The sequence below is a fragment of the Paroedura picta genome, chromosome 4 (assembly GCF_049243985.1).
Source record: "Paroedura picta isolate Pp20150507F chromosome 4, Ppicta_v3.0, whole genome shotgun sequence".
Classification (NCBI taxonomy): Eukaryota; Metazoa; Chordata; class Lepidosauria; order Squamata; family Gekkonidae; genus Paroedura; species Paroedura picta.
Genome location: NC_135372.1, coordinates 97,837,394 through 98,070,822, shown reverse-complemented (window position 1 = coordinate 98,070,822; position 233,429 = coordinate 97,837,394). Strand labels below are relative to the sequence as shown.

Below are 233,429 nucleotides of genomic sequence, written 5' to 3'. Positions count from 1 at the left end.
GTGTTGCCAGGCAAGAGAGTTCCCAGAATGGTGGTGAACTTGTTTTGGGAGGAGTTGACACCAGCCTCTACTCTGGAGAAATTGTCTGGACTCCAGTCACTCAAGAAGCTTACTGGCAAATTGGAATTCAAAGGTAACAGTATTCTAATTATGCACAAAGACATAAGGATGCTTGCATTTTAAAAAGATGGGTGGTGACACCAACCAGTTTTCCACTCCCAGTTCATACCCTCTCCACTTTGGTCCCAATGCTGGTCCTGAGGGTCCACCAACCCCTCCCCCTAGAAAGATTTGAGGAGGTTCAGTGGGATGCAGAAGGAGGGGGCATGGATGTCTTTTAAGTCTTCAGAACCTTTGTTTAGATACAGGCTAGCGTCTACTAGGAGCTAACAGCCTGATCAGAACTCAGTTTTGTGTTGAACATTATGGATTTTATACTCATTGGAGCTATTTCTCCACCACCCCATACATAGCAGCTCAGTTTGGATACTGTGGAAGAAGATCAAAAGAACAGGCACTTTGTTTATACAGCTCTTCTGAGAATAATAATTAAGTTAAAAATAAACATGTATAATTTAATTTTGACTTTGGGAAAGCTCTCTTCTTGTTCAAAGGGTCTTAGACCAAGCAATATGACCCTTATAGCCCAAGTACAAAAAACTTACAAGAATAACCCTGCTTTCTTTTGTAAGCAATCATTTCAAATTAAAGGGAAATCACGGCTATTGTGGTGAGTCCATGAAAACATCAAATTCAAGCTAGCATGTTATCTTTGCTTACCCACCTCATCGTATCATCTAACAAAAATATCTTAATTTCCCCCCCTAGCTTCTATATTGGTAACCAGATCTCTGACTGGTGCAGCCAGGGATGCCAGGCAATTGTTGATACCGGAACGTCCCTCCTCACTGCTCCACAACAGGTCTTTGGAGAGCTGATGCAGTACATTGGAGCACAGCAAGACAGCAATGGACAGGTAAGGGAAAGCAGCCATGCTTAGGAAAGATGGAGGCTCTACATTAGCAAGGTGAGAACAGTAAATTCTCAGTGTCTGCAAAACTTAGCATATTTGTATAATTGGAGTCCTCATTTGGATGTATATGACAGTGCACAAAAGCTCCTGACAATTCATTTCTCTTATGGGGAGGTGGAACATTATTCAGTGGTCAGAGAACTCTGAGATTACCTCCCTGCCTCTAGCTCTCGGCTTGGCTTTGGATAACCACAGCAACAGCAAATTCTCTATTGGCAAATGTATAAAAGGTACAATATAAAGGAAAATATATATTAAAGATCCTGCTGCAGTATAAATAGAGTAAGCAAGAGCTAATGTCATATTTTAGAATGAGATAGGGTACATTCACATTCACAACACCTCATTGCAAGTTGTAAAAATGTTTGCAATTGATTCAATTAGGATAGTTTCTGGGAAGTCAGAAGAAACAGTCGGACCTTAATTTCATCAGATTGCTGTTCTCTTTTACAAAGCAGCAGGTTTAGGAATTTAGCTCGGATAGTGAAATAAAATGGGCAATGACAAAAAGTGCAATTGATTCGGTGCAGCATGCATTTAAAGTCAGAAGGATTATAAAGCCTTTTTTCAGATGTTGCATTTGCAGATATCCAGTCATGCTTATCAAGAGCATACACTAACTGTAATCCTTCTGATATGTGACATCATTATGCTGTCTGAACCGCACAGATGTTCAGATTCAGTACATACTACATGAAACTTTTTTTAAAGGGTTTTCTGTAGTGTGTACCAAACCCCAAAATACATATGGTGCCCTATTCAGATAAAATGGCAAGTGCATCTTTTGAGAGCATTATGAGTACTGCATGCTCTTGTTGCTGGGCTCTCTGTATGTGGGGATACTAAAAAAAAAAAAAAAGCTTAAGGATGCATGGAATTCAACAATGGTTGAAATAAATTGTAACTTTTTTCTTGTCTTACTACCTCTTCTGCAGTACGTGGTCAGCTGCAGCAACATTCAGAGCATGCCCACCATCACTTTTGTCATCAGCGGGAATAGTTTCCCTCTCAGTCCTTCTGCCTACATCCTTGAGGTATGTGATTCCATAAAACAACCCTGACCCAGGTAATCTTGGGTCACCCACAGCTTGCCTTTGTTTACTGTATTATTTCTCTTCTACAAGGGCTAACTGTATTTTCCTTTACCCATGTGTTTGCTTTTAGCAAAATAAATTTTCATGCTATACTTTATAGATAATGGCATACTTGTTTTTTTCTATATGACATGCAAAAAAAAATGTGATGGACCAAGCAATTCTTACCGATTATTATTTTTTTTAAAATAGCAATTCTTACACTCCCCGGGCAACAAGGGGAATACTTCCTCAGAGGTAGAATAGAAAACATGTCAACGGTGAACATCATAAGTGCATCATTGATGTTGAGCAGTTGTTTAGAGCAAATGCTGGCAGGGGCTCATGTGAATTGTAGTCTATGAACATCTTGAGGACCACAGGTTGACTACCCCTGCTCTAAAAAAACCCCAAATGCTGTCATTTAAAAACAGTATTAAGTTGCCATGATTTCATACATTTTAAATATTAAAAACTATTGTTCCAAGTGTGTTCATGAATCTGACTATATTCATTCCATGGTGATAGTTTCAGAGGGTAGCCAATGTTATTCTGCATTAAACGAGATAGACTCAGTTCCGGGAACACCTTAGTGACCAAGAGTATTGCTGGGGGTATAAGATTTTGAGAGTCAGAGCATATCTAACAAAGGAAGCTTTGACTCTGAAAATCTTATGCCCCCAACAATCCTCTAGGCCTCTAACATGCTCCTGGACTTGAATCCAGATATTCATTCCACTGCTTTGATGAAGACCTCCAAGTGAAACTCTGTTTTTTTTCCTTTTACAGAACAGTGATGGCTATTGCAGTGTTGGCATCATGCCCACTTACCTGCCATCCCAGAATGGGCAACCTTTGTGGATCCTTGGTGATGTCTTCCTCAGGTCCTACTACTCTGTTTATGATGTGGGTAACAACCAAGTTGGCTTTGCTGCAGCAGCATAAGCACTTCCAGCCATCTTCTTCATCATTCCAGGCTACATCTTGCTTCATCCACAATTATTCTTCATGCCACTACACACAAAGCGTATTGGCCTTCCTTTTAAAGGACCTAACTGCTTTTTTCCTGCAATGCCTGAAACCTTTCCTGTTCACAATCACTGACCTGAGTGCTGGTCCTCTTTTAAAGTGACTGCAAGTGCAAATAAAGTTATTACAGTAACAGCAATTGCTTACTTTATTTACATTATTTATAGTCCACCTTCCTCACATGGGCCCAAGGCAGATTACACATAGTGAATCGGTATAATTAACAAAATTGAACATTCGGTAACCATTACAATGGGATTTTAGAAGTCTGGAACCATCAGAAAAAACTGAAACACAGCATATGTATTAACATGACACATGAAGTGGTGCAGAGATTACATAAAAGGTGATTGTAAGCCACTTTGAGACTCCTTCAGGTAGTGAAAAGCAGGGTATAAAAACCAACTCTTCTTCTATCTGGATTGAGAGTTGGATACAGCTGAAACTTTCCACTAATTCAGTGGTTCTCAACCTGGGAGTCGGGACCCTTTTGGCGGTCAAACGACCCTTTCACAGGGGTCGCAGCAGGGTGAGCAGCTTGGCTGGGGGGGGGGACTGCCACTGTTGCCGCTCCTCCCGCAGGCACCTGCCAATTTATGTACAATTTATATACGATCATGAACAATGGATCTTCACGCCATTGGTCAGTTTTGGTTTAATTTATGTGAAAGAACACTTGCATAATTTTATGGCTGGGGGTCACCACAACATGAGGAACTGTCTTAAAGGGTTGCAGCATTAGGGAAGTTGAGAACCGCTGCACTAATGGAAGGGGGAGAGTTTCACCAACTACTCTGCCTACAGCAGAGCTCTGATTTCTCCTTCATGGTGCTGGTGGCGTTTCTTGTCCTCCAAAAGCATCACATGCAAGGAGAGGGAGGAGATAAAGTCATGCTCCACTAACAGAAATCTCCTCCACCATTAGAAATTTTCCTTGGGAATCAAGCCTTGTTTTGGAATTATCATAAAATCATGCTATTTTTATATATATTACATTATGTTTAAGAGTACCTTACAACCCTCTGAAAAGGACAGGCAGGGCTGCTTTATCATTTGTGCAGAAAGAGTTGAGCCCCAAGTTGATTAACAGAAGCTCTGCACATTATTATGGAGATGCCACTTTAATTGCCTTTCATATGATGTCTTCTTCATTGCCACCCAATTGATATGTATGTGAGTGTGGAGGGGAGAGTTGCCAACTTTGGATTGGGAAATACCTGGAGATTTTGTAGTGGAGCCTAAGGTGGGTGACATTTGGGAAGGGACTTCAAAGGGGTATAATGCCAGAGAATCAATCTTCTAGAATGCCAATTTCCTCCAGGTGAACTGATTTCTGTTGCCTGGGGAATCAGATGTAATAGCTGGATATCTCCATTCACAACCTGGAGATTGGCAACCCTAAGAGGTTCAAGTGAATAAATGATAGTATCCTTCTGGCTTAGCAAGCAAATGTGAAATTGCTTGGAAATTAAAATATTCATGGTGGTATAATTTTCAGGGTAACAAATATTTATCACAACCCACAACACTTGTCAACTATAAGTAAAACTGAATAATTTTAAGTGACAAGTTCTGAAGTACCCTGCAGGAAGGGTACTTTGAACAAAGGCAAGTTCTCACATATATTGTCCAATAACACACAGAAAACACCAAGACGAAAATATTATCTTAAATAAGTGCAGGGCTAATTTGGTGGGTTGTTCAACAATTCCTGTTGCTTCTCTTGATGCTTTGGTTCTGTCTTGGGCCTGCAAAGAATGTAGCAGTTCCCTCAATAGGATTGCCAGCTCTAGGCTAGGAAATACCTGGGGATTTGGGGGAAGAAACCTGAGGAGAGTGGGGCTTTTTTGAGGGAGGAGAACTTCAATGGGGTATAATGCCATAGTGATCTCTGTTGCCTGGCAATCAGTTATAATAGTGGGAGACCTCCAGCCATCATCTGGCTATCCTTCAGTCAAGCTCTAGGCCTGAATAGACCCAGCAACACTTATTAAACCTGCATTAAAACAGTTTCTAACAAGAGATGTGACTTGTATAGAAGTATGAACCATTAACACAACAGAGCAGGGATTCCAAACCAGGGGTCCGTGGACCCCTAGGGGTCCATGAGAGCTCTGGAGGGGGGGTATTTGGCCTTTCCCCTCCTACCTTAATGGCTGTGGACTCTGTATACTAATTTGTTCTTATTCACAGGTCTTACCTGCTGCTTTAATCCAGTCTAAGATATACTTAAGACACACTCTTGTGGCGCAGAGTGGTAAGCAGCAGAAATACTGTCTGAAGGGATGTCCATAAGGTTGGGAATTCGATCCCAGCAGCTGGTTCAAGGTTGACTCAGCCTTCCATCCTTCCGAGGTCGGTAAATGAGTACCCAGCTTGCTGGAGGGTAAAACGGTAATGACTGGGGAAGGCACTGGCAAGGCCACCCTGTATTGAGTCTGCCATGAAAACGCTAGAGGGCGTCACCCCAAGGGTCAGACATGACTCAGTGCTTGCATAGGGGATACCTTTACCTTTACCTTAAGATATACTTATCACTCAGTTACTTATGCATATTGACTCTAATTAGTCCGTCCTCTCCATCCTTATATGTAAGACTTGAAGACATCTGTTTCAATGTATCTGAAGAAGTGTGCATGTAAACAAAAGCTTACACCTAGAATTAAACTTTGTTGGTCTTAAAGGTGCCACTGGTGTCAAAGATTAATTAGTGGTTTTTATTAATAGCATAAACTTTTTATATGAGCTAATAGTTAGGGGAGAGTGTGTTCAGTAAAAACACATTCTCATGTTAGGTATTAAGATATTCCACATGACCATGGAGAAAGGAAGTCATGGACAAGTCCATGTTCCTTTCACAGTATCACATAAACATTGTCCCAAAATACTGTCAGGAGCCACCCAGCATATTCTCAAGCTGAAACTCAGTGTCAAATATTAATTTGTTTGTGTGGCTGGAGCCTGGACACTCTCCTGGGTATACTTCATCCAAGATTGACACAGTTTCCCCATAACTGTGATGGATGTAGACCTTCCCATCTTCCAGTTTTCAGAAGCACTCCTGTGTAAGGCAAACATACAATGGAAAAAGCCTGGATTAGTGATATAAGGAAGATCATAGAAAAGACAGATATTACTAAAGTCCAAAGTGACAGATTTGGCAAATTGTGTTTTCTGATTTACATGTCAGCTAAAGAACTCTGAGAAATTAAGATTTTTTAAATGGAAAGTAAAGGATTCTTAAATGTTTTCATAATAAATGTTCAAGTGATATTTCGAAATTAAAATACTAAAAATATATGAGTACTGGATAAGACTTCGAAATGTCAACCAAGTTGGCTGTGGAAAGTGCCATCAAATCCCAGCTGACATATGGTGACCCTGTAGAGCAGGGGTGGACAAACTGTGGCCCTCCAGATGTCCATGGACTACAATTCCCATGAGCTCCTGCCAGCATTGGCTGTGGAGCTGTGGAGGTTTCAAGGCAAGGGATATTCAGAGGTGGTTTGCCACTGCCTGCCGTCATGTCGTGGCCCCATTTAGCTTCTGAGATCTGATGAGACTGGGCTAGCCTGAGCTATCCAGGTCTGGCTTTCAATCAAATTATGTACTAATTTGATTGGATGATTATTAGATTTTATTTCTATGGTATTATTTAATAAGAAACACAATTCTTGCCTATTTTTTCTTTGGATTTTTCCATAGTATTTCATCACTATGTATCAGTTTTGGGCACCACAATTGAAGAAGGATGTAGACAAGCAATGTGCTTCCAGAGGAAGGCAATGAAAATGGTGAGGGGTTTGGAGACCAAGAAAGGAAAGGCTGAGGGAGCTTGGTCTATTTAGCTTGGAGAGAAGATGACTAAGAGGTGATATGATAGCCATCTTCAAGTACCTGAAGGGCTGTAACATAGAGCAGTGGTCCCCAACCCGCGGGCTGCGGCCCGGTGCCGGGCCGCGAAGGCCTCGGCACCGGGCCGCGGCTCCTTCTTCCCTCCCCCCCCCCGAAGCGAGAAGCTCGCCAGGCTGCAATTATCTCGCGGCCCGGCAAGCTTCTCGCTTTGGGAGGGGAGGGAAGAGAAGCTTGCCGAACCGCAAGCTAATCGGCCGCTTTAGCGGCTGATTTGCTTGCGGCCCGGAGGGGCCGGGAGGGGAAGCCGTGGCCGCCGGGATGGCGGCGGCGCAAACGTGCATGTGCGGACTGCCGCGCATGCGCGTTTGTGCTGGGGTTGCGCACGTGCACGGGCCCCCGGGCCGCCCTCTCCCACCACTTCGCCGCAGCGGTCCGCGGCAAGCAAAAGCTTGCGGACCACTGACATATAGGATGGAGCAGAGTTGTTTTCTGTTGCCCCAGGGGGTTGGACCAGAACCCATGGGATGAAATTAATTCAAAAATATTCAGCTAAATATCTGGAAGAAGTTCCTGACAGAGCGATTCCTCAGTGGAACAGGCTTCCTCAAGAGGTGGTGGGTTAAGGAGAAGCTAGCTAGCCACCTCACAGAAATTCTGATTCTGTGAACTTAGGCAGATTGTAAGTGGGTGGGCAGAAGGGATTGTGTCAGTGCTTGGCTTTTGTGGCTCTTTCTTGAATGGCCAGGGAAATGCTGATCACCACTTTGGGAGGTGAATTTCCTCCAGGCCAAACTAGTCAGGGATTCTGTTTTTTTGGGAGAGGCATCATCTGGGAATGGAACTAGGGTCACTGTGGTGGGCTGGTAGTTCTGAATTTCCTGCATTCTGCAGGGCATTGGACTAGATGACCCTGAATGTCCCTTTCAACTCTACAATTCTATGATCTAATCTAATATGTAAAATACTGACAAATGGTTAAGTTTAAATAATTATTTTAAAATATACATTCGGAATAGAAGAAGAGGTGGGTTTTTTTATACCCCACTTTTCACTACCCGAAGGAGTCTCAAAGCAGCTTACAATTGCTTTTACTTCCTCTCCCCACAACAGACACCCTGAGATGTAGGTGATGCTGAGAGAGCTCTGAGAGAAACTGTTCTGTGAGGACAGATCTAACAGGTCACCCAGCTGATTGCATGTGGAGGAGTGGGAAATCAAACCCAGCTTGCTGGGCTAGAAGAATGTTATTTGTACTCAGTATAACAAATAAATGATATGTGAAAACATGTCCATAAACTATAGGCACAAATTCAAAGTTTCATTTTATTCCAATGGACAAGTGGCTCTAGAAGTAGTTATACACTATGACGCACATCTCAGGGTGAAGACTATGACATTCAAGCCAAACAGCCTTTGCCAATTCTAATGGTCAGCTGCACTGACCATCACTGTGATCCAAATACTACATGGCAGCAGAAGTAGTGCATCTTTCCTAAATCATGGTCCATCTTGGTCCAACATGCCACTAAAGGAAAAGCTTTTTGTTTTAGGTTGGATTTAAAACAGAACCTATACGGTCTTATGGTGACAAATTTACACTTTATTATATCTGGGAACAATAGGAGCAATTGCAAACTGTTCTTTGACCTGACATCTTATCACTGATTTCTTTCCCCCTTAACAAAGCTTTAGGCCTGCACCAATTGTACCACTTTAAAACTCAAGGGCACAAATTGCATCTCAACCCTTTCTAACAAGGAAAATGGTTTAATATTATCTATACGGAAACAAAAGGTGTAGATACTGAGAGTGCATAACGATATAGGGTAAATAGTTATGGCATCAGAGGACGATTGTCCTGAGTATAAAAACTGGGGAACATAGTCATAACGGTGGATTGGATTTCTGAAATCTCTTGAAGACCACACTGGTGAAGACATTGAGAATTATGAAGTGGCTGATCTTAGTCCTGGTTATTCTCCACCTGTCAGATGGGCTGGACAGGTGAGTATTGTAACTATGGTCATGAATGAAATGTAAGTACCACTGTGCATACATCAGGGAATAACTTGTGACCAACATTTCCTGCCTAAAATATATCCACATCTTTCTATGTACTCCTGCTTCTACAGATTCCCTTGCCTCAAGTAGTATGATAGCTTTAAAGAATTTCCAATGCTACAAAAAAGGAAAGCTGGTAACTAAAGAGGGTTCAGAAGAAATAGTGATGGGACAATAGTCATATTGCTGATCTTCTGAGTTCTTCTCATCATGTATAGAATCATTCTGAAGAAAGGGAAATCCATTCGGGAGAAGATGAGAGAGGAAGGTGTCCTAGAAGAATTTCTAAAGAGCCACCGTGTTGATACTGCAACAAAATATCATCTTAATGAATACAATATTGCTTATGAGCCAATCACCAATTACTTAAATGTGAGTATAGTATTTAAACACTATCTTTCTATTTGTTTCTTTCTCTTTTCATTTCCCTTTTTTGTCCAGCAGAACTTGCATGGCTAGATCTCATTTGTATGTTCTTTCTACTGCATTCCATTAGCCCATTCATTACAAGTGCTGTTTATTCAAACGGCGTGTAATGCTTTCAGCGCATTAGTTACCACTGCCAAAGAGGCAAGTTGTTGTTCAGTATTAAAAGTAGTTTACCTTGTAGGCAGTGGGAACTGCTGTGGTGAAAACATTAAGCAAAGTTTCTGGATACATTGGCATGTCCCTTCTTTGAACTCTAGCATGGGATTTTGTAGTTATAGAGGAGGTTCATGATCTGTTCATAGCTGTTTTACTCACCTCTTAGAGCAGGGGTAGTCAACCTGTGGTCCTCCAGATGTCCATGGACTACAATTCCCATGAGCCCCTGCCAGCATTACAAGGGAATTGTAGTCCATGGACATCTGGAGGACCACAGGTTGCCTACCCCTGTCTTAGAGAGTTGGTTAACTTAGCTTTCTCATGAGTTGAGGTGAGGCTTGATTTATTGATCTCAACATTCTTTTGAGATGCTTAATAGGGAAACAGTAAAGTTACTGGCTTGGATCCACACTGGTGTATCAGGACTGCAAGTCCTTGTGTTCATGGAACAAGATTTTCTTGCCTCCCCCCTTCCATGGCAGTCTGAAATACTCCAAAAATCCTATTCCTAGTACGTCAAAGTGATTGAAATTCAAACTGTTGTGGCATCCTCTATCTTACCAAAGTTTTTCATCTGGCAGTCATTCTATTTTGGAGAGATCAGCATTGGGACTCCACCACAGAACTTTTTGGTTGTCATGGACACAGGTTCTTCCAATCTATGGGTACCATCTGTGTATTGTAATACCGAGGCCTGTGGTGAGTATTCTACATTGCTATTTTGAGAATTTTTGAAGTGACTATATGAATAGACTGTGATTAGAAAAAGGTGAACTTATCTGTCAAACAGTAAGCATAAATGGCAATAATCATATACTGTATGGTATCCCTTGATTGTTTTTTCTCATGCCTGGGGAAGGGGATCTTCTATCCATATGGGACTACAAAGCTTTATACCTACCAATAAATAAATGAATAAACAAATATATCATGGCATAAAATACTAAAGCTTACTTAAAGCATAGTTTGTTTTTCAAGAAAGCAAATGCTGGCATGTTAGTCATAATTAGAGTGGAACTGAAAGTTATGCAAAGACATTTGTTCTGCTGACATGTCATAAAGGGTCAATTGGCACATAGAAAGAGTGGGAGCAAGTATGCTGGTTCTACCTACTCACAGCTGAACCTCATTCTTGCCTGCATGTGTTCACTGGACATGGGCACAGCATTTACATGCACAGAGGATCCACCCTATGGTCAGGGAATGTTTGTTCCCTAGTATTCCTGATGATAGGGACAAAGCACGTGAGTGCATAGATGCTGTGACCTCCCACAAAAACGATGTTTAGGAAGGAGTGGGGCCAGTATACATGATCTTATGCCCCCTTTGGGCATGTTGACCTTCGGGGTGGGATAAAAATCTAACAAACAAACAAATAAATACTGATGTGGAGTATGCATGGGTCCGTTTCACTCATATGTCAAATTTGGAGGTGTGGGGGAAGGGCTTTTTACCAGGAAGAATTTGGGCAAGGTGTTTGACCTCAAATGCTTTCTCCTGGAAATGGGATAGTTTGATGGTACATTTCAGCATTTGCTGAAACTAAGCTGGTTATGGAGATGAGCAATGCCTGGTTGTGGGAAGGCCACGGGACACTAAGATGCCACTTGGAGCTCCATGATCACAGAAAGGCAGGTTGAATATGTAGTAAAAAATAAATGACCCTCCAACACACACCACAGATGCCTTCAATCTTTCCCCCTTCAAATAAACTTTGAAACCTCAGGTAACTGTTGGGGCAGATGGAAATGGTCTCAAGGAACTTATACAGGCGAGACTCAGCCACACAGAACTGCCATTTGGCATACTTGCTGCTCCTTGTATTATTATTCCCGTCATGCTGATTTGGAAACACACTTCTTTGAGATAACATGTTTTTCCACCCTATTCTCAGCTGTCTCTGCAGCAGACAGGTATAGAAGCAATAGGTATAAAATGGAAAATTAGAAAGCAGAGTTATGGCTTTTGGCATTCATTTACAGAAGACATGCAAAGTGATGTGCACTGAATCTCAGGTATGATTTTTCATTCTGTAGACTTGAGGTTGGCAGGGACAGGACAGAATTATCCCCAAACATTTCCACTGCACTTCATGGATTAATTAATTAATTAAAGTAATTAATACAATATTTGTTCACTACTCTTTCTCTAAAAACTCAGGGCAATGAACAATCCCCATTTATCCTTCCAACAACACTGTGAGGTAGATTGAGAGGTACTGAAGGGTATGCTCAAAACCTCCTAGGAATTTCATGGTGAAGCACATATTTGAACCCACTTCATCCAATGATCTGTCCATCTATGGACTTTCTTGTGACACAGACCCAACATCAAGGCATATGGGAGTGGTTTCATCATGTCAAAACTCTTAGAGTAAGGGTACACAATATAAAGGGAACAAGATGCAGCAAAATAGAAGGCTCTTGTGTACATCCCTTGTGTGAGATCTTCCCAACTTTCTTGAGGTTTTCACACTTCAGATTGAAACTTCATCAGATGTGTTCCTTACACTGAGAAGCTGTTGAGGAATGGGCTGGATTGCTTTCAAAGCCAGACACCTTGCGAACTGAGCTTTGAGGAGGGAATCACATTCTATAACAGAGACCAATCGGTAGTTTCGGTTTCTCTCCCCTCTACAGCTAACCACAACAGGTTCAATCCCAGTCAGTCTTCAACATACACCAATGAGGGACAGACCTACACACTGTCATATGGCAGTGGGAGCTTGACTGTCATGCTAGGATATGATACAGTACAGGTAAGTGCTCCATGAAGTCACTCATCTTTAACTGGAAATTCTTAGACTGTGGTTGAGTTAAGAATATCCGGAATCCTTAAAGAAAAGACAGTTCCACTTCAGAAAACTACTCGGATCTGAAGATACTTCTAAAGCAGAAAAGAAAGACTCATAAGACAAAGAACGGAAACGTGTTGCTTGTGCTACTTAGGCCCACACAGGCCCCTTTAAATAGCAGCACTTGGTAAACAACATTGCCTTAATCCTCTGTTAAAGGCTCTGTTAAAGCCTCCCCTCACAAAATGGCGGTAGCGTGTGTCATCGGCTTCCCTCTACCTCCCTTTTAGATGGTCCTGCGGATACTGGGTGAGACTAGCATGAGTTTTGCTGCCATTATTGATTGGTTTTATATTGTGCCAGTTTTTATCGGTTTATTGGTTTTAAGGTATTGTGGGGATTTTATGTGACGGGGGAGGCAGGATATAAATACAACAACAACAACAACAACAATTTTTTAAAAAAGGGTCAAGACATTTTTCTCCGAGTTGTTGGCAGCCCTGCTTCAAGTACTGGGCCTGCATGGCAGCTTAAAATGTTTGTGAGTTTTGTGGAGCAGGGATATTTTGTCTGCATGCTCTTTATAGATGGCTTGCATGGGCTGGCAAAAAGGCTGCTGAAGCCAATTTGTTGTCTGATGCAGTCCTTGAATTATGGGATGGGGCAGGGAGAGAACTGTGGGCCTTACTGGACACATCCAACAGAGAGACTTCTGGTGAAGGCATTTCATTGCATAGGAAGGCACAGCCAATATTATTTCCCTAAAATAACTCTTCCCTATAGTTCAGTCACTGAGTTGTCAAATCCAAACAGTATCTTCCTCAACACACACACAAATACACAGAGTATATACTTGACATTTAGAATCAGTAATGCATATATTGATGTTGCTATTACAAAGATGCACAAAAGTAAATTATTTGTCTTTTACTGCCTTTCAAGTTTATACACTAAAATTAGTTTTATGATCACAGTCATCTTACAAAACAGAATGAAAGAGCACATGCTTATTTGTTGTTGTTAGGTGTGAAGTCGTGTCCAACCCATCGTGACCCCATGGACAATGATCCTCCAGGCCTTCCTGTCCTCTACCATTCCCCAGAGTCCATTTAAGTTTGCACCTACTGCTTCAGTGACTCCATCCAGCCACCTCATTCTCTGTCATCCCCTTCTTCTTTTGCCCTCGATCGCTCCCAGCATTAGGCTCTTCTCCAGGGAGTCCTTCCTTCTCATGAAGTGGCCAAGGTATTTGAGTTTCATCTTCAGGATCTGGCCTTCTAAGGAGCAGTCAGGGCTGATCTCCTCTAGGACTGACCGGTTTGTTCGCCTTGCAGTCCAAGGGACTCGCAAGAGTCTTCTCCAGCACCAGAGTTCAAAAGCCTCAATTCTTTGACGCTCAGCCTTCTTTATGGTCCAACTTTCGCAGCCATACATTGCAACTGGGAATACCATAGCCTTGATTAAACGCACTTTTGTTGGCAGGGTGATGTCTCTGCTTTTTAGGATGCTGTCTAGATTTGCCATAGCTTTCCTCCCCAGGAGCAAGCATCTTTTAATTTCTTTGCTGCAGTCCCCATCTGCAGTGATCTTGGAGCCCAGGAAAATAAAATCTGTCACTATCTCCATTTCTTCCCCATCTATTTGCCAGGAATTGAGAGGGCCGGATGCCATGATCTTTGTTTTCTTGATGTTGAGTTTCAAGCCAACTTTTGCACTCTCCTCCTTCACCCACATCAACAGGCTCTTTAGTTCCTCTTCACTTTCTGCCATTAGAGTGGTATCATCTGCATATCTGAGGTTGTTGATATTTCTCCCTGCAATCTTGATCCCACTTTGTGACTCCTCTAATCCCGCCTTTCTCATGATGTGCTCTGCATACAAGTTAAATAGGCAAGGTGACAGTATACAGCCTTGCCAAACTCCTTTCTCAATTTTGAACCAATCAGTGATTCCATGTTCAGTTCTCACTCTTGCTTCTTGACCTGCATATAAGTTTCTCAAGAGACAAATAAGATGCTCTGGTATTCCCATCTCTTTAAGAACTTGCCACAATTTGTTGTGCTCCACACAATCAAAGGCTTTAGCATAGTCAATGAAGCAGAAGTAGATGTTCTTCTGGAACTCCCTAGCTTTCTCCATGATCCAGCGTATGTTGGCAATTTGATCTCTAGTTCCTTGCCTCTTCAAAATCCTGCCAGTTAAATATGCTTATTAAATATACATAATAAACATTATAATGTTTAATAGTAATAAACAAGAGATCTGAAATGAAATAATTCACTGGTTAATGTAAGGCAACTTCTGAAGCTTAATCCCACACGCTTGGCCCCACTGTACCCTTTAGAATTACTGGATTTCAGTGCTGTAATAACTGAGGAAATTGCATTTAAGACCACACCAATGGAGCCATCTAGTCGAGGATCAAGTTTCATACACTGGCCAATCAGAAGCTCTCTAATACTGACATTTAAAGGGTTACTGAATGTGGATGTTCCAGTTTATCCTCATAACTAATGGCCAATGATGGATTGGTTTAAACTCATGAATTGATTTAATCTCCTTCATGAATTGGTTTAATCTCCTTTAAATGGACAGGTAGTTCTAAAGCTATTGGGACCTAGACACAAGGATGATTCTCACTATGAAAATATGAAAAGGTAGACTAATTCAAATTTTTCTTTGGCACTAATCAAGACACATGGGTCCCTTGTCAGGGCAAGAGCAGAAACTAATCGAAATGAAATACTTCTCTTTTTCTTACTTTTAAATAGATAGGTATTGCGGCCAATGATACTTGTTTAGTTTGTCATAATAGTTGCCTCCTCTCACAAGGGAAATCCATGTTCTTCTCTTGCCCAGGTCCAGAATATTGTCATTCAAAACCAGGTGTTTGGCCTTAGTGAGGATGAGCCTTCCAGTCCCTTCTACTATGCCAACTTTGATGGGATTTTGGGGATGGCTTACCCTGCCATGTCTATGGGGGGCTACACTGCCATGCAGCAGATGCTGAGGCAAGGGCAACTTTCTGAACCAATCTTCAGCTTCTACTTCTCACGGTAAAATATTTTAAAAATATTCGGGAATATAATGGCTTAATCTAGAATAAACAAAGCTGTGTGGGGTTGTGGCTCAGTGGTAGAGCTTCTGCTGGGCATGCAGAAGGTCCCAGGTCCAATCCCCAGCATCTCCAGGTAAAGGGATCAGGTAAGAGGTGATAGTAAAGACCTCCACTTGAGATTTGGGAGAGCCACTGAGTAGACAATATAGACCTTGAAAGTCCAATGATCTGATTCAGTATAAGTCCATTTCCATGTGTTCATGTGGATTCTGAAAGCTTGCTGTAAGTGGTTTTTAGCCTTTTTCCTGCTACTGACATGCATGATGGAAAACTAGAAGGAATGTTCTAAATGGGCCTTGTTAAGATTTTTGAATCTTCCTTTGCATTACTGGGATAGACGGGGAGCCCCCCTGTGGATCAGGGCTTTCAGCCGTGGCGAACAGAAGGCAATGTTGTACACCATTGGGCTTGGTCTGTTAATTCAGGTTCATTATATGCATACAAAGAAAAAGGAGGGGAAGCGCTGAGGGAGACTCTAGCCACCAGGTGGTGCCCAACCTCTTCTGTCTTTGTCAGGGTGCTGACATTCCAGTCAGCTGGCTTGTCACACTAGAGAGTCAAGCACCTCCACTGTGGGAAGATGGTGTAGCTGACCTTCTCAGGGGCTCCCACCCTTGGTATGCTAGTTTGTAGGTCACTCCCTGATTAATAAGGGGGTACAGTGGGCCAGACTCCTATCTGGGAGGTCCAGAGGGCCTGAGCCCTGAGAGGCCTGGACAATCTCAAATGTACAAGAGAATAAATGAGTGTCCCATGTTTCTATTCTTAAAAATTTAATCCTTGAAGTTGATTTATTTATTTAGGTTATTTATAGGTAACTTCCTTGTTTTGACTTTCTTTATCCAGTCAACCAACTGTTCAGTATGGAGGGGAAATGATCTTGGGAGGTGTCGATACTCAGCTCTACTCTGGGGAGATTTCCTGGGCACCTGTCACCCGTGAGGTTTACTGGCAGATTGGCATTGAGGAGTAAGTGAAAGTCATAATTCCCATTCTGTTTGTGCTTTGAACATTCGTTGGTATGTCACTTTTCAGGTGGTAGAAAGGGCTTTGTTTGAGGTCGACCCGAACCACTGCTTCCCATCGGCCCCTCTGGGCCTCCCTCCTATGACCATCTCTGCAAACTCAGCCATCCCACTTGACCATCAGTATGCACTGACTTATTGTCCTTCCCAGTGTTATCATTCCATAATGTTATTTTTGTTATTATTGTATTGTACTGAATTATTTGTATTGTTCCTGTTTGTGTAAACCGCTCTGAGCCTTTGGGGAGGGTAGTATATAAATATAATAAATAAATATGATAGATAAATAAATAAATATTTGGAATCTCTTTAGCTGAGTGCTGTGACCATAACAGTTGTCTTTGTTTATATAGATTAAGGATCTTCAAACTCCCTTCTTATTGATCATTAGGAGTCTTATTTTTTTTCTCAACTCTTTCTGGTTTTGTTGCTAAGCTTATTCAATGACAATGTCTGTTCTTGTCTCTATAGGTTTGCAATTGGAAGCCAGGCGACTGGTTGGTGCAGCCAAGGCTGCCAAGCAATTGTGGACACTGGCACATGTCAGCTCACTGTCCCAGAGCAGTACATAGGAAGCTTCCTACAGGCTGTAGGAGCAGAACAATACAATGGGGAGGTAGGTGAAAGAGGGGAAGGAAGAATGCTAACATTATCAGAAATTTTAGTTCTTCACCACAAGTGTTGCTGTGTGTGCCGTCACATCTGCAGGCTAAGAGGGTAGCACCTGAGACAAGGCCTTTTCTGCAGTGGCACCTGAGTCCTTGAACACTCTCCTTTACGAAGTTTGCCTAATTTCAAATATATAAACTATTAACTTTGAGGTGAAGATGTTATTATCTCAGGTTTTTAGACACCCCCTCCCCTGTTTCTCTTATCAGATTGTCCTGCTTTTATCCCATGATGTTTTCGTTTTTGGTGGTTTTTAATTATTTTATTGTATTTGTTTGTGTTGTTATTTGTTGATTTGTGTTTTTAAGAATGTTTAGTGCTTCCTCGCAGATATTTATATGAAAAAGTGGGATATAAATATTTGAAATAGAGAAATAATACCAATCAGAGTGAAGTCACACCAAAGCTAATAGCCAAACAAGCCAACTGAATTCAAGAGAATTTTGGCATCCATAAGCACTGAAATCATAGACTCATAGAATCATAGGGTTGGAAGGGGCCATACAGGCCACCTAGTCCAACCCCCTGCTCAATGCAGGATCAGCCCAAAGCATCCTAAAAGGAGATCAGGCCTGACTGCTACTTAGAAGGCCAGATCCTGAAGATGAAACTCAAATACTTAGGCCACTTCATGAGAAGGAAGGACTCCCTGGAGAAGAGCCTAATGCTGAGAGTGACTGAGGGCAAAAGAAGAAGGGGGCCACAGAGAATGAGGTGGCTGGATGGAGTCACTGAAGCATTTGGTGCAAACCTAAATCAACTCTGGGGAATGGTAGAATCATAGAATTGGAAGGGGCCATACAGGCCATCTAGTCCAACCCCCTGCTCAACGCAGGATCAGCCCAAAGCATGCTAAAGCATCCAAGAAAAGCATGTATCCAACCTTTGCTTGAATACTGCCAGTGAGGGGGAGCTCACCACCTCCTTAGGCAGCCTATTGCACTGCTGAACTACTCTGACTGTGAAATTTCCCCCCCCCCTGATATCTAGCCTATATCATTGTACTTGTAGTTTAAACCCATTACTGCGTGTCCTTTCCTTTGCAGCCAATGGGAACAGCATCCTGCCCTCCTCCAAATGACAACCTTTCAAATACTTAAAGAGGGCTATCATGTCCCCTCTCAGCCTCCTTTTCTCCAGGCTGAACATTCCCAAGTCCCTCAACCTATCTTCATAGGGCTTGGTCCCTTGGCCCCAGATCATCCTCGTTGCTGTCCTCTGTACCCTTTCAATTTTATCTACGTCCTTCTTGAAGTGAGGCCTCCAGAACTGCACACAGTACTCCAAGTGGGGTCTGACCAGTGCCATATACAATGCTGCCTTTGGAAACAGATAGCAAAACTGGACACACATTGGTCTGTTTTGTGTAGGTTATTCTAATATCTGTGGTCAAGGCAGCTGTGCATAGTATGGGTACATTCATTTACAGTAAGGCTTCTGCTCTCAGAATTGCACTGAAAAGTTTTATCAGTTTTAGGGTGGGGTATTGATCCAGACTCTTCTAACCTTCTCCCAGAGTTAACCTCCTTTCATATTTCTTCTTTCATAGTATGTCGTTAACTGCAATGATGTCCAGAGCATGCCCACCATCACCTTTGTCATTAATGGGTCCGAGTTCCCACTGCCTCCTTCTGCCTACGTCTCCAATGTATGTATGCTGTGCTAACCTAATTCTCTGGTGCATGTTATAAGCCAGATTCTTTGAGTGTCTGAGACTTTATAGCGATTTCATTTAGCTCTAACAGCTCTTGACAATGGGACTTCTGTTAAATAAATGAATAGTGAATATAACTGTTATACAGGGATGCCAACTCTTTGAGAAAACTGTTGTTCTGTTACCCAGCCTGTTCTTGTCATCCTCATGAATTTTGCATCAATGTGACCCATTATGCACGGGGGGAATAATGCACATTCGGGGTGGAATGGCGGCGACTAAAATCACCGATAACGCATGGAGCCGGCTGCAACCGGCCGCAGCTTTGGTGCATGCCGCCGAAATAGTCGCGTCAGCGACACGCAGAAGAAAGCGCAGCTTCCGGGTGACCGGGGCGCAACCAGAAGCTGCGCCCGGATCGCCGCGTGCATAATCGGTTATTCTGGGTTTTGCCGCCGTCGCGCCTCGCCCTGTGCATAACCGGTGTGCATAACCGGTCTTCCCCTTCCACGTTTTCTATGTGACCCGAAATTGCCGTTTCAGCGGCCGTGCATAATGGGCCTGTGTCAGTCCTGAATTTTTAACTCAGTTTGTAGATGCAAAAGTTTTACTAATCTGCTAAAGTAAGAATATGAAGAACAGTAATACTTGTGAATGATGGATGGACTGTGCCCCACACTGTTGCTGCTTCTACCATGGTGCAATTTACACTCGTTGTGTCACATATTGTTGCCCCTGTTTGTTTGCTATGCACAGGATCACCCTAGGCTGAAGACAGGCAGGACATGTAATATAAGTCTACTTCTTATAAATATAGATTCAGGTGGGTAGCAGTGTTGGTTTGAAGTAGCAGATCAAAATTTGAGTCCAATGGCACTTTGAAGACCAGCACTTGAATAAAACTTTGGTGGTCTTAAAGGTGCCATTGGACTCAAATTTTGTTTTCCTATAAATACGTTCTTGAAGAAAGGCTCTAACTTTCAGACATGATATTACTGAAGAGACCTAATGATGGACAGTTATAGCCTAGTGATGCGAGGCTATAGTTGCGTTATTTTCCTTGTTGGAGATGCAGCTGAAAACATTTCCTTTTAAATTTTGTTTTACAGAACAATGGATATTGCTATGTTGCAATTGAACCAACATATCTGCCTTCCTCAAATGGACAGCCACTATGGATCCTGGGAGATGTTTTCCTGAAGGAGTATTATTCAGTCTTTGATATGGCCAACAACAGGGTGGGCTTTGCGCTTTCAGCCTAGATCAAGCAAAGCCAATCCTCCCAGTCAACTGTTACTGTTCTCTCGGACTCTGATAGAAGAATTTCAGATGAAGCTTATAAAGCAGACTGCAAGTGCCCTACCTTTCCCTAGACAGGCTGCTTAGTCATGCATCTTACCAGTTCTCTTGTCACCAATTTCTACTAGGGTTATCAATTCCTGTTTGGGAAATGCCTGGAGATTGGGGGGGGGCAGAGTATGAAGAGAGTAGAATTTAGGGAGGGGAGGGACCTCAGTGGGGTATAATGATGTAAAGCTATGCTCCATAGTTGCCATTTCCTCTAGGGGAACTGATCTCTACTCTGGAGATCAATGTTAAATCTAGAGATCTTTGGTAATTCTGGAGAACCTTGAAGTTGGCAACCCTAATTGCTACAAATTAACAAATTCTAATGTGCTCAAATTTCATTGCCATTGGTTGTATCAAGAACTTAGTTTGGTTTGGGAGCAAGTGATTAGTAATGCAGTCCTTAATAGAGCTATACTCTCCTAAACCCATTAACCTCAACTGACTTAGAAGGGTGTAACAGCTAAAGACTGTACAATTAGTTTGCTAAGATGCCTGATTTTTTCTGAACCCTGTTTCTTTGTTTTATTTTAAAATCTTACAATAATGTAATATGAAAAGTAAATATTACAGTAGCTGCTTCAGATGAAATAGTGAAGATAACTGAAAACTGCTGTGGTGAACACGTTTAAATGAGAGTTTGGGATGGAATTTGAGAAGCAATGTTATGAATTTAGGATCATTGTGGAAAACTTAGAAAATCCTATTATGGTCAATTTTCTGTTTGGAGTCAACTGATTCCTTGACTATCAGCTTCTTTTAAGCCCTTATAAATGCTAAGACATATTTAGAAGAAGAAGAAGAAATGTTGGTTCTTATATGCCGTTTTTCTCTACCCGAAGGAGGCTCAAAGCGGTTTACAGTCGCCTTCCCTTACCTCTCCCCACAACAGACACCCTGTGAGGTGGGTGAGGCTGAGAGAGCCCTGATATCACTGCTCGGTCAGAACAGTTTTATCAGTGCCTTGGCGAGCCTAAGGTCACCCAGCTGGCTGCATGTGGGGGAGTGCAGAATCGAACCCGGCATGCCAGATTAGAAGTTCGTGCTCTTAACCACTACACCAAACTGGTTCTCATTACTGTAGTATATACTGTGCTATTTTTGCCATATGCAAATACTGTGCATTTACATTTTTGTTGAAATTATTTATAGTTTTCCAGAAATTCATTACATTGGCAAGTTTTTAAGGGCTGTCAACTCTGATTATGACTATGAAGGCAGTGCAGGAAAAGGCAGTGCAATAAAAAAAGAAATTTATGGGGGAATTATATAAATATATGGACAGTGACTACCCTCTGTAAAAAGCAATTAATTATTCACTCAAATCCCAGAATTTGAGGCAATTTCAAATTAATTTGATTGGCAATAAATTCAGGTCAAAGAAAGAAGAAGAGTATGTTTTTATACCCTGCTTTTCTCTATTTTAAGGAGTCTCTATGACCTTTTATGCACTAAAGGTTTCATGCTTGGCTGCAGGCTGGAGTTTTAGTCGTAGCAGGTTGCCCCACCACTTCCTGCACCCACACGGGGGAGCATTTGGCCCAGTGCACCTCATCTGCCCCTGATTTGTACTCCTGCATGAGAGCTTGGGCAGTGAAGTTCCCAGTGCATAAATGGTCAAAGTGACTTACAAACACCTTCTCTTTTTCTCCTATTAACCTTTTGAGGTAGGAGGAGCTGAGAGAGTTCTGAGAGAATAGTTGACAAGGTCACCTTGCAGATTTCATGTGGAGAAATGGGGACTCAAACCCAGTTGTCCAGATTGCAGTCTGCCCTACACCAAGCATTTCTTCATAAAACACACCAATTTATGGAACTCATCACTAGGTGTCATGCTGGCAACTATCTGAGATGGCTTCTAAAGGATGTGAGAAATTCATGGAAGACAGTTAATAATTATTGATAGACTATAATAACAAACACTGGAGCTTCCATTTAAAGGCTGCTGGAAACATACAGGAGAAAACTATGTTTATTGCACTATACTTATGAGCTTCTCAAGGTTATCCAGTGGATGACAACATCAGAACTTACTAGTATGATCTAAAAAGACAAGCCTCATGTTTTTGTCTGTTAACATTGAAGAAATATGCAAAAGAAATGCAAATCACAAGGATTTTGTTCAGATATGCAATGAAAGGGCCTGATTCCAATTGGGACCATGGGACACCTTGAGACCCCTAGCCTGAAACAACCTCAGGGAGCTGTTATTTATCTCACTGAGGAAATGCACATGCAGCTAACAGTATATGTATATTTCCCCAATGTACTAATAGCGGTTCACTGAGTTGAGAAAATGGCATGGGGAAAAGAGATGCTTAAGCCCTCTGCATTCACATGCCATGTTCCCGGTCTGAGTAGGACCCAAGCAGATCTGGGAATGACATTTCCAACTGTCATGACCCTACGCGAGCATTGCTGTGGAGTCCCTCTTCATTCTCCAACACGGTAAATACCACGACTGAGGTACTTAACCAAAATTAGTTTATTGAATGAAAGACATATAGGTGATCACTCTGTCGAAGGTAACATGTAGAACAGAAGGATTGACTGTGACAAACCCTGAGTTTGGGCTGGGGTAATATAGGCAGAGGCAGGTCTCCCCACTCTCCAGATAATGTGGGAAGCCCTCTCCCATCAAAAAATGTTTGATCCCAGCCGGTGTGAAATTTAGAGACAGGCAGGCTGGAGGAATTTGGCCAGATGGCCACATCTGAGCTATACACTAGTTCACCATTTCATAGGTGCAGGGAGAGATATACAAATTCACACTTCCAGTCAGAACTTCCAGGTAGAGGGAGGGGGGAATTTCAGAGGGGAAGGATGAGGCACCTGACACCAGCAAGCAACTCTGAGAATAAGTCTGTTGGAAGTCCATACAGAGGAATACCTGGTCTTTATAACATGTGAACTAGCCCTTCGGCATATGATGGAAATAGTAGCTACAACACAAGTTTAGCTACAACGCAAGTTTACAGTATGGCTTACTTTGCTTTTAAAAATAAATTGTGCTATTTTTACCATATGCAAGTATTCTTATGGATAACACAGTAACACAGTGCTAGGGCATTCTGCTAGTTCACTGTAACCAACAAACATACTAATTTATTGCTAATTTACTCTCTCCTTATATATGTAGTCTGGTAATTCCATTTCATTCTCTGAGAAAGTACTCACACTTTGAATAAAACTTTGTTGGTCTAAAAGGTGTCACTGCACCCAAACCTTGTTCTGTTTTTTTTCCCTTCAGACCAACATGGCTACCCACCTGAATATAAGTTGTTTATGCTAGTTTACAAAGCATGGATTATTTTATTAGCAATCAGTAGAAACTCAACCTTTTCTAATTTGAATAATATTTGCTCATAGGTGTGAAGAAGAATGGTTATATTTGAAAGTTACCTTCATAGAATCATAGAGTTGGAAGGGGCCATACAGGCCATCTAGTCCAACCCCCTGCTCAACGCAGGATTAGCCCTAAGCATCCTAAAGCATCCAAGAAAAGTGTGTATCCAACCTTTGCTTGAAGACTTCCAGTGAGGGGGAGCTCACCACCTCCTTAGGCAGCCTATTCCACTGCTGAACTACTCTGACTGTGAAAAACTTTTTCCTGATATCTAGCCTATATCGTTGTACTTGAAGTTTAAACCCATTGCTGCGTGTCCTCTCCTCTGCAGCCAGCAGAAACAGCATCCTGCCCTCCTCCAAGTGACAACCTTTCAAATACTTAAAGAGGGCTATCATGTCCCCTCTGAACCTCCTTTTCTCCAGGCTGAACATTCCCAAGTCCCTCAACCTATCTTCATATGGCTTGGTCCCTTGGCCCCAGATCATCCTCGTTGCTGTCCTCTGTACCCTTTCAATTTTATCGACGTCCTTCTTGAAGTGAGGCCTCCAGAACTGCACACAGTACTCCAGGTGTGGTCTGACCAGTGCCGTATACAATGGGACTATGACATCTTGTGATTTTGATGTGATGCCTCTGTTGATACAGCCCAAAATGGCATTTGCCTTTTTTACCGCTGCATCACACTGCCTGCTCATGTTTAGTTTACAATCCACAAGTATCCCAAGGTCTCGTTCACACACAGTGCTACCTAGAAGCGTATCCCCCATCCAGTAGGCATGCTTTTCATTTTTCTGACCCAGATGCAGAACTTTACACTTATCTTTATTAAATTGCATCTTGTTCTCATTTGCCCATTTTTCCATTGTGTTCAGATCTCGTTGAACTCTGTCTCTATCTTCCGGAGTATTTGCCAGTCCTCCCAATTTGGTGTCATCTGCAAACTTGATGAGTAGTCCCTCCACCCCCTCATCTAGATCATTAATAAATATGTTAAAAAGTACCGGGCCGAGCACCGAGCCCTGAGGTACCCCGCTACTCACCTCTCTCCAGTCTGATGAAACACCATTGACAACAACTCTTTGAGTGCGGTTCTCTAACCAATTCCCTATCCACCTAACTATCTGAAAATCCAGATTGCAGTCCTTCAACTTATCCATCAGAACACCATGGGGAACCTTGTCAAAAGCTTTACTAAAATCCAAGTAAATGACATCTACCAAATTTCCCCGATCCAGCAAACCTGTTACTTGGTCAAAAAAGGAAACTAGGTTGGTCTGGCAGGACCTGTTGGAGACAAATCCATGCTGACTTCCTTGGATCACCAAATTGTCCTCCAGATGTTTGCAGATCGCTCCCTTTAATATCTGCTCCATTATCTTCCCCACAACAGAGGTCAGACTCACTGGTCTGTATTTTCCAGGGTCATCCTTCCTCCCTTTTTTGAAGATCGGAATAACGTTTGCTCTTTTCCAGTCCTCCGGGACATCTCCAGTCCTTAAAGAGGTTCCGAAGATGATGGACAAGGGCTGTGCAAGTTCTCTGGAAAGTTCTTTGAGTACTCTCGGGTGCATTTCATCTGGACCAGGGGATTTGAACTCATCCAGTGCAGCTAAATGCCTCTCGACAACCTCTCTATCCATGTTAACTGTTGGATATATTTTGTGTAAAAGTAGCAGAAGTAATATACAAATGATGGGATCAGACAAGGCAGTTTTAAAGTATATTAAAAAGACTATTTTACTAGAGCAAGGTAGGGAATATATAGCTTTCTATAGCTCATTACAGGAGCTGTATAGCTTAGCTGTTACATGGTAAAAGTTCAAATGGATTGACCTCTGATTAAAGCAGATCTCTTCTGAAAACAAAGGGAAGAAGGACAATCCTTTTCTTCTAGTAACTGGTATAAACAAAACAAAATCAGAGTCCAGTGGCACCTTTAAGACCAACAAAGATTTATTCAAGGCTTTTGAATGCAAGCACTCTTCCTCAGACTGTGAACTGACCATCATGACAGTGGGAATATATAAGAAAAACTTAATCCTGTTAAATTAATAAACTGTGTCACAATATCCAAATACAGCCATATGATAATTCTTTGCTAAAACAGCCAATCAGTCCCTTTGAATTCAGTTGTAGTTCACAAAAATATAGGAGTAATAAAACCATGTCAGTGATCAGTGGCTTCCATCCCACCATTTGCTGCTGGCCCCATCTGTCTCCATACAAGTGTGAAACATTCCTACAAGTAGAAGCTGAGCTGGCAGCTATCTTGTCCTGGGACCAGAGAGCCAAATTCAAAATTACATATATATTACTAACAGTCACATAGTCCCAATTAAAATTGTGTGGAATGTGGATACACGAGTTAAACAAGGTTAGTATGCATAGTGAGATAAAAAGTCTATGTCCTTGTTGAGTCCAGGGTATGTCATTATTTTGAGTATTGTAATAACTTGCATTTCTGCAATATATACCAATAAGAAAATCACATGACCCACTTACCTGTCTCCACTAGAAACCAGTGTGAATAAACATTGACCCTTCATCTGACAGTCAGTGGCTGATTCTCACTAAAAGACAAAGTCTAACAATAACAAAATCTCCTTTTTGTAGAACAGTGCCTTAATTAGGAAACTAAAGTTGTATATAGGAAGAGAAAAGGTTGATTACCTGCCTTCTAATTAGATAAGTTCTTTTTATCTACTTTCTCTATAACATGCATTTATAGTGGTTTATAAAATTATGCATAGAACATAGAAAATAGGCATAGGAATTTTTTTCCCTCTCCCAAAATACCAGGTGGCCCCAATGAAGTTTACAGTTGGGAAATTCAAGATACCAAAAGGATGTACTTTGCAACACAATGTGGAAATCACTGCAATAAGATGTCATGAGGCCACTAACTTAAATGGGAATGATGGTGGAGTGGGCAGCTGTGGATCAATTGCTAGCATTCCTGGATGAAGCTTCAGTCCTGGCCACAGAGTGGAGACTGCACCGGTTGCTATGACAGACGATCTGTCTGGTCCAAGGAGGATTGTTGCTGCTGATACTACTCGATCTAACAGCAGTGTTCAGTGTAGCTGATCATGAGCTTCTTGCTCTCTGCCTCATTGATGTGGGGATACAGGGGACAGCCTTAAAGTGGCTGATCTCTTTTCTCCAAGATCGAGGACAGAGGGTGGCCATTGGAGAGAGTCAATTGTGCCAATGGCAACTCCAATGTGGAGTTCTGCAAGGCACAATCCTCTCTCCAACACTATTTAACATCTTTATGTGCCCCCTCACCCAGCGGGTTACAGGTTTTGGGCTTGAGTGGCATCAGTACACTGATGAAAACTAGCTCTGTCTCCTGATGGCTGGCCGGTACCCTGATGGCTGGCCGGCCAGGTGCTTTGATCAGATGCCTGGAGGTTGTGGTGGAGGGATTCCAACAAAGCGGCCTGAAGCTTAATCTTTCAAAGATGGATGTCCTCTGCTTGGGTGAGATGGGACCAGATCAGGAAGTGTGCCTTCCTACCTCGGACAGAGCTTGGGAGTGTCTGTCATTTTACCATCTTTGCCAAGCCAGGCTACTAGCACCCTGCCTCACCCCTGACCATCTAGCTGCTGTGATCCATTCAATGGTCACCTCTAGGCGGAATTACTATAGCTCGCTCTACACAGGCCTTCTCCTATACCTTCTCTGGAAACTACAACTGGTGCAAAATGCGGCTGCCTGGATCTTGGTAGTCTATTTTATCATTTTAAAGGTCTGTGGAACTCCAAGGCAGCTTGGAAATACAGCATGGAGGAAGGCTCCTACCTCCCTTTGGACCTATTTTCCCATGCTAAAATAGTCCTTGTGTGTATGTGCGTGCACACATCCGTGTGCATGAGTTATTTGCCCCATTTTGGAGCAGCACATGCATGGAAAACTGCACATATAGCTCCCAGGCAGGGGAAATAACTTCATTTTGAATCAGGAACATGGCATGGGGAGAACAGGACTCCTTGTGCCATGGTACAGAGTGAATTGGGCCCTACAGACTTGTGTGTATGTGCGTGCACACATCCGTGTGCATGAGTTATTTGCCCCATTTTGGAGCAGCACATGCATGGAAAATTGCACATATAGCTCCCAGGCAGGGGAAATAACTTCATTTTGAATCAGGAACATGGCATGGGGAGAACAGGACTCCTTGTGCCATGGTACAGAGTGAATTGGGCCCTACAGACTTTTAAAATGGCCAGTTCTGGATAGCTTGCACATTAGCCATGATGGATAAATGGAACCTCCCAAGTCCAGAGGCAACATACCCTGGACTCCTGAGTGGGAGAGATATTGCTTTCATTTCAGGCCCTGTTTGTGGATTTCCTGTGGTCATCTTGTTTGCCACTCTGGAAGACAGCATGATAGATTAGATGGATCTTTGGTCTGACCCAGCTGTTCTTAATCTTTTATGAGGAGTTTTGAGTTTGAACATTAACTCTGTGTTGTAGCCCCCATCTAGTGGAATGGCTGTGGGAAGAGGTCAAGAAGACTCCCATACTTTGATTCTGCAGCCTGTGTAAAACAGAATTGTTCAAGAGAGCACCGATATAAAGGAAACAGGATTTTAATTTAACCCACTTATTATTGCATGTATCATCATGCTCTTACCACATCATCTTCTACCTTTATAATTCCTTTTCTGGTGCTGTTTATTATATTTGATACTTGTATAGCTGTTTTTTTTTCATTTTTCCTACTTTTATGATCCAAGTCCTATTGCATTTTTTAAACACTTGATTGGAAATGTGGGCTTACACCTCAGTGTGCTGTGAAAAGCATTTCTAAAGTGTTCTATAATGCTATATAAGGATTGTAGAATAAGATATTGTAGTATTATAAAAATACAAACCTAGCTTTAAAAACCTGTTTTTACATTGTTGATGCTATGGAAAGTATATATTAATGTTTTTTTAAAGAAAAAGAGATGTACAAATTTCAAGAAAAGATGTAGTTTTCTGCATTGTTTGTGACATGTGTTTATAAAGTATTTTTAAATGCATAATGTCATTGTGTGCTAAATGAAAATTGCCTAGGTCTGTCTTTGATACAGTGGCTATAGCTGACTATAGTTTTACTTCATAACCTAGTTTAAAGGTAATGGCACAGCATTCCAAGGTCATGGTCCAACATGGCCCAAAACTGTGACAAAGAGCAATCTGGAAAATTCTCATGATGTTATGTAGAGCAAAGCCTATTTGGTCTTACATGAATACTCAATATAGCAAGTTATTTTTCATTTATCCTCTATTATTTCTGAAAAAAATTAGGTTTTCAAGGAAATCTCACTAGTTTGGATGATTAACATTTTACCATTGGTTTTCTTTGCTATTTTCAAAGTTTTGTTCCTAAACTTATCTGCAATCCTTCTATTAAAAAAAGATCAAGGGCAAAGATTGCATTTAAAATGTTTTCTAACAAAAGAAATTGACTTTCTATGATCTATAAGAAAACAGAGGGTATAGATATCGGGTGTACATAATGATATGGAGAATTAAGAACAAACAGATATGGCAGCAGATAACAGTTGTTCTCATTATAAAACCAAGAACACAACAGTCATAGCCATGGACTGAATTTGTGGTTGCTCTTGAGGATCACAGTGGTGTACTGCTGACACCAATCACCATGAAGTGGCTCATACTGGTGCTGGTTTTTCTCCACCTGTCGGAGGGACTGGAGAGGTGAATATTGGCATTATATTTATGAATGTGGAAATCTGGTAGATAACTTAAGATGCACATTTTCAGCCAATATTTCATGGTAAAATAATGTTATAGTAGTTCTTAGCACTTCTATACTATGTAGTTCTTTAATCAATGGGGGACAATTTGTTCACAATTTACAGTGGTGGCTCTCTCATTTTTGGGGGATGACATGATTTTACTTGAATAAAACTATGCTCCAGTGACTCTGAAAGAATTATACATATTGTTTGCAAAGAGAAATTAATTGTAAGTAATGATTTACTAGTAGGTACAAACTTAAATGTACTCCGGGGAATGGTAGAGGACAGGAAGGCCTGGAGGATCATTGTCGCACCTAACAACAACAACAAATTATTTAACCCTCTTTATAAATGGAATATGGATGGCCATGAAATTGATTTTGTGGGGTCCCATAAGGGTCAGTATTGTGGCTGGTGATATTTAAGTTGCTCATAAACTGGGGGTAACAATGGAATAGCCAGATTTGTAGATGACACAGAAGATGGTAAAAACCAAGGCTGAAGGATCTCTACAGACTGGATGAATGGCCAACAACTGGGCAAGTGAGCAACAACTGGCAAGTGTAAACGAATGCACTTTGGAACAAAAAAATCCTAGCATCAAGTATATATTAACGGGGTTTGAACTTGCTAAGACTGAGAGGATGAGCAAACTTGGGGTTGCAGTAACTAACTCAATGAAAATGTCAACTGAGGTTGCTGCAGACTTTTTGCTGGGGATTATTAGGAAAGGAATTGAAAACAAAACATTCAAAAATATAATGGCCACATTTGGAATATTGTATGCAGTTTTGGTTACCATATCTTCAAAAGGACAATGCAGAGCTAGAAGAGGCAAAGAAAATAACAACTCTTTGATTCAGGGATTGGAGAACCTTTCCTATGAGGAAAGACTGAAGAAACTTGTACTTTTCGATTTGGAAAAGAGACAAGGAAGCAGGGCAATGATAAGAGGTGTATAAAATTATGCATGGGGCACAGAGAATGGATAGAGATTGTGTTTTCTCTTTGAATATTGTGCTTTTCCCCATTTTTTAAAAAATGGAACTGAAGTCTGGGCTAGATGCTAAAAATTGTCAACAATTTAAATGGTTCAAAATGTTTTTTTAGAGTATTAATGCTCTTGCTAAGAAAGGTTTCAGTGGTAATACAACCTAAAAGTAATTTCTATCATCATCCATGTTAGGTATATTGTAATAGTCGATATGATATTATTGATAATGCCGTTTGCAGAGAATGGGTGGATGCCCAGGTTATGCCAAAAGGAAATTCATATGGATGTGGCTGACTATGGCTAATTGTAGTTGGCTTAGATCCAGAAAATGTTGAGTTTTTTCCTAGTGAACCTTTGTTGAACTAAGGGGTTTTTAAGAACTAAAACTCTTCTAAGAATTAAATAATTAATCTAGAATTTCAAGAAGAGATCATGGCAAATCATTTTTTTAAACCAACAGCCATTTATTCCTAGAAATATTGATCTCAGTTTATCAGTTTGTTCAGAATGGGATGCTGAATTGCAAAGCTGATTTGAACTATGTAATATAATGTAAATTATATTACTTGGTTATAATCTTTTCTGACTTGAAAATAAAGTGATGCACTGGATTATTAAGAGTTCTCTCCTACCCTAATGAAGCTTGGAAAGGCAGACATCAAGATAGACATATGTGACAGATGGAAAAGGCAACAGTGCTGCTGCTGATATCCTGAGTTTACCTTTTGCAGAATCATTCTGAAAAAAGGGAAATCCATTCGGGAGAAGATGAAAGAGGAAGGCGTGCTGGAAGAATTTCTGAAGAACAACCATGTTGACCCAGCAGCAAAATACTTCAATGAATATAATGTTGCTTATGAACCAATAACCAATTACTTGAATGTGAGTATTAAAACATTTAAAAATACTGAAATAGGTAGACTAATGGTCTGATTAGATTTAAAGAAATTTCATGTGTTCATAAGAAATCACCCATCTTACCGAAACCTTTAATTTGCCAGTCATTCTACTTTGGCGAGATCAGTATTGGAACCCCACCACAGAACTTCCTGGTTCTCATGGACACTGGCTCTTCTAATCTCTGGGTACCTTCAGTATATTGTAATACTCAGGCTTGTGGTGAGTACTGCTTCCTGTGAGGGTTTTCTTTGGGGGGGGGGAGTATGCTTTAAGGATCATATTAATTGATTTTATTTAGGAAAAAATTGTATTCCAAAACTATAAACAGGAATATAGACTCTGGAGAAAGAAGTTTGGACTATAGCAAACTCAGACCTGCTGTGAATTGAATATTGCAGTAGAGGGATGTTTACTGTGTACACTGTATTTTATTGTCATATGGAGACCAAACGGTGGTATTTGTTTCTGTTTTACTCTAGGTAACCACCACAGGTTCAATCCTAGACAGTCCTCGACATATTCCAACATTGGACAAACCTACACGTTATCATATGGGAGTGGTAGCTTGACAGTTATATTAGGCTATGACACAGTACAAGTAAGTGATCTTTGTACCACACAGACAGATTCAGGTGTGTAGCAATGTTGGTCTGAAGTAGCAGAACAAAATTTGTCTGAAGTAGTGTGCATGCACACAAAAGATCACACCTTCAGACTATTCATTGTCTAGAGATGCATAATTTAGATGCATAACCTAGAGACTGGTATAACCCCCCCCCCCATACACACAGGTGGAGAAAAAGGGGTTCCTATATAGGAGCGAAAAAGCAGCTTAGTGAAGGTGATTTTGTTTTTGATGAACAGTGATAACTGGAGAAATGGAGAAAAATTTAAGTTTTTCTCCATTTATTCTTCTTCAGAGTTACTCATAGCCTCCCCAAGGTTGTTTTCGCTTGTGTAAATAAAGAGAAAAATGAGCAGAACTCTGTATCAAGTACAGCTTAAACCTGAGACAAGCAGCTCAGAATCAATTTTCCCAGCATACTCTCTTTAGGAATCTGTCACACAAATCTCAGTTAGGGCTGTACACTCATTCACAGTGGGTGGGAGGTGTATCTGTACAATGATTTCAAACAAGCCCCACACATGCCTGATGGTTGGGAAGACTGGGCCCTAAACTTGAGAAAGCTGAAGTTCCATAGCTATAAACTCAAATACATCCTGTATTTTCAATCCACTCAGCTGGGTCACAATACCTCTCCATTCAATATTGTTTAATAAGTGATGTGATGTGACTGATGATTTATTATCAGGCTTCAAACTGCAGGTGAAATCCATGTTCCTCTCTCTCCCAGGTCCAGAATATCATTGTTCAGAACCAGGAACTTGGCCTGAGTGAGAGTGAGCCCACCAGTCCATTCTACTATGCAAGTTTTGATGGAATTTTGGGGATGGCTTACCCTGCCATGTCTATGGGGGGCTACACTGTCATGCAGCAGATGCTGAAACAAAGGCAGCTTTCTGAACCAATCTTCAGCTTCTACTTCTCCCGGTAAGATCCAGCAATCCATATTTTTGACCTTGGATATATTCCAAAGCATATAAATTATTACTCTGTTGGAGGTACTGTGACTCTGTTGTAAAGTATCTTCTCAACATACTGAAGGCTCCAGGTTCAATGTCCAGCTAAAAGGATCAGGTGGTAGATGATGGGAAAGTTCTCTGCCTGCTACCCTGGAGAGTATAATCTGAACAGACAATAATCAACCTTTAGGGAACAAGGGCCTGATAAGGCAGTTTCATGTGTACTCTCTGATTCCATCTTTTCAATCTCAAGTATAATTAAATATAATCTTAACACCGCCCGTGGCGCCGCGGGCGCCACGGACTAAATAAAAGGGTAAGGGGTTCTGAGGCGGGATGTGTCCGTGATGAGGAAGGGTCCAGATTTGACCCTTCCTCCGGACAGACAGTCGGAGGGAGCAATTGGCAGGCGCGCAGCGCCTGCCGATTGCTCCCTCCGATTCCCAGCCCCAGCAATTGCGAGCCGCGCGCAGCGCGCCTCGCAGTTGCTCCCTTACTGCCGGCCTGACGCGTTGGAGGCACGAAGCGCCTCCGATGCGTCAGGCTGCCCGCAAGGAAGCCCCCGGCAGCCGCGCAGAGCGCGGCTGCCGGGGGCTCCCTGCCCGGTGGCCTGACGCGGCGAGAGCGTGGAGCGCGGCTGCCGGGGGCTCCCTTGCCTAGCGAGGAACAGAATGGCTGCACCCGCGAGCCGCTGGCGTTCAACTATGGCGACGTTTGGTCGGCGTCTGAGCCTCCCCCTCCGTGGTCCATCACATTTCAGCGGTTCCAGTGCCGTGGACCGCAGTCCCCACCCGCGATCCCTCCCCGAAGCGCCGCAATTCGAATGCTTACGGCTCCGCGTTCTGGCCCCGTCCAACGCCGAATGCTCAGGAGCTGGGGAATGTTCTGGGACCGCCCCTGCGAGGCCTGCCCAGCCCTGCCCCACCCCCGACCTTGCCGCTCTGTTTACTTGTGTTTGGATGGCAATTCGGCCTTGCAAGGGGCAGCGCTGGGTGTGTCCCCCCGCCCTCACTCCCCCAGCCTCCTGCCGCGTTACCTACAGTGACTTTCTCCTTTGAGAAAACCTGGCCCGTTCATAACTGAGACCTTCCTCCCGGGACGCTTCTGTCCCCGGAGACACTGGTGGCTGGTTCCTCGGGAGCGCTCTGCGACCCGGGTCCCGAACTGGAGCGTGCTCAGAACGGAGTGGGGCAGAAGGCTTCAGGCGGGCTCGGCTTTCTGCCCCATAAACTTTGCGCGTGTTCTTTGAAGCACTTACATTTTCCCCCGTGATGAGAAACAGATCAAGGGAAATTCGATCGCTTACAAGACCTTTTAAGAGTTATCTCTGAAAAAAGAAACAAGCCGATTTCTCCCCGGCCTCCCCTTCAATCGGATTATCTAATATTCGGCTGCTGCCAGCTTCGGGTAGGCTGCGCCGCCGCCGAGGGGGGGGCAGGACGACCCGCCTCCGCCTCACGCGGTGCCCCACAACCCCCCTAGAGTCCACCCCCTCGCCCCGTGCCCGTTGACAGCCGCCCCCTCACCCTCCAAACCCCTGCTAGCACCCGCTGCATTCCAAGAGCAGCGGGCTTATTTACTAGTTAAGAATAATATTCTAGTTGTAAATTGGGATAATACACTCTCCCTTAAAATTTCAATATCCATGATGGTAGGGATTAAAATATATCAAAGTAAGTAGTGCACACTTTACTCCTAAACAAATTTTAGAATCAATGGGTTTAGAAGGATGCAATTCTGTCTGGGATTGCACTGCTACAGTACAGGTGTATTCTCCAAATCATTTAATGTAAACAAGTGCTGCCTTGGCAATTGCAGGTTTAACCATCCTTTTGCCCTCAAAATAAAAGTGGAGAAAAACCGTATTTCACCAGTTTGAGAAGACTGGAGTCAAAATTTGATCATTGTAACCATTCCAGAGGAGAACCATATGGCAAAACTAAAATGGTGTCTTGTGGTACCACAAAGATTTATCTATTTATGGTGCCATAGGAAGCAAATCTATTTCCTTAGAAACAAAGCCATAAACAGCGGGGTCAATGAAATGCAACAGATACAGTCTGTAGCATCTCTAATGTAATATATACAACACAATTTAAGTCCAATGGCACCTTTAAGATCAACAAAGATTTAATCAAGGTGTGAGCTTTCTTGTACATGCACACTTCCTCAGACAAAATGGAACAAGAATCATGAGAGTACATATATATAGAAAAGGTAAATTAGTGACAAATTAGTAAATTGTGTCCTAGTATCCAAATTATGCCATATGATAATTCTTTGCTAAAACAGCTAATCAGTCCTTTTGAGTTCAGTTGTAGTTTACAAAAACATTGGAGAAATAAAACTGTTCATGTTAGTAATTAATGGCAGACACTTTCCCAGTTGTGTCTTTATTGGACTTAATTTTTGTTATGCTACTTCAGACCAACATGGATACCCACCAGAATCTATTGTAAGGTATACAAGAGAAGAATAATATCCATTCATATGAGCAGGTAGTTTCTAATAAAACAATGTTCTTATTATTGCTAATAAGTAAAAAAAAAACAAAAACCTTGGTCTGAGTTGCAGAATAACTTATTTAGGTCAGAGGACTATCTGTAAGTAAGGAAAGGCCTGTAATTCAAGATTAATGAGAGAAGAGTATCATTGCCCAGGTTGAGCTGAAGGTCATTAATGATGTGCTGGAGAAGATTGAGCTGGAAGCTTTGGTCATTTTCTTTCTTTGGGTCATGTATTGTATGGTATTCCTGTGTACCAATATGGCCATGTCAATTTGTTTCTTCACTCTATTGTATGGGAATTGTAGTTCTAAGAATATCTAATGTTTTAAGAATGTTTTTCTTAAGAATGTCTTTTAGATGTGAATGAGACTTCAGTTAATTTAAAAAGCTGGATAAATAACCTTGTCTGCTTTTGTCCTTGTCTCCCCAGCCAACCCACTGTTCAGTATGGAGGGGAGCTAATCTTGGGAGGTGTTGACACTCAACTGTTCTCTGGGCAAATTTCCTGGGCACCTGTCACCCGCGAGGTTTACTGGCAGATTGAGATTGAGGAGTAAGTGATATTCTCCCATTTTATCTATACGGGACCAGGCTTTTTAGTGTTTGTCTCTTGCTGCTTAGTGACAGACATTCTTTGCCCTTGTTTCTATAGGTTTACCATTGGAAACCAGGCTACTGGCTGGTGTAGCCAGGGCTGCCAGGCAATTGTGGACACTGGCACTTTTCTGCTTGCTGTCCCACAGCAGTACATGGGGAACTTCCTGCAGGCTGTGGGAGCTCAAAACTACAACGGGGAGGTAGGTGGCAAAAGGAATCCTGGAGAACTGCTGAGGGCACCTCTAAATCATTTGGACCCAGAGTGCTACAAGCAGACCTCTGCCAAAGAAAGCAAACTTTCCATTTGCCAGTGCACCCCCTCCCTCCAATGTCAAGGGATTCATAAGAACACTGCTGAGTGTGATGTGGGGTTCTATTGTGGGAAATGAATATTGGCACTCTCCTCTGGGGGCAGATAGTAAGGTCTGGATCTAAGCCACTGTTTTTGCTGTTCAGCTGAGGGTGAAAATACCATCCACGAGCTTAGCTGAGTGACGTTAGACCAAAGATAAAGGCAGTTCTTATCAACTGAATATAGGTACCATCATCAGACTGTCTCTCCACCCCCCCCGGTCATCAGCTGACTGACTTCTTTTGGAAACACAGCTGTTCTGCTCTATCAAAGAAGTTCTGATGTTCTATGATGATAGAAGTTCTGATTATCTATGGACAAGACATGGCACTGGGATAAACAGGCTCCTGTCCTGGTCTTAAAACTGGACTGAAATGAACTGAAAATGTTTTATCACTCTGTTTGCTGGTGAAGACATGATCTGCTTAACTTCTCTGGCACACTCACAGAGCTAACCTCATTTTAAAATTTCTTTTCTCACTAGTATGTTGTTAACTGCAACAATGTCCAGAGCATGCCCACCATCACCTTTGTCATTAACGGATCCCAGTTTCCACTGCCTCCATCTGCCTATGTAGCCAACGTATGTATAAAGAGTATTGGTTAATATTATTTGTCCAGTATATGCTTTATGCCAGGTTGCTTGAGAATCCAAATCTAGATCATAGCACCTTTACTTTAGCTAACTTAGTCCTCGATCATGAATCTTTTTGAATCTGAATTGTTTGCCTAGATCTGCAAGTACGCAAGTCTTTTAGACACTTCTGCTCCAGCCTTTGTCAGTAGCACAGGAATGGTGGAGCAACAAGAATACCACAATATTTTATCAATGGACTCACACCCTCTGATGCTCCTATTTGCAGTGCACTGCTTTCTGGACCTATACAGGCTGAAGACGAGCACCAAAGGTGGTTGTCACATGCACACTAATACAGGTGTAACTGCTGCAAATATGTCCTTTCAGAGAGATCCTGGGCAGCTATAGTCAAAGGCTATGGTATTTGAGAGAACTACAGATAACTGGTTGCATTTATGTCATATGATTTAATCAGAACCTGATCCCAGACTTCTTAGAAAAAGCTTTGTGTTATTTCCTTCAGGAGAACTGCAACTGAAGCTGTTTTTTCTTTCTTTCTTTCACAGAACAATGGCCACTGCTCAGTTCAAATTGAGGCTACATATTTGCCTTCCCCAACAGGGCAGCCTCTATGGATCCTGGGTGACGTCTTCCTGAAGGAGTATTATTCTGTCTATGACATGGCCAATAATAGGGTGGGCTTTGCACCATCAGCCTAGATAGAATGACGCCCTTTTTCATGACCCAGTGATGCTGTTCTTTTAGACTCTGATAGGTCTGTCAAAATTAACCTTTTAAACAGAAAGCAGTTTTTCAAAAAATATTCCTGTACTGCCTACCCAGACTTATATGTAATCAGTTTCCCACTGCTACAGATGAATAAAGTTTAATATGCGAAAGTAGCTTGTGTGTGTTGACATTGGCTGGATGAAGACACTGAGATTCATTTTAGAAAGTTAGGATTGACTGAGTCTAAATGTGCCATCAATAATCTGAACAATAAGCATGAAAATCTGTGACGAAATTTGAGGAATAATGATAGTTTGGCGGTGTCTGGCACTGCTTGTAATATGAAAAAATCCAATACTGGCATTTTTCCTTGTGGAACCAACTGGTTTTATATGAATATTGACTTCCTTGGTCAGTGATCAAATTATAATTCTGTAGAAACTCATTACTTTGTAGGGATGCTAGACCCAGGCTGGGAATCTCCTGGAAATTTGGGGTGGAGTCTGTGGAAGAAAGAGACCTCAGCGGGGTACAATGCCAGATAGTCCATTCTCCAAAGCATCCGTTTTCTTGGGGGCAACTGATCTCTGTAGTCTGGAGACAAGCTGTAATTCTGGAGGATATCCAGGTCCCACATGGAGGCTGGCATCCCTATTACTTTGGCAGCCATGATCTTTGAACCGCCATATTCTGACTGCTGGTCTATCAAGCTCAGTACTGTCTACTGAGATTGGCAGCAACTCTCCAAGGTCTCAAAAAGTTAGTTTAGAAAGAAGAAGAGCAAGAAGAGACATGACACAAAATTATTAATAATACTAGCTTCAAAGCCCGTTCCTAAGAAGGCTACCTTTATTATACCCTGCTCATGACCACCTTAGGGGCGCCTGAAGGGTGATAATGCTGGACCAGATGGACCTTTTGTCTGATTCCACAAGAAAATTTCTTATTAATAACCAATGTATTTAGCAAATACAAATGGCTGTGTTAATTCATGAATTAGTGTTGTTCTGCATTGGGTCCTTATTTTCTGATATGAAACAGAAAAGAAGCAAGCATTCGTTTTCAAAGGGAAATATGTGTTGATGGGCTTTCTTGGGCACCACTTTTCTCCCAACCAGCACCTTTGGTGTTAAATAAAGTTCTACCCCATGTTTGCCTGAATAGCTTTCTCTCCTCAGAGCCTGGGAGCTAAGCAGGGTCAGCCACAGTTAGTACTTGGATTCACTTACAATCCCCACCAAGGAAGACTTGCTTTGCAGAAGAAGGCAATGGCTAACCACCTCTACTCATCACTAGCCTTGAAAACCCTATAGTTCTGGGGTGGCCATGAGCTGGTGATTACTTGATGGCATACAATCATCATCGTTATCATCATTCATTTGTTAACCAAGTGATGCATCCAACTGTTTTGCCTCCAAGAACACTAGTTGCATTACCAAGTGTTGGAATTCATGACAGCACAACATGGAGGGAATCCTATAGGGGTCAGGAAGAAAGTTCAGATTGGTGGATTTTTTAAAGATGGCACACATTTAGTAGTATCCCAGCATTAGTGCTAGAGATTTTAAAATTGTTAATTTGAAATGTTCACCCCTTAAAGAAAACATCTTATTAATCTGAAATTTCAGATCATGTCAGCCTGTTGACACCCTAGACCGAGCACACACCATACAATGAAGTATGCTTTTGCACACTATTCCAAAGTATAAAAAATCCACGTTACCTTAGGGATACAATTTAACTGATTTACATTTCTTTATGGGAACATTTTCACAACATGTACCATCCTAATTCCTAATCAGTTTAAACTAAGCCTGCTTCTGGCCTTGAACTCCTAAACAATGGTATGAGCAGAGAATGTATCTAAATGCTATCCAGGCATCCAAGTCCTGGCCCCTCTGTGACAGCTGTTCATTTGATAATTAATTTGTGCCTTACTCAAGAAGCATATTCATTAAAATAGATGCATATATCACATGTTCTTGGCAGCCATCCAATATCTATTTATTACTTTTGAGGCACTCACCAAATTCTTTTTACAGAAAACTAATATAGCTTACAGAAAGATGTTCTCAAGGTATCTGCCCATACTTTATAATATGTTGATAGATAAATACTATTTAGACTAACAGAAACTATTCCTGTGTATTAAGCTGAATGCTACCATGAGATCAAAGGTACTTCTTCCTGGTCTCAAGTTTTATATTTAATCAGATGCTGTAACATGAAACACTGATTTTTGGGCTGTTGGTTTTCTGGAAGCCAATCTGGTCTTCTGTCACAACTTGATTATGGTTAGCCCAGTTTTCCAATTTATTGAGTTAAGACCAACAGTAGATTTTTGGTGAATCGTAGAATAAAGTGAACATGCTAGTAGCAGTGGTTGCAGTGGTTTTGCTGAAGAACATGCCTCTTGTTGTCCATGTAGAGAAAACAAAGACTGCTAAAATAGAACAAGCATCATTTCAAACTGCAAAATCTTAAGTCTCATTAAAAAAGGAAGACTATAAATGAAAGTACATAGAAACCAGCTTGCAGCTTTGATCTCTGACACTCAGAATAACTTGAAAATGTCCTTGTTTGTGTAGCAGAACAAATTTTGAGTCTAGTGGCACCTTTAAGACAAACAAGGTTTTATTTAAGGTATGAACTTTCATGTGCACACATGCTTCCTAAAATACAGTGAAGTGTGCATGCACACAAAAGCTTATACTTTGAATAAAACTTTGTTGGTCTTAAAGGTGACACTGGATTCAAAATTTGTTCTGCTGCTTCAGATCAACATGGCTACCCACTTGAATCTTGTTTCTGTAGGCCAGGGATTCCCAACCAGGGGTCTGCAGGAGCTCCAGAGGCGTCTGCAGCATTCCCTCATCTGCCTTAATGGACTTGGCCACAAGCTAGGGAACTGGCCATTTTGTTTCCCCTCCCCCTTCCAAGCATGATTGAGTTCTCTCATGGTTTCTGTTCCATGTAGGGAGTGGACACCTATTCCCACCATAAACCCTGCCCCCCACCCAAGACTGCCTGTTAATGCAGGTGGTGATGTAACTTCTGGTGACATTCCAATTATGGTAGTGTAGCACGGAGGCATGGACAGCTGACATCACTTCTGGGGCTCCTCAAAGCCTGAAATATTATTCCAGGGGTGCCTCCATGGTCAAAAGGTTGAAAAAAGCTGGTATAAGCTATTGTTAACTGTGGATTTGGATCAAAACTGCAGATGTGAATACAGATTAAATTAATTGGGCTGATTTTTTTCCCTGAAAGATTTGTGTTGTTTTATTGTCACTGATCAATTGTCACTGATATACTGACAATTTCACCTCAATTCAGTCCTTCCACCCACCTGTAGTACCTTCATTTTGTCAGGATTAAGTTTCAGTTGCTTAGCTCTCACCTGTCTCAGAAATGCCTCTAGGCACCAGTTCATCACTTAGATGTATGTTTTAGCCACAAATTGGTAAGAACAAAGCTGAAATCACTGGTTTCATGTAGATTTTGGTTTCATGTAGATGCTAAGAAGGATTTATTAAATAATACATGTAATAAGTAAATTATTATTATTCTTTAGATTTGTTACTCGCCTCTCCCAGGAGGCTCAAGGTGAGTTACAGCATATAAAACCCCCAATAAAACCATACAGTAAAATCTATAAAACAAGAATAAAATATACTAAACACAGTAAACAGTAAAAACAGATGTGGCAAAAAACTCCAGTCTTATCTATACTACCCCAAGACAACCTGTTCTAGAGGGGGGATGGGAGACAGAGGGTGCCAATTGCACTTCGCTACTGCTTCTATAAGGGGGGCCAGATCTTCCTTGCGGCCCAGCCTCATCCAACGACTATTGGATACAGTGTTTGTTCTGCCATTTCGGAATTGATCCTATGCCACTTTAGTGCAATAAACAGTACAAATCAGGCAGTAATAAATAATAAATAAATAATAGTTCACTTGGGTTATTTCTCATCAGGAGAAACATACCACAGTCCTGTTGGCAGAGCAATTATACAGAAACTGATTAATGAGTATTTTAATAAGTTTGTAGTTTAATAAGTTTGTAAAGTGTTTTAATACATTTTAATTATGATTTATTTTATTGATTTAATGTAAGGTGACCAGATTTTAAGATTACTAAAGAGGGACACCATTGACGGGGGGGGGGGGTTCTATATGGAGCAACAAAATTTTTCATAGAATTCAAAAATAGTATTGTAATTTTTAAAATTTTTAACAATTAACAATTTACAATTAACAAATATAAAACATTTAAAAAACTTATGCATAGCATTATTTTATTATTATTTTATTCTTTGGCATATTTCTCACTCAAGTGAAAATTTTTTTTGTAGATTGCTGTAGTTGCTTAAAAGGTGCTTTGTGAGATGAGGGGCAGATGGCAGTGATAATGTGACAGCTATGGTGATGGACAGGGTAGATGGCATCCCAAAGACTGGCACAGCATGGGAAAGATACACTTTGCTGGGTGGAGAGCATAGTTTACAACCCAAAGGAAAAAACATGCCATCTCTTGGATGTGTTAGCATCCCTCAGTTGACTGTCCTGCTTCCGGCAGGCTTGAACTCTAGCTCCTAGTGCCCAGATTGGCCAATGCCCTATCAGTCCATGTGGGAGAGGGATCTAAAAAGGGGAGCTGTTCCTTTGTTTGGGGTTTAGAGAGACAGACAGACAAAAAAAGAAAGTTCAGTGTGAATGATGAAGGAGGATGGTGCTTGTAAATACAGTCCTGGGGAGAGGTTCAATATGCAACAGTCAGCCTCCCTCTGAGGCTGCACCAGATGTTGAAGGATTGTAAGTTAACAAGTGACATTCCTTCCATTTATTTTTATTTTGCTTAGCCCTACCTGGAACTATCTTGTTGTTTGTGCCTTGTAGTTAGTTCCAGTGAGTTTGTGCCTTGTAGTTACTACAGTTATTCAGCTGAGGAGCCTTGCACATTCTTTGCCCCTGGGCTTGGCTGCTTGACAGCACTATTGTAAGATCCCTCTTGGATATAAGATCCCCTTCTGGTTAATGCCAGGTGAGAGGGGTAGTTAACTCAGGGGCACTGGAGATATGAGAGCCCCAGAGTAAATTCTTACCTCCAGCATGCCAGCGAGGGGGAGTCTGTAGGAGAAAGCATTTGACACCCTACATGGTGATAATAAAATGTTTTTGCTAAAGTTGCCATTCCATCTCTGTTTCAGTTTGTTTTTAAATGTTTTACATATAAGTTAGTCTTGCAATAAGCATTTCTATGCTCTTGTTCTTTGATGCAGACTAAAATTCAAGGAATATCAACCAAAAAGCCTGTAGTCAGCATTAGGACTAATAATAGAAGTAAAATTGTTTTTACTGAAAACAATTAAAGGATGCCATAATTAAAATGAAGTGTACCTCCCAATCTTGAAAAATATGTGCTGAAAGGGAGAGATTACCCAGAGAAGGGGAAATTAACTGTAAAAAGGGTTTGAGATAGTTATAAGGCAGGGTAGATCTCAGGAGGAGAACCCCAGCATATGCACACACATATACAAAGCAATAATAAGCATGCACACTTACACAAGCACCAGGGAGAAAATTGGGAAGGTTAGGCCACGAGCTCCAAAGAGAAGGCAACCTGGGAGGAACTTTAGTGTGGTGGCCAAGAAGACAAAGCCCGCCTCCTTCCCTGCCTCACCTCGTTTGCTTGCTAGCTCCACCCGCTCACTTCCCTGCCTCACCTCGTTTGCTTGCTTGTTCTGCCCGCTCACTTCCTCGGCTCACCTTGTTTGCTTGCTTGCCCCGCCCACTCTCTTCCTCGGCTCACCTCGTTTGCTTGCATGCCCCGCCCACTCTCTTCCTCGGCTCACCTTGTTTTCTTGCTTGCCCCGCCTGCTCGCATCCCCGGCTAACCTCATTTGCTCACTCACCTCCGGGCTGAACTTGCACGTGCTGCCGTGCACCTTCCCTTCCCTTCCCTCGCAGGTCCCGCCTCTGAAGAAGGCGGAGTCCAGGCAGACATGGTACATGGTGTGGGGGCGGCGCTTGAGGTTGATGAAGGCCAGGCGGTCAGGCTGGGTAGAGCCGCGCCAAGTGCGCAATTTGCAGCTGGGTGCGGGACTTTCTAAGTACCTGGCGGGACGCAGGACTATTTTGCCAAAGGCGGGACAGTCCCGCGAAAAGCGGCACAAATGGTAACCTTAATTTAATGTGATGGAATTGATGCTCACAGATTAAATGTTGTACACTGCCCTGAGATGGCTGGTTCAGGAGGGGCAGTCGAGAAACTGAAGAAAAAATATTTTAAGAGGTTTATTTAGGAACCAGCATACCAATAGGAAAGAGGAGAAACAGAGATAAGTTCCTAACTATATATCTAGCTGAGTGAGAGAGGAGACTGAAGTGGCAAACGTGAGAAGAAGCAGGAAATTACCCTAAGAGCAGCAATCTGAATGAATACCATGTAATTGTCTTCTTGCTGCCCCTTCAGGGTCTTCTTCTCTTCTTTGTACCTAGGAATGGAAATGAGGAATGTATTATGTGTTGTAGGCCTTTGGTTTCATATTTGCAAGAATTATAATATTTGCCTTCTATATTCAAGCCAGAGACAACTGGTGCAGTGGGAGAACTAACTTTAATTCTCTCAGAGATCTCTAAGCATTGCTTCATCAGTGACTGCACACTTCTCATAGCAACAGTGTTTGAGCCATTGTCTGATATTTTACACATCCTCCTGATCAAGCATATTATGCAAAATATACAGGGGTTTCCAAGTGAATGAAAATTATCTCCCACTATACCAATTCTCTTTCTCTCTCTGCTTGGTATAGTGTTCCTTTTCTTGCTTCTATATTCAAGCGCAGCACTTAAGCAGTGGTGTTTTACAGGTGGAAAAAAACAACAGCAGCTTCCAGCATAAGTAACAGATGACCTTGAAGGAAGCAAAACAGAAAACATTTGGTCAGCCTTTTCTTTGAAAACCACAGGGAGGTCTTTCCATTGTTTATCCAGCTGGTGACCGATAGTATTAATTGCTTACTTCAATAGATCATCCCCTCCCACAATTTCCTTGGGTTCTGTGTGGCACTGGGACTGATAAGGACAACTTGCCAGAACTGATACTCTATAATTATATAACAATATAAATGGTGCCAGCTTTTCCATGAAGGCCTTATAATTATGCAGCATATACTTCTTAACAGCCTTCCCCTAATGCACGTCATGGCAAAAAGCCATTTAAATTTTTAAAAAGCTATCCAGATTTGCATGGCTATCTCCATTGCAGCAATTAATTTCATTGTGTAAATATACAGTGTATTATTATTTTGTTTTGTCTCTTCTGAATCTATTGCTGACCAGTTTAATTTGGTGACCTTTTAGTGGTAGAGGGAGGTAAACTTATTCACCACAACATTCATAACTTTATGATTAATGTCCATTTTGACATTGTCTTTTTGTTCTAAACTTTTAGGATATACAGTTTTTAGCATTTCTTTATTGTAAGGTGCTCCAATTCCTTTTTTACCCCAGGTACAACACTATCTTTTTTGGAGTGACTAGAACTGTATTCCAAATACTTTTGCACTATAGATTTTATATGTCATGATGCCAACAATTTTATTCTAATCTATTTCCTGATAATTTGAACTTCAAAGCTGCCTTTTCACAGGTGCAGAATGCAAATTTGAACAGTGAGCTCTTGATCACAACTCCAAGATTGCTTTCTTGGATAGACACTGTTTGAACTGTATAAATATGAAGTTAGACTTTTGTTCCTATTTTTAAATTATTATTATATTTATATTTATTTCCCGCCACTCTCGGCAAAGCTGGCTCATGGCGGGTTACAAGATAAAATATAATGTCCTTGTTGTTGTTGTTGTTATGTGCGAAGTCGTGTCCGACCCATCGCGACCCCATGGACAATGATCCTCCAGGCCTTCCTGTCCTCTACCATTCCCTGGAGTCCTTTTAAGTTTGCACCTACTGCTTCAGTGACTCCATCCATCCACCTTATTCTCTGTCGTCCCCTTCTTCTTTGGCCCTCGACCACTCCTAGCATTAGGCTCTTCTCCAGGGAGTCCTTCCTTCTCATGAGGTGGCCAAAGTATTTGAGTTTCATCTTCAGGATCTGGCCTTCTAAAGAGCAGTCAGGGCTGATCTCCTCTAGGACTGACCGGTTTGTTCGCCTTGCAGTCCAAGGGACTCGCAAGAGTCTTCTCCAGCACCAGAGTTCAAAAGCCTCAATTCTTTGACGCTCGGCCTTCCTTATGGTCCAACTTTCGCAGCCATACATTGCAACTGGGAATACCATAGCCTTGACTAAACGCACTTTTGTTGGCAGGGTGATGTCTCTGCTTTTTAGGATGCTGTCTAGATTTGCCATAGCTTTCCTCCCCAGGAGCAAGCGTCTTTTAATTTCTTTGCTGCAGTCCCCATCTGCAGTGATCTTGGAGCCCAGGAAAATAAAATCTGTCACTATCTCCATTTCTTCCCCATCTATTTGCCAGGAACTCAGAGGGCCGGCTGCCATGATCTTTGTTTTCTTGATGTTGAGTTTCAAGCCAACTTTTGCACTCTCCTCCTTCACCCGAATCAACAGGCTCTTTAGTTCCTCTTCACTTTCTGCCATTAGAGTGGTATCATCTGCATATCTGAGGTTGTTGATATTTCTCCCTGCAATCTTGATCCCAATTTGTGACTCCTCTAATCCCGCCTTTCTCATGATGTGCTCCGCATACAAGTTAAATAGACAAGGCGACAGTATACAGCCTTGCCGAACTCCTTTCTCAATTTTGAACCAATCCGTGATTCCATGTTCAGTTCTCACTGTTGCTTCTTGACCTGCATATAAATTTCTCAAGAGACAAATAAGATGCTCTGGTATTCCCATCTCTTTAAGAACTTGCCACAATTTGTTGTGCTCCACACAATCAAAGGCTTTTGCATAGTCAATGAAGCAGAAGTAGATGTTCTTCTGGTACTCCCTAGCTTTTTCCATGATCCAGCGTATGTTGGCAATTTGATCTCTAGTTCCTCTGCCTCTTTGAAATCCTGCCTGTACTTCTGGAAGTTCTCGGTCCACATATTGCTGGAGCCTAGCTTGTAGGATTTTGAGCATAACTTTGCTAGCATGAGAAATTAGTGCAATGGTGCGGTAGTTTGAACATTCTTTGGCATTGCCCTTCTTTGGGATTGGAATGTAAACTGACCTTTTCCAATCCTGTGGCCATTGCTGAGTTTTCCAAATTTGCTGACATATTGAGTGTAGCACTTTTACTGCATCGTCCTTTAAGATTTTGAATAGTTCAACTGGAATGTTGTCACCACCACTAGCTTTATTGTTGCTCAGACTTCCTAAGGCCCATTTGACTTCACATTCCAGGATGTCTGGCTCCAGGTCAGTAACTACCCCATTGTGGTCATCAGGGATGTTAAGCTCGCTCTTGTATAGTTCTTCTGTATAATTTTGCCACCTTTGCTTAATCTCTTCTGCTTCTGTGAGGTCCCTACCATTTTGGTCCCTTATCATACCCATCTTTGCATGAAACGTTCTCTTCATATCTCCAATTTTCTTGAAAAGATCTCTGGTCCTCCCCATTCTATTGTTTTCTTCTATTTGTTTGCACTGTTCATTTAAGAAGGCATTCTTATCTCTTCTAGCTTTTCTCTGGAATTCTGCATTCAATTGGGTGTATCTTTCTCTTTCTCCCTTGCCTTTCACTTCCCTTCTCTCCTTAGCTATTTGTAAAGCTTCCTCAGACAGCCATTTTGATTTCTTGCATTTCTTTTTCTTTGGGATGGTTTTAGTTCCTACCTCTTGTACAATGTCGCGAACCTCCGTCCATAGTTCTTCAGGCACTCTGTCTATCAGATCTAATTCCTTAAATCTATTTGTCACCTCTACTGTATATTCGTCGGGGATATGATTTAGTTCATACCTGAGTGGCCTAGTGCTTTTCCCTACTTTTTTCAATTTAAGCCTAAATTTTGCAACAAGAAGCTCATGATCTGAACCACAATCAGCTCCTGGTCTTGTTTTTATTGCCTGTATAGAACTTTTCCATCTTTGGCTGCAGAGCACATAGTCAATCTGATTTCTGTGTTGACCGTCTGGTGATGTCCATGTGTAGAGTCGTCTCTTGGGTTGTTGGAAAAGAGTGTTTGCTATGACCATTGTATTCTCTTGACAAAATTCTACCAGCCTGTGTCCTGCTTCATTTTGTACTCCAAGGCCAAACTTGCCTGTTATCCCGGTTATCTTTTGGCTTCCTACTTTAGCATTCCAATCCCCCATGATGATAAGCACATCATTTTTTGGCGTTGCTTCTATAAGGTGTTGTAGGGCTTCATAGAACTGATCAATTTCATCCTCTTCAGCAGCAGTGGTTGGGGCATAGACCTGGATCACTGTGATGTTGAATGGTTTGCCTTGGATTCGAACTGAGATCATTCTGTCATTTTGGGGATTGTATCCCAAGACTGCTTTTCCTACTCTCTTATTGATTATGAAGGCTACTCCATTTCTTCTGCGAGATTCTTGTCCACAGTAGTATACCTGATGGTCATCTGAATTAAATTCACCCATTCCTGTCCATTTTAGTTCACTGATTCCTAAAATGTCGATGTTCAGTCTTCTCATTTCTTGTTTGACCACGTCCAGCTTGCCTTGATTCATGGATCTGACGTTCCAGGTTCCTATGGAATAAAAATCTTTACAGCATCGGACTGTCTTTTCGCCACCAGTTACTTCCACAACTGAGCGTCCTTTCGGCTTTGGCCCAGCCGCTTCATTCATTCTGGCGCTACTCGTACTAGCCGTCTGCTCATCCCCAGTAGCATATTGGACACCTTCCGACCTGAGGGGCTCATCTTCCAGCGTCATAACGTTATGCCTTTTGGAACTGTCCATAGAGTTTTCATGGCAAAGATACTGGAGTGGTTTGCCATTTCCTTCTCCAGTGGATCACCTTTTGTCAGAGCTCTCAGCTATGACCTGTCCGTCTTGGGTGGCCCTGCACGGCATAGCTCATAGCTTCACTGAGCTACGCAAGCCCCCTTGCCACAACAAGGCAGCGATCCTTGAAGGGGGTATAATGTCCTAAAACTCCTATTTTCCTTAAAATCAACAATTAAAAACTACCCAACAACTGGCGGCAACCAGCATACCCACCTCGCTGGGGAATCAGGGAGAGGATAACCCCTACCGATGGCATATGGTGGGGAATTCAACCTTTGGGGAGGCCCATAGATCTTCTCTTCGCCCTGATTTGCTCTGTTTTCAGGGCCCTGCTGAAAGCTGGAAGCTCCCATAGAGCCCGCAGCTCCTTCGGGAGCTCATTCCATCAGGTAGGGGCCAGGACCGAAAAGGCCCTGGCTCTGGTTGAGGCCAGGCGAGCCTCCCCGGGGCCACCTTTTATACTCAAATTGTGTCTGATTGGCTACTTTACACTTCATTCCTCATGCCAGATCATTTATGAGTAAGTAAAATAGAACATGCTGCTTTACAAATCCTTGAGAAATCCCACTATAGCCTCTGCCATTAGAACAAAGTTTGAGTCCAGTGTACCTTTAAGACTATCAAAGTTGGTCTTTAAGCTTAGAATTAAACTATGTTGATCTTAAAGGTGCGAGACTCAAACTTTGTTCTATTGTTTCAGAATAACATGGCTACCCACCTGAATCCCCTCAAATCTGTCCAGTTCATTTCTACATTGTTTTCCCTTTTTTAACCATAAGGTGACCTATTCTGAGAACGATTTCTTCCAAGAATCCATGTGTCCATATTGAACAATTTCTCCCTCCCAATTATCTATTTAGACTGGCATTACTCCACAGTGATAGTATGAAAAAAATCTACTGTAATAAAGATTGTGGATATCACCCTTTTTATTTATTAAATGAAGCAGTGGGTTAATAGGTTTTTGATCACCAGTTTCTTTTTTTGGGGGGGATAACATTGGGGCTGAAGTGTTTGTATCATTCTATATCTTGATAACACCAATATAAGTACACTTATTATTCCTTATCAAATCTTAATAATCTCCTATAAATAGTTTTTAATGAAAGGTCAGTGGAATGATAAAACCTTTCTTAGCATACAAGAGCGCTGATAATGGCTGAATACAAGCCTAAGGGAAATAGCAGTATACATAGATAAGGTTTGGGGTGCCAGCTTCTAAGGTATAAAAAGCTGGTGCTTTAGCCCAGTTTCTGCTGTGGTGCACAAAACTTCTTCAGGTGTTGTATGCAGCAAAAACCAAGAATCATGCAGTGGTTGATCTTGGCGATGGTTTGCTTCCACCTTTCAGAGGGCTTAATAACGTGAGTAGTCTTCAACTTCAACAATGATTAGGATGATAGTATTGTATTTGAGCATATGAGCAACATGCAGTTTTTTGGTTACTGGCATATCAGGATGCGTCCTGATCTCCTCTGGCAGGCCATTCCACAAGACGGGAATCTGAAAAGGATGCACATATATGGGCAGTTGCTGATCTTTTCTGTTAACAGGTTGGCAAATCCAACCTGGATAGCAAGGCAGCCTGATCTGATCAGATCTCGGAAGCTAAGCTGGGTCAGTCCTGGCTTGTCCCTGGAAGGGTGGCCCCCAAGAAATACCAGGGTTGTGACACAGGGGCAGGCAATGGCAAACCACGTCTGAACGTCTCTTGCCTGGCAGCCAGACAATCTTAGGATCTCCGGGCTATATTACGCATATGCCATATGATAAATAAATAAATGCAAGCTGGCACCCTCAGTTTCTGTAAGTGATTTTTTCAACCATGGGCTTTTCTGCATTCTCATTTTATTCATTGCTAAATTCCTGTTTCTGGAGGTGTGGGGTGTTCCCTCTTCCTCAAGTGTTTCCCTCCCTCTAGTGGTCGATTTGATATCACATATCTCCCCCCCCCCCAAGCATAAAATTTGAATATATAGCTTACACTCAAGGAGAGTTATTTGGGGAAAATATTGGGGTATATTCAAAACTTACATACAAGCAAAAACATACAAGTTCCTAAGAGATGAAATGAAAGAAGAGTTGTTTTTTATATTGGTCTTTTCATCGCTCAAGAGGCTTACATTCGCCTTCCCTTTTCCTCTCTCCACAACAGACACCCTGTGAGGTGGATGAGTCTGAGAGAGCTTCTGATAGGACTCTCGGTCAGAACAGCTTTATCAGTGCTGTGGCAAGCCCAAAGTCACCCAGCTGGCTGCATGTGGAGGAGCAAGGAATCAAAACCAGCTCACCAGATTAGAAGCCGCTGCTTTTAAACCACTACACCATGCTGGAGGAAAAGAGGGAGTTCAGAATAGGGCTGGGTAATATTTGCCTGTTCTAGAAGAGTTGCAGATCGGAGGGGGGACCAGCAACATAACAGCAGGGGGTGGCATCCCAGGGGGACTGATCACTGAGCACACAAATGTGGCAAAAATCTGGCTTTTTATGGCTAAACTGTAGCCTCTAAACATGTGTTATAGCATGATGTCACTGGAGGCCTCCCAGTCTAAGAGGAGACAATGCTTGCTTGCATATGCTGATAGACCCCAAGGGGGTGAGACATTATCAGGAAGGAAGGAAGGAAGGAAGGAAGGAAGGAAGGAAGGAAGGACGGAAGGAAGGAAGGAAGGAAGGAAGGAAGGAAGGAAGGAAGGAAGGAAGGAAGGAAGGAAGGAAGGAAGGGAGGAGTAATTGCTTATCTGATGGCCCATTAATGCAGACATTGGGAAGGGGAGTACATGACACCTATCTTGTGACACCCGGATCTGCCTGTTCCAGCAAGTACTGTTCAGATGCCATTTTCTGAACACAGAGGGCCTTTTCGCACGGGGATCTTTGTTGCAAATTGTTTGCGGAATGAAAAATCGCCATTTAAAATAGTGGAATTCGTCGTTTTGCACACCTGGCTTTGTAGTGGAATCAGTTGCGTTTTTTAGCGTTTCCCACAGGCTTCCGGTCTCGGCAGAAATCGCTAGAAAGGAAGCGCTATTGCCAAGCTCGTCCCGCCCCTGGCCGTCAAGCAGCCAATGAGCAGCCGTTAGCATGCTCCCAAACAGCCCCTTTCCCTTTAAGAAAGGTTTTTTAAAAAAAAAACAGACCCATAGCAACGAATCTGTGTAGATTCTTTGCTACGGAGAGACCCATCCAGCTGCCTAATGTGAGCTGTCGTTTGATTGTATGATCGTTTGCACGCTGGCTCGAGTGATAAAAAAAAATTCCCCCCCCCCCTTCTCACGGGCTCGATTTTCGGCTGAATTTATGTGTAAAAAATAAAGGGACTTTATTCCAGCAAACGGGCTTTTAAGTGGTTTGTGCTTAGTGACTAAAGGTGAAGGAATGAAGCCAGGGAAGCCTCTAAACAGAAAGAGGCTCGCCGGTGCGTTTATCCCCGCTCGCTCCGAGAAAAAAAAATGGCGATCGCTTCGCCGGAAGTTTGGAGAAGAGAGCCAGGGGGAGGGGCTTTGAAGAACCAGCAACAATGGTAACGCACAGGTCTTTAGCGCTAGTGTTGCAGATTGGTTGCAGGAGTGTATCGCTATCCGGAGGGTGAATCCACTTTTCTGGATTTCCCTGAAAGCGCTAAAACGAAGCGCTTATTGCTGATCGGTTTCAGGAGTGTTGCAGATTGTCTACGACGTCGTGGGTAATGCCAAATTAGTAGCGTTTTCAATTAGCAACCATTGTGCTATTTTTAAGCCGTGGGAAATGGCCCAGAGATTTCAGCGCAATATAATTTGGGCCAACCTATCACAATCCTTCTAGCCATTAAAAGGAGGGGCCTGTCATGCTGGTATCACAACCCCCCCGCCAAAAAAAAAGTTGGTCTTCAATCATGAACCTGTGAGTGGAAAGATGAAAAAGACCAATTGGTGTCTCATTTGTGTGGTAATTGTTATTAACCAAGGGATGTTAAAATGTTACCCTATTTATAATCTATACTCTTCTCCTCCCTCCCATCTAGCTTAACTCTAAAGAAGGGAAAGTCCATTCGAGAGGTGATGAAGGAAAAGGGTGTGCTGGAAGACTACCTGAAGCACCACAAGTTTGACCCAGTCAAGAAGTATATCAATGAGTACAATGTGGCTTTTGAACCAATGGCATACATGGATGTGAGGCTCTCTTCTTTTTTTCTTTTCCCTTCCATATTTTCTCTACCAAAAGAGAATTTTGATGCCTCTTTCCCTTGCCCTGTGTGAAATCTTAAAAGTCAGGACAATCTGATTTGGGTCTTTCTATGTCCTTCTTACTCAATTCCTTCAGTCCCATGGGGACCGCTCAGCTCACCTTACACTAGCATCCTTCTAAAATTCAGATTATAACATTCTTTTACTAGGCATCATACTATGGCGAAATCAGCATTGGAACTCCACCCCAGAATTTTTTGGTGCTGTTTGATACTGGCTCTTCCAACTTGTGGGTGCCATCTGTCTACTGCCAGAGCCAGGCTTGCAGTGAGTAGTTACTTTCCAACGGTTCAAACCTAGTTTCATTGAGATGGAATCTGCTGTGATTAGATGGAGACTGAACTTCCAAAGAGCCTCGCTCTAGAGAAACTGGATTTCTCTGCATGTTGTGGTTTGCTTTTTCTTATTTCTTCAGTTTATATATAATAATGCCCTCTTGGCATTCCGGCTCAAGGTGGTATACAACATCAATTGTAACAATGATATAAATTAATTAATAACATTTTAAAACCATTTAAACCACATCTATAACTACCAGCAAATTCAGTTACTATTGTTATTTCTAGTGTAGTTCCTTTCAATGGTTCTATTCCAGGTATTTGTTGGGGTGTTTTCTGTAGTGGGGATATAGATGTTATAAAATCTTTGGCCTCAAACAAAAGCTTGGTGGAACAGCCCCGTCTTACAGGCCTGGCAGAAGTATACAAGTTATAGAGCCAAATAGGAATTGTAGAGAGAAACAGGAAGTGCAGGAAAGTCCATACTGTGCAGCACAAAAGTTTTGGATGAAGAAAGAACTCAATCCCCCCCCCCCCCCCCGCCCCAATTACTTGCATCACATGCACAATTCTTCCAGTCTCTTCATCTGGACGAACTTCTACATTATCTTACAGCTGCATTGTGACTTGCAGGGGTCAGTTGCCCTAAATGAGCAAACCTGAAATATCTGTGCAGACTTAACTTTATTTGATATTATTTCCCCCATAGGCAGCCATGCAAGATTCAACCCCAGCCAGTCCTCCACCTACTCCACCAAGGGACAGACATTCAGCCTGCAATATGGCAGTGGCAGCCTTACTGGATTTTTTGCCTATGACACTCTGAAAGTAAGTGCTCCTATGGTCTATCCTGATAATTAATATTTCCAGATAATCATCACCAAGACCTTATTGTCAGTAATTCCTAGAGAACCGCTCTTGGCTGGGATCCAAGTTGTTGGTGTATCTTGATTGTTTTGGCATACACAAAACATGGAATCTTATAATCTGTCAAAAGCTGTCAATTAATAGATGCCATTACATACCTATCAGTTACCAAGCAATGTTAATTTCCAGTCCTGAGATACTGCTATTTAACAAATAGCATTGCATACCAACTCTCAAATACTACATAAACGCTGCCTACTAAGGCTTTCCCCCCTCAGTAGTCTTGCTTGAATGCAAATCAAATTAAAATATGTTGGATTCACTTTGAAGTAAACACAGGTAGGACTGGATTATAAATAACATTGGTCATTCACAATCCAGTATATCCCTGCACTAATTTCTCTGCCTTTCATCTGTCAATGCAATCAGATGTTAAATGCCATTTAACATCAGCTTTTTATTAAAACTTTCATATGGAATATTATGTCAATCATTAATATTGTAAAATGTCAAATATTTAAATGAAATATCATAAGATGTCAAACACCCCTACATATCAAAAATACAGCAAATATTCATGTATTTAGAGAATGCCTGGCAACATTTGCAACTCTGAAGACAATTTGGGGATCAAGACTGTTTCAGCTCTAGGCTGGTCCAGCATTCTGTTTCTGATAGCAGCTGCCTATGGAAGTTCACAGGTTGCTGGCAAGCTATTGCTTGTATTCAGCATTGGGTATCAGTCTATTCTTTTGTGTCCTGTGTCCATTCTATGCGACAGACTTTCTTCTTGCCCTCCTTTAGCTCGAGAATATTGTTGTCACAAATCAGGAGTTTGGCCTGAGTGAAAATGAGCCTGGTACCAACTTCATTTATGCCCAGTTTGATGGCATTCTGGGAATGGCCTACCCTTCTCTGGCAGTAGGGGGTGCTACCACCGCTTTGCAGGCGATGCTGCAGGAAAACTTGCTAACCGAGCCAATCTTCAGCTTCTATCTGAGCAAGTAAGGGATTTAACTACACATTCTTGCAGCTTTATTGTTTTCCCCATTGTTTTTCATATATCATACTCACAAAGTATCAGTATCACGTTAATTTTCTTGTTTACTGTTTTCTATTTTATTTATTTATTTATATATTTCTTAGCTGCCTTTCTTATATTTCTTATATTTCTTATATATATATTTCTTAGCTGCCTTTCTACCTTACAGAATTCAAGGCAGCTTACGATGTAAACAAGCATTACCACAAAAATATATTAAAAACACCATTTAAAACCACAATTTAAGAACCTAATAGATCATTGTGAAATCAAAGGTATGACTATCCCAAAATAGAACAAGATTAATTTTATCTTCACGTGCGTGTATAGAGGGGCATTGTGTACTTCATGCACATGGTTCTTTGCACCTGCACACACCTCTTACCAATGCTATTGAAAAGTTGCTGCAGTGTTTGGAGCATAGAGAAACCACTATCTAGCAATAACTTATAACTCTTAGGGTATAGCAAAAAGTGTTGCTTCCAATCCTGCTTCGTTATTTCCTTTCTTAGTCCCTGCATTACCCTTGTGTAGGCAGCAGGCACACAGTCCTGGGAAAACACTACCTGCAATGGCTACTGACTTGCAGAGCATGAGCAAAGGGGTGAGAGCCAGTGTGTTGTAGTTGTTAAGAGTGGCAGCCTCTGATCTGGAGAGCTGGGTTTGCTTCTCTGTTCTTCCACATGAAGCCAGCTGGGGGAGCTTGAGCTAGTCATACAGTTCTCAGAGCATTCCTGTTAGCTCTCTCAGCCCCACCTGTTGTGTCTGTTGGGAGAGAAAGGGAAGGTGATTGTAAGCTGCTTTGAGACTCCTTTGATGTGGGGGCAAGATCACTCAGAGCACTTTTCTGACTTGTGTGCCTATGGTATAAAAAAATCAGGATCCCAATACCTATTGTTTATTGTGTTGTGCAGCTCAACCCAGCCTATTGGTGTTCAGTTGATGAAGCAGGAATGAGGATGTGGAAATGGCTGAACTAACCTAATTCTGTGTTAAGAAAGATTCACTTTTATTAAACAGCCTCATATGAGAATTTTAATGCACTGCTTTTTGTGTCAGATCAATAAGAAAACTGGTAACAATTCACAAATTGCATTATGATCAAAGAAAACTATGAGTAGCAAAATAATAACAAAGGCACATCAAGCTACATTTTAATATGGAATAACAAATGCAGAATATTCAGTTTTTGTGAACATGAAATTTATCAAGAGTTTATGTCTTGAAAAGTTTGGAACACTAGAAGTACCTGCTGAAAATATCTCTCCAAGGTATGTCAGATGGCTTTATAACTCCCAAGCTAGGTCTACTTCATTACATAATACACATTTATTTATTTCCCAGTGAGGACTTGCTCACGACATTCTCCCCTTATCCTTACAATAACCCTGCAAAATAAGTTAGGCTGAGATTTATAGTGGCCCATGGTTACCCAGTAAGCTTCCATGGCAGAATGGGGAATTGAACCAGATTATTCCAGATCCTAGTTCAACCATTTAATCACTACATACATTGACTTTCCATGACAATTAGTAAATTACAAAATCTAATTCTTTCTCTTGTGTTTGCAGACAACCAAGCTCTCAATATGGTGGTGAGGTTGCCTTTGGAGGAGTAGACACTCGCCTTTACTCAGGACAGATCTATTGGGCTCCTGTTACTCAAGAACTTTACTGGCAGATTGGAATTCAAGAGTAAGTTTCATTTTCAATAAATGATTTTCTGAAAACCCGTTAAATCTTTTGGAAGACTTGCCGAGTCTGCTCTCAGTCTCAGAATGTCTGAACAAAGGCTCTGCTTCACTTCAGTGGATTTGATACCCTTTGAGGTATATTGGATAGAGTAAAACCATTAAGTCAGGTGGAACACTTTTCTGATTGATCTTAGATTATTCTATTTTTGAATTTAATATTTTCCCAAAATAAGTGGTCATACTAGGCCATACCTTTGGGTAGGGGCCTAGTTAACATGTACTTCTACTCTGATTACTGAGGATTACTGAGAATAATAAAGTGGGTTAAAAGCACATCAAGGTGGAACCACTGAGCATGCACATCACACATACTCTACCATCTGCAGTTACGATTTTGAGGATGGTGTGAACTGGTCAACCATCTACTATTGTACTGATACATTTCTTTTCTGGTTGGTAGGATGGAATTAAAATCAGTTGTCACGATGAGGTCATTCTCTGAATAAAACAGGCATTTACAGGCACCTTAAAAACTAACACAACTTATTCCAGCATAAATGTATGCTCCAGGCCATCTGACTCATGAAAGCTTGTGCTGGAATACATTTTGCTTATCTTTAAGGAGCTACTGGTCTCCAGTTTTATTTTACTGTTACAGAGTATTGTGGCTACCCATCTAGGAAGATCAGTATCTGCTGAAGGTTGAATTGGGTTTTAGACCCTCCTTCTTCAAGGGTGGAGACAGTCAAGTTGGTCCACCTGCCACTCTTCATATAATTGCAAATATTAGAACAAACATATTAGCTACCAACATGCTTATTGGCTTAGTTTAAAATGCTTCATGGTTGGGGGGCCTCCAAGCATCCCTGTGTATGAGCCAATCCTTCATGGTGTGGCCATCACTAAAGACTGCTGCCATCCAGTTGAGAGCTTCTCCTGTTGTTGTCTCAGCCCTTGGAATGGGAATCCAGAGGCTTTGTGGAGTGTTTCATCCCTTCCAGCCATTTAGAAACTCTGCATTTCCTGAGAGGCTTTCTCTGGTGATCCATTTGGTTTGTTGACGTGGTCTAAAACAGATGGCTTTATACTGCATACTATTAGGATGTAGGCTATGTATGATGGATATACACACATATCACTGGCAAATTTTGTTGGCCTTTGTAACTGTAGATTTTCCTGTGTCAAGTTGCCTATTGTTGTAAGCTGTTCCAAGGAAAGTTTAGCAAGTTTTAAGTAAATGAATCAAGTACCATCCGCAGTCTCAAACAAATGGGTGTCCCTCAGGGAACCATTTCTGAATATAGGTGTGTAAAATCAGACTGTAAAACCAAGATGACAAGCCATGGACTCCCTGTACAGTCTTAGTCTAGAAATCAAGCTGCTCTGTCTCCATGGCTTCGAAATTTCATGCCATTGTTGTTGTGAGGCTTAATAGAGAATGGTGTGCACGTTTTCTTGCATTCAGCTCAGTAAGAATAAAATAGATGTTGTTGTTGTGCCTGTATTCTTACACTGTTGTATTCTCATGTTAGTCATATTCTCTAGCTCCAGACTTCTGCCTGCATCACAATGGAAGGCAGAGATGGAGACAACATCTTCATTGAGATGAATCCTTAAAAAACAGCATTTAGACACAATAATTACCATATCTTTTTGCATGGGGTTCAGTAAAAACCTCATACAATGGGATTTTCTATGTTTCCCCTCAGGTTCACTATTGGGGGACAAGCTACTGGATGGTGCAGCCAAGGTTGCCAGGCTATTGTGGACACTGGAACATCCCTTCTCACTGTTCCTCAGCAGTACATGGGGAGTTTTCTGAATGCTGTGGGCGGTCAGCAAGATCAGTATGGACAGGTAAGTAGCTGTGAAAATAGGGCCCTCAAATCTTGTGGAGTATGCGGGTACTTCTGGATTTTGAGAACAGTTAGTGGACAGCACTATAAAATAGCAGCCAAGTTGTGGAATGGGCACTATCGATCACAAAAGGGCTACAAGTTCATAAAATGTTGGGAGATCATAAGCAAAGTGTTCTGTTATAGACGCAGCTGCTTCTAAATGCAGACCCAAAGCAACTCTGCTTAAACAATACAAAGAAAAGCCAGGATTGGCTCTTTGTTCTGGGGAGAGATACTTTGGGGAAGAAGAAACAGGCACCAGGAAATACATGAGGCCCAGATGTCTGTGAGTTCCATGTTGGGGATGACTATTTAAAGGAGGGGTGGCCAAACTCTGGCTCACAAGATGTCCATGGACGACAATTCCCATGAGCCCCTGCCAGCAGACTGATACTGAGACTTATACAGAAGTGTGTGTGTGGCAGTGTGAACAGCTGGTCATAGAGCCACAAAAAACCCTGGAATTTATGACTGCAGAATAAACTGTTGTGGCCAGATCATGAAATGATACAGTCCCAATTATCCACTGCCCTATTTAGGGTTACTGATTCCAGGTCAGGAAATTCCTGGAAAAGTGTGAGTGTGTGTGTGTGGGTGTGTGGGGGGGGTTAGCTGGGGAAATATTAAGTTTGGGGAGTGAATGGAGCTCAGCAGGGCTGCCATGTCAGGGTCCACTCTTCAGAGCTGCTATTTGGTCCAAAAGAACCGACCTCTATAGTCTAGAGATCAGTGTTTAATTATGGGAGGACTCCAGTGCCCACCTGGAGGCTGGCACCCTAACCCTGTCTCCTTTTTACAGTATGCAGTTGACTGCAGCTCTGTCCAGAATTTGCCCACCATTTCCTTCAACATCAATGGAAATTCCTTCCCTCTGCCTCCCACGGCCTACATTCTCAATGTACGTATTATGGTTTTGAATATCCTTCATCTGTAATCTTTCAGCATAAGAACTGTAGAAGGAAGAGCTAGAGTTACGGGGATGAGGGGGAGAACGAGATACCACATATGAATTTCCCCCAAGTTTTTTCCTTGTTGTGTTTCCATCTTTCTGAGTTCCACTTACCAGCCTTTATTGTTTCACAGAACAATGGCTACTGCACAGTTGGAATTGAGCAGACCTATCTGCCCTCTCAAAATGGACAGCCTCTCTGGATCTTGGGTGATGTCTTTCTTAGGCAGTATTACTCTGTCTATGACATGGCCAACAACAGAATTGGCTTTGCTACTGCTGCTTAAACTGAAAGGGGTAATGGCTTCCCATGTTCCCCCTACAATTTGTCCCCATCTTTCTTTTAAGATCCGTCCATCCCATTGATTTTGAACTATCTGGTCTCTGGGCCATGTCTTTGTCCTCTCTAATTATTGGCTGGTGTTACAATGATGTTTGCAGTGGATTGGCTAATAAATAAATAGTTTAATAAACTGTACTGAAGTCTCCTCAGTTGTTTTTCTATCAAAGCAGGACATTAAGTATTTGTTGTTAGCATTTGTGCTCTTTAGGTTAAATAATAGTTAATTATTATTTGATTAAAAAAAAATCCTTTCTATTCTCCAGGGAGCTCAAAGCACTACACATAATGTTATCCTCAGAAGAACCTCAACATATAAGTGGCTAAAGAGTGCGACTGGCCCATGGTCACCTAGCGAGTTTCATGGCAGAGTGAGGATTTTGCAGCACAAAATAGCAGCTCTGTCTTTCATGATGGCTCAGAGCAAAATACATTCCTATTCCTTCCCTATTTTATTCTCAAAATGATGTGAGGCAGTTAGGCTGCGTGCCCAGGATCACCTAGTGAGCTTCATGGCAGAGTGTGAATTTGGTCTCTATGTTTGTAGTCCAATAGTCTAAACCAGCCCTTTCCATCTTTTTGACCATGGAATAACTCCTGAAACACTTTTCAGGCTTCAAGGAACCCCAGCTCATTTCAGGTTATATCCACATTCTGGATGGCTTTGAAGGGAAATAAGAATATGTGCCTCACAAAAAGCAGTGAAAACTGATAGCATCTGTACATTATGTTTATAGTGTCTTCATCCAGCAAGTGATACATGTGCCAGCTTGTGTGTGAACATCTGCATTGCTGGACTGTGAGGGGGAGGGGAGCAATTGGTAATCTTAACACATACAGGTGGATAACATGATGATCTGCATTGTAATATTGCCACCTAGTGGGTCTTGGTCAATTTTCCCACCCAGAAATGTGCTTACATTCTAAAGATGGTGCTGTTGATACAAGGTCAAACAAGTTGTGTCTGGTTATCTGGAAACTGTCCTAATCTCAAACATATTTCTGTTTTCTCATGGCAAACAGCTAATTCAGGCTTTTATCATGGTTGGAGTATGTGGGTGAGTGCTGACTATAATTATGAACCATGAAGAAAAAGGCATTCTGCTGATGTTGACAGGCACACTCCTTTCTTTATTACTGCACATATTCCACCATGGGACCCCACCCCCCAAAAAAACCCATGATTTTGTCATCAGCTCCTATACATGGCAGGCTGACAAATTATCAATGAGGCTTCCATGATTGTTCTTGTACATCTGTGCCCTATTATTTGAGACTTAAGGATTTAAACAATGCCACATTTATAATTTCCCTCTCGAGTGAAGGTTCTTCTGTGGCTTCAATAAGCAGCACTGAAGTTTTTTATAGTTTATTATAGATTATAAATGATAAAGGTATCCCCTGTGCAAGCACCGAGTCATGTCTGACCCTTGGGGTGACGCCCTCTAGCGTTTTCATGGCAGACTCAATACGGGGTGGTTTGCCAGTGCCTTCCCCAGTCATTACTGTTTGGGTACTCATTTTACTGACCTCGGAAGGATGGAAGGCTGAGTCAACCTTGAGCCGGCTGCTGGGATTGAACTCCCAGCCTCATGGGCAGAGCTTTCAGACTGCATGTCTGCTGCCTTACAACTCTGCGCCACAATCTATTATAGATTATATAGTTTATTATATAGAAGATTTATGTTCCTACTAGTAAATAAGCCTGCTGCAGTCAAAATCCAGTGGGCACTAGCAGGGCGCGCCATGAGGGCGGTGCCTACCTCGTTGCAGGAGCTGGGTAGCTGTTGGTCCGTGGGGCAGGCCACAGCTGGCGGCGGCGGTCCTGAAGCTTGCAGTGGCGTCGGCTTGTGGCTGGCTGCGCCGGGGGGGGGGCGATGTGGTTGTGGCAGCGGCAGGTGGCAGCCTGATGCTCCGGCTCCTGGCGCACCAGGCTGGCGGCAAAGGAGCAACTGCGAGGTGCGCTGTGCGCGGCTGGCAGGTGCTCCCTTGCCGGCTGCCTGACTCCCTTACTGGGCCTCGCAGTTGCTTGGGGCTGGAAATCGGAGGGACCAATCGGCAGGCGCTTCGCTTCGTGCCTGCCAATTGGTCCCTCCGATTGTCCGGGGGAAGGGTCCAATCTGGACCCTTCCTCATCCCGGACACATCTCGCCCCTAAAGCCCTTACTGAATTATTTAGTCCGCGGTGCCCACAGCGCCGCAGGCGGTGTTAAGATTTGTGGACTTCATTAAAAACCTGTAAAAGCTACTTAACTTGTTGATTAGTCATTTGTTTTACTCGTGTTATATTTATATGGATGATGTCCAAGGATAATGATTTATTGAAAGTCTGTTGGACCTGTTACCTATGCAGAAACTAGGAAGTGTTTTAGAACAACCTTGGAATTTACAACAGGATGCTTGCCTACATCAAATAATCGTAAGCTGTGGAGGAATCCAGTGTCAACTGGCTTACTGGGTCTCCACCATACATTTGATTGGGGGGGGGATTTAACTGAGATGTTGCAGCTTGATCATATATAGATATTCTATTTTAAAACAACATACAATTTTCATATAGTTTCATCAGCTACTCAAAATATACAAACCCTGGGTGCCCTGGGGGCTATTTGGACAACAATAGCAATGTATGGACCAACCTCAAGTGCAATGTGGCCAATACCCTGAGTTATATGCTGGAGAATTCTGACTTTTTAAGTAAGCTACAGACCACTGGCAGACTCCAACAGAATACCATCCTGGTGGCAGTGATACATACACACTATACAGCAACATCCTGCCCTACACTAACAAAGGACTACAAGCAAACAGGAATATTATCTGTGACAACACTACAGCACAGCTAGACTGTATTATCACCAACTACAGCTATGGTTGCATCTCTTGCATTTCATAGCTCTTTCAGCTACCCTGCTCACCAGGCTTTCCACCCTCCATATAGTTCATGGATCAGATGAAGTGGGCTCTGGCCCATGGCAATTTACATATACAGTTTTAAGCATGTAGGCTGTTGGCTGGATTAATGCATCTATTTAAGTGTACATTGCAGTGTTTGTTCAATATAAACTTGGTGGGTTGTGGAGCATGGGGGCCCTGTCATTCCTGAAATGGGATGGGGGGGGGAGTGTGCAGGGAGACAAAGCTTTTTAGAATCTCTTGTGTTTACTCCAGGTGCCTGTGTTATTGCTGAAAAACCTCAGCAGGCAAAACACTAGGCAAGAGACATTGCCAAGCTGATTTCTTCTGGTGTGGGCCCTTTCTCCTAACCTCTGTTTGCTGTAATAACTTCTGGGGAAAGAGGCTGAACACCCAATAGTCTCTTTGAATCAAATATAATTTCTTGGTGTAGTTAAGAGCAGCAGCCTCTAATCTAAAAAACTGGAGATCTGGGGGTAGAGCCTGGGGAGGGTGGAATTTCTGGACCTTTGCAGGGTATAACGCCACAGAGCCCACTCTTCAAATCGGCCATTTCCTCCGAGGGAACAGATCTCTTTTGTCTGGATATCAGGCCCCAACTGGAGGCTGGCAGCCCTTATATGATGCTGACATTTTTAGAACAGGCTTAGAAAGGGAAAGATTAAATTAGAGGGGGAGGGGGAGGGCAAAAATGCGGCAAAAGCGGAAGAACCGCAAAAACTTCAGCGCTCAGTAAACATCGCCGCTCGGTGCGCGCTCCCGAAATAGCAGCTTCCAACCAGCTAGGAGACGAAGCGCGACTAACCAGAGAGCGCGCGACGAGGCCCTTGGAACTACATTTCCCAGCAGACAGCACAGGCGAAGGGGCGTGGCCTGAACTAGTCGAGTGCTGCCCTCTTTTGGGTGCACCTAGGAAGTTGAGGAGGGAGAAGGTGACAGTAAATGAGGGGGAGGCAGAGCTGCCCGTAGCCGCGCACTGGGGGGCCGGGGAAAGCGGAGCGCCCCGGGGCAGCGGACAGGGGAGGGAGTGTGACCAGTGGACTATCCGGTGACAAGAGGCGGCGCGACGGGGAAAGGCGCGGCAGAGCGAGGTCACCGGAGTGGACTCGAGTTTCCCAAGTGGCTTCGGTGGTTTTTCTCGGAGTGGTCTGACCTTCACGGGACGGTAAGTCCGGAGAGACGGGGACACGCGTCGGCACGGGGCTCCGGGCGGGCGGCGTTGTCCCGAGGCCATGCTTAGCGCGGGCGGGTCTCTTCTGCCGGGAGGAGCAACTCCCGTGTCGCGGGCGAAGAGGTGAGAGAAAGGCCGGGAGGGCACTGGGCGAGCGAAACCCCGTTTAACCTTAAAGGCGCGGAGGAGCGGCGAAGCGAAGCGGGGCAAGAGGAGCCAAGGCAGCGAGCCGAATTAAGGCCCGGGGGGGGGGGGCAGGGCAGGGCAACGTGGGGTTAATGGGCAAAGGGGTAGGGAAAACGCCGATCGCCGGGAAGAGCGGGGGTGCCGGAGAGTTGTGCGCAGGACTTTGGGGCTTGTTTGCAACAGAGCGCGTTGGGTTAATTGTTGAACGATCGGGGGGGGGGGGGGGAGGAGTGATGGAGTAGAAGAAATGCTGGATCCCGAGTGTAAAATGCGAGCGATCCTAGGGAAGGGAGGGAGGCAAGAGAGGTGCGTTGTCTCGAAGTTTAAAGAGCTCCCTGGAAGCAGCAGCCGGCCTGGCCGCATTGGGGCGAAAGGGGAGCGGCGCTGGCCTTCTCGGCGCCCCCCGGCGGAGGGGTGATCTTGTTTTTTGGGGGGGGGGGCTTTCTTGCCTTGCCCGTCTCAGCGGTGCTACTGGGCGATTAGAGGGGAGTCGGCGAGGGAGCTTATGTAACTGTTACTCCCGAAAGCTGGGCGGCTGAGCCGGGGAACTGCCGGGTCAAGCGGGGTTGCGCTGCGCCGGCCTGCGTGCTTTTTTTGCACCCGGCGGGGAGGTGTGTTCAGCCTTGTTTATGAAACCGGCGCCCTCACGTTTAGAGCATCCCGGCGAGTGGTGCGCGCCTGCCGCAGGACGGAAGTTCCTGGTGACAAGCGTGCAAAGGATCCTCATTAGCTTTAATGAGTGATTATTATTGTTGATGATGCTGGGAGTCTCGGGGCGCTCCCACGTGCGTGCCATTAAAAGAGGGCGGAAAGAAATGCCGGCCGCCTTACCCATCCGGCCCGCGGCGCTGTTTGCCAGGCCGCGTTGAAATTCAGCCCCCGGAGTGCGAGGGCGGGGACGTCACGCCGCCGCCGCCGCGACCTGCTACCAGCTACCAGCCCGGCGTGGAGGGCGGACTGAACGGACTCCTCAGTCTCTATAGGAGAAAAAAAAAAAAGCGGAGTTTTCCCTCGCTCAGCTCTTGTGTCGTTAAGGGCAGCCTGACGGGAAGACAGTTAAGCCGATGAAGCTTGCTTTGTTGTAGGCAAAGTGGTTGTAAAAGCATCGCCTCCGGTTTCGTTTTTGTTTCATTCATTCAGCACGGTCTAGGCGCAGAGTCTGGAGGGGAAAGTTGGCATCCCCTAAGAAAAGAATCTCATCTCTGCAATACTCTGTTGTACCGAGTTGCATCTCTTGAGATTCTGCTTAGCTTACCATGAAATGTATACAGGCTTACTCAACATAAAATCTTCAGCTGTCAATCAGAGATGCTTGAGTTAGGTATTCAGCAGACAATAGCTTCGTTTTAGGAATCCCGTCTTTATTCTGGCCTTGCAGTGGCACCTTTAGCAACCTGAGACTCAGCATGGTGTAGTGATTAGTGTTGGAACAGGATCTAGGCGAGGCTGCTTTGAACCCCCAGTTTCTCAGGGAAGCTAACTGGGTGGCTGAGAGCCAGCCACTGTCACCCTAACCTAACTGGATGTTTAGAGAATAAAGAGGAAGTGGAGAAATGCTAAGTGGCTTTGGGTTCTAGTTGGGGAGCAAAGTGAAGTATGACTATATAGATTTAAAAATACGGTTGCCATGTCACTAGTGAAGGAAGCACTGTCAGGGCCAAGACTTAAAATTACAATGAAACCCAAACCTTGATTAGGGCAAATGTGTGTTTGACAGTGAGATGGTACTTATTGTTTGTTAAGTGAAAGAACATTATTTAGTGTAGATTAAACTGGGTAACCGTGTTGGTCTGAAGCAGCAGAACAAATTTGGAGTTCCTCAGGTACCTGAGGAAGTGTGCATGCACATGAAAACTCATAGCTTGAATAAAACTTTGTTGGTCTTAAAGGTGTCACTGGACTCAAAATTATTTTGTGTAGTTTCTCAACTGGCACAATAGCTAGTGAGTCTGCAGCTGTTGGCTCCAGCAGAATGTTACCTCTTTGTTCTTGAATCATATTACCTGTCGAATTCTTACAAGGGAAAAATGTGTACAGCAATGAGTCAAGAGAGATTTTCCTCGGTAGTTGAGGTTGCTCTCCCCCTGGCTCTGTGCCTTTTACAGCAGCCCAGCAGGCAGAAGTTAAGCTGAGAAAACTTTTCCTGTGATGGATATAATGAGGGGGAAAGCTGCACCTGTTTAATTTTTGCTTCTTAGGATGCTGTTAAAGGCACAGAAGGAAGGCTAGCATAAAGATGGGAATTCCTAACCTTGAAACACATTTCCTGAATAAACCATAGCAGCTCAGGTGATGACCAAAGTGTTTGTGTTGTGTAATCCTCAAAATTCTGCAGACAACTACCTTGTTCTCCCCCCCTTAATTATTTGAAGTGATTTTTTAGGGCTTTTTTTGTTATCATTCTGGGAGCTGGTAATTTTCTTCAAGGTTCAAGCCAGAAAATGGAACAGATGGCAGATGTGTGGACATTCCTCTTTATGCTATTAATTTCCTGTGCGATATTTGTTTGGCTTCATGCATGGCTGCCCTGCCCTCCATCTCCAGCAAAGGGGTGTGTGTGTTTGAGTGGGGCTGTGCAGCCAGGTCTCTGCCTGCTTTTTCTCGGTCTTTTCTATGTTTACAGTTGCTAGATATACTATTACGGCTGACTGGCAAGCAGATCTTGTAAATAATGGGAGCAGTCTGTCCGTTCTCTGTAGCCTTTCTCCCTTAGACATAAACTCAAGCACAGCTTTCTCCTTGAATTAGAAGTCACATTATCCTGGATTTGTGCTGTAGTCAAGAAGGATTTAAGAACAAGTTTAGGGATTGTTAGTTCTGGATGTTGATAGTTCTTAGTTCTGGATGTATATCAAGCTTCTGTGACAGAGTGGGGATGTGATTTGAACATGGGCCACCCAGATCCTAGTTTGGCACTGGCTCTTATATATATCTTATAGTGGAATTTCTGGTGCACAATCTGAAAAACCTTCAAGGAACATATTACTGGATCAGATAAAGGTCCATATTCTAGTTCATTCAGCATATTGTTTGCCACAATGGCCAACCAGATGTTTCCAGGAAGCCTGCAAACATGAAGGCAACAGTCCTCCTTTGTGTTGCCCTTAGAACTGCTATACTGCTCCTGCATATGTTGGTTCTGTTTAGTAACTACCTAAAAGCCTTTTTAAAGGTCTCCTATTCTAATAGGTATCACCCTATCTTGTGGCAGTGAGTTCCGTATACTAAGCCCTCCGCAGGGCTTTTCGCTCTGCGGGTATGAATTTACTGGTGGTCCCGGGCTCCCGGGACATACGTCTGGCCTCAACCAGGGCCAGGGCTTTTTCAGCCCTGGCCCCAACCTGGTGGAACGAGCTCCCGGAAGAGCTGCAGGATCTTTGGGATTTGTCAGCTTTCCGCAAGGCCTTCAAGATGGAGCTTTTCTGCCAGGTATATGGTTGAGGCCAGGGCGACTTCCGGCGCTGTCAGCTGTGCATCTCTAGCCAAAACCAACTAAGTCCCTCACTCCCAGATAGAGAGTAATAGACCTTGCTGGATGGGGGGAGGGGAGTGAGTTATTATCCGCCATTGCGATCTTATGTTTTAATGGGTTTTATGGGATTTCATTGTTTTTATGAATTTCTGTAAACTGCCGCGAGACTTTGGAGAGCGGCAGTATATAAATATAAATAAATAAAATAATGATGCATGTTGTGGGAAGAAATTCTTGTGTATCCTCCAAATCAATTGCCCATGGATTTCAGTCCCATCTTTAATCCGCTCCAGTGGAGCGGATTAAATAAAGGAGTAAGGGCTGTTGGGGAGGAGTTAGGGCGGGCTCTGTCCGGAATAAAAACTCGGAGGAGCGAATCAGGAGCCGCAAAGCGGCTCCTGATTTGCTCCTCCGATTGGTACTACAGGGCCAAGTGTCCAATTGGGAGGTGCGCGAAGTGCACCTCCCTGTTGGACACTTGGCCCATCTCCCAGACGCCGCGCCACAGACTCCACTCTGCCCGAGCCGCCATCCGGCATGGATGGCCGCAAGGGAGGAGCCTCGCCCCACTTCCCTGGGCTTCGGGAACATGGCTTTCCCTCCACCCACGGAATGCCCTTCCCCGGCAACCCCACGCGATCATCCTCCGCCTGGCCGCCCCCGACAAACGCACCCTTCCCACCCGCACCCTGGACGGCCCTCCCTGTCCTCCACCCCGATCCCCGATGTCCTGCCACGGCTGCCGCCGCCCACACACTTCCCCCCACCCCACTTGCGCCTCGCCGCTTCCCCGCCTGTCCCCGAGCTTCCCCACTGCAGACGTGCAGACGCCCCGACCTCCTAGCCCCCCTTACCCGCTTGCCCTCCTCTCACACACTTCGCCGCCGCCGCTGTGGTCCGCGCAGACAACGAGGATGAGGACAGGCCGCCGCCCACGCTCCAAGATGGATGCCGAGACGAGGACGCCGACGACGAGCCGCCCCAACACGCCACGGCCTCCCTTCGCACGTCTTCCTGCCGCCCAACGCCACTACAAGGACGCCGCCGAGCTGCTGACCGCACCCCAAGATGGCCGCTCCCTCAGGTACACCTCGTGCTGCCCTCTACGCTGTCCTCCCTTCCTAAACCTGACCTCGCCTCTTCCTTGCTTTGCCCCCAGGACCCCTCGCTTACTAAGCCCTGCTGGTACAGGGCCGCTTCCCGGGACCCCTGCCAGCACCCCACAGGAAGCCGCACCACCTGCTAGCGCCCATTGTATTTCCACTACAATTGGCTTTATTCCTAGTAGTTTTAAGAATTGTGCAGAAATGAAGTGTCATCGGGTGTGTCTTTCCATGGAATTGTGCTACAATGGCCAGGGAAACTGCACCTGATTTTTCTGATGGCCTGATTCTACCCTTCCACCATCACAATGACCAGAAAGAGTCCCATAATAAGGTGTCTTGCACCAACTGTATAAAACTTGTTCCTTTGAAGTACTCAGGAAATGCAGTGCATACAGGAAGGCTGTTCTGTGAAATTTTAAGTAGTAACCCTTCAGTAGAAGCCAGCAGAAATAGCATGAAATAATCCTGGTATGAATGCACCTTTAGGGAGTTTTCATAAATGTTTCTAAAATAAGGCTCTGGATTTTGTGCATCCTTGAAGAGAAGGTAAAAGAAAGTCTGTAAGATTTTTTTTAAATGCCACAGGCAGTGTTCTCATGTATGTACATAGGGGTAAGTCACCATTAAAGTCATGTGACATCGTGTTGTAATGATATAGGAGCCCCATCAGTGACTGGGCCTGTCAGTGCTAGATGTATCTTGAGCCCATAAAAGCCATAAAAGCAGCTGTACAAACACATCTTATTGAGTTGTCTGTCCATTCTCCTGGGTTGGCAGGAGGGAAGGAAAACATGTATGTGAGGTGACTAATTAGCAGAAAACATGTGACTGAAGCAGCCATTCATTCCAAGTTACTACAAGTGGGGCAGGGGGAAGAAGAGACTGCAGATGCTGAGTCATTCTGTTAAGCATGATTGTTAGAGGCTCATTTGATGCTGTAAAATACACATTTTCAATGTCTAGGATGTGGTTTTCAAGTAAGGGCAAGGAAATTCCTGGAGATTCTGGGGATGATGTTTGGAGAGGGAGCTCAGTGGAATATAAAGCCATTGAATCCAGCCTTAAAAGCAGGTATTTTCTCCAGGGGACCTGCTGTCTATGTCAGTTGTAATTCTGGAGAGATCTCCAGGTCTCACCTGGAAGTTGGCAACCCTAGTCCAGGAGTAAATTAACCCCAGAACTATTGACTCCGCAACCCAATCTCCATTTTCATATAATCACACTTAGAATAAGTCAATATGTATCCACTCTACTCCGGGAGTAAAGTGAGCTCAGTTTCCTGCTGAGCATGATAGCACTCAAGGTATTTTTTAGTTTTGCGATGACAAATGGAATATTTCCCCCTAGGTCTGATCATGTATTGCAAATATGTCAAAATAATACCCATTATTCCGGAAGATCACAGTTCTATAAAAGACAGCAGGGACTGTTTTGTTTCAGAATTTCCCAGCCCTGTGGAATATAAAGCAAGGCAGCATAGTTTCACAGTATCTGTAGATTTGATAGGCAGTCCTAGTATGTGCAGATACTTAACTGCTGTGTTGTATCAGGGATGCTTTCCAACTGATGGTTGACCAACCAGTGCCAGGAATTGTCCTTATCAGCAGGAAGTGGCAAGGGTGTGTGAATCTAGGTTCTTTTTTCTCTTTCAACATGCTTCTGTTTTCAATCCATAACAGTATGCAGCATGTGCAGTGTGCTGCTTGAAACTGGGCCTTGCCTTCCATCCCTAGAGCAAAATTATGCTGCTCTCTAGAAAGGATACTCTTGACATGTGTTCTAATGGCTAAAGAGCAAAGGCATGCATGTTCATGCGTGAACTGTACCTCTGGCTGCATTACTGAAAACCCTGAGCCAGTTTCTAAGGACAGTTCAGAAATTTAATAAATAAAAATAATAATAAAAAATCTGTTGACGGCAATAAGCTGTATTAGCAAAACATATTGAATACAGCAGGGCGCATAAGACAATGGTGCTGCATATAAAACGGCATCCTGGGGGGGGGACCCTTTTATCTGGTCTTCCTCTACAATGTTGGGAAGGCTTGATGGTCTTTTGTTGTTAATGGTGGTTGATGAAGTGGCATCAAATTACAACCAACTGATGCTAACTTGATAGGGTTTTCAGGGCAAGAGAAGTTCAGAGATGGTTTGCCATTGCCTGCCTCTGTGTATCAACTCTAGACTACTTTGGTGGTCCCCCATCCAGATGTTTATCTTAATGATTGTGCCTAATTGGAACTGAAATTTCAGAAACGACCTTTGTGTAGTTCTGCATCCTGGCCTGAAATAATGGAGAGCTATTATTATTTCGTTGGAAGATAAGTAACTTTTCTGATCCTTGGCCTAGGGTGGTCTGCCTTATAGAGTATTTCTTTACAGCAGCACTTCGGAATAATGGAATATCATGGCATACTGTCTTAAGGAATGCAAATGGGGCTCAGTGTGTGACACACATTTAATTACTTTGTTAGCATACTTTTATGGGTAAATCTAGTTATTTTTAAAACTGGGCATAAGAGCAGAGAAATGCAGCCCTTTCCCCTTCTGTGTGCAATATTTTTGCAGTGATTCTGATATGAAGCCCTTCGGGAGTCTGCTGTCACAGCAGTGGCCTCTGTGGTGCTGCGGTTGTGTGAATTGCATGAGGTTCAATAACCAGTGTTGTGCAGGCTTCCTTTCCTGGTCTTTGTTCATTGCTTTAATGGCATTAGCTGAGTTTTCCAGAGTTGCCTAGCAGCTACGGCTGCATGAAGTATGTTTGGCAAGAAGCCTATTAGGTAAACTGCTGACTGAGACATGAATGTTCTGTTTTGATGTAAGTGACTCTAAGCCCTGTTTTAAGACGCTGCAACAGTAGCACAAGCTCTATGGACGGTGGCAGGACAAGTTTTCTCCCAGGTGAGGCTTTTTTCAATTGTTTATGAATGCACTCTAGAGGCACCACTGGGGCCTGTTACTGTTGACAAAATGGGTGGATGTGGACCTCCCAATTATGATAGTAATCGGTATGAATCAGAGTGCCCATTCAAGGAGCGCCATCTGAGGTCCACCTTGGATGAGCCACTAAAATGCTTGATTATGCAATCAAGATGTGGAGGTTATCGCAGGAATTTTATCCTGAGATGACAAAACTCTGTTTACCTATAGAAGGAATTTCAGGGTGTGTGATGCACTCCTGGCTGGTGCTCTTGGATCCTAACAGTAATGGCCTCTTCACCTGTTAAAAAAGGCAGTGACAAGCATCTCTGTCCTTCTGCTTTCCACTGCTGCTTGCAATTTGCAAAAAGGAGACTTGCACATCTTCCCTGTGAAGAAATCTGTTTGCTCCAGATGCAGGTGGAATATATTAATCTCCCCAGTGGAGAGCTATAGTTTGACTTTCCTTCATGATGAAAGAGAGCTGAGCAAAATACCTTTTGATGAGTAAGATGATAATTGTAGGTATATAGCAATGGCCTCCCAACTATTAAATGAAAAGCAGATATGAGGGACTGGTCATTTGAATACATCGAGTGACAAAGTTATGGTTGAGCCCAGTTGCACCTTAGAGACCAGCAGGAGTGTCAGGGCATACGTTTTTGAATGTCCTTTGTCAGACAGAAGTCTGGCCTTTAGCTTTCCAGTGGTGATTTTTCATTTTATTACATTTTCAACATGTGCAGTATTTCACAACATTCCAGTGAGGCAGGCTGATGAGTGGGACTGACCCATTGATACTCATAGCTGAGTAGGCAGTTGAACATCCAGTCCAGCACAAGATTTATACACTGTGTTGTCTCCCAAAATGATGAATGTGCAGAGCATAGTGTGACCTGTGACCATAAAGTGCAGAGCAGAGGAATATCTTGGGACCTTCTGCTCCACAAATAAGCTTCCCAAGGCACTGCACAACTATTTCCCCCTTCCTTTTCAATAAAAATCCTCTGTGTCTCCTTTCAGACTTATAACAAAATGCAGGGGGTGGATGTTTCAGCACAACGGGCTGTGTTGACTGCCCCAAACTTGCCTTACTCCTTACCATCTGCTGGAAGCACAGCAGCCTCTCTCACTTACCCAATGGAAGGTGTTTGCAAACATTCAGCACCAGCCAGTTTAAGCAGCATTACTTAATTACTGGATTTTTGTTTCGTTCTTCATTGAGATATAGACCATCTTTAAAATTCAAGCCTGTTGGAAGAAGACAAGGATGAGAATAATAAATCATTGGTGACATACTTTAAAAAAATCTTAAGGCACTGTCCAAAAGATTTATATTGCCATCATTTGTAAAGTTACACCCTTCTGTAGCCATTGAATGGTGCAACTCTGCTTAATGGAAGGCATTTGCTTCATGGTCTGTATAGCATTTGGCAGAGTTTGGACTACAACACAGGTTGCCTCTGTATCAGTGCAATCCACTGCACCACACTTTCTTCTTGGGTGAATATGCTGGGAATTTCTAATCTTGTAAGTCTTCTCAACACAGAAAGTGCAAGAGTTGTTTGGCTGTCGGTGATTTCCTGAGCATGAGTCATTGAGTTTTGGTGGCCACTTCTAGACAAGATCCCAGTATGCTTTATTTTTGTAGTTGGGAAATTCAAGGGGAACTTCACAGCTTCATACTACTTTGTAGTGTCCTTAAAGATTTTTTTAAAAATAGATGAGACAAAAAAATATATGTATGCATGGGGGCAAGTCAGCTGAGCTCTCACAACTGGGGTGGCGGGAAATTTAGGTAGGCAGCATCATTGTACATAGAAGATGATGATAATCTTCACCTGCTAAAAAAACCCTATTTAATCCCTAGTACCTGTGTAATCAGATGGTAACAATCCATACACTTGAGATGCTTTTACAGTTCAAGGAAGATGTTGACAAAATAATCCAGACCAGTTACAGGAGAAATGATACATGTGTATATGGCATGGGCACACAAATTTATGAGGATGGTAGGGCCTGGATGAAAAATTATTCTTGACGAAATCTACATGATGATCAGCTAGACGGTGAAAATAGAGTTCCACAGAACAAGGAAAAACCTTCCTGTTTCCCATTGCCAGAATCAGGTATCTCTGAATGGTAAAGAGGGGAGTGAAAACTTGGAAATCTCAGAATATTGTTCCATTCTTTATTTCATTTATACTTCCTCTGTCTTCCCAATGGGGATACAAAGTGGCTTATACTGTTCTGTCTACATGTTGTCCTCACAACAACCTTGTGAAGTAGGTTAGGCTGAATGACTTCCCAAAGCTACCCAGGAAGCTGCCAGGGCAGAGCGGGGATCTGAACATGGGTTGTCTAGATCTCTGTCTGACACTCTAGTATAACCACTAGCTCCTTTTTGAACTTTGGCTTTTAGGATCTTGGATAACTGAGTGGGGTGGTAGAATCTTGCATTACCTGTCATAACACCATATGCACCTGCTTGTTGTGAGGATTCCTAGTAGGATGTAAGGAGATTAATTTTATTTATATTCTGGGGACTCAAAACTGCCAACATCCTGCTCCTATTTTTTCCTCACAACAACCCTGTGAAGTAGGTTAGGTCCAAGATCACTCAACAGCCTTCCGTGGAAGAGCAGGGATTTAAACCTTGGACTCCCAGATCCTAGTCTGACCCTGTAGTGTAACCGTTTGCATATTTGTCAAAAATGCTGCAGCCAGCTTGTTGGGGCCTAGACACAGGGCCATGTCTGTGGTGAGAGCCAACTTGGTGTAACGGTTAGGAGTGCGGACTTCTAATCTGGCGAGCCAGGTGTAATTCTGTACTCCCCCACATGCAACCAGCTGTGTGACATTGGGCTCACCACAGCACTGAGAAAGCTGTTCTGACCGAGCAGCGATATCAGGGCTCTCTCAGCCTCACCTACCTCACAGGGTATCTGTTGTGGAGAGAGGAAAGGGAAGGCGATTGGAAGCCGCTTTGAGACTCCTTCGAGTAGAGAAAAGTGGCATGTAAGAACCAACTCTTCTTCATCTTGAAAAGCCTGCACTGGCTATCCATTTTTTTCTGGGCATAAATCAAAGTGATAGTTCTTGCCTTTAAGATACAAAATATCTTGGGACTGGGGTACTTATTGTTACTCTGTCTGGCCAACCAGTTAGGGTCCTCTTTCCAATTCCTGTTCCTCTTGACCCTACCTTCAAAGGTGAAGTGGGCGATGAAAGCAGACAGGGCTTCTTCAGCAGTGGCAGTATACCTTTGGGATGATTCTGGAGAGTCTCCTGATGCCTACTGTAGAGCCCAGGCAAAATTCTCTTTATGTAGGCTTTTAATTGAACATTTTCAGCTGTTTCAGTGACTTGCTTCTATCCTAATAGCTGTCATAAAGATAACCATACTGATAAGTTTGATTTTTAAATGAGTTTATTGTATTTGTTTTGTGAGATGCTTTAAACATTTATTATTTATTTATTTATTTATTTAGATTTTTATACCGCCCTTCCCTACGGCTCTGGGCAGTTTACATAAGACATTTTGAAACATTTACTTAGAACACTATCAAAATCAATATAACAGTATAACAATAACAACAACACACCAACTAGAATTGTTCTTACTTGATTCACAGGTGGAAGATTCTGTTCCACATGGGGACTTCCAAAGGGCTCAGTATTCCCAGGTCTACCTTATCAGTGCAAAAACATAAGGGCCAGTGCATCCCTTGTCCTGAATCAGCATTTAAAGTTAGGAAGAAGCCCATGAATTTTAGGGCAAGATAGCATTACCTTGTTTCTGGGAGAGACCAGTTTTTGTTAATGTTGTTACAGCATTGGATTCCGTAATAAACACTTCAAACCTGTTATGTAGATACTATGTGAGAATTACTCAGAAAGTGGTTGATTTCTTGCCTTAAACCGCACGAAGTGGTGTCTTTGGAGAAGAGAAACAACAGAAACGCTTAAAGAATAGGACGTAGTCAGACTTTCCCCCTAACTCTCTTAAACTGCAAGGGGATCTGGCTTCTTCTCTTCCTTCGGCGTTGTTTCAGCTCCTGAAGATCTGGCTAGTGCAGTTGTTGAAACTGATAGCGTCTTGTGTAGCGTTTGTCATTTTGGAATATATCAAAAATGTTTCCGTGAGAACTCCCCCCTCCCCCCCATTTAGCCCCTGTCTGACTTTTGTAATGTTGCCGTGTTCAAGCCATGTGAACAATCATCAGATTTGCTTGGATAATCTCCTGTGCTCTGGGCCTTGTTTGTTCTGTTTATAATACTGGGATGATACTACCTGCTTTACTGTAAACATGACTGAACTGATTAAGGGATGCAACATTATGTGAGAGTCAGGAGGCTGTCAGTCTACTTGTGTATATGGCTACCTGCAACATGATTTAGAGAAAATTTCCCCTTTCTGTGTGGTGGTTTTTCCCTACAGACCTTTGAGCTGAATATTGAAGTAAGGCAGGAGCATATGTACAATACAGTTTTATGCTGCATTACTGCAATACAATTTTATGCTTACTAGTATAAAGGAGCTGTAATACTGCACAATGGGAGATGATATACCTAATGGAAAGGTCATTCTGCACATGGGCTACATCACTCATAAGCCTGAAGCCTTTTCCTGAGATCCTTCCAGTTCATTTCATTTAACATAGGAAGGAAGGTCAGTAGAAACACTTCACTGTAGTAATTTTTCTCTCCATCATTCCCTTAACAATGGAATTCTTTGCTAATTTGTTCTGATCCAAATCCATTGATTTCAGTGGGTTGAGAATGGAATGTCTCTGCATAGGATTGTGCTGTGAGTGTTCTGGTCCATATTACACTTTTGGGCATATATCTTTATATTTTATGGATCCTTAAAATAAGCGTGGAAGTGATAAGCAGGTATTTAAAAATATAATACTGCTTAGGGGTTCAGAGATGCCCAGGCCACTAGTAACTTCTGAGGCCCCTTGTCCATCATAAACATTAAAAAATGACAATTTATATAATTTCATTAAGAACATTTTAACTCTTTAATATGATCAAATATATGTCAGTTAACAAATATTTGTTTTTTGTTCAATTTTTTAGTCACTGCTGTCTTGTGGTGACTTACGACCACATCAATAAGAGTAAATGAACATACAAACTAGCAAATATTAAATATTAAAATCACATACTATTAAAATACATGGTTAGCACTATGCCACTAATAAAAATAGCCGAAAAGTATGTGAATTACCTTCCAAAGGATAACCTGAGCTGTTTGGCCTTGCATGCTTTGAGGAAACTAAACAAGTCCAGCAGGGCACAGGTGCCATACAAGGATGCATTTCACTGGGTAGGGGCCACTGTTGAAAAGGACCTTCCCCTGGTGACTGCTAACCAAACCATCCTGGGGCCTTGCACCTGCAAATTATGTCTTCTTCTAAATCATAACTCCCATTTGCTGTTGTAAGCAATATGTGTGACATTTTAGCCTTATTAGCTATGCATATAAAAAATCATGATATTGATCAAATGCAAAAAATACTAGCTCCACCCCCAACATTTCCAGGTAGGAGGTTCATTTCTGAGTATAGGATTCTGTGGAATTAATATTGCCCTGTTTAAGAATTTACATCAGGTTTTCTCAACCAGGGCTTTGTGAAACCCTGGGGCTTCTTTACAGCTCTGGAAGGATTTCCTGAATGGTTGGGATTTATATAATAATAATAATAATAATAATAATAATAATAATAATAATAATAATAAACACACGCCTTCCAATACCACTCTGAACTTCAGGGGAAGGCAGTATATAAATACAATAAATACATAAATAAAATAGCCAATGATGGCCTTGGAGTGGGTGGGTGTGGACACAGCTATGCTTCGCAGAGAAAGATTTATTTACATATGTCCTGTATGTTGCTCTGCAGTAGTTCCTGTGTAGACCCTAAGAGATTATTAAAAGCCATAGCAAGATTACAGCAAATAAAGTTTTAAATATCAGGCAGCATTTAAATAGGTTAATTCTCTGTTTTATGGAATCTGAGATCATTGGCTTGAATTCTCAGGAGTAGACCATAGACCTCTTTGTGAAAGTTTTACTGAAAGCTACTTCGGAATGCAATCCTTTGCTATCTCCCACAGAAGTCAGTGGGAGTTGATCTGATGCAACAAGGGTGAGATTTCATCAGCAGAACAGAAGTTCCATATAGGAATTTGCGATATGATCTTTCAAAAGAAAGGGGGGAGGGTTAACACAGTTATAAAATGTTTACTCCTTTACATTAAAAAATGAGATTGAAACTCATAACTGTAACTTACAGTCTGGATTGTTTGTGGTAATTAGGTATGCTCAACTAGGCCAACCAAATTTTTGGTTCCTAATATTATGTTGTGAGAGAAGACCCAATATTATGTTGTGAGAGACAGGAAATCCATTTTCCGTGTTGCCTCAACTCAGCCTTTCCCAGCTTTCCTCTTTTTCCTTTGGCTGACATCCATCACAACACTGTACATGCCACTTTGGATTAGTATGCCCACTCAACATGTCAAAGGGTTGCTATTTAATTAGATTTTTAATTGATATTCCCCTCTGCAAATCTGGTTTACAGAACCTCAAATTGCAACTGTGGCTGCCCATTTTTTTGGATTTATCTATTTGCATGCAGCCCAGCCAATTCCATGCCATCTCTTTATAGTAATCTGTGCTTAATGCTGAGGTGTTTAAAGGTCTAAATCCCCATTCTGTGATGGAGACTTCCTGGGTGACATTGGGCTAGTCACACATTGTCATGCTAACCTACTTTACAGAATAGTTTGGAGGATAAAATGGAGGAGAGGGGAATGATGGAGCCACTTTGGGTTTCCATTGGGGAGAAAGTATAAATGACTGTATATTTAATTAGTATAAATGAAGTATAAATTGTTAATGCAAATAAATGCTTGTCTTATTTGTCTCATGTGGCAAGATTTCTTTTATTGCTACTGACCAGATTATTATCATCGATGCCCAAGTATTAGGCCATAGTGGAAATTAGAAATATATGGGGCAAATCTTCTTAAAGCTAAATCAGCAGCATGTTACTTCAGAACTGTAAGCTTAGTAGCAGGTTATGGATGTCATTTCATAGGTTAAAAACGCACTGATGTGGCTTGTTGTAGAGCCCCCAGCTTCATCTCACCAAAGAAGTTTACGTTTGGTTTTCCCCTGTCTCAGGGATCTGGCTCCTGTTTTAGGAGTCAGCACTATGAATGGTGTTGATTAGACACAAAGCTAAAATCAGAGCAATAATAACTACATCACTCACAAGAGGAGGAGGAGGAAAGGCGATCCTGTAAGTAAATCTAGGTTACAGGTTGTTATGGGCCAGATAACATTAAGAATTAACGTTCTTCAGGCATGTCATTCCCCTGTCAGAGGTTTCTGTGGAGTTTACCTTCTGTTATCAGTGAAAACAATGCAGTCAAAGTGAACTTCCAGTCTACTATTGTTTGGTTTTGTGAGCCAGGACAGCTGGAGTGCTGGGAAAAAAGCTAGGTCAAATTCACTTTATTAGGTGAGAAAATTCTCCAGCTTCCTAAATCAACAAAAATAATATAAGTGCTATTCTTTCCTCCCATGACACAGGTACTATGTTTAACTGTTTGCTTCAGGAAGACATTTTACACAGGATGGGTGAAGCTGTTTTTGGCATTGTGGGTGGCAAAAGGAAGCCCATCCCTGTTCTTCTATACAGCTGATTTTGGTTTTCCATTGCAAATGGGAATGTCTATTTAAATATTATCTATAAACAATAATATGAAAAAAATTGCTGTTGCACTGATAGATGCAAGTATAAACTGGGAGCAGGTTTGTTTTGAAGATGTGTTAATTAGTGGGAATACGAAATCTCCATGGATGCTTCATTCTGAGACAGTTTTCTCCTCGCTTCTAGGAATAATTCTTATATGTAAAGAATCCAGTGATTGTCTTGATTCACTTTTTTTACAGTTGCTATTGGTCCTCGTGGACAGGGCTGGCTATTAAACATAACAAGAGAGTTTGTGGTGGGCTGCTGCCCAGCCTGGTGGTTAGGGTTGCCAGGCCAGGCCCAGTAGCTAGTAGAGGATATGATGGTGGCCAACTGCTGGCCATAGAGTTTTGGCAATTCCTAGAGGGACATGATAGTATTCCCTGGTTTTCCCAGGAGTGATTTTTGCCCACTCCTCTGAGCAGTGGTAGGAAATGCCAGCTGACCCCACTGGGGGCTGGCAATCCTGCCAGGTGTAAGCAGAGCCAAGCCCCAGAACCTCTGTCTGCATTTCATGGGGCTGCCTCCCTCTGAACCTTTGCCAGCAACTTCCAAAATCACTGCAGATGGGGACTGCAGCAAAGAAATTAGAAGACGCTTGCTCCTGGGGAGGAAAGCTATGGCAAATCTAGACAGCATCCTAAAAAGCAGAGACATCACCCTGCCAACAAAAGTGCGTTTAGTCAAGGCTATGGTCTTCCCAGTTGCAATGTATGGCTGTGAAAGTTGGACCATAAGGAAGGCCGAACGTCAAAGAATTGAGGCTTTTGAACTCTGGTGCTGGAGAAGACTCTTGCGAGTCCCTTGGACTGCAAGGCGAACAAACCGGTCAGTCCTAGAGGAGATCAACTCTGACTGCTCCTTAGAAGGCCAGATCCTGAAGATGAAACTCAATACTTTGGCCACTTCATGAGAAGGAAGGACTCCCTGGAGAAGAGCCTAATGCTGGGAGCGATTGAGGGCAAAAGAAGAAGGGGATGACAGAGAACGAGGTGGGTGGATGGAGTTACTGAAGCAGTAGGTGCAAACTTAAATGGACTCCGGGGAATGGTAGAGGACAGGAAGGCCTGGAGGATCATTGTCCATGGGGTCGCGATGGGTCGGACCCGACTTTGCACTTAACAACAAATAATAGGTGTTGGTTTGTTCATGGCCTGCTCCTGCACTGCCAACAGGTTGTGGATGGTGACAATGTGTAAGCCAATGGCCATAATGGTGCTCGCTTACCACTATACGGTCTGCACAGCTTGGTTTGTTCCTGGACTATTTAAACATCCCAGTCTATCCCTGCTCTTCGTGGCTTTGCTGTTATTCTGTTTGTGAGCCAACACTTTGAGGATAAAGTACTTACTTTAAACTTGCTTTTCTAGATTGAGCAAAGTTCTGAATATAGTCCAACATAGTCCCTGAGACACCTAATTTTTAAAGCTACAGTGGCCATTGACGCATCTTATCACTATTGTTTGTAAGGAATTATTTCTTTGGTCTGATCTAAACTTAACTGTAAATGAACTTCATAGTGTGATCTTCAGCACTGATACTAGGAGAGGGTTGCCCCCCTCACCGTTTGTTTGCTTATTTCTCCTTTGGTGAGTATCTGAGGAAAGTGCAGGTGTGGAAGTGGGCAGCTTAATCTTAGATGAAATTCTTTGTGGATTGCAGCACAACTAAAGTTTGCTATTAGTCAGCTATGTTTGCATTACCTGAAAGAGATTATCAGAACCTATGTCTTCAGCATAAGGGAGTACAAATGGTTATCATTCAATTGGGATGTTATTTATCTATTTACTATCATATAAAGTGTGCAGCGTAGACAGGAGATACTAGGATTGTCCAGCAACCAGGCTAGAGACATTTGAAGGTGGTTTGATGGTTTCTGTGTCATGATCCTAGTGTTCCTAGGGTTCTACCTCTGAGTTGGGAGGACATCTTGGTGGGTGCTTCTCTGAGGTAGGCAGGACAAAACTTTACAGTAGTGAGAGGCATGTACTGGCATGAGTGACGCTGACAACCCCAGGAACTTGGGTGGTTCCAAAAAGGCTAACTACACCAAAATGTTCTGCAGAATTTTATAACTGTATTGTTTTGATTAATCAACATTTTGTAATTTTATCGCTCTGGGAGAGGGCCTAGGGAGTAAAACAAATGTGGTTGTGATGAGAGCAACAGTTGAGGTCTTCTTGAGAAGTCAAGTCACAGTCTGTCCTTTTCACTTGTTTATTATTGGGCTGAAGGACAGCTGCAGCCCCTGTACACAAGAGAGGGTAATACAACCTCGGTATAATTACACATCGGTAGCCCTCCCAGCTGGGAATTGCAGATTTATAAATATTCTCCTGCCTGTATTATGTACTTTCAGAATAACTGAAGGGGAGAGCAAATCAGATTATAATTTCAGGGGGACAGATTTCATCTAAGTGAGGGTTTCTTTGTTTTGTTTTGGATGTGTGAGATTCAAATAAATGGTTTTGTATTTAGTACTGAAGGCCATTGTGGGTGTTCTTTGTAAAGGTGTGGTTTGTTTTCAGCTTTTGTAAGCAAACAAAGTTTAAGCTGTAATACATAATGCTTAAGAGAGGTCATAATGATAAAACGTGTAATTAATTATGTTGGTTAGCCTAGATTATTTGTCTGATATGAAATTTATCATAGTACAAGTTTGAAAAAAACTGTAGTTTGAAGTCTGCAATCACTACATCAACAAGTCTTCATGTTGTTTCAACATTGACTGTAACTGTACTTTTGGAGGTGGGGTAGAGAATAGCATGAAACCCATAAAGGATTGTCATGCGTGGGGCATGCTTGCACATTCCTTCTGTGGCATTAGCACATACTGGAAAACTCTGTTCAGTGGCAACATCCAGTGCACATACCTGATGATTAACAAATTGCATGTTACTTCCTGTACAGCAGTTTTTTCTGTAGGACTCAATATTGTGTTGGGAGCAGTCCTATGGTCCAGATTTTGTTGCTTAGAAGACAGAATGTCCATCTGCTGTCCTTATTAAAATTATTTTGCATGTGGGTGTATGAACATCATTCCATTTGGCTTTTCTATTTCCTTTGTTCCTTCCCCTTTCCCCATCTTTAGTGACAGAATTGCAACATTTAATTTGTGGTGGGTGGAATTCAGTACTGTGAGGACTAGAAGGAGTTCAGGAAAATTTAGTTGCTGTTCCATGATGAGAGACAAGGTATTTCCATTCTTCTGAGCTCTAGGAGCAATAACAGGAATCTGGCGTTGAATAAACGAGCAAGCAGTGCACTTGCCTCCTAGTGGAGATCCATGCCATCTTTCCATCATGTTTGTACCCAGAATCCATTGCAGAAGTTTCTCCACTGTAAGGCTAAGGGAATAAATAACACTTTACACATTTTTGTACTTGTGTATGCTTGTGTGCAGCACAAAATTACTAAAGACAATAGTGCTTAATAAACAATTCCTGATAGCTCATGATAAACATCTCATAACAATGAAATGCAACGTGTGTTAATAACGTTTTCTGATGAAGCATAACTGAAATGTCTAGGGACCTTTCAGTCAAGTACTAATGGCTTTGTATTTAGTTATTGTTAATGTTTTCTGGTATTGTGATGATTCAGGAAGCCAAGATGGGGGGTGGGATAAAATAATTGATTTTCTCACTCTCCTTACATGGTACAGTTTCCTTCCACGGGTGATAAGGACTAGTTTTGAATCCTGGTAGTTATTTAACTTTCTGCCCTGAGGTTTCTGGATCTTGAAAGCTGGGATTAAGGAGCGAGGGCCACACTCTCACTCTTGCTGGACATGCCCCATGGGTGGCGGCAGTAGCATCTCCTCTTGCTTAGAGCTGCTATGGTACTGTATGCTTTAAGTGACTGGAGTTTAAAACAAACACTCTTAAGTTTTCAAAGGCAATTGGAAGTCTGTGAATTGCAACTAATGTGGTGGCTTACATCCAGTAGCTGCTTTTTGGTGGGATAATTTTTACCACTCCTCTTGTTACACTGTAGGTACCTGCTTAATTCCTCGTGCTTTTTGTGCCCAAGGAAGTCCCTAGTAGGAATAGAGTTTGGGAGATCTGTGGGCTGCAGAAAGAGGGGACAGGGGAAGTTGCATTTTGCAGGCTTTGTGGAGTTTTGCAGTTTGTTAGATACAAGCCAATGAGAAGGTTTTTTTGTGATATGTAAATGCATCTGATTAATATTATCATGCGTTCAGTGGCCATATGGCTGGTTTATGAAAGCTAAGAAACCACAGTGGATGAGGCCATGAGGACCATAAGGAAAGTAGTTTGCTGTGGTCTTTGTTGGTTTCCCACAAAGTTGGAAAGATCATTGTGGCCTTGGTGAGAGAGCCTGGGCTCAATGAGCTGGGCCCTTGGTTTGAAAATGTGGCCTTTCTATTCTAAAAAAAGGAGAGATTCTCTCCCCCCCCCCCCAATTTCCAAGGGTATCAGGGCACCTTGCAGTGTTTTAGCAGCCTTCATTTTATTCATACAGTTGATTTAGCTGCCATGGCATGAGTGAAGGCCTATGCTACTGTTGCCAGTTTCTGCCAGATAGGGACCGAGTAATGTGGCTGTCGTGGATTTCTGTGGGTATTGTTGGGAACTGGGCCATTCTTTTGTCCAGCAAGCTGCTGAATAATTTGCTGAGGCTGCTATTGTCCCAGACAACTCTGCACCCAAACTACTACAGCTTGTCTGTCAGTTTGTACCAATGAAGTAATTCAGCCTCTCGAAAGTGGACGATGTTTTAATCATTTCCTAAATGGTTAAAGGTTAAAGGTTTCAGGTAACCTTTGTCCTGTGTTCTTTCCCAGTGTTTTACCTCTTATCCACACCAGAGCATGACTTGATTTATATTTTATATAGGAGTGCTACATGTTTTTCATGAGTGGTTAAAATGATATAGTCTAGTATTGCTTATGTAGTCTAGTATTGGGACTGCAAATCTAAGATTTGAAGTTGTGCCTAACAATTATACTTACGAAGTTACTTGGAATATTATTTTTGTATATAGCTTTAGCTGGGCAAAAATTCAACAAATAGAAAAACTTGACAATTGAATATAAACCTGTGTTAATTGCATGTTCTTCTTTTTTTACAAAACCATTAATTTGTTTTAGCTAAAGTTATGCTTAATTTTTTAAAATGTTTGTAGAATATACGTCATATTGATAAGGACTTAACTATCTACAAATATTTGTGTTTGTAGTATTTAGCTAATTTGAAATAACCCTATCATTATCCTGAATTTATTACTTGGTAATCTAGAGGGGTAGCTGTGGTACCCTGCTTTACCAAAAATAAACAAACGTCTAGAAGCACCATAAAGACTAATAATATTTTCTTGCAAGCTAAACTTTCATGGTCTAGAGCCCACTTGTTTAGATTATATCACATTACACATTCATAATTAGTACTTAAATCAGTGTTGCATGTTCTGTTAGGTAGGAGAGTACTGTAGCTTTCAACAGCAGTGTTCTTCAGAATCTTTGAACCCTTTTTATGCAGTGAGTTGGAATTAAGATGACTGGCAGTAGACAAGCTTTTTGAGTTTCCCTTCCCTTCCCAAGAGCTTCAGGAGAGTGCTGGGTGTGTTATGGGGAAACTGGAAAGGGTAAGAGCTAACTCTTCACACAAAGAAGACAAAGTAGGTTCATCAACTTTTGATTTAAACAGGTTGTTTCACACACTATTTCTCTTCCTAACCCTCTAGGGCATGATCTACCTATGTAATTAGTAGAATATGTTAGTGCATGGGTATGGCAAGGGGCAGATTGGGCCACACAAGGAACTGTGAAAGCTGTTCCTCCACTGCAGTGACACCATGTTGCTCTATCATCAGCTGGAAAAAGGTCTTGTAAGGGTGCTTGTATAGATTCCCAATGCATACAATAATCTGTAATACAGTCCACAAATACTTCACAGATCAAAATAGAGCCCAGCTTGTTCAGAAAAGCAAAATCATGAACAGCCAGGGGTGTGGCCTGGTGAACAATAGATGTCAGATGGAGGGGGCCTGGTGAGTCTGAGCTAACACAGTCCAAGCTATAAATATGCTTTGAGTACCTGGCTTACTAGAAGGGCATGTAGAACAGATGAACAGAGAAGGAAAGCCATATTGTAGAGTACAGGGGACAAGTCACACTTGCACACCAGATGCTAGGAACGCTTTCTTGGAAGTAAATCCCAATGAATAAAGTAGCACTTGTTTCTGTCTAGACCGTTTCGAAAATGTTTTATGCCACCTCTCCAGGGAACCTTCCTGAGGTGGCTCGCAAAACATAATAAATACATTGAAAGTTATTAAAATCCAGAATGAAAAAGCCCAACTAGAGCATAAAAACAGATCATTGAGCAGGTTAAAATATGTTTTAAGATGAAAAGCAAATGATAAAATAGTGTTCAAAGATCAGCCCTTTAACTAAAAGCTGGATAAGCAGAAATGTTTTAGCTCACTGTCTGAAAGAGAGCAACATAGGCACCAGGGGAGAGGCATGTTTTATTCCTTGATACACTACAGAAGCAAGCATTTCCCCTTTGCCATGCTGAGGGAGGCACAGCTGTAGGGAAGGCTCTTGGAAGAAATCCCTAGCATGCAAGGCCATGCTCTTTCACCCGCACCAAGATTTCCTTGCTCTTGGGCAACTTTTTCAAATCTTCATGGTTGGTGGTAGCCCTCATGGTTCCCACGTGTGGACCAAACATTGTGGCCCTTAACATGCATGTACTTTTGCTGCAGTTGAAAAAAGAAGTTGGGGGGGGGGGAGAGAGAGAGTGTGCGAGTGAGTGAGCACTGGTCTGGCAATAAATACATATACAATTTATTTGTAAAAATATGTATGAAGATTGGGATTTTCCATTAATGTGATGAACTCATGACAGTACTCAGGAAGTCATGGGTGTCCCTGGCATGTTGGGGAGCATGAGCTAATGTGTATATGTTGGCTACACAGTTTCAACTATGCCTATTAAGAGAAAACAGTGCTGCTGGCTTTTAATCAATTTGGAGGCAACCAGGACAAATGTCTGACTTCAACACAGAAGAGTTTGGCAGCTAGCCAAGTGGTAACTTAACCCCCCCCCCTTTCACTGGGTCTGGTTTCTTTTCTTCATCAATCCTAACACATGCCCTACAATCCTCTATAAATTTGGGGGGCAGATTTATTTATTTAAAACATTTTAGCTACCTTTCTGCTTTATAGGAACTCAAGGCAGTTTACAATACAAATAATTAAAAAAACACTTCTCTTTAAAATGAATAATTGAAAACTACTGGTAAGCAGAAGAACTAGCCAAATGCCATCATTAACCAAACTGTCTGTAGTTGCCTCCTAAAGATCATGAGCAAGAGGAACAGTGTTTCATAACTGTGGGGCTGCTTGTATACCCTCACTAGCTCTTTGTCCGTGGGACCACTTTCGCACGAGGAATTTGCCTCTGCCCGACCTCGTATTGTTTGCAGGTTTTAATGCTGCTTCTTCATGTCATCGGCAGCAACCCGTGGCTCTCTAGGGGTCGGCGTGAATTTTTAACTCCATTGCCCTGCAATAATGGAAAGTAGGAGAATCCGCTTCCTGTTTCTTGTCACAGCATACAACAAGGTGAAAACCGGGGCAAGCCTGTCAGAAAGAAGAAATGCACAACAGTCTTGGTAGCGTTTTATCCGCCCTCCCCTCTCCATTTCCGGATTACAATTTAAAAAAAATGGCAGGGTCCACATTGTAATGGGAATGCAAACTGACGTCCCTGTGTCTCAGTGGAAATAAAATGTACTGTCATGTTCTCTTATATTGGCAGTGGCCAGCAACCCTATCTAAAACACATTCATATGTTTGTTTTCTGGTGGTAGGGCATGAATGGGGGAAGATGGGGGGAACTGTGTTATGAAGCAGACCTCTCCCTATTAGTATGGTGTCCAGTATGGTGTCCGTGTTCTGTATTTTTATTCTGTATTGTGAATACATAATCCTCGGGGTCCAATCACCATGGCCAGAGTATATCTAAAGCCCATCAGAAATCTACCCAAACATAACTTGAGATCATCCTAAAAAGTATCCTGAAAGAAATCAAGGAGAATTTTTAATTGTTGTGTTTGGTCCCTGTAGCAGCACAGAAGATGCCTTTAAAAAAATTAATTTCGGGACTCGGGGAGGGGGGAATGTTTGAGTTCCCAAAACCACCACTGAGAGGGGATTGGTGGCTTACGTTTATTGACAACCTGAGAAGTGGGGAGAAACCTGTGGGTAGTCCATGCTTCTGACTTCTCCGCCATCTCGTTGGGAAGGGAAAAACCATGATGAGATGGTGAGATAACGTGGGAGGGGTCTACCCTCAGGAAGCGGCCAAATGCATAGTTTACAGTCGCACTTTTACAAGCAGCAGGTGGCGTGTGATGTTCCCCTCCATGCGGAAATTGTCTGGGATAGTCAAGAGGGCCTCTCCCTACGATCTTAGTTCTCAGGCATGAACATATGGGAGAGGATGGTCCTTCAGATATCCCATACCCAAGCCATGTTGGGCTTCAAAGGTCAAAACCATCTCCTTGAATTGGGCTTGGAGGTGGATCATAAGCTGGTGTAATTTTTGTAGTATATGGGACATGTGCTCCCAATAGCTGGCTGCAACCAGCAGTCTGGCTGCAGCATTCTGCAATAGCTGCAGCCTTTGAACACTCTTCAAAGATAACCCCAGCTAGAGCACATTGCAGTAGTGCAGTCTATTTATAACTAAGGCACAGGTCATTGTGGCTAGATCAGGCTGTGCCAGAATGTGTGCAGTTGGCACATGGACTGAATCTGGATGAAAAGGCTCCCAATGACAGCAGCCATCTAATTTTTATGTAACTGCTGTGTTGAACAGCACTCCTAACTTGTGAACCTGGCTTTTCAAGGGGAGTGCACCCTCATCCAAGACATGGAAGCTCTCAAGTCCCTAGTATCCCTTCCTACTTACCCATATAGCCATTGTCTTGTATGGATTAAGTTTCACTTTGTTTGCTTGTTCTCATCCAGCACCTTACTTGACTCCATGCACTGGTTTAGAACAGCAACAGTTTCCTCAGAACAAGGTGGGGAAAAAGGTAGAGCTGGTATGATCTGTGTTTTAGCGACACTGCTGCCCAAACCTCCTCATGGCCTCTCCTGTTAACTTCATGTAGATATTAAATAGTATAAGGGATCCCCCAGCACCGCCTTCTGCTACCAGGTGTTCCATTAGGATAATAATACTGAACACTGTTGAGATACCCAGAAGAATTAACAGATTCACAGAGGAGTAGATTTCCCAGGCAATATTGGGATGGTCTCCTGAAGATAGGAAGTTTGAAAGCTACTGGGGTAGGAATTTACCTTGCATCTTAAAATGGTTTCTTTTTGTTTTCTGTTCTACATTGACAGTGTTTTACAAATGATGTATGAGAGCATGCCCCTAATAACATTCTAAACATCTCTAGAATAAATTGAAGCCAGTATATGTTGTAAAGCATTTAAGGGATCTTGAAATCTTGAAGGGCATTGTGAAGAAAATTATCCTGGCCTTTCCTTGGTAAGTAGGTCCTTATGCTTTGTTTGGAGCCTTTATCTTTCAGGATCTACCACCCACCCAGAGTGGTAATGTTTTCACTGTACTAAATATCTGGGTTGCTTATGACCGTGGTATTTCAAGCATGGAAGAGAAAACATTTGGCCTCTGACCCAAGTGCTTGTTAACAACACATCAGCCTGTATTGCAGAAAGGCCCAGACTAAAACAGTCCTGGTGATTCAGTTGCTCATTGGCCTCCTCAGGCACCTCCTGCCCATATTTGAAACATTTCTCCAATCTCCAGAGGCTGTGTTGGTACCACTGTGACTATTAATGGGCTTCGTCTCCCTTTTAAGGCTGTGTATCTTCAGTGGCCTGGGATGCCATCTATGTTGTTGTAGGTGGTCATCGTCTATCTTTTGGCATGGCTGAAGTAGCAAAGGCTGTATTTCACAGCTTGCCTTTGGGCTTATAAAGCCAGGGGCTAAAGATTTTGAAAACTAGGGTCCGTCTCAGTTATCCCTGGATTTCCCAGTAGTATTCAGAGTGTTACAGAGACTCTTAGGCAAGAAAGCCTAGTAGGTTTTTACAATGCAAAGGCCTTTAAGGACCTCCCCCTCCCATACTGCCCAATCCACCCATTGTGTTAGTTCTTCTTCTGAAGCCCAGCTCTGCATGTTCCTAGTTGTAGAAGTTGGTGCAACTTAAATGGACTCTGGGGAATGGTAGAGGACAGGAAGGCCTGGAGGATCATTGTCCATGGGGTCGTGATGGGTTGGACACGATTTCGCACCTAACAACAAAGTTGTAGAGGTTGGTGATGATAGGCTTCCCCCTCCCCCATGGTGGTACATTTCCTTTGGAATGCTCTCACTTTTGTGGCTCCCCCAGACTTGCTTGCACAGCCTCAGCAAATGCTGGGAGATGTAAGGGGAGGTGATACTTGGAGAGGATAGAGTATATGAAGAATGTGATGTCATATTTCCTCCAGCTTCTCTACAGTCTTTACCAGAGAAATTAGGGGAATTACTGAAGTGTCATCTAGAAGTGATGTCACATCCAGCTGAAGCTCCAATCTCCTATATTTTTCAAGGGTAGGAAGTTAAGGCAGCGGGTGGGACTTCGCCTTCCACATATGTGCAAATAGTTAGTCTAGGCTCTTCTGAAGCTTACATTTTTGGTGCCATGCCAAAATATTTCCATTTAATTAGGGCTTTTGTGGGTTTTTTAAAATCTACTGACGATCTAGCTCGAGGCCTATTTTACCAATATCATTTCTATGATGTTTAAATGCCCTCACTTGTTTTTAATGGCTTACTTATTATTGATCATTTTAAAGGTGTCGTCTCTATAATTGTATTGTATTGTTGGATTTCTTAAACTGTCTCAAAGCAAGATTCTGAAGAGACTATGTATATATTTTATTAAATGGATAAATGAATGGGAGAAAAAGTGTCTTTTAAAGACTGCATAGTATTGGAGAATGTTGTATTTTAGCGTATTTGTGGGCAAAAATGAGGACCAACAGACTTGTCCAGTATCCCTTGTGTTTTCTTTAGAATGCTCTCCCTCCCCCCATCCTCCACAGAGAAATAGATGTTCTTTAGCAGATATCCATGTGTTGTTGTTAGGTGCAAAGTCGTGTCCGACCCATCGCGACCCCATGGACAATGATCCTCCAGGCCTTCCTGTCCTCTACCATTCCCCGGAGTCCATTTAAGTTTTCACCTACTGCTTCAGTTACTCCATCCAGCCACCTCATTCTCTGTCGTCCCCTTCTTCTTTTGCCCTCGATCGCTCCCAGCATTAGGCTCTTCTCCAGGGAGTCCTTCCTTCTTATGAGGTGGCCAAAGTATTTCAGATATCCATGTAGTCTCCTGAAAAATAGGAAGAAGGCAGAAGGGTAGGGTATAAATTTTGGAAAATCAGTAAGCTTCAGGACCAGAGTTGCTGTTCTATTTGTTGTGTATAGACAATGTCTGTATTTTGGAATTTTGGAATGCTGATGTATCATGTGTTTGATTACAGTGTAGTGTCCTCTCTCAAAAGAGCATCTGGGAGGCCTAGCCTGGTCCTTTTTTCTGGTCTATAATAGCTTTTCATGTGTAGGGAATATTTAGTGTGGAGGAACATTTAGAAGTGCACAAGAAATAAAACCCACTCGCGTTCAAAAACATCCAAAGGAATGCCATATGAGCACACCCAACCACATCAGTCATCTTCAGTTTTGTCTGTCTCCTTCTATTGTTTTCTTTTAGCTTAGTGTAGTGGTTAAGAGCAGTGGCTTCTAATCTGGAGAGCTGGGTTTGATTTCCCACTCCTCCCCATGCAGCCAGCTGGGTGACCTTGGGCTAATCACAGTCCTGGTAGAGCTGTTCTGACAGCAGTTTCTCTGAGCTCTCTCAGCCTCACCTACCTCGCAGGGTGTCTGTTGTGGGGAGAGGAAGGGAAGGTGATTGTGAGCCCCCTTTGAGACTACTTCAGTGAAGAACCCTGCTTTTCACTATCTGAAGGAGTCTCAAAGCAGCTTACAATCACCTTTCCTTCCTTTTCCCATAACTGACACACCGTGAGACAACTGTTCTATGAGAACAACTCTAACAAGACTGTGACTATCCCAAGATCACGCAGCATGGGGAGGAGTGGGAAACCAAATCTGGCTCTCTAGATTAGAGACTGCTGTTCTTAACCACTACAGCAAGCTGGCTGTCCTATGAAAGTCCTGTGCAGTCCTATGTAATAAATACACAATGCTGATGGTATGCAGTGCTTGTTAAAAAGGAAATAACAGTCTGTGATTCAGATTTTTATTATTTTGTTATAATTCAGATGTATGGTTTATTTGCAACTCATATTTGGGTTGAAAGGAATCGTGGGGCAAGTGGAATAATCATTCAGATGCATTTCTGAGTATGACAGTGTAGAACTTTCCTTTACATTAACAGGGAGTGCCAAAGCAATGTAGACTGAAGTGGTCCGCCAAGCCTGCAAGTGTCTGCAGTGGGATGATCTGTCATTCTTGGAATAGTGGTAATCATTGTTTCTTATTCACCACTTTTAAATTCAGTCACATATCTGTGTTAAAGGAAGAATCTAAGAAGCAACTTTCTGTACAGGCTTTGATATATTGTAGAGTAAAAAATGGAAGCCCTTGTTACTAGAGCATCTGAGAATTTCACAGTATTGTTCCTTTGAATGCCTAGTATTATAGTCCCAGGAGTTTGTCTGTACCCTGATTTGAGCCTGCCTATGTCTTGGAGTCCTACCTGTGGACTCCGAGGAATGGTAGAGGACAGGAAGGCCTGGAGGATCATAGTCCATAGGGTTGCAAGGGGTCAGACACGACTTCGCACCTAACAACAATGTTTTGGGGCTGCTTTGTATCTTACGTGTATCTTACAGACTGCAAGAGGATGCCACTGTTTCTGAAACATGGCATTTCTGCATCTCCCTCCTCCCACAGAGTTCCCTGTTCACTGGTATGAGAAGCAATGGCAAACATAGCCATGCACATATTTTCACATCTGCTTTTCAGCGCTTCTTTTTATAACATGCAGTTGGATTTTAGGATTTTATAACCTGCTTTAGATTAGAAAGCCCATCCTGCTGGTTTTGTTGGAATGTTGACTTCTTTCTCAAGCTTTCAGTAGATCAGGCAATTTCACATTTCCTGCTTCTGTCGATATTTTGTCTGCAGCCCAATGCTCACTTTTGATGTGTCGGAGTCTTTTATGAAGCTGGTTTCTTACACATCTTGCTTATGAATGCAACTTTGTTTGGTGACTGCTCATTTTACAATGGCAGGTAACATAGTGACAGTTTATTGACTTTATCTGTGTGTGTACTTGCACACTGCTATATAGGTATATGGAAGTGATGGGATATAGTGTCTGTTGACCCACTTGTGTGGTTTGCCTAGCTCTATGCACACTCCATCTTCCTGATGCCCTCTGCGATAATTTCCTTGCTCACATAAACCAAAGCAAGCTTGTTTTACAAAATGTTCATCTAACCTGCATACAGACTGGGACAGAGTAAATAGGCTGTTCAGAACAGCTCTCTTCTCATGCCCAGCCCTGCCTATTTAGCCTGGCTGCATAGAGGAGAACTCCCTCCTGAGCAGAAGAATTCTTTTCTTGTGATGCAGGCTTTAGAAATGCTGCCAAGAGCTGAGAATAGCCCAAGTGTCACCAGAAATCCACCTGGCGCCTTTTCCTCAGCAAGGGTTCCTGGGATATTGTTTTGTGTTTCTTTGCTTAAGGAGAACCATGCCACTATGAGGTGCCTATAGGGCACTGACAGGAATGGGGCTGAAAAGAAGTTGGCTGCCTGGTCTTCTGCTGGGGCGATTCAATATTAATACCCTATTTTTTGGATGAGCTTAGGTTGCAGCTGCCTGCTAAGCTTTTTACAGCATGACCATAATGAAACAAATCCTCAGTTGAATCGGGTATCTTGGAAGGATACTGGTTGCATATGTGATTTAGGAGTTACCTCACCAATTCTGTTGATTTTTCTAGCATAAGGTGATTATTTAACTGAAACAAGTACGTAAACAGTTAGCTTCCCTGCAGGTTGTCCATGCGTGATTTTATCTTGGTTGGGGTTTGAACAGGGCTTAAATAGACCTCCATGAAATTTGGAGGTGCCTGGGCAGCTTTTCTGCATGGAACAGAGGTTTATGTTTGGTAACAAACGCCTTCTGTATTTTGCAGGGTTATTTAAAGCCTCTGATAAGTGAAGAGCTAAAGATAGGCCCCTCAGCTGGCCCTGGGAAAATGCTGCTGCAGGAGGCCTACTGTGGGTACTCACTGAATCCGAAATAAAAAAGAGCAAAAGTGGGTAATAGCTGACAAGGAGTGTGTGTATTGCATTCCCCCTGGCATTGATGCCAGCTGGGCCAGCAGTCTTAAACAGGAGCCTTGTTGATTCCTTATCTTGGCTTGTGCTTGAAACGCTGCTTCCTAGTATTTCTGGTTGTGAGCATGAGGCTCCTGGCACTGGCAGCTCTTAGTGTCAGGAGTCTCTTGTCTCTTTTCTCCCCAGAATGGCCCTCATGTACCCTGCTTTTCACTTCAAGAGCTTGAATGTGAGGAAGGCTGCTGCTATCTGTAGTTCCTATATTTATGAATACAGCATCAGACCCTGGTGATTTTGCAAATGTGCTAGCCTGTGACTCTGCCTGTATGCATACAAATTGTCTCTTCTCTGTCTTAGGAACTGAGATGATGGTGATCCCAATTAACAGTAAAGCTCAAATAATACAAAACAAAGCAAACAATTTAAAATGTATCTTTGTACCAGTTGTACCAGAGAGAGCCAGTTTGGTGCGGACTTCTAATCTGGCATGCCAGGTTCGATTCTGCGCTCCCCCACATGCAACCAGCTGGGTGACCTTGGGCTTGCCACAGCAAAGCTGTTCTGACCGGGCAGTGATATCAGGGCTCTCTCAGCCTCATCTATCTCACAGGGTGTCTGTTGTGGGGAGAAGAATGGGAAGGCGACTGTAAGCCGCTTTGAGCCTCCTTCGGGTAGAGAAAAGTGGCATATAAGAACCAACTCTTCTGAGATGACTGAAGATGGCGCCGTGCTAGCCCGATCTGTAACGGGCTCCCCAGCCAGGCAGAGGGCCAGGAGCAGAAGCACCTGGCCGACCTGAGCAAGATATGCAAATCTTGCTCGCCAGTCGCCCCAGGAACTGGGAACGGCATCCCGAGGGTCCTACAGATCTGTGAAGACTAAGTTCTCCGGATCACCGCTACCTGTGCTGGGGGTCATAATGGTGTCCTTGTCCTAAATAATCTTCTAAGCTTGGAACGACCAGCTGATAAAAGCCTGCACTTTTCCCAGACCATCTTTTTTTCTCCAGCTTGAAAAGAGCTGAAGTCTGAGGAACGCAAAGACTGTGAGTTTTCTGTTTGATCTTCTCTTCTTCAAAGCCAGGCATTAGCACCCCTCCTTCCCCCCTAACCAATTTACAAGAGAATTCTTTCTTCGGACGGGAGGCAAGCCAGCTAAATACACTCGTTAAAACTGACAACGAAAGAACTTGAGAATTTGTTTATGAGAGCTCAGGGGAAGCTCCTGACAGAATACGGAGATTTTTTAAACTGATAACGTCTGATCACCCGAACTCTCGTGAGACGCTGTTACTGCATACCGCACACAAGAAATGGAAAATCTAACAAACGCACAGATGTTTTATTTGTTAAACAAAGACAACTTAGAGATACTGAAAGTAGTCAAAAAGATTGAAAATGAAATTCAAGATACCAGGAAAGAGCTCTCAGACAGAATCGACGGTTTGAAGAAAACAGCTGATGAAAACACAAATCAGCTGGCAACACACCAAACGAGAATCCAATGTCCAGAAGTCAAACAACAGGAGTGGGAGAGAACTCTGGAAGTAGAACTCAAAGCTAGGAGCATTAAAATTAAAGACGTCCCAGAAGAATTTGGGAAAACAGATCTAAGGAAGGAAAGACTACTTAGAGGAGGAAGAGATTCAGATTGATAAAGTATACAGAGTCTATTCAGAGTCTATTCACACAAGAATCAACCAAGAGACATTTTTGGTCCTGACAGCAAGGCTGCTAGAAATACTCTATACAGAAACCGTCAGGCGAGTTTGGTGGATCAAGAAACACAAATACTTCAAGACCTGCTAGCTGATACATCATGGAAAAGAGCACAATTTCATTTTCTGCGACCACCTGAAGAATGTGATGAACAGTGGAGCATTTACTTGGCTTTTTGTGGGAAAGACAGGAGTAATTCTTAGGCTAGGGCCAACATACGAAGGGAACTGACTTTATATTACTTAAGATAATAATAGATTATACTCTCATAATAGATTATACTCTCATATGTATCAGCAATTACTTTGCTAAGAAAGACTGTAATAACTTCTAGATTAAGACTAATATGTGATGGGAACTGAATATGTACGTTATAGGTAAAGGTAAAGGTAAAGGTTTCCCCTGTGCAAGCACCGAGTCATGTCTGACCCTTGGGGTGACGCCCTCTAGCTTTTTCATGGCAGACTCAATACGGGGTGGTTTGCCAGTGCCTTCCCCAGTCATTACCGTTTACCCCCCAGCAAGCTGGGTACTCATTTTACCGACCTCGGAAGGATGGAAGGCTGAGTCAACCTTGAGCCGGCTGCTGGGATTGAACTCCCAGCCTCATGGGCAAAGCTTTCAGATGGCTGCCTTACCACTCTGCGCCACAAGAGGCTCATGTACGTTATAAGAGGATGGCAAACTATACTTTCACATGTATCAATAATTATTTGACCTAACCACTACACCAAACTGCCCTATGTGGCAGAGTTGTGGCCTTTTATGGCTGCTTCTTATGAAGTAAAAATGTGCTGATAATTTCAGCATCTCTTATGGTTGTTTACTGTAATTGGAAAGATACTTTGTAGTTTGTGGCTTTTTATAGGCTTCATCTGTCATCGCATTAATTATTCTGAAAAAGTACTTAATTGCTCACTTTAAAAGATAGCAATATTGTTATCTAAAAATTTGCTGTAGTTTTGTTTTCAATATTATGACATGTGGGATTCTGCAAGGTACCATCTTGTCCCCTGTATTTATCAACATCGCCATGAAACTGCTGATGACACCAATATGTGAATGACACTTGGCCCTATCTTGTGATTCTGGCTGATCCCAGGGAGTCTGTAGAAACCCTGGGGGCAGTTTTAGAGGGATGTGAGCTAATTTATTAAATTTATTTATTTGTAGATAAATAAATTTCTATACATTGCCCTCTCTTCTCTCTTCAGACAAAAATGGAGAACCAGGAAAACAAGGTTATATGTTCGTGTTACAGTAAAGTAGTATTTTATATTTCTAGAATGTATGTAAAATTTTATATACAATTTTTATGGAATTATTAAATTGCATACTTTTACCTATTGTAACCTGCCATGAGTCTTTGGGAAGGGTAGGCTATATAAGAATGAAAATAAATGTCGGCTTTCCCCCCTTGAACATTAGGAGGGGGGAGGCCACCTGTTTAACATAAAAGCTTTGCCAGTTAAGTGAGTGATGGTTGTCAATCTGGGGGGGTACCTGTGCTCAAGGTTAAGAACATGCTGGGTTATCTTTTTGTGGCCTGAGAGTCTGGGAAGCAGCATTCATTATCAGTGGCGTTCAAGGGATGATGTTTGGAATGAGACATGACAGGACCATTGTTTCTGATGTAGAGGGGTGGCTGAAGGGTCCATATTCTCTACTCATTTGCTTGCATCTTTTTGGTCAAGGCTTGAGTAGTTGCACCTTTGCCTTTGCTTCTATCTGTTAACTCCTTCTGTGCCAGAGAGCAGAACATGCAACTTGCCCAGCAGTGCTCTGCTGAGTCCCGCTAGCAGCTGGAGAGGGCCTAATTGTGTAAAGTCCCCAATCCTAATGATCGATTAAAAAGATCACATGCCACTTTTCATAACAGTAGTTGAGGACCTAGTCAAATTCTGACATGGCTCCCTAGAGCCTAACTGTGTAGAAATCGCACCAACACTTATATAATGACTCAAGGACATACAGGCAGCAGATTCATTATAAGTTTTCTAACCATTTGCTGAATTTCCTGGGCTCTTATGATATTTCTTAGATAGAATGACGTGCACAGACACCCGCAGCATCCTTCTCTGGTATTTAAGTGAGAATCATAGGCCATGCACTGCCCTTCTAAAGAGTTTTAGTGACAGATGCTAATTCTTTTCTTCCTGTACTGAATAAAAGCCTTAGGAGTGGCTCCTTGCTCATTCAAGTGACCAGATGTACACACTTTTGCTCAAACAGGCAGGGACCTAGGAAAATCTATAAATATTTAATCCAAAGGAGGCCTTGTTCATTTTGTAAAATCACTCAGCAGCCCGGTTCCAGAGCAGGACCAACAGGCATGTATGTTTATAGTGGGGGGTAAATTCAGTTTCACATATAGAAGTATGTTACACATAGTTACACATAGAAGTACTATAAATAAATAAATAAATAAATATACAGAGTCTTTTACTGCTTTCCTTTGCTGGGCCATCCTTTAAAATAGCGATCCCCAACCTGTGGGCTACGGACCACATGTGGTCCATCGACTAATTGAAGGTGGGCCGCGAAGGACGCCTCCCCTCCCCGCGGCCCTTTACTTCATCCCCACTGGCCCTTTACAACACACTTTGGGTGTCATTGTCTCCCATCACTCCCAGATGGGACTATCTCGTTGCAGAGAAACAAGCTCAGGGTTCCCATTGATTTGTCATTGTCATGAGTTAAAATTTCCATGAAAATAAAATGTTCCTTATGTTCATTGTTGTGGCATGTCAGTAACTTATTTTGAAGGGATGTTTAAACATTACCATAGCGACCAGAGTCTGAGAGCGTTAGGGCAGTGGTTGAGAGTAGAGGGGTAAACTACCCCACCCCCACCAGGCCTCAGTAAAATTGTCAAGCGTTGAGTGGTGATAAAAAGGTTGGGGACCACTGCTTTAAAATACATTTTGCTTAGTATCCAAATCTTATTGTTCTCTTTGCTGAGTGTACTCCATTTAAATTGTAGTCCAGCTGCTGCAGCATTTCAGGCCCCATTGCCTGCCCTCCTGCGCTGTCCATGTTTGTAGAGTAGTCCATTGCTTTGCACTGGCATTGGGGCAAACTCAATTTCTTTGCCTTTACTTTATTTATGCAAGTCTCCTGTCAGCTGGGATGTCTGTCTTTTCATTAAAGTTATTAGCCATTTTGTGCACCTTTTGACTTTTTCTACTCTGAATGCAATAGTTTAATAAAAAACGTTTAAAACTTTGCTGCTTTTCTGTATACACCTTAGATTCCCTTGCTGTCCTAGTTGCTTTGTCCCAGAACAGGGAATGACATTAAGGGAAACAACTAGAAGTGGCAATGAAGATGATTTACAAAACCCCACTAATCCAAGGATGCCCTGGAGTGGGTGGAAAGGAGGCAAAGGGCAGTCAGATACCTGACTTGGGCTCCTTGGCTGGTCCTGCACTCTTCCTTTCTTAACAGCTTATCTGACCCATTCAGCTGTAGAGTCTTTGAGGATTCTCTCACCATTCCCTTTGGATCCTCTTGGGAGCAGGTGTTTCTCAGCAAAGGAACTGCTGTAGTTTGTGCATTGCATCCTTGAGTTGAAAGCAATCCAGTACATCCTAGAATCCTGGAGTTGGAAGGGACCTTCAGGGTCATCTAGTTCAACCTCCTGCACAATGCAGGAACTCACAACTACCTGCCCACTCACTCACAAACTGCATAAGTTCATAAAATCAGCCTTTCTGTCAGGTGACTATCTAGCCCCTCCTTTAAAACTTCCAAAGGAGGAGAGTTCACTACCTCCAGAAGAAGCCTTTTCCACTGAGGAACCGCTCTGTCAAGAACTTCTTTCAGATGTTTAGCCAAAATATCTTTTGAATTAATTTTAACCCATTGATTCTAGTCCGACCCCCTGGGGCAACAGAAAACAATTCTGCTCCATCTTCTATATGACAGCCCTTCAAGTATTTGAGGGGACTGCAAGTCGAACAAACCAGTCAGTCCTAGAGGAGATCAGCCCTGACTGCTCCTTAGAAGGCCAGATCCTGAAGATGAAACTCAAATACTTTGGCCACCTCATGAGAAGGAAGGACTCCCTAGAGAAGAGCCTAATGCTGGGAGCGATTGAGGGCAAAAGAAGAAGGGGACGACAGAGAATGAGGTGGCTGGATGGAGTCACTGAAGTAGTAGGTGCAAACTTAAATGGACTTTGAGGAATGATAGAGGACAGGAAGGCCTGGGGGATCATTGTCCATGGGGTTGCGATGGGTTGGACGTGACTTTGCACCTAACAACAACAATCATATCACCTCTTAGTCATCTTCTCTCCAGGCTAAAAAGAGAAAGTTCCCTCAGACCAAGGACCCCCCAGATCCTTTTCATACACACTACTGCCAAGACAAATCTCACCCATCTTACAGTGATGCATTTGATTTTTCCTACCTAAATGCGGAATTTTACATTTTTCACTATTAAAATTCATTTTAGCCCAGTTTTCCAGTCTGTCAAGATCATCCTCTATCCTTATTCTGTCTTCAGGTGTGTTTGCTACCCCTCCCAGTTTAGTATTATCTGTAAATTTAATAAACACCCCTTCTATTCCTTCATCCAAATCATTTAATAATATGTTGAATAACACTGAGCCCAGGATAGATCTCTGTGGCACTCTACTCTTCATTCTCTCCAAAGGGGATTTGATTCAGAGCTGGGTGAATTTTGATTATACAGAAACAAAAACATTCTTCAGCCAGAAGTGCACATTTAGCAACATCTACATCTACATCCCAAGAAGACGCTCACCTACTACTACAAGGCAAAGGAGATGGGGTGTGATTTGTGGCAAATAAGCAAGAGGAAGGGTTCTTAAAGCCACTTCTTCCTTCAGCTGTTATTCTGGATATGTGTACACAGCAAATGGAAGTGCTTGAGTATCATTTTAAGTTAAGATTGTTTCCCAATCACAGCTCATCTGCAATTATAGGAGAACAGGTACATATTCGGACCCAAGCAAGCAACCTGACTACAGTATAAGCAATGGATACAAAAGCAAGATTGATGTACAGCACACACATTTTACCATTTGTCCCTGTAGTTCAAAATGTTTTCTATGAAATTAATGGGCTCCAGGCAGCTTGTTCAGCCTTAGGGTGATACTAGATCCAGCATTATTGTGGGAGAAGCACATTAGTGCAGCTGTAAAAGTGTATTATTATACCTTCAGGTAGCCTAGAAAACTACATGAAGACTTAACCTTAATTTGGTCCACGCTAAGGCTACCTTGTGGCTAGACTATTGCAATGCATTCTACATGGTTATGCCCTTGAAAGCAACTTGGATATTCAAGTTGATATTCAACGCCACAGCCCAGTTACTCATCAAGCGTTAGGCAGAACATGCATGTCCCACCCATTTTGCTGGCAATCCATTTGTTGCCAATCAGTTACTGGGTTCAGTTCAAGATTTTGGTATCATCTACAAAGCCCTTAATGGCCTTTGACCCACATACTTACAGTACTGCTTCTCCTGCTATGCCCCATGGACATGTTGCTTTCCCTTCATGTGACCTTTTTTACATGAAACTGTTGCATGTACTCCACGCATATTGAATTGCTACCTTTTTTTTTTTTGCTAAGAGAGCCAGCTTGATATAGTGGTTAGGAGTGTGGACTTCTAATCTGGCGAGCCGGGTTTGATTCCTCGCTCCCCCACATGCAACCATCTGGGTTACCTTGGGCTCACCATAGCACTGATAAGGCTGTTCTGACCAAGCAATAACATCCAGGCTCCTTCAGGCTCACCTACCTCACAGGGTGTCTGTTGTGGGGAGAGGAAAGGGAAGGCGGCTGTAAGCTGCTTTGAGACTCCTTCGGGTAGAGAAAAGCAGCATATAAGAACCTACTATTTTTCTTCTTCTTAATGGTAGCAGTAAAATATTAAGTGGCTGTCATTATTAAATACAGCAACATTGGCTCTTTGAAAGCATGATGGTTTAAAGAAGGCAGAAATTCAATTGTAAGTTTATCTTCTAGCTTGGCCATCAGCTGATTCAGGATCTGATACATGCAGATTTTAAAACTACCTCTGAAGATGCCAGTCACAATTGCTGCCAAAACGTCAGGGATTGAAACTACCAGACCAGGACTACACAGTCTGGAAAACCCACAACAACCAGTTGACTCCAGCTGTGGAAGCATTCAATAATACATTTTGAAACTGCTTCTCTTTTTTAAAATGTTTTTTATATTTCTCACCAACACCAGGAAAAGGGTCCAAAAGCCCTTAAGTGGCCCTCTGTTAAAGCCAGATGCACCGGAATGTGAGGGTTTTGGATGTTGCTAGGTTATGCTCCTCTGGGGGCACCCCGAGTAGACAGAGGAGAAGGAAGAAATGCAATAGAATTATTTATTTAATCATATTTGTAGGCCACTGCTCCTGGCTAGCTGGCTCACAGTGGTTAACAGCAAATCTAAAATACAATATTAAAAGTAGTACCAAAGACACAAAAAAAACATAAGAATCCTCCCACCCTCATTCATACTGTCCCACTGCCTGCCCATACACTGGTAAAATAGGGTGCTACCCAGGTGATTTTGTAAAACATTATATTGGTGGACTTTAAAACAAGATTTCAATACATACCGTGACTGTTTCTTAATTTTTAAGATCTTGAAAAAGTCTGTGAGGGTATGGGGGAGCCTTGAATTTCAGTTGGAAATCATGATTCCATGTTTCTGAGACAACATTTTTGATGCTTTGAATTACTGAAATGGCGCAAATCTATACAGGGGAACATCATAAAAAAAATCAGAATGAAGAACTAGAATTGAGGCATCAAAGATTTGGGACTAACAAACCAAGTTTTAGTCCTTTCCTACTCAAGCATGGTGATGTGTTAGGTGAGGTTGTAGGCACAAGTATGGGGAGGAGGAAATGTGACTGAGCATTCAGACACCCTGTGGGAGGAGAAATGGAGACCTCCTGGCAGCTCTACCTCATGGTGCTAAGATTATTTGTTTAGCCTTCTTGGTCAGGTCTTGGTCACGTTAAATCTAGAGAATGAGCTAAGCGACCCTGCAGTTTTGCAACTTCCTCTCCCCGGTGCTGCTGAGCACTAAATTAAGTGAGGCCCTGAAAAATGAGGAAATGAAGGGTGTGAGAACTGGAGAGTGAGATCTTGTTTGGTGAAGAGGAGATACTGCCAGTCACCCCCTTTCTTTGGCAGTTGTGAAATTCTTCCTGGCTGTCTGAACACTAAGGTAATAAACACTGTGAATAATGCACCCACAATTTGGGTTAGGGAGCAATCGGGGTGGTGGCACCATTCTGTGGGGATTTTAATGGATGAAGGACCTGATGAGATACTTGTGTGACTGCTCTGCATGTGAGCACTCCTTGCAAAAGAGTTTGAGAAAACTGTTTTAAGAAGAGCATGGAGGGTGCTAGAATTATTTTTATGGGGGCGGGGGGAAGAAAACCTATAAATTGTGCAAATTAAATATGCACTCAAAATTCTTTGTCACCAAGAGGATGTGGCCTAGAATAAATAACTTCATTAAAAAAAAAGATGAGTCTAGCCAACATTCTTGATCTCTTTTGCTTGCCAGAAACAGTGATAAAAGCTAGTCAGCTGTGTGTACTGTGCTGATTGCTTGCACATTGATCATGCTTACTAAAATGCCAGTTATGTCTTACCTAAGCTGAGAACATATTTATATCCCCTGATAAATTTTCCTCAGAAAGCACTTTAAATTCAAATGTGCAAACTTTAACAGCTTGTCTGATGCTCTGTGTGGCTCAGCCAGTTCAATCAAGAATACCTAAATGAAAGTCAATCCTGTCCTCATAAATCCTCACTGACTAAGTGGACAAAATTGAGAACTTCAAATTCTGACTTTGCAGCCCTAGTGAGCTTTGAGTTGGGAAATCCAGTGATTTGAGGCTGTATTCTGGCCTGGCAAGGTATGGTATTCTGAATCAGAACATTACTTTCAAGTGATATAATTGCCTTTTGCCCTGGGGTGTTTTTACTACCTTGCAAAGATCCTAGGACACTTACCATATCTAAGAACAAATATATAAGCAAACGTGGCTAAAACAATTCCTGTTTATCAGATGCATGACTTGTAATAATAATGCACCAGCTAGAATATGAAGATTGGCCAGAAGAATAGTTGATTCTTATATGCCGCTTTGCTCTCCCCAAAGGAGTCTCAGAGCGGCTTACAATCATCTTCCCTTTCCTCTCCCCACAACAGACACCCTGTGAGGCAGGTGAGGCTGAGAGAGCCCTGACATCAGTGCTCGATCAGAACAGCTCTATCAGTGCTGTGGTGAGCCCAAGGTCACCCAGCATGTGGAGGAGCGGGGAATCAAACCCGGCTCGCCAGACTAGAAATTAGTGCTCCTAACCACTAGAAGTGGAGTCTGGAACCTCAGGACAGAGGGAATCACATTGTATAGGGGAAGATGTCAATGGTGAATAGAGCAACCCCTGAAAACACAGGAGCTGACTGTCCCTTCCGTCAACATAAAAGCCAAATCCAGGAGTCCCTTGTTTGCTTATGGCATGTTCCTACTCTGCCTGGGCAAAAAGTTTTATTTGAAAGAATTATACCAATGAGCATTTGGCATGCACGGCCAGCTTGGCTGCCTCTCAGCTTACCCGAGGCAGTGTGTGTTGGTCTTGGCTTAAGCCTGGGAATGCTGCCCTCCAGGATGCTTTCTCCCTGCTTGCTGCTTACTGTCATTTTGAAAAGAAACCCCAAGAAGAAATGGAGGGGAAATCACATGCAGTTGTTTTTATTTCTTTGTTCTGTATTTTCTTTTCTAGTGACTTTTTGCAAGTCAACGAAGCATCACAAGGCAAAGGGCAAGGATCAGTTTCTTCTCCACTCTCGAAGGCACTCTGTATAAATTGGTTCAAACTGGGACCTTTGAGTTGGCAAAGAATTTAGAAATAGGTTCGATGCTGAAATTGATTTTTCCATTCATAAAACAGCACTGTCAACTGTAAAGCAAATACTGCACAAGCACAGCACACCTCTGGGTTTGGAGCACCGTTGTACAGAATCTGTCTTTCATTGTGGGCATGGATATAATAATAGCAGTGGAGAACAGGGATTATGGAATTTATTCTGCAAAAACAAGCATCTATGGACAGAGAATATCTTCCATCCTGCTGGATCCTACCATTTTTTTAAATTGCATTTTTATATTGAGTGACAGATATAATATGATTCCTGGAAATAGAATACCACTTAAATCCTTTGAAGTCCACTTGTTTATAAAACCTAGCAAACAACTAGTTGGAAACTCTTAATATATTTAAAATATACTTACACCCATTTTTCTCCTGATCATTGGGACACAAAGTGGCCGCTTCTCAGGGAAAAATGAATTTCTAAACTGGCAATGCCACCTTCTTGAGTAGGGCAAGAGATCTGTAACCTAACCCACCCCTTAATGTTTTGCATGTGATATAAATAGCGGCTGTTTTCTTAGTTTATTTTTATATCACTCTGCAAAGATATTTCTGCGGCAGTTTGCTCCCCCGTGTCAAAGATCTGGGTAGAATAAAATTCAGAATAATTGATGATGAATTAAGACCTGTATGCTATGTAGGAAAGAGCTAGAGATGTATGCGTTATAAACAGCCGTAGAATATCTCTTATACTAATTATTGACTTCCAAGTAAGGGCAGCCTCAGAAAACCTTTTAATTTGCCAAGCTGTAACTTCAATGTATACCTTGCCATTGCTATGCAACTGAGCTGATGTAATAGGAGGTTCAGTCCATTGGTAGATTTATGAACTGTGAATGAAAATGACTCCGAGTATCTGAGGTACTATGCTGGTCACTTGAATTTTCCCTGCTCTGCAATTGGTAGTGTCATTTGCCTCTGTGTGATATGTTATCTCGTTGGAATTCTCCACTTACACCTACAGTGATGGCCACCCTACTGCTTTGCATTCTCTTTGAACAGGTGCCATCTGTCCAAAAGTGTGTAAAGCCTCTTGGAACGGACATTTTGTTATTTAACTGTCCCTGTGGGATGCACTGGTGAAATAATCCTGATTCTACTTAAAGATTATTTCAGTCCTGATTCCCCCCTTTCTGTAAATAAATCAGCCCCCCTTCAAATAGCACCTGCCACACCAGAATTTAGAGACACAAAAACCCTAATCAAATAAGCAGTGAATATTTCATAAAATATCACCCATCTGAAATAGACCCTACATATGATGGTTGTGGGAAATGATCTTTCAAGTTAGATGTCACAAAGTCATGTGTTCTTAAACCACAGTGAAAAATTATTCTGGTTCTGATGTTGTTGGTTTTTCTCTGATCACCAGATTCCTACTTGCTTTGCATCTCTGCTTCTACCTGCTGCTTATGCAAGTAGTTGATGCTCACCCAGTGTCATAAAGCCTGTTGCTCTTTGGGGACCTCTTTTCTTTGCACTGTAGACTCCATTGCTCTGTACTTTTAAACATTTTCATCTAAAGGTGCCAGAAATATGGTGCTGATCTTCAAGGACTGCCATACTTTGCAATAATGGACAATGACTGAATGTGTCAGTGTGAAATTAGTTTATTTGTTACAGTCTTTGACCAGCATAAACAATATAATAAAATGAAATAAAAGTAAGTCATATACTCGGGTGCTGGAGAAGGCTTCTGTGGACAGGAAAAGTCACAAACAAGGACATACTGGAGTGCATAAAGCCTAATATCTATATCACCGGAAGACAAAATCCCAAAACTCCGGCTCACTTACTTTGACCGTATCATGCGATCCAACTCAATAGAGAGAGCAGTTATGCTAGGATTGGTCAGTGGAAAAAGGAAACTAGGCTGACAAAAGAACAGTCAAAATGGCCAGTGGCCAGAGCATTATTCAACTAAAAGAAGTGGTACAAGATTGAAAAACATGGCAACAGTTGAGCAATAGGACCACCAAGAGTTGGACACATCTGAACGGCTAACATCATCGTAATATTTACAGACAGCCTTTGGGCCAAAATACTGTAGTAACCCCCTTCCCTAAATGATAAAATAAATATTTCAATTCATAACTATTTATCCAATCCCTTCTTCAAAAATCATTTTGTTTCTTACAAATGATAAATCAAAATTTCACTACAGTAAATGAGATGGTAGGGTTTTTGTCTGCTAGAAAAAACTTAACCAGAAAGCTCTGGTTAAGGTTGCTGAAAGGTTGCTGAATCCTTTACATGTCTAAAACAATATAACAAGGGACCAGTTATATGATTCCGGTCCTCAGCATAGAGTTCACACTGTAAGAGAGCTGGTGAGAGTGTTTCTGCTACATTCATGGAGCACAGACATTAGCACAACTCTTTCGTTGAAATCTATTGAAGAAGAAGAGGAAGAGGAGGAGGAAGAAGAAGGTTGGTTCTTATATGCTGCTTTTCTCTACCTGAACGAGGCTCAAAGCGGCTTACAGTCGCCTTTCATTTCCTCTCCCCACAACAGACACCCTGTGAGGTGGGTGAGGCTGAGAGAGCCCTGGGGGGAATGCAGAATCAAACCAGCATGCCAGCTTAGAAGTCCCCACTCCTAACCACTACTCCAAACTTGAAAAGATTGGCAGTGGGAGAGTATCAAATTGAACTTTAGAGAAGCCCCATCTAAATTTAGATGAAATAATGTTAGATAAGTAAGAAGCCGGCACCCTGGTAGTTCATGGAGATACGTCTTTATACAGCTTGGGTAATAGTGCCAACTCAGACTACATTTCAGTGGCAAGAAGGCATTGTTGAACTATGGATTTAGCCCTTATCCAACAACTACTGGAGCTAGACTTATTGAAGAGAGTTTTTAATTATCCTACCATGGCAGATATGGTGTTGCAGAAAGAAAGTGCAGTAAGAATCCAGTCAGTTTTAGATGCACATTTAGTCAATAGTTGATTGTTAGCCAAACCTTCTACCTTGGAGAGACCTACTTCATGTCTGAGTACAACATTTGTTATAATTTTGGGAAATTAAATAAGACCTAAGGAAAGATGATTGTACTCAAACATGATGAAGTTGTTATCTAGTCCTGGTTGGGATACAGTTGGGATAAAGATTTAGCTGTAAACAACTTCATGGCCGCTTGAATATAGCGACCTGCTCTTGTCTTTAAAAAATCTGAGAATGCCATTGGAGCTTCTTTTCACTGAATGAACTATAGATTGAATATAAATGGCTTGTTTTCCATTATATTGGAACACCCAGATGTCTAAAGGATTTAACTTGTTCAGTTTGGTGTCAAATCTGCCAGGCAAATTTCTTAAACCTAGAGTTAAATTGCATTATCTTAGGTTTTGTATAATTGATGTTTAATTGGTCTGTTTGGCATTGTTGAACTAGCATACCTTGTACACATTTTAAGTCTATTCCGGTTTGAAACAGAATGATTGCACCATCTGCGTACTTAAGTATGGGTAGCTTTTGTTCACTTTTGAAGGCTTGTAATAAGGAAATTAGTATAAAAACTGAACAAGGAGGAGTTCGGCACCCTCGTCTCACTCTTTTTTATGTAGGTATAGGTTTGGATAGACTGCCATGGCTACATCTTATGCCTAGGCTAGTATTTTCATGAAATTTAATGGTCAAATAAGGTAGTAATTTACCTATAGTAGAGTTCACTAGTTTGAGCCACTACTGCTCACAAGGAACTATATCGAAGGTGGCTTTGAGGTCTACAAAAGCTGCAAAGTGTTTTCCCTTTGCAGAATTAACATATTTTTCAATAAGATAATCTAAAATTAGACAGTGATCCATTGTTGATGATGCCTAAAGCCTTTGCCTCCTCAAGATAACCTTCCTTATCTAGCTATTTACATAATTTTAAACACAAATCTTTAGTATACAATTTGCTGATTACATTTAAAAGATTAATTGACCTATAATTTGCTGGATCAGACCTACAACCTTTAAAAAAAAATGGGTACAATAATGACCAAGTCCTAGTCTCATGGTATTGATCAATGTAAAAAGAGTTGCCAAGATGGAAGCCCACCAATCTATAATAAATTTCAGCCAGTTGACTGGAATGGAATCACTGCCAGGAGCTTTCCCACACCAAGGTCCAGCTTGGTGTGGTGGTTAGGAGTGCGGACTTCTAATCTGGTGAGCTGGGTTTGATTCCACGCTCCCCATGTGCAGCCAGCTGGGTGACCTTGGGCTCGCCACAGCACTGATAAGAGCGGTCAGGACTTACTCCGACTGCGTTTGCTGCTATGTGGAAGCCCACAACACGAGGACGCTGAGCGGCTCAGGACTAAATGTCCCAGGGGTCCTGAAAGAGGCGGTTGGCCTCCTCCTCATTCCCCGGTCGGAAACTGGTGCCTGAAACGATTAAATCTCTCCATCAAAGACTGACAAGGGGCCTCTAGTTCTTTTACTGTATTAAGAATTGAGGGAGGTCATGGTGGAACATTGATGTTTTTTCCACAAAGAAGCTTGCAAATGCCTCACAACTGATATTCAATTTGTTATTAATTTTGTGCCATTCAACAAGCGTGGTTAGAGACTGAACTATTTTGAACAATTGTACTGGGCATGAGCTAGCGGATGTAATGGACGCTGCATAGTAAGCACATTTTGCAGATTTCATGGCCATTTCATAGGTTGTCATGAATGTCCTATAGCAGTGGTCCCCAACCTTTTTATCACCGGGGACCACTCAACGCCGGGGACCACTCACCGGGGACCACTCAATGCCTTTTACTGAGGCCTGGTGGGGGGGGGTAGTTTACTCCTCTACTCTCAACCACTGCCCTAACGCTCTCTGATCGCTATGGTAATGTTTAAACATCCCTTCAAAATAAGATACAGATACGCCACAACAGTGAAGTGTGTTGTAAAGGGCTGGGGGGGATGAAGTAAAGGGCCGGGGTGGGGAGAAGGCATCCTTCGGGGCCTACCTCCAATTAGTCGAAGGACCACATGTGGTCCGCAGCCCACAGGTTGGGGATCGCTATCCTATAGGATGCTCTCAATATTTTGTTGCAAGTCTTTCTCCAACCTTGCTCTAGTTGTCTCAACTCCCATCTTTTTTTCATGCAGCTCTTCTGTATACCTGGGGTGGTAAGTTTTAAACAGGGGTGGAGAGAGTATTGGAAGGTGATTTCATTGATGTCAGCTGACAGCCAGTTGTCAACCTTCACATCTAATGAGTCACTAGGAAGGCTTAGGTGCTGCAGAGAGTGCAGGAATCATTCCGGATCCATAAGAGCCTACAGGCGAGCAAAAATGTACCCTACCCCCTAACAGGATATATAGCCGGGCTTTTAGAGCATTGTGGTATGACCACAGCACTGCTTCATTCACAACCAGATTATCTTTTATCCTTGCAATGAACAACAGGTCGATGGTGTGGACAACTTGATGGGTTGGGCTGGTGACAATTTGTGAGAGCCCTAGTGTTGCCATGGTGGATACAAGAGCCTGAGGAAGGCTCATCCACATGGACGTTTTGGTTCTTGCTGGGCCCTATACCCAAGAGGAATTAGTGCTATTCTTAAAATTGGTTTCCTAGACCGAGTCTGGAGGAAAAATGACTAAGCTGTCTCTGACTTGTTTCTGGTTATGCAATAGGTACTGTGTGGAAAAGTTCTAATTATTATTCCATGATGGCCAAGTTCAAAAAGGGGCCATGTTCTTTTATTGTCTAATGTGAAAAGTGGACTAGAAGTTTATGGAAGAAGGCCATTAAATTGAAGCTGAATCCACACAAGATTGTGGTGCTCTTGGTCAATGGAAAAGCTACCCTGGGACTGGGGAGCCAGCCTGTCAGGGTTGGGGCTGCATTCCTCATGAAGGAGCAGGTTCATAGCTTAGAGCTGCTATTGGATCCTGGCCGACCTTTAGGTCTCCTCTGTGGTACATAGCACTTTTACCAGCTGTGGTTGTTCCTTGATAAATAAAATACTGGCTTATGGATTATTTTAAGATTGTCTTCAGATACCCATATCTAAGTGCCTTCATATTCAGTTGCTTAGGCAACTGTTGGTTTTTTCCCCCAAGGGGGATGGTACCTTATTTGTAAAAAAAAAAAAAAAAAAAACTTTCCCAGAGATATTTCCCCCATAGTATCAATGTTTTTTTTAGGCTACTGGTTCAAACAATCATATTTTCCCAGATAGTTAATCCATAAAGGGTGTGTGTGTGTCTTTTTTGTTTTGACTGGTTTTAACATCACTGCTTTCTGATGTTGCTGATTTTCTGTGTTTCTAATATATGATTTAGTATGTTGCGTTATTATTGCTTTGCTCTTAAGATTCCTTAGGAGCAGTTGTGAAAGGGTGGTGGCATGGTATAAATGTGTTCAAATAAAGCAGTTCATAAAACAAGGTTGAAGAGAGTCTCATCACAAAACTATTCTGAATCGGAATAAGAGGATACGAGTTGGCTAATTTCCCATCCCAGCATCACTGGAAGAACATTTGACCTGAGGAGGGGCATTGCTCTTGTTGAAATTTCCTGGCCTTATTTTGCAAAGTGACCTTCTATAGGCCAAAGCGACACACACTGGATCTTTGTGTGAAATGCTGGCTTCTGTGGATAAGATATTCAGCAGTACATTGATGGCAAAGCTGTGTTCGTGTTCTTCCCATAAGGAGTGCCAGTAGTACCAACTTCATAGTTTCTCATTATTGGGCAGCATAGAAAGAAAGAAAGAAAGAAAGAAAGAAAGAAAGAAAGAAAGAAAGAAAGAAAGAAAGAAAGAAAGAAAGAAAGAAAGAAAGAAAGAAAGAAAGAAAGAAAGAAAGAAAGAAAGAAAGAAAGAAAGGCAGGCAGGCAGGCAGGCAGGCAGGCAGGCAGGCAGGCAGGCAGGCAGGCAGGCAGGCAGGCTCTGGTACAGACAAGCTGTTCTGCTAGCCGCTTTGATGAGAAAAGACTGCACTCAGTTTTGCCTGACAAGTGTTGAAGAGAGAATTTTGTAATGAGGAACTGATTCAAACCATAGAATCTCTTATTGTCAGGCAGGTGGAGGCCCAGTTTCTCTTTTGTCCAAAGCAGGTGTGTTCTTCAGCCACAGCACTAAGCCTTTAGAACTGGATGGGCGTGTTTGAAATGATCAGGAAGAAAAGATGAGACAGTGAGGAGGTTTCTTAGCATTTGGAAGAGCCAGGCTTCAGCCCCTAAACCCCTAAGGGAGAGAGCTGGATGGCTTCCCAGCATTGAAAACTATGTAGGATAGATTATGATCATTATTTACTGAGATACGATTTATTGCATGTGTTTTAAAATGCGTAGGAAGTTAGGCATTGTAATGTTTGGCAGTATTGTGAAAGATGTTTATCACTCATTGTCACCCAATAAGAAAACTTGGGGAGTTGTGGAGGGGTGGAATTTTCATTTTGTAGATGAGCAGCCTGCAACATGGTTGCACAACTACCACTTAATCAGTAAACCACAGTAGACATTTGTCTGCATGAAATGAAAAACTGATATTTCCCCAGCTAAATGTAAGTGTTGCAGCCTGTGAGAAAGTTAATAGAAATCAAAGAATTCACAACAACCACTTGAAGTTAATTTTTGAGATATTGTAACTGCCAGTCCAAGGTCAAACAATTTGGCTGTTTGTTAGAATGTGGAGTGTTGTGGTAGGCAAATACCTTTGGAATATTTTCAAAGACATGGTTGTTATTATCTAGGAATACATTTGATGGGGAAACTACCATTGAGAACCAGTGTGGTATAATGGTTAGGGTGCTGGAGGAGAGAGACCCAGGTTCAAGTTCCTGCTCAACCATGCAGCTTGACCTTGGGCCAGCCCAGTCTAGCCTACCTTTCAGAGTTATTGTGAGAAGAAAACAGTATAGAAAAGAAGAGCTGTTTTTTTGTACCCTACGTTTTACTACCCAAAGTCATCACAAAACAACTTACAATTGCCCACCCTTCCTCTGCCCACAACGCATACCCTAGGAAGTAGATGGGGATGAGAGAATAGTGACTGGCCCAAGGTCACCTAGCTGTGGAGAAGTGGGGAATCAAACCCAGTGCTTAAGATTAGAGGCCACCACTACTATACCAAGCTGGCTGTCAAGGAACATAGATCTAAGCCTGTAACTTCCATTGATGATAGGAACTGCATGTGTGTACACAAACACCTTTTCAGGAGGAAAGAATTCCCTGTGGTCTTTCCTTAGGTAATTTGTGTGGATAGAATAAAGTCAAGGAATACTGGAAAATGACTTGTTCTAATGCCTCCTTAAAGTTCCCGTAGTCAATGGCAAACTTTTCTTACAGTGCAATTGAGTAGAGTTTCTTCAATCTAAGCCCTTTGAGTGAATTACACTGTTGGTGTTCCATGTGCCTACTGGTTGTCCTCCTCCCCCATCTTCCTCACCTCTTTCCCCACCCATCCTGTGCATGAGTCAAAGTGAAAGCAGAAGCTGATGAAGGTTGCTGAGGGTGAAGCCAAGCAGAGCCAGCAGGGCTATTTTAAAACTGTATTTGGTTTCCAGTTCTCCCTGTCTTTTGTGCAGGACCTGAACTTGTTTGTCCTATTTGGTCTGGGTTAAGTTTCATTCTGAGTTGGTGAATGCAGAAATTTCCCAAGGGGATAACCTGCAGGAATAGGCTATGTATATGACTTTGCTCATTTCTCCTAAAGTAAAGGGAGGGAGAGAATCACAGTGAAGGCAAAATAAATATATAAATGGCTGAGATCAGTGCAGGATTACAAGATGCTGTCAATATATGTAAATGTAGAAAACAGACACGTTAACAGGGCTGCTGTTGATATCTGGATTTAGAGATGACCAGAAGGCAATAGTTATGGTGCATTTTGTTCTGTATGTATCTAAGATACTCCAGGGAGGGGTGAGTGGCTCACTGTTTGAGCACCTGCCTAGTATGCAGAACATTCCAGTTCAGTCCCTGACATCTCTAATTAAAATATCAGGTAATAGGTGATATGAAAGTCCTCAACCTGAGAGTCACTGCCAGTCTGAGTAGACAATACTGACCTTGATGTACTGATTGTCTGATTCAGAGTAAGGCACCTTCACGTGTACCTCACTAATATCTGTGAAACTGCAAACCATGAACACTTGTAGACCATAGAATATTTTCAGGTGATCCATGAGACGGAAGCAAAGAGAAATTTCAGAGGGGTTGCCATGTTCTAGCAACCACGATCAGGAGTCTGGTTGAATTTAAATACTAATGGATTTATTGTAGCATAAAAGTTGTACTAGAATCCCATTTATCAAATGCTGAACTGTAATCCACCATTGTAAGATTATACATGAGGTACAGCAGAAAAAAAAAACAGCAAGCGTGGGGACCAAAGAACATGACATGAAAGAGAACAATATACACCTCATTTGCTAAAACCTCATGTTTATGCAAGATGAGAATTGGACTCTGTTTACCTTTCCCCCACTCTGTGAATGTGTGTATATTCAACTCTCCAGTTGAATATTTGGGATATTTCAAGATAATCAAACACCCTTCCATAAGCATAAGTTTATTATTGAATGTAGGCTTCAACAAAATTGTGAAATGTTTTGGTAGTGAAAGGTGGGAGGAGTAGAACATCTGGGGGGAGGATGGTGAGTGCAGAGAGGCAGAACAGGGAATAATGTTCCCAGCAAAGAGTCATGCAATGCAATGGCACTGTATAATAAATGAATGCAAAACATCAAAATTGGCAGTCCTGCCCAAAGTCTCAATAATCTATGAATGTGTAATTCAGCTAGCCATGTGGTGTGTGTGCTTGCATATGTGTGAATGCGTGAGTGAGTAAGAGAGAGGGGGAGAGATCATGCCAAGGGAAGCTGTACACATTCACCCAACAGGGAGGGGAAAGTAGATGTTCAGGTATTGTAAGTTCCAAGTTAGGTTTGCAATTTTCCTCTGTATCATTTATTTTATTGGAGATGGGGGTGAGGGATTAAGGGGAAAGGATCTGAGGCTTGTTATTTCATCTTTGGTTTTAGCTGGGGATATTTTAACTATTATTGTAAGCTGCCTTGAATCAACAGGAAAGACTGGGTATTAGGGTTGCCAGTCTCCAGGGTACGATCTGTCACCTGACAGAATAAGGATCCATACCACATTTTACCAACTTGTCAACAAGATAAGGATGATTTGGATGAAGGGACAGATTGGGTGCTTATTAAATTTGCTGATTACGCTAAACTGGGAGGGGTAGCAAACACACTAAAAGGCAGAATCAAAATACAGGATGATCTTGACAGGCTAGGAAATGGGCTAAAATGAATAAAATGAATTTCAATAGTGATAAATGTTAACTTCTGCATTTAGGTAGGAAAGATCAAATGCATCACTACAGGATGGGTGAGACTTGTCTTGGCAGTAGTATGTGTGAAAAAGATCTGGGGGTCTTAGTAGACCATACACTGAACATGAGTCAGCAATGTGACTCGGTGGCTAAAAAGGCAAATGGGATTTTGGACTGTATTGAAAGAGGTATAATGTCTAGATCACATGAGGTGACGTTACCACTTTATTTAAGAGCCTAACAGGAGCGGATGTTTGGTGGTTTGCCTATAAAAATTTATTAGTAAAAATGACTGGAGAAGGGAAGAGTATAAACTTAAATCACTAGAAAGTGTAAAAGAAGAAAAGGGAAATCTGAATTGGTGGTAAGGCCAAATATGGATTCAAAGAAAAACCTTTTAAATTAATGAATTTATCATTACCACATAAAGAACATCTAATTACTAACAATGTTTCTTTTTAGAAATGGAAAAGGATGAGATTAAAGATTTAATGTGGGCCAAAAATGTAGGGCATAATGTGGAAGAAAGGAGTGAAATTTTCAGAGTTCTATCTTAAAAGAAAACTCATATAAAATGCATTGCCACTGGTACATGATCCCAGTGAAAATTTCAAAATGTTCAAAGAAATAAGAGGAGTTGGGTCTTATATGCTGCTTTTCTCTACCTGAAGGAGTCTCAAAGCAGCTTACAAACTCTTCCCTTTCCTCTCCCCACAACAGACTCCCTGTGAGGTAGGTGAGGCTGAGAGAGCCCTGATATTAGTGCTCAGTCAGAATAGCTTTATCAGTGCTGTGGCAAGCCCAAGGTCACCCAGCTGGTTGCATGTGGGGGAGCGCGGAATCAAACCCGGCTCACCAGATTAGAAGTTGGCATTCCTAACCACTGCAGCAAGCTTGCTCTCTAAGAGGTGATATGATAACCATCTTCAAATACTTGAAGGACTGTCATATTGAATATGGAGCAAATTTGTTTTCTGTTGCCCCAGAAGGGCAAATTCAAAAGAATTTTCAGCTAAGCATCCTAAAGAAGTTCATAACAGAGTAGTTCCTCAGTGAAACAGGCTTCCTCGGGAGGTAGTGAGTTCTCCTTTGGAAGTTTTTAAGCAGATGATAGTCATCTGACAGACACGCTGATTTTGTGAGCTTAGGCAGATTATGAGTGGGTGGGCAGGAAGGGTTGTGCCAGTGTTTGTCTCTTGTGGCCCTTTCTTGCATACCCAGGGAATTGCTAATTGCCACTGTGGGATGGTAAGTGAATTTCCTCCACGCCAAGCTGGATTCTGGAGATTTTTGGTGGAGGGAGGATCATTTGGGCATGAAATTGGGGTCACTGTGGTTGGGCAGGTAGTTGTGACTTCCTGCATTATGCAGGGGGTTGGACTCTTGCTACTCTATGATTCTATGATTCTATTCTATGATGTGGACAAAATTGGGAGGGTGCAGACAAGAATACTTTTCAGTCAGAGTAGTTCAGCAGTGGAATTGGCTGCCTAAAGAGATGATAAGCCCTCCCTCATTGGCGGTCTTCAGACAGCAGCTAGACAGATACTTACCGTGGAAGGTTTAGGCTGATTCTGGATTGAGCAGGCAGTTGGGCTAGATTCTATCATAGTTCTATAGCCTGTATGCTCTCTAGAACAGGCTTTCTCAACCAAGGTTTTGTGAAACCCTGGGGTTTCTTGACAACCCTGGAAGTGTTTCCTGAACTGGTGGGAATTAATTAATTTAAAAAATATTTGTTTTAATTTTTTAAACATTTTTGGGGTGCTATGACCATATATCATAAACGGTAATGACTGGGGAAGGCACTGGCAAACCACCCCATATTGAGTCTGCCATAAAAACGCTAGAGGGCGTCACCCCAAGGGTCAGACATGACCCGGTGCTTGCACAGGGGAAACCTTTACCTTTACCTTTATGACCATATAAGGTCATGTCAACCTTCCCCCATCCCATATGGCCAGTGATGGGCCTGGAGGGGGTGGGAAGAGAAGGGTTCCTGACTGGGCATGTACGCAGCTATGCTTCCAACCATATTCTGCACAATTATGCCACTTCTGGTGTTTCTTGAAACCTGAATAATATTTCAGTGGTTTCTCAACAGTAAAAATGAGGGCTTGGCATCATCTGGGTCTCATTCCACACACTTCAGATAATGTACTTTCAGTGCACTTTAGAAGCAGAATTTCCTGTTTCACACAGGAAAATCCATCTGCAAAAGCACATTGAAATTGCTCATTCCACACACTTTAAATAATACATTTCCTTGTTCTTTTGAATTTTTAAAATTCTGACATTGACAAATTTACAGAAAAGAAACAATAAACATACAGCACATTACAATACAAAAACTTTACCAAGAAAAGAGAAAAAGAAGGAAAAAGTCCACACCTAAATCACTACATACTTTCCACTGCTTTCACAGTATACTAAAATTAGGTATCTTTTTTCCAAAAATGGGAGGGGAGGAGGTGTAAGGGTGGGACATTGTAGGCAGATATAGAGTTTCTTCGCCTCCATACATTTCTTTAGCATGTGGTTTGCTGGTTGCTCTCCTGTAGCTCATGCTACATAGGTTGGGGAATCCACTTTATGTGATTCCCCAGCCAGTGTTTTAAAATGGAGGATGTTGCTTGAGGTTTGCTGGATGGACATGGGAGTTCGGTGACGTTGTGCAAAATGCCAAAAATGTGGTGTCTTCATAAGGAAAGCATTTATCTATATTTATTGGGTGTGGAATGGCCCCAGGTTTTTCACAATCCAGAGCTTTCAACTGTGATTGCCCAAGTGGAGAATAAGGGTAGTATTTAGGGTGCTGGAGCAGAAGCAACACAGTGAATACAGTCCAGAAAAGGAATGCTTCTGCCTAAGTACCTGCCAGGCCACCCTCACTCCCAGCACATTAAGCACCCCAAGAGCAACCAAGGCCTATTTCTGCTCAAGGGGACCTGCCATTGTGCTGATGGAAAGTACAATTTTCCCCAAAGTAGCTGCTCCCCAATGGGGCTTAGAGCTTTCCCCTTGGGAGCCTCCACCACCTCCTGATCCTTGATTGCTCACCAGTTTGATGCCTAGAGGAACAACAAACGGGCTGCTGCCGCAAGGAATGCAGCAAGGAATTAAGGCAGTCACTTATCTCTTAACACAAATACAAGCTTTATTGTAATTATATAAATACAAATATGCTTTTCCTGAATAGGTGTACTGAACAGAATTGTTTGCTTTAGTCCATCTTCCAATCTGTTTTTCCAAACGCAATAAATACGTAAAGGAAATATAGGATAGGATAGGCCAACCAAAAAAAATGGAAAATTACATCTCAGGACAAAGATTAAACTTGGGAATTCCTAATTAGTAATATCTTTAGACTTAACTGAAAATTAAAAAAAAAAACCAACCTTGGGCCCAGAGACATTAATTGAACAGCCACTTTCCCCAGGTTTAAGTGGAAAAGGCACATACTGCATGTCAAATGTAGAAGAAGAAAAAGACAAGCTGGTTCTTATATGCCACTTTTCTCTACCCTAAGGAGTCTCAAAGCCGCTTCCCCTCCCCACAACAGACACCCTATGAGGTAGGTTAGGCTGACAGAGCCTTGCTATTACTGCTCAGTCAGAGCAACTCTATCAGTGCTGTGGCGAGCCCAAGGTCACCCAGCTGGTTGCATGTAGAGGAGGAGTGGGGAATCAAACCCAGCTCACCAGATTAGAAGTCAGCGCTCCTAACCACCACACCAAAATGACTCTTAATGGCTGAAACGTAAAAGGCATGTTTGTGTATTCTAATTCTGTTCTACTTATATGCATTTAGATGTATTTGAAATTAAGGGGCTGGAAATAATACATGTTGCTAAGTAGATGCGTGAGACTAGAAGGTTACAAGACAAAACTTGGTTGCAGTATTTGTACTGGTTAATTGTTTAGATTAATTAATTTAAAACATTTGGTCTGATTTAAAAGGCTTCTTGACTGATCATGTAATTAGATATTTTCAAAGAATCAATACATGTATATTATGTATGTGACCTTTATCAGACACTGTGTGTTTACCTCAGTGGGCAAAGTAGCAGCTGCTCAGAGCATTTCAGATTAGGAGACTAGCAAGGGGGGATCCCCTTTCTCTACATTCCTTGGTGCCAGTTTGAGCTGGTATGCCCACACATGGTCTGCTTAAAAGGACAAAGAAACCACTGGGGAGATCCATACACAGAACTCCTGGTGATGTGCATTTGGACCTAAAATTCAACAGCATGAGCTGCAGGTGGCTGAATTATATCTCCTTCCTATGGCTTTTCCTTGGAGGAAAAATCTAGTGTTAACACACCACAATTCATGTAAGAGTTATGATCAAGTGATATTTAAATTATCCCAAGGGATTGTTTTGTTAAACAATATTACAAGTAATATTTGGATTTTGTAATTTGCCTCAACTTGCTCTGGCTACTGTACATCTTGAATTGTTTGTGTAGTGGTAGATTAGTGGATTAGAAGAGCAGCAGTTTCTAATCTGGTGAGCCAGGTTTGATTCCCTGATTCTCCGTATGCAGTCAGCTGGGTGACCTTGGGCCAGTCATAGTACTGTAAGAGCCATAGGCACAGAACAGTCTCTCTCAGGGTATTCTCAACCTCACCTACCCCACAAGGGTGTCTGTTGTGGGGAGAGGAAGGGAAGGCAATTGTAAACCACTCCTGCTTCTAAAGTCAAAGAATTTCACATTGGCTTGAAACTTGACATATGCTCTTCCATATGGTGCTTGATTCAGTCTTCAAGGAGTTTTTCTATGGAAGTAAGGAATGCCTTTTTTCACAATTTACTTAAACAAAAATAATAGGGTCCAAAAGCACCTTTAAGACCAACAATGATTTATTCAAGGCGTGAGCATTCGAGTGCATGGACTGTTCCTCAGACTAAATGAACAACCATCATAACTATGGAGTTATAAGCCTTATACCTCCACAGGTATGATGGAATGGCCACTTCGGACGCTGCTGCACATAACCCTACGTCAGAGGTTTTTGTTGTGTGCTCCTATTTACTGATAAGAGGCAAGCAGCCGCAATTACTAGGGCTTTCTCTGGAGTAGTAATTTGTTTCTGAAACTTTTTTCATGCTGCTATCGTTGTGCATTCCTTCTTAAACGTTTGACATCAGGGAAAGTTTTTGCTTACCTGAGCATTTTGAGTTTGGTTCAATAGGTTGTCATTGTTGGATTGGTTAGCATTTTTCTCTAGTGAAAACAGATTGTTTTTTATTTCCTGCTAAAATATAAGTTTTATATTGCTTACTGTCTTTGCTGTTTTGTCCTTTTAAATACTTCTTGTTGCTGTTTTTATAAGTTTAGTATCATTACTGCTACTGTTTTTTTCTACTGATTTTAATTGTTTGTGTATCCTCCTGTATCTTCTCAATAATCATGATGCCTGTGGAGTGATATAGGAATAGATAATAAAAGTTGCCAGCTAAAATGTCATTTCGGTCATGAACTCACTGGGTATAATTTAGGCAAACTTTCTCCTGGCCCTCTGCATCCTTCTGCATCCTACCTGTAGTACATCATCATCTGAGTACATATTTTGTGTTATGATTTTTACAGTGTTGTTGTAAAGGATTATTGAGGCATTATATGTCAAGTGCCTTGAGAACCTGGAAAAAATACTGTATAAATAATGGCATTTTGCCAGTAATAGTTTTTGCTTTATAATATTTACTAGCAATGGACACTAGGACCCGGGGGACACCGCCAGGCAGATATCTCTCTCTCTCTCTCTCTCTCTCTCTCTCTCTCTCTCTCTCTCTCTCTCTCTCTCTCTCTCTCTCTCTCTCTCTCTCTCTCTCTCTCTCTCTCTCTCACACACACACACACACACACACACACATCAGGAGCCATAGCAGGTAATCAGGGCTCCTTCTAGAAGGGAAGCAAGGGTCCTTTGCAGTTTGGGGGTTGTTTGCAGTTTGGCAGGGCTCTCTGTGTGTGTCTCTCAGGCATCTGAGAGAGACACACAGTGGCTAGCATCCAGGGAAGGAGGGCAGGAGCTGGAGAGGGAGGGCCAATCAGGGTGCAGCCAGCTTTACTGGCCACACCCTGATTGGCCCTATTCCATCTCAGACAGCCAGGACACTCTCCACCCCCAGGGCTGTTTCACAAATATTAAGAGGAGCAATGGATGGATAAGGATAAATACTGGGATAAGGATTCTCTGGTCTTTTCTGCATACATAGCTTACTTCTGATTATCACTGAATTTGCATCCATATGTGTTTAATTTTAATCGAGTCCTTGCAATATGCACGTTAAAAAAACCTGATTCTCTCTTTGGAATTGCAGAGTATGTGTTCTGCATAACAATGAGAAAAAGTGGGTAGTCTGGCAGCAATGAGAGTTTTCTGGGGGGCAGTGTGGTGTTCTTCTTGGTCAGTTTTGTGCTGGCTGTGTTTTTACTTAATTTGTCTGAGACCTTATGGGGGAGTAAATCAACAATTTGGGGTAGGCTTGAGAGGATGTAATTGCTGATCCCTCTCAAATTGTCTCCCAGAAATAACATTTTAAATGCAAATTAGATGGTATTACTGCCTCTTCCTGGGCACTTATATTTAGGAGGCTTGAGAAGACTCAACCCCAGTACATAAAACAGATTCCTGATCTGAAAACCAGTGAGGTCTTAGAGAAATTAAATAATCAAACTCAAATGACAGGTGGGAATCCATATTAACCAGTTGTAGCTAAATATGAGCTTTTCAAAGGCAAAAAAAGAAAAGAAAAAAAGAACTGAACTGAACTTGGAATAGGGAAGGGGATGAAAGTTAGTGCCCAAACCTGGAATTGATTATTTATGTATTTATGTATTCATTCATTCATTATATTTATATACTGCCCTCCCTTAAGGTTCAAGGTGGTTTACATAGAACTTAGCGAACAGGGAACTGTACAGATAAGAATAGTTGTAAACAGTAACGATACAGTGATGGCAGTAGAACAGTAAAAGAATGGAGAACAGTAGTTTAACAACAGTGTACTGACGGCGCCGTGGATTGGACAATTTGGTGATGGTTTTTGTGGGATGAAGGCTTAGGGGCCAATGGAAGGTGATCTGTTCAGGTCGACTTCAACCAAACACCTGGCAGAGGAGCTCCCTTTTGCAGGCCCTGCAGAATTGTACATGTCCTGTCAGGGCTCTGATCTCCTCTGGAAGCTCATTCCACCAAGTTGGGGCCAGGATGGAGAATGCTCTGGTCCTGGTTGTGGTCAAGTGAGCTTCCTTGGGGCCAGGGATCACCAGGCAGTTGGAGGTAGTTGTGTGTAGTGGTGTTCACTCCTCCTCTTTGAGGAGTGTAGGCAGAAAGGTGGTCCCTCAAGTTCATAGGGCCCAGACCGCTAATGACCTTAAAGGGGATTATGAGAACCATAAGCCTGATCCGAAATTCGACTGGAATCCAGCACAGCTGTTAGAGATTGGGCCAAATGTGGGCCCTTCATGGTGTTGCTGTGAGGACCATGGCCACTGCATGGGTCAAGGGCAGGGCTGCATAGAGCAAGCTGCAGAAGTCCAGTCTAGAGGTGACCATCGCATGGATCACTGTGGCTACATGTTCCGGGGCCATGTAGGGAGCTAGCAGTTTGGCTTTGTGATGTAGACCATACATTGAGTCATCAGTATGACTCGATGGCTAATGGGATTTGGGGCTTTATCAAACAGTATCATGTCCAGATCACGGGAGGTGATGGTACCGCTTTACTCTGCTCTGGTTGGGCCTCACTTGGAGTACTGTGTTCAGTTTTGGGCACCACAGTTGAAGAGGGATGTTGACAAACTGGAGCATGTCCAGAGGAGGGCAACAAAGATGGTGAGGGGTTTGGAGACCAAGACATATGAGGAAAGGTTGGGGGAGCTTGGTCTGTTTAGTCTGTAGAGGAGATGACTGAGAGGGGATCTGATAATGATCTTCAAATATTTTAAAGGGTGCCATATAGAGGATGGAGCAGAGTTGTTCGCTCTTTCCCCAGAGGAACATCCAATGGGATGAAATTAATTCAAAAGAAATTCCATCTAAACATCCGGAAGAAGTTCTTGACAGAGTGGTTTCTCAGTGGAACAGGCTCCCTCGGGAGGTGGTGGGTTCTCCATCTTTTTTAAACAGAGGCTAGATAGCCATCTGATGGAGATGCTGATTCTGTGAAGGTTCAAGGGGGTGTCAGGTTACTGCGGAAGAGTGCTAGGGTTGTGAGGATCCTGCATAGTGCAGGAGGTTGGACTAGATGATCCATGAGGTCCCTTTCAACTCTATGATTCTATGCTTCTAGGTGATAGAACGTCAACCGCTGTACTTTCATCACCTGAGCCTCCATTGAGAGGGAGGCATTGAGAATCACGCCCAGGTTCCTGGAACCCTCCTCATCTTCAGCCTGTTGAAGGAAGATTCTCCTGTAGCAGAGAAGACTCTTTGGATCCTACTCAGGAGTCTGAAAAGATAAATTACTATAAGTGAAGGCAATATTTTCAATCCAGACACTCACCCTCAATGCCAAACTGTGATATGAGACCCAGTTTAATCTTGTATCATATACATTCTCTCTTTGTCATTAAACTGACCTCAACCATGCCCAGGGCCAACACTCTCTCTAGTGAGGTCAGGGCCCTGAGGGACCTAGAACAGTTCCACAGGGCTTGCAAGATAGAGCTGTTCTGCCAGGCCAGTGGTTGAGGGCAGAGACAATACTGGAATTCTGGCCCGCCTGCTCAAAACATCAGCCAAATTATCATCAGATGACTGATATTTATATCACCCCTGTCACTAGAAGAGAGGATGCGGCCTTGGAATGATTTGTTTTTAACTGTAAATTGATAACTGATTTTAACGTTTACGATTATAGTGTTTGCATTGTTATTTCTTGTTTGTTATATATGTTGAATTGGTTAACTGTTTGTTTGTCCGTCCGTCCGTTCATTCATTTATATATTAAAGTGAAGATGAATTCCCCGATGGGGCATGACCTAACTGTGGGTCTTGACCAGTGCTATAAGACATAGGGGGAAACTGAGCATATTCCATGTTAGTCTCTATGGTCAGTAGACGCTATTCACTTTATTTGACATCTGTTGGGACTGTGCCTTGTGCTTTATCTTCTCAACTTCTCAAAAGGTGTTTCATTACAAAGTAGGCATGGCATAGCATAGGAGATTTCTCACTAACATAATAACCAGGTTTCCTAATAAGACAGCCCCAACATGTTTGCTTTGTGAATCAGAACATGCAATCTTGATGAAATTTCCTCATGGGCATACTCCTTTGGAGTACAGCTTTCTTTGGGTTTATATCTCTTCACAATTTTGACTGTGGCTATTATTTCTTATATAGGAAGCCTTTGGAACTGCCATTGGTTCCTTGATCCTCTACTTTCAGAACTACCTTTCATCCTCACAAAGTGCAAATAAGACCCTTATCATTTTTTCCATCTTTAAATCCACCTGCATTACATACTGGGACATGGGATTACCTCTGTCTCCATTCAACTAAGTTAAATGTATATCTCTTGTCACCTGAATAGAAAATGAGAGCAGTAGGTTTTCATCCCCTAGGCTCCTACAGGCAATGATTAATATAGAGGGAAAGGGGATTATTTACTTTGACTCTAAGTTCTTTTTTTTAAATCAACTTGAGTAAACAATATGGATCACACCAAGGATCCTAACATCATTTTTTAAGCAATTTATTCTTTTAAAGGACTAAAAGTATATGGGGGAAAATTATATGTTCCAGAACATTAGCTCTAGTTTCAATTCTCAGCAGGGCTTCTGAATTGTACTCTAACTTAATCAAAAATTTGCTGCTTCAGGATATTTGGAGTCCATTTGTATGCAATTTTTTGTTTTTGTTCCCTTTGTTGTGAAAAAGAAATCGTAAATCAACAAGTTTTAAGTTAGCGTGTATATAACTTGCTATCAAAAAGGTAGACTCACTTGTAGAATGTCCCTAATACTGAATTACCAGATGTTCAAGCTGGCTTTCGACTGGGGCGTGGCATTCGTGATCACATAGCAAACCAGTGCTGGATTTTGGAAAAGTCACAGCAGAAGGATGTCTGCATTTGCTTTATTGACTACAAGAAAGCTTTTGATTGTGTCACACAATCAACAAATTGTGGAAAGCCCTGAAAAATTTGGGGGCACCAGTGCATTTGATCAAACTGATGCAGTCGCTCTACGCAAACCGAGAAACCGTTGTACGTAACCATTTGGTGACACCAATTGGTTAAGACTAGAGATAGGAGTGTGCCAAGGTTGCATTCACCCCCCCTTCCTGTTTAACGTGTATGCTGAGATCATTATGAGAGAGATTGAATTCAAAGGATCAAACACTGGAAGTAAGATTGGAAGAAGGAATATAAATAATCTTCAGTATGTTGATGATACTCCCCTCCTGTCAGAAACTAGGAAAGCCTAGAACAGCAGATTACAAAGGTCAGTTAAGTAAGAAAGAAATTTGGCCTTTTCTTAAACACTAAAGGTAAAGGTATCCCCTGTGCAAGCACCGAATCATGTCTGACCCTTGGGGTGACGCCCTCTAGTGTTTTCTTGGCAGATTCAATACAGGGTGGTTTGCCAGTGCCTTCCCCAGTCATTACTGTTTTACCCCCCCCCCAGCAAGCTGGATACTCATTTTACAGACCTTGGAAGGATGGAAGGCTGAGTCAACCTTGAGCTGGCTGCTGCGATCGAACTCCGAGCCTCATGCTCAGAGCTTCAGACCGCATGTCGGCTGCCTTACCACCCTGCGCCACAAGAGGCTCTTCTCTTAAACACTAAAAGATAAAAATAATGACCACTGCAAAAAAAACAGACCTCACAATTGTCATGAACCCCGATTTATGCCATCCTGGCTCCATCCGTCCCTGCATATTCTCACACTTCCATGCCCCCTCCGGCCGGCTCTGGCCAAGGCCGTAAAGCAATAAACCTGTCCTTTGAGAACTTCACTCCCTTCCTTTCCCAGCGGGAGAGGCTCCGAATGTATCAATCTTACTGTAAGTGTCCTTGCGGAGACAGCTGAAAGTCTCAACAAAGTGCCAACCGCTTGATAAGGTTCCTGGCCATCTGGCCGCTTGGGAACCGGCTTGCTCTTGCCACCTTTCTGCTCTCCCGCCGAAATATCTTCAACCCCCCTTCCCTACCTAGTGAGCCCTATAACTACCCCGCTTATTCCCCCTGTACTTTGTTATTATCAAGATCTTTGCTTAGGAAGATCTTGGCATGCTTAAGCGTACTGTGGACTTTGCCTAATAAAGCTACTTTTGAAATTTGCAACCGGCTGTTGGATTTCGAATGTGCTTTCACCTGAGGCTCCTCAGGCTGGGCTCAGCCTGATTCCTGACAACAATAACAATTGATGGTTAAGAGATCACATGCGTTCAAAAATTCATTTTTCACAAATTGATGTGAGTGACAATTGCAGTATGGAAATAAAACATCACATTTCTGTAGGTCACTTTAGCAATAATGCACTTGAACCAAACGTGGAAAAGCAAGGACATAAGCCTGACTACCAACTGTAGATTAGTTAGACCTATCATATTTCCAGTAGCCACTTATTGCTGTGAAAATTGTACAATGAAAAAATCGAATAAAAGAAGAATCTATTCATTTGAACTCTGGTGTTGGAGAAGGCTTCTTCGGGTTTCATGGACAGAAAAATTTACAAACAAGGAAATACTACAGCACATAAAGCCTGATCTATCACTGGTAGGCAAAATCACGCTACTCCAGCTCGCTTACTTTGCCCATATCATGTGATCCAATTCAGTGGAGAAAGCAATTATGCTAGGATTGGTCAGTGGAAAAAGGAAACCAGGCCGACAAAGGGCACGGTGGTTGGAAGCGATCAGGATGGACACCAGACAGAACATTGCTCGGCTGAGGGATGCACTGTGGGATCCAGGATCGTGCCATGGGATCACCAGGAGTTGGACATAATTGAATGGCTGACAACAACAACAACAACAACAAAATACTGATTTTCGCTTGGCTGTAGCCTTGCTGGCATTTTGGCTGCATAGCTATTTATTAGGCTTAGCTACCTTGGAAGCATCCGTGCTTTGTGTGTAAATTTACTCATTTATAATAAGAAACACATAAACTTCTCTGAAGTAAATTTTTTTGTCCCAAAGTTTTGCTTTTTTCTGAAGGAAATGAGAGTAGTCTCCTGGGAAGTACCTGGGATGAGGTTGTTTTCTTCAAATCAGGGTTTCTGTCAACCTTCTCTGCCTCTTATTTCCAGCTTCTAGAATTTTAAAAGGAAGATGTAGGGAGAGAGGGAGGATGCTTCCGCACAGGCCATTAGTCCCAGGTTTAATGCTGTTGGAAAGCGAAGATTTTTCCTGTTTTCCAGAGCATCACCTATTATAGCAGGTAATAATCTGCTGCTGTTCCAATGAACAGGGGGGATTTTATATATGTCAGTGTACTCCAGCTAAAGGCAGAAGTGATATCACTGATGCTCTTAAGATTTCAGTGACCTCTGTGGTATTATCATAGAGATTTGTAAGCTCATACTCTCTTGATGACATCACTTCCGAGTTTTAACTGGGTGAAATTGACATATATACAACATCTCCCCCCATGCGCCTGCCAGTGATAGCTGCAGCATTTCTTAACTTTTCTCTGATGTTTACCATACTTGCTTTACTGTAAAGTTTTGAAAATGCTTTTGGCAAAGCCTAGGTGGCTGCCGTGTAAGTGGAAAAGTTGAGATTTTCCCAGCCCTGCTCAATTGGCAGACCTATTTCCTGCCCCTGTCCTAGTGATGCCCATTTCCTCCTCCACCTCACCACAGGCCTCTTTCTAAAGTGGCAGTTGAATATTGCTGTATTGAGATAACATTATAATAGCTTCTTTGAATTCCTAGCTTCCTTTTTTTAAAAGTCTCTTAACTTTATTGAGCAGATATGGGGAAAGGCATAGCTTGCCAATGAAAGGAGATATTTATATTTATTTAATAAAAGTTCAGAATTCAGAGAAGCCATAACACAGATTGTTATAATGATATTCAACTAACATTTTAAAAAATCTGGAAATGGCCTTGCTAGATGACTGGTCAGGGAAACCTGCCATGTGGAAGCCCTGTTGTTGATGTGCTGTAGAGGTAGCCAAAACAGCAACAAGGAAAATGGACAAGTCTGTGGGAGAGGCTGGACTGCCTAGAGAAGTGGTCCCAACCTTTTTATCACTGGGGACCGGTCAACGCTTGACAATTTTATTGAGGCCTGGAGGGGGGGCAGTCTTTTGCCGAGGGACATTGCCACCGCCTGAGCCCCTGCTCCACTTGCTTTCCCGCCGGTACCCCTGACTTCCCACTGCCTACTGGGGGGCACTGCCAGTAGTAGCTGCACAGTGCCACGCTGAGGGGGAACCCCAGCCATGTCGGCCAGTGGAGAGCACCAAAGGTGAGCCAGCGGCAGAGTGGCAGGGCAGCCCCTGAGGCAGCAGCTGGGGAGGAGGATGAGGAGGAGCCACGACCCGGTACTGACTGATCCATGGACTGGTACTAGTCTCCGTACCGGGGGTTGGGGACCACTAGCCTAGAGTGAGACTGTATCTAACACGGGCTGAGCTGCTACCATCTGCTTTGCCTTACCTACTGATTTCAGAGGGTGGACTGTGCATGAGTCTAATGATAATGGGCATATTTCTTGTTGTTTTAAACATTACTGGAATGTGATTTTGGCTTGTTTGTTTTGCAGTGTAAGCTGCTTTGAATTTATACCAAGCAGAGAAAAGCATGATAAAACCTCCCAGGTTTTTTTTTAATTGCACACTTTGCAACTTCATTTGCCTGATATGGCAAATGCATTGTACAAAGTCTTACTTCTGCTTCACACTGTGATTTCTGCTGCTCATCTTCAATTCAGGATGATTTCTTCTGTACATCAGAGACTGAATGGGAAACTAAAGAAGAAGTTGTCTGAGTGCTCCTCCCTTCACATAGGTTGCAGTTTCCTGAACAACCCCCAATATTAATCAAAAAAGGTTGAAATCAAGTCCCGTGTGGTCTAGGTAGAATGACCTCTATGTGGCAAGAGAAAAAACTATAAAGTTAGACAAGGTAATTAATGTTGACAGTGACTGAAATGTGCCTGCAAATAAAAATTGGTATAGTGTTATAACTTATGATTAATCAGAGCTGAAAGCTTTTTTTATATTTGCTCAATTGACGTTTTCTGTCAGCGATTACAATAAACACTGGTCTTCAGAATGCCAAACAATGAACAATTTACAGGTGATTTGACTTCTTGTAAGTAGCCTCTTGTGGCGCAGAGTGGTAAGGCAGCAGACATGCAGTCATTCCCAGCAGCCGGCTCAAGGTTGACTCAGCCTTCCATCCTTCCGAGGTCGGTAAAATGAGTACCCAGCTTGCTGGGGGGTAAACGGTCATGACTGGGGAAGGCACTGGCAAACCATCCCGTCTTGAGTCTGCCATGAAAATGCTAGAAGGCGTCACCCCAAGGGTCAGTCATGACCCGGTGCTTGCACAGGGGATACCTTTACCTTTAAGGATCTCTGATGGGATTTAGCAGTGCAGCTTTTGCTGTATCCATCCTGCCTACCAGCTGAGTCCATTTGGAAGATGTCTGTGGAAATGGTATCTGTTTTGTAGTTTATATGACGCAGACTGGAACAAAAATAAAAGTATGGATGACAGAAAACATGCATCCACATGATAGCCAGCAAGAGTCGCGAGGTTTGTGGCTATTAACATAGTTCTAATCCCTTGTAACAAATAGCTCTCAGTGTCTGTGAAGTGCCAGTGGACTTGGTGGTTGAGCACAGGTTGCAATCGATGGCAAGGCCTGTGCTATAAAATGTGAGCTTTACAGTGTAATCCTATGGACAGTTACTGTGGATTTTATTGTGCATATAGACTAAGCAGGCCACTAGGTATAGCGAGAGACCTTCCACTGCTTACCTGTATTTTCCACTGGTGCTTCCAAGACTGGTGGCAAGAAAATGGGGCACACCAGCATGTGGGTTTTGCCCCATGTCTTTTCATAATGGGGTGGGGGGGGAGCTGATGCTCTAGGATTCAACCCAAGTGGCAGATCCTTGAGTGTTGCCCCTGATGCAATGACGTCACCTCTGCTTATCACCACACGCTAGCATGATACCTGTTGACATGTCCCTGTGGAGGGTTGCTGGCTGCAGCTAGCAATCCTAATTTAATCTGGACTAACTCATAGGACTACACTGTTATTCATCTTCAAGGTGAATCTCTGAGGCTAAACCTTATACTTTCATTTTCTAGGATTTTAAGTGTCCCTTGGGCAGAATCAAAGTGTGCGCCATGGCATCACGCATTGGCCTGCGGATGCAGCTCATGCGAGAGCAGGTACAGCAAGAGGAACAACGGGAACGCATGCAGCAAGAGGCAATGATGCATTACATGCAGCAGCAGCAACAAATGCCAATGGCTCCAACTCCTGCCATCAACACACCAGTTAATTTCCAGTCCCCACCCTCTGTGCCCGGAGAAGTCTTAAAGGTACAGTTCCAGCCGTTCCTTGTTGGGTTTTCTTTGTATTGTTTTAGCATGAGCTGTTTTGAGCAAGTCTGTGTTAGATCTGGGGTATTATGGAAGCATAGAAATACAATCAATATAATAAATACATATTTTTTGAAATAATAAATATAATAAAATTCCATTTGATGCCTGTTCATCTGAAAATTTCTGCTTTTTTTTTTTTTTTTTTTACAATTGACCATTCTTTTTCTCTTATCTCTTTGCCCCCACACCTTTGAATCATTTGCTTTTAGGTTCAGTCCTTCCTGGAGAACCCTACCACGTACCACCTGCAAAGATCACGAGACAAGAAGGTCCAAGAATACTTGTCTGAAACCTATGGGAACAAGTTTGCTCCTCTGCTCCGTGCTCCATCTCCCAAGCCGCCCCCTTCAGCCTCACCTGGCATCCGGCCAAGCCATGTCATGTCCTCTTCTGCAGGAAACAGCACTCCGAACAGTCCAATGGCCATGCTCAACATTGGCTCTAACCCAGAGAGGGAGGTGTGTATGTGGTTTCCTTGCATGGGGGCATCAGCTTTTCTTGAGTGAATCTTGTAGAATTACAAAATGGAGTGTGGATGCAACCCTACTAGTCCCAGTAAATTTTGCTAGAACATCATAAAAGAAGCAGTAAGAACACTTGGTGGCAAGCCTGCTTCTAGTCCAGGATCTGCTTCAGCTCACAGATAATCCTTAGAGTTATACTACATGACCAGCACACTCATGGTGCAGCTCCTGTGGGAATTTACCACATCAGACTGGAGTTATAGCACTGTGTTAGAATGCTTCCCGATATGAAGCATCCCATCCAATGCTAAATATATAAGTAAACTAGCATGGGAGGGAGAAAGGAAACTAGGATGTCTGAAAGAAGGTTAGGCTAAAAGGTGACATTCAGACATGCTGTCCTCCTCTGGCTTATAGATGCAGTATTTGGTTTGCCTTGTTGTTCAGCTTGGCTATTAGGAAGTAAGGGAAGAAAGTAGAGTGTCAAGGGAGATGTGTGATTTGGAGCTCTCCTGAGATTTTTAAAGGCAAAAAGCAACTGCCAGGAGTAAGTAATTTGAATCAAGAAGAGGGTTTACTCCTCACCAATCTATATGTTGTAGAAAGAGTTTAAGCCTACACTGCATCCTGGGTCTAAATTGTCCCCCGTTTCTGCCCTTCAGCACACAATATCCTAATTACTTGTGTCAGGTACAGATCACTCTAAGATAAGAGGAATGCTGTCTATGGAGGCAATGCTTTTTTCACCTTTACCATTAGAAACCTGTAAGGCTATATGAAGCTTAACATTCCTTAGAAGAGGCTCTTTAGAGTATGCTTCCAACCGCTGCACCTGCACCTGAATCATTTTTAAACACTCTGTATTGGCTGGCTAGAGGAAACCTTTGGCATGCTGAAAGGGTGTCTGTCCCTTTATCTTTCAGATCGATGACGTCATTGAAGATATCATGCAGCTGACGACTACTGTGGGATGTATTAATCCAGAAATTCATGTGCCCAATACCGTGAGTTTCCCCCTTTTTTCCTCCTGCAGTCATTCTGGGAGGGATTAATGGCAGAAGGAGAACCAGAAGACCACTGTCTAGGCAGAAGGGTAATGAAACATCAGTGGCATCTGCATTCAAATAATTTTAGAGGTGAAATAAGCAGCAGTCTGCCCCTACTTGGATGTCACTTCTTCCTTCTCGAATGCGTTATGACTTTGTAGAAAACGGATGGAAAGCCATCTGAAGAAAGGTGATCCCATGCTGATTTGAACAAGATACAACTTTACTAGCAGATCCGGCATGGGAATCTAGGGGAGATCATACATTCCATCATATTCCCTGTTTGGACATGAGTTTCTGTGTGTGTGAAAGAAGAAGAATAGGGAAGATCCATTTTTGATTTCACTGGAGAGAGCTGGAAGAATAAAGGAAGAAGGAATAAATCAGCTGGCTCTAGACAGTTGATTGTTCTCCATCGTCTAAATGCTGTAGCTTCAATTGCATTTTACAAATGATTAGGATCTACAAAATGTCATCTAGTCTCTTTCCCTGGGGCATTTCTGCAAAAAAGAAAATTGCTATAGGTCCTCCCTAGTGCCTCCTGGTATACTTGCCTGTCAAAATGGCTCTTTGCTTTGTTTGAAAAGCAGCCTTCTTTCTCAGTTTGGTGTTGTTGTTGATAGTTGCGAAGTCACGTCCAACCCATCGCGACCCCATGGACAATGATCCTCCAGGCCTTCCTGTCCTCTACCATTCCACTGAGTCCATTTAAGCTCACGCCGACTACTTCAGTGTCTCCATCCAGCCACTTCATTCTCTGTCGTCCCCTTCTTCTTTTGCCCTCGATCCCTCCCAGCATTAGGCTCTTCTCCAGGGAGTCCTTCCTTCTCATGAAGTGGCCAAAGTATTTGAGTTTCATCTTCAGGATCTGGCCTTCTAAAGAGCAGTCAGGACTGATCTCCTGGATTAGATCCACTGGAGAAGGAAATGGAAAACCACTCCATTATCTTTGCCATGAAAACTCTATGGACAGTACCAAAAGGCAGTTTGGTGTACTGTGCTGCTAAATTGGAAGTCACCTCCTGCCTGCTGTCTTAACTGGAGATGGTGGGGATTGAACCTAGGACCTTCTACATGTCAGGTATCTGCTCTCCCTCTGAGCCACACTTGCAATTTAACAGCTGCTGTAAATATTAATATTCAAATGGGTGGCAGAAGATATACAAACTCTTCTCTGAATGTATCCTGCATGTAGGATATGAGCTGCCATAGTGAATCTAACTGTATGCCCATCATCTATACTTTTGGGGTGTGGGTTGGCATTGCTGCCTCAGTTAATTTTAACTGCATGTACCAGGAATTCAACTTGGGGCCTTATACCTGGAAAATATGTGATCTACTGAGTTACAGCTTCTGCCCAGAGAAAAAACAGGGCCTGATGGCCTGCTATAGATTAGGCAGGAATTATACCAAGGTAGGATTGATTAATCTCCTTAGAGTTTTCTGAATTAAAGGAATAATTATGAGGAAGGCAAAGAGTCTTCTGCATAAGCCATTTCACAAATATTGAACACAAGGGGATGATGGTAAAAAGATGACATAGGTGGGAAGTTCAAGTATGCATCTCTCAGTCTACCTGGCTGCAATCTCACTTTGATGGGCTCTTTCAGGAAAGATAAAAGCAAACCAGGTTTTAGAAATAATTGAGCAACCTAGAGAATAACCCATAGGGTGTACAAAATATGGGCAATGCTATATAGATACTAAAAAAAACAGAGTAAAATCTCCTTATGGAAGCATCTTCATCTACCATACATTGTGCAGGATGTTCTGGCCAGAAACAACAGTAGTGTCCTTCATGGAGGCAGCCAGAAGCTGTCTTGATTGGTTAGAAGTCACCACCACTCAGGGAAGGGTTGTCTGGATCCAGAGCTTTTGCGTCTGGCCGATGCTTTGCCTGTTATTCCATCATGGGATATTTGCTGTTCCACAATTCAATAATTTTTGCTTTCCCTCCTTTATTTTCCAGCTGCCACTCTCCAGCAGCCATATGAATGTGTACAGCAGTGACCCCCAGATGACACCCTCTCTGGTTGGCATGACCAGCAGCTCCTGTCCCGCTGATCTCACCCAGAAGAGAGAGCTCACAGGTAATACTGGAAGGGTGTGATTAACTGGTTCATGTATGAGTGGGGAGTTTTTGGGTGAATATAGAATTTTGCTCTTCTGTTGGTTCACTGATTCATTTGTATTTTTTGTTTTCTAGATGCTGAGAGTCGTGCTCTGGCAAAGGAACGTCAGAAAAAGGACAATCATAATTTGAGTGAGTGATGCCTGTTTCAAATTCCATCTCAAACTTGCAACTGGTGATCTCATCTTATCCTTTCTAGATTTCTATTTTGTGAGTCAGTATACAGTGTGCTGGCATACTTCTGATGCAACACCAGCCATCGAAATGTCACTGCTTGATTAATGCAGAGATCTAGTTTACCTTGATGCAGGGAAGGACCCCAAAATTGCAAATGGATATGGTTTGTGAAAGTACACAGAGCTGGCCTATACTTGTAGACTTCTTATTTTTCCTCCTGCTGCCTTTGTCCATTCTACCTGGCACAAATAGATATCTGGCAAGTATTTTAATCACCTGATTGGATTCTAGCACCATTGCAGTATTAATTCTTGTAACTATGCTGCCTCAATCTGGAGAAAATCTGCAACTGCACAGTTCTATGTTAATTTAATTACACACACACATTAGCGTTTAATACAATTCCTAGTGACAATGTGTGATGAGCAATATTCCCCATCCCTCCACCCCGGCTGCTGCCTTTGGGACAGGCAAAGAAAGTCTACTTTTTTGGGCCTGACCTAAATCTATGCTATGACTGCTCAGAGAGAAAGACCCAGGTGGATGAGATCTTGACCCTGTTGAAGTCTCATCTCTGAGTGCTGTAGAAGGTAGAATCTTCACACTTTAAACATCTCCTCTATAACACTGAACCCTCCTTTTTAAAAATACAGAAAGTCTCAGAGTTCTGAACAGTGACTTGCAATAAGTATTCTGTTGTGGGTTTTTTTTTTAATTGCACTAAGCTTTAGACCTCAGTGAAACCATTCATTTTAAGTCATATGCTGGTGAGGTGCACACCCTTTAAGACCCTGTGCCCAAACCAGATATAAGAAGCTTGCAGGAGTATGCTGTGAGCAAAAACCATGTTCCCTCACAAGATGCCTCCAACTGCAGACCAGAAATATGAAGAAGCACATTTATTAAAAGTAAAAGAAACAATAAAAAAATGTTTTACCCTGCCACATTTTTTTTGGCTTTCAGGAGCTACTGGACTCTTGCTCTTTTTAACTTGATGATCTTCACTTGGTCACTTAACAAGGTTCTCTCAAAACAAGCTAACTCTCCTCTGCCAGATGCTTTCCTTACCTCCTTTCCTTTCACATACACAAGGTCAAATTGCTTTAGATAAAATAGCTCTAGGTAACACTTAAGGTTTTTCTGAACAATTAAATCCCACAGGCAGGCACAGGAAGTAGGATGTCCACTAATAAATGTAGGAGTTTTATCGCACTGAAACCATCTGTGAAATGCCTTCATATTGGGTTCAGTTGGTTACATTAGGTGACATTCACTGTGTGTCCGTGCCTTTTCTGATTGCTGAAGAAATATCCCCATATCAAGTTCCTGACATTTTGCTCTTTTTTGCCCCTTCTAGTTGAAAGAAGACGAAGGTTCAACATCAATGATCGTATTAAGGAACTGGGAATGCTGATCCCTAAAGCTGGAGACTTGTAAGTTCTGGTAAACGTTAAAGGGGGGGGGGATACAGAGAAACACAGTAGGACCAGAGCTATCTGTGAAATTACTAACTTTTTATATCTTTTGAAGACAATATTTTCATTGCTGCTGATGCTGCTGCAAAAAAAATCTTCTCCACAATTTATGTTTTGTCTTTAGTTCCAGGCCAGATTTAAAGGCCAAATTAAGCTGTACATTAGATCTTCCTGCCCATTTTATAGGGATTTGTCATGATTCATTAGGTTGCAGCACTCCATATCTAGTTTCAGCCTTGAAGTTTTCCTTTTTCTTTTGTGACAATTAAATTGCTATTATAGTTGCATTTCAACTGAAAAGTTAAGTAAAGGAGGCGGGTTCAGAGTCCCCTTATTTTTAGGGGGTTTGTAGAACTTCTTTCTTCATTGGCTTTTGTGGGCTTAGGTCTTGTAGGTTAACACATTTTCTGCTAAACTGGAGCTAACTTAAATATTATCAATAAATCAATAAACCTTTAATGGCATGAAATATAAAAACAGGGTACCAATAAATCAAAATAAAATAGTATAATAAATGTGAAAAAAATCTGAAATATAATAATAATAATGGTTGGTTGACAGACAGACAGACAGACAGACAGACAGACAGACAGACAGACAGACAAGAAGTATCCATTTTGGTAGTGGTAGAGGGCTTTACATTGGAATCAAGCTACAGTTTCTAGGATCAATTAATCTCTGTCTTCTAAAAGACACCTAAACTTCATCATTATAGGCCAATCTTCTGCTCAACCATGGCATAAGGTAATGTTCACAGCGGTGGAATGGATACAGCGGCGGATACAGTATATGCACTGTTGTTTCAGATTGGTTAGTCTGACAAGAGCTCAGCATTGGGAATGTTTTTGTAACTTCCTGTCAGCCAGGCTAACACTTAAATATTATGCTGCTGAACGTTTCAAGACAAAGCTGTCCCAAAGAGCAGATTGGGAACTGAAGGACATTTCTTTACTTGCCAATGTCAACCAACCTATTCCAGTCCTTTTGGAATAGTCTTATGTTGTTGTTGTTAGGTGCGAAGTTGTGTCTGACCCATCGCGACCCCATGGACAATGATCCTCCAGGCCTTCCTGTCCTCTACCATTCTTCGGAGTTCATTTAAGTTTGCACCTACTACTTCAGTGACTCCATCCAGCCACCTCATTCTCTGTCGTCCCCTTTTTCTTTTGTCCTCGATCGCTCCCAGCATTAGGCTCTTCTCCAGGGAGTCCTTCCTTCTTATGAGGTGGCCAAAGTATTTGAGTTTCATCTTCAGGATCTGGCCTTCTAAAGAACAGTCAGGGCTGACCGGTTTGTTCGCCTTGCAGTCCAAGGGACTTGCAAGAGTCTTCTCCAGCACCAGAATTCAAAAGCCTCAATTCTTTGACGCTCAGCCTTCTTTATGGTCCAACTTTCACAGCCATACATTGCAACTGGGAATACCATAGCCTTGACTAAACGCACTTTTGTTGGCAAGGTGATGTCTCTGCTTTTTAGGATGCTGTCTAGATTTGCCATAGCTTTCCTCCCCAGGAGCAAGCGTCTTTTAATTTCTTTGCTGCAGTTCCCATCTGCAGTGATCTTGGAGCCCAGGAAAATAAAATCTGTCACGATCTCCATTTCTTCCCCATCTATTTGCCAGGAATTGAGAGGGCCGGATGCCATGATCTTTGTTTTCTTGGTGTTTAGTTTCAAGCCAACTTTTGCACTCTCCTCCTTCACCCGCATCAACAGGCTCTTTAGTTCCTCTTCATTTTCTGCCATTAGAGTGGTATCATCTGCATATCTGAGGTTGTTGATATTTCTCCCTGCAATCTTGATCCCAATTTGTGGCTCCTCTAATCCCGCCTTTCTCACGATGTGCTCCACATACAAGTTAAATAGGCAAGGCGACAGTATACATCCTTGCCGGACTCCTTTCTCAATTTTGAACCATCAGTGATTCCATGTTCAGTTCTCACTGTTGCTTCTTGACCTGCATATAAGTTTCTCAAGAGACAAATAAGATGCTCTGGTATTCCCATCTCTTTAAGAACTTGCCACAATTTGTTGTGCTCCACACAATCAAAGTCAGTGAAGCAGAAGTAGATGTTCTTCTGGAACTCCCTAGCTTTCTCCATGATCCAGCGTATGTTGGCAATTTGATTTCTAGTTCCTCTGCCTCTTCGAAATCCAGCCTGTACTTCTGGAAGTTCTCGGTCCACATATTGCTGGAGCCTAGCTTGTAGGATTTTAAGCATAACTTTGCTAGCATGAGAAATGAGTGCAATGGTGTGGTAATTTGAACATTCTTTGGCATTGCCCTTCTTTGGAATTGGAATGTAAACTGACCTTTTCCAATCCTGTGGCCATTGCTGAGTTTTCCATATTTGCTGGCATATTGAGTGTAGCACTTTTACTGCATCGTCTTTTAAGATTTTGAATAGTTCAACTGGAATGCTGTCACCACCACTAGCTTTATTGTTGCTCAGACTTCCTAAGGCCCATTTGACTTCACATTCCAGGATGTCTGGTTCCAGGTCAGTAACTACCCCATTGTGGTTATCAGGGATGTTAAGCTTGCTCTTGCCTAGTTCTTCTGTATAATTTTTCCACCTGCTTCTGTGAGGTCCCTACCATTTTGGTCCCTTATCATACCCATCTTTGCATGAAATGTTCGCTTCATATCTCCAATTTTCTTGAAAAGATCTCTGGGTCTCCCCATTCTATTGTTCTATTTGTTTGCACTGTTCATTTAAGAAGGCATTCTTATCTCTTCTAGCTTTTCTCTGGAATTCTGCATTCAGTTGGGTGTATCTTTCTCTTTCTCTCTTGCCTTTCACTTCCCTTTTCTCCTTAGCTATTTGTTTTATATAGTCTTATATGGCTACCTAAAAAGCACTGTTCAAAGCATCTCTGTGAACTGGAGGCATAAATAAGTGAATCCTAACTGTCACGATCTTTGCCAAATAAAAAAGAGTTGGTTCTTATATGCCGCTTTTCTCTACCCAAAGGAGTCTCAAAGTGGCTTACAGTCGCCTTCCCTTTCCTCTCCCCACAACAGACACCCTGTGAGTGAGGTGAGCCTGAGGGGGCCTTGATATTACTGCTTGGTCAGAACATCTCTCAGTGCTATGGTGAGCCCAAGGTCACCCAGGAGGAGCGGGGAATCAAACCCGGCTTGCAGATTAGAAATCAGCACTCCTAACCACTACACTAAGCTGGCTCTCTATGATGCATCAGCTAAGACAGAGGCTGTATTGAAGTGTAATGTTTGTAACAATAGTATTTTAAAAAATAGTTATATATATAAAAACAAATTAATTTTGTAAAGATATGAAAATATGTATACGGACTCAGAACAGCAGTCCATTTAGCTCAGTACTGACTGTCCTGATTGGCTGTTGTCAGGCAGAGAATGTTCTTTCTTATATGTACAATCGGAATGGTTTAATTAGGAATGCGGTGATGGGATCTGAGACTTTCTGTATGCAGAGTAATGGCTCCATCACTCTGCCAAAGCCTGTCACCACCGTCACTGCAAAGATGATTCCTAGATTTTTATATGTTTTCAAAGATTCAAAGTATCTGCAAGGGCCTCCTGCTTAAAATTATGACTGAATTTTTTTTAATTAAAAAAAAATCTGGCAGCTAATGAAACAAGATGAAATTCAGAATAGCACAAAGGCTTTCAATATTGTTACTCGCATGGTAAATACAACACTGCCTTGAGCATCTGGCCACAGTAAAAAGCTGATGTTAAAGCTGGTGCTAAAATAAATAGATAAAAATATGCAGAGTAACTTAATTATTAAAGCCTCTTAATCGAGAACAGAGAGTTTATATTCTCTCTGCTTTCTGATTGTCAAGTTTCTTGATCTGATCAGCATTTAGCTTATTGCTCCAGCTTGTGACTGTCCAGTAGAAAAGAGGTGTTATGGTATAAAATATCAGGTCCTGCCCCAGCAGTGACAATCTCAGTCCAGCTCTGGCCATCATTCCCATAATTCATTGTTCCTCAATATCTTTCCGGCATACCACAGAGCTGAGTATTAGGTCAGCTAACAAAGGGCATATCACTTCTAATGAAGTTAGTTTTATGGAGACACTGATGTTTCATCAATTCTTACATGATAATCCTCAATTGCCGTTGATGGTACACAACAACCTTTTCTAGTGCCAACCTTGTGTTTTCTCAGCTGCCATGACAGTTTAAAAAACAAACAAGCTTGAATTTGTTCATTTATTTATTTACTTTGCTGGTGTGCCATGATTTCAGTGTGCCATGATTTTCTAATGGATTTCTTTGGCCCCCAGGAAATGTAAATAAATGTATTAAATCATTGTGATCACTTTATAGCCACTTCCTTCATTTACTTGGAAATTTTGGAGATCAAACATTCTCTAAGTATTACAGTCTTAAGCAGGTTTTTGAGCCTGAAGTAATCTCTAATGCCTACCTCCTTTATTTTCCTTCAGGGATGTACGCTGGAACAAAGGGACAATCTTGAAGGCCTCTGTGGATTACATCCGAAGGATGCAGAAAGATCTGCAAAGGTCACGAGATCTTGAGAATCATTCTCGGCGCTTGGAAATGGCAAACAAGCAGCTCTGGCTCCGCATACAAGTGGGTCTTCAAATCTGAATGCTGTGGTCATGCATTCTCATTCTCTTTTGCATGCTAGTAGAAGCTATATTCATTTTACTTCCTCATAGAAGACATATTAAACATCCATCCATCCTTTATCCACCTTTTCTTGTTAGCATTGTCTTATAGCCTAACTTTCTGGTAAGACATGAACTAGATCAATAGCCCTTGTATAGTGGTTTTCATCAAATCACCAGTGGTGGCAACTGTATACATGTATACTTTGCTGCCTTGCTACTCACGTGGCTCACTATACCCTATCATAGCTCACGTTCCCTAATGTTTGCAAGAGGACTCTCATGATCTCATCTAGTTTGGCTCTAATATTGTCTAAAGATCCTAGAATCATAGAATCATAGAGTTGTAAGGGGCCATACAGGCCATCTAGTTCAACCCCCTGCTCAAGGTGCTTGCAGTTGTGGACCTTTTCTCCCTCCCTCCTCCCCCAGCAGCTTCTAATAGCCCTGAAAAGCTGATGGGGGAAGTCTGGAAAGACTGGAAGACAAAATGCCACAAGACACAAAGGGCTGCTGTGAGGAGAAGGAATTGCATAGAATTGCCCTACTTCCTTCTTTTGCCAGGAGAAGCACTATTGGTGGAGGAATCAATGTCATACAACTCCTCTCGCTGCTCATGGGTTTTGCTTAGGAAGCTCCCCATCTTTCCCATATCCAGGAGTAACTTTGTGCTCATGGTCTGTAAGACACAATCCAGAGCTTCAATACAGGCATGTCTTGTTGTAGCGGATTAAGACCTTTGAAGTTTTCAGCAGCAATAATTGTGTTAGTTGTCGCAAGCCATCTTTTTGGTACAAAAGTCTGACATTTCAAATCAAAACTGGCCTATGTTGTGTCTGTGTTGTTCTTGACATGAGATAGCTAGGCAACAGAAGATTGGAAATTTTCAGATTATCTCTGGTTGATGAACGCTGTTGGCAAAACAGGATATTCTGATAATACTATTTATTCATTTGCTGTGAATTTCAGTTTAAAAGTCATTGCAATAAAATGAGTAAAAGCAACATAACTACCAGCAACAACTATTCACATGCGACTGTCTTATATCAGGTCAGACCACAGATCTGCCGAGGTCAGTCTTGCCTACTCTGACTAGTAGTGGCTCTCCAGGGTCTCAGGTCAAGGTTTTTACATTACCTACTACCTGTCATTTTAAATAGGAGAAACCAAGAAATGGGCATGGGACCTCCTGCATGCAAAGCAAACAACATGCCACAGAACTATGGCCCCTTCCTGATAGCTGTAGATGAATCACTTTAGCAATTCAATATTCAGCCTTTAGCAGGCCAATCATAATCATACCATGCTCTGAAATGTCTACCTGATTAATAATTTTAAAGTTCTCTGAGCAGAGAAAATTAAGGTGAGAACTTCTGTAGGGAGAGAAGTCCTTTGCACCATCACTGAGAAGGCCTGGCCTTTCTTCTTAACCTGTGTCATTTTAATGAAGGATTCAGAGGAAGGCTGCTTCAGCCAATTCTTTAGATATATGGCCCAGCTTAAATGGCAGGCTAGAGGGTGTTTAGGCCTTTGAAAGTTAACAATGAGACTTTGAATGACACTTGTTTACAAGCCAGGATTTAATGGAGTTCTTCAACACTGGTGTAATTTACTTCTGTCTGCTCACATCTGCTGATATGAGCAATGTTCAGAACCAAATGAGATGTTTCAAAAATCTTCACAGCAGCCACACATAAAACCTATTATAGTTGTCCAGTTGGGAATTTCCCAAGTTTGTGTCACAAAGGGCAGGTCACTATCTATGTGCTGCAATATTGCCTGCTTTTATTGGACTACTTGCAAGGTCACTGTAAAGCTGCTGGAGGGGATGACGTTTGTGTCAATTCTAAGTTGTGTACTTTTATTTATTTATTTACAAAATTGATGTACTGCCTTTCTGCCCTCATAAGGACCATCAAGACAAATTAGAACTTAAACATAATGCATAGAAGGACTGATCACTCAGGGAATGCCAAATGAAAGGCTTCACCCACTAGTGGAAGATGGCAACAGATGGCTTTTCATAAGAACTCTATTTTTTATACATGTCTGTGTGTCTTATCCTACAGGAGCTAGAGATGCAGGCTAGAGTTCATGGGCTGCCAGCCTCTTCACCCTCTGGCATGAATGTGGCTGAATTAGCTCATCAGGTTGTAAAGCAAGAGGCCTCCGGGGAGGAAGGGACAACAACAGAGATCCAGCAGCAGCCACCACTGCACCCTGATCAGGAAACTCGGCATCAGCCTTCCTATGTTCCTCCACAGTCCCCGTACCATCAGCTGGACTTCACTCACAACCTGAGCTTTGATGAGAACTCCAGAGGATTCCATGATGTGCTGGACCCCAGCCAAAATGTCTCCTTCCCATCTTTGTCCAAGAAGGAGCTGGACTTGATGTTGATGGAAGATACCATGCTGCCTGTGGCATCCGACCCTTTGTTCTCTGCTGTGTCTCCTGAGGCTTCAAAGACCAGCAGTCGCAGAAGCAGCTTCAGCATGGAGGACACAGACATGCTGTGATTGGAATTGTGCAAAGGAGAAAAGACTAGGAGTCAGATACTGTTGTGAAGATTCATCTCTTTCTCTCTGCCTTATCCCTGCAGACCTCGCCAAGGGTTTGCAGGACGAACCAGAAATGCATCCTGAGCAGGCGGCTGTTTGTGCCGGGAAGTGGTGTGTGTGTGTGTGGGGGGGAGGTGGTGTCAGCACAAGGATCCATGCCAGCTGTGGGAATATTAACCCTCCCAAGTTTCCCCACTGCCCCAGCTTGCCAAAAACTGAGCAGTCCTGCCTCACTTGCCATGGCCACTGGACAATTATGGTCTTGCAATCCTGTTTCAGCCTCTGATTCCTGCAGCTACATCACAGGTGCCTTCATGCCACGTATCCTGCAAAACCTCCTTGAGTGTTTTGGCAACAGTGTAATCTTGGTATTGATGATGGTCAGACAAAAGTTTATCCTCTTTGAAAAGCATCTTTAACTGAGACTTGATGCTAATGTATTCTCACAAACCAACATGTCCCTGAAGGATGTCTGGGTCCCCTGCTCTCCTTCCTCTCCAGATGCTGTCTCCAGCCTATAAGCTTGCTTATGCTCCTGAATTGGGGCTCCTTTCCTCAACAGGGCAGAGAAATCCAGTACACTCTGTAAGAGGGGGAATGTGGTGCTATTGCCTAACAGTGTGTGATAGCTTGCTTTGTATCAGTCCTGTGGTATGATGGAGTGAAAGTATTAGAATTCTCACAGAATCTTTCCAAAGTCAGGTGGCCAACTGGGATGCAGCATTCATAATTAAATTATTTGCAGGCTTTCAAAATGTACACTCCATTAAAGCACGTTTCAGACTCCTGGTCAGAGCTCAGGCTTTTGAGGTTTAATTTTTGGATTTGACCTCTCTTTTGCTTAGTCTGTTTGCTTACAATCCATGGTACTGACATGTGTGTGAGGGAGAAGTTAGTGTAAACCTAAAGTTTTTTTGAAGGGATGTTTTCTTTTCTTTTTTTGGCTGGAGCAATTTGCCCAGCAAGAATGGTCAAACGGCTTTAAAAAAATTTAAATGAAGATCAGTGGCTGTAACATTTTTTGAAATACCTCTGTCTTTGAATATTTCTCCTTCAACTAGGATTGTGTTTTTTGTCTACATAAGGTTTCAATATAAAGCACTGAAGCCACAGTCCATCTATGTAACATGGAACCTTCTTCCTACTTGATCCTTGCATTGTCCTCTTTGAATTGGGTGTTAGACCAATGCTGCTTAATATTTAGAAGCTTGCAAAATTCCATTCTTGCCCAAATCTTCCCTTGTCCCTGAGAGAAACTCCTACACCAAGCTGGGGGAAACATATTATCCCACAGCTTGGTGTAGGGGTTAGGAGTGCCAACTTCTAATCTGGTGATACGAGTTTGATTCCACGCTCCCCCACATGCAGCCAGTTGGGTGACCTTGGGCTCTCCACAGCCCTGATAAGGCTGTTCTGACCGAGCAGTAATATCATGGCTCTCTCAGCCTCACCTTCCTCACAGGATGTCTGTTGTGGGGAGAGGAAAGGGAAGGCGAATGTAAGCCGCTTTGAGACTCCTGCTGGTAGAGAAAAACAGCATATAAGAACCAACTCTTTTTATTTTTCCAAGTAGGTCAGGTCAGTGTATGTGTTCTTTCTGCCTATTTTACCCACTCAACAGCTTAGGCTGAGAGGCTGTGACTTGATCCAAGCAAATGAAGGAGGGAGCTGTTAATTGATTAGTGAGCTTCATGGTAGTACAGGGATTTTTAGATGGGTATTCCAGATTTCTGTTTTTGCATCCATTTATTTAACCTTGTTCAGTAAGCCAGTGCAAATTTAGCAGTGGTCTGTTATGAACTAGCTCAACTCTAAGTGCAGATTCATTCATCCGTTTATGTTAAAGATTTGTGTTGGGGGTGGGTGGCTGTGTGATGCTCCATGAACAGACATTCATTGCATCTCGTATTTCTAATTGAAACACAAAGGAAAGGCAGCCACTTTATTGTACTTTTTAGTGGTTATCATAAATTAGTGATTTGCATGTGTACTTACATTTGGCCATGGGGAAGACCAAGTATATGCAACTCTTCTTCCCTTTTGTATCTTGCACAATACAACTCTTGCACAATACAAATGAACATAAGAGACCATGTAGTAGCCCCCCCCCCTTTTAGCACTGCTTGAAAGGAGTAACTTCTATCAGTTCAGAAAGCATGTTGGTTGGCTTCCTTTGGGAACTTTGTCTGGCACCCAGTGTCTCCTTAATAATAGATTAGTAGATGGCAGACATGCAGGCTGGAGCTTAGTCTTGGGGGGTTTGACAGTGTCTGGATTTATGACAGTGATCAGTCCTTTCCTTTCTCAGTCCTTTCCTTTCTCAGGGACTCAAGAATGCTTCCAGGTGATCTTAGGAATGGTAAACTAAAAACCACTGGTGGGCTTTTCTTCTCTATGGTTCTGCAGTCTGTTTGCTAGCTCAGGAAATTCCAAAGATGCTAAGGTGCCTCCTACCGATCATGCAGCTTTTGTATTTTGTGTATCGTGTGCCTCTGGTAACAGCGGAAATACTTAGACATGCTGTCAGTTGCTTCATACGTACATTGCCAGGAGCTTGGCCTCATGTTTTTTGACAAGAGCAATGACTTCAGTGCCTGAATGTAAGCAATCAAGGGACTGTTTTTGGAGATGATGTTTCTGTTTCATTTTCAGTGACAACAGAGTAGACCATAGTTTGACTTCTGTTATTGCAAACGGGTAGCCTTGTTGGTCTGAAGCAGCAGAACAAATTTAGAGTCCAGTGGGACCTTTACGACCAACAAGGTTTTATTCAGGTTATGAGCTTTCGTGTGCATGCACATTTCCTTAGATCCAATATGATGAAATGGAAGTAATCAGTTCATACTTATAGGAAAAGCATGAGAATAAATTAATATACAGCTTAATGAAAATGGTTAACAGATTCCAGAGATAAATAGGAAAAAAACAGCAATTTGGATTTGTTGGTATTCACTTGAGATTGAATTGACTGGGAAACATCTTGGGTTCAATAAATATGTCTACATTAAGAGAATAATGGGTGGGTAGATAATCAATTAGCTGACAGCATGGAAGCATCTTGGGGCATCTTCTTGGGAGTATTTGTCTGTCTCTGTTTGCAGACCAGAGAACAGCATACATATACTATTCTAAACTACACTGCATTAGACTAGTCACAGTTACATTACAATCTACTTGTTCAAATCAATTATTCTAATTAAGAGATGAATTAAAATAGAGGATATTTGGCCTTTCTGAGGGATTGTTAAGAATGTAGGTTAGCAAGAAATCTTTCTTAGGTATGCATGCACACGAAAGGCACCTTGAATAAAACTTTGTTGGTCGTAAAGGTCCCACTGGACTCGAAATTTGTTCTTCTGTTATTTCATTTGGTGTCATTAGGCCTGGAAAATGCCGGTTAGACCCTGGTTTATACTAAGTTGTCTTCTTGGCTAATTCCCATTGAAATATCTTGATTCTAAATTTTCTAGTTAATCACTCCATGATATATCATCTGTTTTAAGATACCGTACATCATCTGTTTTTAAGTGGCAAAATAAATATAGAGATCTGGTTGGCACGGGATATCAGTTAGTGATTTTTGTGTTTGGGAAAGTGTAATTTGGTCATTATAAACTTGTTAGTCTTTTTAGTGCTTTTTAACTAACTTGCAGCATGTACGCCTTAAGCCTTGTTAATGCTACCTACAATACATCTCTGAACTTGGATCTGTGGAGAAAGGGGGAGGAATTTATCCTTTGATCCTAATCTTCTCAAGATGCTTATCCAAGGATTTAAACAACAAAAGAACTCCAGAAGGGTGCTGATTTTTACTTCTCAGGTGAGAGCTCCTCCCCCTCTGAACCTGTTCTTGTTTGTAGAGAATTTGATTCCAGAACCAGATTAATTTACTAGAGAGCAATGAAATAACTTATTCCTTTGAGACAAAACAGTGCCTTCAGTCTCCTCTGAGACTATGACTTGTAGCTTCATTGGTCACAATCAATCTCAACTTCATTTATCAATGAAGTTTATCAATCTCAACTTATAATATATATATCTATAACATAACAAGTCCTTTACTCATTTGGCATAGTGCAGTCCTGTCCCCCACCACACATGAAGTAAAAACAAGGAAAAGACAGCCTTTGTTGAAGGAGGGGAGGCTAAAGAGGGGAAGGATATGGCTTCTAAGGACCTTTTTAAAAAGTTCACAAAGTCATAATTACTTTTTGTTTGCTTGTTTATTTAAGCAGCCTTCCTCAAACTTTTACCATTGAGAAACCCCTGAAACATTCTTCAGGTTTTGGGAAACCCCAGAAGTCAGGTCAGCAGACACCAGAAATGACATCACATTCCCCCTGGATGTGACATCATGCTCTGTCACCCTCCCCCAGTGTCCAATGCCAGAAACTGTCCAGTGGCATACTGTGGGCTAGGAACAGGGCTGAAGCAAGCATCCGCTGCTCCATTGCCCCTGTCACCCCCCCCCCCCGCATGCAGTTAAATTAAAATGAGAGTACTTACCTTTCCAGACACCAGCTGCTGCCACATGCAGTGAGCCTCAGTAAGCAAGGATTTTTATTACCAAGGTCTTCCCCCTCCAGGTCCATCATTGGCCATTTTGGGAGAGGGAGCAGGTCATAGCCATATATTGTCATATCACCCAAAATTGTAATTAAAAATCATATAAAAATTAATTTCCTCCCAATTGGTGAAATCCTTCTTCTGGGGCCATTGACAGTCCCCAGGTTTCACAAAAACCCTGTTGAGAAAGCTTTGTTTAAAGTGTAGCACTATGAATACTGCAGTGATGTGGCTATATTGGCAAAGCAAATAACAAAAAAAAAAGTTTGCAGTTGTTTTTTACTGTGCTGGAGGGAGTATTAATTGCCTTTTAAGACATGCAACCATATTATTTGCAGCAGTCACCCAAACAATTGGTGTGCTGTACAGGAGAAGGTTTTGTCCAAGGTTGTAGGGGAATTTCATCAATGGCAAAATTCAGGTGAGAGCATATGTATGTCACCATTTTGGATTTGAGTAAAGCCATGTGCAGTCAGGTCTGCAGCAAGTTCATTCATAGGGGCTTTCAGTATTTTCAGTGCTACTGCATTTTTGGATTACTGAAATGCCTGTATTCTGAATAATTTCAGAGGGTACAAGAGTTGTTGCTAGAATGGAGTCTAGTAGCACCATAGAGACCAACATTATTTTAGGGGTTTAAGCTTTTGAGAGTCAAAACATCTTTCATCAAATTGTCCTCATTTATATGCTGAATGTATTTCAACTCTTTTATGCCAAGATACCTCTTGTAATCTCATCCAATCACATTTTTGTGGCACAACAATACATTTGATTTCCCTTTTCAATTCTACGCGATTTCAAATCACAAGATTTAATATGATTAGCCCAATGATGCTGTATTGTCTTCTGTGAAATTTGCATTCATGTGAACATCTGGAACCTTAATCAACTGAGTGGTTTAAACATACTTAGAATTAGGCACATTAAGAAAAATTATTCAACAGATCTTTGGCCCACCGTAGTCATAAATGAGTGGTCACGATTGCTCTAGTACTGTGGATGCCAGATGGATGTTGCCTGTGACATTTCTACAACTGCACGATCCTATTCATCCTGCTTTCAAAAATGCAAATACTTGGCTAATCTGTTTAATTTTCCTCCTGTTTTTTTATCACTTTTCCTTTGAAGGTTGCACGTACCCATTCTGTAGTAACAGAGCATGTATGTAGCACTGCTATATTAACAGAGTTATTCCCCTTCGCCGAGGCTGTCTGCTTTCAGTAGGATAGAACAGGGTTGCCGACATCCATCACAGCTGATCTCCAGACTACAGAGATTGGTTGTCCAGGGGTAAATGGCTGCTTTGGATGAACTCTATGGCATTGTACCCCATTGATGTTTCTCTACTCCCCAAATCCTGCTCTTCCCAGGCTTCTCCAGATTTTAAGGATTTTCTCAGCCTAGAGTTGTCACCTCTAGAATAAAGTAGTACCCTAGTACCACTGGAATGGAGCTTGCTTTGCTTCAGTACTTACATTTCCAAGTGTTATAGGGAAGCCACCAAGCAGAATCCTGTCTGATAGATATCATACTGTAGTGCCTATTGCAAAATTGGCAGAAAGGGAGGGGGAATATGTCCCCTGTAGACTTAACTCAGAAAGACTTTGTGAGAGGAAATCATATAATGTATTGACTGAGTTCCTGCAAGCCAGACTTTCAAAGTGTTGAACTGCTACTTACCAGAGTTCTGTGCCAGAAGATTTATATCCTTCTTAATAATACTGACAAAGCATTTGTGCAAGTGACAAGGATACTTTTTGCATTCACAGCTTAATTTAAATTCTTACTGAAGTGAAACCGTATCCCTTTACTCTGCAACCTGTTCACATCCTATCATCTTTCTCAGATTTTCTTCTTCAAATAGCAGTTTAACTGCATACTAATAAGAAAAACCTGATTGCCGAGATTTTTTCTTCCTTTTTTGTTTGTGCTGTTGATTGGTCTCTGCTTATTGGTTTCCAGCAGGATTAGCTGCTTTTACTTCTAGGCTTTCCATTTTAGTACTGCCTTCATTGTATCTTAGCTTCTCTGCTGTAAAAACATTTTTCTAATTTATAAGCTCCCTTAAGTAACGTGATAAGCATTAATGTCAGAAGAAATAAAGATGAGCCATCCTTGCCTCTAACTACTTTCTCATCCCTTCTCCCTGTCAACATGTGCTTCACACAGCGGGGGGAGGGGGGGTGCTCACCAGGGCTGCCCACTTTCTGTTCTTTTCCCCTGCTGTTTCTCTCCCATCCTGGCAATTATTTTTAAGTGAAGGGGACACCTTACACTTGGATTCCTTTTAAAAGAAAACAGAACAAGGGAGCGATTGCATTTCTTTCTTTAAAAAGAAAATCCCCCCCAATAACATTGGGCTTTAAGCTACAGTGTGGTTGAACCCACAATGGAAGGATGGAATAAAAATCTAATAAATAAAATAAATAAAGGTGCTTGTCTGGAGATCACAGCTTTTGGGTTCAAGCCTAGCCAATGGACTTAATTCTTTCCCCACACAGGAGCCAATCAGCAGAGACCTCTGCACAATGTTGGTGCTGGAGGTGTGAATGGGGTTAGGGGAGGAAAAAATCTGAAAGAGTATGTTTGCTTCCAGAAGAGTGTGCACTGGGTGTGCATTTCTCCAATTAAGCAGGGAATATCCACTCTTGGATATGCCAGAGAATAAGTGGAGTGACTCCGTGATCAATCCTGCACAGTGCAGATTAAAAAAAAAAAGCAAGTGGCATCAGAGTGGACATTGTGTTAGGTACAGATTGATTTTTTAAAACTGAGTTGAATGAGCTTCAAATGTCCAGTGCACAATTCACTCAGAAGACTTCCAGCAAATAAGATGTAGACTGGTTTCTACTTTCTGTTTTTGAGGTACTATGTACTATCTCTTGAGTCAGAGAGGATTGTTAACTGTTGTCTGTAGTTATGCCAGGTTCATTATCAGCAGCAATATGTGTAGTGCATGGTTAGTGCTGCTTGATTGTCAGTGTGCATCTGTTGGGCCTCACACATTTGGCCCTATAATGATGTCAAAATCCAGGCAATTTAAGAGACCCTGCTGGACAGAAAGGAAAGACTCAGGTGACTGTAGCTTTTTGGTGACATTATAAAACAGCTCCTAAAATAAGGATGTCTACTTAGAGGAAAATGTATATTTAGGAAGACTTTCAGTTGGTAGGTGGAATACACTGGAAGGCAGATCAGTTCTACTTAGTGGTTCAGGTATCTTCCAAACTTTTTATGAGGGTGGAAGGGGATTGCTTATTGTAAGGCTCTTTCTCAGTCCACTGTATTACATGTTAAAACAGTGCATAACTGTTTACCAGATATGGTATAGGATGTGAATATATTTGTTCAAAAAGCCACTTGTGTTTTGGCCTCTCTCAGAATTTAAAACTGTGATATATTTTTATATTCCTTGCATTTCTGAACAGAAAATGGTGGAATTTGCAAAAAAAAAAAAATTAAAATCGCTTTGGGGTATTAATGTCCAGTCTGTGTGCCATCACATGTTCCCTTCAACCCCATATGCTTAGAGCCAACAGACATTAAAAGGCATATGAATATGGAATTATTAGGAAATAAAAGCCATTTTTTCTTTTTGAAAGCATCTAGCAAAAGGTTTGATGCCTCCATTTCTACTTTTGAGCAACTTAAAGGAACCCAATCTTCATATAGCCCTGCACTTAAAGCTCTTGTCTATTCAATAGTGGGATTCTTTGTCTCATGCAGAATACTTTAAATTAGTGCTCATACTTCTCAGAAGTTTTGAGGCAAAGGTCATAAGCTCTTATGTCCTACTCACCCCATCCATGCTATCTTATGCTATAGCACAGCATGTTTTGTTGACGATATGGTGTTGTGTATATTGTATGCACAACAGGATTTAAATCTTGACTGATGCAGTATATATTATATCTAACTCCCAACTGGAAGGTATCACTTTACCAAAGTCTCTTCCAGTTTGAGAAGTGAGGGGCTGACCCTATTGTGAGAATTAGTCACAAATTTTTAAAAGAATGTTTTTAATATATATATATATATATAAATGCACCATGCGCTGATTCTGAAATGTTACTACTGTTTTATAAAGAAAAATGTATGAAATAATGGACTGGAACAGAGAAAAAAATCATTAAAATTTATTTATTTACAATTTAGTGGTATTTATTTGGGGAATGGGCAACTGTCAAGGACCCAATATCAGACTCTATGCTAGAGGGTTTAATGTTGTCTACATAGTCTGTCATAATGTGGCTTAGCATAGTCTGAGCCATGGCCCACTCAAATCATGCAGTAACTTGTCTTCCTTCTTGTCTATGGCTAAATTATAGTCTTTGGCCATCTGGCATCAGGTAGTCTCCCAAACACACTGTGCACTCAGCAGGGCTGGTTTATCCACGTAGTACCTATAGCATGTGCTTCCAGGGGCCCAACAAAGGTGCCTTCCTTACCCATGGGTCAGGGCCATACCCTCTCTCCTTCCACCTTTGCCTTCTTTAAGAGCACTCAGAGTGACACCTCTTTCCTCTGTTGGGGGTCCATCTGCCCACAGTCTGGCTGCTCCTGCCACAATTGTACTCTGCTAGGGCCCCGCAAATCCTTAAACTGGCTCTGGTACTATGAGGCCTGCAAATCCTTAAACTCCTGATTTTCAGAAGACTGTCCCATTCCTCATTTGTAGAAGTTTTCTTTCAGTCTCACTTGGCATGCCCCATTTTGTGACAAAGGTAGCACCCTGCCTTTGGTGTAATGTTGCTCCTGGCTAGTTTTCCTTGTTGGGAAAGGAATTTTGCCTGCCACACTGGCTTGAAAATCTTGATTGGTCGCTCCGCTCAGGCCCTCTTGACCACTGCCCCTCCCTTCTCTCACCTGTCAGAAAGCACAAAGAGGTATGGACCTGTCAGTCATTTGTCATGACCCTCCAATCAGCAATTGGGGTTGTGAAATCTTTCATAAGTTTTCTGCCACCGAGAAGATGTTTCATTCCCTCCCTCCTCCCTCCCAGGCTTTGCCAATGGGAGATAGAATTTCTTTCCTTCCTCCTCACCCCTTCCTAGGATTTCCCTTTGTACTTGGTTCATTTAGTTGTACTCCTTAACTTCATGCCAACCATGGATTCCTGTGATCTGCAGGACATTAAGGTAGAAGGTTAAGAGCGACGGGTTGGGATGAGGGGGAGAATTCATGCCAAAAGGTTTGCCTCCAGAAAGCTTGCCTCAGCATAAGCATGGATTCAGTTTGTGTGATGCACAATGCAGAAGAATGTATCTTAATTACTGTAGGTAATTAATGGGTCTTAATTGTTATTCATTCATTTACTTGTACAGTCACAGTCTAGAATATAAAAATTAGAGATAATAAAACATTATGATTTTAAAACATGTTGGTATGGAGAATACAATTAGTCATTATTAAAAAGTTGAAAGATGTTTGGTTTCCTTCCAGTAGGCTTCGGTCTTAATTGTTAAGAAATGTTTCTGTCCAAGCACCCATCAAGGTGTGGCCCAGTGTGCATGTTTGTTTGAAGAAGCAGCAATTTAGATGCTGGAACAGATACAGAAGAACACAGATATGCACTGACATGTTGACTGAAGCATTTGAGGAGGCAGGGGCAGGATCTCTCAGTGGGAGTCTGGTGTGTTGTAGTGAATGCCACCTGTGCTCTGCTTTTACATTTAAAAAGTCTCCAGGGCTGTCTCCTCCAAAGAGAACCGGCATGGCCCCTAGAATTTCTCATCTCTCCAGGAAGTAGAGATAGTGTAACACTATAATGATTTATGCATTTTAAGCCAATTGTGTTTGAGAATTAAGAGCACAAGGTGGTGCTGTTGGCATGGCAGTCCTGCAGCTTTATAGCTCCCATCTAGTTCAGAACTGCAGCTTACTTTCTATTCCCAAAGGAGTCAACTTTATGTTTCTTTGTTGGAATATAATTTCTTCCATCTTTATAGTTTATGAAACCATTGCAACTATCACTAGCCATTCTACAGACTATCAAAACAGTGGGTTAAAATGATTTACACTTGTTGGGCATAAATTGATTAAGGGTGGTTATTAATAATTCACATGTACAAGTCAAAATCCTAATGAATGCATGTGATTTTGGCATCCCTGTAGGGCATCAACAGCCCAAAACTTTCAATACCTGGTATAGCAGTGAGCATTGGCTTGTGGGTGGTTTCTGGAGTTGTGTTCAGTGATGGCTTACATCAATCTAGGGAACACACCAAACTCTAGATGGCATTTCTTGCACATCAGACAAGACTGCAAAAAAGTATGCCCCATGACTGGGCTATATCTGATGCACATTCAAGTGTGGACACTAATTATCCATGCTGGACTGCCTTTAATGGAAGATGCAGAACATGCAATTGGATGTTTAACCCTGTGAAAGCAATGCAGCAGAGACAAGCAGCATCCACAGTAGGAATCAGATCCAATTTAGATTAGTGACTCTGTTCAGGAAACAATTGGTAGACAGTGGTGCATTCCTGTACCAGGATCGCCTTAGTGTATTTGCTTCATTAATTCGTTAAGATATTTATACTCACTTTTGTCTCAATGTGGATCCAAAGTGCCTGAAAACAACATCTTATCTTCACAACAACGCTGTATGGTAAATCAGGCTGAGAGAAAGCGACAGGTCCTAGGTCACCCAGTAGGCTTATATGGCAGAGTGAGGTTTGGAACCCAAGTTGGGCAAGAGAGGTGAGGTAAAATTAAGAAAAATATCATCCCGTGGCCCTGCACCTCTTTTCTTGGGGACATGCAGCAATAGCAAAGGTTAGAACAAAATACCCATTTGACATGTTTCTTTAGGTATACACTTGTATAAGTGGGAAGGGCGATGGTTCATAGGCTGACATAGTTTGAAGAATTTGCTTTTCTCCCTAGATTTTGGGCCTCTTGACAGGTGATGTATGTTTGCCCCAGCTTCTATGTAGGAGTCCCAGAACAGCCTTTTGGATGTGTCTAGACACTTAGAACTACTGGTGTGAGGATTTGGGGGCGGAGGAGAGTTGGGTCTTGAAATCAGTTAATTTTATCTAGTCAATCTACTTTGGGACCTTTTGTAATTCTGCATTTTGAGTAATGCAGGCAAAAGAAAGGAATCAAACACCTTCACATTAAGGGCATAAACCCTGGAAGGGGAGAGGGCAAAACTGTTTCCACCCTGTCTGCAAAAACACTGGGAATGTTTTAGATGGGACTCATGTTATTCTTAACAGTGGACATGAACATCCTCTGATGATCTCATATATGAGATCAGAATGGAGTGCATAGATTATCCAAGATTATCCAAGGTTATGCCAGTTACATCGCAACCCTCCTTGTTTTTGCATTTTAAATAGAGCTTCAGTCATGGGATTGACAACTGAATCAAAGTCTGTAAAGCACACCCAAGATTGCCATATATGGTTTACCCATTGTGTTTGTCTGGTAGTGGAAATGTAGGGATCTTGGCCAGATAAAAGGGTTTCACATTATAGTGTGTTGTGTCCAACAACCTGGGCATCAAAAGTCCACAATGTTTTGATGCATTCTTTATTCCTATAGTCCCTTCTGAACTTCAGAAAAATCATTCCTATAGTCACAATACTGGAGTGATTTAGTAAATATCCACTCCTAGGAGGAATACCAGCACTACTTCTAATCTGATAGTATGGATCCTTAAACCATCCAATTTACTGTGGATTCCAAACACCCTCTTTTAATATCACATGGCTGCAGCTCTTGCAAAGCCCCTCATGTGCCTCCTTCTGAATATGTGACATTCCCTACTATCTTTAACGTGACATAGTCTGCCTCATCACCAAGCTTGTCAGAACAGAAGCTAATCACATCATTCCACATGCCTCAGAGCTGGCAGCTTAAGTGGCTGTTGAGTAAAGAGTTGAGTGAGAACCCTTCTCGAAGCAGGGCTGAACAGCCTAAAGGCTCCTTCATTATACTCTTTGCAATTGACTTGGCAGTGGAGGATGGGCTCCTGAGAACAGTTTTAAGTTTTGAACCTTATTGATTGTTCCCAGAACCTATGGCAGACCTTCATATCATGAGTGGCACACACCATACTATATGTGCTGGCTCTCAGATTGCACTCTCCTTTATTTGAAGCATAGGTAAGCAGGAAGACTACCTCTCCTGGACATCAAACTTTGTATGGTTGGTGAAGAGCAGATACATTCTGAGGGTATTTGATTTCTTAATGAGTCCTAGAAAGTAAGTATGAATGCCTGTCAATCACATCCTAAGCAAGCAGTTTACATAATGGTTGCCTAGATGTGGTGAACTGTGATTTGGCAGTTCTTGGTTTAAATTCCAAGGGCATTTGAGGTCCTATAATAAATGGTGGGAAAACGTGCTTAAAGGTAGGGAAAGGGGGTATTTGCCCCACAATTGCTTTTTAAATAAAGTTCATGGTAATATGGTCAGACCCAGGTTCAGAATGCTTAGAAGTGTTTGCTGACTGGTGAGGTTCCAATGCCCCAAGAGGGCCACCATCAACCCCCACTGGTCACTACTGAGCAGGAGGCACAGTAACTGCTGTTGCTTGCACCCTTGCATGTCAGTAAGGACTGGCCCCTACTGATGCATCTCCTCCTTGGTGTCATGCCACCGCTACCACAGGTGGTGGCAGCACTAAAGCCTTTTCTACTGTGGTTGCTATTTCTCCTTGCAGTTAATCACACAGGTGGAAAAAAATGACAAAGAGCAGAAGCTGCAGCAAAGGAGAGGTGAGGGGGAAAGCAGCAGTGTCTTCTGCTCCATGTATTCATCAATGATCCTTAACAATCAGGTGTGGCTACCACCACCTGCCGTCTTCTTCAATAGAATGGTGATTCCTTGTGGGTAGTAGCTACTGGACAGCATCTTGCAGAAGACCCTGAGCATAAAATGTTTCTTCCCTCATGGTTAGCTGCTAATGCATAAATATTTTGCCATGAGAGGAAACATCCATGTGGTTGTAATGAACTGAAACTTCATGTAGTGCCCTTGCCATGTGAATTGGCTCAGGATCACAGTCTAAGGCCAGGTCTGAAGAGTCAATGAAGATATGTAGTTCCGAAATATTTCACTGGCTTTCTTAGGTCAGCATAAGTAAAACCAGGCTCCTAACCCAATGTGAAACGTGGAGTAGTGCAGATCATACAAAAGCGAGAGTACACCCTTCAACTCAAACTTTCCTGGTCCTTGTTTATCTGTTCCCTTTTCGGTCCTTCCTGCATGATGCACCATGACATGGGGTTTATGTGCGTAGGTCCTGTAACCATGGTGACACCTTTTCAGCTGATTAAATGTCCAGCTCACTAATTAAACCCTCCGGGAAGGTGCATATCTGACACAAACAATTTAGAGACAACTGTTTGAGGAACCATGCATATATATTATACCTGGGAAAAGATAGGACGTCCTTTGGTTTGACTGTGTGCCAACAATATTCTCATTCCCATTGTTGAAAAGTATGCAATGACCACATCCAATTTTCATTTACGGGGGGGGGGGGGGAGGAAACTTTCCAGTCAAAGGTGCCCCAAACCCAGTCTTTCTGCCTTCTCTAGGACAATCTACATAGCAGCTTCTTATGGGACTATAGTGAATTTGCAACATTTGCATGCTCTTAAATGAATAGTTTTAAATGTTGCCAGCTATCAAGCTCCTATGATCTTCTTCAGCCAAAGCTGTGCAAAGAGATATAATAATAAATACTGATGTATGTTCAGACTAATGTAAATTGGGCCATTTCTGTGCTTCAGAACAAAGGAATCAAAGGATTCAAGATTACTTTTTTTAATGAAAGGAGCAATTTTCGTTGTTTCAAACTTTCCAAGCATTCAGTGTTGAACTTTGAAGTTTTCTTCTGCAATTATGAGCTAGATTTTTTTTAAAAAGGAAACTAAATTTTGTTGGTTTTATAGAGATTATCACAATTTCAGTACTCTAAACCTTTTTTCTTTCTCTCCCTTTACCCTCAAAGCTCGGCAATCAAAGGGAAACAAAATATGTCATTAAAAAAGACTTTCCAAAAATGTCATCAGATTCCCAAAGTATGAGAGGCCCAGCACATTACTTAGCCATGGTTCACATTGCCTTACCAGTGTCCTATGAAGGAAGCAAGAGGCATCCATTAGTGCCTGTGGGTGTTGGACCTTGGGGAAAATTGTATATAAATATAATAATTTTGCTACCTTTTAGGTGAGTAATCATGGCAGGGCAATTAGTTTGTAACATCTGTTTTGAGAGGAAGACTGCTTATTGGTTATGGTGCATGCCACCAAATTCAGAAAAAGCTCAGTTGAATTCCCCATCTGCAAAAGACTCCCTTGGCAAAATTCACATAAAAGTAATGTATTATGCTAAGTTAATAGAGGCCAGATTAAATACTAGCAATGTATGAACATTTTCATCTTTCTGCTTTAATGCGAGCATGTTAGAGAATCTACCGGGATTTTTAGGGCAGTTAAAATGTCAGTATTATCCTTGCACTTTATCTTGATTCTGACATCCTAAAGTCCTAATCAGTGTAGCCTGTGCAAATGTGTGTACTTCACCAAAGTCATTACAATTCCAAAGTTTAAAATGATGGCACGCAATTTCAAGATGGAAGTTCTTTGGAGAGCTGGTCCAGCTCAAGAGGCACATGTAGAGTAGACTGTTGTCGATTTATTCAGAAATGCTACAGGAACCTCTCATTTTGGTCAGTGGTAACAATAGCCTCAAAAGTAGATTCACTGGGGTAGGGGTAAAAAAAAACCAAACCCTGGCAGGCAGGAATAATCTTGGAAACTTTATTAAAAGAAAAGAAAGATGGAAGGAGGGGGGACACAAAAGAGGGAGTTCAAACACGTAAACCCTCCCCCTCCTGATTTGATTTATCTGGGGAGTGTGAACACTAAATAGAGAACAACGCCTGAAGTGTGAATTATTTCCTATATTAACACAGAGGAAAAACTGATAGCCTTTTCATGTCAGGAGAATAGTAAGGAGGGGAGGAGGGAAAGAATGACATTGTTCAATCTCAGGGTTTGCTCACTCTTTATCAGACGGAGATCAAAATTTATTCCCAGGATGAGGCCTGCGGCCTGGCTGAGGCCCTAGAGATTTTTAAGGGCCTAATTAAGAAAACAGGATGAAAATGGTGAAATAAGAGGCCAATTTACTTCTTGCAGAATAGGGAGATCAAATCAACTTATGAGCAATTAATGTGCACAAGGAGAGAATAAAAGAATGCTGGGAGATGGTAGAGGGCCTCATTTTAATGACATGCTCTGGTGTTGGTATAGAGGATTACTCTGAAGGTCAGATGTAGATTGAAACGACCTTGCAAATTCTTAACCCTCCTTCCAATTAATAGAACCAACTCAGAAATGCAAAAGACCAGCCTAAATGTGCAGGCTTCCCTTTAGGATCAGAAGGGAGAAAAAGGGGACGAAAGGAGGTTTCCTCCTGTTAAACAACAGCTATGAAAGAGGGGGCTTAGAATGGGTTGTTGATTACAGAATACAAGCCACCCACAAGGGGAAAATTTGTGTCTAGGCTCTAAGTGGGATATAAAAAGCCACGCAAAGGTTGCTTCGGGTTGCAAGTCTTATTAACTTCTCTGCAGAGTCTGCTGCACGTACATGATGCACCAAGAGCCTCTGGCACACTGGCCTCTTCCCCAGAGATGCAAAACAATGGACACTGAAGTTAAAAATTACTTTCCTATTTCTTACATATTAGTGCCTGGAATTTCAGGTAAGGTCTGTGACCAACAGAAAGCAAAGTTGATCCCTAATTACCAAAATATTTTATGTGGATATATGATAATATGATATATTAAATCCTCTTTTAGGATACATTTTATGAACAAATTCATTCGTATTGGTACATCAATGCATTGGTTTTTAAAATTTTACATCAAATGCAAAATAAATAACCCAGGCTAGTTTTGGAGATTGTTTTGAGTAAAAGTGGAATTTATTCCTAAAAAATTCTCCTTGGCCAACCCTGATATAAAATATTGTCCTAATATTCTTAGTACTTGAACTTTTGCCAAATGATCCATGAATATTTGAGAATCATATGTGATTTTACCATTTGACTTAATGATAGTTTGCAGCATTTGTGACTAACATCCAATAGAATTTAATAGTGGGCATAGCCAATAAGCAGACATCCAAAACTTTTGTCAAGTTTTGGGAACCAGCTGATGCTATGCTGAGTTTTGCAGGCCCTCCAAGCACTTCTGAAATGCAGCATGAGGTTAGAATCCTTCCCATTCTACTATTCCAAGCTTTGTTCAAGCTCAGGAGAAGACCTGCAGCTCATGAATGTTGCTCTGCACTTCTTGGCACTCAGGCTATCTCCAAAAGGTAGCATGTACCTTCCCTCTCCCAAGTTTGGAGAGGGGTCAGGAGAATCCTCCTTCCATTTATTCTGTGGTCCTGAGGAATTCTCTCTGTTTTGAGGATATGACTTTACTTCAAAGGATTCTCTTCCTTTAGCTCGGAGGCTCAAGATGGAGAAGGAGGTACTAATGAAAGGTTTGGAGGGGCACTTGCAGATGGTGAAAGTAATAACCAAATTTGTAACATCTAATGATATCATGCTTCCTGCTTCAAGGGACATTTTCTACATCCAAGATTCCTAGTTGCTACAGAACCTCTACTCCAAACTATAAGAAGGTTCTAGAATATTCCACGGTGTACAGTATATTCACCTAGGTAGTGCTTGATATCTTTACTGTCCACTGTCAACTGAGAATTTGATTTAAATAGGCTCATTGCTGAGCTGTAGCTATGCACTGCAGAGGGCAATCAGTAGTGGTTAGCAATTATGTCTTTCAGAGAAGCTTTTCCATGATTACTAATATTCTCACTGAGGAGTTCCCAAAGGGAACCCCAGACTCATTGTTGCATCATATTTGACAGTAGTTCATGACTGGTGTGCAATACATCTTAATATCAGATAATCCCGGATAGCTTACATAATAGTATATTAATCTGTTGGTTATAGATAACCTATAATGGTCATTATTATCTATCAAAAGATTTAAAGATTTAATAGTAGTAACCAGTCAAATTAAAGCCATTATCAAAATCAGATATCTTATTTTGAGGTAACAATTTCAATTCCAAGATGTACCTTTGAATGGTGTAATGGAATTTATTTCACATATCATTTGGACAAAGATGCTTCTAAAAAACAAACATATAGAACACCACAGCAGAAATACTATGTTCAAAACTGTGATTTATTGTACAGCCTGAGTCATGACATATATGTTGTTGTCATCAAGGCGTTTAATGAAGTCCACCCTGATTTTTACCCACCACGAGCCACGGTAGCAGGATATCTATTTAATGATGATACTTCGGCTAGTAAGATAATTTAAATTTGGGCTGGATGATACAGTAGGATTCAAAGAGTACATATCAATTGCACATCATCATTCTAGAAGAAAATCTGAGTGTTGCAGGGCTGTGCTAGACCTGGTGCCTCTCAACATTTTTATCAGTGGCTTGATGAAGATATGTAAGGAATCCTTATCAAATTTGTAGATAATGAAAAGATGGGAGTGATTGCAAAGACTTTTGAGGAGAGAAATAAAGTTCAAAATTACTTTGCTAGCGTGGAAACCTGGACTGAAACCAATATAATGGCATTCTATAGAGACAAATGTAAGCTAGACATTTCCACACTGAGGATACACTTACAAGGTGCCTCATGACTCTGGACCCTCATGTCTATGACACTGCCTCTGCACCTATGCCTCCTCATAACAATTTGACTCATCTGAGCAGGGCTTTCTTCAAGTGTCAGCCTGTTAACAGGCAAAATTAACAACTCCCAGATATGTGTTTTTTTCTGTTGCCCTCACCTTCCTCTGATTGCCCCCAGCTCACAGAGCAGCCTGCCTGAGGAGGTCAGGAAATGCCCTTGTATGGTGTCTCATTCATTGGGAATTCATTATTGGAGGTGCCAAGGTAGTAGTTTAAACTTTGCACACAAACTGTAAGGCAAAATTCAGAATGGGCAAGTATCTAGTGCATGTATTGCACAATGGACCCTAGCCCTTGTTAATCATGGGGTAAATTTCAGAAGGGCACAGGCAGTCTTCTGCCTTCTATGTTCCTATATTCATAGGAGAGCAGTAGTGAAGCATTTATGGTGGCCCACAGTATGGAAAGTGTTCCTAGCAAAAGTGCGGCTACAGGATTTACTTTGCTAGTTCTGCAATGGTTTCTCTTTTCAAGTTGCCAGTATTCCCCAAATAGGCTATGGAACAATCCACACGAATGACTTCTACAACATTAAAAGCATGGCTCACACTTATTCTAGTCAGGCTTTAGAAGTAGAAGCCCTCCAGGCCATTCTAGACTGTCCCCTTGACTGCTCCCAGTTCATACTGGACTGCAAAGCAACCACTGTTTGGCTTCCTGTACAGATAGCCAGCAACGGCAAAACTTCAGGTGGAAGACCAACATCCCACATGGATAAGTGGCTTAATTCAGGATAGAACTGCCCCCACCTGGGTTACCCATGTTAAAGGACATAAGAAAAACTCCACTTTTGGAGTCATCAAGCAGATGCCCTTGCTAAAGAAGTCACCCTAGAAGATAGTAGAATGGACTTCATCCCTTTCTCAGCCTGTACATAGACAATAGTGCCGTCTTCCTGCACCGTGCCTAGATTTAGCTGTTTTGCAAAAGAGAGACACCCAAATTGCCCAATTAGTTGCAGCAGCCAGAGATCCAACAGGTTAAGACAGACTAGAGGGCGGGGGGGGAATGGCCCAGAAAATTCCATCTTTTTCCATGCTGGAAAAACAAAAACAATATTTTTTCTCAGTGGTTGGGGGGAGGGATAGATGCCCATACCAGATCCTACCCTCGGCTACCAAAATCGGTTTTGGAAAAACAAAAACAAAACCAATATTTGTTTTCAAGATGTTTGGGAGAAGGAATAGATGTCTGCACCAGATCCTACCCTCTGCTACCAAAATCTATTGTGGATCTGTCTGTGGCCTCCCAAAACTTCTGCACTTGCCCAGATGTTACAAACACCCCTGGAATCACTGGCAAAAGTCACCAAAACATAGAAAGGAGGATTGCCCTTTTTGCCCACTGCATAAGGTTCCACTCTTAGCACACCTTGAGAGAGCACAGTAAGTGCTTTACCTTGAGGTCTAGCTCCGTGTGGTCTAGCTTCAGTGAGGCTCAGGAACAAACAGGGAGGCTTAAGAAATCAAGTTTCCTTGCTACACAAATATATCATGTTCACTGATTGGCCAGCTTTGCCAATCAGGGTTCCACAAGTTTAAGCAAGTTACAGCAAAAATAGTTCTGACATGCTGCTATCAAATGGAGAACAGCCAGGGACTGTTTCTAACACAGATTTTTTACTTTGCTTTTTTTACTTTTACTTTACATGAATTTGGGAATACACTGTATCATTGCAGCACTGACTAATGTTCCAGTGTATAGATTAAAATCTTTTCGTTAGATTTACAGCCCACCCTATCTCAAGCTCTCAGCCTCCACAAACTGGAGAAAACAACTGAAGAACATTATCCATTGCAGTTTTATTTTCCCAGTGAAAGATGGCTGCTTGCAACTTCCTCAAAGTGGAAGTAGCATGGTAACCGGATCTGCTTGGAAGAAATTTATATGGTCTGTGTAGCAGAAAGAAGCTGTGGAAGGGCTGCAGCCTACAAGGGTTGCATTCCAAGCAGAACAACTTCTGTTTGGAATGCAGCAAGTCCCAGGTTCAATCCCCAGCATCTGCAAGTGAAGGGATCAGGGAGTACCTGATATGAAAGAACTCTACCTAAGACTCTGTAGAGCTGCTGCCAGTCTGAGACAGTACTGACTTTGAAGGATCAAGGCTCTGATTCACTATAAGACTGTTCCGTGTGTTCAGGCTCTCAATTTGTGTTTCCGTCAAAGCCTTGAAGTTCATATGCAAGGGATCTAACGTTCCAGGGGATTGGTTGTTATTGCAAGAAGAACTGGTTATTTTATCTGTGATGTTAATCTAATGCTCCACTGGACATTCTTTTTCATCTTCTTATAAAGAAAACTTTTTAAAATACCCAGTCATGAACTTTTTCAAGCTATGAAAGATTTTTAACAAATTTGTTACCCTACAACATTTCATCATCTGACTCATTATTCCATTAAATGTTGCAGTAGCTTTTAATGCCGGTTATATTTGGGCTATTTATTAACAATAATAATTTTCCTCCAATTGTATATTGCAGATAGAGAAATAATGTATTGTTGAGAATGACATTGTGAACACATTGGCTCTGATTTAGAGATGGGTATGCTTATGGCTTGTGTATACGCTACCCCCCTATCCTTTCCTCTTCACCTCTTTGATAATTGGGGGAGGGATGGGATTTTTAGCCGTCATGTTAGTAGATTGATGTTTTAATGTGGATTTTAATGGGGTTAGTTGTTGTGACCCACCTCGAACCTGTCGGGAGAGGCGGGAAATAAATATAATAATAATAATAATAATAATAATAATAATAATAATAATAATAATAATAATAATAATATATTGCTAAGAATACATCTCTCTGATCACACCAATCACTTGCTCATTGTCTCCCTCAGAGATCATCTCTATCAAAGAACCAAGTCATGCATTTAGGGTTGTGCACAGTGTCCACTTTCCAGGAAAGTGAATGGTTCATGCTATACAGAGTGCATTTGCATCTCCTGATCCAGCAAGAAATATAAGAGGTAATCTTACATTACATTAGTGGTGACTGGGCTTTATCAAGAGAACTATGGAAACATCAGAGGCAATGGAAGTCCTACAGCATCCATGGAGAAGTTCCCTGCAATCAGGGTCCCCGAGGGATATTCCAAATGCAAATATTAAGATGACTTGTACATCCATTTTGAAGCAGACATAATAAACTACTCTGGCATGGTAAAATACATGATTGATGGGCTTGCTGGATGTGCTTTCTTTCCTTGACACAAAAAAAGCTTTGCTGCATCTTCAGGTTTTTCTGTGTTCCAGATTGGAACTAAGCTATTCTTTGAAAAGGATGCTGCTTTATATGTGGCCATCAAAATAACGGCAGAACCCATCCTTAGCACTTATATCCAACAACGTTAGAAAAAGAAACTTTATTGAAAAGTTTGCTACAGCAGCCAGACTCATTTACACTAGATGTTGGAAACAAAATACATCCATCACCTGGTTTTTCAGAATAGTTTGATAAAATCAAAGATATTTAGATTATGCTGGAACTTACAGAAAAACTATTGTATAATTCAGTTTGAATTATTGTGATCCAATTATTAATACATTAGAGACAATGTAATATATTCCTTCATTGGTTTTTATGTATTTTTATATTCATATAAATGAAAAAATAAAGCATTTTTTTTGGTTGGAAATTACTTTGAAAGCTTATACCAGCTTTTTTCAACCTTTTGACCATGGAGGAACCCCTGAAATATTTTTCATACTTTGAGGAACTGCAGAAGTGGTGCCCTTCAGGCACAGAAGTAGGATGTAAGATCGATCATTTACCATCTCCATTGTGGAGAAAGAGACTAGAGCTGTAGAGCAACAGGGGAAGTAGGCTCCAGTGTTTAGTGATGTCAGTGGCCATCTGAACTTCTGGGAAAGGTTAAGTAACCCCTGGAGAGGTCTAATGCATCCCTGGAATTCCCCATAATCCTGGTTGAGAATCCCTGGCTTATACCCTGAAACTCTTGTTGGTGTCTAATGGGCTACTGGGTTCAAATCAAACTTCTTGAACACACTAGCTCTGACCCTTAGGATAGTTCTCAGAATGAAGATTGTCATAATGTCTTGGTGGAGACTGTTGGCTTTTGTTGTGGTTAATGTGGTCCTCAGCAATAGAAAGATTAAATGCAAAACCCCTGCTTGCTTGTCACATGTGACAAAAAGGGATCTAACAGCCTTTCAAAACCTGTTTTGGAATATGGCAAGTTTGGGACCACAGAAATCACCTTTCCTCCCTATGGTTTTCCCATTTGAAACCACATGGGTTAAAATTTTGCTGTGGGGAGAAATTTGGTAAGGAAAGTTCTCCTTCCTTCCACTACTTTTCTCATTTAAAATATGCCTCTGGGCAAAGGTAGTTACAGACATGATGTGTGAAGTCTTGTTCTGCCCTTATTACAGAATAAAATACACTTTGGGCTTCAATGTGTTACTACAGCTATGTTGCTACATGCTATTGAATCCCCCATACCTTTAGCATAAGTAAGCTTTACAAAGGGTAGCTGAGAGTTTCGGCTATGATTGTTTCTTAGAGAAATTATAAGAAAAGATGGTCTTTCCTGCAAGGAAGAACAATCACAATGGCTTCATTTTGATCAAAGTCCTGAACAGGAGAGTTCTTTTCATGGAGACAGGATAACAAATTGACATGGAGAGATGTCAAATTTAGTTTTTCTTGAGAGGATTCTGCCTCTCTTGTTAGGAGCTTTGGTTTTGGGAAGGAAGCTTGTATGGAATATAAGTGGCCACCAGAGAGAGCCAGATAGTTACTGGAAAAAATCATAAAGGGTGTAGCGCCTTGATTGATTCTTAACTATGTTCCTATTAGAACTGAGCTGAATGGTTGTTGCGACATTTCTATCAGACAGATCTAGCAGATTTTCATTAGAAACAATTTGGGCATTTTTTTAAGCTACAAGATTTCCAGTTGCAAAAATGTAAATGAAATGTAGGATTGTATGTGTGTGTTTTAAAAGACCAAAACCATACCACAAACTGATCTTATTTCATGATTGATACAATTTACTGGAAGATCTCCCACATAAGCCCTACTGAAATGACCATTTGCTCAAAAGAACTTCTTGGCAAATGGTGGCCGTAATTGGAGGAAAGGGGGAGTGTTGCTTTCCCACAACTTGCATCACAGTCCAAACTATGAAACAGGAAGGCTTCCTACTCCATATTGTATCTGCTATTTCTTTGGGACAGGGGTCCATGGATTCTTCGAATTCTGATATGGGGTGACTGCCATAGGAGGTTAAATGTAAAGGTGAGTAGGGATAATCTAAAAATATACTAGGAAAGAAGAATGAAAGAATAAAAACTCTGTGATGGAAGCCGCAACTGAAATGTTATTTGAATCTGCATAGCCCATTGGGCAAGACCACCATCCCTTTTCTAAAAGCACTTGGTTGACTCCAGGAAAAATGTTGCTGGGTACTATGGTACCTATGAGCATCAGGTTGGGGACACCTGCTTTAGGGATACTTACCACAGCCTACCTTAGCACTATAATAGTAGGGAAATTCAGTTTAGCCTTCCAGCCCCCATGACTGACCAAATTGATTGATGACAATACACAGGTTTATTCCAGACAAAACATATTTAAACATCTCTCTGCGATCAATGGGTGGCTGCAGACAAGTTCATTAATACACTTGTCTTAATCTCATTAGCATACCTTTAAAAAAATCCCTGAAAACTTCATTGGTGAGGGAAAAGGCCAGGAAAGTTGTGCCAAGGAATTTTTTTCCCATCAGGACAGTGCATCTGATCATACTTTGAGGGTGGCAGGGAGAATTTCTATGAGAATACTATGAGAATTTCATTAGGAAAACTAATCAACCCTACAGCCCTTATCTTGCCCTTCTGACTTCTTTTTGTTCCAAACCTCGAAGAACATTTCAAGGGAACACATTTTGAGTCCCTCAAGGATGCCAAAACTGCTGTTTTAACATGGTATATATTGAAGACTGCATATTTCTTTGGGGAAGGATTAGAGAGATGGAAATACCACCTTCAGAAGTATCTAGACCTAGATGGAGGATATGGTGAGAAACTAGGATACAAATATACGAATTAGCCTTCCACCAACTATGATGTGACCTCTAGTCTAATACTACTTTCAGTGTCAAGGTCTCAGGCAATGGCAGACCAATATACAAGGGTAAATCAAAAAGTATTGCTACAAAATCATAGAAACCTTTATCCAAAAAATAAATAAATAAATCTAATTGTGAGGCTATGTTTTCAACCATAATATCTATGTCTGAATTGTGTGATTTGACTCTGGTAGCAGCATAGAGACAAGATTTTCAGGGTATGAGTTCTCAAAAGTCAAAGCTTCCCTCTAGAAGAAGAAGAAGAAGAAGAGTTGGTTCTTATATGCCGCTTTTCCCTACCCGAAGGAGGCTCAAAGCGGCTTACAGTCGCCTTCCCATTCCTCTCCCCACAACAGACACCCTGTGGGGTGGGTGAGGCTGAGAGAGCGCTGATATCACTGCCCGGTCAGAACAGTTTTATCAGTGCCGTGGCGAGCCCAAGGTCACCCAGCTGGTTGCATGTGGGGGAGCGCAGAATCGAACCTGGCATGCCAGATTACAAGTCCGCACTCCTAACCACTACACCAAACTGGCTCTCTAAGGGACTTAAATGTAGATGATCTGCAGACCAACGTGGCTACCTTCTGAAATCCCTATGTTAAATATATATCATAGAATAAAATGGTAACTTACTAAAATAAAAGCAGCAATAGAGAAAACAAACTATGGAAGAACAGACAACCATTTTAGAGAACATTGGACACAGGAAAAATCAAACAAGTTATTTAAAAGCCATAGATATGGGGAAATGCTCCCGATGAGGTGCCACCATTGAGAAAGTTTGTTTTTTGTAGTCATTCACCTTACCTCCAAAGGTGGGTGTGCCCAGAACCTGAAGGACAGGTTCATATAGGAGCGGTGGTCCTTTCAGATACCCAGGTCACATTTCTTTATAGGTCCAAGATAGTGTTTTGAATTGTGTCTTGAAACAAACTGCTCATCAATAAAGCTGTTTAAACATTGGAAAGATATGCTCACTCTTACTTGTTCCAGCAAATAATCCCATGTCTGTTTTCTGAACCAGATGAAGCTTCCTTACAATCTTCTCAGGTACAGAAAGCATGTTACGGTAACCTAACCTTGATGTTTCCAGAAGATGAACAAATATAGTTGGATCAAGAGCTGCAGCTGATGTATATGGTTAAAGATCATTGGTGCCAGGAATGAGCCTTGGATATCTATGTGCATCCATCAGCACCCTAGTCTTATATGGATTGAGCTCCAGCTTATTGTTTTTCAACCATCCTGTGAAGCACTCCAGGCACCTGCCCAGAGACAAAATAATCAAGGAGACAGATCTGATCTCCTTCTGTTGGTGAGACTGTACAAGTTTTAAGTAGCAGCACATTTCTTTGATCACTGTTAGGAGAGTTGACTGCAGTCTCAACAACAACAGCTACACCAATCAAAAGTATTTGGGATAAGGGACAAGTGCCAAGGACCAGGTGTACCAGGTGTGAAGCAAGATGTTTTTACTCAGAATAAATCCCTGATCTAGATAGCCCAGGCAAGTCCACTCTCAGAAGCTAAGCAAGGTCAACTCTCACTAATGTTTGGATTGGAGACTTCCAAGAAATACCACGATTGTGATGTAGATGCAGACAATAGCAAAACACCTCTGAATGCCTCTTGCCATGGAAACTCTACAGGATCATCAGAAGTCAACAGTGACTTAGCCCTTTCCACCACCACCAGGCCAATATTCAAGATACGTCTGTAATCTGAAGGAGAAACTCTAATTTCTGTATCATGCAGAAATTAGTAATGGCTACACATTTCCCATGCAAAAACCTCAAGTCAGGGCAATCATAAAGGCACTGCCGTGAAAGTAACCCTCACTTAAAAGAGTAGGACTTTGAGTTGTCTTGCATAGGATTGCTCACATCACATCATCTAGGCCTCTTTTGCCTTGTTATGGGTCTGCTTGGTAGGTGCGTAATTAGTATGAGGAACACTTCTATTGTGATTGTAATGGAGCTAACAGCAGGTGAACAACTGTATTATTCATTTATTTATCTCTCATATGGCAGAGTCACACACACAGGATACATTTAATAATATAAAATATATCTAGCCAAGTAGGTGTAACTGTTATGCTGACAGATTGGGCAATCCCCCTAAATATTATTATCTAAATTTTCAATCCATTTAATTGCAGCTGGGGAGAGTACAAAGACCTCCATCACATCTCCTTGGAAAGCAGGATGCTCATATTCCTGTGACAGATGGTAAATAGTTTGGCTGGCTTTTTTTTTTTTTTGCCCCATTTAAACAATAGGCCTGCACAACTGAAAAGCTTGCTCATATGTAATTAGACATCTTCCATATTTTACATGACAAGTCAAATCCTGTGGGTTTCTTATTGGTATTTATCAGGTTATGGATATTATGTGGAACCGATTTCATCCATTTTTGCAACCACTCATTCCCTAGTTCAAAATGTTGTGATTGCAGGATTTGTGCAGATCTGATTGCTGAATGTCAGGACTTTAGTCTGGATAGGCCCGTATCAGCCATGTCTTTGTGGATGGGCAAGTCTCTGTTTTCAATGATCTTTCTATATTTATGAAGAAAAGCATCTTTCCTTCAGAGATGTGGGGAAGCAATGTGACACAACGTAGGGAGCCAATAGGTTGGCTGATGGTTCTCATTGTTGTATTGAGTTGGACATCAAGTTTGTGGAAGTAGAGGCTGTTGAGCTGCTGTCCTGCTTCTGGAGCACAGGGCCTCTCCCTGACTGGAGAGGAGTAATATTGCCCAGACAGCCTCTTCTGTACTCCTTCTGGCCATCTCTTTGAGCAAAGAAAGGGGATTTCAAAGTCCCCATGCATTTTAATATGAGACTTTAATCATCATTTTTCTTTATGCTAGTTCTGGCACCCCAGTTGTCAATGGGTCACGTCAAGGAAATATCTACATTGTCTAAAGAAAAATACAAAAACCTTCCCATTTGCTTATTTGATGCTGAGCTGCCTCATAGAAACAGAATACTGTTGTTGCCAGCTGTACTCATCATGGATTCTAGATTCATTTTACAATGATGGCACTACAGAAAGATGCCATTCCTGTACATAATAGCAACAAAGCCAGCTCTAGAAGATAGAGTAGATTTTTCTTCTTCAGGCAAAACAAACTTTGTTTCTGGAGGAAGGCTGCAGAAGGACAGAACATATCAATATTGCCTCATTTCAGATATGAACTATGATTTAGAAGATTAGAACCATGCTATGGGCTTCTTTATTACATACAAATCAGGCAAAACTTGGCTACTCCTAACCTGACATTGCCCTCAAACTATAGTTTGAAACGATCTTGGGAACATTGTTTGGAGACAGATCCTGGTTAGCACTAAAGATAGTTATCCCAATTTAAACAAAGTAAAATGTTTATTTATTTAAACCATTTATTAGCTATCTACCATATGGAAACTCAGGGTGGCTTACAATGTAATGTAACTAATAGTAAAATACACAAAAACCACTAGCTAAAATCAATAATTTAAAATTGTTCTTGGTCTGAAGAGCTAATCAAATGCTATGATGAATAAAACTGTCTTCAGGCCTTCCTCTTCAGACACAAGCATGGGGGGGGGGAGGGTTGAAGATTCCTGTCACATACCACCTGAAGATGGAGAGCAAGAGGGCCAGGTGCACTTCTCTGGGGAGGCTGTTCCATAATCATAGGAAATATCCCACTGAAATGTTCCAGTAATGGAGGGATAGCTGTTCTTTGCCTATGTTTAGGCAAATTAGGATGAGGGAATGTGCAAACCTACAAAACCATCATTTGGAACATCGCTCTACTATACTGAAGTAGTTCAGAAAGGCACTTATAAAGTAAAAGGGGCTGTGCACTATACAATTGTGTATAGGACATATTGTGTGTTTGGGATATATATTACCTTGTTACCAATTCATTTTTTCTACAGATGTAATACTATGTTTTGACACTGTATTTAATGATGTAATGTAATTTTTTCTGTGTTATATCTGCATTCTGAATCTTGTCTAATATTCTGTTTGTTTTAAATTTCTGTAATCCTAGTCCTAGTATAGCACTTATTCGATAACTCATTTTATTGCTCGCATCAATTTATGCTACGTAATTCAATCTTAATGAAAAATATGGATGATAGATTGATAGAGAGAGGGGGGATGGATGGATGTTGTTTGCCTAGAAAAACAGGAAATCACTAACAACCCTTTTGATTTAGCCTGGATAGTATTCCAATTTCCCAAGTGTGGATTATTTTTCTGTCTTACACACTCTCTTCCTTTTTGAGAAACGAATGGCCATGTGCCACTGAGCAGATTCTTCTTCCTGCCCTCTCTCAAGTGCACACAAACCTTGCCACCAAGCATACCTGGTTATCAACCTAGCACATGTAGCAGGGTCTGTGCTTTCAAAGGCCCTGCATGGTGCCTCCCTCCCCACACAGGGTATTTACCTCCCAATGCTAAGGGTGAGGAAAATAAAAGAAGCCAACTGGGCTGTAGCCCCCTATGAGCTAATTTCTATGGTGGCTGATAGGAGATAATTACAAAAAGAAAGCCTACCTTGCCTTACTATAGTTAGCTTCTGATTGGATGTGGTAGCTGGGGCAGGGATTTGGTTTCCTTACTGCTGTGTGTGGGAGATTTCAGAATGGCATCAGCTTCTTCCTCCAATGCACACCCTTCACCTCTCTTCCCAGTTCCTGCTTGCATGACAGCACAACATGCACACATACATATTTATGATATGCAGTCTTAGGGAGCAATAACAAGAGCCCCAAGCTGACTGTGCCAGATGCCTTCCTTGCTGCTAGAAGCCTCTGTTCTGGATTTGGAAACAAGCAGTCTCTTCCGTTGGGTGCTGCTGTCTCATCTCACTCCCCTCAGTGCTCTGCTCTCTATTCCAGCACTAAGTAATGGCTACATTGCATCTAGGGAGTAGGAACTGAACAAAAGTAGTATGCTCACAGGTTGGGGGTTGGTGGGCAGGACAAATGGCCCCCAAGGCATTTGATTAGAGGATCACTGTGTTGAAGGATTTCTTTAAAGGGTGAAAGGGTTTAGCTTCATTCAAAAGCACCTTTCTAGTGTTGAAAAGGACTTTAGTTATTTGGCTTTGGGACAAATGCCCTTTGATGGTAAATTTTAAAGTGATTTTTTTTTTGTATTTGATGAAGTATGCATGCACACAAAAGCTTCTACCTTGGATAAAATGTGTTGGTCTTAAAGGTGCTACTGGACTCAATGTTTCTTTGATCTAGCTTGTTCTGCCAAATGGCTCTGTGTTGAAGGATGCATGTTTGTGTATACATTCAGTGGTTCCTACAGCCCAGTTAGTGCAGGTAAGGTTTTTAGTCTTAAAGTCATAAGTGGATTAAACTTACATGACCTTAACGACTGCAGACAGAGCTGGATGGTGGACCTTTATTCATAAAATTACCATGAGTTAGAAATGACTAGATGGAACGTAACAACAACTAACAAGGGCCCTGCTTTGGCTCCAGTTCTTTGGGCCACATGAATCCTTAAACTGTACCTCCCACCAAGAGCTATAATGGAAAGAGTTGAGATGAGATTGTTTGCTGGAGATGACAGCACAAAGTGAGGAATATACAATGATGAGATTAGATCAGCTCTATTTGCGCATATATCTCCTTGGGTAATAAGAAGGAAGACAAAAAAAATCACAAAGAACTGATCTTTCTCCATCATAGAATCACTTCCAAGGATTGGGGGCAGGTAGAGATTGATCTCTCAGGTGTCAGGACATGGCTTTGGCTATGGCTTTGGCTTTGGCTATGTCATGAACACATTTGGATTGTTGATTTTCCACAAGTAAGCCTTTAAAGGGCATCATACCTCTGCTGGTTGTGGGCCTTGCAGACAGTTTAATTGCAGCTGGGATTATCGGAGAGACAGGAATTTCCAGCAGAGTCCATTGCTCCTGGTCATTAAAGACAATCAAACATTCTGAGTCATAATGCAGTGATTCAGGGTCATCTCTGCTGTTATGATTGTGAGAAAGGCTGCCAGGGATCTCAGCTTCAGTGAAATACTGGGGACATGGTAGAATGTTAGATTTGAGATGGAGATTGGGATTTTTCTGTGACACCTAAAGGTAAAAGGTTCTGTATTTCTATTTTTATGGATATAAATCAGTGTGATTGAACGAAAGTCTGCAGATAGAAGCACCACTGCTTTTGATAACAATGGTTTACGTAAAAGGAACTCTGGGTAATTCTTAAGCAAATTTGCCTTGACAGCTAGATTTTTTGAAAATATCTTAAACCAAGCCAGTATTTTAATGTAGAATTTTGTTTCCCATGTGTTATTTTTTGCAACACTTGAAGGCATTATCTGATTTTATCTGAAAACATCACTGTTTAACTAATTGTTTTGGTCTGTGCTTGATTTATTTAAGACTTCTCCAAATGTCTCTCAATACTTGGGACTAACCGGCCATATAAAGAACAAGAATGAATAGTGAGACTGAAATCTTTTCCTGTTTTAGTTTACCAGGTATCTGTGCTTATCTATATATTAAAATTAGGTAACATGATGGCATCAACTTCAATTCCTCATAAGTTAAAAAGCTCACATTTGTTCAGGGGAGTAGCCATTTGAATCCAGGGTGCCTTTAAGACCAACTGCTGCCAAGGAACTTCTAGAAGAGTTTACCCAGAATTTTGAGGTTAGGAAAGCAACACTGTTCATTTTAGGATTTACTGGGACGACTTGGTAATTTGAAGGGGAGATCTGTGCTAGTATAATGAGACCTGGGAATCCAGAATGCTTGGCTGTAAAGGCAAACTGTGGGCCTGATTATCTTGGACAGTGATGATCTCCTGCAATCTTTAAACACAAGTTCTGTCCTCCTTCTCCATTATCATGTTCTTGGGAAACTGAATAACCTAGGAACATGGAGCAGGAAACACAGGATTTAGTTCCAGGGAGTCTGGGTTTGGTTCCCATTTTTTAAAATGTAAATTCTCCTCAGTTTGAATGGTATCCTCCAGTTCCCTTTTCCCATTTCAAGAACCATTTCAGACCTCTCACAGTTTTCATTTCATGCCTCTCTCTCTCTCTCTCTCTTTCTCTCTCCTTTTTAAGGGGGCACTGAAATTTATACAATATTTAAGTAGCATAGCGGAGTCCTGGAAGATATTATTAATGTAAAAGGGACAGGCTGGAAATGCACTTGAACCTGGTTACAATTAGAGGGTGATTTTTCTAAAGGTCAATGAATTCAGATAATATCCACAGGGGGGAAAAGAAATTTAATACCTTTTTAGTGAATTAATTAATTATAATATTATATCGGCTTGGGGTTCTTTTCCAGAGTGATTAAGGGAACGATCTGTCTTCGGAGAGGCTGGGGGAGTCAGCAAGTGAGCGAGAGACTGACAGAGTGAGGGAGCAAGGGGGAGAAAGACACTTTAATGCAAGAATAATGGAGCCTTTTCTTTCCTTTAAAAACTTACTGTATTTCAAGGCCACGCACTCCCTGCCTTCCTGGGCCTGGCTCTCCCTGCTCTTTGCCGAGGCATTTCCATTATATTTGCACCAAAGCCCAGAGAGCGCAAAGGCCATGATTCCTTTAGGATGTGGGTCAGAAATGGAATGTGGAGAAGATATAAGAGCCTACATGTGTGGCAGACAGAGCATCAGCTAAAGTCCCTGAATCAAGTCCCTAGTCTTGTTGACTAATAGGGCTGGAAAATTATTAATCGTTCACCTTTTAACTAATTAATTATATTAGAATAAATCTGCATATTACCAAAGTTCAATTTAATTTTTAAAAGATAACATAGCAAACAAAGCTATTGCTCATTGTTAGAATTAGAGCCCATATTTAGTATTCTTTTTCACTTATTACTGAAGCACACCAGAATAAAAGTAGACCGAAAATTAATCAAATGTGTGCTTAATTCTTAGCCTTACCTATTAATTGCCTGAATATTTTATTAATTATTCCAGCAAGTAAACTAATTAAGGCTGCTGGAATCATAAACATATTTACTAGAAAGTAAGTTTCAAGGAACTCAATCAGTTTTCTTCTGAGTGCACTTGTTCAAGACTGAACTGCCATTTCGATCACTCGTAGTTTTGTCTGTGGGGCTACGTAGCTCTGCCAATGGACTCCTGAGAAGTGCTTTCTGTCACAACAGTGTTTTAAAATTTTGAAACCCTGTTATATAAATGCAGTCCACTAACTTGGGTTTTTCCCCCACAGTTGTCTGTATTCTCCAGGTGTCTTTCGTATCGGTTTCTGGAAGCTAACACCAAATTTGTGCCTGGTGCACGTGTCCTCGCTGAACAGCAACACTGAAGACGGTTTTGTGTCACATTTACTATGGAAGTGCTAGCGGCAGGTCTTGCCTCCCATGCTATTTTCAGAGGTATGGGTGGCTGGTTTCACCCCCTTCCTTGTTTTTTTGTTTGCTCTCGTTGCCAACCTCCCTGCCCTCTCCCTTCCTCCCCCTCCTGTCAGAAAAGTGCCCAAGCACTTCCCTTTTGTTGTATGGCTCATTCCCCCCCCCCCCCAAGTCTTCTCAGGAGCAATGCATTGCATATTAAAAGACTGCTTGGGGAAAATGGTGCCTGCTTGCACCTTTGTTTTAAGTGTGCCATTTCTGGCAAGCATCCTGTGTTGTCAATTTCCTCCCCCCCCCCCTAGTGCATGTTATTATTATTTTAAAATTTAAAAAACAGTCATTACTTTATGTCACCTCTATGTTATAAAACAAAGACACTTTTTGTTGTTGTACTTTGGGAATGCTGCCAGATGCTTCTGGATGAAATTAACGTTTGTAGCTTCCCTGCCTGAAACTGACCACAGCTGGATTTCAATCTTGCTGGGGATGGGGGGACCGGAGGACGGGGAGGCAGTGTGTGGGTGTCCTGCTTGTGCTACTTTGGAACTACGATGTAATGTAACCCTGTTCATTTTCTTTCTTGTTTAATACTGAGTGGAGTGGAGGAGGGCAGGCAAAGACACAGCATTGGTCAGATCTCAAATGTCATCATTTTGAGGTGGGAAACAGTGGAGGAAGCCCATGTGACTTTTGAGATCCACTGTAAATTCCCTCCCAGGGTTAGAGGGGAAACTCCCGTTTTCTTGGGATTCACAAAATGCACGGCAAACAAGGAGCGCAATCAGGGCTGCACCTGAATCAGGAGATTTTAGTATGAAAGTCAGGAAATTCTGCGGAGCTTTATGGGTGCTGTTGTGAAGTTTTTAGTCACCCTGGAAAGTCATAAAGAACCCTATTCTATCAGTAGATAAACTGCTGTGCTGATCCATATGACCCATTACTCAGTTTACAACATCTTAATTCTCAAAGCCTCGTTTAGACAATTGTCTCTGCATGTGCTGACTGCAGGAAAAACTAGGCAGTATTAGGCAACACCATCCAGCAAAATCTCTTTTTTTTCTTAATATGTGGACTGCCAGTACTGTCCTCTGCTCCCAGCCTTTGGAGAGAACTGAGTGTTCCATTCAGTGCCAGAAAGACCTTTAACCAACTACTGATTTTATATGTTCTAATAATGGAGGCTGCCAGTTTTTCCTCCTTCATCCCAGAAGACTGTGGAACTTGATAACAGTTTTACTCAGCACTACCTAATCTCAGCAAGCCTGTTAACACAAGGGACCTTAACATCATGATTGTATTTTTCTCTCTCCCCCCCCCTTTTTTTGCTTTTTACAATCTAGTTGTGAAAAACCTGCACACTGCTCCCTCATCCCAAAACACTCTGTGGGTTGAAAGGGAAGCAGTGGAGCAGGTGAGGTCAGTGACATGTAGGATGCCTTGCTTTGTCCACACATCTTGATTTCTGTTTTGCTAGTCAGTGACATAAAGGAGACTATGATGCCTTCCTTTTAAGTTTTCTGAATGATCCATCATGCATCAACTCTCTTTTCTCTTTCCATGTTGTTTCAGTGGGAGGAAGAGGTCCTGAAGTTAGTCTGTAATGGGAATCCCTTGATGTGTAAGCATACTTGTGTTCCTCAATTTCTCCTTCTTTAAATGAGAACCAGAAGTATTTTACAGAGGGCTGTAAGATCTACAGATAATGCATTAAGCCTTTAGTATTATTTTATTATCTCTTGCATGCAATGGCTTTAAGCACCCCCACGAGCCCAGCAAAACGCTTAAGACCAAAACGCAGAAGCATTTTGCTCCATGATATTCCCTGGCATTAGTTTATCCACCGCCCAAGCCCAAGCTGAAATTTACACTCTCAGCTAATCCACCCAGCCAGTGAAATTAATTATAATCTCGTACATTAAAAATTAACATAACCTTTCTGGATATATATACTTCTAAGCAGAGGAGCATACTGGATTCCCTCAGCTACTGTAATTGGAGCTGCTTTTTTCTACAGCCCCCTCCCCTTGAAATAAAAAAAGATGTGGACATTTGAACTCATTAATCATGGATCCTTGGAAGCTGGTAAAGTTTAAGAGCCCATAATTGCATTTTATCCTGAAACTGTCTGTCTGTGGGGGTGAAGTGGGGGCGTGTCTTATGTCTCATGAATATTCAAATAAGCACATGGAAGAGGGGAGTATTCTGATATTTAATCAGTTACCTTAGCAAAAGACCACCTGTCAAAGAAAGGCTGTCTTCAGGTTACACAATTGTTTGTCTCTTGGTGTAGAACAACACATTACATTATATGTAGTTACATGATCATGTTTCTTGTTGAATTTTGTGTGAACACCAAGCGCTGTGCGGAATGGTCCCAAGTATGGGAGCTGCTATTTAAAGGGGAAGTGTAGTGCAACATGAATGAGGTTTTTAAATGCTTTCCCCTCCTGCCTTTTTCTCACCCTAAATTGCCCTTCCTAAATTGCTTTCACATTTTCTAGGTAAATTTTTACAGGTATCTACATCCCCCCGCCCCCCCCACACACTTTTGGCAGGAAAATGGCACCAAGGTAAATGGCCACATCGCCATCATCCCATCTCTATTCAAATCATAACTTTGGTGTTCTCTGATTTTAAAGAAACCCAGCAAAACTATTTCATAATCTCACTTTATGAGAATCTGTGTAATTGAGGGTTTCTTCCACACTGTTTAGTGAACAGTGAATTAGCTGTCTTGTATTATCACTGCACATAAAAATGCCTGGAATGTGTACAGTTGTCTGATCCATGGTCCCTGCTCACAAACTTTTCCACATTTGTTATGGGAACTCGAGTGCAATCCAAATGGCAGCGAGTATGGCGTCTTATAGTCATGGGATTATTTCTCCAGAGTCCAGACAATAGTCAAGCCTTATTTATATACAACTATTTATAAGACAACTAGCAGTTGTGTTTGCTCCAGAACAATTTTATGTACGAGATCTGAAAAGAAAGAACCAAGTTTTATCTTATTATGCTCTTCCAAGAATCCCACCTGTTGGGAGGATGTAGGTGTAATATATATATTTAATACCTTTGAAAATTCGCAGGCAGTCTTTGCTTCTAAAAGGTCACAGTCTAATAGCTAAAGAGGTTGGGAAAATAGGGACAGCTCTGCAGTGCATGTACAGCTTAGGCACAAATTAAGAAAAGGAGGCCCCTCAGCAGTCTCTGAAGAAAAGCATGAATATGAGCTGGCTAGAGGTTTCACAGATGTGGAGATGAATGTGTGAAATATTGCCTCAAGATGGAAGTGTGAAAATCTGGCAGACATTTGGGTCTTTGGCAGAAAGGCAGGAACTACTGTGAAACCTCTTTTCAATTTTAATACTTTCAGCCGCACCCTGTTTCCTTTATAGTCTCCCAAGCCCGATTTCCAATGTTGCTCTTTCGTCTTTCATTCCCCCCCCCTTGGTGTCCTGTTTCTCTTCACAATGATATTTTTCTTTTTTTACAGATACCATGTATGAAGCTGGTTAGCTGTTTGCATTAGTGATCCCCAATGTGGAACATACTGACACGTTTCTTTTGCTTACTTGTATTACATTTTAGTAACTGGTTACTAATGGATTTCTTTCCCTGTTATTTCAGACAGACCTGTTTTAATCGCCAGATGCTAGCCGTTCAGACAAATGCACTTGAGTCAGGTGAGCAAAGCGTGGTTGAACCACAATTGATTAAAACCTGTTTTTCACCGCTCCTGTGCACTTCTGAATCGTTGTGGTGTGCTGTGTAAAAATGCCTGTAGTGCTTCCTGAAATGCTGCTTTGTTCTTGCCCTTTTCCACTGTGCTATCTTCCTTGGAGGGTTTTTATTTGTAATCCTTCTAAATTGAGCACTAAAACAGTACCATCGAGATCAATTGATCTCACTGATTTCAATGGTCCATTGATCTCAATGGAACCGCTATAATGCTCCAGTGCTCAACTTAGTAAGGAAAAAACCCCTTATAGGACAATTGTATGGCAAAAAAGGGTGGTGGCGGGGGGGGGGGAGGAACTGGCACTATTTGAAATGGCCATAGCACTTCAGAGATGACTCACTGAAGGAAGGAAGTTCTCTGTGTGAAACTCCCATCCCTGTATCACTTTACTTGAAACTGAGCCAACAACGAATAACATCCAGTTTAGAACATTAATGGGGAAATCCCCAAGGACTTCCTTATGTCTTTGTGCTTGGCAAACTTTCCCACTATTGAAGGATGAAGCCATTTTTTTCCCTTTGGCAATTAGGAACAAACAGGATATCTTCCCCAATTCAAAGGGTGTGATCCCAACCCTCCATGGCAACAATTTTGGAATTACCGCTTCCCTACCCAGGAACCATTTTCTGGTGGCATTTGCTACACGTTTTCAGAAATGCCCACAGGTTTATCAATGTTGGGAACTGTTGTTTGATATCCCTTCCCTGAATACATGGAAAGGAGGAATGGTGTGCATGTGTGTGCACTCACACGTGCTCAGTTCTGAAATGAAAGACAATGACTTGCAATATGGCAGTAGAAGAAACAGTACACTCTGATCCTTTGGGCCTTTCCGCACAAGGACCAATGTTGCCACATGTTTTCAGTATGCAGAAACGCTATATTTAATAGAATTTCATCATTCTGCATACCTTTAATTTTAGTGGAATATTGAAGTCCCAGTAGCATTATATTCATTCCCCACAGGTTTCCAGTCTCGCTGGAATTGCAACAAAAGAAACGATATTTTTCTGGGCTTCTTCCTGCCCCTGGCCATCAGTCAAACAGAACAGCCAATTGACTGTTGTGTTCATGCTCCTAAAAAGCTCCTTTCCCTTTAAAAACTGTTTTTTAAAAACACAAACATGCCAGTTGCAACTAATTCAATCATTGTCTCAGAAAGACCTTTTTTGCTGGTGTAGGAGCTGGCGTTTAATCATTTACACACTGTTCAAGTAACCCCCCCCACCCCGATGGGTGCGATTTGTGGCCGAAATTACGGGCAGTGTCGAACAGGGGGCTGTATTGTACTTGGGAACTTTAAAGACACTTGCAGTAGGGAGCTTTGTTAATCACTTCTGTGGAGGGACTTTAGCCGGAGAAGCCTCATTCGTTCATTGCTTTCCCCGGTCTAAGGGGGAAAAAATGGCGATCACGTCTCTGGAAGCTTGGCAGCAAGAGCAAGGGAGGGACATTATTTCTATTGCTATTTTGAGAACGCACATGTCTTTTGCTGATGGGTTGCAGCTTGTGATCAGAAGTGTAGCAGTTTTTTCAGGGGGAATCCACTTTTCTGGATTTCCCCCTCAGCACTATAAAATTCCGATTGTTGCAGGAGTTCGGCGGGAGCTTTGCAGTTTGCTTACGATGTCATGAGGAACGGTAAATTAATAGCGTTCACAAAAAGTAAGACTTTGGCTACATTTAAGTCGTGCGGAATGGCCCTTTGTGTGTCCAGGTATGTAAATAGGTAACATTCTGTAGATGTCCACGTCTCAAAATGTATAAAACGTGCCTCCAAACCTAGAAAAGACAAGACATAAGAGCCTATGAGCCTGGTTTGGCACTTAAACACAGTTATGGATGAGACTCCACACTTTACCCTTAAGCAGGAAAATAAAAAGATCAAAATAATGTTTGTGGCCACCTGAACAGATCAACATCTGCATGCATATTTCTGAAACATGGGAGTGTTTAAAAGGGTACTAAAATGTTTTGTGTAACATGACCCTTTACAAATCTACAAAAGGAAATTTATAACCTTTCATACTGACAATACTTAAGCCAAAATAATTTCCGATTAAAAGAAATAGCGATTTCTCTGGGCTGAAATTTGCCTCTGGAGAGGTGAGAAACAGACCAGGATCACAAATGCAGCCCAAGGTTGTCTTGGGGTAACGCCTCTTAGTCTTCTGACTTTTAAGGATAATGGTGCCCTCTTCAGCCTTACCTGCTGTCAGCTAAAGAATGCACAGTTTGGACTCACAACTCAGCAGGACTCAGCATGGCCTTTGTGACTTCTCTGCTGGGTTAGGCACAATAGAATGCATTAGTTCATACTTTGGGTTTCCATATCTCAATTTCTTCCTCTTAAAAAACAAAGCCCACCATCTTTTCCTTAGGCAAGCCTTTCTTCTCTACCCACCCCTGGCCTCCACCTCCCCCTGCCTGCATGGCTGTGCCAGAGAGAGCCTGCTCACTCCCATTGTGCTATCTTTGGGTCCTAAATTAAAATTTATGACATCTTGAAATGAGCAGTGAGGGTAATTTTGCTTCTGAGTGAAGATGCTAATGAGTCTCCTTAATGGCGTGAATAAGGAGTTGACGGGTCGTGTGTCACTTTGCGCAGCCCGCGCCGGTGGTGTAATGGCCACAGTAAGTGTCTGTAATTATACCCTGTCTCGCTGTATTTTGGCAGCCGTTGTGGGAGAACAGGCGGCTCAGTCACATACACGGGAGGAGGGGGGAAAGATTCCTTGCACACTTCTCTGCATCTCCTTTGCTCCTTGCTTGCCCCCCTATGCAGCAGGCTTTCTGGACTGAACCCACAAGATGAGTCAGTCTTGGAAATATCCCTGGGCTTCTCTTCTGACTCACCTCCTGGCTGCATGGAAGATGGGATGCCTTATAAAAGTGCCATAACATCTGTTGGCCCCCTCCCCCACTTCTCCATACCCATTATCCCAAAGACCAGAAGTCACTGATTAAAGAAGCTGGAAAGTCACCCAGTTCCAAGATGGAACACCACAAAACCCCTGGCTATCATTCTGAGGAAGGGCAACGGCTGAGAGTTTGGTATGTTGTTTGCATTCTTCTCCCCAAGCCTCCTTCCCCTTCCTATTGTTACCAAAAGCAGTACTTTCATCTCCCCTGTGTTGTGTTCTCAGTCGACACAGAGAAAATCTTTGGGGAATTTTTTAAACAAATGATTCTTTAGTCAGCTTTTGCATTTCCTTTGTCCCTGAATCGACTGAAAAAGCTGTGCAGGGCATAAAGTGCATTCGGTTTTAAAATAACTCTACTCTGCTTTCTATCTCACATGATCTACTTTCTCCAGTTGCACATTCCAAGCTTACAGACATTACTGTGACTTGTAAAAACAATCCTCGTCTGTTCTTTATTCCACAATGCCTAATACAGAATCATTCCAGTGTCGCTGACAGAAGGTAGCAATAGGAGAGAGAATATCTAGCCACCATCAGCTCACACGTGGAGTCCCACAGGGACCAGTCCTCTCTCATATCTTATTTAACATCTTCATGCGTCCTCTTGCTCAGCTGGTGTGAAGGTTTGGGCTAGGATGCCATCAATATGCAGATGACACCCAGCTCTTCTTCCCAATGGATGGCCATCCTGATTCTCCCCTAGAATCCTTGGCCAGATGCCTGGTAGTGGTGACGAGGTGGCTCAAGCAGAGTCATCTGAAGCTCAAGCCTTCAAAAATGGAGGTCCTGTGGCTGGGCAGGAAGGGACCAAGTGAGGAAGTGTGCCTACCCAACCTGGACAGAGTGCAGCTATCAGTAGCTCACTCCGCCAGAAACCTGGGTGTGATCCTTGATGCCTCCCTCTCCATGGAGGCACAGGTCATGAGAATAGCTTTTTATGATCTGCACCAAGCCAAGCTACTAGCTCTCTACTTGGCCCCAAAACACCTAGCCACAATGATTCATGTGACGGTCATCTCTAGAATAGACTTCTGCAACTCACTCTACTTCTGTGGCCCCACTAGGAGCACAAATGCGCATGTGTGGCAGGTCCATGCATGCGTACATGCGTGAAACTGCTGACCATGCACGTTTGCGGCCCCACCAGGAGCGCAAACGCGCATGCACGGCAGGTCTGCGCATTTGTGAAACTGCTGCGCATGCACGTTTGTGGCCCCATTTGCGCTTGGGCCGCCACACATGTGCAGTGCCCGGATCGCCCTCCCCCACCGGTCCGCAACCCCAAAAAGGTTGCGGACCACTGCTGCAGAGCATCATTGTTGCTCTGTGTGATCTGAACGCATGCCCTAGAAAATGCTTATCCCTCTCCACAGCTGTGCATGGCAGGAAAAGACTGATAACAGGTGGGCAAACTGTCCACCATTACAGCTCGGTATAGTGGTTAGGAGCACCAACTTCTAATATGGCGAGTCAGGTTTGATTCCTCACTTCTCCATAATCAGGGCTCTCTCAGCCTTACCCACCTCACAGGGTGTCTGTTGTGGGGAGAGGAAAGGGAAGGTGACTGTAAGCCTCTTTGAGACTCCTTCGGGTAGAGAAAAGCAGCATCTAAGAACCAACTCTTCTTCTTCTTCATTGGTGTCTGTGCACCTGCCACCTGACTTGCTGGGAGCCCTTGGATGAGCCCTGGGCTGCCAGTGGCTCACTCCCTCCATACTGTGCAGTGGGTGCTGCTGTGGTGGAAGGAGGTGGACAGGACCAACTCTTCTTCTTCTTCTTCTTCTTCTTCTTCTTCTTCTTCTTCTTCTTCTTCTTCTTCTTCTTCTTCTTCTTCTTCTTCTTCTTCAGAAACTATTCTCAGCTTCTGAAGAACTCCTGGGCTCTACAGTCTGAAAACCACTACTCTAGAACAAGAGTTGGTAACTTCAGTTGATCAGTAGGTATGTATATACTAGCTGAAACCCAGTAAGAAACAATGGAGAAAATGTTGCTTCTAGAGAACAAGAAAAAGAACATGCTGTACTTGACTGCTGTTATTCAATGATAGGTTTGCATGGCTTGGTTATAACCAATGTTGGTCAGTTCCTCCCTCCCACAGAATAATGTGTGGAAAGGTTCCCCTCATGCATAAACCCTATCTCTTTCTAATAGTCCCAAACAAAACTCCTCAGATTCAAGCTCTCCCCTAAACCCCCACATACCTTAACAGAGACCATAAGAAAAGGTCTTGTCCAAGGTCAGAGGGTAAGCGTGTGTGCGTGTACATGTGCGTGTATAATCTTTAAACACAACAAATCCAGGGTTTACTGTTAATTCCTTTATAGAGACTGGGAATGAGGGAAATGATTTGTACAAGCCAGGCAATATCAGAAAGGGTTCAAGTGCCTAAAACAATGTATTTATTAATTTACTAAGGGCAAAGCCCATTGTATGCAGGAATACAATATGCTAGAGCTTGGTGGTGGGAAGAGGAAGGGGTGGAGTTGTCCAGTCTGTAAGGGGTTGAATGGTGTGCGTTGTGTGGGAGGTTGTGGTGGCGTGGTGGCTATACGCGGGTTGGGACCCACATACCATAGGGACCGCCTACCGCCCTATATCCCCCGCAGGGCTTTATGCTTGGCGGGGGAGAATCTCCTGATTGTTCCTGGCCCTAGAGAAGTACGCCTGGCCTTGACCAGGGCCAGGGCCTTTTCGGTCCTGGCCACTACATGGTGGAATGAGCTCCCAGGTGAGCTGCGGGCCCTGCGGGATTTACCAGCTTTCCACAGGGCCTGCAAGACGGAGCTCTTCTGCCAGGTTTTTGGTTGAGGCTGGGGTCAGCGAATGAGTGCCAGGATCCCCTCCCCCCCGGACCTAGTAAGTTAGATCTCCTTCCCACCCTCCCTGCCGCTCTGATAGCAGGGAGTAGGAATAATGAGAGCTTCCGCCACGTTGGGACTGTTTTTAAAGTCTTTTAATGGGTATTTTAATGGGGATAAGACTATTGTGACCCGCCACAAGCCTACGGGGAGTGGCGGGAAATAAATCTAAATCTAAATAATAATAATAATAATAATAATAATAATAATAATAATAATAATAATAATAATAATAATAATAAAAATGAGGGCATAGATGTGGTTTGGAATTATTGTTGAGTATGGGAGAGGACTGACCTTTGGGAATTGCGGCATAGTGGTTACAGATGAGCTTTCCAGAGTCATGTCTTCAGATATGTGAAGGGGAAATCAGACTGGAGACTCTTCTTAGGGGGAGATTACATGGCAACCAATTCCTCCCAGTTCGGCATCATTTCCTTTCTTGTGTGAATTAGGCCACAGATACCAAAATGTCCCCCTGCCCTAATACATATGGGGTAGTCACAGTACACAGGTGTCCACCCTGCTCCTTTTGTCTCCATTTTTTCACTGTTGATAAAATGTTATGTGCCCACATGCTTCTTTCATGGTTGCTCCTTAGAAGACAGATTTTTGTACCCTGTTGTTTACTACCCAAAGGAGTCTCAAAGCAGTTTACAAACACCTTTTCCCTTCATCTCCCCACAATAGACACCCTGTGAGGGATGTGGGACTGTGAGGGGTCTGAGAGAACTGGGAATGGGCTGCAATAACCCAGCAGGCCTCAGGTGTCTCAAAGCAGTTTCCAATTGTCTTCCCTTCCTCTCTTCATAGCAGACTCCCTGTGAGGGAGATGGGGTAAAGAGCCTCACATGGAAGCTGGCAACACTAAGAGGAAGTCTCTCTGTGCACAGCAGGCTTTTTATTTGCCAGGCCAATGTTGAAAAAAGTCACTTCAGTTCCCATGTCTCTCCAGCCATTTACTTGTTCACTATGTACAGTTTCAGGCTGTAAATATTCTTTATTTAGATCTTCTGCCACTTTCCAGACTCACAGGACTGATGCTGGTCTGTCTGTCTGCGCCCCAAAATACAAACAAATGCTGGTAAGGGCTGGCCATAGCCCATAGCCCAGGAGGGACACACCTGCACCACTCACTGCCAACTGCAGCCTGCAAGCCCCTGCCATAGTACCTAGAGTATAATGATCATAGAATCATAGAATCATAGAGTTGGAAGGGGCCACACAGGCCATCTAGTCCAACCCCCTGCTCAACGCAGGATCAGCCCTAAGCATCCTAAAGCATCCAAGAAAAGTGTGTATCCAACCTTTGCTTGAAGACTGCCAGTGAGGGGAAGCTCACCACCTCCTTAGGCAGCCTTTTTCACTGCTGAACTACTCTGACTGTGAATTCCCCCCCCCCTCATATCTAGCCTATATCGTTATAGTTTAAACCCATTACTGCATGTCCTTTCCTTTGCAGCCAATGGGAACAGCATCCTGCCCTCCTCCAAATGACAACCTTTCAAATACTTAAAGACAGCTATCATGTCCCCTTCTCAACCTCCTTTTCTCCAGGCTGAACATTCCCAAGTCCTTCAACCTATCTTCATAGGGCTTGGTCCCTTGATCAGCTCTGCAGGCAAAAATGGCTCCTTTGAAGACTGGACTCTGAGGCATTGTATGATTTTGAAGTCCCACCTCCAAACCTCCAGGAATATTTCTAACCCAGGGGTAGCCAACCTCCAGGTGGGGCCTGGAGAGCTCCTGGAATCACAGCTCATCTGCAGAATATAAAGATCAGCTCCCCAGGCAGAAAGGGCTACTTTGGACAGGGTTGTAGTGAAGAAACATTTAAGGCCTCCCACACAGGTTGCAGTTGAATTGAAATACTTGAGGCCCACTACACAGGGTTGTTGTGCAGATGAAACAGAAGACAAAATATCCTCCACAACAGCATCCAGTTTTGTCTGCAGAATAACACTGTGCAATGGCCTCAAATCTGCATAGAGTTGCAAAGAAGAAAGACACATGGCTTGGCTGTGTCTAACCCCCGGCCAGAGTAATATTTTAAATCAGAAGGGGCTTTTCTGTGGCCTCCCTGTCAGCCAGCTATTTGGCAGAAGGGGAACATTCCCCACCCTTAAAAGGAATGCCCTCAGGCTCCCCTGCATTGCTCTTGGAAATATCTCCCTCTCCTCAGTGAGGGGCTGTTAAAGGTTCCTTCCCAGCAGGCCTGAAGAGAGTGGGAAGGAGAGCACTCACCAGCCTCCTGCCCGCTTTGCCAGTGGTCTGGGGCAAGTTACAGTTGGACATGACAGTTAGGAGAGCCTTGAGGCAAAAAGGGCTGGCGCAGCCTGTCCAAGCCTCTGTTCTCATCCCCCTTGGCAGCCCTACTGACCTCCTCTCCCAGCGGTGGTCAGGAGCAGACTGGCTAGAACTCCTGGGTTGCCATGGCCTGTCCAGATGAGGGCCCAATTGGAAGGTGCTTTGCGCCTTCCAACTTAGTAGGTGCTTTGCGCCTTCCAATTGGGCCCTCACCCGACTGGCTAGAACTCTTGTCTGTCCTGGTGAGGGCCCAATCAGAAGGCATTTTGCTCCTTCCTATTGGGTCCTCACCCGGACAGGCCCAGCCCACTCTCCACCCACTTAGCCCTTAGCCAAATATGTATACCGCTCCCTGAGCGGTTTAAAGATACCCACTCATTCTCCCCTAAGGGAGACCCCAAGTGGCTCATACCTTTCTCCTTTCCTCCATGTTTTGTTTCAGATAACCCTGAAAGGAAGATTAATCTGACAGTGTAAGGCAGGTTCAAGCAAGCTTCCATGGTACAGTGGGGATTCAACCTGAGTCTCCAACATTCTAACAATAGCACAGCCCTGGCACTTCATAATAGTTCTATAGTTATTGGATAGTAGCTGTGCAAAAGGGATCAGTTGGAATGAAGCACATTTCTTCAGAATACCTGAAATGACTTGCATATGTGTAGAATATACTTCCCTCACCAGTAATTAAACATAATCAGTACTAATTTAACCAAGATTAGGGTGAAATTGCATCCAGTCTCACATGTGTGAATGTTGAGTTTTAAGCAGGAATGCTGAAAAACAAAAGGAAAGGATGGGAGTTTGAACGGACCAGAGAGTGGGCCCAAAAAATATGTTTGCATGTCTCTGAACCTTGAAGGGAAACAAAATTTGTGGAGGGGATGTTTGGGGAAAGACAAAAAAAGGCACTTTGAAATGTGACCAAGTAAGTTGGGTCTTTGGTGGTAGAGAAGGAAATGGTCAGAAACTACATTCAATTCTATACAATAGAAGATCCCCTCTCCTCCAATTTTTCCATTTTACCACGAGGACACCAATTTTCACTAGGAAGACATGCATGATAGTCTCCATACAGGAGTCCTTACCGCTGCTTTGCCATCATGAATAACCTCCAGTAAAGACCAGTTATCCATATGATATCATCTAACCATCTACCCCTTTAAAATTTCTGCAGAAAAATGTTTGTCACTTGCTATAGCATTGTAGCTATTTATACCACATGGTTACTTTGTAGCTATTTATATCATACTAGCTTCAAAGCCTCTTCCTAAGAATGGGCCTTGAAAGGGTCCCCTCCCCTGGCCCCTGGCCTGGCAGATTAAGGTGGCCTTGGGTGGCAGCTCGCAGCCAGGTCAAGTAGGGTGGATGGGGGCTGGGCAGCTCATTAGCAGGGCCGGGACAGAGCTGCTTCACAGTCAGCTAGTCAGCTCCTTAGCAGTCCTTAACGAGCAGTCAGCAGGCCAGGAGGCCCTCGTCAGTAGGCCCAGTCTAGCAGGCCAAGAGGCCCTCGTTAGGAGGCCCTCCACCACGATCTTTTGCCCAGGGCCTCTCCCTTTACCTGCTGCTGGCTCCAGGCACTGAGGCATCTGTGCGCAAAGAGGCTAGAGTCGAGGGATGGAGCTGCAGGGGCAGGGCCAATCAGGGCAAAGCTGGATGCACTCCGATTGGCCCTATACCAACTTGGACAGCTGGACACATCCCACCCCCTAGGCTGTTTCATAAATATATAGAGGAACAACAATGGATAAGTATGTATATGTATATAGTTAAATTTGCAGACGATATTAAACTGGGAGGGGTAGCAAACACAACAGAAGACCAAATCAGAATACAGGATGATCTTAATAGGCTTAAGAACTGAGCTAAACTAAATAAAATGAATTCAATAGGGACAAATGTAAAGTTTTGCATTTAGGTAGTAAAAACTAAATACACCAATATAGGCTGGGGGAGATTTGACTTAGCACTAGTATGTGCAAAAAGGATCTAGGAGTCTTAGTAGACTACACATTGAACATGAGTTAGCAGTATGACTTGGTGGCTAAAAAGGCAAATGGGATTTTGGGCTGTATCAAACGGAGTATCGTGTCCAGATCACGGGAGGTGATGGTACCGCTTTACTCTGGTTCGGCCTCACTTAGAGTACTGTATTCAGCACCATGGTTGAAGAGGGATGTTGACAGACTGGAACATGTCCAGAGAAGGGCAACAAAGATGGTGAGGGATTTGGAGACCAAGACATATGTAGAAAGGTTGAGGGAGCTTGGTCAGTCTAGCCTGGAGAGGCGATGACTGAGAGGGGATCTGATAACCATCTTCAAGTATTTAATGGAGCAAAGTTGTTCTCTCTTGCCCCAGAGAGATGGACCAGAACCAGTGGGATGAAATTAAGGCAAAAGAAATTCCATCTAAATATCCAGAAGAAGTTCTATACAATTAGAGTGGTTTCTCAGTGGAACAGGCTTCCTCGGGAGGTTGTGGGTTCTCCATCTTTGGAAATTTTAAAACAGAGGCTGGATAGCTATCTGACAGAGAGGTTGATTCCGTGAAGGTTCAAGGGGGTGGAGGTTACAGTGGATGAGCACTAGGGTTGTGAGTGTCCTGCATAATGCAGGGGGTTGGACTAGATGACCCATGATGTCCCTTCCAACTCTATTATTCTATGATTCTACTTGTTTCAAGGAACAAGAATGGCACTTGGTTTGTAAAAACCCATGATATGCATGGTGAGGAGTCAGCCAGGTCTGAAAACCACTCCAACTACAGAGCCTGTACTGACTTCTGAGGGAAAGGAATCAGTTATTTTCTAGCATCTAAAACATATAGAGGAGGGATGACCACGTATGTATCTTGAAAGGTTATGCAAAATAACCCTTAGTACCATATGTCGAATCAGCACATCCACCTCTCTCCCCCATACAAATAATCAGCACAAACTTCCTCGGTCTCTTCCTACTAGAGACCCAAGCAAACAGCTGCTTGGTGATTCCCATGATTAGAAATGATAGCTATATGCCCTAATCTGCAGGGTTGCCAGCTCTGGATTGGGAAATACTTGGAGATTTAGGGGGTGAAGCCTGAGGAGAGTAATGTTTGATGAAGACAGGTGCTTCAATGGGATATAATGCCACCTTCCAAAGTGGATGTTTATTCCAGAATAACTGATCTCTGTTGCCTGGAGATTCATTGTAATAGTGGGCGATCTCCAGCCATCACCTGGAGGTTGGCAGGCCTGCTAATCTGCCACCCCTTGGCCACCGAGGCACAAGCTCCTCTCATGTCAGTGGCACACAACACTCCACTTGTCTCAGCATCCACCATCCCCATCCTCTGACCCACAAACCCGGATGCTATCAAAACAATGACAAAAGGAAGCTCTCTTTTGCCTAATTCCCTCTGCCATGGGAAGACGCCAATGGAGCTGTGCGGAGAAGATCAGGCACATCAGAGAGCCGGCTTTCTGCGGAATCAATAAAAGTGTCTATTACAGAGGTACAAGCAGCAGTGTCTTAGCGGACAATATCAATAAACTCTGGAGAGCTGTTCATACACTCAAATCAGAGGTTGGCAAGCAGATTGCTTCCCTGCGTCGGGGAGATCACGGCCATTGAAATATTGAAGTACTTGCATATAAACTGCTCTTTCAAGTATTTTTGACAAGTGTACTAATTAAATCTTAATTGACACCGCACTAATTAGCTTCTTAATTACATGGAACCACATAATTAGCCGCACACTCTGCGCTAATTGTTAATTAGGAAAACCAGGCCTCCCCCCCACTCCCCCTGTTGTCTCTTTTAACTAAAGAGCCTCTTGTAGAAGAGAGGCTCTGGGAACAATAGGGCTGGTAAATCCCTCTCTGGAAGGCACGGGGTAGTCACTGGCGCCTCTGTTGCGAGAGCCCTGCTGCTGCTGCTGCTGCTGCTGCTCCGAAGGCTGCCAGTGCTGTCAGAGGGGCTCAGAAGACACCACCGCACACTTGCACAAAGCCTCCGGCAGCGGGCCAGGGAAGGGGCTTCAGCCACTAGTAACTCCTGCCCAATTATTCATCGTTCACTCATATGCAGTGACATAACAGAAGCCCCGCATCTGGCGAGCTGGCCAGTCAACCACTCTTGTGCCAGCTCAGTCTTGCTGGTTCCCCCCTTTGATCAGAAGAGCACTTCTGTCTTGCTCTTCTCACTCATGGCCTCTTTCGCCAGTCATATGCCAGGTTTTTTCTCTTGCCTGAATTATCTGGTTTGGGGAGTGGGGTGAACCAGTTTCTTTCATAGATGAGTCCAACTGTGGAGTTAAAAATAGGGAATACACCTCGGGTTGTGGTGGCTAAGCAACATGCATTGCTGAGTGTCACGCTACTCTATGTCTCTCTGATCCACTCTGGAGTCACTTCTGCTTGCAAAGTGCCAACCTGCGGCATCAGTTATGAAGTTACTTTCTCTCTCACCTGCTGCTTCAGAACCTGCAGTCCCAGCCTTTGCGAACTGAGAACTCCAAGGCAAACTTTTTGAAAATCCCTCTTTCTCGGACTCCCTCTCCTTCTTTCAAATACTGCTTTTTCCAGGAAATATAAAAGTGGCTTAACACCTGCAGTATAGTTCAGTTTTCACAAGAAGCAGAAAGAATGCAATGCTGGAACACTTGAGGGTGGAAGGCTTCCTCCCCCTTTTTTCAAAAATGAGGTGATGGGGATAAAGAAAATATCGAGGTTTTTCAATAGGAAGAGGAGGGGAAAAATAAGGAGCAGGGGAAATTATTCGCATTTGACAAATCTTTCTAATTAGGGGCCAATTATATCCTCAGATTCCTAATTGGGATTCTGGCAGTTTTTCAGGCTTGTAGGGTAATTACAGGCTGGTAATTCTATTAAGAGGGAAATTTGGGAGAAATACCTTATCATAACATTTAGCTTTTGCCATCTGTGCTGACATGCTGTGGCGGGGTGGAAATGGGGAGTTTTCCATTGGGGCTTGATCTTTCCTTGTCTGACAGACTCGCTTATTGAGTTGGACCTGCAGCTGGCATAAAATGGCTTCCATCCACAGGACTAAAATAAAAGAGGCATGCTTTGTTGGTCAGGGAGCTCATGTAACTTTTCTAAATATATTAAATGGAAGTAAGGAGAGGCATACATAGTAATAAAAAATTTGAACTCTACAAGGTTATAAATTTCTGATATCCATTCAACATTAGTGGCTGCGCCATGTCATATAACCAAGTGAAGCCACAGATCTCTGCCACCTATGCCATCTGAAATGATATCTAATGCTTTCTATGCAGGGACAGATTTATGTGACGATCCCAGAAAATCAGAACTTTTAAACAATATTGGCAGGGGACTTTAAGCAAAAAAAGTATTTTGTAAGCTTACTCTGAGGGTGCAAATGACTGGACAATCAGAATATTCCCATGGTGATCCTGATGGCCAACCTTTCAACAGAGTTTAACATGGAAGCTGAAAATGTGTTTAATGTAGCTCAGTTTTCTACCTGCAAAATGGGAAGTACTTAGCCATTCCCCAGAACCTGAAAACCACTTTCCCCCATGAGTGATCCAAACTGTATGTGATTTATATCCGTATCCCTCCAGTATTTCATCAGAACACTAATTTAGAGGGCTCTACATTTTCTGGTTACCAGACTATAATAAGAGGACAGATGCTTGGATTCTTCCAGATGGGAGCATGAAATCACATCCCAGCCAGGATGGCAGTAGCAAAGCCTAGTAATGGGCAGGAATAGCTTCCACAGGCCTTGGAACCCATGGCACTTGCTTCACTGTTGCTTCCATCCCAATTTCTTCCTCCTGTAGTCCATGGTTGCCTACTCCGAGCCCACAACTTCCCTTGAAAGGGCATCCCCCTTCTCCTCAGAGAGATAATGAAGTGCTTTAAAAGGCTGAGGGAGGGGGGAATTGTAGAGGCTTGGTCTGCCTTTTTGAATGTAGAGCTTTGCTTCCTTCCCCCATGGGGGCTATGGGGAATTAGGTGCCCTTCCCAGCAGCTACCTTATTGTTGACTCTCTACCTGAGGAAAAATGAGATTCATATTTTCTTCAGAGTAAGGTAGAAACAGAAGCCAGACAAGATGGGCTCTCATTTGGCAGGATAAAATTTGGATGCTCCCCTTTTACTGTAAGGGCTTCCTGCTGTCCCTGTGTGGAAGCAGATCAGTCACGAGGAAAAGTGATTTTCAGGTACCAGGAAATGGTGAAGTAGTAATTTTGCCTAGCAGTGTTACCGAGCCCTTACGATGTTGGAATTATTTATTCTAATACTTAACCCCCATTTCCCTCCTGAGATTCAAGGCAGCTACCAAGGTGTTGATGTACATGCTGACAAGCTATATTATTCTAGAGATACGCATTCTAGTGCTAGCTGTCTTTATTTTCTTAGATCTATATGTTTGGTCCATATCTCACTCATGGGAGACATTCCTTCATATGAGTGATGCAACATGTGTCATAGTAACTAGCATATTTCAACGAGTGCTTCAACTAATTTTAATATAACTCAAATGTACATTACATACAAGAGAAGTTCATTTATCTACCAAGATCTATGATCCATGGCCTCAAACATTCGGATAGGCCACAAAATGGCTAAAAACACAACAGGAGTTCTACTTTGTTTCCAAAGTACCCCATCAGGTGTTCTGAGAAGTGCTCAGCAGGGTATTAATGCAATAGTTCTTCCCACTGTTTACCTTTCAGCAACTGGTATCAAAAGTATACTGCCTCTGAACATGGGAGGTTCCGGTTAGCCATCATAGCTAAAAGCCATTGAAAATTTGTCTTCCATGGATTTGTTCAATCTTCTTTTGAAAATTCCTAAGACAATGACCATTCCAACATGATGTGGCAACAAATTCATTGTATGTGTGTAAAAACTTTCTTTGGTCTGTTCTGAATCTAATGTCTATTGTTATTATTATTTTATTATTATTTAAATTTCTTTCCTGCCACTCCTGAGAATGGCTCTTGGCGGGTTACAAATTTCATTCATTTCAGTGGGTTCCCTTTGTTCTAGTATTGTGAAAAAAGGAGAAAACATTTATATACTTAGTTCACCCCGTGTGTAACTTCACAAACTTCATTTGTCCCCAAAGTTAGAAAGCTCCCAAATCCCTTCACCTTTATGTATATGGAAGGTGCTCCAATACTTCAACCATTTTATATATGAAAGTATATGAACCATCTCAAATACATGAATAACAACGAAATGTGGGTTTTTCAGTCTACATGCCTGTAGAATTTTTTAAAAACCCAACTGTACAGAAGGCTGCAAATGAATCCAGTTTTTACTTGTCTTTTAAGATGCTTTAGGATGCTTTGGGCTGATCCTGCGTTGAGCAGGGGGTTGGACTAGATGGCCTGTATGGCCCCTTCCAACTCTACGATTCTATGATTCTTAATAAGAGTAAATAAAACTGACTGTAGGCATTGCCACATAAAGTTACTTTGCTTGTGAATCAACACTTCAGCACCACACTAGAAGCACAGAAAGGGAGTCCTTAAAAATTGAGGTGTCTTCATTTTTTTCTCCCATTCTCCTTTTTTCAGGAGGGGGACAATGACAATGTGATCCTATTGGGATACCCGACTGTCTGACAACAGGTTGTTGACGCCTGGCTCATCAAGCAGATGCCTGCTGGTGGTGCAAATTTATGCTAGTGATGCTGTAAGATGGATGTGAAAACCGGTGTGTTGTTGTGGTTAGAAAGACAGGTGGGAGTCATCTTCAAATCCCTATTCAGCCCTGAAATCACTGGGTGTCCTTCATGAAAGCTCCATCAGCCCAGCCAACTTCACAGGGTTGATATGAAGATAACAAGGAAGATGGGAAAACCATTCACACAGCCTCAAAATCCTTGAGAGGAAAATATATAGGAGTGACACATTTCATCATTATTCAGTTCAAAAAGTCTGGCCCTTGTCCTCCTAAAGAGCAATGTTAGGAGAGAATCCCATTCCTGCTATGCCACAGAGATGCCAAGTGAAGCTAAAATTGCCACCCTTTTTCAGTCTAATAAAGATCGTTACTCTTAGATGAGGACGGATACTTAAAAATCCTCCCTCCAACGTTGTAGCACACCAAGAGGGGCAACCAGGATGAATACACAAGAGCTCAAACAGATGGTGGCAGAAACCCCACCCGATGCCCTTCGAATTATAATTCAAGGCAATTATTTTTCTCAGCTGCATTGGGGACTAATTCCCTCCCAAAGTCTCCCGGTAAACATTTTCCCAGTGCTATCAAATTTGCTACACAAAGGCAAGACGGGGCTGCAGCTTATCTCGGCTGAGTATTATTCCTCTATCTTTCACTATGTAAACCTACTCGCCTGCCGATAAGAGGCCTTGCACAAAGGATCAAAGGAAGCAATGCTCTTATGGAGAGGAGGGGTTTTTCCATGTTATTATAAATTTGCAGACACAGAATGAGCTGCTTTCCATCCCAATAACCCAGATTAAAATAATTACCCCAGACAGGTTTCATTAGCAAACCGCCCCCCCCCCAAAGCACTCTGGACAAGAGCCCCTATGTTAGCTTCTTGGCTTAGAAGGACTTCTCTGCACAGGGTCCTGAGTTTTAGGCCCACTTTTAAAAGTTAAGTAGCATGGAATGACAAGAAAACCCAACTGGAGTCTACAGTGAACGATAAATATTATAAAGCAATCTTACTTGTATCCCTAGAAGGGTTGAGCCTGCCTAAAAGAAGGAAAGGGGCTGTTATTTCTATCTTCTCACATGGAATAACCTGAGATGTTATGATATTAAAAATGGACATCATAACATTCTTAAATGGCATTGGCTTCAGTCCAATAACTGGCTTAACACTAATCCCACACTCATTGAAATCGTACTAGACATATTGTATGTATTTGACTGCCTTTTGCCTGGAACATGCACATGAGAAACAACACGTTCTCTTCATCCATTCTTTACTGCTGCCCAGAGCCATGTGGAACCAGTTTGGGACAAACTCCTTGTATCCCACAATGTATCCACTGATGATCCTATTGAGGAATAGAGAGGTGTTCCAGGCTGTGGACAAAGTTGCCCCTAAGCACCCTTCCTCCTGGACAGCGCCATGCAGCCTCTCCGGTTCACCGGGGATCTGATGGCAATGGAATGGGAGGGAGGACAGCTAGACTGATGCTGACAGAAAACTCCATGTGTGAGCCAGTTCTGTGGCAGTGATGATGACAAAAGTACCATATTTCTCTACCGACATTGTACCTGACATTGCAAAGCCATTTTACATCATAGTTCCAAGGATTTGGACTCTTGTCACATGACAGTCCAGTGTGACCAATATGCCACTTATTTTGCAGACAAAATTGTTCAGATCTGTTCTGTGTTAGATGCTGGCATGGTTGCATGTCCAAATGATGTACCTTTGGCATTTGTTTGTCTGACTTATATGGATTCATTTCAGTTTTGGAACCCAAGAATGAGAACAAAATCCTTGGACAAATGAGGCTTCCCATCTATGTTCTCAACCATTGTCCTTTTTGGCTGATAGAAACTGTAGGAGGGGAATTAGCTGAGTTGGGTAAGGGAAGTAGTAAATGCTTCCTTGTGAATTGGAGTTGTGTGACCCATGCTCAAGGATGCAGTAATTAGACTTTTTGTGGAAAAAAACATCCCTCAGCCTTACTATGTTAGAAAATTTCCAGTCTTCCATCCAAGGGCAATGTGTTGCCACTCAACTTCAGGAGTTCTTAGAACAGACTGATTTTCTGAACCCATTTCAATCTGGCTTCAGGCCAGAATTTGGAACAGAGACTGCTTTAATCACCCTGCTATCTATCTATCTATCTATCTATCTATCTATCTATCTATCTATCTATCTATCTATCTATCTATCTATCTATCTATCTGTCTGTCTGTCTGTCTGTCTGTCTGTCTGTCTGTCTGTCTGTCTGTCTGTCTGTCTGTCTGTCTGTCTATCTATCTATCTATCTATCTATCTATCTATCTATCTATCTATCTATCTATCTATCTATCTATCTATCTATCTAGGATGGTTGATACCTTTTATTGAGAACAAGACATGGATAATATCACCCTACTCATTCTGCTGGATCTCTTAGTGGCCTTAGATACTATTGACCACAGTATCCTACTGGGCTGCTGCTCAACACTGGGACTACAGGGGTACTGTGGTGATTCACATTCTCTCAGGGTGGGGGGTCAACCTCAGAAGATAATGTTTGGGGAATTCCTCCTTTGCCTCATGGCCATTGTCCTGTCCAGTGCTACAGGGTTCCATCTTATCTCTCCTGTGATTTGATATCTACATTAAGCCACTGGGTGAGGTCAGCAGGAGATATGGGCTGTGATGTCAACAATGATATCCAGCTGTTTTGTTTTCACCTTATTCTGAGGATGCTGTTAATGTTCTGAAACTGTACTTGGAGTTAGTAATGGTCTGGATGAGAGAGAACAAATTGAAATGTAATCCTAACAAGACAGAGTTTCTTTGGGTTAGTAGGATGGCAGACTAGGGATCTGAGATTTCTTGAATGGGGTTATACTCCCCTTGAAAAGCCAAGTTCACAGTCTGGGAGTACTGTTTGACACAGCAGGCACCTTAGAGAATTAGGTGACTGTTGTGGCTTGGAGTGCGTTTACGCAGCTCCAGGTAATGTGTCAACTGTATCAGTTCCTGGGATAATCAGATATAGCCTGTGTTCCATGCCTTAGTAACATTTAGACTGGACTACTGGGGTATCCTCAACTTGGGGCTATCCTTGAAGAGTGTTCAGAAGCTGCAGCTAATACACAATGCTATGACTATGTTGCCAAAATAGGAGATCTCTTAATTGGTTTCAGAAATAGTGGACCAGGGGGGTAACTCAGGGTCTCCACCAATGTTTATGGGGCTAGTTACCTTAGGAAAATTCAATAACCAGTCAGATGATGAACTGGAATGCTTTATAATGAGGGGAATTAAAATGGGTATGGCAAACATACAAAACACATTAAAACACATGAACAAGGCTGGCTAAGAAAATCAGTGGTGAAAAGGAAGATAAGATTATTGGGGAAAGTGATATTTACTAATAATAATGTGAAGAGAGGTCCAAGGATCCAACACCAAACACCAGCATTTCACAGGGAGAAGAAGGAGCATATGCATGTCTTCAAAGACACATACACAGGATTGGAGCAAGATGCCACATTTTATAGGAAAAATATTCCCTGGTGCAATGCTGATATGTGAGCCCCTAACCTAAAGCAATAGGTTGATGAGATCTTTGGTATTTGACAATGACTTTTGGAGATATGTGATGGGTTTGTCAGGAGAACAATAATGCTTTGGAAGAAACCTCTATGGGTTCTGGGTGATAGACAATGGCTGTAATTGCTTTACCTGCCGTGATAAGTAAAAATGGTTCTTGATGATCTCTTTGAGTGGGAAGAGTGTTAGGAATTTCTAATTCTGTTAAAGGGGTGTGAGGGAAGTGCAATGGGAAATTGACAAAATTAGTTGCTAGTTCCTGAGAAACATATTGTCGTAAATTATGTATTTCCTTGGGGTGTGGTGGCAGGTGGTTAGTGAGACAGCCTCTCATTCCCAAAAGCAAAACTATATGGCAGGGTATCTCCTGAGAGTGGTATCCATGTTGGTGTCCTGTTTGGGACTGATAATACATTTTACACTTATGAATTGGCTGACAGTGATTTTATATGTTATTTTGATCAGACAATGTATAGCAAATAATATTTCTCAATAATTTTAAAGGAAGGGTATTACTGGGTGTATGTCTATAAACTGCCCCTCAGTGAAAGAAAGGGCCTGCCTGCTAGTAGCTAGACGTGCCATTAGGAGCATATGTCCCCAATACTGTATTCATCATACTGGCTACTGATCTGCTCCCAAATCCAATTTAAGGTGCTGGGTTTACCCTTTAAAGCCCTGCATGGCTTGGGGCTGTGGGGTATATGAAGAATTTTCTTCTCCCATGTGTCTGCCAGGAAGATCTTAGAAAGATGTTCTCCTAGATTGCCTACAATTAAAGATGTTCATTTGGTGGCTGGGAAAGGGCCTCTTCTGTGGCAGCCCCACAATTATGGAACAACCTCCTCAGAGAGGTGTGTCTGGCCCTAACATTGTTGATATTCAGTAGGCAGTTGAAAGATTTCTTTAGGGCTGCATTTTTTATTGCTTTAGCTTTTATTACTGGCAGTCCTAATTGGAACAACTATGACTATCACAGTAATAGGCTTCAGCTACATGTAGAACGGTAGTGGCTAGATCAGGAAAAATTGTTTTATAGCATTTCATATTCTGTTTTGCTTGTATTGTAAGCTACTTTGAGTTCTGCGAAGGATAAAGATGGTTAACAAATGTTTTAAATATATAAATACCTACATGGGCTGTAAGAATTTTCCTTCAAGTGGAGAAACTGCTGCTTGAAATCCAGTACATTCTCAGCTTAATTGGTTTCTATGGTCCTAGAGGACTCACCTGCATTTAGGAGGAAGAAGAAATATAGAGGTATCAGGATATTGATGCTGGTTCAAAACTCTTGGAAGCAAGATGGAGGAAGGCACTTTTGCCACTCTGCAAGAATAATTGTTCATACATAGCCTTAAAAGATAGGCTTCCCCCCTGTCTGCTCAGCCTTGCCCTTGATTTAAGTTATACAGACTAATGAAGCATTTTTATGCAGGCTTCACTGCCTGGTGGGATGGCATTGTGTCAGCTTCCCAGTTCCAACTGCAGCCATACCCTCAAGATCTCTTTAGTGAGTGTTAAAGCCCCCTGTGTTATGAAAGGCAATGAATGAAGCTTTGTTTGGGTAGGGGGTGTATTTCAGTGCAGGAAAAATGTGCCATTTGCTTGAGCAGAATAAAACTGAAGGATTTGTCTACGTGTCAGGCAGAGGCGAGGAGAAGGAGCAGTAGCATGCCAGCAGAGCTGCTGGCATTGATGTAGATAGTTCAGTCCTTACGAGATCAGCTTATTAGTGTTTGTGCCCAAGAACACAATCACATGGCAAGGAAATGGCAAGCAATAGTCATGCTAAGGTGGACGTTGTGGTCATGAAGGACTTGTTCTGTTCGCTAGTTCCAGTGGGGTAGCCACCAGGCTGACAATGTCATGTTTTCATACAGACCACTGTCCCCCAACTAAACTTTAAATATTTGAAAGGTTGTCATCTGGAGGAGTACAGGGAGCGATTCCTGTTGGCAGCAGGGGATAAGACTCACAGTAATAGGCTTCAGCTACATGTAGAACGGTAGTGGCTAGATCAGGAAAAATAATTTCACAGTCAGAGTAGTTTGACAGTGGAATTGGCTGCCTAAGAGCTCCCCCTCATCAGCGGTCTTTAAGCAATGGCTGGACAGTTACTTATCCTGGATGCTTTAGGCTGATCCTGCATTGAGCAGGGGTTGGACTAGATGGCCTATACATCCCCTTCCAACTGTATGATCCTAACTATTTGTAAGGTGATGGTCTATTTTAGATCTCAAGCATGCATTGTGCCATCAAGTTGCAGCAGGTTATGGTGACTTCACAGGGTTTTCAGGGCAAGTGATTAAGCAGAAGTGGTTTGCCATTGCCTTCCTTTGTGAAGGCTTCCTCGGTGCTCTCCAGTCTGAGTACTAGCCTTGCTTAGCTTCTGAGACCCGACAAGATTGGACTGTACTATATCATTTCACAAACACCCCAGCGTGAATTAGCTACAATGAAATGGATTTTTAATCCACCCTTCATCTGTACATGGATTTCTCGAAGGAGTTCAGTGAGCAATGGGCAGCCAGTTCTGACCTTTCCACCATCCTGTAGATGCACGGATCCAACCCATCAGGAGAATCATAAGAGAGTGGGCTGCCTCAAGGTGATGATGAGAGCAGTCAGAAGCATGAATAAGGGAGGGGGGAAGCAGCGGGGATGCCAGAGAGGTGAAACAGAGGAAGCATGATGGATTTCTTCTGCCTTCTTGGGAACAAGTTAGCCAGAGGGACATAGAAAGGGCTTGAGCAAGTGACAGAAGGAATTTCCAAAGAGCTTTTTCAACATCCCTTCTGTGTTTTCAGCAAGGACATGACTTCTCCTTAAGCAGGAGCCAAGAGACAACGAGGTTGGGGTGGGGGACAAGACTGGGGAGAGTACAAAAGACCCTTCTGCCCATTGTAGCATAATCGGTTTCCTATTAATCTGGTGTTATTATTATTATTATTATTATTATTATTAAACATCTCTCTTCTCCCAAATCATCTCTGAGCTGCAGCAGTGTCCCCAGTAATAGCTCCATAAATTTCAGCCATAAAAAGTAATGGAGGGAGACAAATGAGATAATTAGGAATAAATCTTAGTGAGGTCTCTATTCATCAACATCCCCCGGAACTGGCCAATATTCCAAATCATTAGCAAAGACCGTAATTAACAAAGAACCCAGGCTTCCAATGTTAATAAAGCTTTCCTGACTCTATATTATCAGGTAGCGGCTGACGAATCGGCCCCGTTAATATTATGGCCTTTGTTAAAGATCTCTCTCGTTCACTTTTTTTTTTTAAAGCTAAAAAACCCATGTCAGGTTTTTTCCCCTCTTCTGCTAAATTTTAATTAGATTTTGCATGTGCATCTGTAGAGGGCGAGTGTAGGGACAAAAGGACAAGGGTTTCCTTTTATACTCAGCAATGCTGGCAAAAAGAAGAATTGTAACTGCTAGCTCCTCCACCCCCCGCCCCCCTTTGGCTTCTATTCAGCAAGACAAACCTCTCCTCTGGGTGCCTTTTCAATCAGAGATCAGGATTCATCCTGGAGCATTCCAGAAGAGGATTTCAAAAGGGCTCAAAATCAGTTTTCAAGGACTTGGTTTCCATTTAAATACCACTATAAAGTCATGTGCTTCAAAAGTGCTGATCATCTAGTTGTACCATTGTGGCTTGTCTAGAAAACTTTTCATGGAAACTCGGCAAGGTGGGAAAAGAGGAGTTGATTTCTGTCTGCCAACTGACGGAAGTTTCTGGACTGCCTTTGTACCTATGATACATTGGGGGGGGGGGGAGCACAAGCAGTGTCTTGGTAGACTTCTTGCTTTTTGTTTGTTCAGAAAAAGTTACAGGAAGTCCAGCTGGAAGTAGAAATGTGCCAACCCTGGGGAGCCCCCCAAACCCCCTAACACACTAGACCAGGCTCTCCCTTTTACTGCCCTCATGTATACAACACAAAGCTCACTTGAAGTGGGAGGTGACTTGGATAAATTAGACATGAATTCTGTATTCCAGGAAACTGGATAGAAGCACATCACATGCTGCTAAAACAGTCATTGTCTTTTTTTGTGAAAATACCTGTGTAACTCCACCCACCTCTAAAACACATGGGCAGTGATGCCTCAAAATTCCATCTCCATCAGATGCATTAGCTCAGTGGTTCTCAACCTTCCTAATGCCGCGACCCTTTAATGCAGTTCCTCATGTTGTGGTGACCCCCAACCATAAAATTATGCAAGTGTTCTTTCACAGAAATTAAACCAAAACTGACCAATGGCGTGAAGATCCATTGCTCATGATTGTATATAAATTGTTTTTTTTTCCCCAAAAGGTTTTTCAGTTCAGTTCTGCCTCATGCCAATCTCGCTTTTCTCTGCTGCTCCAGACAGATGAACGCTCTATCTCAATCTACCCCACAAGGCTGTTGTGTAGATGCCCCCCCCAGCCAAACTGCTTGCCCTGCTGTGACCCCTGGTGAAAGGGGCATTCAACCCCCAAACCCCCCTAGGGGTCCCGACACCTAGGTTGAGAACCACTGTATTAGCTCGAATCATTACCTTTACAGGTTTGTCATGCTGCTTCCTATGATGACCAGCAATATTTTGGAGGTATCTGGTGGGGTACACAACTAAGCTGTATTGACAATTATTTCATCCTTGCTTATCCTATAGGAGATAATGACCATTGGCTATCCACAAATCTGATCTGGATTAATTCCTTTTAGAACACTTGTTAATCACCTTTTGGCCTGTGAGGCACTCAAGGAGATTTACAAACTGTGAGACCGGTCTCTCTACTAATCCAGCACAGAGTTAACTGCATTTAAGCCTGTTAAATTCAATGGCCTTAAGTGTGCTTAACTCTGTGGTGGATTGTAGCCTACGGCAGTGATAAAAACAGTAATATAAAAATGCAGGTAGCTACAGCAGGCATTATGATCCATTTAAAATGCCCAGGAGAATAAAAGAGTCTTTACTCTGAGCCTGAATGCTAATAATGAGGTAGCCTAGTGAGGCACTTTAATTTTAAATTAAAATATGTAATAAATGAGTATTAATTAAAATGTAAAACCAACAGTCATCTTACCAATTACACATGTTGTGAAAGGGATTCATATTTCAAGTGAAAATCCAAAAATATTTGGAAATACTCACACTGTTTAGGGTATTTAACTGATGCCCAACCAGGAGGAATAGAAGCATTATCAAATCAAGGTGTATCAGTTCATTTTGTCAACTGCAAATCTTTTCATCATTTACAAAACTTTTTGGGTTACTACTGCAAAAATAGTTGTTCTGAAATCATACCGTTTTATCATCACGAGATGCTGCTACAGCTTATCTTAGAATTTAACTTGTTAAAAGTAGAATAATTTAAACCAACCTGGAATTTGCCCCCTCTAAAGGCAAAACTAGATGAGACGATACCCCCAGGTTCACTCTGGGAATCGGCATCCATTTTGTAGTTGTCTAATTCCATTTAAGAGCAATTTGGGAGCCAAATTCTGGTTGGAACCACAGCTGTGTTTAGGAAGAAGGGCTCCCCCCTCAGTCTATGCCATTTTTCTTACCTGAAACAACAGTGGGAGGCATTATTTGACATGCCCCTTCTGACTCCATTATAAATTTGAAAGTATGGGAGTATAAGAGCCATTACATCCCTCACTCCATGGTGGTCCCAACCAGAATCAGGCCCCTGTGGCACTCTTAAATGGCATTCCCTGACTAAAAACTAGAGTCACTTTCCTCAGGCAAACCTGGGGATGCTACCTTGTCTAGTTTGGTTCTTAGTCACAAATTCTGCACCTAAGACCCATTTATATACACCTACCAGCATGGAAATTATTTCCATTTGTTCCCATGATTTTCAGTCATGTATGATGAATAGGTGTAAATTTTTCATAGGTGTAAATTTCGGTATGTGCATACATCATACATGTCCTGTAATGTTACAACCAATTACAGATTCCTAATATGTATTGAATCATCCTATATGATGTCACCATTGCCCCCCAACAGAAGTACATAAGAAGAGCCCTCCTAGATCAGACCAATAGTCCATCTATTCCAGCATCCTGTCTCATATTGTGGCCAACCAAGTTCTCTGGATGGTCAGCAACTGGGGAAAGAGGCTCAGTCCTTCCTCTGATGTTGCCCCTTGACTCAGGGATTCAGAGGACTAGCACATCCGAATGTGCAATGTGGACTTTCTCCTCAGTCACAATGGCTAGTAGGCATCAATAGACTTATCCTCCATGGGTATCTAATCCCATTTTAAAACTATATATTCCCGTGGCCGTTACAATATCTTCTGGCAGCGAATTCCACATTTTAATCACTCTCTGTGTCCTTTTGTCTGTCCTGAACCTACTGCCCATCAGCTTCAGTGGATGCTGTTGTGTTCTAGTATATTGGGAAAAGGAGAACAATTTATCTTTGTCATCTCTCCCCACTGTATTACACTGCTGATTTCTACAAGGCTGCATGCAAGTGCCTTGATCTACTGTGAGCACAGAGTGGAAGTCTTCAGATGTAGGGTCCATTGCAAACCATTGCTTGATGGCTACATCCCTCTGAAGTGTGTGAGCTCCCCTCCCATTCTCTCAGCCCCTTTATAGTAGATATAGATTGTTGAGTCCCCAAGAAACTCGGCAAACAAGACTCTTGCATACAAAACCATGATTTAATCCTTGTTTAGGAACTGAACTGTGTACACAGGAGAACAGAGCAGTATGTTGTCTTGCTCAGTTCTGATGACGTGACAAATAATGGTTCTTTAGAAACCCTGAAAATTTCTCTATCAATGAACAAGAGAAGGGAAGGAAGAAGCCAATGAGTCCAAGGCCCTTAGGGTCTTTTCCTTACAATGACACCATCTATTGTTTGTTCTTTACGTATGACTGTAGCCAGTGACAAACCACACGTTTAATCACCCTCAGTTTGAGGGTTTGTGTCAGTCATAGCACCAGATCCAGTTTAAGGATTTGCAGGGTTTTAGCAGAGCACCACTGGTGTTGTTACTTGTGCTGTAATTAGTGGGGCACCCTTCTTGATTGGGTAATTACAACAACCAATAGCAAGCTGGATCCTGCAAGCTAACCAATGGTAATTACACATCCCTGATGCCTTGATGCAGTTCACATGCAGTTCATTTCTTCCTGAAAAGTTTCAACTTCAGACAGGCAACTCTTTTGCATTCTTAATCTCCTGCTTATAGTATTTGTTAACTGGCTCTAGTCCAGATATGCTTCTTCAAGTGAATTCATAGGTATAGCTACACATTCACAGAGTCTGCAGTTTATGTGCCAGGTTAGGTCTTTCTCCTTCGAGCTGTGTTCCTCCAGTTCTAATGAGGCCAAACCATCTTAATCTGCACACTCTGGGTGACTGACATTTCTGGATTCAGATTATGTTCTTTCTTGATAAGGTAATGGAAGAACCACACTATGACTTGGATATGAACCTTTTCTTCTATTTCAGCTGCGTTGTCCACTGTTGTTGAGGTGGTTCTCCATTGTGGAACAAGGTGCCTCAGCACTAGGCACTTTCAGAATGCAACTAATGCCAAAGCAGCATGCCCTGTAAGAGGGTGAAAATGAACTAGGAGGGGGTGGGACCCAGTGAAGGAACAGACACAAAGCAAGTAATAGGGCACTGGGATACTAGTGTGGTGTAGCAAACGTTACAGGATAATAAACAGACTTCTAAGGAGTCTTCAAACTTCAGTTGGTTCTTTAATGTCTAGAATATTAAACAGATCCCACTGCGTTTTGCTGTGTCGCTTTTTGAAGGGACATCAACAGGAAACTTCAGTTTAGAGAAACAATCTCTTAACAGAGAGTAAAACTGTTCTAACAACTGCTGCTCCTAGCTTCAGGTGTTCCAGTGATCATTAGCATTTTAAAAAGCTCATGGCTTATTTTGGACCTTCTAGTCACACAGAATTTCTAGAAAACATTTGAATTAGTTATTAAAACTCAATGCCCACTGAATACCTGAAAAATCATAAGTTACTGGGTGATTACAGAATTATGGTGGGAATGACATGTTTGTGTGGGCATATGCGTGAGAGAGTCTGATGTCCAATACATAGAAGAAAGTGGTGCAGCGTGAGGGTCTGGTGTATGGCTCTCAGTTATACAAAAAAGTTAGACTAAAACTGTCATGTAAAAAGATTATTTGCTCTTGCTTCAGTCCATCCATTATTGTGTGGAACTGGCCAGATCTCTAGCTGCCATAAATACAAGTTGTGCCAGAGTCTCTTTACACCAGCTGAGAAGGACCTGACCCAAAATTCCACTTACCACTTTCTTAAGGGTCAGGGCACCACACAGCTCTGCAATATTATCTCTTGCTGGCTACATGCAGAGGGTATTATTGGCAACTGAAGGTCATGTTTTAAATGGTAGGTTTGCTCCTTTGCCCTCTGAATGAAGGAAGATTGAATTAATAATCATCCATGGATCAGAGGCCGTCTTCTTAACGTTGGAGAGGACAGCAGCATTCTAGCAGCTGAAGAGGAATTGAGAGAGTTGCTGACATTGACGGCGCGTGGAAGAATAGCAAGAAGACAGCAGGACAGAGTTGATTATTTGATAACATCTGGAAACCATTTATGAGCAATATTCACAGTCAGACCAAGGTGCGGGATTAGCAGAGCAGTTAGGGCAGTTTTTGTAATAGGGCCTGCTCATAAAATGTAAAATAAAGGAGGCATCTTCAATAAGGGGTAGGATAAAAGTTTCCTTTTATTGTTTAATAATAATAATAATAATAATAATAATAATAATAATAATAATAATAATAATAATAATAATAATAATAATAATAATGTTCCAGCATCCAACAGGTTCCTTTTCCAACAAAGGGGCTTTCTTAGGAAGAGTATAGAAAAGTCACTCTTGATAGAGGGCTTATAGTCAAGGAAAGAAAGAGACAAGCAAAGTGACTTCTGATTCCATTGAAATCAATGATCTGGCAATTTGCCCTTTACATGCCTAGATATCATATAGAAAGGACCACATGGAAGAAAACCAGAGGGGCTGAACAGAAGGGAATCTGTACTCTATGAAAGAAGCAAGCTAGGTTCACCTGGTCACATCACAATATTACCAAACCAAGGAAAGCTCCACCTGAAATTCTTTTAATTGAAAGCACAGGCCTGCTATTGATCTGATCATCAATCGAGTGGGCCATTTCAACTACTATGCCAGGCAAACCTAGGATTGCTAACCCACAGCAGTTCACCAATGAGTATACTGACCTAGATACATTCATGATTCATATATGTAGCCCATTCACATTTGAGATTTTCATCCATGCATGGACATGGGAACTATATAAAGCAACTCTGAGTGCTGAAGTTTTATGGCCCTTTCACCGACAGAGATATTTTGCCCTGATGATGAGGACAACTTTGCAGCAGAAATTGCCAAAGACAAGAGGTTAATACCAACTGCATGTTATGCAAACAGGAAGTTATTTTTAACATTCTGTGATGTACAACAGGCCCAGTTCTGGTTAGAGAGAGATGAATCCCTCAGGAGTGTTTCTCCATTCTAAGAGGACACCATGTGTGGTCACACACATATGAGTTCAAGTGCACAACAAATGAAATCTAGATCCATCCTTCAAATAGGAAATGGAGCATCAGCAGACTCTGTCAGCAGACTCTGGCCAAAGGAGAAAAGATACTCAACACAGGAGACACCTCATTTCAAGCCCTGAGAGGCCAATGCAGCTACCATTTGCAGGGCTTTGATCCAAAGCATTAATGTCTTTTGCCAGGTGCAGCTGCCCCTGTGCCCTGTTGTTTCCCACATGGGTGTGCCAACAGCTGGAGAAGGGATAAAAAATGCGTGAAGGGGACAAGTGGCAGTTCAGCATAAATATTGTCAGTTTCAAAACCTTTTCTGAACTGTGAATGTTAATATTCCAGGTCTATGGTTTCATTATAATTCATGTGATAGATGACTAAATATGAAGGTGAACAGGAAATGTATTTTAAAAATAAGGATTTTCTTCCGACATTTTAAATAAAGCTCTCACTGCCTTGCAATAGATTCAAATGGGTAGCTGTGTTGGTTTGAAGTAGCACAATAAAATCAGAGTCCAGTAGCAACTTTAAGACAAACAAAGATTTATTCTTTGTTGCAAGCCTTGCAATATCCCAGCTCCACACCATGGAACGGAAATGCTGTGGCTGTATCATTGTTTTAGAGAGGAGGAACTGAGACCTCAACATGCCTCTCTCAAGATCTGCCAGGGAATCTGTGACCGAGAATGCGCTCCAATCTTTCCGAAGTTTCTTTCAGAGGCTTTTCCTGGTCGTTATCTTCCTCTCTCTGTCAGCCTTCTCATTCCGTCCAGCAGAGGGCAATGGCGCGTCTCTCTCACACAATCACTTTGCTAACCAGTTTATTGTGGCGTCAACAAAGCAAGCATTCAAGTCGGATGAAAACGTTATTTAAAAGAACCACACAAAATAACTGGCAATTTGTACTACGCAGCAGGCCAACTCTTGCCCTCACTTATATCCTTGCAAGCTCGTTTTGAGCCTGTGTGGTTGCAAGAGAGCAATTAAAGGCCAAATTTGGCTAGCTGCCTTAAATATGCAAGCTAGGGGCCCAGTTAATTACTAAACCCCTCCAAACCTCAGTAGCAGCTGAATACACACATACTCCTCGATGTTCTTCCTCTCCCAACAAGTCCTGTCTACACTCAGTCCCAACACCAAAGAGTTTTTATAAGGGTGGGCCACAGAGTCTCTTTACAGCTACCCTCATTCAAAAGACTTCTGTAAGATAGTTGGAAAACAAGATTCATAGGCTTCAGCTCAAGAAATAAGAATAAATGGATGGACAGAGGGCACTCATTAATAGCTTTGATGGGTAAATACAGTGAGGGCTGGAGAGTGACATTAAAATGGCCAAGAGGCAAGCCAAGCTGCTTCGAGGCAGCACTGTAAGGGCCACCTCAGTTCAGACCCGAGCAGTGGCACAATCAGCTCTCCAACTGACTCCCCTCATAAACTGACAGTGGAGCCACAAATGAGCTGACACCAGTCGATGCGGCTCAAGCTCTGAGCCTTGTGTCTCTTCAGGCACTGGCAGAGTCTCTAGGTCTCAGTTCTGTTTGCCAATGGCTCTCACTGTCCCTCTTGGGCAACAGCCCACCTTGGACTTTCCCAGTAAGTTAATGGTCAATCCATCCCTCAATATAGCTCCTCTCTAAAAAGTTACTGCTAGTAATTGTCTAAGGGGAAGAGTTTCATTTTTGCAAGTACCCTAATTTTTTACTGATCTTGCATATTGTTAGAAGATCCAGGGCCATCTTTAAACCGCCCGTGGCGCCACGGGTGCCACGGACTAAATAAATGGCTAAGGGGTTCTAAGGCGGGATGTGTCCCTGATGAGGAAGGGTCCAGATTGGACCCTTCCTCCGGACGGACAATTGGAGGGACCAATCAGCAGGCGCGCAGCGCCTGCCAATTGGTCCCTCCGATTCCCAGCCCCAGCAACTGCGAGCTGCGTGCAGCATGGCTCGCAGTCGCTCCCTTTGCCGCTGGCCTGGCGCGTCGGAGGCGCAAAGTGCCTCCGACGCGTCAGGCCGGCCGCAAGGGAGCCCCCGCCAGTCGGAGCTCTAAAAGACCCGCCTGCATCTCAACATGGCCACCGCGGACACGCTGAGGAGCCGAGGACACCCCGCCGCCACCACCGCCTGCCCTCGACGACGCCTCCTCACTAAGGTGCCCTTCCTTTCCGCACTGTCCCTCCCTCTCCCCCACATTCTAGTGCCCATTGTATTTCGTTTACAATGGGCTCTTTTCCTAGTTCCGCATAACTTACATGTAGCCGAAGTTTTACCTTTTGTAAATGCTATTAATTTAATGTTCCATATGACTTTGTAAACAAACCGCCAAACTTCCGCCAAACTCCAGCAAAAATTGGGATTTTATAGTGCTTAGGGGGAAATCCAGAAAAGTGGATTCCCCCCCCCCAAAAAAAAACGCTACACTTCTGAGCACAAGCCACAACATATCAGCAAAAGACATATGCGTTCTCAAAATAGTGGTAGAAAAAATGTCCCTCCTTAGCTCTCACGCCTGAGCTTCCGGTCACCATTTCCCCCCCTTAAACTGGTGAAAGCAACAAATAAGCGAGGCTTTTTCGGCTAAAGTCCCTCCACAGAAATACTTAACATTAAAACAAAGCTCTTTTTTGCAATTTTTAAAGTTTCCGAGCATAATACATCCCCTGTTCGACACTGCCTGTAATTTCGGCCAGAAATTGCAACTATCATGGGGGGTGGGGGTGGGGATTTTTTTTTAACTTGAAGAGTGTGTAAACGATTAAGCACCAGCTCCTATGCCAGTGAAAATGGTCTTTCTGGGACATTGAATGAACAAATATTCGTTGCTACTGGTGTTTTCGGGTTTTTAAAAAACAGTTTTTAAAGGGAAAGGGGCTTTTCGGGAGCACGAACACAAGAGTTCATTGGCTGTTCTGTTTGATTGACGTCCAGGAGTGGAAAGAAGCGTGGAAAAATATTGCCTTCTTTGTTGCGATTCCAGCGAGACCGGAAACCTGTTGGGAATGAATAGATCACTACTGGGACTTCAATATTCCGCTAGAATCGAAGGTGTGCGGAATGACGAAATTCCACTATTAAATATAGCGTTTCTGCATACTGCAAACATTTAGCAACATTGGTCATTGTGCACAATGGCCCCCAGTGTAGAACAACATGACTGGTATCTTTTTAGGCACAACTATAGTTTTTGGTAATTATAGACACTATTTATAGTACAAATCAAGATGCTGTAGTTCAAGAATAAGAAGAGTTGCTTTTTATATCCCACTTTGCTATAGCGTAAAGACTCCCAAAGTAGTTTGCAATCACCTTCCCTTCCTTTCTCCACAACATGCACCTTGTGAGGTAGGTAGGACTGAAAGAGTTCTGAGGAAACTCTAATTGGCCCAAGGTCATCCAGCATATTCCAGGTGGAAGAATGAGGAAACAAACTTGGTTCTCCAGAGTAGAGTCTTCTGCTTTGAACTGGCAAGGCCAGTGATTATGTTAAGTCAACAGAAATGTTTTTTGGGTAGGTCTTTGTGGGACATATAAGGTAATTTGGAAAGTAGTAGTATTTCTGGACATCAGCATTCAGAAACATATTGACAACTGCAAAAGACAAATTAGGGCTTTCTCCATCATGGCACCAAAATTATTGTATTTACTAGATTAAAAGCCCATTTTATCTCGGAATAAAATGGGCGCTAGAAGGTAACCCCCCCCCCACCGAAGCTCAAAGGCTTCAGCGTGGGCGGCGGTGGAAGTGAGAAAGGTCCCCTACCGTCTGTGTTGTCCGGCGGCTCCGTAGTGTGGCATAGGATGGCGGGCGGCTCAGAGGCAGGCGGCGACATGGCGCATGGCGGCTGCATGGGCCTCGGCGCACCGCTTGGTGCAGCGGGCCAGGCGCGGAGCTGGAGTCCTTTGTTCGCCGCGGCGGCTGCATTGCGACGCCGCTTGGGGCGGCGGGCCAGGCGTGGCGGTGCAGTGCTTGGCGCAGCCTCGCAGCTGGAGGGAGGTGTTCAGTGGTGGAGCGGTGGCAGCGATGGTGGCGGAGAGCGAGGGAAGCAGCGCGAAGGCCATGGAGAGCGGGGGAAGTGGCGAAGTCGGTGGACGTCGTGGGAAGCGGCGACTGGCAAGTGGGAAGAGTTGGGCGGCGTGGGAAGGGTCAGGCGGCGGCGGCTGGGTCTGGACGTTAGTCTTTGGGGCAGGAAGGGCGCGCGGTTGCTCAGGCGGGGGCGGAGGGTGTTGGGGGACTCGGGAGCTTCTCGGCCAGCGGGCTTTGGGGAGGGGGTGGTGGGGCGGCAGTGAGGTCGCCAGGCGTTGGAGGGCAGTCGCAGGGCGGCGGGAGCGTTGTGTTCCCGGAGCCCAGCAGTGTTGGGGCAGGGTCCTCTCCGGCAGCCATCCGGCAAGGATGGCTGGCTGGAAGGACTGCAGAGTCACCGGCGAGGCCTCCGGGACACGGACCAAGTGGCCAATAGGGAGGCGTGCCTCGCGCGCCTCCCAATTGGCCGCTTGGCCCCTGAGTGGCACTCAGGAGCTTTGCGGCTCCTGATTGGCCCTCTCCGAGTATTTATCCCGGACAGGTCCCACCCTAACTCCTCCACAACAGCCCTTACAGAATTATTTCGTCCAGGACAGTTTAAAGGTTTAAAGATTCTGCAGGGAGATGAAGAAGAGTTGGCTTTTACACTCCTCTCTCTACCTTAAGGAATCTCAAAGCCCTTTACTATTGCCTTCCCTTCCTGTCAACACAACAAACACCTTGTGAGATAGTGGGGGTGAGAGACTTCGAGAGAACTGTGACTGGCCCAAGGTCACCAGCAGGCTTCATGTAGAGGACTAAGGAATCAAACCATGTTCTTCAGATAAAAGTCCACTGCTCTTAAACCCACTGGAGATTTGTTTGTCCCCCCCTTGATCTTTGCCTTCTGGCAGCCTGTATTGTTTGACGTTGCCCCCACTGATATTCCTTTCTGCTCATGTAATTGTTTGTGTTTGGTTTCATTTTTGTTTTTAATTGGTTTTAGAACATGTGTTTTCAAAAGCCTAGTGTCTTTTGATTCTTCCAAAAGGTATTTGGTTGCTTATGCAGCATAAAGTGGATTTGGATTGGTTGCACAATTTTTATATTTAGTGTTATCCACTTATTTTTCTTTATAGCTATGGGTAAATTGTGACAAGAATTGTTAACAACTCTAGCAGTCATCTTAAAATGCAACAACAAAGTCCAATATATCATGTTATCTGTACTGGGTTTTTTTCTCTCCAGTTCCATGTAAACTGCCCTGAGCCTCATATATAAATGAGGTATATAAATATAATAAATAAATACATTGATAACAGCTCTAACTCCTGAGAAACTTTCTGCTTCTGTCACTTGCCTGGTGGTGTAACAGATGTCATACCACCAAGTACTGCCAAGTACTGCCAGAGCTGGGATGTGTAGGAGGAAGCCAAGTATAAAACTGCTATATTAAATCTTTCTGCAGCAATAAAACTTCGCTTTCACTGGGGAGAAGGCCAGCATGGAGTGTGAAGATAATCTGATGGTGTGTTTGTGCTGGATATGATCTGCGACTGGGGTAGTGTTTAAAAACCATCATCAAGCAGGGGTGGTTTCTAAATAATCCAGCTTTTCAGAGCAATCTCACTGACAAATGTTAACTGAAAGGATAAGGAGAACAATCAGTTATTTAGTTTCAAATTGGCAGCCATGTTGGTCTGAAGCCGCAGACCAAAGTTTGAGTCAGGTGGCACCTTCAAGACCAACCAAGTTTTATGCAGGGTATAAAATTTTGTGCACATAACACTTCTTTTAAAGAAGATAATTTTGTTGAAAGGGATTTTTTGTAAAGAGAAGATCAGGCCTAACAAAATTTAATACATGATAGAAAAAGGAAAAGAAAAAAGTCAAAAGGAGAAAATCAAAATGGAGAAGTATATAAAGCTCTCTATGTTCTCTATGAAAATTATATGCAAAAAGCACTATAATTGCAAAGAAAAAACTCATTTTTCTATTATCTAATTATTTTTTCTTAATCATCAAATCTTCATGATTTCTTAATCATCAAATCTTCATGATTTCTTAATCATCAAATCTTTTTTTTCCTCTAATCAAGTAAGTAGTTTTAGCTCTGATCAAGGAAGTAGTTTTAGCCATCTCTACAAGTTGTATAATCTTCACCAACCATTCTTCTATTGTGGGTAATGTTCAGTCAGTCAGTCAGTCAGTCAGTGAGAGAGAGAGAGAGAGAGAGAGAGAGAGAGAGAGAGAGAGTAGGAAAGCTTGTTTTGAAAACAGCCTGTATAAAGGCAGAGGGAGAGTAGAAGGGCCCCTGCAGACCCGGCTGGTTGTGCCAGAGGCCACCCAGGCTGGCATGGCAGTGTGAGGTCAGATGCCTCCTCAGCTCTCCCGGAAGTAGGAGGCTTGGGAGCATGGAATGCGTATGGTGTAGTACAATTGGATGTTCCTTCCTGCCCTTCCAGAGGCCAGGAGGCCATGGCATTTGGTATGGCAGAATGCAGCTGGACAGCCTTCCCTGACCTCCCGGCAGCCAGGAGGGGGAGTGTGGTGCAGCTGTGATGGAATATGGTCAGACAGCCCTCCCCACCGGTCCAGAAGCCAGGAGGTTGGGGAGCATGGTGCATCCATGGTGGAGCATGTCTGGATGGCCTTTCCTGCCCTCCTGGTGGCCAGGAGGCCCAAAGGCACCTGGACAGCTGTCCTTAGCTCCCTGGCTTACCTCCTGCTGGCTCTTTCACCTCATGGCAAGTGCTAGGAAGTGGCTTGGAGGAGGATGGGGGTGGGAAAGAACCTCTGAGTGGCTGTTGGGGGGCATGTCCCCAAGTGAGGGCTAATCAGAGGCTCTGCACATCATTGGAAGGATGGTATGTATATATATAGGAATTCAGGGGTGGGAGGACAGGAAATTGATTCGAATACCAAATGGTATTTGGAACCTGGATAACTGGGAATCTGGGGTCCATTCTGCACGACTTCAATGTTGCAAAAGGCTTGCAAATTGTAAACGCTACTAATTTGCAGTTATGCACGATGTCGCACACAATCTGCCACACTCCTGAAACAGTCCCGCAAAAAGCGATTCGTTGTAGCGCTTAAAGGGAAATCCAGAAAAGTGAATTCACCCTCTGAAAAGCGCTACACTCTTGCAAACAATCTGCAACAGTAGCGAAAAAGACCTGTGCGTTCCCATTGTTGTGGTTCCAGCCAAGTCCCTCCCCTTGGCTCTCTCCTCTGAACTTCCGGCGAAGCGATCGCCACTTTTTTTTTCTCGGAGCGAGCAGAAAGCAACGAACCAGTGAGACTTCATTCATCCAGCGAGGCTTCTCCGGCTACAGTCCCTCCGCAAAACTGCTTTAAAGCTTCCCTAAGTCACCAAGCCCCGTTTGCAAGTTCCCTTTATTTTCAGCCAAAAATAACGCCCGTGCATGGGGGGGGGGGATTTTTTTTCACTCGGGGGAGCGTGGTAATGATGACTCGCCAGCTCACATGCCAGCTAGATGGGTCTCTACGTTAGGAGGAATCAAGGCATATTCATTGCAATGTCTGTTTTTCTTTTCTTTTCTTTTTTTAAAAAAAACCCTGTTCTTAAAGGGAAAGGGGCTTTTTGGGAGCATGGTAACAGCCGCCCATTGGCTGTTCGTTTCATTGACGGCCAGGGGCGGAACAAAGCACAGAAAAAATCGCTTCCTGGATAGCAATTTTTGTGAGACCGGAAACCTGTGGGAAACGATTGAAACGCTACTGGATTCCACTACAAAGGCAGGTATGCGTAACGCCGAAATAGCACTATTAAAAATAGCGTTTCCGCTTACAGGGACCAATTGGCAACATTGGTCCTTGTGCGGAATGGGCCTGGTATTTTTCACCTAACCCGATATCTTGATCTGAAAAATTCCATTTTCCCAAGGTGCTATTTCCTACAATGACTTTGGAGAAAATACCAAAACCCTCTCTTGGGCTACACCATGAAACAGCAGTGCAATTACTTCATCCCTGAAGAGCCTGTGGCAGAGAATGACAATCAACCGTCTTAAAATCTAATCTGGATTAATTCCATTTATAACATTTGTTAATCACCTTTTGGCTGCGTGGCAAGGAGACTTACAAACAGCAAAACTGGACTCTCTACTAATCCAACCCAGAGTTAATTGCACCTAAACCCATTATTTCCAATGGTCTTAAGTGTGCTTAACTCTTTGATGGATTGTAGCCAACGGCAGTGATAAAAACAGTAATATAAAACGCAGGTAGCAACAGCAGGCATTATGATCCATATAAATTGCTCAGGAGAATAAAAGAGTCTTTACTCTGAGCTTGAACACTAATAATGTGGTAACCTGGTGGGCCGCTTTAATTTTAATTTTAAAATATGCAATAAATGAATATTAATTAAAACGTCAAACCAACAGTGTATCTTTAAACGAACCCTTAAGAACTGGTTCCTGGTTTCCCATCAAGGCCACCATGAGAGGCATGTCACTTAGGTCTTGTTCTTGGTGTTGACTGTGACCTCCCAGTGTGTGTGTGTCTTGTGTTGTTCATTTGCAAATGTTCTCTGCAAGTGTGCCCTGCTTCACCCAAGCACACGGTTTGAACTGTGAGGGGCACCTCAACTTTTGTTTCACTTGAAGGGAGCAAACAACCAGCATGCGCATATCAATACAGCCATGTCCAGATGGAATAAAAACAAGACCTGTTTTTATTATTTAAAAACAGAACTTACTAATAATAAATGTAATAAATGAAAGAGTAAGGTAAAAGGTAAAGGTATCCCCTGTGCAAGAACCGGGTCACGTCTGACCCTTGGGGTGACGCCCTCCAGCGTTTTCTTGGCAGACACAATACGGGGTGGTTTGCCAGTGCCTTCCCCATGAAAGAGTAAGTCTGGGTAAATGCAAAGTGGGCTGCTTTCATAAGTGGCTTATGCTCTTTGTTCCACACATAGCTGGGATTGTGAAGACATTTCTACAACCAAGATATAGGATAGGTCCAAACTCTAGCATATCTTTCATAACTAATGCAGGGCTCCAAGTGTGTGTGTGTATAAACAACCTGCCTAAGTTGCATGAGGAATGCAGGCAGACCATTCTGTTTCTTTTAAAGGCAAAAAGAAAAAAAAGGAAAAAGTTGCTGTATTTTCACTCCATAACTCATGGAGACATAAGCCCATTCAGTGCCTTTCAAAGTGGGTTAAAGGTATGTCCCTTAATTATCCTCCCAAAATATTCTTGGCTAATAGCTTTCAAATGTTGGCATTTGTCCTTTCCTTGTGCACTTTGGCTGCTGGCTCTGTCTCAAGCACACAGCAACTCCTCCAGGACTGAGATATTTAAACACCATCTCCTCTCCGATTTCAGCAGCGTGTTGTAAAGAAAACAACTCCTGCCGGCTGCAGCAGGAAATCACTATTTGGCTTTATGAGGTACCTCTTCCTGACAGCCGGCATTGAAAAGCCTCTGCTAGATTTACAGGGTTAGTATCCCACAGCTGCTTTGGTCTGAGCCCAGCCCCTCCTGGAAAAGGCCTGGGGTGGGCCTGGGATGGAGGAGGAGGAGGCCCTCTATTGTTAGGCTTGAGCATAAATAGAGGAGAAGGGGGCAAGAAGAAGCGCTTCTTGCTAAATCCAGTTCTGGGGACCAGAAATTAAGAGGAAATACAAAATATAGTTCAAGTGTGGAATGGACTGCCTGTGTAAACACAGCCTGGCACAGTCATGAGACAGAAAAAAAAATTTTTTTTTTGCTCTAGTATTTCAAAAAGAGAAAAACACAAAGCTTGCCTGACTCAGCCAGTGATAACAGAAAACACATTAAAACTAAATCCTTCCCACACATATACCCCCAAACCCCAGAAGAAGGCTTCATGGTGCTAGGAGAAAGGACTAAAACAGCGCTGCATAATTTACAACCACACTACAAATGAGCCGATCGAAACCAAAAACTAAACTTTGAATACTGTGTCTCTGAGCCAGTTGTATATGTGGTTCTAGAAGAGATATGAGAGTCCTGTGTTTTATTTACATTTTGGAAGGGATGCCATTTTTCATATATATATATATATATAGGCACTGTCAATGAGGCCTGCTAATGGGATGAAAAATCCAGCCTGGATTGTGTAGCAATCAAATGGAGAACTTTTTTATGGAGAGGAGCTGGTCGATATTACTGCCTGCTAATTGCAGCAGCTCATAGATGATGTGGGGTGGATGGTTCAAAACCTGGCAACCCTGTAGCACACTTTCCTTTAAGAAAACAGGACTTTCAAACTGAGTTCAGTGAGGCTACATTTCTGGCCAATGAGGCCAGGGATTATTCTCCTTTGTATCAAAACTTCCTATTTAACTATAACAACCAACAGTAAAATTTGATGCGAAGTAGAGGGTCTTTGAAATCCATATGAAGGTGCATAATTTTGTTGGGGGTATCAGTAGGGGGGCAGTCTTTCAGTAGAGTGGGAGTTCTCTTCATGATTGTCCCTCAAGGCACCTCAAAGGCCAGCAGGAGACAAATTGGGGGGGGGGGGTTTGCTGTGCAATGTCATTTCCAGATTTTGCTCTCATGATGTTACAGGAGATGACTAGGCATTAGCCCAAACTCAGTGGTTTAATCATAGAGTTTTGGGCAACGCCTAAAGTGTCCCCCATGATCTTATAACAGTTTTTGCTGGAAATGATGCCATGCCCTCAGAATCTTCCCAGTGGGCTGCCAGCTGGAGCCGTCAAGCCTCAGTACTGGTTATGAGCTTTGCAAAAAAAATCCACAAAAGCCGTTACCACACTAGCATGCTTCATAGCCTATGTACTTGTATTCAAGTAATTTATGGACCAAAAAGGGAGAAAAGGCTCAGTTTTTGTAAATCTTCCTTGCTTGGTTGCCTGAAGATGAAGTAGATTCACATATGCCACAAAGTCTATCTGAGCATCTCTCCCACCATAGATGTGCAAGTGCAAAAAATAAACAAACAAATAGAAATGCAGTTTTAAATCTCCCATCTACATCCACTGAAATCAACTGTAGTGGATTCAACTGAAAATCAGCCAATAACTGTGCAAGAAGGTGGCTTCCATTTCATTATCTGTATTTTTGTAACACCTCTCTTTTTAATCCCCCAGTCTCTATTTCTTCAGATAGTTGTACAAATTTTAGAATCCTTTCTCCCACATTCAAACCTCTCTTCTTTATATGAATTTGAGTTTTAAAATCGTTTTGGAGGAGCTGTGATTCAGGGACAGAGCATCAGTTTGGAATGTAGAAGGTCTCAGGTTTAACCCCAGGATCTCCAGCTAAAAGGGGATCAGGTGGCATGTGATCTGAAAGATCTCTGCCTTGAGACCCTGGAAAGCCATTGCCAGTCTGAGTAGACGATACTGACTCTGATGAACCAATGTTCTAATTCTTTACAAGGTGGATATAGCTCTGTCTTTCTTCATCCATGCACATTGTTGTTAGGTGCGAAGTTGTATCCGACCCATCGCGACCCCATGGACAATGATCCTCCAGGCCTTCCTGTCCTCTACCATTCCCCGGAGTCCATTTACGTTTGCAACTACTGCTTCAGTGACTCCATCCAGCCACCTTATTCTCTGTCTTTTGCCTTCTTATTCTTTTGCCCTCGATCGCTCCCAGCATTAGGCTCTTCTCCAGGGAGTCCTTCCTTCTCATGAGGTGGCCAAAGTATTTGAGTTTCAACTTCAGGATCTGGCCTTCTAAGGAGCAGTCAGGGCTGATCTCCTCTAGGACTGACCGGTTTGTTCGCCTTGCAGTCCAAGGGACTCGCAAGAATCTTCTCCAGCACCAGAGTTCAAAAGCCTCAATTCTTTGACGCTCGGCCTTCCTTATGGTCCAACTTTCACAGCCATACATTGCAACTGGGAATACCATAGCCTTGACTAAACGCCCTTTTGTTGGCAGGGTGATGTATCTGCTTTTTAGGATGCTGTCTACATTTGCCATAGCTTTTCTCCCGAGGAGCAAGCGTCTTTTAATTTCTTTGCTGCAGTCCCCATCTGCAGTGATCTTGGAGCCCAGGAAAATAAAATCTGTCACTATCTCCATTTCTTCCCCATCTATTTGCCAGGAATTGAGAGGGCCGGATGCCATGATCTTCGTTTTCTTGTTGTTGAGTTTCAAGCCAACTTTTGCACTCTCCTCCTTCACCCGCATCAACAGGCTCTTTAGTTCCTCTTCACTTTCTGCCATTAGAGTGGTATCATCTGCATATCTGAGGTTGTTGATATTTCTCCCTGCAATCTGGATCCCAATTTGTGACTCCTCTAATCCCACCTTTCTCATGATGTGCTCCGCATACAAGTTAAATAGGCAAGGCGACAGTATACTCATCGCTATAACTGCCACGGCTGGTTCCTTTAAAATTCTGCTTCTTGTTCCAAGAAAAAGGGCACTTGCCACATACACTCATGGTCTTTACCAAAATTACCCCTTGATCCATTTTTGCATAGGCTATCTGCCTGTGGTTCAGTGCTGTTGGAAAGTGTTTTTTTTTCTCAGCTTCTTGTGGTGCATTCATGCACTGCCAGGGCTCACAGAATCACAGAATCATAGAGTTGGAAGGGGCCATACAGGCCATCTTGTCCAACCCCCTGCTCAATGCAGGATCAGCCCAAAGCATCCTAAAGCTTTTTAAAAAAACAAAGCACCTGAGGTTTTGGGAAACTCCCAGCTGGGAAATCCCTGCAAGTTTAGGGTAGAAACTAGGCAGGTTGGATTTAGGAAGTGGAGGGAGCTCAACAAGGATGTGATTCCATGCTCCCCCCCTTTCTGTGCTGCCATTCCCCCCCATTTCTCTATAGTCTGGAGGTCAGTTGTAATTAATGGAGAACTCAGGCCCCACCTGGAAGTTGGCAAGCCCAAATCACAGTAAGGTTTGGATGGTTGCTGGGTAGGTGGGAGAATTCACATTTTGCCACCTACATGGCAGGGTTCCCTGGCACTATACCCCAAGTGGCCATTTCCTCCCTGAACTGGGTATATGTGTGTGTTTAGGGGGGGGGAGGGAGGATTTTATCAATATGACAGGTGCAACAGGTTCCATGAAACCCCAGCTTTCATTTTAAAAAACAGTCCCTTCCATAATAGGAAGGGCACATGTAAAAAATGAAAGTTCAGTATTCAAAGAACCTATTCCATGTATTGTGTTAATGTTACACTAATAACAATTGCTGATTTTGCTAATTTTCAAAAAAAAAAAAAAAACAAGCCCCATTAGATCATCTGCTGTGTGGAAGCTCCACTGCTGCTGCACTGTACTGGCAACTGCACCACCAATGGGGAAGCCACAGTTATTGTTCCCCAATGCTGCAGATTAAAGAAAACAAACAAACAAAATCCTTTTGGGGTAGGCAGACAGGAAGGGACTGCTACAGAGACAAGGCAGGAGAAACTGCTGCTATATAGGTGGGACCAAGACACCTACATGACAGCAATCCAAGCTTTGCAGTAGGGCAGCCCCTCCCAGTGCCACCTCCCAGGATCCTGCTGCTCTGGGCTCTTGGTGTTCCTCAGTGGAGCAGCAGGAGCAAAAGGCCAGCACTGCAGTATGTCACCATGTCCCATCGAGGCTCAAGGAATTTCCCAGCTCTCGATAGTAGGCAAATCATAGCAGCCATCTGTTCTTTACTGTACTCTCAGGTTCCCATTGAGACAACCCACTGAGAAATTCCTAGACTGTTGTCATAACTTTGTGATGTCACTTCCAGGGACAGCACTGAAAGTGATGGAATGGTATCGTGTGCTGTGCTGTAACCCTGGTCCACCCCCAAAAGCTGCTGGCAACCCCAGTGCAGCAAAGCAAGTTCAGGAGAGATCCGGGAAACCCCTAAGTGATGCATGGGGAAAAAATCTGCTTCCCCACAGTATTAAATCAAGGGCAAATAATTGATCTGGAAATGTCTGAAGACAACTTACCAACAAAAGATTGTCTGTTGACAGGAATATTTCCACAAAACCACTCTTTTTGTCTTTTGGCTGCTGACTAGGAAAGATGCTCTGACATTTAAAAGTTGGAAGCCCATAACTTGTAGGTGATGATAATGCACATTAACTGAAACCAGGCAAGATTCCAAAGTGAGCATTGCAAATGCATGTGTAACTTTGGCCTCATTTTTGCTTGCCGGTGGCAACTGAGCAATTTATAGCTCTGAGTGGAATTGGTAGAATTGGAGGGCATGTTGCCCTCATGCCAGTTTAATCATCTCCTGCCTTTTTCACTGCAGTACATTCAGGAGCCAAAGGAAAAGCATTACAGCCACCAACTGCTGTATTATCCCATTGAGTCTGGCATTCCAAGCTGGCATGTCAACCTAAAAACAGAGGCTGCCTGTTCACCCGTTTTCACACAGCTGTGTCCAGCTGGGTATCTGATGAAGATTAGTTACTGGGGTGAGAAAAGGGGTGGAATTTAATGAACTCAAGAGATTTTTACAGATTTCTTGGAAATGAAAGTAGACCTCTCCTAATTTGAAGTGGCCTCCTGTCTGTGTGTGTGTGTGTGTGTGTATGTGTGTGTGTGAGTCTACACATGGACATGAGCACAGATGGCTCTGGCTTGAAAGAGTGACCATAAAAACAAATAGAAACATAGGAAACATTTGCTAATATGGCACAGTGACGGTGCCAACTTTCTTGGGGAGAAACTGATGCTGGTTAAGTGTACCTAAAGCAGCTTACCAAACCGGAGCTTTGTGTAAACAAGACTTGAATCTCACCGGACTGCTCAGGAAATGGGGATGAGAACATTTTATCTACTGTGTCTGCTTTGCTTGTTTAAGCTCTCTAGCAAATCACATTTCATGTGATCTGAAAAATCAAAACAGGAGTGATAGGAGTGCCTGAGACTGCATTGCTCTCTGAGGGTCACTGGACATGAGATAGCTGCTGCATGGAAGACATTTCTATGTAGGACTGTACATGAATCCTGTGCATAGATTATCTTGCACAGGTGCAACATACTATGTGTGTACATGCAGCATATCATGCCAGAGCAAACTGGTCCCCCCTCCATCTCCAGAACCATGGAGATACTGACTTGCATATGGGGATCAGCACATATGGCATCTCACGTGAATGAGTTTTGTGGGATTTGTAAAATATGTTTACATAGAAGTGACATTTCCTATCGTTCTTTGTTTTTATGGCCATCTTCCCAAGTCACAGCCATGTGTTGAACTGGACCCTTGCCCCTCCCTTGTATGTTTTTTTATGTGAACTATGAGCTAGGCTGTCCAGCAGGTGGGTATCCATGAGTCAGGTTATATAAAAACAGGGCCAGGCAATACAACATACATCGGCTTGGGCATGAATTTACAAGGAATACAAAATGGGGTGTTTGTTGTCAAGGCTGTGCATTTCCCTTGAATGAATGCACAAGCTGCACTTAATGTTGCTGATCCAGATAACAAACATATAATTTGCCAGTATGTGAATGCTAAGAACATGCCATGCTTGGGGCAATTTAAAGCATTCTGAATAGAACAAGCACACATTTTCACGGCTACATTGGGGCAAAGTTTCCAAAACTAATTCTCCTGGCTATTTAAATCTTTCTCTTGCCTTCCTAGTTATCCAGCCCAGTGTCTCTTTTCTCTTCCATTGTAGTAACAAGGCAGAAGTGGCAGAAATATGACCTGCAGTTACTCAAGGCTTTGTTACAAACAATGCCAAAATTAAAGGCTGGCACAAAAATAAGGCCAATTTTGTATTGTATCCAGTATCACAGGATCCAGAGTCCTGCTGCTCCCATGACACATCCCATGATAGTCAGGCCTGTATCTTCACCGGGCCGTTCTTTCCACCCCCCCTCAAAGAAGTGGAGTTTTGGCTGTAGCCAGTGGGAACAAAGAGCCACTCTACTTTCACACCAGGATCCTGATGCATGGTGGGGGTGGTGGCAAGGGTGGGAAATCTAGCTAATAAATGTATAAATGTACCTAATAAACAAACACATTCCTAGTGAGCAGGAAATGTTGCCACAGAGGCCCTTTTGAAGAGGACAAGCTGCCTTGTCTCATTCAAACCTTATCTCTCTCTTCTTCTTGCAGCCAACTCCTTTTGGTTTTGGCAAAGAGAATTGCAATGGTGAGCCAAGTGGCCAGATGTAGCCTGGAAACCAACAGCTTCTTATCCCTCTAGAATATAAACAGAGGCAGCAGTAGCAGGTATAACCTCCAGGCAGCTTGAAACAGCAGCATGAACAATCCCCATTCATTTTAGGCCCAGTTCATGGAGACATTTTCAGAATGGTAGAATCACTAAACTGTGGCTCTCCAGATGTCCAAGAACTACAATTCCCATAAGCCCCTGCCAGCATGCACTGGCAGGGGCTTATGGGAATTGTAGTCCATGGACATCTGGAGAGCCACAGTTTGGCCACTCCTGCACTATGGGTTGCTGTTTCAATGGCCTTCAGTGCACTGAAGCAGTCTAGTAGTTTCCCCCCCCTCTTTCTTTTAAGTCTTCTCTGCTAGGCCTGTTTTGCAGCAGATCTCCCTGGATACCAGCTTGGCCTCATCAGTTTGGTTATTCAGGAATGCATCTTTGTCATGGCAGAACCGTCAGGTTTCCCCAAGCACAGTATAACTTGTCTAGCGTGTTCTTAACTTTCCCGAGTACTTATGCTTCGTTGCAGGTTAAAAGGGAAGGAGGACGCGAAATCAAGCCAGCCATTGTCTGAAGTGTGCTGGACGAGGTGAAGCTGCCGAGACTGCAACTGTCAAGCTATTTGTTTTCTGGAGGGAAAAGCAGCAAGTCGGCTGACGGCTCTGAAATGTTAATTTCTTCCAGCTGTTGTCAGTCTGGCAGGCTCTCAAAGGAAGTTTAATAGACTGCAGCCTTCTCTGCTTGCACCCATCCCTTCACTGGCTCCCTGCAGCAGAGGCAGAGTAGCACAACCCAGTGATTAAGCCAAAGTCTTCATCTCCCACGGATTTGTTTTTCTTTTTGGCTGGCCTGCTGCAGTGCCATGTGTTTCCCTCCCCTTTAAATTTTATTAAAGGGGAGGAAACCATTTCTGCCTGGGAAAAACAACCAATGAAGGCACTTTACAAGGAGAACCAAGTCAGGTGACTGGCCTTGGAAGCCATTTCACAGCACTCTGCAGCATGTGCCAGCTTGGTTTGTGGCCAGACAGGAAGCAGGATGAAGGAAGTCTTTGCAGGGGGAAAAATCATGTTTTATTGATTTTTTAATGTGACTAGAAATAGCATATGCAGCTGAAAGCAATGGTTACCATAAGTGCAGCTAGGAAAGTGCCAAAATGAACCAGAACACAGGTTAGACTACTCTAATATCCTATCACTGACGATAGCCAATGCTACTGACCCCTGCCCATAATAAAGCAAAGAACTGGCATTTCCCTTTCAATACCACTTCATGAGAAAGGGGGCTTTAAAGGGCCAGGGAGGCTGCTGTGCAGTTGCCCTGGCCTCTTCCTTAGCTTCTTATAGAGAAAAGGGCCAATGCAACTCCACAGCAGCCAGGCAGCCATCCAAACAGCATCTCTTTCTCTTTCAGCCAGAGTTGCACAAAACCAGATCATGATATGCCCCAGATTGCTGTCTGGGCATCAGGAGCACTTTCCAGCTTTCCTGACATACCCAGAGTATTCTGGCTCATGCTGGTTCCTCGCCTTCCTACAAGGCTGAGCAGAACATCAGCGGTGTCCGCTTGGCTAGCTGGGCACAATGAATGTGGGGATGCCCTGGCGGTGGAGGTTCCTGGAAGATATTTCTTGCTCATGAAATTGCTTGCTGGAGTGTGGCCCAGAACAGGCATGTGGAAGACTGCTGACCTGATGAGAAACTATGAGGGCTGTTGGGAGATGCCATGATTTCTGCAATTGGATTCTTCCAGGCTTGTGGGCCAGCACTTGGATCTAGACCAGATCTCAGGTGCTCCAACCATGCTTGAAGTAGCAATACGAATCGGATGTCAAAGCATTTCTATTTGTGAAGAAAGAGAGATTAGATTGGGGGAAAGTCTGTGAGAAAAGCCAATGTGCATGAAACTTCTTGGTTTTCTAAGCCCAATCACATCTGCATATATATTGGACCCATCTTCATTCTCACACCAGCTTTGTGTTGAGAGTTTCTCTTATTCCTGTTTTACAGATGAGGGAATAGGGTTGTGAATGACAGTGATTTACCCAAGACTACACAGGGGATCCACAGCAGACCCATAACCTGAACTCAAGAATCCCAGCATTTGTATTTAGGAGACTGCATCTAGGTTAGATCTGCCTAACCTCACATCTCTTTGTCCAGGTAAGTAAAAGCTGTACCCACATGAAATGTTTCAGATGAGAAATCTTGAAGTAAATAGGTAGATGACCAAACCTAGATTCAAGTATTGTTGGCTCTGCAAGCTGGTGAGCTGGGGAGACACGAGAAAGGAGGCCCTTCTCATTGCCAGACCCTACTGAGGCAAAGGCTCTTGCGCTACTGATCAGGACTTTTTCGGCACAGTGGCAATTGTGTGTTCCTTCCTTCATTATGTTCAGGGTCAACAGGCTTTGTCTTCGTCTGGCTGGATGCTTTCCCTGGGCTAAAATTTCAGCCAAACCTCCACTGTTAATAAAGAGGAGCACATTTTCAAAAGCAATTCCCATGCAGAGGTGGAAGGCTGAAAGAACACTGGGCCTTAATGCCTTTTCCCAAAGCTGCACAGCAACAGCTTGGGAGTGGAGTTCCCTCACAGTCAATTAGCAATTAGACAATAAACTTTCATTATTAATATGCTCCATAATAAATCACTGGTGGTAAGGCTGAGGACAATTAAAGCTCTCCTAAATGTAAGCAGTCAAAGGGGTCCTCTGGATGAAATTTGCTGGGAAAACCATTACACAGAACCTCTCTTGCTGCCTAATAGATGTTCAAAGTTTCAGGAAATTGATGCATATCTAGCTTGGCCTATGGCACATTTTGCTCAGAGAGGTTTCAGAAACTCTTTGATGCCTATCCAAATTCCAGAATATGGCAGAGGAGGTATCCATATTGAGGGTCCTGTAAAAATAACAAAGGCTAGCCTTTTTTTGGGGGGGGGGAGGTGAACAGAGGACACAGTGACCGAACTAAAAAAAGAAGAATTGGTTTTTATCATCCCACGTTTCTCTACCTTAAGAAGTCTCCAAGCAACTTACAACCACCTTCCCTTCCTCTCCCCACAAGTTACCTTGTGAGGTAGGGGAGGCTGAGAAAATTCTGTGGGAGCTGTGGTTGGCCCCACATCACCGAGCAGGCTTCACGTAGAGGAGTTGGGGATTAAACTTGGTTCTTCAGAGTAGTCAGCTGCTCTTAATCACTGTACCACACTGGTTCTCTTTTTGTAGGCTCGCCACTCACTTAACATACATAAATAACTGCTGAACTCCATAGAGAGAAGGCATATTTGAGCCTATATAATTGAGTCTATATAATTTGAACCACTTGCACCAGCAACCCAATCTGATTTTTCACTCATTGTATTTGTAAAGTTGAGGTCTATCCATATACATGTGAGGAGCCTGAATTAGGGCAGGACTTTTCCCAGAGGGGGTCCAAGCATGTGATCATTTCCCCAGATGATATCTCAGGAGGAGAGTTGTATGTAGATGCTAATTTTTGGCAGATCTGAGCTGGGAATGTGGGCAGCTTGGTAGCAAGTGGTCTGCCTTCAGCATGGTTCTTAGATGTGAAGAACCAGGCTCTAAGAACACGTGGTCTTCAGCTTGCATCCTCTGGGGCACACACTGTTTTTGGCCACTCTTTCTGGGGAGGAGAATGAAGCCTGGAGAATGCATACACTTGTATTCTTCATGAATACATCAGAGATTCCGCCTATCTCTGCTATGGTAGGTAGGAAACAAAACAGAGCCTTTTCAGTGGTGGTGCCTGGGTTATGATATTCTCTTTTTAGGAGGTTTGTGGTATTCCACAGAGTTGAAATATTTTAATGAAAGGCCTAATTGCCCTGCAGTTAATTGTTCTTTAGAAAATACCAATTTGATGCAGGGGAGAAGGTATCCACAAAACTCCTACTTCTTGGGCTTGCAGCCATGGTCCAAAAAACCTAAGAACCTGAATCGCCAGGTCCAAACACTAAAAGGATCCTTTGGTTTTCAGAATTCTTCAAAGTATGATATCTACTATAGCTGCAGAAATACAATTAAGAAAATCTAGTAAAGTTATCTCTTTTGGCAACTGAAAAATGTACTGAAGACCTACCAAGGCTCTGGCCATGATGATCTCCCTGCCAATTCCGTGTCAAAGGATATTGCTATGCAGAAAACATTTTGTGTAAGGAGGCTTAAAACAAACCAGATTAAGCAATTTTTAATGCCATCTAAAATACAACATAAATGTTCTCCATCAGTTTAACAGATCTCAGTTCACATTCTTACCTAATCTGGACTGTTTTTCAAAGTCTCCCTGAGCAGGCAGTGCCAGGTAGTATTAATTCCTGGGCAATGACCCACAAACCCCTGGGAAGTTGTCTGAGAAGCATGACGTGCAATGCGTCACAGCTGCCAACGTCAGGGGAAGTGCACTTGTCTGGCCAGCTGGCACAGTGCAAATGGGAGAACAACAAACCCATTTACTCCCTGTCCCAGCCCATTCAGGCTGTGAGGGCACCACGTGACCCACCAGGCCTGTAGGCATGCAGCTTTCCTTGGCGTCTGGACAGCGCCTCATTTTGGAGAGGCTTCCAAGGGAACTGTAAAAAAAAATCAAGTGTGGCAGGAGATTAATTAATTGAAACAGGAGGCATCTGTTGTTAATTAATTTCCCAGAAGATTGGTTAACTCTTCCTTTGCCTGTAGCCCTGCAGGTTTCAGACCCTGGCTATATTCTCATAGTACTATCAAGATTCCGGCTGTGTCTTCAGGCAGCATTTTTGTACAGGGGACCAGTTATCAGAGGCAAAGAAAACAGCTCTTTACAAGTGCTATAGAAGCAGATCCCGGATATGGATAGGCCAAGACAGCTTGACCTCATCAGATCTCAGAAACTAAGGAAGGTCAACCGTGGTCAGTATTTGGATGGGAGACTACTAAAGAAGCCCAGGGTTACTGTGCAGAGGTAGGCAATGGCAAACCGCCTCTGAACATCTCTTGCCATAAATCAGCTGTGAGAAAAACCAGGAGAATTTGAACTCATGCAGCTTTTCCCCCACCCCACAGCACCATGTGACTTGCTGAAATTTCTGCAGCTAAGTAACTAATAAAACTATAGCACCCCCCCCTCTTCTGATGCATTTAGTCATCCCTTGTAGTGGCATATGGTGTAACTGAGAGGAGGAGACAGAGGCTGGCTCCAGCTACCGCTGAAGTAATTGTGTCTTTAGCAGGAAACATAATCTAAGATGACTGAAAAATCCACTGCAAAAAATGGCGGAAAACATAGATAATTCCATCATTGCTATGATGGCTATACTTTAAAGTTCATTATTTCTTTCTCCCCAGCACCTGGTAATGAGACCCTTACAGCCATTGAAATGAATTTACAGGTTTTGTCTGAGTTTTCATAATATGGCACTTGAACTTTCAGCTCAATAGTAAAAGTTGGCTTTAAAAATGAAAGAAGAACAGTATTCCACTCCACCCCTGAACAAATAGTGGTACCAACTTTTCCACTTGTCTGTGTTGAAAAATCCCTTTAAAAGCAGTTTTATGTCATCATGGACAGGTATTTAATGTTTATCATCATACTAGGAAGAACTTCACCTTAAAATTTTCTGCAGATCATGTAACTGTGACAAGCACTGCAACAGGTCAGGGTAGTTTGGTTTTTTCCCCTGGCCATTCTGTCACTGGTCCATAACCCTCTCTGTAGGGTGAGTCAGGGTGAGTTTATGTTCTTTAAAGGTTTAGAAGGGATGGGGCAGTCTGGGCTTTCGCTCCCTTCCCAGTGCTATGTGGAAGACACTTTAGTGCAACAAGAAAGGACTTTGCATGGTCAGACGAAAATGCTAGTGCGTGCTCCAATTTAACTAGGAAGATGTCTGCCTGCCAGCCTTCCTCCCAACTGACTTGAAGGGAGAACCAGTTGTGGGTGCCATGCATGCAAGAGGTGTGGGAACATATTTTTTAAGGGTGTGGTTTCAGGGCACTGAATACTTTGCTACAGAACACACATATGAAGAGGAATAGTAAAGAAAGAATCTGGATGGAAAAGTACTTAAGAGTTTCGAAGAGATGAGAAGCACAGAGAGGGACTTGGGAGGCTCAGCAATGACTCGTGAGCACTTTCCTGTCTCATCCAACCAGACAGCTTGTTGAGGAAGAAATATACTGGGAATTGAGGGTCACTAAATTAAATTTGGTTTTGTTCAAGGCAAAAATTTAGATATGCATTGTTCTCACATAATGGCTCCATCCTGTCTTTACCCACAGAATATTTTAGGCTGCTTCAGAGATATCAGCTAATATTCTCTTGAATAACCCACAGCAAACTGTGTTTCTGGCCATTCCACGTATGGTCTAATTTGATCACTTCCCAGGCTCAGCAGGTAGCAACTTCTGGAGCTCTGGCTGGTACTTTTGAAATGTCCAAACCAGCAAGAGATGTGTTTTTCTCATCCATCTATTTGTTTCACTAGTCTCTTTGCTTTCTCAGCTTTATTTGTTCATTGAAAACCATATATTTTGTTTGATGCAGAATGATCATGCTACAAACATGGAGCCATCTTTGTTTCCAGGAACCTGGTGATATAGGAGAAGAGGGACAGTGTGTTATTTTGCATATAAGGTAGACCACAGAGAAGTCCTTGCTATCGCTGTGCAAACAGAACTGGGGCTAGAAAAAGTCTGGAGAATATGCAAGCGGTGAGCATGGCAATATACCCTCCTCCTCCTCCTCCTCCTCCACAATGCCCTGCCCTGAGATCCCAGTAGATTTTTTTCTTTTTCCCCTTTAAATTAAAGTTATTGAAAATGCCATTTACGTGCCTCTTCTCAATGCCAATAAGTGAAGCACTTCCTTGGGGCCATGAAGTCAATGGGGCTTCAGCTGTTGAACATTGGACATGCTCTGAATTTTCACTAGCATGCTAGAGGTGGATATTCAGGGGAGGAAATTGTCCATATAGCATAGCGTTCTCCATGTGAATTCACTCATTTACTACATTGTTAATTGAAGCCATTTCTTTGTACCTCCTTTCTAGTACACCCCCCCCCCCAATATACCTAACAAAATGTTAACATTGGAATGTGGCAAAAGAAAAAGGGAGTGGGGAATAACAGGGAAATGTATTCTGCTGCTCCCAATGCTTATATGAGACAAGGGTGCTATGAAAGTGAGCAGTGACTTACAAAGGCTGCCACAAATGTTGTTAGTCCTCAAGGTACTACTGGACTCTTGCTTTTGCTGGTAGCACTAGACACCAGACAAGGCTGCCCACTATACCTTTTATATGGTGGGTCCTGGCTCAGATGGAGAAATCTGCTCCCCATTACTGCTGTTGGCAGAGTTTGTTAAACAGCTGGCACGGATGGAGCAAGCACCTTGAAGCTGCCAGCAATAGCTAATTAGCACCATAAGTTAAGGCTGTTGCTAGAAGCTAAGGAGGAGGCTTATTTCCCTGCCAAAAATGTGGATTGTCTGTCTTATGTCTGAGTCAGTAAACATGTAAAAATGTTTGTCATTGATTTCAATCAGGGCCGTTTTATCAACTTAGGATTCTATCCATAGTATTTCCCTGTACATGGGACAAAATGAGTTCTATCAAAGAGAGATGCTGCATATACTTGCTACAGACTTGGCAGACACAAATATCCCCTCTAAAGTCTCAGAGGGCTTTAGTGCCTTTTAACGCTCGTTTCTGCTATGTCACCACAAAATTTGTTAAGAAATACAGTAGTTCTAAAATGTTGAAATATATCAAGTTTCAGAGCTGCAGTAGGCCTGAAAAAAGGCCTGTCAAAGATAATCTGTTTTCAAAAGGTTAGTTCAGCCTTTCTCAACTTTTCTACCACTGAGAAATCCCTACAACATTCTTCAGGCTTCAAGAATCCCCAGAAAGGTTGTGATCATGCAGAATATAGTTGGGAAGCATAGGGGGTGGGAAGGGGACCCTCCCCTTCTTATCCCCTTCAGGCCCATCATTGGCCATTTTAGGAGGGGAGGTGGGTCAACATGACTATATATGGTCATATCACCCAATAACAAATTTAAAATTTTAAAAAATATATTAAAATTAATCAGTTTTCACCCATTCAGGAAACCCACAAGAAACCCCAAGGTTTTACAAAGCCCTGGTTGAGAAAGCCTGGGTTAGTTGGTTCAGTTAGTTGGTTAAGATTGCCAGAGGTTTCCTGCCAGAGGGGGGCATGGCTGGGCAAACAATGAGAGCTGGGCAAACAATGGGAACATATATCGGCAATACTGTAATTAACATACTGGCAATGTTATAATGTGACCTCCTAGGAAAACACAAATCTGATTGGAATTCTCTGTAGGCATTGCTGGGCATTCTACAGTATAACTAGAGTTTCTGATGATTCCTAGATAGTACTGACATGACTTCTGTATTGTCACACCATTGGATTGATGGCCTTTAGCTAGGGGCACCCCCACTGGTCAGATAGGCAGCCCTACATCCCAGTTCCCACTTCCCACTGCTGCTCTGAGCGGGCTTGCAGTCAAGGTCCTCGGCTAGCACTTGGTTTCCTCTGGATCTGGAGGACAAGTGCAATGGCTGCCTGTACCATTTCCATGTGAAAAATCACCTCTATCTTCCAGAGCTGTAATTGACCAAAGTGTGGAGAGGGAAACAGCTATAACACAGATCTCTGCTTCTTCAACCCGTTTCTCTCAGGAAAACAGAATAGAAAGAAGAGTTAACTTTCCTCTGTGCCAAGCTCTGTAACCCAGATTCAAATACTCCCAGGCTCTGGGGCAGAGTGGTCGTTTAAATTGCCAGGAATGTTTTGGGAGGGTTGCTGGCATAGTAGTCAGGAGCAAGCCAATTAGCTCTGCCAATACAGCAGGGGTCAATCATTTCAAAGCTGGCTAGAGACTTCAGCAATGGGTGACAGCATTGTCTCCACCTGCACCACTACCAACTGGGGCTACCCAGCCTGACCTGCTCATGAACCATTTTAACTTCCCAGGTCACCCAAGCTCAGGCTGCTTATTTAGCTGAGAATTACACAGCTGCACTGTTTCCACACGTAACAAAAATGAACATAAAATAAGAGAATCACCTGTCTTTTA

General features: G+C 42.6%; 5 protein-coding genes across 7 annotated transcripts in view; all 5 read left to right on the top strand.

Annotated features, from left to right (window-relative positions):
- The window catches only part of LOC143835965 (gastricsin-like), an 8,806-nt gene extending 5,532 nt beyond the window's left edge, over positions 1-3,274 (top strand). Inside the window, exons 6-9 of the mRNA XM_077334526.1 lie at positions 11-133; positions 829-976; positions 1,969-2,067; positions 2,896-3,274. Coding sequence (XP_077190641.1) covers positions 11-133; positions 829-976; positions 1,969-2,067; positions 2,896-3,051 — 526 coding nt within the window. The 3' untranslated portion in view covers positions 3,052-3,274. The remainder of the gene's footprint in view (positions 1-10; positions 134-828; positions 977-1,968; positions 2,068-2,895) is intronic.
- Positions 3,275-8,842: 5,568 nt separating this feature from the next.
- LOC143835966 (pepsin B-like) lies at positions 8,843-23,467 on the top strand. The gene is made up of 9 exons (XM_077334527.1): positions 8,843-8,994; positions 9,270-9,423; positions 10,218-10,335; positions 12,276-12,394; positions 15,290-15,486; positions 16,395-16,517; positions 17,045-17,189; positions 18,792-18,890; positions 20,006-23,467. The coding sequence occupies exons 1-9, from the start codon at positions 8,939-8,941 to the stop codon at positions 20,156-20,158; spliced, it is 1,164 nt and encodes a 387-aa protein (XP_077190642.1). The 5' UTR covers positions 8,843-8,938; the 3' UTR covers positions 20,159-23,467.
- A 5,701-nt stretch (positions 23,468-29,168) lies between these two features.
- On the top strand, positions 29,169-37,764 carry LOC143835967 (pepsin B-like). Its single transcript, XM_077334528.1, has 9 exons — positions 29,169-29,307; positions 31,077-31,227; positions 31,347-31,464; positions 31,725-31,843; positions 32,601-32,797; positions 35,767-35,889; positions 35,989-36,133; positions 36,770-36,868; positions 37,429-37,764. The coding sequence occupies exons 1-9, from the start codon at positions 29,252-29,254 to the stop codon at positions 37,579-37,581; spliced, it is 1,161 nt and encodes a 386-aa protein (XP_077190643.1). The 5' UTR covers positions 29,169-29,251; the 3' UTR covers positions 37,582-37,764.
- An 11,982-nt stretch (positions 37,765-49,746) lies between these two features.
- LOC143835960 (gastricsin-like) lies at positions 49,747-59,969 on the top strand. Its single transcript, XM_077334496.1, has 9 exons — positions 49,747-49,902; positions 52,542-52,689; positions 52,914-53,031; positions 53,752-53,870; positions 54,714-54,913; positions 56,523-56,645; positions 58,354-58,501; positions 59,342-59,440; positions 59,626-59,969. The coding sequence occupies exons 1-9, from the start codon at positions 49,826-49,828 to the stop codon at positions 59,776-59,778; spliced, it is 1,185 nt and encodes a 394-aa protein (XP_077190611.1). The 5' UTR covers positions 49,747-49,825; the 3' UTR covers positions 59,779-59,969.
- Positions 59,970-63,659: 3,690 nt separating this feature from the next.
- On the top strand, positions 63,660-151,491 carry TFEB (transcription factor EB). Of its 3 annotated transcripts, none has more exons than XM_077334549.1 (9): positions 63,660-63,912; positions 129,999-130,235; positions 130,508-130,756; positions 131,686-131,766; positions 133,778-133,898; positions 134,015-134,071; positions 135,474-135,549; positions 140,029-140,176; positions 142,284-151,491. In XM_077334549.1, exons 2-9 carry the CDS (start codon positions 130,038-130,040, stop codon positions 142,731-142,733), a joined length of 1,380 nt encoding a protein of 459 aa, XP_077190664.1. In that variant the 5' UTR covers positions 63,660-63,912; positions 129,999-130,037; the 3' UTR covers positions 142,734-151,491. The 3 variants fall into 3 exon arrangements, with proteins under 3 accessions (XP_077190664.1, XP_077190665.1, XP_077190666.1); XM_077334550.1 differs by lacking the exon at positions 63,660-63,912 and adding an exon at positions 68,079-68,660; XM_077334551.1 differs by lacking the exon at positions 63,660-63,912 and adding an exon at positions 102,578-102,693.
- The last annotated feature ends 81,938 nt before the right edge of the window (positions 151,492-233,429 follow it).

Excerpts from the sequence above, each read along its gene's own strand:
- LOC143835967 (XM_077334528.1), top strand. The coding sequence starts at position 29,252 with ATGAAGTGGCTCATACTGGTGCTGGTTTTTCTCCACCTGTCGGAGGGA. Across the intron at positions 36,134-36,769 it reads CTCAAAACTACAACGGGGAG|TATGTTGTTAACTGCAACAA; the intron begins GTAGGTGGCAAA and ends TTTTCTCACTAG. Across the intron at positions 36,869-37,428 it reads CATCTGCCTATGTAGCCAAC|AACAATGGCCACTGCTCAGT; the intron begins GTATGTATAAAG and ends TTTCTTTCACAG.
- LOC143835960 (XM_077334496.1), top strand. The coding sequence starts at position 49,826 with ATGCAGCAAAAACCAAGAATCATGCAGTGGTTGATCTTGGCGATGGTT. Across the intron at positions 52,690-52,913 it reads AACCAATGGCATACATGGAT|GCATCATACTATGGCGAAAT; the intron begins GTGAGGCTCTCT and ends TTCTTTTACTAG. Across the intron at positions 59,441-59,625 it reads CCACGGCCTACATTCTCAAT|AACAATGGCTACTGCACAGT; the intron begins GTACGTATTATG and ends ATTGTTTCACAG.
- LOC143835966 (XM_077334527.1), top strand. The coding sequence starts at position 8,939 with ATGAAGTGGCTGATCTTAGTCCTGGTTATTCTCCACCTGTCAGATGGG. Across the intron at positions 9,424-10,217 it reads CAATCACCAATTACTTAAAT|TCATTCTATTTTGGAGAGAT; the intron begins GTGAGTATAGTA and ends TTCATCTGGCAG. Across the intron at positions 15,487-16,394 it reads TTCAGCTTCTACTTCTCACG|TCAACCAACTGTTCAGTATG; the intron begins GTAAAATATTTT and ends TTCTTTATCCAG.
- TFEB (XM_077334549.1), top strand. The coding sequence starts at position 130,038 with ATGGCATCACGCATTGGCCTGCGGATGCAGCTCATGCGAGAGCAGGTA. Across the intron at positions 133,899-134,014 it reads CCAGAAGAGAGAGCTCACAG|ATGCTGAGAGTCGTGCTCTG; the intron begins GTAATACTGGAA and ends TTTGTTTTCTAG. Across the intron at positions 134,072-135,473 it reads AAAGGACAATCATAATTTGA|TTGAAAGAAGACGAAGGTTC; the intron begins GTGAGTGATGCC and ends TGCCCCTTCTAG.